Genomic DNA, 288358 nt, shown 5'->3' with positions numbered 1-288358 from the left:
ATAGGCCTTAGAGCCAAAACACAGTCCATGCCAGGTAGTTTTGATTTTGAATAAAGGATCTTCTGTCACCCATTGTCCACTTTGGTGTTTCCTGCTTGTGTGTGTATTTTTCCCCTCGCTGTTCCTAATAGTGCATCAGTATCTGTATCTAGCTGATGGCTGGCTGCCTTCTTTCCAGTAATCTTCCTTTCTGTGCTTCCAATTAATACTATCCTTTACCTTGCCTGCGTTGAATGAATGGGTATGTGATTGCCTCCTCTCCCATCATCCCCCCAGTTGCCGATACAAGTCGTTGGTTTCTGCCTGCATCCCAGTTCACAGGATTTGATCACCTGCCTTAATGTGTCAGCGAGTGAAGACCTGATTCTAGACTTTTTTACATTTGGCGCTCTCTTCTTCATTTTGCTTTTTTTTTTCCTTGCCAGCTTGTTTATTTGCTTAACTATTGTATTTACATATCCTTCTCTTCCCTTCTGCCCTCTCAGTCATTGTAATTGTTTTCATTAGTTCATTGTAAGCCGCTTTGGGGCTGCTTTATGTGGCAAAAGGTGGGGTATAAATGATCTAAAAAAATAAATAAATAAGTTTTATCTTTTATTACTGTCTCAGATGAATCATATTGTGGTAGATAGTGGGGTTCCTCAGGGGTCTGTGCTAGGATCGCTGCTCTTTAACATATTTATAAATGATCTAGAGATGGGATTAACTAGTGAGATGATTAAATTTGCTGACGATACAAAGTTATTCAACGTTGTTAAATTGCAAGAGGATTGTGAAAAATTACAAGAGGAACTTACAAGACTGGGAAAGTGGTCATCCATATGACAGATGACATTTAATGTGAGCAAGTGCAAAGTGATGCATGTGCGAAAAAGGAACCCAAATTATAGCTACATAATGCAAGGTTCCACATTAGGAGTCACCGAACAGGAAAAGGATCTAGGTGTCATCATTGATGATACGTTGAAACCCTCTGCTCAGTGTGCAGCGGCAGCTATGAAAGCAAATAGAATGTTAGGTATTATTAGGAAAGGAATGGAAAACAAAATGAGGATGTTATAATGCCTTTGTATCACTCCATGGTGTGCAATTCTGGTCACCGCATCTCAAAAATGATACAGTGGAATTTGTACTGAGAAGGGCAATTAAAATGATAGAGGGGATGGGATGATTTCCCTAAAGCAGCTAGGACTTTTCAGCTTAGAGAAAAAGCTGAGGGGAGATATGATAGAGGTCTATAAAATAATGAGTGGAGTGGAACAGGTAGACATGAATCACTTGTTTCTCTTTCGAAAATACTAGGACTAGGTGGCATGCAATGAAGCTACAAAGTAGTACATTTAAAACAAATCAGAGAAAATATTTCTTCACGCAACATGTAATTAAACTCTGGAATTCATTGCCAGAGAATGTGATAAAAACTTTAGCTTACTGGGGTTTAAAAAAGGTTTGGATAACTTCCTAAAAGAAAAGTCCATAAGCCTTTATTAAGATGAGTTTGGGGAAAATTCACTGTTTATTTCTAGGATAAGCAGCATAAAACGTATTGTACTGTTTTGGGATCTTGCCAGGTAACCCGCATTGGCCACTGTTGGAAACAGGATGCTGGGTTTGATGGACCTTCGGTCAGTCCCAGTATGGCAAAGCTTATGGTCTTATATTCTCTTTCTGTCAGCCATTAAGAGTGAGTTGTTGGTGGATTTCCTCAGCAATCTGTCCCAGCATTTTGTTTCGAGCTATCTGCAGACCCAGGGTCTCCAGGCTGCACTTCTGACTTGCTGTGTTTTCCTGTGTGCTTCCTGCACCTGTTCTAGTGCACATGGCACCAGACCCTTTGAGACAGTTTCTGGTAGTTCCTGGAAGGGGAGCCTAGAAGCAGAGAGGAGTTGGACTTTCTGAAGGGGTGTTGTTAGTGGTAGTAGTATACTCCCCCCCCCCCCCCCCCGAACATTTAAACTCTTAATTTACTGCCAAAACTTTGTCTTTGGAACCTCTCCTGCCACTGACCATACCTGTCAGAGGAGAGCTCCATTCCTGCCAATGCCTACAGCTGGTGACTGGTGAGGGGTGGGGGGGGTGGAGAGAGAGAGAATTAGCCTGTCTATACACAGCTAGTTAGACATTTGCGGCACTTGCAAGAGCAAGAATTCAGAGGCTGGGGCAATTTACAGGTCTGAAACCTGCCACTGGGTTGCTATAGTGAGAAGGTGTGGGAACCCTTCTCGCCCCATGTAGTCTCTTTGGGAAGGAGTAAGGAGAATCTCAGGTTGCTCATCCCTACCACAGGCAGCGCATATACTACTCTTATAGGACACTACATCTGTAGCAGAATGGAGGAAAATAGAAGAAATAGAAAGAAACATCTTTAACTGTAGCAGGCTACAGCAGCAAAAGTATCTGTGTACTGTGTATGACCATCAACTTCTTTGAATGTAACATCTCACTGAACTGTACTTAACTACTAATTACATACCATCAGCCTACCCTAAGTAGCCTTGAATTTTAAGAAGTGTGACCAGGAGGAAATGGATATCCAATGTATATAAGTTGATGTTTGGTATTATTTGTGATTTTCAATGTTCCTGAGCTTCATCAATTGAAAGCTCAGTAAAGTTTCAGTTTTTAAGTTACCTCATGACGTGGTCTGCATTTTTGTGTGGATGGAATCTGATGCCTTGCTTGCCTGGCCCTCCAGCGTTAAGGCTGGCCCTGGCCCTGGTTCTGCCAAATAAATTCTTTGTGTGCCCTTCTTCCCACCATTCCAGGCAGTGACTAGGCAGACGCCCAGCTCACATGTTCAACCAAGGGTGTTACACAACAAAAGGCAGAAGTGCATGAGGAATCCAAAAAAAGCTTGGCTGGAGAAGGGGTAATGAGAACATTAGTATTAGTGAACCTATGTAAACAGGTAAGATTATAAAGGGTAAGCAGAGAGGATAAATAGGATGGATGGCTCAAGAAATATACAGAATGGGTGAGCATCAGAATGTGGGTTGGCAGACACAGGAGCAATTCCTCCCAGGCAGCAGCTAATCAAATGTTTCAAATGTGGAGAAAAAAAGCCTCAGAGTCGCCGCCCCGCCAGTCCACCTCAGCGGACTATAAGGCAAGAACTCGGTGTGCCATCATTTAGCTACAAAAAAAACTCCACATATATATACTGTCTATCATCAATACTGTTTATAATCTGCTGTCTGTGTGTCCACTGTGACTTTTATCAATGTACTGTATCTTCTTAGTGAAACCTCTTAAAGCGACCCAAGTTGTATTCTAACCATTGAATGCAAATATAACAGAGTTTATCAAGGAGAAGTTGCCCCAAACCACTTAGCTCAATATTGTCGCTAAAGTGTCCATCATCCAACGGCACTTCTCACTTTATAACCCAACAGGGAGCCCCCGTTTCACGATAAGTTATTCTTCACAAAATTGCATCCACTGCCATAACGCTTTGTTTCCATCTAAGGCTTGAGAAGTTGTCTGTCTGTGGAAAGAAGGGTTGAGTGCAGATTAGTGATGAAGTGATTTAACAAGGAATTTTCTGATTTACATGACTGGTCCGGAGTCCTCCCCCTAGTCTTCCTAGAATAACTTTTTGAAAAAAGATTTGAGTTGTTTACTAAAGATCAGTTAGCTATTCATGCTTCTTAAGGCTTCTTAAGTTCTTTGTGCATAGATATGTGAAGCACAATGAGTAGACTGATGTGTATCGTAGTCCCTGGCAATTGGTGAAGTGGAGTGTGAGAGTTTCTCAATTCTATGTTGATGTTACACATCGGAAGGGTTATTAGGTCTGCCATGTAACCAGGTGCAAGACTGAAAATAATTTTGTAGGCTAGTGTGCATAGCTTGAAGGTTATTCTTGCCTTTACAGGGAACCAGTGTAAGGCTTTGAGTAGTCGGGTGGCACTTTCGAAGCGGGATTTTCCATGAATTAGTCGTGTGTCTTTCCAGTTGTTGGACCTACATTCTTTGTCGTTCTTTTAATATTCTACTTTCATTCTACTTCAGCAACTTTTCCTTTCAAAATTCACTTAACATGAGATCTTTGCTTTTTGTAATGTAGTCATTCAGGGTAGGATGATGATTATTATTCCTATTATTATTGTGGCTTTAGACAGCTTGCTAGATGCTCTTGGCTGTACTTGGCGCTCTAAATATTGAGTTCTTCCCAAGAACCTAGGATATTCAGAGGTATCGGCACAGGATGTGGGCAGTTCTAAACAGTGCAGCCTTCTTTAGTTTATAGATGGTGATTTTGTCAATGTCCAGTTTGTTTAAATGTTGTTCAAGGTCTTTTGGCATTGCTCCAAGGAACCAATTGCTACAGTGATCACCACAGCAGGATTTTGCCAGACTTGCTGAACTTCAGTCTTCAAGTCTTGATATTTCTCTAACAGTTTGTCTTCAAGATGGCTGTCTCCTTGTATCACCACATCTATGATACACACCTCCTTCTTTTCAACCATAGTGATATAGGATGTATTGTGGGGTAAGTATTTGTCAGTCTGTATCCTACTTTCAGCTTCTTTATTTTCACTCACAGTTTTGATCTTAAGTACATAAGTACATACATATTGCCATACTGGGACAGACCGAAGGACCATCAAGCTCAGCATCCTGTTTCCAACAGTGGCCAATCCAGGTCACAAGTACCTGGCAAGCTCCCAAAAAAGTACAATACATTTTATTCTGCTTATTCTAGAAATAAGTAATGGATTTTCCCCAAGTCCATTTTAATAATGGTCTATGGACTTTTCCTTTAGGAAGTCACCCAAATCTTTTTAAACCCCGCTAAGCTAACTGCTTTTAGTACATTCTCTGGCAACGAATTCCAGAGTTTAATTACATGTTGAGTGAAAAAAAATGTTCTCCAATTCGTTTTAAATTTACAACTTTGTAGCTTCATTGCATGCTCCCTACTCCTAGTATTTTTGAAAAGAGTAAACAAGCAATTCACGTCTACCCATTCCACTCCACTCATTATTTTATAGACCTCTATCATATCTCCCCTCAGCCGTCTTTCCTCCAAGCTGAAGAGCCCTAGTCACTTTACAGGCAAATGATACTTGCAGCAGACATTCCATTGTATCAGGGCTGCTACTTTTTTGTGTTGTTCCTTATAATCAGTATAGTGATCTTTTTGCAGGCAGTGACTAGATGGTCAACAGTCTCTTCAGCTTCTCTTCAAAGCTGCATACTGTCAAAACATTCCCCCATATTGTTTCCCAATGCTTCTCCATCCACAGTCTGTGGATTGTCTCAACTCTTATCCCAGAGACAGGCAGACTGTTCTTGGTGATAAGTAAAAAGGGACAGTGAGTGAGGAATTGGATATTTTATTTATTTTATTTGTTACATTTGTATCCCACATTTTCCCACCTATTTGCAGGCTCAATATGGCTTACATAGTACCGTAGGCGTTTGCCAAGACTGGTAGAGAAACAAATACAAGAAGATATTGTGGTCGAATAAGGGTCCGTTTCTTTCAGGCACGAAGGGGTCAAAGAGAGGGCAGGTTAGATAGTGTCCAATATGATCGTTGGGTTTGCTGTGTTGCAGGATGTTGGCATATATGTGAGTGAGGTATTGGATATAACCTGGAGATTTTGTTTTGTTTTTGTTTTTTTGTTTCTAGGTGAACATCCGTATCCCTGACATCACCTCTGGCACAACCTGGAACCTTTCTGGGGCTGGAAAGGCAGCTGTAACTTGCTCTATCAAATCTCTCTTCTCTCAGGCTCCTTCCAGCCAGGTCAACAAGGTCGCTTCTGTATGTCTGTGCTAAGATTCATGTTTGTTACTTCCCCTTCCTTTATGTCCATTAAAATATTTGCATACAGAAATCAACTATCATTGATGATAAATGACCCATATAAGTACTGCATATTTGCAATGGTTCTAGCAGCAGGATAAATATACATAACACTGAATACCTATTCCAAACACCTGACTATAGAGGTAAACCAGGCTGTGCATTCTAATAAGGCTCCCGTTGCGCTCTTCATGGTTTCAGAAGGAAGAATGAATGCATTTAATGTTCTCCTTTGTAGCAAGTTCTCAGCATGTGATATGGCTAATTTTTCCAATAGGCTTAAAAATATGCAAATTGGGTTTTTTTTCTAATTCCTCACAAGAGCTCATTAAATTTTCCTTTTATGCTGAGATCTCATTATTTTAATTGTGGGGTTTTTTTTGGTCCTTATCAGATAAAATTTATGGTAAATAATGAGAGGCATGACATTTAATTTAGCAAAAAGAAAAAAAAACTGTGAAGCAAACTGAGAAGTTTATTTTCATAAATCATGGCGCACTCTTTCATTAACTAGACTTTTTAAAAATTAATTTTATTGCAACAAAGCTACTTGAGCTATTTTTGAACAAAATGAAATATATTTTTCTGGTTCTATGGTCACCAAAAACCTGTTTTAAATGAGTAACAGTATGAAATGTCTTCATTCTTTCCTTCACCAGAGAAGCTGTAGCATGGAAGAGCTATGCTACAAAACAGTGATAAGCCAACTCTAGAATCTGTTTCCAGAAGCAGATGCGGTATATTTACTGACAGGATGATGGAAGAGCAGGCTTGAACTTCATAAATAATCAGAAAATATGAATAGAACAAAGTAGCTCAACTTCTAAAGAGAATTCAAGATGAATTAAAAAAATGTTGCTGAGGGGACTTGAGGCTGCAGGGAATTCTTATGTTATGGAATATTTTACCTCTAGATCACCTGTTACTACTACTACTACTATTTAGCATTTCTATAGCGCTACAAGGCGTATGCAGCGCTGCACAAACATAGAAGAAAGACAGTCCCTGCTCAAAGAGCTTACAATCTAATAGACAAAAAATAAATAAAGTAAGCAAATCAAATCAATTAATGTGAACGGGAAGGAAGAGAGGAGGGTAGGTGGAGGCGAGTGGTTACAAGTGGTTACGAGTCAAAAGCAATGTTAAAGAGGTGGGCTTTCAGTCTAGATTTAAAGGTGGCCAAGGATGGGGCAAGACGTAGGGGCTCAGGAAGTTTATTCCAGGCGTAGGGTGCAGCGAGACAGATGGCGCGAAGTCTGGAGTTGGCAGTAGTGGAGAAGGGAACAGATAAGAAGGATTTATCCATGGAGCGGAGTGCAGGGGAAGGGGTGTAGGGAAGGACGAGTGTGGAGAGATACTGGGGAGCAGCAGAGTGAGTACATTTATAGGTTAGTAGAAGAAGTTTGAACAGGATGCGAAAATGGATAGGGAGCCAGTGAAGGGTCTTGAGGAGAGGGGTAGTATGAGTAAAGCGACCCTGGCGGAAGACAAGATGGGCAGCAGAGTTTTGAACTGACTGGAGAGGGGAGAGGTGACTAAGTGCGAGGCCAGCAAGAAGCAGATTGCAGTAGTCTAAACGAGAGGTGACAAGGGTGTGGATGAGAGTTTTGGTAGAGTGCTCGGAAAGAAAGGGGTGGATTTTATGGATGTTGTAAAGAAAGAAATGACAGGTCTTGGCAATCTGTTGGATATGAGCAGAGAAGGAGAGAGAAGAGTCAAAGATGACCCCAAGGTTTCGAGCTGAGGAGACAGGGAGAATGAGAGAGCCATCAACAGAAATAGAAAATGGGGGGAGCGGGGAGGTGGGTTTGGGGGGGAAATGAGAAGCTCGGTTTTGGTCATATTTAATTTCAGGTGTCGTTCAGACATCCAGACAGCAATGTCAGACAAGCACGCTGAAACTTTGGTTTGGATGCAAGGTGAGATAGGGGTAGAAAGGTAGATTTGGGAGTCATCAGCATAGAGATGGTAGGAAAAGCCATGGGATGAGATTAATGAACATAGGGAAGAAGTGTAGATAGAAAAGAGGAGGGGACCAAGAACAGAACCCTGAGGTATGCCGACAGGCAGAGGGATAGAAGTAGAAGAGGATCCACCAGAGTGAACACTAAAGGTGCGGAGGGAGAGGTAGGAAGAGAACCAGGAAAGGACAGAGCCCTGGAATCCAAGTGAGGACAGGGTATCGAAAAGTATGCTGTGATCGACAGTGTCAAAAGCAGCGGAAAGATCAAGAAGAATGAGGATGGAATATTGACCTCTGGATTTAGCCAGTAATAGGTCATTGGAGACTTTAGTAAGCGCAGTTTCGGTTGAGTGGAGAGGGCGAAAACCAGATTGTAGTGGGTCAAGAATAGCATGTGAGGAGAGAAAATCAAGGCAGCGGCGGTGAACAGCATGCTCAAGTAATTTGGAGAGAAAAGGAAGGAGGGAGATGGGTCGGTAATTAGAGGGACAAGTAGGGTCGAGTGAAGGCTTCTTAAGGAGAGGTGTGACCACAGCCTGTTTAAAGGCAGCAGGGACAGTCGCAGTGGAAAGTGAGAGGTTGAGAATGTGACAGATAAAAGGAATAAGAGCAGGAGAGATGGCATTAAGAAGGTGGGTGGGAATGGGATCAGAGGAACAGGTGGTACATTTTGAGGAAGAAAGGAGAAGTGTAGTTTTCTCAATAGTAACTTCAGGAAAGGAGGAAAGGGTATGAGGGGAAGGAGAGAGAGGAGAACGGACTAGTGGAGGGAGAGGTGATGAGGTAGAGAAAGCAAGGTTTATCTTTTGAACCTTGTTGTGAAAGAATTCAGCAAGGGTCTGAGGAGATAATGAAGGGGGAGTTGGGGGAGGGGGCACCTTGAGGAGAGAGTTCAATGTGGTGAAGAGAAGTCGAGGATTAGAGCCAAGAGAGTTGGTCAGTTGGATATAATAATCCTGTTTGGCACGTAAAAGAGCAGATTGGAAGGAGGTCAGCATGAACTTAAAGTGTAAGAAATCAGCAAGGGCCCGAGATTTCCGCCAGAGGCGTTCGGCAGAGCGGGTACAGGAACGTACAGGAACGTAGGTAGCGGATATTAGAAGTCAGCCAAGGTTGGGGTTTTGTACGCCTTACAGGGCGGGTCATCAAAGGTGCAAGAGTGTCTAAGGCAGAGGATAGAGTATTGTTGTAAGAAGAAACAGCCTCGTTGACAGACGTGGATGGTGCCACAGTAGAGAGGAGGTTTGAAACATGGGAGGATAGAGTTGAAGGGTCAATATCGTGAAGATTCCTAGATAAATTAGATAAGATAGGACGGGACTGGGAGGGAGGAGATTTAAGTGTGAAAGTTATAAGATGGTGATCAGAGGAGAGAAGATCAGAGGCAAGGAAACTAGAGGGTGAACAGTTGGAGGAGAAGATGAGATCAAGACAGTGACCATTTTGATGAGTGGGGGAGGTGGAGCATAGTTGGAGATTAAAGGAGGACGTTAAAGCGAGTAACTTAGAAATATAAGAGTTGGAAGGATCATTAGCAGGAATATTAAAGTCACCAAGGATGATAGAGAGGGAGGAAGGATCATGGAAGAAGGCAAGCCAGGCGTCAAAGTCACTGAGAAAGGATGAAAGGGACTTATCAGGGGACGATAAATGACCGCTATTCGAAGAGGCAGAGGAGAGAAAAGGCGAATAGAGTGGACTTCAATGGAGGAAAAACAGTGAGATTGAGGTGGAAGAAGGGGTTGAAATCTGGAGGAGGGAGAGAGAAGTAGTTCAACACCGCCCCCACGGCCAGCAGGGCGAGGAGTATGTGAAAATAGATAACCACCATGGCGGTTTTCGATCTGTTGAGATCAAAAATAGCTGGCTGTTTAAACACTGCTATTCACAGATGCAAAAGTTACTCAAGCCTTCTAAAATGACCTCCTAAATATGTTATTGTAATTGCAGAGTAGATCATATTTAATAAAGAGCACTGCACATTATTGTGTATATAGATAACTATAGATACACACTTGCAAAATCCACTCAGTGTTCCAACAGGAAACCACAGCATTCCATAACAGGTAGACAATTTTCTTTCCCACAGGACAGGTCCTCAAACTTAGGAGAAAGCCTGTACTGCTAATCCTGCTGCCACCTTAGTAAGGTCTTTGTTACAAGTCCCTTTCACACTCAGGGTGAACAAACAAGTTCAAAAAGGACATCAGCATAAACATTATATACCTCCTAAATAAGTTGGCATTAGTCTTCCCATAGCTTGTAATCCAAAGAGCAGCAGAGTCAGAAGACGCAAGTATGCAGAATGCCTGTTCCGCGGCTGGTCCCGAAATGCAGCAGCCACTTAAGTTCCGGTAGAGTGAAGGGGAAGAGGAAATACAAGCAGAGAGAGAGAGAGAGAGACAGGGGAGAGACTGGATGGAGGGATAAAGAGAGAGAGAGAGAGAGAAAATGCTGAATGGAAGAGGGAGGGAGTGGGAGATGTTGGATGGAGGGACGAAAGAGAGAAACACTGGATAAAAGATGTAACAGAGAGGAGAAGCTAAAAGGAGGGGAGAGAGGGGACATGCTGGATGGAAGGGGGAGGGAGGGGACATGCTGGATGGGAGAGGTGAGAAAAGCTGGATGTAAGTATAAATAGAGAAGGGGAGAAGCTGAATGGAGGAGAGAGGGGACATGCTGGATGGAAGGGGAGGAGTGGGGACATGCTAGATGGAAGGGGGAGACAAAGAAAGGGAGATACTTGGAAGGGGGAGAGAGGAGACACATTGGTTGGAATGGGAGAGTAGGGGGCACTGGATGAATGGGGAAAAGATGGAAGGGGGAAAGAGGAAATGCTGGATGGAAGGAGAGAGAATAGAGTTAATGAGACTGGGAAATAAAAGGAAAGGAAAAGATGGAAAGCTCTAGGTAGATTCAGTAAAAAAAAAAAGGAAAATTGAAGACTCTAGTAAGAATGAATGAAAAATGGATAAAAATAAATGGAAGGAAGCTGAGAGGAAAATATCAATGTTGGAGATGGATGTAGTGGAGGATGTGAAGAAGACAAGAGAAGAGAGAAAAAGGACAAATGGACAAAAAACTCTTGATAAAGGAAAGCAGAATGCAGAAATTGCGACCAGCACAATTAGAAAAATTAGATGGCCAGACAACAAAGGTAGAAAAAATTTATTTTTAATTTAGGATAAAGTAGTGTGGCAGTAATTTTATCCTACTCTTATAAACATAAAACAAAAAAATGGAAAATAAGATTATACCATTTATTGGACTAACCTAATACTTTTTTTTTTTTACTAGTTTTTGGAGATAGAAGCCTCCTTCGTCAGGCCAGAACAGTATGCCATAACAGAAGTATATTGTCCTGATCTGAGGAAGGAAGTTTTGGCCTCTGAAAGCTAGTTGAAAATGTATTACGTTAGTTCAATAAAAAGATATTGCCTTATTTCCATTTTTTGCTTTATTTTTATTTGTTAATTTGTAATGTGATTGGAATATGTCATATTTTAAAATTTACATCTGCTATCTTTACATTTGGCATATATTTTAGTGTTGCATTGGAGAGTCTAGTTTCTTGGGGTTCGGTTTAATTTCAGAAGTTCTTAAAATCATATTAGTGTATTTTTAAGAATATGGATTAAAGAAATTTAAATACTTTACATATGACTGTACATCTGAGGTATGCCTAGTTATATTGCTGTAATCCGTAAGCATTTGTTTGTATACATAGTTCTATTTTTAGTTCATGGTTACTTATTCTATACCTGGTGAGGGTCTATCTGTCTGTGTGAAAGACTAGGTATTCTGTTAACATTGAATGTCTATGTAGGGCTGATCTGTTCTAATCCGGCTTGTTTAGTTTTCCAATATTGATGTTCTAGTGCCCACTGCATTGTTTACGCTGCTGCCCTTGCTGTGTGACTCCTGGAAGTTAGTGCTATTATGGTATTGTAGAATTGTTCTTTAGGTCCTAAGTAAGTAACATAGTAGATGATGGCAGAAAAAGACCTGCACGGTCCATCCAGTCTGCCCAACAAGATAAACTCATATGTGCTACTTTTTGTGTATACCTTACCTTGATTTGTATCTGCCATTTTCAGGGCACAGACCGTATAAGTCTGCCCCCAACCACCGGCTCTGGCACAGACCGTAGATGTCTGCCCAGCACTATCCCCGCCTCCCACCACCGGCTCTGGCACCTAATCTCGGCTAAGCTCCTGAGGATCCATTCCTTCTGAACAGGATTCCTTTATGTTTATCCCACGCATGTTTGAATTCCGTTACCGTTTTCATCTCCACCACCTCCCGCGGGAGGGCATTCAAAGTATCCACCACTCTCTCCGTGAAAAAATACTTCCTGACATTTTTCTTGAGTCTGCCCCCTTCAATCTCATTTCATGTCCTCTAGTTCTACCGCCTTCCCATCTCCGGAAAAGGTTCGTTTGTGGATTAATACCTTTCAAATATTTGAACGTCTGTATCATATCACCCCTGTTTCTCCTTTCCTCCAGGGTATACATGTTCAGGTCAACAAGTTATATCACTTTAGTATGTGTGGTACTAGTCTTTGGGATGTGATTTTAGATCACGTCTTTCTCAGCAGTAACTCAAGGCGAGTTACATTCAGATACAATAGGTATTTTCCTGTCCCTGGAGAGTTTACAATCTAAGGGCTACTCCCTACACTAAGGATTTTAACCTTCCCAATCACACTCCATTCAACCGCACCTTGGCCCTGCCTTAACCCCACCCACTATTTAGCCCCACCCATCATAGCCTCCCCAAACAGTTGAGTCACCGACCGCCTATGGACCAAACAACATATCCTATTGAACCTTAACTAAAAATATTAGGAATCATTATAGACAAACATCTATATCTTGAAAACCAGGTAGCAGCAGTGACAACAAAGTACTTTGAAACCCTATTTTACCAGACAAGCATTCTGCCTCATAGTACAATCTCTGATATTTCCACAACTAGACTACTGCAACATGGTATATGTAGGATGCAAGGAAAGCATGCTAAAATCACTACATACAGTCCAAAACATGGCAGCGAGACTGATATTCAGAAAGTCGAAATACGCTAGAGTAACACTACTGCTTATAATGCTGCATTGGCTACCAATTAAGGCCAGATTATTCTTTAAAACAAGCACACTAATCTTCAAAACACTGTTCAGCATGCCTCCTGACTACATGTTAGACCTGATTGACTTATGATCAAGAAGCGCAAACCCAGGAACCAGAAACTACTTGTTACTACACCTACTCAACTGCAGTAACATCCTCTACAAATCAATCTACACAGCTAGGTTCAACTACCTAGGGTCAAAATGGTGGAACTCAATCCCCAAGACTATAAGAAGCATCAACCACTATCTCCAATTCAGAAAGGAACTGAAAACGTATCTTTTCAAGAAAGTGTATGATAATCTCAAACGCCACTACAAACTCACCAACGCCTAAAGTCCTGACCCATCTTAATCTCTCAGCTAATTTGTAACCCCGATCCCATCAACCATAAGCCATATTGAACCAAAACTTGTTTTTTGATAACTGGGGGATATAACATTGTATTAATAAATAAAATAACTGCCAAAATTATGTGCATATATACACATAACTGCCACAATTCCTCCTAAGCACTGTTCTGCAAACATGTGTTTAACAGCAAGAAGATTAAGATGTTTGAGCTTTTTAGTGAAATAAATAAATGTGATATACATAAAAATTAATTGTGGAATGTAGGTGGAGCCGATCATGAGTTAACTGAGTCACTGGGAAGTGGTTCTAGCGTGAAATAAGGCACTGCCGAGGCTCCCTTTCATAGTCGAATAGCCACACACACTGATATATGCCTTTTAGCATTTGACAATATTGCAGCACTGGGTTGTTGTTGGTTTGTAGCAGTGCGTTTTTTCTAACAAAAAAGGTGCCGGTACTCAAATGCCAGGCCACCCTTTAGGGATGGGTGATCACTGAGGCCCCCTGCAACGAGTCACAGAATCTATGACAAGGCAGAATTTGTGTGTAGATTCTGAGCTCTTTCATTAAAACTTGGAGTCCATGGGTCAATTTTAACAGACAATGGAAAAGGTGCCGGTACTCAGTACCCCCAATCACCCCCTCAAAAAAAGCCCTGGTTTGTAGTAACATCAGGTCTGACAGGGTCCTTGCTTAAGATAGAGCAATGTAGATGGGAGGGGGATCCTCAGGCCCTACCAGTTGAAAACCAAGAAGAACCATTAGCAACAAAAAAAGCCCCCACACTTTGGAATGCACTGCCTGAAAGGCTCCGCTTAACACAAAACTATCTCTGCTTCAGGAAGCAGGTGAAAGCTTGGCTCTTCAACCAAACCTTTAATGGAAGAAGTAACTAACTTGTTAGTCTCATTCACACACACAAGGAATGACTCGGGCTGCACATACTGCAGCAGGACATGTTTATGCACTCCTACCCTAGCTGAGATAATATTTAATCATCTCTCTGACCTTATGTGCATCTTTCTTTAAATCAATCACCTTACTTTCTAACTCTACTACTACTACTACTATTTAGCATTTCTATAGCGCTACAAGGCATACGCAGTGCTGCACAAACATAGAAGAAAGACAGTCCCTGCTCAAAGAGCTTACAATCTAATAGACAAAAAATAAATAAACTAAGCAAATCAAATCAATTAATGTGATCGGGAAGGAAGAGAGGAGGGTAGGTGGAGGCGAGTGGTTACTTTCCTACTCTTCCTACTTTCTTACCTATCTATATGTTACATCTTTGCTTTACCCTTCACTATCAATTATAATGTTCTATTACGTATTGTGTTGACATTGTAAGCAGTATACCATGCCATACTTTGTACTATTATTTGAATATTTTTACTGCTGTAATTGCCTATTGCTCATGTTTGATCTATTCTTACTGTACACCGCCTTGAGTGAATTCCTTCAAAAAGGTGGTAAATAAATCCTTATATATATATTTTTTTTTAAGTGTCTGATAGTGATCCCTAGGGCTCACCAGCCCAAGATTGAATGGATCCCTGCTACTCTGTGTGTGCTCATCTGCTGCTGCTGACACCTGCCCTCATGCCTCTCCTATGGTTAATGACTGTGAAAAGATTCTATCAGGGAGAGAGTGAAGAGGGAAATAATGATTTGAGGAGAAAACATGTGTAGAGTGAAGGGGAAGAAGGGAAAGAGCAAATAGGCAGTGGAAAGAGAGGGAGAGTGGAGGGTGGAACACAAGGGGAGGTGGGGAATGCAAAGAGCACAGAGGAGTGGACTTCAGAAGACAGAGAAGTAGAATTGTAGGGAGTGGAGAAGGTGCAAGAACCAGAGACTTCCTACACTCATGCACAAACACTTCCACACCAGCCTCCTGCAGGAGCAGCTGCAAGACTCACATATGCAGATTACAGTTATAAAATATACTATTTTAAAAAGTTACGCCAGCCTAGACTTGCTCAGATGTACTGATTCAGAAGTTTCATATTGTTTTTTTCAATAAATTTATAATGAAACCTCTCTTTCCTCTCTCTTTTTCTGGGATACCATTCACATCACTTGACTTCTCAGTTTTACTACTAATTTATACATTTTCCGCATTTATGTACTGATATAGCCAGAGACAAGCATACTGGATTTTTACAGCTGGGATATCCATTTACTTCCAAATTGTCTCTTCTTGAATTTTCTCCCTTTCACAGATTATTTTCTCTCAATCTTTTTACCAAAGTACCTTTCTATCCAGAGACAATTTCATAAAGGTATTTTACCTTCATGCACAAGGCTAATGTCAAATGCTTATTTTTTTTCTGTGAATAGCAATAAACATGTAAAAATCAAATTTTGTTTATCAGATGACACTGTTCTCACTGTTCTGCCAACAATGCTAAATGTAATTGCCCTAAAACACTGTAGTCTCCAGAATCCATAGCCAAAACAATTACAATAAATATCCAATTCAATAACTTGTGTGCTTTACTGATGCAGCTGAGTATTAAATTTCATAATCACAGTGTTCATCAATTTAAACTGACTCCTTGAAATATCCATCCTTGGGCAAAGGAAATGGACAAGGATGCAAGAGGCAGTTCAAAATGATTTGAATGTGAAAATGTGAAGCAGAGCTCTCTTTGTCAGTATATAGAGATACCTAATGCAGAATGCACTGTATGACAATTCAAATCCTTAAAGGTGTTGTCTGTGTATCTTATGAGATTGCATATTACAGTTTGTACCAGACTGCATTTACTATTTTTCCTATGTGGTCCTGATCTACAAGCAGAAATCTAGCATGTAGGTAAAGTACATTTCCTCAACTTTTTTTATCCTTTCTCAGTTTATGCCTTTTAAATAACTGTTTGAAATTCAAAATACACAGACATAAAATGGTAGGTATTGCAGGTTTGCTTCCAGGGCACATGCTTACCTCTGATCTCTTTCCAATTCAGTCTCTCTATATTGATGAGGTCAGGATACCAGTATGTTGTCACGGTCCTACCTTGACTCCTGGATTGTGGTCCCAGCTGAACTTGATACTCCCTGCAGTGCGGAACTGGCTCATATCACAGCTTAGGGCACAGGATTCTCAGCCACAGAGGCAGGCACTGCTGGATGACATCATGTTCCAGGAAGTACTTAGCCATCTCCCAGAGCTGGCATTGTTCTAGCTGACTTCTATGTCTTGAAGTTCCTTGCATTGTCTGAGTCTTGTAGCTGCTTGTGGCGCTTTAGACATTCCTGAGTTCTTTCCTGGATGTGCCTAGTGCCTATGAGTGAGTTCCAAAGACACTATCCTATTACCATGTTAGTGGGTTCCTGAAACGCTATCCAGTTGTCACATGCAAGGTTCCAAGTTAGAAGTTACGGACCAAGAAAGGGATCTGGGTGTCGTCGTCTTCGATAATACACTGAAACGTTCTGCTCAGTGTGCTGCTGCGGCTAAGAAAGCGAATAGAATGTATGGAAAACAGGTGTGAGGATGTTATTATGACGTTATATCGCTCCATGGTGCGACTACATCTTGAGTATTGTGTTCAATTCTGGTCGCCGCATCTTAAGAAAGATATAGTAGAATTAGAGAAGGTGCAGCGAAGGGCGACTAAAATGATAGCAGGGATGGGACGACTTCCCTATGAAGAAAGACTAAGGAGGCTAGGGCTATTCAGCTTGGAGAAGAGACGGCTGAGGGGAGACATGATAGAGGTATATAAAATAATGAGTGGAGTGGAGTGGAACGGGTGGATGTGAAGTGTCTGTTCACGCTTTCCAAAAATATTAGAACTAGGGGGCATGCGATGAAACTACAGTGTAGTAAATTTAAAACAAATCGGAGAAAAGTTTTCTTCACCCAACGCATAATTAAACTCTGGAATTCGTTGCCAGAGAACGTGGTGAAGGCAGTTAGTTTGGCAGAGTTTAAAAAGGGGTTATACGGTTTCCTAAAGGACAAGTCCATAAACCACTACTAAATGGACTTGGGAAAAATCCACAATTCCAGGAATAACATGTATAGAATGTTTGTACGTTTGGGAAGCTTGCCAAGTGCCCTTGGCCTGGATTGGCCGCTGTCATGGACAGGATGCTGGGCTCGATGGACCCTTGGTCTTTTCCCAGTGTGGCATTACTTATGTACATAAGTGTGTTACCGAGACGCTTTCCAGCTATCGTGTGAGTGGATTCCAGAGACATTTTCCTGCTATTGTGTGATTTGGTTTGAGTGAAGCTTTCCTGCTATTGTGTGTGCAGGTTTCTGCAACACATTGTAGTTACTGTCTGTGTGGGTTCCTGTTATGCTTCTTTGCTTCTTTGTGAGCAGCTCCCTGTGGCTCTGTCTACATTGTAGGGTGTCTTCCCTTTAGCCTTCCTGCCTGTTCTCACTCCAGGGGCACCCCTGCGTTGGGGACACTGCCTTACTTCTGCTATAGTACTCCTGTTTCTGTCAAGTCTCTTCCTTGTTTCTGGGAGGTAACTCAGCTTGCCGGTGCTACTCCACCTGGAGCTCCGTCTGCCTCAGTCGGTTCTCCGACTGCAGCCCAAGGGCTCACAACTTGGATCATAACATATGTACAAACATTCTATCATTTTTCTTATTCCAGATAGTTCAGAAAGAATTCTGATTAGTCTATTTTCACTGGTGCTGGAAATGTCCAGCATCTCTCCTTCTTCCTTCTTCTCTCCCAGTCCTGGCATCTCTTCCTTTTTCCTCTGCCCCCTCCCACGATTGCCTGCAATCTTGCCTTGTGTGGGCTGCAGAGCTAAAGGCACACTGCATCTGGCTGGGGCAAGGACTTCCCTGTACTGCTAAGATGGATGGAGGCAAGAAGGCATTAACACCTTGTAATTCCACTGGAGGTAGTACTTTGGAACTCTGGAAACTTATGGCTAGGATGGAGGCCACAATGGTACAAATGGCTCTTCATATTTATGCTACATTATTTTCAGCTAGAAGTGACTTGACTGGGTGGGGGGGGGGGGGGGGGGACATCCTCTATAACAATGTACCATGTTGATAAGGCATATTCAAAGAAGGTTCTAGGGTCTTGAGTCCATTTTTCAATTTTTTTTCTCTTTCCCACATCTGACATTGATCTTTCAGTTTTCATCTCATTTTGCTCCATTTTCATGTTCTCTGCCTCTTTATTTCTACTTTTCAACCAACACAGAAAAAGCTAAGGGACTACAAATTTAAAATGTGCAAATAAAAACTGAATTGGGAACCCCATACCAAAATCAAATGATGTTGATCTGTCGAAAGTGGCAAACTTTCATCCTATAGCAACTTTACTCTGGTTAGCAAAGTTAGTGGAATCAACAGTTGAATCTCAGACAATGTTTTATTTTGACTCACATAATATTCTTCATTATTCTCAGTACGCTTTTAGACAAATACATAGTACAGAGAACTTGATGCTATCAATCGTTACGAAAGTTAAAATGTTGCTGAGTCAAAATATTTCCTCAGTGGATTACGGTTTATTATTAGATCGGTGGAGTGAGGTAGGATGTACAGGAATGGTCCTGAAGTGGTTTAAAGGTTTCCTTCATAACAGACAGTACAACGTGAAGAAGAATGGGAAATTCTCCAAAAGCTGGAGCACGGCTTTTGGAGTTCTGCAGGGATCGCAATTATCGCCCATATTCTTCAAAGTCTTTATGAGCTCACTGGGATATTTTTTGAATTCATCTACAAGTCACATCATATGCAGACAATATTTTTATTTTGTTATCTTTTCAAATAATGTCCAAAATAGAGGAATTGATTACTGAGTGTATTGAAAGGACACATTTTTGGGCCTCAAAAAATTTGCTAAAACTTAACATCTTGAAGACCAAGCTGCTGTTTTTTTTTTTTTTTTTACCTCTTATCCAATATTCCACAGAATATTGTTTTATCTTCAGGAGAAAGTTTAATTTTTGAAACATCATCTCAAGTACATAAGTATTGCCATACTGGGACAGACCGAAGGTTCATCAAGCCCAGCATCCTGTTTCCAACAGTGGCCAATCCAGGTCACAAGTACCTAGCTAGATCCCCAAAAAGTACCATACATTTTATGCTGCGTATCCTAGAAATAAGCAGTGGATTTACCCCCAAGTCCATTTTAATAATAGTCTATGTACTTTTCCTTTAGGAAGCCATCCAAACCTTTTTTAAACCCCACTAAATTAGTTGCTTTTACTACATTCTCTGGCAACAAATTCCAGAGCTTAATTACAAGTTGAGTGAAGAAAACATTTCTCTGATTTGTTTTAAATTTACTACTTTGTAGCTTCATTGCATGCCCCCTACTCCTAGTATTTTTGGAAAGAGTAAACAAGTGATTCGTCTACCAGTTCCACTCCACTCATTTTATAGACCTCTACCTTATCTCCCCTCAGCCGTCTTTTCTCCAAGCTGAAGATCTCTATCCACTTTAGCCTTTTTTCTTCCCCATTCTCTGGGGAGCGCGCCTACTTCAGGTATTCTGGTGTAAAACGGGAACTCAACTAACGTACATCCTCCCTCGACGCCATCTTGGATCCTCCAGTTTGGGACACTCTTTGTCTGGTTTCTCCTCAGAGGCCTGTCTGATATGGGTAACCCTTCAACATAGCCCTCTAAGTCATTGAAACATGGAAGCCCCTCCACCACTTACAAGGTGGTGTCCCTTCGGAGGGGTCCTTCCTCCTTCTTTAATACATGTAATATATTTGGCCTTGTCTTCCAGGATGGTATTTTTGAACAGCATCCATGCTGTAAGTTTTTTTTTCACCATCTTTTTCACTTTATCATGGTCTCCTTTTTAAAAAGTTAAATGCTAGCTCATTGGATTTCCTGTGTGTACTTACTCCAAAGCCGATATCAAATCTGATCATATTATGGTCACTGTTATCAAGCGGCCCCAGCGCCATTGCCTCCTGCACCAGAATATTCGCTCCACTAAGGACTAGGTCTAGAATTTTTCCTTCTCTTTTTGGCTTCTGTACCAGCTAGTCCATAAAGCAGTCTTTGATTTTGTCAAGGAATTTTACCTCCCTGGCATGCCCTGATGTTACATTTACCTAGTCAATATCGGGGTAATTGAAATCACCCTTTATTATTGTGCTGCCCAGTTTGTTAGCCTCCTTAGTTTCTGATAACATTTCTACATCTGTCTGTTCATCCTTGCCAGATGGATGGTAGTACATTCCTATCACTATCCTTTTCCCCTTTAGATATGGAATTTCAATCCATAGGGATTCCAAGATGCATTTTGTTTCCTGCAGAATTTTCAATCTATTTGATTCAAGGCCCTCCATAACATACAATGCTACCCCTTGTAAGGAATATGCCGAAAGGAAGAGGGACCCCAGCTACCCACCAGAGAAAAGAGAGCCGGAGGGTAGGAGGGAAGACCCTAGGGATGCTCAGGTTTTGCCCAAAAGGGACATAAAGATGGGAAACTACAACTCCCAGAAGGCCACAGGAGAGCTCCGGGGGAGGAGAAGTAGGGTGCAGAACCAAGGAGCTCCAGAAGAGGGCCGCCAGGGAAAAGGAAAAGCTGATTCTCCCACCTGGTGGAGGAGGTGGTGGAACCGGTGGCAGGAGAAGGAAAAGCAGCCTAGCAGAGTTAATGAAGAAAAGTGTAATCAGCTGGAAAAGGGGTGGGGGGGGAGGAGAAAATGGACTGGGCTACTGAAGGAGAGGGGGAGAATGAACCAGAGGCGATGGAGCAAGAGGAGGCTGAGCTGGTCTTAGACGAACCCATGGAGCTCTTGGCTATGGCTCAGCCAGCACTGGAGGTATAGGGGAGAGGCCTGGGTCAATGCGGGAGGAGGTCAGGAGAATAGAGACTGACCCAGAGGGTGGGACCCAAGGCTTTGAGCCCGCGCAAAGCCTAGCTCCATTGAACTGTGCTGAGAGAAGCCAGGCTGTAATTGGACTGTGTTAGAAACAGCCTGACTTTATTGAGCTGTGCTGAGAGAAGCCTGGCTGTACTTGGACTGTGTTTGAAACAGCCTAGCTCCATTGAACTGTGCTGAGAGAAGCCTGGCTGTAATTGAACTGTGTTAGAAACAGCCTGACTTTATGGAGCTGTGCTGAGAGAAGCCTAGCTGTACTTGGACTGTGTTTGAAACAGCTTAGCTCCATTGAACTGTGCTGAGAGAAGCCTGGCTGTAATTGAACTGTGTTAGAAACAGCCTGTATTATGTTAAGGTTATACAACAAGGTTTGTTAGCTGACACATGTAGTCAATGTATTCATTGTATTTATAGGTTATTATCGGCTGCTAGATATTGGAAATATTGGAAATAGTTGGCTTCATTGAGCCGAAATGTGATGTTCAAATGTTACATGTCTTTTCTTCTAATAATAAAGATATTTTCAAAAAAAAAAAAAAAAAAAAGAAACAGCCTGACTTTATGGAGCTGTGCTGAGAGAAGCCTAGCTGTACTTGGACTGTGTTTGAAACAGCCTAGCTCCATTGAACTGTGCTGAGAGAAGCCTGGCTGTAATTGGACTGTGTTAGAAACAGCCCGACTTTATTGAGCTGTGCTGAGAGAACCCTGGCTGTAATTGGACTGGGTTTAAAACAGCCGAGGAGCTGTTGAAGAAAAGGGGGCTGGGTTGCAAATCCCAAAAACAGGCCCAAGAAAGAAGAAGAAACACATAAAGAGGAAAACAGAGAGCTCGGTGCTGGTGGTGAGGAGGCTTCACGGACTTAGCCAGTAGGAGCATTGTTTACACCCTCCACCAATTTGATCCACCCTATCAGTATGATATAATTTGTACCCTGGTATGACAGTGTTCCACTGGTTATACTCCTTCCACCATGTGTCAGAGATGTCTATTATATCTAATTTTTCATATAGTTCATTATATTCTAACTACTACTACTTTCTTCTCTGCAAATATCTGAAGGTCTAGCTTTTTAGTCAGGCTTTCAGAGGATCAGACTGATTAGATGGTGTCACGGCATGAGCATTAACCAGCTAGAGACCTTTTGTTACTTTTCTCCTTGCTTCTTGCTCCTTGTGTGAACTATATGGTGTAAATGTTGACCTTTACTATTTTTAATTGGAGTTCCTTTCCTGTTTCAATTTTTTAGCCTGTACACTGATCTGTGTTGCTTTAGCAGCTAGAGCAGTCTAGCAAATCAAAATAAACTATAAAAGTTTACAATTATGTCTTCTCATCTTAATGCCTATGGTTGCTCTCTCTGCTATGAAGCTTCTCATATTAATATTTAAGTTTCATGAGCACCATGAAGAGTTTGCCATGTGGAAGATATATATATATTTGTTATTATATTTGTACCCTGTGCTTTTCCCACTCATGGCAGGCTCAATGTGGCTTACATGGGGCAATGGAGGGTTAAGTGACTTGCCCAGAGTCACAAGGAGCTGCCTGTGCCTGAAGTGGGAATTGAACTCAGTTCCTCAGGAATAAAGTCCACCACCCTAACCACTAGGCCACTCCTCTGTACTGTTGGCAGTTATGATCATTTTGGGGGAGTACAAATAATATTTCTTGGTATGTCAAACAGTGCAGCAGAATATAGATACATTAATCAAAAAGCCTTGTAAGGTATATACATAAGTCTATCAGAAAGGCTGCAATATGAAGGCGGATATTCTCATCTTTAAACAAACCAGCTGTGAGAATATCTAGAAAAGGTGAACCCCGGCCAAAAAGGTATAAATCCCAGAGAGTTTCCTGTTCACCAGGGAGGGAACTATTATCTCAATCCTACTCCTAACCATTTCTGTAGTGCTACTTGATGTATACAGTGCTGTACACATTATATGCAGGTACTTTCTCTGTCCCTAGAGGGCTCGTAATCTAACTTTTTTGTACCTGAGCAAATGGAGGGTTAAGTGACATACCCAAGGACACAAACAGCTATAGTGAGAATTGAACTCAGGTCACCAGGATCAAAACCTACTGCATTGGCCATTAGGCTACTCATCCACACCAATTCGTGAAGTTCTTGACTGTTTGAGCTATTTATATATACCATATAGGGAAAGAGTATGATTAATAAATGTTATACTATGGTGTAACTCAGTAGGCCAGTGGTCAGTTCATGGGGGTACTTCGGCAGAACTTTTGACATTTTCATCACGCTATATAGAATCTGGGGAAGTGTGTGTGTGTGTGTGTGTATAACCTGTAATTACTGTAGATGTTAGAAGTTAGATGAGTATACCATTCTGTTACAGTACCCATCTATTTATCTGTGTGTAAATATATAAATAGATGTAGCAAAACCAGTTCCCTTACACTTGGCTGAAGCTCTGCATCTAATTTCAGCCTTTCAGTGGATTTTCTCTTTAGAATAAACTTATATGCTCAAGAGGCATGTGCATAAGATAAAGGAGACGGGACATACATCAAAAACCTATGGCTACTAAATATTTATAGATAATGCCTCTCAAATAAAAGTAAATCAAGTCAAATATTTGTAAGGTCCCATGAGAAAATGCCATCTTCAGGAGCAGTTTTAGACCAGGGTGACCAGAACCCTCAGATCCTGCACAGTGCTTTGACCTGGGTTAGGAGAAAGTGCATTACAAATAAGGAAATCCCTGTACATCCCATCTGTCCTGCTCCTCACAGCGAGTATAAGACTGCTCTTTGCAATATTCATTCAGTTACACACCTATTAGTTGGTAGAACATGATGAGCTCACTGGGTCCTATTTTTGTTTTCTTTGATCAACCAAGTTGAATCCAATGGGACTAGAAAAAATAATTGTCTAGGTGGCCATCATCTGGGGGTCCTTTTACTAAAGCATGCTGAAAAATGGCCTGCGGTAGTGTAGGAACTGGTTTTGGGAGTGCGTAGAATCATTTTTCAGTGTACCTGTAAAAAAAGGCCTTTTAAAAAAATATTTGCCGAAAATGGACGTGCGGCAAAATGAAAATTGCTGCACGTCCATTTTGGGTCTGAGACCTTACCGCCAGCCATTGATGTAGCGGTAAAGTCTCAGGGGATAACTGTGCGGTAATGACCTACATGCGCCAAATGCCACTTGGCGTGCATCCGATACGCACATCAGAAAATAAAAATTATTTTTCAGCCGCATGTATTGGACATGCGGCAAAAATGAAATTACTGCAAGAGCCATGTGGTAACCATGCAATAACTCCATTTTGACGCACGCTGGGCGCACGTAGGTGCTTACGCGGCTTAGTAAAAGGGCCCCCTGATTTTTTATGTGTTAGGTTGTAGTCAAGAGCACTGGTTTGGATAGGGCCGCAAATTCCAGTCAGAACACATGCAAGGTGAATGCTGTAGAAAGCAGCTTCAAACAATATAAAGTCCAGCTCCCTAATCTAGTTGCCAGTAGTACAATGGACTACTTAAAACTATTTGGATATTGTACTTAAGCAGTGCATTGTTTTTCTAGCCTATTATTTTTGCTTAGCCGATATCTACTAAGGAAATAAAATAGAAAAGGATGATCCAGTTCTAATAAGCCTGACCGCCTGCTCTCTTTGAGTCAGGTTTTGCTGGGCATTTACATCATGGTTTCAAGGTTCCAGTAATTAAATTGCTTTCTTGCAGATTCAGTGTTATGCTAATATGCTATTTATTTACATAATAAGTAATTAGTGATTGATTTGTTCATGTTCTACATTAAAAATAAACTACTTAACCTAAATTAATCCCATCCTTGTAGTGACTCTGCATACTGCAAGCCTTTCTCGCTTCTGCTGTCTTCCTTCTTCTGGTGAGAGAATAAACCACCTATGTATGGAGAAATATGCATAATTAAAAACGCATGAGCATGCAGTCAAAAATGATAAAACTTTCAACAAGTCATTTATTTCTGCATGCATTTGTTATATAAAATATAACAGCAATCTAGGGGGAAAAACTTTTGTGTTTAAAATAAATAAGTCCAAGAAAGAAAAGACAAGCAATCCCACAAAAATCAGCAAAAGCAAAACAAGGGATAGGAGTGACCAAGGCGATGAGACAAGAATTGCAAATGAGTCCTTATTTTAATTGGCAAAGAATTAAACAGCCATTCACTAAAGCATGGACTCTACACAGTCCGTGTTTCAGCATGTGCCTTGATCAGAAGTCCTTAAACAAATATAACATACATGTGTGAATAAATATGAATATGTAAATACATAAATACATGACTAAATGAATAGATGGGGTGTGAAGGTATAAATAAAATAAATCAATATATGTGACTGTATATTTTTAAAAAATATATAAAATAGAGGGACATATGTGAAAACACAAAAGCAGAGATGAGAAATAAAAGTGCAAACAAATACACATGAACTCAAGTGATTGAATAAATGGGTATAATCAGTGTGTATCATTTATGAAAAGTGAAATAGAAATAAGATGCAGCATTGCAAAAAGGACAACCATGGGAATAATCAATGTTAACAAACATACCAGGCAAATGGCCAAAAATAGGACGAGGAGCAATCAGTGAATCTAGTGTGATACCAAAGGGTGTGGTACAGTAAAAGGACAATTTTTTTTTACATTTGTACCCTGTGCTTTCCCACTCATGGCAGGCTCAATGTGGCTTACATAGGGCAATGGAGAGTTAAGTGACTTGCCCAGAGTCACAAGGAGCTGCCTGTGCCTGAGGTGGGAATTGAACTCAGTTTCTCAGGACCAAAGTCCACCACCCTAACCACTAGGCCACTCCTCCTCAGTGAGGGTGAGTAGTGAGGGACCCAACCCACAATAGCCAGGCCCCCTGCAACCAGTCACAGAATCTGTGACAAGGCAGAATTGGTGTGTAGAGCCTGAGCTCTTTCATTAAAACTTGGGGACCATGGGTCAATTTTAGCAGACAATGGAAAGGGTGCCGGTACTCAGTACCCCCTCAAAAAAAGCCCTGAGAAAGACATATGATCTGACACACTACAAGGCACAGCTCAGTAAATCCTGGGCACCATACCACCTACAAATTGCATGCTGGTACCTGGGATTTCATACCCCCAAATTTTGTTGTATTTTGCAGAGTTGCCTCAAGTGGTGCATTTCTTGCTTCTGCACCATGATTTGACTCTGTCAACATACACCAGTTTTTATAAACATAGCCACACAGGTTTAAATGTGAAGGAAAACAATTTATTAATAGGCATAAAAGGAGTGACCTGTTCCTTTCACAAGTGAAGAGAAATCAACACAGAAAAAGTCTGTCTTTAAGAACTATCTGCCTTGGCCTGCTTCTGCAGGGCCTTGGCATGCACTAGCCTGTCTCTCAAAATGCAGCACAAACAGCTTGTCTCTGGCCTGGAGTCCCAGAGTTAAAGTTCTATTTAGCAAGGATGTTCCCAAAAAGGAAGACGGCAACGGACCTGGAAAAGTCCAACTGGAAGAATAGGAGCAGACCAGAATGAAAAGTAGTACAAGAAACTTCTATTATCACAACGCTTGAGGGGTTAAAAACATATGCCTTACATGGCTATGTTTTGCTCTGCCTCAGGCTGTGTCAGGGGCAATGGTACCAAACCACTACCAATCTGATTATAGCAAGCTTAAATCTCAGGAGTGGGTTGGTTGAGGTGGCGTTACTGGTAATCCAAAGTCCAAAAATGCTTTTTAAAGGTTCTGGATATAAAAATAAAAATATATTTAACAGAATTCCATTTAATTACATATTTGCAAGGAAAATCTAACCAAAAGAGAGCTCCCGGTGTTGAACCTATGGCCTCAATACCAAAATTGCTGACAGTGCTTCTGCGTGACCATGGCAATGTCAGAGAAGACCTTAACTTTTCAAAACCACAAGCAAGGCAGCCCTCCCAGAGTCTGTGCAATTGGAGTAGTATAATGGTCCTTCGGCTTAATAGAAGGCACAGTAGACCCAGTGAAGTAGGTATTTTATTGATTTATTTATTTATTTATTTATTTATTTGCATTTGTACCCCACATTTTCCCACCTATTTGCGGGCTCAGTGTGGCTTACAATACATTGTAAATGATGGAAGTGCAATTGGTTGCAGTACAATTATGGGTTACATTGTGAAGAGTTATATAAGGCAGAGTAAATTCAGGATATTATTAGGGGATAGAACAGTGGAATATAACAGTGGTGAGTTGAGAGGGGGACAAAACAGTATCGAGGGAACAGGGAGGTCTTGAGAGGGGGACAAAACAGTATCGAGGGAACAGGGAGGTCTGTGAGGTATGCTGTTTACCTCACTTTTGGCATAAGTATGACTAGGAAACCTTTCTGAAAGAGAGGTGAGGAGTGGCCTAGTGGTTAGAACACCAGTCTTGCAATCTCGAGGTGGCCAGTTCAAATCCTGCTTGCTGCTCCTTGTGATCTTGGGCAAGTCATTTAACCCCCCCCCCCCCCCCCCCCTTGCCTCAAGTACAATCTTAGATTGTGAGCCCTCCTGGGACAGAGATATCTCTAATGTAACTTGCCTTGAGATGTGAGCAAAATCTGAAAATAAATAAAAAGAATTGTTGCAAGCTCTATAGCAGTAGTTCCTTCCAGGTGCCATCTTTTCCCTAACTGTCTCCTCCATTCAGAAACATGTTCATTTTTAAGTATGACTCTTTCTTTTGAAATACTTGCCAAATGAAAAATTATGCATCGACACTCTAATTTTTTCCACAAAAAAAGCATTTAAAGTAATGATAGTGCTAAGGATTAATGGTATCAGAAAAGGTTATGAGATAGAAGTACTAAAGACTTTTTACAATTTGATCTTTTTATTTTAGGGCTGATCTAAAGAGAGACAGATGCGTTCAAATTGATGTCAGGGATTTTGAACAAAATGCATGCTCACAGAATTGTACCTCTGTGCCTCTGCAGTTGCAATCTACACCTCTGCAATTGCTCATCAAGCCACCAGTTTAGATGGAATGAGCTCACAAAAACTGAAACACCATATAGCATGTATTACAAAGTGAAACTCTCAGGTTAAGGCAGATCTACCTACTTTAAAGGACAAATTTCAAAAGTCTTTACTTCAGGAAATGCAGGGACAGCCTATGAGGAATGCAGGACCACTGTAAATATTTGTGTAGCTAATGAGTTTATTTTCGAAAGAGAAGGACACCCATTTTTCGACACAAATCGGAAGATGGACATCCTTCTCACAGGGTCGTCCAAATCGGTATAATCGAAAGCCAATTTTGGACATCCCCAACTGATTTCCATCGCAGGGACGGTCAAAGTTCAAGGGGGCGTGTTGGAGGCATAGCGAAAGCAGGACTTGGGCATGCCTAATACTAGGACGTCCTCGACCCATAATTGAAAGAAACAAGGATGTCCCTGAAGAACACTTGGATGACTTTACCTGGTCGTGTTTTTCTTATGACCAAAGCATAAATAGGTGCCCGAAATGACCAGATAACCACCGCAGAGAATCAAGGATGACCTCCCCTTACTCCCCCAATGGTCACTAACCCCCTCCCACCCTAAAAAAACATCTTTAAAAACTATATTGTGTTAGCCTCTATGCCAGCCTCAGATGTCATACTCCGCAGTATGCAGGTCCCTGGAGCAGTTCTAGTGGGTGCAGTGCATTTCAGGCAGGCGGACCCAGCCCCACCCCCCAACTGTTACGTTTGTGGAGGAAACAGCGAGTCCTCCAAAACCCACCAGAAACCCACTGTACCTACATCTAGGTACCCCCATTCACCCGTAAGGGCTATGGTAGTGGTGTACAGTTGTGGGTAGTGGGTTTTGGGGGGCTCAGCACACAAGGTAAGGGATCTATGTACCTGGGAGCAATTTATGAAGTCCACTGCAGTGCTCTCTAGTTGTGCCCAGTTGGTGTCCTGGCATGTCAGGGGGACCAGTGCACTAGAAATGCTGGCTCCTCCCATGACCAAATGGCTTGCATTTGGTTGTTTCTGAGATGGACGTCCTTGGTTTCCGTTATCGCCGAAAATCAGAAACAACCAAGTTTAGGAATGATCAAATTTAAGGGTTTGGACATCCCTGACCGTATTATCGAAACAAAAGATGCACATCCATCTTGTTACGAAAATACTGGTTTCCCTGCCCCTGCATCAGGATGTTCTGCGAGGACGTCCAAATCGAAACGAGGATGTCCCTTTCGATTATGCCCCCCTAAGTGTCTCTCACCTATACTTCCATCAGTGTATCCTCTAAAGCATATACATTTTCTTCCTTATAATCCATTTCATTTCTCATTCCATTTATTAATTTTTATGTGTTGTAGTAACAGCATATTATATGGCTTAAAATGTATGTAATTAAAAAAAACATACAAAATAATATAATTATGCCATAAAAACATTTCCAAAATAAATAAACAGGACCCAATACCCAAAATTTAAAATAAAATTCTAAAAAAAAAGTACCAACTTTTTGCCTCCCTCCCAGGACTAAGGAAGTTTTGGTGCCTATTTTAAAGTTCTATTTGGGTTTTAGATGTGCATAAACTGGCACCTAGCTGTGCATATTGCACACACCAATGATTCCCAAACCCGTCCTGGGGCAAATCAGGTTTTCAGGATAGCCACAATAAATATTCATGAGATTGATTTGCATACTCTGCTTCAATTTATTCTTTACCATATATGTATCACATATATGTATATGGAACAAATCATGATATATATATATATATATATATATATATATATATATATATATATATATATATATATATATATATATCATGATTTGTTCCATATACACTATGTCCCATAGATGTTACCATGCATGTATACACCATGAATGTTACCATGTATGTATTTTCCTTAATGCACTACCAATTGTAATTCTGTTACCCGGAAATGGCAACCGCCATTACGGCAAATGTAAGCCACATTGAGCCTGCAAATAGGTGGGGAAATGTGGGATACAAATGCTACAAATAAATAAATGGTATGCAAATCTATCTAATGCATATTCACTGTAGATAGCCTGAAAACCTTACTGGCTGGGGATCCCCTAGGACAAGTTAAAGAACCCTCTGGTATACACGTCTAAATCCTGATTTTACAAAGCTAGGGTATACATATCTAAAAATGCAAAAATATGCATATAGAAAGATGTTGTAGTTGTGCATGTTTTGGACAGGACTAGGGCTAGCCTCAGAAATAAACACACTGTGAAACTGGAAACAAAGTTCTCACCAAATATAAACTCGAAAGAAGTAACAGAACAGTGTCCTGACAAGTATACACTGGCTGTAAGAAGGCCGACAAGTATACACCGGCTCTTCTGTTACTTCCTTCGAGTTTATATTTGGTGGGAACATTGTTTCCAGTTTCACAGAGTTCATGCTTGGTGGCAACCTTATTTAGTCAGTGTACTATGCAAATACTATTTGTGACCCCGATGCAGGCGCTTTGTCACGACGAAACACGGACTGTGTCGGGTCCTTTGTGCAAGTGTTTTTCAAGCACCTTCTCCCGAGTTGGTTTGACTGTGGTCGGCTTCTACTCCTGTTGAGTTGTTTGGACTCTTGTAGAGGTTTCTCCTGTTCGCTGCTCAAAAATAAACATGCATTCCCGGTTTGCGAAGGGGAATGCACATCAAAATTGGGATTTATACCACTGATCGCACAATGTAGCTCTTGATTAAGGGAACATCCTTCTCCAGTCTAAACTGGAGAAGGTAAAGAATATACCCAATACTAAAAACATACAAACAGTTTTTGCATTCCACTCTACAGTGATGATTTCAGGTTTGGAAATGTTGAACAGTTATATTTTGAGGTGTTGCTATAGATCTTTAGCCCTCTTATCTGTCCTTAGATGCCTAAGGCTTTCCAACAGGATTGTACAGATGAATGAGAAGCAGATGTAATAGCTCCTAGACCTGAGTTGGATTTGACAAATTTAACTCAGACATCGCTTAAAGAAAGATCAAATAGAGCTACATTGATTGCTTCTTTTTCTCTCTAGAGTGATAGGGGAACTTGATGTATTATTTCATGGACACAAGATTAGAATATTTCTTGATGTATTTCTTTGTCCGCAGATAAAAAGGAAATAATTTCTTCAGTTGTGTTTTGAGGTGGTCTATACAGGAGCCTCCTTTTTATTAAAAATTCCTCTGAAATGTTTAGTGAAATATTAGGGTAAAGCTTTTACCTTTCTTGACTCAGTCCAGTTGAGATCTTGTCTTTCACAGATAAGGTTATTTTGGTAAGCAGGGCTCTTTCAGAAAATATTCATTCTTCTACCTTCCCAAGATTATAAGAGCAAGAGATTTTAAGTTGGCACAGGTTAATAAAATCATATTGATTAGCTAATATTGATTATTAGCTAATAAGAAGCAATGTGAGGAGAAGACGGCTCTATCCTGAGTGTTCGTGTGGCCTTAACCCAAGCCCCTGATGAAAGATTTCTTGAAACCAGCGGTGTCGGGCGTTTCCAGGGGAAGTTGGCCAACTGGTCTTGCTCATAAGCAAATGAGGGCGAAGTGATAGTCGTCAAACAATATTGTTCAGATAAGTTTTTGTTTTTCATTTTTGTATTTTTTACTTTAGCTATTTGAGCAGCACTTTGCATACTGGCACATGTATCATAGCACTTTCAAGAATATATGAGAGCAGCCCGATGAAAGAGGTGCTGTGCCACTTGGCAATAAAACAGTATTGCCTAAAAATAGTGGTTGTTGCTGAGTGCACTCTTTAAAAAATGTTTTCAAAAAAATCAAAAAATTAAAAAGAATTTGTTAAAGTAAAATATTTTGAAAATTTACACACACTGGTGCTTATACGTGTGGGTTTACATCATTGATTAATGCGTTTTAGTAGCAAGCGTAGAGTCTTGGTTCTATTTGTAGTGTGCATACCAGACATGTGTAGTTCTACCAAGGGAGTTTGTGTGTGTGTGGGGGGGGGGGGGGGGGGGGAGGGACCTAGTCACCATTTTTATGTATCTACATCTCATTTATGATTCTGTTACATTTATCCAAAAAAAGTATTACTATGCACAATGGATGGAGGAGGGAGAGGGGCACGGAGGGCTTCACATAAAGAATGTGCACTGTTCAAATAAATTGCTCACCTTCTCGCAGACCTTTGAGGAGCTGTATAGAAGCTCTCTTCCTCCCTCCCCATATCAGTCCAGATAACAGAATCTTGACTTTAAGATGCTGAATGCCTGATGACTGTCTGAGTCTTTCTTTGGGCCTCATTATACCTTTCCTCTGCTGCCCCCTGGGGGTAGACGATGGGGGTCATGAGCCATCTTCTGAGGAAAGGACATGTTGGAGAATGTAGGCACACCTTTTGCGCTGGTCAGCATATCCCCGCAGTGGTCTGTGGTAATATTCAGCAGCACCATCCTGGTAAGTGCCACTTAATCAATGCTGATAGTTCACACACTGATGTGCTGCTTATTGCTCTTTTGCAGTTTGGATTACTAGAAAAGGAAGCTCACTACAAAATTGATGTGACATTATTTATTGGATTGTATGACTCCTGATGCAGGCATCATCGCTGAAGCATAACCGTGTTGAGTCCAATTCCTCTTGCCACTAGCTCTTGTACTATTTCTTGTTGGAATCATTAAAACTTTTGAAGAATACAAGGGTTTTTTTTGCTCTGCTTTGTTGTTATACTTTCCTCACTACTCTGCTTCCCAGACGATTCCATGAGGATTCCTCCCTTCGTCCTTTGTTTCTATGTGCCACTTAATATCAGCATGGGATTTAACTGGGTAAAAACCCTCCTACTAGGTTAAATCCTGCTGAATATCTCAGGATTCATTTTCATGCTCTGATTGTCCTCCTATCTGCTTATTCCTTCAATACAGGCAAGGCTGAAGGACCCACTCCTCCATTGTAGGGTTCCAAGGAGTATTTCATATGGTTCCAAGGGAACTATTCTTTTCCCTGGTGAGATAAATCTGCTAAATCATTCTTACCCTGTGCTTCAGATGCAGGCTTTGCCGACTTTCTGTGCACACCCTTCCCATTTTCCCTAAATTGGAGGGAGGGGATGTCAGGTGGAGGGGAGGGATCCATTCCTCAGTACTTTGCTTCTCCTGCTGGCAGGGAAAAAGAATCTCTTCTAATGCCTGGGATGTTTCTTCTCATTCTCCTCTTATCACAGAAACCAGGTTTCAAATTCTTTTGATTTTGTTTGTGATCATCAGCATCATCTTGAGCCTCAGGACAAAATATAGATTGTAAGCCCTTTGGGGTTAGGGAGATAGCTACTGTACCTTAATGTGACATCTTGAACCACTACTGTGTGAGCTCAATCCAAATCTCTTTTGCACTTTAAAAATATTCATGTGGAAAGCTATATTCCCTTGATTGATCTATTTTCAATAAACCATTTTACCCTTTGATGCACTGGAGATCTGCTTTTAAGAGTTTGATAATATTAGGAATTCATTTCACAGGGTTTTATGATGTTTCTGCAATGGTGCCTTTTATAAATCGAAGCACATTTTAATGACCTATACTGTATTAGTAACAATTTAAATTAATTTTAAATACTTCTCTTGTATGCATATGCTGCTCTAGTTAATTGGAGTTTACCGTGGAAGGGCAATTTGGACTATGACTTTCACCCACAGCTCATGATCTAAATTCTCTAGAATGATTGATCATTTTCTCTTCCTACCCAGTGTGATTTTCAGAACACTGAAATCAAATGCAAGAAACGGCCCTCCACTTATTTAATTCTCACTACAAGTATTCAATTTGTTGGGTAAACAAGTTCTGATAATTATTGGAATGAACTGAAGTTAATTCTATTGAACGGTATTATTTAATTGAAGTCAAATAAAGTGTAGTATCCTAATCACACTAATGTATTCAGGTAGAGTAGAGGGGATTGTTACATTACAGGAATCAATGGTAAAGTTGATCTTTGAGCAAGCTTGAAAGCACATGAAGGGCAATTTTATAATAGCTACCAACAGATACATTTGCATGTGTGAAATGACAGAATATTAGCACTTTTGTGGGTAGTGTGCACTTAACATGCATAGGTGCTTGCAGAATGCATAAGTGGTATTCTGTAAGGGTCTAAATTCTATAAATAATGCCAAATTTGGGCACCCAAAAAAATGAGCACTAAGAACTATTCTATAAACGGCACTCAAAGTTGGGTATCATTTATAGAATAGCATTAACTGTCGGGATCTGCACCCAGTTTTAGACTGGAAGACTTATACCAACTGAAACCTGGTGTAAACAAGGCATGGATCCCCTGAATTCTATAATAGTACGCGCATCTTTAGTGAACACCTCTGACCGTATCTCAAAAAAGATATAGTGGAATTAGAAAAGGTACAGAGAAGGGCGACAAAAATGATAAAGTGGATGGGACGACTTCCCTATGAGGAAAGGCTAAAGTGACTAGGGCTCTTCAGCTTGGAGAAAAGACCGCTGAGGGGAAATATGATAGAAGTCTATAAAATAATGAGTGCAATGGAACAGGTAGACATGAATTGCTCGTTTACTACTACTACTACTACTACTTAGCATTTCTATAGCGCTACTAGGGTTACGCAGCGCTGTACAAGTTAAAACATGGGGAAGGACAGTCCCTGCTCAAGAGAGCTTACAATCTAAAGGGAACAAACTATGTAGTCAGTGTAGTCAGTGTATCATGAATGGGGAAGGTGGTTAGGCGCCAAAAGCAAGGGAGAAGAGATGGATTTTGAGTAAGGACTTAAAGATGGGCAGGGAGGGCGCATGGCGTGTTTACTCTGTCCAAAAATACTAGGACCAGGGGGGAATTAAATGAAGCTACAAAGTAGTAAATTTAAAACAAATCAGAGAACATTTTTCTTCACTCAACGTGTAATTAAACTATGGAATTCATTGCCAGAGAATGAGGTAAAAGCAGTTAGGTTTGGATGGCTTCCTATAGGAAAAGTCCATAGACCATTATTAAAATTGACTTGGGGAAAATCCACTGCATATTTCTAGAATAAGCAGCATAAAATGTATTGTACTGTTTTGGGATCTTGCCAGGTAGTTGTGACCTGGATTGGTCACTGTTGGAAACAGGATGCTGGGCTTGATGGACCTTCGGTTTGTCCCAGTATGGCAATACTAATGTACCTTTGACCTTCCCATGCTCCTCCCATGGCCATGCCCCCTTTTCATTTGCACACTAAAAGATTTACATGTGCATCTTTATAGAATAGTGCTAGGAATATGCATGCCTAAATTCAAATTGGTGCCAATAAGCCCCAATAATTGCCAATTAACTGCTTATTTGTCAATTAAGTTGCATGCACAATTATGGAATATGCAGTGACAATGTGGTGATAAGGAAGTGGCCAGAAGGATGCTGAGCTACATAGAGAGAGGAATCACCAGCAGAAAAAGGGAGGTGCTAATGCATGTTTCATGGTAGTCCTATTATTAGGTTTCAATTTGCTGTTTTCAAATTTTCCTCTTTCTTTGTGTTTATGTTTATATGTGTTCATTTTACTATTGTTATGCTGTTAACAAAATTGTAAGTTTGACGTTAAACTGTACCTACTGTACACCCCCTTGGGTGAATCTCTTCATAAAGGCAGTTAATATATCCCAATAAATAAATAGATTAGTGAGGCCCCCTTGGAATATTGTGCTCAATTCTAGAGACGGTATCTTGCTAAGGACATAAAAACACTTAAAAGTGGTTCAGAGAAAGGCAATGAAAATGATATCAGGATTGCACCAAGAGGCGTATGAGAAGAAATTGAAGACCTGAATATGTATACCCTAGAGGAAAGAATGGATAGAGGAGACATGATACAGATATTTAAATATCTGAACTGTATCAATCCATAAACAAATATTTTCCAGATACAGCGAAGCAGTAAAATTAGAAGACATAAATTGAGGTTGTGGGGTGGTTGATTTAGGCGTAACACTAGGAAATACTTTTTCGTAGAGAGGGTGGTGGATACCTGGAATGCCCTCCCGGTGGAGCTGCTGGAGACAAAAACTGTGATGGAATTCAAAAGTGTGTGGGATAGACATAAAGGATCCACATACATCCAGAAATGTCTTATATCTGCTTGTTATATTACTATCATGTTTTACCATTATAATGTTACCCAAGATTCTTCTGTAATACTAAATGTCTATTTTCTTATATATTTCCACCATTCATGATGTATTGTAAGCCACATTGAGCCTGCAAAGAGGTGGGAAAATGTGGGATACAAATGCAACAAATAAATAATAAATAAATAAATAAATAAATAAACAAATAAATAAGTAAATAGAAAGAGGATAGTATCAAAACAAAACTTAACACTAAATACGATATAATATAATAGCTTATATACCACAGAAGCCAAAAAGATGGTTCAGTGTGGTTTACAATAAGATCAATCTAGTAAGTTCCAGGGAAAATACAAAACAACAATAATATTATATTAACTAAGACTAGTTTTCAAGAAATTATTTGAACAGATGTGTTTTCAATTGCTTCCTAAAGCTTAGGTAAGAATTGATCTGAAAGTTACACGTAGGGTGTTCCAAATCTTTGCCACTTGGTAAGAAAGTAAATTAGAGTGAAAACATTTGTATTTATTGCAGAAGGCAAAGATAAGGTTAGATAATTAACAATGCGATGGGCCCTAATAGACCACGGTGAAAAATTAATGGTGTTAGATATAATGGATCAATACCTTGAAAGAACCTGAAAATCAATAAGCACAATTTAAATAATCAAGTTCAAGTTTATTAAGGAATTTCTATCAAGCATGTGTCTGGGTGGCTTACAATCTAATAGGAAAAGAAAAACAGAAAAAGAGACAAAAATGTACATAGAATAAATTAACAGGACATAATAAAACAAAATGATCAGGGGAGGAACTACAATATCTTATAGGAAAGAAAGAGAGGGGGAAGGAAAAACCACAAGGAACACACAATTACTGGTGTTTCACACAACCTCGGTTAGTGCCTGTAAACCTCCAAGAAAAGGTAGGACTTCAAATCAGTTTTAAACTGGGATAGAGAGGGCAGGGTCTTCAAGCTCTCAGGTAAATGATTCCATAGTTGGGGGACTTGCATGAAAAAGAGGGATCGTGCAAAATGGCAGAAGAGATATCACAAAATGATGGAACAACTAGAAGATCTCAATGAGAGGAACACAAGAGACGAGGTGGTCTGTAAGGAAGAAGGAATGGGGAAAAAAAGAAGGCTCCCCAGTAGCCGAAATTTTATAAATCAGAAAAAGCAGTTTATATTTAATATGATAAGGGAAAGGTAACCAGTGGGAATCCCTCAAAAGCGGTGTAACATGGTCATACTTTCAGTATCCTGTTATAAGCTCAGTAGAAGTGTTTTGAATGAGTTGCAGTCTGTTCAGTTCGCATTGTGGGAGACCCATATAGAGTTACAGCGGTCAAGCTGTGATACAATAAAATAACAAACAGGCCTTTATTGGTTGTCAGTGTAAAGATTTGAAAAGAGGAGCAATGGAGTCTAATTTATGTGTATTGCAGATCATTTAAGCCAATACATTCTGTATAGTCTGTAGTTGTTTCCTTATTTTCTCAGCAGAACCCATATAGATTACATTACAGTAATCTAATTGGGAAATAATTCTTATTTGAAAGACCTTTTAAAGTGTTGTGAATAAAGAGAGTTCCTAACTTTACAAAGTTGCTTGAATTTCCAGAATAGTTTTCCATTAGAAGTTTAACCTCGAGCTCAGAAGATAAGATAGAATCAATTGTCACCCCCAATATTTTAAAGTGGATTCAATAGGAAGGGAAAAATTATTGAGAGTGTGTACTTTATTTGGGAGAGTGGACAGAGTAGGTCCTAGCCATACCATTTTGGTCTTATTTGTGTTTAATTTCAGCTTGTATTGGATGGCCCATGATTCAATAGTGTCAATACAAGACTGAACAGTAGTTATAGGAATGAAATATTTTTTTTTAGTGTAACTGGAATCTGCAAGGTGATGTCATCTGTGTAAGAATAATGTTTAATATTCAGGTTAGATAACCAAAAGTTGAAAGTGCTCATCAATATGTTGAACAATATAGGTGAGAGCGGTAAGCCTTGAAGAACCCCACTATTTGATTTCCACGATTTAAAAGATGGCTCCAAATGTTTCATACTATAAGTTCTTTCAGTTAGAAAACCATGAAATCATTTAAGTACTTTATCAGAAACACCAATGTCTTCCAAACGTTGTAATTTAAAGTTGATGATCTACTACATCAAAAGCTGATGAGAGTTCAAATTGAAGAATTATGGCCTGTTGACCCTTACTGAATAGGTCTCTAAGGGGTCCTTTTACTAAGGTGCACTAAAAATTGGCCTGCAGTTGTGTAGGCATGGGTTTTGGGTGTGTGCAGAATGATTTTTTCAGCGCACATGAAAAAAAAAGGCCTTTTTAAAATTTGTGCCAAAAATGGACATATGGCAAAATGAAAATTGCCACGCGTCCATTGACCTAGCATTAAAGTCTCACACGGTGACCTGGTGGTAATGACCTATGCACGCCAAATTCCACTTGGCTCGTGTTCAATACAAGAGCTGTGTGGTAGCCATGTAGTAACTCCATTTTGGTATGCGTTGGGTGCACATAGATGCTTAGGCGGCTTAGTAAAAGGGCCCCTTAGTTCCTGTATCAATATCTCTTATAGAGTTTCAGTACTAAGTCCTCTTCTAAAACCAGATTGCATGGGATGTAAAATATTATGATGATCCAAATAGTTTGACAATTGATCAGTCACTAAGCCCTCCAATATCCTGGCAAAAAGGAGGATATTAGCATTGGATTTATAATTTCTTTGGTCTTGTTTGTCTCCTGAGGGATTTTTCAAAAGCGGTATCAATAAAATGTTTCATAATGAAGTAGAAAATGTACAGAATTAAATATACATGAAATTTAAGTAAAGAGCAAACTTACAAAATAAATTGGTGGAGTACATAGGAGATAAGAGGGTCAGAGATTGAGTTCACATTGAGAATGATCAACAATTTTTTAAAAAAAACAAGCTGTAATTCATGAAATAAGCTGATTTTGGGCGTCCCCAACTGCTTTCCATCGCGGGGACCACCAAAGTTCACGGGAGTGTGTCGGAGGTTTAGCGAAGGCGGGACTTGGGCGTGCTTAACACATGGTCATCCTCGACCCATAATGGAAAAAAAAGGGCATCCCCGATGAGCACTTGGACGACTTTACCTGGTCCTGTTTTTCTTATGACCAAGCCACAAAAAGGTGCCCAAACTGATCAGATGACCACCGAAGAGAATCGGGGATCACCTCCCCTTACTCCTCTAGTGGTCACTAAACCCCTCGCACCCTCAAAAAACATCTTTAAAAATATTTTGTGCCAGCCTGTATGCCAGCTTCAAATGTCATACCCAGCTCCATCACAGCAGTATGCAGGTCCCTGGAGCAGTTTTAGTGGGTGCAGTGCACTTCAGGCAGGTGGACCCAGGCCCATCCCCCCCCCCACCTGTTACAGTTGTGGTGGTAAATATGAGCCCTCCAAAACCCACCAGAAACCCACTGTACCCACATCTAGGTGTCCCCCTTCACCTGTAAGGGCTATGGTAGTGGTGTACAGTTGTGGGTAGTGGGTTTTGGGGGGGGCGGCTCAGTACACAAGGTAAGGGAGCTATGTACCTGGAAGCAATTTATGAAGTCCACTGCAGTGCCCCCTAGGGTGCCCGGTTGGTTTCCTGCCATGTCAGGGGGACCAGTGCACTACGAATGCTGGCTCCTCCCACGACCAAATGGCTTGCATTTGGTCATTTTTGAGATGGGTGTTCTTGGTTTCCATTATTGCTGAAAATCAGAAATGACCAAGTCTAGGGACGACCATCTCTAAGGACGACCTAAATGTCAAGATTTGGGTGTCCCTGACCATATTATCGAAACGAAAGATGGACGTTCATCTTGTTTCGATAATACGGGTTTCCCCGCCCCTCCACCGGGACGTTTTGCGAGGACGTCCTCAGCAAAACTTGGGCGTCCCTTGATTATGCCCCTCCATGGTTCTCAAAAATAGTAGCTGAAAAGGTAAAGAAAAAGAAGTTAGCCTTTATAACCTACAAGAGATCACAGGAAGAAGAAGACAGGCAACAATATCTGGAAAAGCTAAGAGAAGCTGGTAGAGTAATCAGGAAAATGAAGATGCAAATGGAAGAAAAAATAACCAATATGGTAAAACGGGGCAACAAGGTAATGTTTAGATATGTTAGTGATACAAAACTGGCACTATGAGACTCAAAGGTGAAGGGAAAGAATATGTAGAAGCTGATAAAGATAAGGCAGAATCATGAAAATAATAAATAACTGCCTGCCTGAGTAGAAATCTGCTGTTGCATAGTCAAGTGGACAAGCAAAAAAAAAAATCAGTTAAATTTTACATTTTTTTCCAGTTTGTTTCTAGCATTCATCTTAATAAACGTTTTATTAATGTCCAGTAGATGTTTTTAACAAGGCAAATCAATTAATTCATAGATTAATACTTGTCAAATAAATTTTGCACTCAGAAAATGTTTAAGATGGATTAACAAACCAAATGTGTGCTAATGAATGCACATCCCTAGCAACAGTTGTAAGGGATAGACACAGTGCTTTTTTTTGTGCCGGTACACGCCGGTACGGGGTACTGGCACCTTTTTTGTGAGGTCCAGCTCACCTGCCCGCTCCCTTCCATTCGTGCACCCGTGCTCCCCCCCCCCACTCTCCCATAGCTCCCCCCCCCCCAAGCTTGCCCTCCCTCCCGCCCTCCCTGAGCTCTCCGACTTTCCTTGAAATCTTTAATAAGTTGCGGCAAACCGGCAGTAAAAACAGCTGGCAGGCAGGCTTGCCTCCTTGTCACTTCCCTTCCCTCTCAGCGCATCCCACCTTCCTCTGATGTAATTTCCTTTCTGTGAGGGTGGGATGTGCTGAGAGGTAAGGGAAGCGATGAGGAGGCAAGCCTGCCTGCCTGCCAGCTGTTTTTACTGCTGGTTTGCCGCGACTTCGGGTAAATTAAAGATTTCAAGGAAAGTCGGGGAGCTGAGGGAGGGCATGGGGCTGGAGTTTGAACGAATCGTTGGACATGGAGGGGACGGAGGGCAGGGGAGAAAGGAGAATCGCTGGACATGGATTTGAGGGGAAGGCAGGGAAGAGAGAATTGCTGGACATGGATAGGAGGGGAGGGCAGAGGAGAGAGGAGACATGCTGGACATGGATGGGAGGGGAGGGCAGGGAAGAGAGAATTGCTGGACATGGATGGGAGGGGAGGGAAGGGGAGAGAGGAGAATCACTGGACATGGATGGGAGGAGAGGGCAGGGGAGAGGAGAGGAGAATCACTGGACATGGATAGCAGGGGATGACAGGAGGCAGAGGAGAATCGCTGGACATGGATGAGAGGGGAGGTCAGGGGAGAGAGATTTGCTGGACATGGATGGCAGGGGAGGACAGGGGGCAGAGGAGAATCACTGGACATGGATGAGAGGGGAGGGCAGGGGAGAGAGGAGAATCACTGGACATGGAGGGGAGGGCAGGGGAGAGAGGAGAATTGCTGGACATGGATGGGAGGGGAGGGCAGGGAAGAGAGAATTGCTGGACATGGCTGAGAGGGGAGGAAAGGGGAGAGAGGAGAATCGCTGGACATGGATGGGAGGAGAGGGCAGGGGAGAGGAGAGGAGAATCACTGGACATGGATAGCAGGGGATGACAGGAGGCAGAGGAGAATTGCTGGACATGGATGAGAGGGGAGGTCAGGGGAGAGAGATTTGCTGGACATGGATGGCAGGGGAGGACAGGGGGCAGAGGAGAATCACTGGACATGGATGAGAGGGGAGGGCAGGGGAGAGAGGAGACATGCTGGACATGGATGGAAGGGGAGGGCAGGGGAGAGAGGAGAATCACTGGACATGGAGGGGAGGGCAGGGGAGAGAGGAGAATCGCTGGACATGGATGGGAGGGGAGGGCAGGGGAGAGGAGAATCGCTGGACATGAATGGCAGGGAAGGACAGGGGGCAGAGGATATTCGCTGCACATGGTTGAGAGGGGAGGTCAGGGGAGAGAGGAAACATACTGGACATGGATGGGAGGGGAGGTCAGCGAAGAGAGATTCGCTAGACATGGATGGAAGGGGAGGGCAGGGGAGAGAGGAGAATCGCTGGACATGGATGGGAGGTAGTAGCGTACCGAGGGGGAGGCGGTGGGGGCAGACCGCCCCGGGTGCAAACCAATGGGGGGTGTAACTTCTGCTCCACTCCGCTGCTCTGTCTGGCGTCCGTCAGTGAATTTGGACTTCCCCTAACGCTGCACCGGCGCGCGCGCGCCGGCTCACTGTTGTCTCCTCCCAGAGGCTCCGACTCCGAGTCCACTCTCTCTCTCCCTCCCTCTCCAGTCTCCGTCGGAGTCTGAGACGAGTCCCGCCCATCTGGACTACTTCACTTGACGACGTCATGACGCCTTCCAGCGGCTCCGAGTCCTCTCTCTCTCCCTCCCTCTCCAGTTTCCTTGGAGTCAGAGACGAGTCCCGCCCATCTGGAATACTTCGCGTGACGACGTCATGACGCCTTCCTCCCTCCCTGCGGCACCCTGCGCGTCAGTGCGCCTTGCAGCTTGCGGCCTTCCTGCTGAGAGAGTAACTAGTCTCAGAGTGGGACACACACAGAGAAGCAGAAAAACTGCAGTCAGTGGAAAGCAGCCTCTTCCCGCACCTCTGAAGGTAAGTGCAACAGACAGGGAATATGGGTCAGAAGGAGCCATAGAAGTTAAAATAGAAATTGGACTGGAGTAGATCTTTTCTGACTATTCTTGGGGGGGCTGAGCCGACAGGGCTGCTGAGAGACAAAGCAGAAACAGGAACCTGCATCACAGGGAAGGCTGTGAGTGTGCAGTTGGTGTATCTGCCACTGGCTGCTCATGCTTGCTACCAGGCAAGAACTGCTGTTTTAAAAGGTGCATGGGGGGGGGGGGGGGGGCTTTGATTTTTACAAGACAAATTGATTCAAATTAATTTGCCAAAATTAATCAGTGAATCAATCAATTCAAATCGGATAGCGCTAGCACCAGGTCCAGGGAATTTTGTCTCCCCTGCCCCCCTCTCAGTGGCCCTGAAAGTTGGGAGTTTAAAACAACCAATTAGAGCTTTGAATATTACTGCTGAGAGAGAGGACTGCCTTTCTTTTTTATGTTCAGCTGCATCACTTAACCTAAGGAAATGGTAGAGCTAAGGATACTTGAATCACCAAGACCACATAGTCAAGATTTTATAATTTAGCAGACGACCTGGGGTCTTTAGCACTCGTTCAAAGCGGAGCTAGGTTCAGCCAGGTTGATGGCGCGGGGGGGGGGGGAGCGACAGCAGACTTCTGCCGGTGCACATTTTCAGTGCAACATGATGAGAAAAAATAGGCGCCGGCACTGGTAGAACTCCATTTGGGGGAGCAGCCGCTCCCCTGGTGCCCCACCTTGCTATGCCACTGCTCCCTTGATCTGATTTCCTGCTATGGGTTCTTTGAAAAGTTGTTAAAGTTTTAGGGAATACAGTCAGTGAGCCCTAACAACAGGGGCGTAGCGGGGGAGGGGGGTACAAGGGGAGCAGTTGCTTCCCCAAACTGATTTTGAATGAGATGTCGCCTAAGTGGATTGTCCCTTCAGCCTGGCACTGTTTGTTCAGCAATATGACAGTTGGTAAAATGGTTCCTTTTCCGCCCCTCAGCAATGGCTGCACCGTTGCAGTTTTCTCTGCAGTCCTGTAATAGATAGTGCTATATAAATGCAAATTTCCATTTCCATTTTCTGCATAATGAATTTTGCAAGGCTTATACCAAAGAATTGGTTATTTCGTGCTCTAGATTTTTGAAGCTCCTATCTTGAGCACTTTTTTTCTTGATCACTTTATTTTCTCAACCCTCTTTGCCCCCTCTTCCCTGCAAAAATCAATGCATCTACTGTACCTGCAGCTGAAACCTAAAAAAAAAACATGGTTCATTTGCAAAGTGATTGTTTCTGATACGCTCAGTGATGACAATGTTTAATGCAACATTACATAAGTTCTCTGCCATGAACTGAAAACAGTTTCTTCTTCCACCAAACGGCGATGGAAATGAGAGAAGGAAGGGCAGACCAGACACTGGATGGAAAGGGGCAGAGAAAGGAGGCAGATGCTGGATGGAAAGGGGCAAGAGAGAGAGGGGGGGGTATACGCTGTCTCCTGGAGCGCTTATAACGTTTTTATAAAGAATTTCTAAAATCTTTGTAATTATAAGAAAGCTATAGATGGTATGGTTAGAAATCTCCATTCCACCAACTGGTTAATATTTATTCTGAATTTTTTTAAGAAATTCGAGGTGGGATACCAACATGAAACGACATTGACTCAGTGGAGCACAACAAAGAAAAATTTTAAAAGCAAAAGAAGAGGCGATTGAAGCAATGTCTGGATCTATGTTCAAATATGTAATGCCTTCAACATCGCATATAGGTAATGAAAATTTGGAAGAAGGTGGCGCATCCAAAGCACCTATACTAGAAACAACACAAGATGATTCAGATGACACAGGGCTGAAAGATGACAATGAATCATCATCATCTATAAGCACTGATAATGAGGAAGAGAAAGGAATTGATAGCAATGGAGAAGAAAGAGACACTAGTAGTAGAGACCAACAACAGTTTGAAGAAAGGACAACAAATGATATTTTACTTTATTCTGATATCGCTTCTTGGCCAATACCGGTTCCAGATGACTTGAGAGTTAATCTGGTTAAAAGGGGAAGTGAACCTCTTCAGAATAAAGATGGACCTTTCTCTGCAGTTCAACGAGAAGGAAAAAAGAGCAAAGGAGGCAGTCGACACTTAACTTCATCGTTTTATAAATCTTTACCAAAGGGTGAAAAAGTATTGAGAACTTGGATGGCTTATTCAAAATCAAAAAATGGTTTGTTTTGTTTTTGCTGCAGACTGTTTGCAGATAATGAGACAAAAGCTGGAACATCAGTTTTTATAACTGGCTTTAAAAACTGGTGGAAGTTAAATCCTAAAATTCCTGAACATGAGCTGTCTGAACAACATCTCTCCTGCTTAGAAAAATGGAAGACCTTGGCAATGGGACTGCAATTCCAAAAAACTATTGATAAAATCCATCAAGTGAAAATGGATAAAGAGAGAAAAAACTGGAGAGACATTTTATATCGTCTTTTGGATGTAATCATGTTTTTGGCGAAACAAAACCTTCCTTTCCATGTACACAGAAAGGATAGGTCATCAGCAAACAAAGGAAATTTTTTGGAGTTGATAGAATTACTCTCAAATTATGACCCAGTTTTGAAGGAACATTTTGTAAAATTCAATCATACTGTTTCTTCTGAAAGGAGAGTGACTTCATACTTATCTCCCAAAATTCAAAATGAATTCATTCATCTTCTGGGAAATTATGTCAAAGAAAAAATAGTGGCAGATATTAAAAAAACAAAATACTTTGGAATTCTTTTTGATAGCACTCCTAATGTTTCACACACTGATCAAATGTGTGAAGTGATCAGATATGTCCATATTGAAGATGATAAAGTTGAAACAACTGGATAGTGATGGACTGTACATAAACCTCTGTCTGGTCAAGGATATGACAACGCTGCAACTTTGGCTGGTATTCATGGTGGTGTTCAGGCAAAAATCAAATAAATTAATCCCAAGTCTTTATTTGTGCCTTGTGCAAATCATTCTCTGAACCTATGCGGAATTCAATCTTTTGGAAGTGTTTCTTCATGTGTGACATTTTTTGGAACATTGGAAAAAATTTACTCATTCTTTTCAGTCTCAACTCATCGATGGGAAGTGCTGCAGATGTAGGGTGTAACAGTAAAAAGACTTTCCCAGACAAGATGGAATGCTCATGTATGAAGCTGTGCATGCAGTAAAGACACATTTTGAAAAGTTAATCTCTACCTTGAAGTACTGTGTGATCCAAAAGAAATGTGGATACTCAGATTTGCTCCCTGCTGTGTGCGATTTTTCTGTTTCTGAGTTATCTTTTTCCCTGGTGTGAAATTTTAGGTGAGGCTAATCAGACACAAAAATATTTGCATATAGCCAGAATCAGTCTTGAGCAATGTACAGTGAAAATGCAAGCTTTAAAATTGTTCCTTGAAGATCAGCGCACAGAAATTGTGGAGAAGGCCATTAACTATGCAACAACAAAATGTAAGAATGGACATTGCCATTGAAAAAGAATCAAATTTCGAAGAAGAATGCCTGGAGAAACAGCAAGAGATGCTGGTCTTACATTGCCAGAAGAAATCAAAAGCGCTATGTTTGAATGCCTTGATCGTTTTCACCAAGAATTGGAGACTCGTTCTAAAGCAATGGATCAAATAATGACAGTGTTTGCTATCATTCAGCCAGTCTCTCTGATTTTTGCAGAAGAAGAAAAACTTCGGAAGTTTTTTACCAAATATAGTTGAAATTTATGATGATTTTTCTGGTGAGAAAGTTTAGTGGAAATTTTTCGACTGCGGAGACATTTAATAGCTGCTGGAATCAATCTTGAAGAAACAAAGACATGGACGATATTGCAATTTCTAGAATTTATTGTGAAATGGGATTTTTATGAATCTGTGCCAAACTTATCCTTATGTTTAAGACTTTTCCTAACTATATGTATATCTGTTGCTTCATGTGAAAGAAACTTTTCAAAATTAAAATGAATAAAAAGTGTTCTTCGATCAACTATGAGTGAAGATAGATTGACAAATCTGGCTATACTGTCCATTTAACATGAATATGCAAAGGAGATCAATTTTGATGAAGTCATTGACAAATTTGCAGAAGTTAAGGCTCGAAAACAGAAACTATAATGTTGTTCTTCATTACTGCAACAGACCAATATGTAGGTTTTTCACATCTTTTTAAAAAAAATACATTAATGTAATTAAAAAGTATTAATCCTTTACTTTTTACTGTCTATTTCTTTTCTGACCATTTATCTCATTTCATGATTATTGCTAAAAATAATTTTTTCATGGGGGGGTGTTAAAAAAAGGTCAGCCCCGGGTGTCAAGTATGCTAGGTATGCCACTGATGGGAGGGGAGGACAGGGGGCAGAGGAGAATCGCTGGACATGGATGAGAGGGGAGGGCAGGGGGCAGAGGAGATATATTGGTCATGGATGGGAGGGGAGGTCAGCAAAGAGAGATTCGCTAGACATGGATGGAAGGGGAGGGCAGGGGAGAGAGGAGACTCATTGGACATGGATGATAGGGAAATGGAGAGAGGAGAATCGCTGGACATGGATGGCAGGGGAGGACAGGGGATAGAGGAGAATCGCTAGACATAGGAGGGGAGGGCAGGGGAGAGAGGAGACATGCTGGATGGATGGATGGAGGAGAGGGGAGAGAGTATTATTGCTTTATATGGATACAGGGGAGGGAAGAGAGAGGAGAAATGCTGGACATGGATGGAGGGAAGGAGAGAGGAGAAGTGCTGGACATGGATGGAGGGGAGGAAAGAAAAAAGAAGAAGATGCACATGGATGGAGATTAGGGAAAGGGAAGAAAGCAGAAAAACTGCACATGGATGGAGAAAATAGGCAAAAGCTGGATCCACGTTATACCTCCTCCAGTCAATTCCACAGAGGAGGACCCAGCTTTTACTTAGGATGTAGGGCAAGAAATGAAGAAGAAAGGAGGAAATTAAAGAAATATATGGAAAGGAAGCCCTGGAAATGGAATTAAAAGAACAGACAGAGAGCAGCAGAATCAGATACTGGGACCAATATGGATAGAAAAACAATGTCACCAGATAACAAAGGTAGAAAAAATCATTTTATTTTCATTTTAGTGTTTGGAATATGTCCAATTTGAGAATTTACATCTGCTGTCTTATTTTGCACTGGGTATACTGGAGCTGTAACAGCTTACAGAAATTATTTATAAAGAAAAAAAAATCACGCTATTTTTTTCTCCTGTACTAGTATAATATTTTCAGTGATGTCTCTTTATATGCTCCATGGCTGGTATAAGGGGTTTGGCTAATGTGGGTGTGGCTATAATAAGGGTGGAGTCACATGTTGTGACCCCGCCCATAATGAGTACCAGCACCTTTTTTTCTACAAAAAAAGCATTGGATAGATGTGAGTATACTGAAGCCAGTTTTCTACAAGAAAGTATGAAATTAATTTAATTTTCATTTCAAAGAATTTTATTTCACCTTTACTATTCAAAAGAGTCCAGAGTTTCAAATACAATAGTTATCTTACATAATAAAGTTTCAAAAAAAAGGTTTCCAACTGAAAATTAACAGCTGCAAAGCCATCTGTTTATATCATGTTCAGGTACTTTCTCTGTCCCTAGTAGGCTTACAATTTAAGGGGCCCTTTTACTAAGGCCCACCTAAAAGTGGCCTGCGCTAGTGTAGGCACGTGTTTCGGATGCGTACAGGTCAATTTTTCAGCACGCCTGGAAAAAAGGCATTTTTTTTGTGACTGAAAATGGATGTGCGGCAAAATTAAAACCAGCAGCGTCCCTTTTCGGCTTCAGACCTTAACGCCACCCATTGACTTAGCGTTAAGATCTCATGTACTAATCGGGCTGTAAGCAGCCAGAGCATGTAAACTGCTGATTACTGCTGGGTAAGTGCCACACATTAGCTGAGTGGTAGTTCCAATTTGGCATGCGTTGGATGTTGTGCCTAGGTCAATGGAAGGATAAGTGACTTGCCCAGGGTCACAAAGGGCTGCAGTGGGACTTGAACCCAGTTTCCCAGGCTATGAGTCTACTGCATTAAATGTTAGTTTACTCCTCCATCAGAATACATACACGACAGCTGCTATGTACTTTGTACTTGCAAAAATAGTTATTTTCTTTCCCCTACCTGTTCACACAAAGGAAAACCTGATGGAAACAGCCATTTTATAAAGATATGTGTTGAGAAAATGAACGGCATGGAAATTTTGTGTATTTATTTAATTTGACATTTCGTATACTGACTTTCACCAGCCAGCATCATGGCAGGTTACAATCATCCAAACAAGAAACGGTTATACAAATACAAGTACAGTGGGAAGAGAAATGGAAGAGGGAGAATGCATGTCCACAAAAGAAAAAGCAGGGGGCAGACCAAATGTACATCCAAACAATGGGTTTATTAAAACAATGAAACAGACAATGCTGCGTTTTGGCAACTATAGCGCCTGCCTCAGGAGTCAAGTTTCTCTCAGCCAGTGGTGGTAACAAAGCAAGGCTAAGACATCATAAATCGTTAAAGCAAAAAGTGTATGTCACAACAGACAAACAAAAAACATTTTTTGTCTGCTGTGACATACTACTTTTTGCTTTGATGACTTTCATTGCGTCATTACATCTGTTAAAGATGCTGTCATGTCTCAGCCTTGCTTTACAACCACCACTGACTGAGAGAAACTATGAAATAGAGATATGAATTGGGCAGAACATAGGATGTTCCTTTGTGCTATGATGTTATTTTTAGACTTTTCGCTCAATTTTTCAAACTGAGTTTACTATTGCTTATTTTCTTACACTGGAAGTGGTTAACCTGTACAGCTAGTTTTTGCAACTGTGGTTCCATCCAGCCCTTTCATGTGTAACTATGGATTAACGTTGCCATCTTGTGGCCTTTTCAGATAACACTACATATATTTTCTAAAGACCATTGTGAGCTTACTCTATTCTCAAACTTTTGTAATTGTGGTAATTGTATACCACTTGGAAATTGGAATTTGTTATTAGTCTGGGATTTTTAGTCCCTGGGGTCAATATTAAATATGATTTAAGTGGGCAAGAGAGACTCCTGGAGGAGTGGCCTAGTGGTTAGAGCACCAGCCTTGACATCCAGAGGTGCCTAGTTCAAATCCCAATGCTTGTGATCTTGGCAAGTCGCTTACCCTCCATTGCCTGAGGCACAAAATTAGATTGTGAGCCCTCCAGGGTCAGGGAAATACCCAATGTACCTGAATGATACAGGGATACAAAGGGGAGATGCTGAATGGGAATGGTATATGGACACAGAGGGATAATGTCAGACACAGAGTACAGATGTTAGACATGGGGGAGCATAGGCGTAGTTTGACTGTTTCATTTGGGGGGGCAAAGGAAGGGGCGGGGCATATTAGCATATTCATTTGCATATATGTATATGCAAATTATGCTAATATGGAGGAAGGAAGGGAGCAAGAGCTGGCTTTTTTGGGAATAACCAGTGTTCGTTTGCCGATGGATAGCCACTGAATCGGAGAGGCAGCGGGTTTGGCGGCAGGCAGTGGTGTGCTGGTAAATGTTTAACAACAGGCTCTCCCCCCCGGTCCCCCTCTGCGCCCCCCCCCCCCCCAAATTGCAGAGCTGGCTATAGCCGGGGAGAGAGCCTGGGGGGGGGGGGGTATAAATAAGTAAATATAAACTTTTAATGTTGAGCACCTGATTCTCAAAGTGAACATATTCCAAACACTATAATGAAAATAAAATGATTTTTTTCTACCTTTGTTGTCTGGTGACTGTTTTTCTGATCATGCTGGTCCAGTATCTGATTCTGCTGCTATCTGTCCTCTTAACTCAGTTTCCAGGGCTTCCTTTCCATTTATTTCTTTCCTTTCCTCCTTTCTTCTTCATTTCTGGTCCTCAGCTTCTGCCTATTTTCTTCATCCGTGTGCAGTTTTTCTCCTCTCTTCCTTTTCCCTCATCTCATCTCCTTCCTCACTCTTTCCTTCCCTCCATCCATGTCCAGCATTTCTTTTCTCTCCCCTGCCCTCCATCCACCCATGTCCAGCGACCCTTCTCTCCCTTTGCCCTGCAAGCACCCATACCCAGCGACCCTTCTTTCCCCTTCCCCCATGCCCAGTGGCCCTCCTTTCCCCTGCCCTCCATCCACCCATGTCCAGCAGTGACCCTCCTCTCCCCTGCCCTCCATCCACTCAGTCCAGCAATGACCCTCCCCTCCCCTCCCCTGTCCCCATACCCAGTGGCCCTCCTTTCCCCTGCCCTCCATCCACTCAGTCCAGCAGTGACCCTCCTCTCCCCTGTCCCCATACCCAGTGGCCCTCCTTTCCCCTGCCCTCCATCCACCCAGTCCAGCAGTGACCCTCCTCTCCCCTGTCCCCATGCCCAGTGGCCCTCCTTTCCCTGCCCTCCATCCACTCAGTCCAGCAGTGACCCTCCTCTCCCCTGCCCCCATGCCCAGTGGCCCTCCTTTCCCCTTCCCTCCATCCACTCAGTCCAGCAGTGACCCTCCTCTCCCCTGTCCCCATACCCAGTGGCCCTCCTTTCCCCTTCCCTCTATCCACCCAGTCCAGCAGTGACCCTCCTCTCCCCTGCCCTCTCTTCATCCCACCCTCTCCCCGTTCCTTCTCCCCCCCCCCTGCAGCGAGCCAGTTCTCCTCCCTCCCTCTGGATCCATCCCTCACCAACTTGATCTTCGAATTCTTCGCCTGCCCGCTAGCGCTGACTCTCCCCTGCCGGTTCGCGCTTCAAAATGGCCGCCGAGACTAAGTCTCGCGAGGCCGCCTCTGGAAGTCTCGGTGGCCATTTTTAAAGCGCGAACCAGCAGGGGAGAGAGCGCTAGCGGGCCGGGCAGACAAAGGATTCGGTGAGGGACGGATCCGGGGGGGGGGAGGAGAAGGAACGGGGAGAGGGCGGGGCGAAGGAAGAGCTGCCTGGTGCCGGCCCTGTGTTTAGGGGGGCAATGCCCCCCCTCGCCCCCCCCCAGTCTACGCCCATGTGGGGGAGAGTAGGAACACAGAAGGAAATGAAGGGCAGAGGGACATAGATAAGCGAAGATTGACACAGGGGAAGAGAATAAGGAGATAGGTGATAATGGATGCAGGGATATGAACACAGGGGAGATATTGTACAGTGAAGTATAGGGACATAGAGAAAGGAAATATTGAATGTGGGGATTGATAGGGACAAAGATGGAAGGTAGGCATGAAGAGACAGGACATGTCAAATAGAAGAACCTGGTGACTGAGTTAAAAGAAGAAAGAGGGAAGCAGAAACCAGAGCCTGAGACAAACATGATTTGAAAAATAAATGACCAGACAGCCTGTTCCCCCCCCCCCCCCCCCCCCCCTATTTTGTGATTACAGTATGTCAGATTTGAAATGTATATTCTACCAGAGCTGGTGTTAGAAATGGCTGGGGCCCAGAAAAGAAATTTGGGAGGGACACCAAAGCCCTCTTCCAGGCAGCACTTTCTTCAGCTTCCAGCAGGCTTAGGACTCTCTCTTGTCAGGGGTACATGCCATCCCTGGCATGTGCCATCTTTATATTTGGCAAAGTACAGGAGTAAATGCATCTCTTTCTATATCTCTGATGTACTACATAACTATTCAAGGCTTCAGAAGATGGGGTCAGAGCTTGCAGGAATGGGGACGGGGACAGAGCTCGAAGGGTTGAGAGGAGATGGGGAAAAAGATTATGGGGACAGGATGGGGACAGAGCTTGCGGGGATGGGACAAACTTTTTCACCATCTCATTCTCTAATACAAAGTCAAATTGGCACAGGCTAATGGGATGGGCAAAAGATCAGGGCAAGGCTATGTATCCAGGTCAATCTGCTGAATCACCTCCTTCTTCAACAGGGAGTAAGGTCACAGGGTTGATTTCCACACATTTTTCAATGGTAATGTAGTCCTTAGTCATAAGTACATAAGAATAGCCATACTGGGTCAGACCATTGGTCCATTTAGCCCAGTATCTTGCCTCCAGCAGTGGCCAATCCAGGTCACAAGTACCTGCCAGAAACCCAAATAGCAGCAACATTCCATGCAACCAAACCCAGGGCAAGCAGTGGCTTCCCTCATATCTATTTCAACAGCGGACTATGGACTTTTTCTCCAGGAACTTGTCCAAGCCCTTTTTAAAGCTAGATACGCTAATCACCATTACCACATCCTATGGCAGTGAGTTCCAAAGCTTAACTATTCTTTGCGTGAAAAAATATTTCTTTCTATTTGTTTTAAAAGTATTTCCATGTAATTTCATTGAGTATCCCCCTAGTCTTTGTACTTTTTGAAAGAATGAAAAATCGATTCACTTTTACCCGTTCTACACCACTCAGGATTTTATAGACATCGATCATATCCCCCCTGAGCAATCTCTTTTCCATACTGAAAAGTGCTGGAGTGCTAACTCTAAGGTGGCCCAAGCATCACGTAATTAAGATTTGGACGATTCTTCCCAATGTACATCATATTGCTTTTGTCCCCATTAAATTTCATTTTCCATTTGAATGCTTAGTTTTCCAGTTTCCTAAGGTCTTCCTGAAAATTTTCACAATCTGCATGTGTTTTTACAACTTTGAATCAGGGGCGTAGCTACGGGTGGGCCTGGGTGGGCCCAGGCCCACCCATTCTTGGCTCAGGCCCACCCAGTCCTAGTCTGCGAGCCAATCGCAGACCTGCTGTTATTTTTTTCTTACCCGCAGCGGCGAACAGACGGCCCTAAAAGCAGCAAGCAACCAGGATCGTCGACTCCGTCTTTCCTTCGCTTCCTGCCCTCTCAGCGTCCCGCCCGCTCGAAAGGAAATGACATCAGAGGAAGGCGGGACGCATGCAGAGAGGGCAGGAAGCGAAGGAAAGACGGAGTCGATGAGCCTGGTTGCTTGCTGCTTTTAGGGCCGTCCGTTCGCCGCTGCGACTTGGGGAGTGGAGTGGAAGTGAGCCAGCAGCCTATCTATTCCACTCCCCCGCGCAGCCGTCGCCGTTCAGGCAAGTTAAAGCAGGCAAACCTGTGAGCTGCCTCAAGCTGCATCCACGTTGTGGTTCTTTATTGAGACAGATGGGAATGCTGTGAAGGGGGAGGGAGATGCTGGATAGAATGGGGAAGGGGATGGATAGAAACAGGATGGGCAGGGGAGAGAGGAGAATTGCTGGACAACAGGGATTGCTAGAGGGGACAGGGGAGAGAGGAAATTGCTGAAGATGGATGGAGGAGAAGGCAGGGGAATGGAGAGTTGCTGGACATGGAGTGGAGGGCAGGGGAAGGAGGAGAATTGCTGGGCATGCATGGATGGAGGGGAAAGGGGAGAGGAAATTTGCTGGAGATGGATGGAGGAGAAGGCAGGGGAATGGAGAGTTGCTGGACATGGCGGAGGGCAGGGGAAGGAGGAGAATTGCTGGGCATGCATGGATGGAAGGGAAAGGGGAGAGAGGAAATTTGCTGCAGTTGGATTGAGAAGGCAGGGGAATGGAGAGTTGCTGGACATGGAGCGGAGGGCAGGGGAAGGAGGAGAATTGCTGGGCATGGATGGAGGGGAAAGGGGAGAGGAAATTTGCTGGAGTTGGATGGAGGAGAAGGCAGGGGAATGGAGAGTTGCTGGACATGGAGCGGAGGGCAGGGGAAGGAGGAGAATTGCTGGGCGTGCATGGATGGAGGGGAAAGGGGAGAGAGGAAATTTGCTGGATATGGGTGGATGGAGGAGAGGGCAGGAGAGAATGGAGAGTTGCTGGACATGGATGGATGGATTGAGGGGAGGGCAGGGGAAAGGAAAGGAGACTTGCTGAACATGGATGGATGAATGGAGGGGGCAGGGGACAAAGGACATTTGCTGGATATAGGTGGATGGAGGAGAGGGCAGGGGAGAATGGAGAGTTGCTGGATGGAGGGAGGGGAGAGAAGTCAGGGAGGAGATGCGCATGGATGGAGGGGAGGGAAGAGAGGAGAAATGCTGGACGTGGATGGAGTGGAGGGCAGGGAAGAGAGGAAAAATGTTGTACAAGGGGAGGGAAGACAGGAAGTAGATGCACATGGATGGAGGGGAGTGAGGAGAAATGCTGGATATGGATGAAAGGAAAACTGCTGAGTGGGACAGGGCTACAGATGGTAGACAGGACACACAAGGACACAAGAGGATGGTGGACATGGTGAGAGAAAAAATATCAGATGGAAAGAAGACACTGCATGAAACAGAAGACACTGGGACCAAAGCGAATAGATCAGACTACAAAGGTAGAAAAAAGTATTTTATTCAGAATTTATTAATTGGAATATGTCAGCTTTTGGAAATGTACATCTGTGATATTTTGCATGTAAGTTTCAATTTTTCTGGTATTGCTGCATGCTGAGTCTGACTTCTTAACTTTCCAGTTCAGTATTTTGCCTTCATATTTTTTGATTTCTAGTTCCTTGTGTCATGTCCATTGTGTCATGTGTTGTTCATGTGTGATCAAGGTGCAGTATTCTGATAGCGTGTAGTATTTGCAGCCCTTTTTGTTTTGCTTTTTTTTTTCACGAGGTAGTGTATTGGTGTTTTAGAGCCTAGTGTAATTACAGTTCTGTCTTTTCAAGCATAAGGTTGTAGCTCGTCCTGTCCTTGGAATTAGTGCTGTTATGGTTTAGTAAGGATATGAGTGTGTTTTTGCACAAGTTTGTGCATAGCATTTTGCAGTGGAGCGATTGTGGGATAATGTAATTATATTTAAAAATATCAATTTTTCCATTAAGTATGTATGTGGTTATACTGATGCAGGGCAGCTTTTGGGCAGACTACTTAGAAATCCATCATCAAGTGAATTCTAAGGCATTATTTTGTAGGATCCCAAGAGACACTGCTCATACTTATATAGACAGTGCGTGCCCACCCATATTAGCTCTGGGCCCACCCAAAATCTCAGGTCTGGCTACGCCACTGCTTTGAATAGTTTTGAGTCATCTGCAAATGTAATCACCTCACTCGTGGTTCCATTTTTCAGATTTGAATTTGCAAAGACACTTCTTATTTTCACCATTCCATGGGAGATCCTCTGATGAAGCTGGTCAGGCGAAATAGGTGCCTGGAAGGATCTTCAAAAGATTGAAATAAGTGCTATTTTGATGCGAGATTTGAGCTTTTGTCAGAAAACATTAGCAATAAAGCAATGATAGAGTTTTAAGGATCTCAATGAGACCAAAAGTAATAACTTTGAGTGCAGGTTTATAGTTAGTGTTGGCAATGAAGATAGGATAAAGTTTTATGATCACAAAAAAAAAAAAGAAAAATATAAGATAAAATTTTAAATAAAAATAGGTTTTTTGGACTGATGATTGTTGTGGCTCATGGTACATACAGTGGTGGAAATAAGTATTTGATCCCTTGCTGATTTTGTAAGTTTGCCCACTGACAAAGACATGAGCAGCCCATAATTGAAGGGTAGGTTATTGGTAACAGTGAGAGATAGCACATCACAAATTAAATCCGGAAAATCACATTGTGGAAAGTATATGAATTTATTTGCATTCTGCAGAGGGAAATAAGTATTTGATCCCCCACCAACCAGTAAGAGATCTGGCCCCTACAGACCAGGTAGATGCTCCAAATCAACTCGTTACCTGCATGACAGACAGCTGTCGGCAATGGTCACCTGTATGAAAGACACCTGTCCACAGACTCAGTGAATCAGTCAGACTCTAACCTCTACAAAATGGCCAAGAGCAAGGAGCTGTCTAAGGATGTCAGGGACAAGATCATACACCTGCACAAGGCTGGAATGGGCTACAAAACCATCAGTAAGACGCTGGGCGAGAAGGAGACAACTGTTGGTGCCATAGTAAGAAAATGGAAGAAGTACAAAATGACTGTCAATCGACAAAGATCTGGGGCTCCACGCAAAATCTCACCTCGTGGGGTATCCTTGATCATGAGGAAGGTTAGAAATCAGCCTACAACTACAAGGGGGGAACTTGTCAATGATCTCAAGGCAGCTGGGACCACTGTCACCACGAAAACCATTGGTAACACATTACGACATAACGGATTGCAATCCTGCAGTGCCTGCAAGGTCCCCCTGCTCCGGAAGGCACATGTGACGGCCCGTCTGAAGTTTGCCAGTGAACACCTGGATGATGCCGAGAGTGATTGGGAGAAGGTGCTGTGGTCAGATGAGACAAAAATTGAGCTCTTTGGCATGAACTCAACTCGCCGTGTTTGGAGGAAGAGAAATGCTGCCTATGACCCAAAGAACACCGTCCCCACTGTCAAGCATGGAGGTGGAAATGTTATGTTTTGGGGGTGTTTCTCTGCTAAGGGCACAGGACTACTTCACCGCATCAATGGGAGAATGGATGGGGCCATGTACCGTACAATTCTGAGTGACAACCTCCTTCACCTCCGCCAGGGCCTTAAAAATGGGTCGTGGCTGGGTCTTCCAGCACGACAATGACCCAAAACATACAGCCAAGGCAACAAAGGAGTCGCTCAGGAAGAAGCACATTAGGGTCATGGAGTGGCCTAGCCAGTCACCAGACCTTAATCCCATTGAAAACTTATGGAGGGAGCTGAAGCTGCGAGTTGCCAAGCGACAGCCCAGAACTCTTAATGATTTAGAGATGATCTGCAAAGAGGAGTGGACCAAAATTCCTCCTGACATGTGTGCAAACCTCATCATCAACTACAGAAGACGTCTGACCGCTGTGCTTGCCAACAAGGGTTTTGCCACCAAGTATTAGGTCTTGTTTGCCAGAGGGATTAAATACTTATTTCCCTCTGCAGAATGCAAATAAATTCATATACTTTCCACAATGTGATTTTCCGGATTTAATTTGTGATGTGCTATCTCTCACTGTTACCAATAACCTACCCTTCAATTATGGGCTGCTCATGTCTTTGTCAGTGGGCAAACTTACAAAATCAGCAAGGGATCAAATACTTATTTCCACCACTGTATTTCCCTCTGCAGAATGCAAATAAATTCATATACTTTCCACAATGTGATTTTCCGGATTTAATTTGTGATGTGCTATCTCTCACTGTTACCAATAACCTACCCTTCAATTATGGGCTGCTCATGTCTTTGTCAGTGGGCAAACTTACAAAATCAGCAAGGGATCAAATACTTATTTCCACCACTGTAGAAAACAGTCATACCATTGGCATGACAGTGTTATCATACAGTATGTTCTGAGGTCCTTTTTACCTATAATTTTTTCTATCAACAATTAGAAAAATTTCTTGGTGATGTTGGATTATTGACTAAATCATAATATACAAGTTCTTGTATTGTTTAAGTTATTTGCCCAGACAAATTGTTTTACCCCATAGCAGTTTACATGCATTCAGAAACACATCCTGTTACTTTTATGATGAACAATTTTTTGTGTGATTTGGTACCATCCACAGTTTCCAGGACACGCAGAAGCAGTGGTACAAGCTTGTTGTCAATGCTGGGCTGGAGGGAAGAAAGGACAAGTTTGCAGATCCACCCCTACACAACTTTCCAAACTGTAGGGGCTGTTTTTCTACCTGCAGGTTGATTATATTGAATTGCTTCCGAGTAAAAGGGGGCTCAAATATTTAGTTGTGATTGTATGCAGGTTTTCTGGTTGGGTTGAAGCTTACCCCATTACAAATTGTATTGCCTTAACTACATTTTTATGTATATATCTTTTATGTTGAATATATTTGTCGTATTTATTGTTTTTAGACTCCTGAGGCAGGCCTGTGGCCGAAACACAGTTTCTGTGTCGAGTCATTGAATAAAGTGGTACTTCGAAATCCTATATCCCGTTTCCCTGGAGTCATTGGTCCACTTCCCACTCTCTTTACACTGTTATATTTGCGTGGGAGTTAGTGTTCATCCACCAAGGTGGATTACCTTCTCCTTAACTACAGTAAAGAAATTGATGTTACAATTTTTCCCTACCTGGGGTATTCCATTGGTAATCTCTTCAGAGCAAGGTCCCTCTTGTGTGTTATCCCTTTGGGAAGGACTGGAGCAATAGTTTGGGAAAGGTTAATGGCCTTATTAAACAGCAATTAAGGACACTCAATTTTGAGTGGAGTATCGATAGGGTGCAGTGTTAACCTTTGGCCCTCATGGTGCTCTAAAACTCTCCACAACAGACTGGATAGGATTTACTTCCCAGGAGATAATAACTGGTTGGCCTTTAGTGATCTTTGAAATAGCAAGGATACTCTCTGATTCAGTTTTGCTGTCAAGCAACCTGTTATCTTAATGTAAATCTTTACAAAAGGCTCTTTTATCTATTTTTCAATTATAGGTAAAAGACTTCCAGGGAGCGGAGTGCACACCTTCTGACTTTCCTCACCTAAAATCAGGAGACTACATATATGTGAAGGTCCATTGCCCTCACATGGCTTTATCAGACACCTATTGTGGACCATATCTGGTGCTGCTGGTTGGACATTCAGTGGTGAAATTACAAGAACTATCCTCTTTGGTGCATCTTTCCTAGTGTAAGAAGTACACATCTTCTGTTTTGGAACCAGATGGAAACACCTGAATCAGGATACCACAGAGATTGTTCACTGCCATCCCTATGGTTATCATACAAAGAGACATTGCTCAAGGGAAGATACTACACATTTGGATAGTGATTACTTTACAGGGAAACCTTGTTTGAGACAAGAAACCACAGACTCAGTTCTGGACTTCTGTTTTATTTGTTTGTGTGTGTGTGTGTGTGTTTGCGCTTTTAGCCATTATTATTTTTTATTTTATTTTATAATCTACACTATCTAATATTCTAGGCGGAGTACAAGCAATACATCCATAATTTAAATCAATAGTAACATATAACATAGTAACATAGTAGATGACGGCAGAAAAAGACCTGCATGGTCCATCTAGTCTGCCCACGATAAACTCATATGTGTATACCTTACCTTGATTTGTACCTGTCTTTTTCAGGGCACAGATCGTATAAGTCTATCCAGCAGTATTTCCCGCCTCCCAACCACCAGTCCCGCCTCCCATCACCGGCTCTGGCACAGACCCCGTAAAGGTCTGCCCTCCCCTATCCTAGCCTCTCAACCACCAACCCCTCTTCCCCCCACCACCCAATTTCAGCTAAGCTTCTGTGGATCCATTCCTTCTGCACAGGATTCCTTTATGCTATCCCACGCATGTTTGAAATCCGTTACCGTTTTCATGTCCACCACCTCCCGCGGGAGGGCATTCCAAGCGTTCACCACCCTCTCCGTGAAGAAATACTTCCTGACATCTTTCCTGAGTCTGCCCCCCTTCAATCTCATTTCATGTCCTCTCGTTCTACCGCCTTCCCATCTCCGGAAAAGATTCGTTTGCGGATTAATACCTTTCAAATATTTGAACGTCTGTATCATATCACCCCTGTTCCTCCTTTCCTCCAGAGTATACATGTTCAGGTCAGCAAGTCTCTCTTCATACGTCTTGGAACGCAACTCCCATACCGTCCTCGTAGCTTTTCTTTGCACCGCTTCCATTTTTTTAATACATAAACATATTAAAAAAATAAGCACACCAATACTAACATCCAGCATATATATTCAATGCCTACATTACATGGTCAAAAGATAATTATAATGGGGTCCTTTTACTAAGGTGTGCTGAAAAATGGCTTGTGGTATGTAGGTTTTGGGCACGCGCCGATCCATTTTCCAGCATGCCTGTAAAAAAGTTCTTTTTAAATTTTTGCTGAAAATGGACGTGCAGCAAAATGAAAATTGCCATGCATCCATTTTGGGTCTGTGACCTTACCACCACCCATTGACCTAACGGTAAAGTCTCATGCATTAACTGAGCAGTAATGACCTACACGTGTCAAATGCCACTTGGCGCGCTTCCAACAATAAAAATTATTTTTCGGACACGTGCCAAAAATGAAATTACCGGAAGAGCCATGCAGTAGCCGGGCAGCAACTCTATTTTGGCGCATGTTGGGCACGCGTAGTCACTTATGCAGCTTAGTAAAAGGGCCCCAATATACTTCTGCGCTCTAAGCAATATTATTTTATTAGCACAATTATATATCACTACATTACAAAATATACCCTTTTCAAATAATTTTAACTTTAATCCATACCAAATACCTGTTGAAATAAAGAGGTCTTCAATCCTTTTTTAAATACATCGATATTCTTCAACATTCTTAAATGATATGCCATGGTATTCCAAAAGCTTGGACCAATTATATAAAAAATTGAGTCATACTTCTCTAATCTGATTACAAGAGACGAGGGCACTTGCAACAATGCTGGATTAGACCATCTCAATGCCCTTGGTGGCTGATAAACCTTCAGGGTGGAAGCAATAACCAGAGAAATGCAATTATTTAAAAATTTGTATTTGATTCTTGAATATGGCATTTGAAATGATTGGCTTACATGTCTCACTTCTGTTGTGTACTCCTAAACATTGTTGATGGAACAGAAAACATATGCACTTTGCTTGCTCAGACAGCTTTAAACAGTTCTTCCTTTTACGTTTGGAACATGATGACAGTGAGTGCAGCTCTTACTACATGCTTCATTGGTGCCCATCCTCCTTTCGTGCACTCCAGAACGTGACTACCCTTTATGCTCTACATGACTGTAGTACTCTTACTTTCTCCTCTGTTTTTTTAAATAATTTGGCAGATGTCCGCACTCCATCAGCATATTCAAACGCTCAACCATTCCAGCTCTCTCTTTATAAATACTTACCATTCTGGTCTGCTGCATTGTTAGAGCATTCCCACTTACTTTAAAGATTTACATTGTACAGTTATATGTGGAGTTTTTTTAATGACCTATGATGGAGAGTGTGGCTCTATAATTGATATAATATTCAGCCACAATACTGAGGTCTTTTTTCTACACAATTTCTGTTTGATTTTAGGTTGGTGGGTCTGCTCTAGTTGATTTAGTTTGGGAGCAGAGTTTTATTGATTTTTCTGATTTCAGTTACCCCAATATTGGCTGGTTAAATGCCACATCAGGGAGTGCTAGGGAGGTAAAATTCCTACACATAATAAATGGCTGCTTCTTGGAGCAACTGGTCCAGGAACTGATAAGAAGGGAAACCCTTAGTACAAGAGGTAGTGGTGTTGGGGCAGCTGGGATACAGTTACCATAGCATGATCAAATTTGAGGAAATAACTGGAGTGCAGTCGCTAAGGAGATCTACTGTAGCAGCATTTAATTTTCAAAAGGGTAGCTATGATAAATGAGGGAAATGGTTTACAAAAACTGAAAGGCTCAGCTGCAAAGGTTAGGCCTTTAAATCAAGCATGGACGTTGTTTAAAAATACCATTTTGGAAGCCCAGACCAGATGTATTCCATGTATTAATAAAGGTAGAAAGAATAGAAAATGACAGCCAGCATGGTTAAAGGAAAAAGTAAAAGAGGCTGTTAGCGCCAAAAGAACATCTTTCAGAATATGGGGAAAAGATCCAAATGAAGAAAACAATAAGCAACATAAGAACTGGCAAGTTAGATGCAAAGTGATTTACATGGGGAAGAATAATACAAATCATAGTTAATTGATGCTACATTCCTAGGAGTCAGCACCCAAGAAAAAGATCTAGGATAATAGACTGAAATCTTCTGCCCAGTGTGTGTTAGTGCTCAAAAAAAGCAAATAGAATGCTAGGAATTATTAGAAATGGGATAGAATAAGACAAAGAATATTATAATGCCTCTGTATCACTTCATGGTGTGACCACATCTTCAGCATTTTGTGCAATTCTAGTTGCCATATCTTTAAAAAGAAATAGCAGAATTAGAAAATGTTCAAAAAAGGGCGACCAAAATGATTAAGGGGATGTAATTCCTCTCATATGAGGAAAGGGTTCTTCATTTTGGAAAACAGACAGCTGAGAGGGATATAATAGAGGTTTACAAAATACTGAGTCTAGTAGATACTGAGTAGTGTAGAATGGGTAATTGAAAATCAATTTTTTACTCTTTCAAAAAGTACAAAGAATAGGGGACACTCAAGGAAGTTATATGGCACTACTTTTAAAACAAACAGGAGGAAACATTTTTTCACTCATTGAATAGCCAAACTCTGGAACTTGTTGCCAGAGGATGTGGTATCAGCGATTAGTGTATCTGGGTTTAAAAATGGTTTGGACAATTTTTTGGAGGAAACATCCATAATCTGCTATTGAGATAGGCATGGGGAATGCCACTGCTTGACCCTGGGATCAGTAGCATGAATCTTGCTGCTATTTGGGATTCTGTCAGGTACTTGTGACCTGAACTGTGTAGAAAAACACTCATCAGAGGGCACACGAGGGACTGTCAAAAGACAGGGCTGAGAAAGCTAACACAGGAAAAGGAGTCAGGCATAAAGCATTGTATGCAGAACCCAGATAAACAACAGGATAAAGAACAAGGAATAAGATTAGTGGTCTAAGGGGAAACAGATGGTAGGAACATGATATCTTGATAATCTCAAAGGATTGAGTAACGACCTCCAAAAAAGGGTATAAAAGTAGAAAGGGAAAACTAAGAAATTGAGACAGTTTCAGATAGTACTTATGTATATCAGTGCTGTTCTCCAATGAGAAAAGATATATTCTGAATTGTACTCACTTGTGGTAAATAAATAAAAAAATTTAGAATTTTCTCATACGTAGCCTGTCTTTTATCACTCTAAATTAAGGGTGGCTGGTACATATTAATTTTGGGTGGTGGTAAAAAGACAAAAACTGGCAACTGTTGGAAACAGGATACTGAGCTAGATGGACCATTGGTCTGACCCAATATGGATATTCTTATGTTCTTATAGCCGTCCACCTGCTGGAGATAGAAAATACTGAAGAGATGCAAACAGAGCTACATGGAGCTTATAAGGCACAGCTTAGTTCTGTGTTTTCTATCTCCACCTGCTGGTAGATGAGCACAACTACCCACAGTTCTGAACAGTGTGAAGCCACGCTATGGAAACATCTTTATAATATAGTGGTCAATATTCAGTCCACAGCAGTAAGTAAATGGTAAGCTGAACTAACTCTAGATATTCAATTCCGGGGCATGTGTGGCTCCTAGCACTGAATATCCGGGTACGTCTGCTGACCCAGAAGTTAACTGAGTACCAGCCATTTTTGAAACCAGTGTCCTGTTAACTCGCCACATTAGGTTAGAACAACTGTTTTGCTGTCCAGTCTTTAAGCTATTAGCTGGTTAGCAGACTGAAAATCACTGCTAACCAGCTAAGTTTCTCCTCCACCCTAACTCTGCCTCCAAACTAGCCAGTTTTTGGCATAGGTGGTTACAGGGGATACTCAGTATCATTGTAGCTTCTGAGTCTCAGAGGGTCCTGTGAGCTCTACCACAACGCATGACTGAATACCTCAAACTTGCAGTTCACCTTTGTGTTCAGAGTCAATTAAATTAACCTCGTCTCCAAAGTTCTAAACTATGGAGAGGACAGGAAACTAAAAGGATTTTAAGACCCAGTAACCAGACAGATGGTAAGTAAAACTTTTCTTTTATTATTTTAAACCCAATATGGGGTATAAAAAATGTGATGTTGTCAACAAAATTGGTTCTTTTGTTGCAAAAATATAAATTTTAAACAATTTTTGTAGTGGAACATTAAGCAGCAGTTATAATCTCTTAACAGGTACAGTAATACACCTATAGAACAACAGTGAAACCATCATAAGTATTGAACAAGTTATCTTGTTTTTTCCATCTATAGCTATAACTTTCTTTTGTAGTGTATGTCTTAAGAATTGATTCCTTGTGATCTATTTTATGTTTTTCAGGTGCAGACACCCAAAACCGGTCTCTAGAAAAGGTAGGTTTACTGAACCAAATAATTTCTGTACATGGAGGTGCAGACTTATCTTTACTTTACCCACTGAGGTGGCGATAAGGGCTTCCACGGTAACCCAGTGGTAACTGGGCAGCATGCAGCGATGCTCGATTACCACCAGGTTACCGCCATGCAAGCCATTTGGGGGGTTTTATTTTTCCCCTGGAAATGGCTCACGCTCGGGGCGGGACTACTGCCAACAGGCGTGTTGGGCCATCGTTAGTCCCAAAAGAGCGAGCGGTAACCCCATGTTGGGCTTACCGCTGCTCTGTAAAAGGGTCCCTAAAACATTCTCATTTGACCACAAAATAATTTTTTCAAAAAAATTCAAACTACTAGGCCACCTAAAGAGGTTCTCAGGAACCTAAAACTACCATTAGAATCCTTCAAAATTTAACCCTTTATATGCCAGCCGAACGGGACTAAAAAAATACATTTTAAAAATAAACAAAATCAAATCTTGGGCCACCTGACCCCTTACCTGGTCTCCAGAAGGGTCCTCATTTCACCTCTACCACTGGTCCCGGTCCTGCAGCTCCCATCGTGGCCAATAGCAGAACTGTTGCTGAGGCACCTCAAAAATTGAGGCACTGGCTTCACTTTGGGCCTAGTGCCAGCACAGGAGTGCTACCACACATGCTCGGAGCCTTCTCGACACAGACCATTTCTCAGCTCGCGCCTGGCAAGGAAACAGCACTCCTCAGTGAGGCAGTACTGCCCCTAACTGCTTCCGGAGCCAGATGGGACCCCGAACTGGCCACCAATGCAGTCTGGAAGCCCTGGAATGGCCCAGGATCACCCTGGACCCCAGGTACAAATTTAAACCCTCTGGGTTACAGCATTATTCAGTTAAGTGGTGGGAGGCGTGGCTAGTGGTTGGGAGGTGGGGCTAGTGCTGGGCAGACTTCTACGGTCTGTGACCTGAAAATGGCAGATACAAATCAAGGTCAGGTATACACAAAAAGTAGCACATATGAGTTTATCTTGTTGGGCAGACTGGATGGACCGTGCAGGTCTTTCTCTGCCGTCATCTACTATGTTACTATCCAGCTTATTTTTGAAAGAGATCACCGGCCATCATTTGTAACTCCGCCCCTCCTGCCTAAGTATGATGACCTGGGTTCCGGCTGGTCAGATGTAGGCATTCGTGGCAACCTTGCCGGAATTCAGTTCACAGGAAGGAGGAGGGAGAGACAAATAACTAACCACGTCCTTGACTTCCTAGAAACCAAGGAGGAAATTAAACTAAATTCAGGATTTTTCTTTTAACGGTTTGGGTGGCAATAAGAAGAGATTATATTTTCAAAAACAATATAACATTTTTATTAAAACATTCTTTTACTTTGTAGAAAGAACAACAAATCAATTTCAACATACACCAGAATTTCCCTTTCCCATTTAAATGTTAACTTTGTAACCCTTAAACCCGAACTCCCAATAATAACCTTATTTTACTTGTATTCTTTTCACAGAAACCACCTTCGTCTTTACAGAGTACTTTTCAGATAAGTATCTTCTTTCACCAATAATCAATTCCTCAAATTAGTTATAAAATATATTGTTTATCTCTTTTATAACCTTTAAGAATTGATTCTTTGTATATCCCTTTTTATTGTTTTCACAGGTACTCCGTTCACTATTCCTAAGGAACAAGGTAAGTATGTCTTTTTATTTCTCTTTCCCTTTCCTAATTGTCTTTCTCTACTTAAGTTTTCTCCGTGTTTTCAAAAGTCACTTAGCTGTTACCGATCTTCATTTGTTGGCAGCGTAGACTTTCTTGCGGAGGGGCCCTTGTTGTTTTCTGTATGTCTGCCAGTCTTGTCCAATTGAATCTTCTTCCTAAACTTCACTCTTAAAAAAACTCAAAGAATGCAAAACCCTATCTTTCCTATAAGTGGGGTTTACACCTTTCCCTGCTTCTGAGGAGTATTACAAAAACTGTGGCCAAAATAATCTATTAAAATAAAATTAAGCAAACTTCCCTTTCCTTCCCAAGCCTGTACTCTTAGTTTTTAATTCCCTAAGCTGGGAGAGACTGGCAACCCTGCAGTCCTATGCACCACACTCTCAGCATTCCATGCACAGCTCCCTATTACTGCTATTTTAAATATCCCCTTGCCACACTCCCTTCACCATTCACTCCACATTTACACAAAATTCCCAAATCTCACTTTCTCAATCACTATCACTCTCACCTCAATGCTTTCACTGCCAGCCAAACTCACTTCCTAAAACTTTTAATTTCCTTCAAATTCCACACTGCCTGTCCCACATCAAACAGCACATCCACTCTCTTCAGTTGCCAGGACCTCTCTGCAACTGCCAGCCAGCCCCGTCTCCCAGGTAACCCCTCCTTAGCTTCCCATTCCAAAACCCTTCTCAAAATTCCAAGCTACATTGCTGACTGGCGGAATGTTCACCAGCACAAGTAAATCCCCATTTTACCACTTTGTTTTTTTTTCTTCTTTCCCTAACCCCATGTTACATTTCAAACACAAATCGGGAGATGGCTGGCGATCTCCTGAATCCGGCCAAATCGGTATAATCGAAAGCTGATTTTGGCTGGCTCCAACTGCTTTCTGTCGCGGGCCCGGCAAAAGTTCAACAGGGTGTGTCGGCACGGTAGCAAAGGCAGGATGGGGCAGGATGGGAGCATGTGTTGAGATGGCCAGCTTTACCCGATAATGGAAAAAAGAAAGCCGGCCATAACGAGAATTTGGTCCACTTTATTTGGTCCCTATTTTTTCAGGTCCAAGTCCCAAAAAAGTGCCCGAACTGACCAGATGACCACCGGAGGGAATCGGGGATCATCTCCCCTGACTCCCCCACTGGTCACTAACCCCCTCCCATCCTCAAAAAAACAACTTTAAAAACTTTTTTTGCCAGCCTCAAATGTCATACCCAGCTCCCTGACAGCAGTATTCAGGTCCCTAGAGCACTTGTGGTGGGTGCAGTGAACTTCAGGCAAGCGGACCCAGGCCCATCCCTCCTACCTGTTACACTTGTGGTGGAAAATGTGAGCCCTTCAAAACCCACCCGAAACCCACTGTACCCACATTTAGGTGCCCCCTTCACCCCTTAGGGCTATGGTAGTGGTGTATAGTTGTGGGGAGTGGGTTTTGGGGGGGGGGGGTTGGGGGCTCAGCACCCAAGGTAAAGAAGCTATGCACCTGGGAGCAATTTTTGAAGTCCACTGCAGTGCCCCCTAGGGTGCCCTGTTGGTGTCCTGGCATGTCAGGGGGGCCAGTGCACTACAAACGCTGGCTCCTCCCATGACCAAAAGGCTTGCATTTCGCCAGGTTTGAGATGGCCGGGCCCGGTTTCCATTATGGCCAAAAACCGAACCTGGCCATCTCTAAACCCGGCGATCTCAACATTTGACCTAAATGTTGAGATTTAGCTGGCGCCAACCGTATTATTGAAGGAAAAGATGGCCGGCCATCTTTTTCGAAAATACGGTTGGCTCCACCCATTTACGGAGCCAGCCACGGAGATGGCTGGCACCATTTGATTATGCCCCTCTATGTTACTATGTAAGTGCCATTGAATATCCCTGGATAGCTCTATACAAGCAATTTAACAGGTGAGGAGTCTCTCCTGGCCATTGACATCACTTTGAATATCAACCCCCATAGTCTCTTGGTATCAGTTCAAAAAATGTACAATTTCAACTTCACAATTTACATTTGCTCCAAAGAAGTTGTGAATGTGCACATGTGCCGTGCATTTGTACATGTTGTATTTATTCATTATTTATTTATTTTAAATATATTTGTAGACTACCTTCTGCATGTTGGAAATTAAGAGCACATTTTCAAAGGCTTAGACATAATTTAAACATATGTAGTGGCTTTATTTACACAAATGAGACATAAGTTTACAAATTCCACTAGGTTTATATGTAAGAGATACTACCTGCACGTGTAAGTTGCAAAATCACGTCTTCTAAGCATACACATGTCTGAAAATGGTAAGGTACACTTAGAGGTACATTTAAAAAAAAAACATTTTTATACTGTGTTTCCTATTAAATTATTTAATCTACTGGCATAGAACTTGCTAACTATCACGTCATTGCTTCTAACAGCACCATCTTCTTAAACACAAATTTAACATGCCAGATATCACAAATCCTTCCCAAGCCTCTCAATTTCTTCAATGAGAAAGTCAATATCTGATTTCTTGGTGGCTGGGTTAGACAAGACCATTCTAAAAAAATTCACTTTATCGCCATGGGGTTGATAGCTAACCATTGCTGCTCCTTCTTCCATCATCTGTGCTTTAATCTTCGGAGCAACCTACAGTATAAAGAAAATATGTCAAGATTATTATTTTTCTTGCTGTGGGCTTTCTCACTTTGAGTGCAAATAGTATGAGAGTGCTATAAATGCTGTGTTCATGCACAGTTAATGAATGAATTACAAGACTTCACTGTGAAGGAGAATGAGAAACTTTTGATGGAAAAACAATCAAAAGATGTTTAATGAGGCTTAGTTGTTTGGCAGACTTCTCTGCAATCGACCCAAGCACAGCCATGCTATATAAAAGTAGCCAGCAATTCCCATAATGATGGATGGGTTGCTGTATGAGCATCAAAGAGATAGAAAAGTTTGCATCCCTATTTTAATTCTCAATTAAAGTTTTCATTATTTAAGAGAACTTTAAGGAGCAAAGGAATAGCCTAGTGGTTAGAGCACCAGTCTTACAATCCAGGGAAGCCTGGTTCAAATCCCACTACCCCTCCTTGTGACCTTGGATGTCACCTATCTCTCTTTTGCCTCACCTATAAACTTAGATTTTGAGTCGTCCAGGGACAGAGAAATACACAGTGTATAGTGGCGTACCAAGGGGGGAGCGGTGGGGGCGGTCCGCCCCAGGTGCACGCCGCTGGGGGGGTGCCGCGCGCCGGTCAGCTTTGTTCGTTTCCATGCTCCCTCTGCCCTGGAACAGGAAGTAACCTGTTCCGGGGCAGAGGGAGCATGGAAACTAACGAAGCTGACCGGCGCGCGGCACCCCCCACAGCGGCGTGCACCCGGGGGGGTTCTTTCACCGGGGTGGGGGGTGTCCTCTTGCCGGGGAGGGGGGTCATGCTGCACCGGGGGGCGCTGCACCCGGGGGGCGGGGCGCATTGGCGATCCACCCCGGGTGTCAGCCCCCCTAGGAACGCCACTGCCAGTGCATCTGAATGTAACTCACCTTGAGCTACTACTGAAAAAGGTGTGAGTAAAATCCAAATGCATAAACTTAATGCCCTCATTCCCAAGAGATTGTCTTGGTTTTCTTTTTTATTGATGTACACTGCTTAGAACCTGATGGTAGAAGTGGTATACAAGCAGTGGCGTACCAAGGGGGGGGCGGTGGGGGCGGTCCGCCCCAGGTGCACGCTGCTGGGGGGGGTGCCACGCGCCTGTCGGCTCTTCGTTTTCATGCTCCCTTTGCCCCGGAACAGGTTACTTCCTGTTCCGGGGCAGAAGGAGCATGAAAACGAAGAGCCGGCAGGCGCGCGGCACCCCCCCCCCCCCCAGCAGCATGCACCCGGGGGGGGTTCTTTCGCCGGAGGATCGGGGGTTCTTTCGCTGGGGGGGGCGTCGTGCTGTTCTGGGGGGGCGCTGCACCCGGGGGGGCGGGACGCATCGGCGATCCGCCCCGGGTGTCAGCCCCCCTAGGAATGCCACTGTATAGAAGAATACTGTAATGCAATGTAATTTGCTCCCTTTGAATTTGCTGATCAATTGATCTGTATCTTTGGCAATACCTACCTATGCAGCAATCTATGATGTGTTCCCCTCCCCCATTCTGCAAATTGCCCAGGGTTCCTACCGTCAAGCACTTGAAAGATTCTGATTACACTTTAGATTCAGTAAATTGCACCAAAAAATTGGCGTGGAGAAAAGTAGGTGTTGAGCGCTATTCTAAGGGGTATCCATACTCTATAGAATACTGCCTAATCTGCACCTAATTTAAGGAGCCCGCATTTATATCCACTGTTACCTCTAAGCTGAGCAGGAGTCCTCCACCTACAGTAATGCCAGTGAGTGGTGCTATTTCACTATCACATGTTCAATATCAAGGGATAGGCAAGCTCTGTAGGACTCCAAGGAACCTGCCTGTCCCTAGTGATTGAAAACACAGTATTGATGCATCACCCCCACTGGCAGCAATGCCGTTGGAAGACACCCATTCAGCTTAGACGGAACAGTATTTACGCTGACTGAAACCAGGTGTAAATGCTGGCACCTATATTAGATGCAGATTGGCTTCATTCTATAAAAATGTGCATAACTCATAGGAATGCCCTGAAAACACCCTCTAAACACACCCCCTTGAAATTATGTGCTATAGGTGTTATGTGCGCATCGCTATAAGATACGATGTGTGTGTACCTCCCAACTGAGGCAAATTAACGCCAATAATTGGTTGTTAGCCAATTATTGGACTGATTGGCTCATTAATCCATTAATTTGTGCACACAAATCAGTTATGCACGCTGATTTGTATGCTCAACTTTATTCATCATATTTAGAGTCCAGGGTTTATGTGCAATGAGCATACTGACTCCTGAGCCAGCAAACTGGTGCATGAAATACAACAGGCCTTCTTGCAGGACCCTGTTGCCACTTTTCACTTCACTTTAACACCTAAAAAACTGTTGCCAAAAAAAAAAAAAAATACACCAAGGCATATTCTATAAAGTACACCTAAATTTAGAATATGCCTAAATTTCTGTGCAGTTTATTGAATATGCCGAATGCCTGTCCACGTGATTACATTTAGTCGCAGATGGTTATGCCAAGTAAAACATGGTGCATTCTATGACAACACACATGGATTTTAGTAACTCCCATGACCTGCTCATTCCATGCCCATGGCCACGCCCCCTTTTCAACTATGAAACTTAGAATTTATGTGCATCACGTTACAGAATATTCTTAGACAATTGTGGGCGTAAATTCTAATTCAAGCCAATTCGTATCAGTAATTGCTTGTTAACATCCAATTATCGGCGCTGGGCTGGCTTGTTAACTAATTAAGTTACATGCACAAATCCAGAATACAACCGGATTCGCACACACAGTTGTTTTCATCGCTATCGCCCAATTGAACAGACTTTGAATGTTCTTTGTTCGTTTCCAGTGAACCCCTTCCCTAAGGAAGATACGAAACCTGGCCATGTCGGTGGAAGTTCTCTCAGCGTGGAAAACAGTTGCCAGATATGTGGTGCTGGCAATGCTAGTACTATCAATTATTTTGTGGACTGTTCTTAAGGATATATTTAATTAAGTTGTTAAACAAAGTGAAGCTATCTTGAAAATGATGGATTGATGAAGATTTGCACATCGCTGCTTTTGAAAGTTGGCCAAGCAATGTTGATGCTGTGAATTCTGATGATCCTGTACGTAAAAGTAGTTAATAAAATAAAAAATGTTAAGAGTGTGGTAAAATATCTATGATAGATGTTTTGATATGACGTTCAGGGGGCTGTTTACTACAGCTTAGCTCGAGCTATCTGCAGGAGGGTCCATAGGAATAAAATGGGCCCTGCTGCAGATAACTTGAGCTAAGCTTTAGTAAACAACCCCCTCACTCTGCTATTATATTGGATTTAAGTAAATAGTTGCCTGGGACCAAGAATATTTTATTATGTATGTCCCTGCATAAGAAAATATTTCTGTCCATTCTATTGGATTCTATAATGCATGGTACCTAACTAAAAGTGCATAACTCAAAAAGGAGCATGTCATAGGCAAGTCATGCAAAGGGAAAAGAGCAGATCAGATAAAAAAAAACAGACAGTCCAGTAGACAAATCCAAAATACTATTATTGGCAACAGATGTGGAGGAATAAAAACTGTGCACAGCTTTTACCCCGATATGTCTGTTCCCAATAAAAGCTCCGTACCCTCTTGCCAATAAACGACTGCGGGAATCTTCTTGTTCCTCCAGGCTGCTAACTTCTTCTTCTCTTCTTGTGGACATCTCGTCTTGATTATTGTAACCTACTACTCACCGGCCTCCCTCTTAGCCATCTCTCTCCTCTTCAATCAATCCAAAACTCTGCTGCACGACTCATTTTCCGCCAAAGTCGCTATGCCCATATTAGTCCTCTCCTTAAGTCACTTCACTGGCTCCCTATCCGTTTCTGTATTCTATTCAAACTTCTCCTATTGACCTATAAGTGCATTCATTCTGCCGTTCCCTAGTACCTCTCCACTCTTGTCTCCCCCTACGTTCCCCCTCGAGTACTCCGTTCTGTAGATAAATCTCTCTTATCCGTCCCTTTCTCCTCTACTGCTAATTCAAGACTCTGTTCCTTTTGTCTCGCTGCACCTCACGCCTGGAATAGACTTCCCAAGTCTGTACTTCTAGCCCCGTCTTTAGCCGTTTTCAAGTCCAAACTCAAATCCCACCTCTTTACCACTGCTTTTGACTCCTAACTCACCTACCCTGTCCTTTTTCCTCACCTCTTTATTCCCTTACCCTTAATTGTTCTGTCCGTTTACCTGTCTATCTAGATTGTAAGCTCTTTGAGCAGGGACTGTCTTTTGTGTATGGTGTACAGCGCTGCGTATGCCTTGTAACGCTATAGAAATGATAAGTAGTAGTAGTGCTCTCCGGGACTCCCCCTGACGTACTCTGTCTGATCCTATTTCCACCCAGCCTGTTGCATGATCGCTATAGTCTCCTGTCCCGGCCACCACCTGTTGAGCATTACAGCAGCGCCTTTGGGACCACTTAGTAATTGCGTCTAAACACCATAGAGTGAACGGATCGCTTCACCACTCATCTCAGGGGCAGATTTCATCTCCACTTCCACCCAATTATGGAATGAGTGCTGTTCAACAAACCAGAACCGTCTCAGTATTGGGTATTTACCTAGGACCAGCCTATCTCAGAATGCCTTCTTTAAGGATTCAACATATAACCTAAAGTCCTTCCTAATAACATATCCGTGGACCATTTTAGACTCTTTAACCTTTCCTTTTTTCTTTTTTTACCCTGTTCCTTCTATCCTATCTAATTTGATTGCAATTGTATAACAACTGGTCTGGTGTTAGCCTCATCAGTACTTTGTAAGCCACTTTGTGCCTGCAAAACTGTGGGAAAAGTGGGGTATAAATGTGCTAAATAAATAAATAAAAACTCTTTACCCTTTGCCGTTCTGGCCCTTGTGGACCATTTGCCTGTTTGTGTCAGGGGCATTCCTAAAAGTTATACTCCCTCAGTGCACCTAATCTTGGCATCAGCATTTACACCAGGTTTCGGGAGGCGTAGGTCTGGCACCCAAAGTTAGGTACAGGAATAGGCACTATGAGTGATTTTAAAAAGGGAAAGTGAAATGGGACTTGATATACTGCCTTTCTGAGGTTTTTGCAACTACATTCAAAGTGGTTTACATATATTCAGGTATTTATTTTGTACCAGGGGCAATGAAGGTTAAGTGACTTACCCAGAGTCACAAGGAGCTGCAGTGGGAATTGAACTCAGTTCCCCAGGATCAAAGTCCACTGCACTAACCACTAGGCTACTCCTAGGGCACATGTCCTTTATAGAATTGCATTTAGTGCTGACTTTTTCCGGCACTGAATTTTGAGCACCTTTTATAGAATACTCCCCAATAGAACCAACTGCATTGGTGTCAATGGGTAGAATTAGGGACTACAAATATGACACTGCTGGGGGTGCAAACAGGGCCAGATTTAGGTTGCAGGCACCTGCAGACAAAGGGGAGGGTGGTCCTTTCCAAAATCACGAGGGGATTCTCCTTTATATATTGCCTCAGTTCTATGTTGCAGCAGTGAAAAAAAGTAAATAGAATTCTTTAGAAAGCAATGAAGAAAGTAGATTTAAGCGACAACTGCATCTTAAGTACTGTATGCAGTTCTGGTCATCTCAGATCAAAACAAAAACTGTATTGCCCCCATATTTATGGAGGCAGGGTATATTGCTATATATTTATTTAGTATGCGTATTATTTGTATTCAATTGCATTGTCTGTACATAGATAGCACCGTGTAATAGGGTTACTATCCCTATAGTTTGCAGTATCCTGTGACTGACTCCTTGTGAGCATTCCCTATTTGCTCTTAGTTCTGGGCCAGGTCTAGCCCTACCTCTTCCCTGGGGACTGTAGAAAAGAGTCCCAGTCTTCCAAGTATACCTTTCTGATCAGCAGCTGTTCTAGGGGCTGATCCCTCTCTTAGTCTACTGTGAATCCATCAAAATTCATCACTACATTTATCCCCACATGCATTCCTCTGTTGAGTATTACAGCTTTTCCTCCCAGCTGGGCTGAGGTTCTGGCCATCTCCTTGCCTCTGAGGTGGCTAGATATGGACTCTGCAGACGGCAACAATTTTTTTCCAAGCAATTGAACTGTAGTTGATTTTTCTTTGTTTGATATGATTGCTACATTAAAGAGCAGTTGGTTTAAAAATTGAGAGTCTACTGGTAAAGAGTTTACTTGGGAATGGTTTATCTAGACAGGAGTTGAGATATTTATATAATCGGTTTCCGAAAATACCCCACTTTGGCCTGCCTCTAATTGGCACAATTTGAAAGTCTGCATGTGTACCCCTCCACATTTTTTGTGGATGTGGTGGAGTGGTATAGATACATAGAAGACGGTTTTTTAATATGGAAGAGCATGAGATCCAATATGGAAGATTTCTTAGAATATTTAAACCACAGGGATAGCAATATACAGTTTGAACATTACATAGGTGATTCTGAGGTAAATTTTCTGGACATTCATATGTTCTGGTTTGAGTCCAGATTTAGTACTAAATCCTTCCGTAAGAAAACTGACTGCAATTCCATTCTGCATTATCGCAGTCACCATCCGGTGAATTTGAAAAATAGTATTCCCAGCAGTCAACTTTTAAGGATGCGGAGATTATGCAGTTCACGTAAGGTGTATCAGCATCAGGCAGAGCAGATGCTGGTATCCCCATCTAAAATTCTACGCAAGGCCGTGAACAGAGCTTTTAACATGCAGCCAGAATGCTATACTTCTCCTGTATCACAGTGTCTAACCTGTGTATTGCCATACACACAGGCCTCCACTTCGATAGTTCAAATTATTAGAAAACATTGGTCTACTTTAACTATACACCCCCAATTCCAACAGCTTCCCCATTTTGCCTTCACTAGAGGGCGTAATTTAGGAGAAGGGCTGATGCCTTATATTAAAGATTCAAATTCACATGCAGAGGACAGGGAGAGGAGACATTATAGGTGTGGACATTGTGTATATTGTACATGTGTTTTGCAGGTTATGGATATTAGTATTCCACATACACAGGGATGGGTGTTTCAATTGAGGAATCGCACAGATTGCAATACAGTGAAATGTGTTTATGGGATCACCTGCACCTGTGGTCTGTGGTACATCGGCCAGATAACACGCAAAGTCAAAGTCTCGGATAGCGGAGCATTTAAGCAACATTCGATTGCTTCGTGTTGTGGCTCCTCTGGTCTCTCATTGGCAACTTTTAAGCCACCAAATACAGGATTTACAGTTTGTGGTATTGCAGACGGTGTCTGCACCGAGGGGAGGCAATGTTCCACTGATATTGATGAGAAAAGAGCAACGTATGTTCTTTCAGTGGAACACTGTGGCACCCTACAGGTTGAATAAAGAAATAGAATGGGTAGGCTTATGATGGATGAGGGTATTTAAAGGGAGTTTCCCGCCACGCAGCTATGCGCATGTGTGGGCGTTTTTTGTGAGTGTCCTGCTCAGCAGTGCATTCAGGTTGGACGTCTCAGTCGCCCGTGAAGGTCAGTGAATTTGGTTAGATTTATGAGAAAAAAAAATTTTTGGTATATTTTGTGAGTGAAATGTTTAGGCTGGCAAGTAAAAAGCCAGCATTTAAGGGATGTTTATGACAAAAGGAGGTTTTACAACTATTTGTATTCCAATCACACAGATTCTTGATGACGCTCTGTAGTGGCAAATAGAGACCCCTGACCACGCTCTTCTAGTGAAACACGGCACCGTGTAGGGTCGAACAAGATCAATAGAAGTGATATGGGATATTTGCTAGTGACAAGAACTGCACAAGCTAGTTGGGGGGTTTACAACCATACATGCTGTGATTGGTGAACATCGGAATATACATGGAATTTTACTAAAAACTTGAAGGAATTGGTGCATATGTGCCTGAATGAAGGATTGAATCATTGAACCCACACCAATTTTAGGAACATTCTGCAGTAAATATGGACATGGACAAATAACAAGAAGCGATAACGCTATATATAGAGACGTGAACAGCAGTGACTCTGCATGAATTTAACGTTTGGTGGGGTTTAGAACTATAAGAGTGTAATGATTCAATACTGTTCACAGCATGTTAATGTAACCCACTATGGTATAACATTGAAGGTGAAACAGTTGGTTAATGATTTAACAGAGATGTGTGATTAGTTGGATGAGTAGATGAGTAAGTATGTATTGAGCAAGCATGAGTAGTGTGATTGGATGAGTGGTTTTAAGTTATATGACATTTAGGTTTATATGGTATAAGTAAATGAATAAACAAATTTGCATTTATAGATAGTTACGTTGGTGAAGTATACCTATAGATTGTACCACAATCTCTGATAAGAGTCAGAGGCAACATTTTGAACCAGTGGCGTAGCCAGACCTGGCATTTTGGGGGGGGCCCAGAGTTAACATGGGGGGCATTAGGCATGAATAGTGCTTGATATACTCCGAAATAATGCCTTAGAGTTTACTTGATAACAGATTTCTAAGTAAACAGTTTGTCCTGCATCAACATAAACCACATACACACTTATGGAATCTTGAAAGTTCACTGACATTTTAAAATAAAGTCACATTATCCCATAACTTAAACTTTGGCATTATAATAGACTTGAGTCTGGTTAACATCTCAACATACATCACAGTATCCTTCAAAATTACCACAATGGCACATATCCTTCAACTTTGCTTTATAACAAATATAAATGCCTTATTTCCCAGGAACTCAAAATACAAAAAAGTTCTGATTTTTGTGTAATGTCTGTAAACGTATAAACCCTCTCCTGTCCCAAGCATATTGTGATGTACCTGTAATACAAAACCTACAAAAATCACTCAGAACCTACAGAGCTAATCTAGTTCACTGTAACACCACTAGCTCACAGAAGTAACACATGCACCTCCAGCTGCTAGCGCAGCTTTGTAAACAGGGGTTAATCCTAAATTAAAAATAAAGTTATTTTCTAACCTTTGTTCTCTGGTTTCTGCCTTCTTCTATCTTTTCGTAACTCTTTCCAAGGATCTCCTGTCCATCTGCCATTTTCACTCTCCTCCTGTCTTCTTTACCTTCTGCACTATGTCCAGCTTCAACTTTGGTTTGTTCCTTTCAACTTTTCTTTCATTTTTTTTTCTGCTGCTCTATCCATTCAGATTTCATTAATTTTTATTATCCAGTCTTCACTCTCCCTCTTTTTACTGTGTCCACCTACAGTTTTCCATCTTTTCCCTTCATCCTTATTCCCTAGTTTTTTTTTTTTTTTTACTCTTTCCTCTCTCCTCCCTGCCAGCCAATCTCTCCTTACCTTCCACCCCCGGATATCCAAGCTCTTTCAACCTCTATGCCCCCAACATCCAGCATTTTCTCTCTATCTACCCCTGCCATCCACCATTGCCCCTGTCTGTCTCTGCTTCTGGCATGCAGCAATGCCACTGTCTCTCCCTCCACACCAGCATATCTCTTCTCCTTCCTATGCATGATTGTTCACCTTTCTCTCACTATCCCAACCAGCATTGCCTTTCTTTCTCTCTCCTCCCATCTCTTTTTCTCTCTCCCACCATCTAGCATTGTTCCATCTCTCCCTTCCCTCTTATGCAGTATGCACCTATCTCTCTCTCTTTCTCTCCCCCCCCCCCATCCAGCATTTATTGTCTCTCTCCCATCCCTCATTCAGTATTGCTTCTCTCTCTCTCTCTCTCTCTCTCTCTTCCATCCCATCTCTTGCACCAGTCCACCTCTGTCTCTTTCTCTCTCTCACCCCAATCAAGTATTGCCGTTATCTTGAGTCTCTCCAGTCCAACATTCCTTCCCTCATTTATATCCCTTTTACCTCTTCCACCCCTCTGTCTCTCCCCTTCCCACCCACCATCTTGCAGTATCTTTCCTTTCTCTTGGCGCTTTCTCCATTCGGTGGGACCCTGACTCTACATACTGCTACTTTCTCTGGCAGTTCCACCCCCTCAAATATAAACCTCATTGATCCTCTCTCTCTCTCTTTCTCTCTGGGGTGGAGCTTCCTGAGGAAGTAGCGCATGCAGTGCCGCACGTCTTTAACTTTCCTGTCAGGAACCTTGAAAGAAGTTCCTCCCAGCCCAGCCCTCCACTTGATTGATGTGACCAGACCACCACCAGGGTTCAAGGCACTAAGAAGAGAAAGAAAAGGTGCTGCATGGTGGAGGGTGGATAGGGAAGAGAGGGAGTGAAGAAGCCTGGTATCTCTTTTCAATCCCTACCCTGTGGTCCAGCATCACTTCCCATCCTCTGCCCGCCCCCTCCCTGCAATACTCTGCCTTTTAGCAGCGACAGCATCAATGATCAAAGCAGCCTTCCCTCCAGCCAGCCCCAGAAGGTTTTCCTCAGTAGAGCCCCACCTCAGGAACAGGAAGTTACGAAGAGGGAAAGCTTCTAGGGCTTGCAGGATGGATGGGAGGCTGCTTTGATCTTCATCGCTGCTAAAAGAGGATTGCATTGCTGGGGGCGGGCACAGGAAAGTTTCAGAAACCAGATTGCGAGAGGAAAGGGAGAGAAATACCAGAGTGCATGCGGAAGGGGGGTTGCATGCCAGCCAAGCAACTAGCAATACCTGAGGCATGGGTGCAGTGGGCCTAGGCCCCCGAGGCCCCACATGGCTATGCCCCTGTTTTGAACCAGGGTATTGCTGGACAGAAGTGTCTGAGGATCACTCCTATTCCCCACTAGCCACTAAGGACCACCCCCCATCCCTGAAAAGAAAAAGGTTTTCAGGGGATATGGGGTATGATTGAAGATGTCAGGTTACTGTCAGGAAATGATGGGAAGTGATGGGTTTCTGGAAGGTCATTCGGGGGATTTTTAAAACTGCAGTCTTAGTGGTAAGTGCATCACTGACAGGCCCCAAATAAGCAGGTTCTTGGCACCTAAAAACAGGCATCCCTTTATAGAATTACCTCTAAGGGGCCATCATTTACACACCAAATATGTGTCTAAATGACCAGAATCTGAAGTATGTGTGCATATATGCATCTAAAATGCCAATGATGGGTTACAGGCTATTCTGTAAGCACGATTTTCTTTGATATTGCATAGTTTGTAGGTGAGCACACACAAAGAGGGAGTTTGGGCAGTGAAGATGGGGCTCACACTTACACTAACTTAGAGAATACTATAAGTTATGTCTGTATCCCTGAAATCCAGGCGCTACACCAGTTCTATGTTTGCGTAAGTGCTTGCGCCTAACCATATAGGCACGTATCTACATGGTCATACTAGTATTCTAACAATTAAAGTAGGCCCCTCCTTTCCTTTTATAGAATAGGTTCCATATAGGCATCCTCTAGGTACCTAAATATAATTGCCCTCCGTGTGTCAATGTCAATGCTACACTTCTTGACAGCAGCTTTCCCATAACTAGTGTTCAGCGCGGTATACAAAAGAAGCAAAATCTAAATTATACAGATGCAGTATGTATTACCGTGGCCATGCGCTAACAGTTACCAAATTCTAATTCATTACATTTTAGTAAACAGGCCCTGCTATACATGAAAAGTCAGAATGACCTTTATCGACTAACACTCTAAATAATGCTGCGATAGAATCTCACCTGATGAAGTTTTCTCTTATGCTCTGTTTTATTCTGAATTTTTTGGAGACTTTGTGGAATATACCAGAAACAAACATTTGTGTGTTCAGGCTGTAAAATAATTTAGAATAAAACTATCACAAATTTAGTTATAGCAAAGTACTGACTAAGCATCATTTCAAAATAGTCAAATATATTGAGAGGAAATGTATTTTTGGAGTACTAACTCGTAGTTGAAATTTCTTTTTCATATTACTTTGAAATGCGTTCCATCTGAGTTTCAAATGACATTAATGCAAATATAAAGAAACTAAATGGAACGTGTTGCAGTTTTTTTAGAGGTCACAATAAATGAGAACTGTACTGAAAACTCATTATTTGCAGGGGAAAGTAAGTAATAACAAGTTGTGGTAATCTATAAACTGATATAGGAGAGAGAAAGGAATCAGAACTTTGGCAAGAGCTCAGTTAGTAAAACAATCAATTAACATTGACATTTATTTTCAAGGAATACGCGTCCAAATGAAGATATGAAGAGATATGCAAATACAGTTCTGACAGGCATGTTTCTACATGGGTTCTTCAGTCTGAACCTTAGGGTTTGGACAGTGATGCAAAGACTGTGGGGCCCTTTTACTAAGCCGCTTAGGTGCCAATGTGCCCAACGTGTGCCAATTTGGAGTTACTGCTTGTTACCGCGTGGCCCGGGTGGTAATTTCATTTTTGACACGCGTCCAAAAAACAAAAATCTGACGTGTGTCAGCTACGCATGTCAATCGGCATTCTATATGCGTAGGTCATTACTTTCTGGTTAACGCATGAGACCCTACTGCTAAGTCAATGACTGGCAGTAAGGTCTCAGATCCAAATTGGACGCACGCCAATTTTTATTTTACCGCACGTCCATTTTCGGCAAAAATTTTAAAAAGGCCTTTTTTACAAGCGCGCTGAAAAATGGATCTGTGTGCACCCAAAACCTGCGCCTACACTACCGCAGGCCATTTTTCAGCGCACCTCAGTAAAAGGATCCCTGTGTAAAGGGTAACTGAAGGTCTGAAAACTTACTTCAGCATCCAAAACAAGTTGAAAGTTTTCTCGGGTTTTCAGATTTATGTAGAGGTACTGTGCAAGGTCTAGGCATTTATTGATCTGAAGTTCAAAGCCACATGTGCCCTGTTTAAAACACAAGGTGAAAGAATAGGTATTCTGTACCGGTTTTGTTAATTAGAATGTTAAAATGTGCATATTTGATTTTCTACTGACATGATGGACTCAATTCAACTGATATCAGAATTTAGAAAAATTATGTGCAGCAGAAAAGTATTCTCCAACTGTGGGAAATAAAAGCATTCATATTTTATGTTAAATATAAACATTTCAAAAGATATTCTGTGATAGCATTAGAAACATAAAAGCCTGACAAAGCTCTGTGGGAAAGACACAAAGAATCATGATCCTCAGCACGAATTGAGGCCATGAAGTCAAGAATGCTTGACCACAAAATGCTCAGCGGGTAGGTAATCCACCAGGGTGGAAGAACACAAAATCCCACGGATGTCAGAACAAAAATAAAGAAGTGGGAAGTGGACCAATGACTCCAGGAAGCTGTGATGTATGATGAACAATCTTTAATGTAGACTCCACACAGTACTGTGTTTTGGTCAGAGACCTGCCTCAGGAGTCTTTGATGGTAAAAGTATGGATTGGTGATCTCAATATACGCTGGTCTTGAAAAAGACCTTCGTGATCTAAGTACAAAAAATGCTAGATGCCCCCCCCCCCCCCACCTGTTACATTTGTAGTGGTAAATGTGAGCCTTTCAAAACCCACTGGAAACCCACTGTACCCACTTGTAGGTGCCTCCCTTCACCCCTTAAGGCTATGGTAGTGTTGTATAGTTGTGGGTAGTGGGTTTTGGGAGGGGGGTTGAGGGGCTCAGCACCCAAGGTAAGGGAGCTATGCACCTGGGAGCAATGTATGAAGTCCACTGCAGTGTCACCTAGGGTGCCCGGTTGGTGTCCTGGCATGTGAGGGGGACCAGTGCACTACGAATGCTGGCTCCTCCCATGACCAAAGGGCTTGCATTTGGTCGTTTCTGAGATGGGCGTCCTCGGTTTCCATTATCGCTGAAAACCAGGGATGACCATCTCTAAAGACGACCATCTCTAAGGTCGACCTAAATGTTGAGATTTGGGCGTCCCCGACCGTATTATCGAAACGAAAGATGGCTGCCCATCTTGTTTCGATAATATGGGTTTCCCCGCCCCTTCACTGAAACATCCTGTGAAGACGTCCTCAGGAAAACTTGGGCGCCACGTTCGATTATGCCCCTCCACGTTTCTAAGTATCTACTGTATGGCATCCATAGAGGAGCTGCCATATTGAAGCGGACAAAGAGAACTGACCAAAGCCAGTTATATCACCTGTCATCCGCTGGAAGGAACCAGCAGCCAGATAGCAATAACTGCTTAGTACTTTCATTTCCAGAGACATCTATGAAAGTGCTCCATAGCTTTCAGATGGGTAATTTCATCAAGGAAAACATGACCCCCCCCCCCCCCCCCTCCCACAGTCTCTCACATAGTTCTTTCAGATCCAAGAAACAAACAAGCTGACTTCCTTCCAGTATTATTGCAAGACTCCTCTAGGGAGCTGAGATCATCAATTTGAGCTCAGGAATCAGAGGGGCAGGAGTATACAAAGATTGCTCTAGCCTTCTCACTAGCTATCAATGAGATCCCTCATAGGTGGTGGTGGATAACAGGGTGAGAGATTACATGTGCAAGGATACTGAGGGAGTCAGAGGACCCCTGTAAGCTTTTCTCTGGATGTATCACGCCACACCTTAGTGGTCCAGTGCTTCTGAGGAGGAAAGATAATGTTATCTACTGTCACAAATAATGCTTGCTGTGAGGTTTAATGCAAATTTTGCACAATAAAGAGCTGTGTTGCATACATTCACATGCTTTACATCTCTTTATTAATTCACATGTGTTGTGATAAAAAATCATGCATTAAGAGAAAATAGTTCATATTTAAGTCAGTTATCAAGTTATAGCCAAATAATATGTTTTATTCCATTATGAATTCCTTTATAAGGAGGTTCATTGACTTTTTAATGAAAATACTTCCTACCTTTGCTTTCCACATTAGCCAGAGTTTGAAGATGTCAACATGTCGGCCACATTGTATTGTCTTATCACCTGTGTCATACGTTACATCATACTGTTTGTCAGGCTGGAATAGGTAGCCAGCACTCAGTTGGTTACAGGCATGCAGAAGACCCTAGAAGATAATACAATAAAATATTTCTTATTTCTACTACAATTGACTCAACTGAATGATTTCCCTAGGTGAGATAAGCTCAGGGAAGAAAACAAAGTACATACTTTTGAATTTTGAAAACTACAGGTGTTTTGGCTAGGAAAGTGCCCACACAAAAGCAAGCAAATTTCTCTGCAGGTCAGCACTTAATTTCTAGGGAATAGCTACTTTTCAGACTCCAGAGCAGCAGAGGTTTACAGTAGCTTGCAAGGAAGAGGAGGGGAGGGGCGACTTTGGAGAAGAGCACAGAACAGTCACTCTGCTCCCTAATTCAGCCCCTCTTCTTCTGTTGCTCCTGCCTCTGGCCTGCCCATTCCTTCCCCAGCTCCACAGTTCCACTTTCTTTTCACCTACAAATTAAGCCCTACTGCAGGTCCTTTAGTGTACACTCTGGTGGATCCTCTTCCACTTCTATCCCACTACCAATCGGTGTACCTCAGGGTTCTGTTCTCGGTCCTCTCCTGTTCTCCATCTACACTTCTTCCCTTGGCTCTCTGATATCGTCCCATGGCTTTCAATACCATCTCTACGCTAATGACTCCCAGATCTACCTCTCTACCCCCGAAATCTCAACCAGCATCCAGACCAATGTATCAGCCTGCCTATCTGATATCGCTGCCTGGATGTCTCAACATCATCTGAAACTTAACATGGTCAAAACCGAGCTTCTCATCTTTCCCCCTAAACCCTCCTTTCCTCTCCCCCCTTTCTCTATTTCTTTGGATGGCACTCTCATTCTCCCTGTCTCATCAGCTCATAACCTTGGGGTCATCTTCGACTCCTCTCTCTCCTTTCTTTCTCTATAAGAGCAGCAAAATACATCCCTTCCTCTCTGAGCACTCTACCAGAACCCTTATCCACACTCTCGCCTAGATTATTGCAACCTGCTTCTCACCGGCCTCCCACTTAGCCATCTCTCTCCTCTTCAATCAGTCCAAAACTCTGCTGCATGACTCATTTTCCGCCAGAGTAGCTATGCTCGCATTAGCCCTCTCCTCAAGTCACTTCACTGGCTCCCTATCCGTTTCCGCATTCAATTCAAACTTCTCTTACTGACCTTGAGCCACCGATAACTAAGCATGCACGGGGTGCCAGCATTGATGGCTCAAGGAGTTGCTGCTGCTGCCTGCCAAGCTTGGTAAAAGGTAGTTCTGGCTGTCTTCAGAGGAAGTCTTCAGCTGACAGAGCTTGGGTATCATGAGCTAAAGTATATTTTGAGTTGGTAGGTGCCATGGGAGGTTTGGCGAGTGGGACAGAGAGAAACTTTTGTGCCCATCCACTTTGGGCTCAGACCCACCCAAAATTGACTGTCTGGGAGCTGGATATGACATTTGAGGCTGGCACAGAGGCTGGAAAAAAATGTTTTTTAAATTTTTTTTAGAGTGGGACGGGGTTGGTGAACACTGGGGGAGTAAGGGGAGGTCATCTGGTCAGTTCGGGCACCTTTTCGAGGCTTGGTCATGAAAAAAAAGGGACCAAGTAAAGTCGACCATATGCTCGTGAGGGACGCCCTTCTTTTTTCCATTATCGAACGAGGATTTCCATCTCTTAACCACGCCCCCGTCCCGTCTTCGGTACACTGCCGACATGCCCCCATGAACTTTGGTTGTCCCCACGACGGAAAGCAGTTGAGGACGCAAAAACATCAGCTTTCGATTATGCCGATTTGGGTGACCTCGGGATAAGGACGCCCATCTCCCAATTTGTGTCGGAAGATGGGCATCCTTCCCTTTCAAAAATAAGCTAGACTGTGGCCCTGGAATCTAAAAGTCTGTTTTTGTTCTCATTTTGCCCCCCAACCTTGGGCTCTGGACTCCCCTCCCGCCGAGGTCTGGCTACACCCTGGTAGAGTGTAAACTTAAAAAAACAAAGGAAAATATACAAGTAAAGGAAAGGTGGTATTTACCTTTTCTCGAATCAGAACCGCAGAGCACTGTAGAGGAACACCCATCATTTTGTGTGGATTCCAGGTGATAGAATTGGCCCTAGGAAATGCAGTAATCATTTATGAATAGACTGTAAAAAGCAGAACTTACACAACAACAAAAATCCTACTTTAAATCCCTTACCTCTCAATGCCACAAAGTTTGAAGGAATGTTTCTTTGACATCAATAGCCCACCACCCCAGGCTGCCTGCAAGCAATATGATATATAGATTAGAATAAGATGAGTTTTCTTCCAAAATGATACCATTGTTTCTATGTTTCATTTTCAAAACTACTTTTGAATGGGATTTAGAATGACTGGAATAGCAAATTGAAGAGGCAGAGGAAGGAAAGTAGTGTGAGATGATACTTGGAGCAGCTAGGAAGGAAGGAAAGATTGAGGCAGTGGGTAGGGCATCAGCTCATTGCCTGCCAGATGGAGTGAAGTCATAGCTTGTTCAATGGGATGCGGCTCAAGCGTCCATTTGATTGCCCAACTGTACATGCATTAAGAACATAAGCAAATAAGTATGTTATGGTATAAGCCAATCATCAGAATTAAATGTGTAGCATGATGTTGTGTTGGATCAGATACATATATATATATACATATATATATACACCAATATATTTGTGCAGCTTTTAAAAATACACTGCAGCAGAACTGGCTTTCATTCCAAAAGCCCTCTTCCCTCTCCCTTTGGGGAATATTTAAAAGACAAAGGTACTACTGACCTCACCTCCCCCTTTAACAAAAGACTCCTCAAGTAAGAGACTGCCTCAAGGCTAAATTGACTCTCTTCCTCTGATCAAAAAAGCCTGGCTGATCAACACAACAAATATAAAAGGTATCCAGTAGAGGCAAGGAGACAAGTAGGTGGGAAAGGTATGAAATACAGCTACTAAAAACAAAGGACACCTGCTGGCTGCCCCAGACAAATCTTATCAGAGGAATATCTATCACAGAGAATCAAGCAGGAAGCCCTGTACATCAAAAGACCATTTGTCAGCAAAATCCAGACAGCAAGTCTCGTGATGTCATAAGACATGAGACCAAGACTCAGGGGTCGTGTGCAAACATGAGACCAGGACTCAGGGGTCGTGTGCAAAAAACCAGGAAGCCAGCAACCAGATGCACATGGCCTGCTTCCCTGCAAAATAAAGAGTATAAAAGAACAAGCTGTTTCCCCAAGAAGCAGACTCTCTTCTCTCTTCAAGACTCTCCCTCCAGGAGATTCTCTCTTCAGCACCAATCCAGATGCCTTGCTCCTGATCTGCAGTCCACCTGCCTCATGGCTCTTCAATGGACCACAAAATGCTTTGCAACAGACTGCTTTGTAAGTTATAACTTTTGATCTAGACCTGCTACTCTACTTTACCTTACTTAAGCACAGATTATCTGTAAAGATCTTTTAAAACCTACCTCTCGTGTGCAATTGTATATTAAATCAACCTTTTTGAAGCTAAAAATATGGTCTCTTTGTGTTCTGAGTATATGTTATCTTTTATATATACTTAATTTATTTAATTTATTGCAATTATCACCTTTGGTGATTGGTGGAGAAACTAATATCCTAAAACTTATAAATACAGCACCTGCTCTTAAATTATAAACAGTAGCGAGTGCTCTAGAGCTCTTTCCCCCAAGTAAATCATTTCTTGTAACAAGTACATAAGCATTGCCATTCCAGTTCAGACCAAAGGTTCATCAAACCCAACATCCTGTTTCCAACAGTGGTCGATATAGCTCACAAGATCTCAAAAGAGTAAAATACATCTCATGCTGCTTAGCACAAGAATAAGCAGTGGATATTTTCAGGTCCACCTTAATAACAGTTTATGGACTTTTTTCTAGGAACGTGTTGAAACTTTTTTCAAACCCTGCTAACTGCTTTTACTACATTCTCTGGCAACGAATTCCAAAGCTTAAGTACATGTTTAGTGAAAAAATATTTTCTCTGATTTGCTGTAAATTTACTACTTAGTAGCTTCATTGTATACAGGGCCAGTATTAAACATACTAAGGCCTGGAGCAGACATTAATGCCTACCAGCAAGCTATCAGGCTTATTTTCGAAAGAGAAGGACACCCATCTTTCGACACAAATCAGAAGATGGGTGTCCCTTTTCACAGGGTCGCCCAAATCGGCATAATCGAAAGTCGATTTTGGACATCCCCAACTGCTTTCCGTCATGGGGACGACCAAAGATCACGGGGGCGTGTCAGCAGCGTAGTGAAGGTGAAACTTGGGCGTGCCTAACACATGGGCATCCTCAACCCATAATGGAAAAAAGGGCGTCCCTGACGAGCATTTGGACGACTTTACTTGGTCCTGTTTTTCTTACGACCAAGGCACAAAAAGGTGCCCGAACTGACCAGATGAACACCGGAGAGAATCGGGGATCACCTCCCCTTACTCCCCCAGTGGTCACTAACCCCCTCCCACCCTGAAAAAAACTCTTTAAAAATATTTTGTGCCAGCCTCTATACCAGCCTCAGATGTCACACTCAGGTCCATCACAGCAGTATGCAGGTCCCTGGAGCAGTTTTAGTGGGTGCAGTGCACTTCAGGCAGGCAGACCCAGGCCCATCCCCCCCTACCTGTTACACTTGTGGTGGTAAATGTGAGCTCTCCAAAACCCACCAGAAACCCACTGTACCCACATCTAGGTGCCCCCCTTCACCCGTAAGGGCTATGGTAGTGGTGTACAGTGGTGGGTAGTGTATTTTGGGGGGGGCTCAGCACACAAAGTAAGGGAGCTATGTTTCTAAGAGCAATTTCTGAAGTCCACTGCAGTGCCCCCTAGGGTGTCCGGTTGGTGTCCTGGCATGTCAGGAGGACCAGTGCACTATGAATGCTGGCTCCTCCCACAACCAAAGGGCTTACATTTGGTCGTCTCTTAGATGGGCGTCCTTAGTTTCCATTATCACCGAAAATCAGAAACGACCAAGTCTAGGAACGACCATCTCTAAGGACGTCCTAAATGTCAAGATTTGGGCGTCCCTGACCGTATTATCGAAATGAAAGATGGACATCCATCTTGTTTCGATAATACAGGTTTCCCCACCCTTCCACTGGGATGTTTTGCGAGGACGTCCTCAGCAAAACTTGGGCGTCCCCTTTGATTATGCCCCTCCACATCTCCTTCAAATGTAGTCAGGCTTGGGGCCGCCTGGAGCCCAGAACAACTTCTCTGTTGTACATCCCCCCTAACACCTGCCCTGCATGCATAGTATAGCAATGTGATCAGCTGCATTAAACAACCTGTACAGCTTTCACTGTGTGGTAACCACTAGCACAGGCCCGCACTAACAGCTGTCATATACTAAAACCTGCAAATGTGGTAAAAATATCATGATAGTATGGGTAAGGGAAGGTTGTTGGCAGACAAGGGGTGGAGAAAAGGAGAGGCTGCCAATAACAGCTAGCATGCAGGTTGATGCCACATGCTAGCTGTCACTACTGCCGATAGTGTAACTGCACTTAGTGACAACTCAAGAGGTGATGTCAAGCACAGCTGCACTAGAAGTCTAGTAGCTCAACCTAGACCCTAAAAGGGAGGACCACTGACACCCCCAATGAAGGCCTGATACCCAAACATAACCTCCCATGATCAGAACCGCTCTAAGAACTTTGCCCCACTCAATACTCTCCCTTGATCTGATCCCCCTCCAAACCTCTCGCCTAAGCACAATTCCCATCTAAACCTCTCACCCATACCAAACTCCTCCCCACCATCCCCAACCCCTTCGACATCTCCAGATCCCTCCTGATCATCTCCAGGATTTACCCAGGGGCATCCCTGGTCATCTAATGGAATGAGGTGAGAGCGGTTCCCCTTTGCTCCTGCCCTATCTGGGTCTGGATTTAAAAATGGCCTCGATGACCCTTATATGGAAGGCTGACCCCTAGCGATAATATCACAAGAATACAACTAGGGGGTCATCGTTGCCATTTTGAAACTCAGGAGCAGTGGGAAATTCAACTGCACTGTCATTTTTAACACGATTTTGAACTACATATGGAAAACAGAATATGCATTCATGTTGAACAGTTCTAGGATTTAACAGATTTTAAGGGCATTATGCAGTGTCTACATAAGGTTTGATGTTGATAGCCCTTTGTGTTAATGGGGTAATTCTACTAGACACTACTTTTTAGATGCCCTGATACCATGGGGTGCCCAAATTCCATTATAACATACTAGCGTAACCCGGTATTGGCTTGCCTAACCATAGATCTGGTGTAACTGAGAGCACCTAAATGTCGAAAGGGCACTCCTAACTTAGCACACACCAATCATTAGCGCATGCTAAAAACACTACCATGGCTTTGTAAAAGACCCTCCTATGGGCATCTCTAGCGTGTGAGTGTGCGCTAAAAATGCTACCATGGCTTAGTAAAAGACCACCTTACTGAGTTCTACAAGAATATGTAAATGGCAGCCCATACCATGTGAACACTCCCCCTGCATTTACGCACTATCCCCCGCATTCTACATAAGGCACAGCAAGTTCAATTTATGCACTCACCTTAATTGACTAACGAACCAATAACTAATGGGCAATAAGTAGAATGTACATGTGCATCTTTTTAGGTGTATTCTAAAAAGAAACACACGTAAATCCTAACACACGTAGCTGAAATGGGGGCGCAGCCATGGAAAGTGTGTGGGTGTGTCAGGGGCATTCCATAAATTTGCCTGTGTGGTTATAGACTTTGGGGAAAAGCTCCTACATTTAGGCACAGGTATTTACACCAGGTTTCTTGGCATAAATGTCCACGCCTACACGTAAGCACGTTCCCTATCCCTATGCACTATTCTAAACCGCACCTAATTTTAGGTGCAGTATATAGAATAGCGCTAAGCACAATTATTAGACCACCTATTTTTTAGACGCCATTTACAGAATTTGACCATAAGCCACTTATGCATGCTCAATAGCGCTCAGTCAATTTGATGACATATATGTGTGCAAGACCCAATTTTCTGTAACTCTTATAGAAGTATCCATTAGTGCAATATGTACCAGGGTCTATCATTATTGGTAGATTTGGTGTGTTCTATTCATTAGGTCCATTTCAACCTTGTGGATCATGAAATTCTTTTGCAGACTTTGGAAAGTTTAGGAATCCCTGGGAAGGTACATAACTGTTTTTCTGAAATCTCGATACTATAGAGTAAAGTTAGATGGTAATTTATCAGAAAAGTGGAATAATCCTATTGGCAAGGGCAGATTGAGAGTGGTCTGAACCCCTGGGCACTGAGAGTGGTCTGGGGCTACCCCCCCCCCCCCCCCGGCTGCTGTCTTACACCCCCCCCCCTACCGCCACGCTGCTGTCCCCCTACCGCCACAGCCGATGCCCCCGCCATCCCAGTCCCACCTGAAGGGCCCTGGTGGTCTAGTGGCCTCTGTGGGAGGTGAGCATGTTCTTTCCTGCCCACTGCAAAGCTGCTATTCCACCGCCTGCCGACGCTGCTGTGTTTTCAAAATGGCAGCTGAGACTTCCTGTGGTAGTCTCACGGGTCTCAACAACAGATGCAAATTTCAAAAACTGACATATTTCAATCACTATACTATAGGTTAACAAATACAACAAAAAAATGGAAAATATGATGATACCATTTTATTGGACTAAATACATTTTTCAATTAGCTCTCAGAGGCCAAAACCTCTTTCCTTAGGTCAGGACAGTATACTGCTCTTAAGGTATTCTGTTCTGACATGAGAAAGGAGGGATGGGTCTCCAAACAGTAGTCAAAAATGTACTAAAATTAGTCTAATAAAGATATCACCTTATTTCCATTTTCTGCATTTATTAACACAGCTACTATCCTAAACTAAAAATAAAATTCACTTTTTCCTACCTTTGTTGTCTGGCCATTTACGTTTTCTAATTGTGTTGGTCCCAGTCTCCGTTGTCTTCTTTCCTTGATCTCTTCTTAGCTCTCGCCAGCTTCTGCCCCTCTCTTTCCCCCTCTTTCTTCCAGCATCTGCTCCTTCTCTTTCTCTCTCTCCCCTTTCCATCCAGCGTCTGCTCCTTCTCACCCCTTTTCCATCCAGTGTCTGCCCTCTCTCTCCCTTTCCATCCAGCATCTGACCCCTCTCTCTCCTCACTTCTATCCAGCCAGGCCCCATCCAACATCTGCATCCTCTCTCCCTCTTCCGGCATCCGGCATCTATCCCCTCTCTCACCCTCATCCAGTGTCTATCCCTCCTCTCCCCATTTCCATCTGGAATATGTCCCCTCTCTTTCCCTCATCCAGTGTCTGTCCCTCCTCTCCCTCTTTCCATCTGACATCTGTCCCCTCTCTCCCTCTTATCCAGCATCTGGCCCTCCTCTTTTCCCTACATCCATTGTCTGCCACTTCTCTCTTCCCTTCCATCCAGCATCTGACCTCTCTCTTCCTCTTATCCAGCCTCTGACCCTCCTCTTCTCCCTACATCGAGCATCTGCCACTTCTCTCCTCATTTTCATCCAAAGTCTATCCCCTCCCCTCCATCCAGCATCTGTCCCATCTCTCCTCCCTTCTACCCAACATCTGTTCTCCCTCCCCCTCCATTCAGCCTCTGTCCTCTTCCCCTGCCATCCAGTGTCTGTCTTTTTCTTCAGCCCCCCCCAAATATCCAACCCTTCTATCCCCCCCACCAGACACTCCCACTACCACTGGCACACCAGGCTCTCCCCACTCCCACCCAATACCCCCCTGCCGCAGCCACCACTGCTGCTGCTGCTGCTGTTTCAGGAGTGATAGCAAAGACAGTTAAAAAGATAGTGGGGCTGCACTGCTCCCGCTCACGGCTGACCGGCTCTGCCCCAGAACAGGAAATTATGTCAGAGGAAGGCAGGATTAGCTGTAATGAGCAGGAACAGTGAGACCTTGAGATCTTTTTCTCTGTTTTTGCCGCCACTGCTGAAACAGCAGCAGCAGCAGTGCTGACCAGGCAGTGGAGTATTGGGTGGGAGTGGGGACAGAGGTGGACATCTGGGTAGAGCCTCTGGGCTCCTTAGAGCCTGATATTTAGTGCTATTTAACCGGTCAGAACGAATGCTGACCAGTTAAATAGCACTTAACCGGCTATCAGCCGATATTCAGCGGGGGATAACTGGCTATCCTTTGCTAAGTATCTGAAGTCAGTGGCTGGTGAATAACTGGTTATATCACGTGATATAAATGCCTATCTGCTGATTTTTAAACCAAGTTTGGCAGTCACATTTGACTGTGTCAAACCCTGTTATGTCTTTGGCCGGTTTAAAGATAAACGGACAAAACTGAATTCTACGCTGGGATACATTTTATTTGCCTGACATGAAACTTATCCAAGCTCCGAGAAGAGGGAGGGGGTTGAGACTTTTGTGATCATAAGTAGTGCGAGGGGAAGGGGTTTTGAACTACCATGAGGTCATGAGAGTGTTAATATAACCACCACTATGATTTTGCACTGCTCAACCTAGATGGATCTCCAATATTGAAATTAATATAAGTTTTGGACTGGTATTACTACTTTTGTCTAAATGACTACCATAATGATCATCAGCTAGGATTTGTTCAGTTCTCTTAGTTACTCCATATTTCATTTAAGCCTGTTGAAGGCATTTCACCCAGGAGCCTTTAGTATGATAAACATAGCATCCAGACAAAAAAAACAGCACCACGGGCCTTTAAAAATGGAACACAGTTCTTTAATGAATAAGCCTTGACAAAAAGACCCGACACGGGGTCTATATAGAATACAAACCAATATATATTTTTTAAAAAATGTTAACATATAATGAATAAAACCAAAGATTAATATTTAGACTCATCAAGCATACATATATAAGTATAAACACCTAAAGCATTTAATATTTTAACATTCTCATATATTATTATATAGCAATTTGAAAATTGAATAAAGATGACCGCCGACTAAACATCACGCTGTCGGCTAGCTCCGGGTGTCCTAGTTCTCCAGACTCAACATCGGGCTAATTTCGAGGCAAACCGACACATCCTGTACATCTCGCAGACAGCTAGCTACAGTAGGGCTGATTTCGGGCTGAAAGGGGGTCTGTTGCTGCGAAGAAATTGAGCTGTCAGCGGGTCAGACCCGGCCACCGATTGAACGTCTTGCTGACGTCGCGCTTATCTTGGCCAATCACTGAGGTGGATCTGGCCTAAAATCATGCTCAGCCAAAACATCGCGCTGATAGCTGATTCCGGGCTGCATCGGGTCAGCGCTTGCACATCGCGCTTCCCTTCGCTTGTGCGTTGCGCTTCCTTTCCGGGGCCGCTGGTCTTCTTCCTGGTGTCTTTCCCTGCATGCCTCCCTGCCTGAGAGTGTTTCCAGCGCTGCATCTTTCAGTTTCCATTTCTGCGTTGTGGAGGAGGAGACCGTCTTGACACTAATCAGCTGTTCCTCGGAGTCGCGGTGTTTATATAGGCTTATATATGTATGCTTGATGAGTCTAAATATTAATCTTTGGTTTTATTCATTATATGTTAAAAAATGGTTTTTTAAATATATTGTTTTGTATTCTATGTAGACCTCTGACGCAGGTGCTAGTCACCGAAACACGGCCCGTGTTGGGTCTTTTTGTCAAGGCTTATTCATTAAAGAACTTTGTTCTATTTTTAAAGGCCCATAGTGCTGTTTTTTTGTTTGGACTTTAGTTTTTACTTCATTCCCTCTCTTTTGCTATAAAACATAGCATCCAGATCATGCCGAATAAAGTGATGACTGCCAACATTTATGACTTTTTGGTACTATGGATTTTCATCGGGACCGTTGTCTAAAGTTCATACAAAATGCTCCTAGTTGAAGTTCATTCAACAAAGTTGAACGAAAGATGGCGCCATTATGTAGAGAACTGAGCTGACTGATCCTGTCTCATGATCACTATGACAGTTATTTAGATAAAAGAGGTAATGCCATTGACGCAGAACAGTTTCACCAGGAAGACTCTGGCTGACAATTATCCAACTCTTGCTGAATATATTGAACCAGCAAAATTGGAGCTTCTGGAGCAAAACTTGTTGTCCAGAGACCTAAATTTATGGGATATCCTTGTGTGATTAAACCAATACCTGAGCAGATTGTGAAACACAGTGATGAAAAGTGCTGCTCAAAGTCAAGGAGCTCATATTTCAATGTTTCTTTCACCTCCCTTGCCTATTGTTCAAACTAGTGAAGGATGACAGATGAAATGATGTACCAGAATGAATGACAGATGGAATAACATAAAAGTTTCATCCTTATTTGCAGTTTTGAGTTCGAAGATGAACATCCTCAACTATTCAGCTACAATATTTTGCATAATATTGGCACTTGCATTGCATCCGTTCCTGACTCATACATGAACAAAGAATACTATGACAACCTTATAAACTGGAGAAATAATTTTGGCCGCAGCTTTAGTAACCAATCAAAAATTCATAACCAATACAAACAAAAATGTTATCAATATTTCAAAGCAACCTTCATTTTTCTTATTACCTTTTATAAAGCTAGTCGGTGCTGACCTAGCTGCACATATTTATTCCATAAAATGTATTAATACTCCATGAACCGCCTTGTAAAGTGAGACTTGTGGTGACGTCAAGGCCTCACGTCTGCTTCTGGCAGTTTTGCACACAAGCAGATTACAATAAAATCTATATAGCCAGTAAATTCATTGTCCTTAAATGAGGGCTGCTTGAAAAATCCTCATTTAAATTACCGCAGCTGAGACTTAAACTACCCGTTTTAACATCCCTAAACATTGCTATCCCAACTACAAAATTACCCAAGATTCCAATCCCAACCCTCACTCTTCTAAATTTTGGGAGGGATTGGGTGGAATGAAATTTCTTGCTTCAGTTCCCTTAACTAGCTTTCTTCCTTGCCACACATCAATTCTCCTCAGCTCGGAGCCCGCCAATTTTCCTGACTTTCTTGTGCTCTTTTGCTCCACCTCAAAGCTTAAAAAAAAAAGTTACATACCGTTTGAAGTCACTATTCTTTCTGCTCTAATTTGGATGCCTTACTAAACCTCAACATCTCTTCCCAGTAATACCTTTTTATTTTGTTTACCCTTTTTTGCTAATTAATTTGTTAATTAATTAATTCAATTACATCAAATTTCATTAATTTTAATGTTTAATTCCTAAGTCTTTATAAGACTCACATTGCAAAATAATTAAATTATCTTCCTATCGAGTATATATCTTCCCCACTACCAACCATTTTTCTTTTATCCCTTCACCATAACAAAATATATATAAGCACTACTGTAGCAATGCCAATATTATCCACCCATCATTGATCTTATGGGTTTTCTAAATCCAATAAGACTTATACTATCTGTCACTCCAATCATATAGAGTGACAGGGCATTTTGGTCTGTGGTGATGTTAAAAAACCACACAGCCATTGGGAATATGAAATGATGGTGAATATAGTGCATGCTGAGAATGAAGCGTGGCATGATGAAGACAATCTGGATTTAATGGACTACTTCTTCCAGAAAATAAAGTTGATGTCACCAGTATTTCTATTTGCACAATGACAGATCATTTTTCATCATCATGGTAATGAAGGCATGGAACAATTCAGCATTCTCAGCATTATATGGTGTTTGCAATGCAAAAAATGATTGCAAACTGACTTGATATGCTGTCACCTTAGCTTGTTCTGTCCTCTGACAGCCTTGTACTAGTTTATAATATGACCTTAAAAAGTGTTTAATGCCTTTACTATCATTCTCACTTCTAAGGATCTTCATCGCTGCAGTTCCCACTGCAAAGATACGTGAGCAATGCATTGTGTGTAATGTAGTTTACAGGCAATGCAACCACACTTGTCTGTCTATATAAGAACTGTTACCACTGGTTGTGCGGCTGCCCAGACCTCCTCTCTTTCTCAGCCAAGCTTGGCTCCTTTGTCTACCTGCTATCATTTCCTGGTCATTCTTACTATCTCTGTCCTGAGAGGTCAGCCAGCCATGACCTTTGCCTCCAATCGAGGGCTGTCCTCTAGGACCACCCCTTGCTACCCGATGACAGGCTCTGTCCCCATTGGTCTATTTACCCCCTCCTCCCTGGGCCTATGTCAGCCCTTCTTAGCCTCTCCCTCTCCTCGCCATGAGGCATTCTCCATCTTGCTTCAGACAGCACTTGTCCCGTTAAAACTCCCTGGAACAAACTTGCTTTTTTACCTTGAATATATCCTCCTAATGAGATATTGCACTCTCCAGTCACCCAGCTCTGAGCTACTTCTACCTGTTCAACTATTTCTCACCTCTGCAATAAAGCTGCCTCTCTTCAGATTTCTACCTCCAACCACTGTTACAGCTCTCAGAATCACGGAGTCTCTGTGCCCTGGGGCAACACTTCTGAACATCTGACTATGAGTAAATTATCTGTGTTTATTCAATAAAAGAAACTTCAGAAAAGATAGAGACTTCAGGTGTGTTCTGGTGTGCCAAGGTTATACTTCAAGATATTGAGGCTTTACAGTTAACAAGTCTTAAGAGGCTTGACATAGCTGTAGTAACTATTTTCCAGTAGGCCTAATTAAATTGAACACATTGGGGTAAATTATATAAATAGCACTCAAAATTTGGTGCAAAAAAAAAAATCGGCACTGAACAGTATTCTTTAACGGGCATTCTGGGATTGGCACCCTTTATAGATTAGCATATAGCACGGGGATTTGTGCTCAACTTTGGGAGTGAAGAATTACACCAACTGAAACCAGATATAAATCCTGTTATGATTCTGTTAGAATTCTGCTAGTCAGATAGGGGAATGCTTGGAATCACTCCTGATTGGTCCTGATGTCAGTCTGATCTACTTAAGCTTACCTTTCCCTACAACCCCTGCTTTGGCGTTATCCCTATCTTGCTGAAGCCTTACCTGCGCTCTGTCTGAGCTGTTAGCTCTGTGCTCTTGTGGAATTTGATTACTCCTTTTCTTGCTTGTAGCTTTCTGTTGCTCTGTCTCTGCCTGCCTGCTGCTCTAAGAGTGTCTAATTATCTCTCTCTACACTGCACCTGGGATTTCTTGTCTATTTGGCTGTGGTGCTGTGTGGTGAGTTCCTACCTCGTCCCCTTCCAGTTTGTTTGTTCGTTTGTTTGTTTGTTTGTTTAGCTTCCCCTTCCTTGGAGTTCCCTTTGTGCTGTGTTTGTATTCTGCTCTGCTCTTCTAGCAGCTTTGTATTCTGCTCTGCTCTTGTAGCAGCCTCTGGACCCTTTGTTTCTCTCCGTGGGGGGTTGTTTGTTTGTTCTTCCCTGTGTTTAGGTTAACTCTTGTCTGCAGTGTTCCTGCCTCTGGCAGCTGTTTGTTCAGAGCCTGGTTAACCCTTTCACTGCAGTATTTTGCCTGCCTCTGGCAGCTGAGTGTTTGGAGCAGTCTTTCCCTTGTGACTGTTTTAATTCTTTTTTTGCTGTCACTACCCTCGCTATTACTGTGTACTGCTCTTTCTGAGCGGGGTGCGTCTCAGGCCTGGCTCTCTACTTTTTGCTGGCTTCCCTCTCCTGTCTGCTGGGGGTCTCTGATCCCTGTATCCATATTTCTCAGTCCCTCATTTCCTTTGTGTGCTGTGGGGTTCAGCCTGATGGGTTTCCTATAGTTACCTCTCTAAGTTCATTTTTCCCTTGTGTCCTTAGCGAGCAGTTAGTGTGTTTGTGCTCTGGTCCCCATGGGGACCCCTCGTTTTTTCTTTCTCCCCTCCCTGGGTTTGAGTCGGTTCCAGTTAGGCCGTGAGGCCTGTATGACTGTATTCTGAGCAAGTGGGTACCCGATAGGCCGCGAGGCCCGCCTGAATGCCTTATCTTCCCTTTCTGGTAGTGCAAGTTGGTCGCGTGTGTGTGTGCAGGGCCTGGTAGCTGGGGTGGCGTATAGTACCTGTTCGGTCCATCCTAAACCTTGTCCTAAAAGCTATACTAGGCCTCGGCCTAGGCTTAAGGGCTCACGACCAGCCTGACAAGTTCCAGTATACAACTTGGGTACAGATCCACCAAATTCTATAACACTCATGCATTTTTAGGGAACACCCCTGGCCTGCCATGCCTCTCCAGTGGCCACACCCCTTTGCAGATCTGCACAGAAACACTTACGCCCCATTCTATAAATGGGCTTGTAAGAGTGTTTTCACACGTATCTGTGGTTTCTGCCCCATTTTTTGCCCTGTAGCTGTTAAAATGATTTTTGGTGCTGACAATTCAGTGCAGAAGAAGTGCCTAATGTTTGGCACCATATATACAATTCCCCCTATTATTTATTACTAGTGGAAACATGCCTGTTTCCTCAACAATGAAATGGGCCCTAGGAAGGCTGTCATGTAAGCTTTTTTTTTCTCTCTCCCCTGCCCTCCCCTCCATGTCCAGCAATTTTCCCTCCCCTCCCCTCCCCTCCATGTCCAGCGATCCTCCTCTTCCCTGCCCTCCCATCCATGTCCCGCGATTCTCTCCTCTACTCTCCTCCCATCCCATCCATGTCCATCAATTCTCCTCTGCCCTGCCCTCCCCTTCCCTTCCCTTCCTCCCTCCCCTCGATGTCCTGCGATTCTCTCCTCCCCTTGATTTATACCTGAACGTTCTCTGGCTGGCTTCCGTTCGTAACATCCCTCCTGACGTCAGCTCGCCTCCAGCGTTCCCTTCCTTCTCACTGTTCCGCCCTCTGATGTCATTATGTCTTGACGCGAGGGCGGGACAGTGAGGGGGAATGGAACACTGGAGGCTGACTGACGTCAGGAGATATTACGAACCCAGGCAGCCAGGAGATGTTACGAACCCAGGCAGCCAGACATGGAATGTTGAAGGTACAAATTATTATATAGGATGATGTTTTCCATTAGTAAACTAGAACAGACTGGTATTAAGTTTTTGCTTTATTAAGGGGTCCTTTTACTAAGGTGCACTGAAAATGGCCTGCACTGTTGTAGGCGCATGTATTGGATGCACGCAGGTCGATGTTTCAGCGTGCCTGCAAAAAAGGCCTTTTTGTGAAAATGGACCGGCAAAATAAAAATTGGCACACGTCCATTTTGGGACTGATACCTTACCACCACCCATTGACTTAGTGGTAAGGTCTTACGCGTTAACCGGGTGGTAATTATCAGTGCGCATACACTGCCGATTACCGCCCATTTAGTACCACACGATAGAAAATAAAAAATATTTTCTGCTGCGCATATCAGACATGCGTAAAAAATGGAATTACCGCCTGGAGCATGTGGTATCTGGATGGTAGTTCCAAATTGACACATGTTGGACATGCATAGGTGCCTATACACCTTAGTAAAAGGGTTCCTAATATAGTTTGAAACTACTTTCTATAGGCATTTCATTTCTTTGAGGCTTAGGGGGATCAAAAGGTTGTGATATTTTGGAGGTGTGTTCAAAGTCTTGTGATGAAATGTGATAAGGCAGGAGGGTCAATTTTGCACCAAAATTGTGTGACTTCAATTATGGATGACCTCGTAGGGTGTATTTAGTGGGGAAGTCATCCACACGGACTTGTGTGAAGTCAGGTTATTTTATCAAAATAACCAAAAGTGGGGTTATTTTAACACAGGGTCTCATTGCATATGCAAGTCATATTACTTCATTCCCTCCCCCCACAGGTAGGTTCTCTTTTTAAATGATCTGCAAGATTGCATACCCATAAAGAAGCTTGGGCTGTAAAGAGGTCATTCTTAAGAAATTGCAGATGTTTTTAATACTACAGTCCAAATGATTTTTAAAAATTCAAAATTTGAGAAGGCTACATTCTTATTGTTACAACTGCATTGGTTGCCGGCTCAACCACGTATTATTTTTAAGTTTTTATATGACTTTACCCTGAGTTATGTCTTCACTCATTTATCTTTCTGCAGGAAACTCTAGGGACCTTGTTTACTAAACCGTGCTAGAGGCGTGCTAGCGTTTTTAGTGTATGCTAAACATTAGTGCTTGCTAACCATGTAGACGCCCATAATATTCCTATGAGCATCTACACGGTTAACCACTACCAAACCTTAGTTAACAGGGCCCTAGGTTTGATTTGAGGGAGTTTTTGGTATTGCATTATCCTGCTCCTAAGAAAGTTGTTTATAAGAAGTTTTTGTTTTTCTACAACATTTGTTTATCAGGTGGCCAATCATAAGAATAAACTTCCACAGGCAATAAAATATCAGACAAATTATGGTAATTTTTGAAAAATGTTAAAAACTTTTTTATATAGGAGGTACCTTATGTCTAGTTGATTCAATCTTTATAAAGCCTTATGTTGTAATGGTCCTGAGAATGCTCAGTTTCGTATTGTGTAAGCCACACAGAACCATAAAGGTATGTATAGGGTATAAGATTACAATTTCAATCCACACTTTTGTATTGTAATTTACAAAATGTAATAAAAATTTTGAACTGAAAAAAAATAAATGTCAAATGTAATAAAATAAATGATGATCAAAAAAGGCATTCATGGAAAAAATACATATTCCATTGTGCCTTATAATAAGAGTACTGTAGCCAGTGTTTCCCTACCTGGTGCTGGTCTTGTTTTCAGGACATCTACAATGAATATTCATTTGATTCCCAGTGTATTTTTTAAAAAAAAACTCATGCATCTATATTATGGATGGCCTGAAGCCCAAACTTCCAAGGTCAGACTGAAGAGCACTGCTGGCATTGTGCTTTGAGTTGCCATGGTGTCATAAAAAAGATCACATTTCAAAGTTACATTATATTCACATGCATGAATGGAGATTAAAAAAGAAAACCCTAACAAATTAGTCTATTTTATCTTCTGCAGGCACACCTTTAATTGTAAGATTCTGTATCTATTCATCAGTGCATAATCATTGTGCACATCAATCCTTTGAAAGGCAGCTAAAACAGCATCTTTTGTACTACACTTTGGCAAGAATAAATGGTGCATTGTTCAGAACATGGAAGTTACGGACAATATTTCCAAATGCCTTACATCAACGTGCATCCAGAGTCCATGCTTCTCACAAATGTCAGCTATTTTGGCAAGAGGATCAAAAGCCCCATATACGGTTGTCCCAGCGGTGGCACACACATACAATGGAAAATACCCCTGAAAATAATACACATCATTCAGTCATTAGAAACTTGAGAAGGGGTGGAATCATTTTCACTTGGTCGTGATTATTAATCAGTGCCACACAAGTAGTAAGCCCTAAATAATTGGCTGGGAATATTCTGTAGCTGATAATACTACCATGGTTTCTAGAACTATTTTCAAATGAAATAATATCACCACTGTGGGTCCACTTAGGGGTCCTTTTACTAAGGTGCGCCAAACAATGGCCTGCGCTGGCGTAGACACGTGTATTGGATGTATGCAGGTTCATTTTTCAGCGCACCTGCAAAAAAGGCCTTTTTTGGGGGCCGAAAATGAACGTACGGCAAAATGAAAATTGGCGCACATTCATTTTGGGCCTGAGACTTTAACGCCACCCATTGACCTAGTGGTAAGGTCTCACGCGTTAACCGGGTGGTAATGGATTACATGCATATAATGCTGATTACCGCCTGGTTAGTGCCGTGCACCGGAAATTTTCCGGCACGCTTAATGGATGCGCGTATAAAATGAAATTATTGCCCATAGCCATGTGGTAGTTCAAAATTGATGCATGTAGGACGCGTATAGGTGCCTACTCAACTTAGTAAAAGGGCCCCTTAGAGACTACAAAGCAGAACTACAAAGTGACCTTAGTGTGCCCTTATGTGGGTCTTTCTGGTGCGCTAAGGCCATTTGGCCGATTTTCTACTTTCAGCATTAATGGCCACACACTGTTGCTATTAGCACATGGATATAACCTGAAAAGTATTAGTGAACTAAAAGAAACTGAAAAAAATCAATAAATCAAACAGAACCTATTCTCAGTTTCTGAAAAAGGGGATGAAAAGACCTCATTCAGCTGCTGCAGCTAGCTCAGTTAAGTAAACATTAAGAGCAGCTCGTATGCCACTCATCTGCATCTAGCAAAAAAGTAATCATAGGTTTAAAAAAAAACCCTCCCAACTTTGAAGTTCAAAAAAATTAGCACATGGCCATTAGCACAACCTATTTAGTAGGCAGTAAGGGCTTATGCGCTAATCCCATGCTATCAGTTAGCCCATGGCAATGCCAATGTGCTAACTGATTAGCATAGATGTGCCCACTCTCCACCCCCTCAGCAAAAAAATGTAAAATATTTTTTTTGCATGTACGTAGCGCATCTGTTACATATAGCCATTAACGGTTATATGTAAGCCACATTGAGCCTGCAAAAAGGTGGGACAATGTGGGATACAAATGTAATAAATAATAATAATCCACATTTGAATCTTACTGTGGAACACCTCAGCGTGCCCTGTAGTCAGTCCTTTTAAGCTACAGTAAGCATGCATTAGTGCTTACTGCAGCTTTGTAAAATACCTCTTAGCAATAGAGCTGAACAAAAAACATCCTAGGTGAGACTTTTACATAGGACTATTGCAATGCATGTGTAACTAGCCTGTGGTAGTACTGCACCCCTGAAAAGAAGAGCACAGAGGTCCCCTTTTACAAAGTTGCACTAGCAGCTGCTGGTGAGGTAATGCTGACAAAGCCCGTTCACTCTAAATAGGCTGTGTCATCATTGCCACATGGCAACTGCTAGCGCAGCTTTGTAATAGGTGGCCAGAGTGAACTAAGACTGCTAGTGTGAATTAGTGTACATTAAGACACATACAGCCCATAGGTATACCATGGGTTGTGCGGCATTTAGAGTGTGCTAAATCCGTTAGCACACCTTAGTAAAAGGGAAAAAAGACTAAACGTCAGCCGGCGTGGCTAAACAGTAAGATAAAGGAAATCATTAGAGCCAAAAAACAATCCTTCAGAAAGTGGAGAAGAGAACCAACTGAAAGTAACAGGATAGATCATAAGGAATGCCAAGCCAAATGCAAAGCGGAGATAAGGAGGGCAAAAAAGGACTTTGAGAAGAAATTAGCGTTGGAAGCAAAAATACATAGTAAAAACTTTTTTAGATACATTAAAAGCAGGAAACCGGCCAAAGAGTTGGTTGGGCCGCTGGACGAAAATGGTGTTAAAGGGGCGATCAAGGAGGACAAAGCCGTAGCGGAGAAATTAAATGAATTCTTTGCTTCGGTCTTCACCGAGGAGGATTTGGGGGGGACACCGGTGCCGGAAAGAATATTTGAAGCGGGGGAGTCGGAGAAACTAAACAAATTCTCTGTAACCTTGGAGGATGTAATGGGTCAGTTCAGCAAGCTGAAGAGTAGTAAATCACCGGGACCTGATGGTATTCAACCCAGAGTATTAATAGAACTAAAAAATGAACTTGCGGAGCTACTGTTAGAAATATGCAATCTGTCCCTAAAATCGAGTGTAATACCGGAAGACTGGAGGGTAGCCAATGTTACTCCGATTTTTAAGAAAGGTTCCAGAGGAGATCCGGGAAATTATAGACCGGTGAGTCTGACGTCGGTGCCGGGCAAGATGGTGGAGGCTATTATTAAGAATAAAATTGCAGAGCATATACAAAAACATGGACTGATGAGACAAAGTCAGCACGGATTTAGTGAAGGGAAGTCTTGCCTCACCAATCTAATGCATTTTTTTGAGGGGGTAAGCAAACATGTGGACAATGGGGAGCCGGTTGATATTGTATATCTGGATTTTCAGAAGGCGTTTGACAAAGTGCCGCACGAAAGACTCCTGAAGAAATTGCAGAGTCATGGAATCGGAGGTAGGGTATTATTATGGATTAAGAACTGGTTGAAAGATAGGAAGCAGAGAGTAGGATTGCGTGGCCAGTATTCTCAGTGGAGGAGGGTAGTTAGTGGGGTCCCGCAGGGGTCTGTGCTGGGTCCGTTGCTTTTTAATGTATTTATAAATGACCTAGAGATGGGAATAACTAGTGAGGTAATTAAATTCGCCGATGACACAAAATTATTCAGGGTCGTCAAGTCGCAGGAGGAATGTGAACGATTACAGGAGGACCTTGCGAGACTGGGAGAATGGGCGTGCAAGTGGCAGATGAAGTTCAATGTTGACAAGTGCAAAGTGATGCATGTGGGTAAGAGGAACCCGAATTATAGCTACGTCTTGCAAGGTTCCGCGTTAGGAGTTACGGATCAAGAAAGGGATCTGGGTGTCGTCGTCGATGATACGCTGAAACCTTCTGCTCAGTGTGCTGCTGCGGCTAGGAAAGCGAATAGAATGTTGGGTGTTATTAAGAAGGGTATGGAGTCCAGGTGTGCGGATGTTATAATGCCGTTGTATCGCTCCATGGTGCGACCGCACCTGGAGTATTGTGTTCAGTACTGGTCTCCGTATCTCAAAAAAGATATAGTAGAATTGGAAAAGGTACAGCGAAGGGCGACGAAAATGATAGTGGGGATGGGACGACTTTCCTATGAAGAGAGGCTGAGAAGGCTAGGGCTTTTCAGCTTGGAGAAGAGACGGCTGAGGGGAGATATGATAGAAGTGTATAAAATAATGCGTGGAATGGATCGGGTGGATGTGAAGCGACTGTTCACGCTATCCAAAAATACTAGGACTAGAGGGCATGAGTTGAAGCTACAGTGTGGTAAATTTAAAACGAATCGGAGAAAATTTTTCTTCACCCAACGTGTAATTAGACTCTGGAATTCATTGCCGGAGAACGTGGTACGGGCGGTTAGCTTGACGGAGTTTAAAAAGGGGTTAGATAGATTCCTAAAGGACAAGTCCATAGACCGCTATTAAATGGACTGGAAAAATTCCTCATTTTTAGGTATAACTTGTCTGGAATGTTTTTACGTTTGGGGAGCGTGCCAGGTGCCCTTGACCTGGATTGGCCACTGTCGGTGACAGGATGCTGGGCTAGATGGACCTTTGGTCTTTCCCAGTATGGCACTACTTATGTACTTATGTACTTATGTACTTATCCCTAAGCTTTTGTATACTGCTTTAATGGTCCACCTATGTGGTTTATGATAATACATAATACATTAAAAAAAAACATATCAAATACAAATACATAATAACAAATTCAAATCAATATAGGGGCTGAAATTCAAAGGATTTATGCTTCTAACTTTGAGAGTTATGCTCTTAAATTGGACTCTAAAAATGTATTAGGTTGAGTGACTCAGGAGCCCTTTTACTAAGCTGTGGCAAAAAGTGGCCTGCGGCAGTGCGAGCACATCGTTTGTGTGCTCGCTGGGCCAGTTTATACCGTGTCCTGAAAAAGGGGCCTTTTTTTAAGGGGCCAGAAAATAGACATGCGGCAAAATTAAAACCAGTGCATGTCCATTTTCGGCGAGACCTTACCGCTACCCACTGACTTAGCGGTAAGGTCTCACACACTACCCGGGTGGTAGGCATGAGGCGCACACTGCTGTTTACTGCCGGGTAAGCGCCACACGATAGAAAATAGAAAATATTTTCTACTGCGTCTTTTCGGCATGTGCCAAATTCAGAATTACTACCCGGGGCACCGGTAATGCCAATTTGGTGCATGCTGGATGCGCATAAGCCCTTACGCATTTTTGTAGTCAAAAATTTACTAAACTGCTAAATTTAGGAGTATAAAAAATGGATAGCAACAGGAGTGGTTTTAGGATGGAGAAGAGAAGTTAGGAGCTTAGCAGTGATTTTCAGCCCTAGGCTCATAAATTAGACTCACAAACCTAGGCAAAAGAATATCAGGCCTATATTTATAAGCATAACTGTTAAGCTCTTAAATCAAGATGAACTTTCAGCTGAAAACTTAGGAGTCCTTTTACTAAGCTGCGTTAGGCACTAACATGCACCTAACAGGGGCCCTTTTACTAAGCTGCAGTAAAAGGGGGCCTGTGCTAGCGTCAGCATGTATTTTGGACGCACGCTGAGGCCCCCTTTTACCGCAGCGAGTAAAAGGTTGTCTTTTTGAGGAAAAGAAATGGCCGTGCAGTAAGTGAAACACTTACCGCCACCCATTGAGATGGCGGTAAGTGCTCCCGCACTAACCCGGTGCCCAATGATCATATTTTTGTAGCGCCGGAAATGCCACATTCTATGGATGGAACTACCGCGGGCTCCTAGTCAGAGTAAATAATATGTCATCAGCAAATAGATTGATCTTATGAACCTTGCCATGGGCTGGACCCCTGTGATCTGCTCTTGCTCCCGCACACGCTGAGCAAGGAATTCTATCGCCACTTCAAATGATATCAGGGAGAGGGGGCAAAACCGAAAAGCCTCTGAGTACCTGCCATTCACCCTAAGGCAAGCTACAGGAGCATTATACACTGAGCATATTCAGCTCTGAAGTTGGAGTTCCAGCCCCATGTTATCCAAAGCTTTAAACATAAAGGGCCGGGACACTGTATCAAAAGCTTTCTCCACATCCACAGAGAATAAAAGCATAGGCTATCTAGTCTTCTTCACACTATCTATCACTACTACTACTACTTATCATTTCTATAGCGCTACTAGACGTACGCAGCGCTGTACACTGAACATGAAGAGACAGTCCCTGCTCGACAGAGCTTACAATCTAATTAGGACAGACAAACAGGACAAACAAGAGATAAGGGAATATTTATTTATTTATTTATTTATTTGTGGCATTTATACCCCACTCTTTCCCGCTCAATAGCAGGTTCAATGCGGCTTACATAGCATGTTACAAAGTATCACAGAGATAATATATTAAAGTGAGGATGATAAAATAAGGGTTCTGAACAAGTGAACAAGGGTTAGGAGTTAAAAGCAGCATAAAAAGGTGTGCTTTTAGCTTAGATTTGAAGACGGTCAGAGATGGAGCTTGACGTACCGGCTCAGGAAGTCTATTCCAGGCATATGGTGCAGCAAGATAAAAGGAACGGAGTCTGGAGTTAGTAGTGGAGGAGAAGGGTGCAGATAAGAAAGATTTACCCAGTGAACGGAGTTCCCGGGGAGGAATGTAGGGAGAGATGAGAGTGGAGAGGTACTGAGGAGCTGCAGAGTGAATGCACTTATAGGTCAATAAGAGGAGTTTGAACTGTATGCAGAAATGGATAGGAAGCCAGTGAAGTGACTTGAGGAGAGGGCTAATATGTAATGACCCTGGCGGAATATTTGTCATGCAGCAGAATTTTGAACAGATTGAAGAGGAGAGAGAGAGATGGCTAAGTGGGAGACCTGTGCGAAGCAAGTTGCAATAGTCTAAGTGAGAGGTGATAAGAGCGTGGATGAGGGTTCTGGTAGTGTGCTCAGAAAGGAAAGGGCGAATTTTGCTGATATTATAGAGAAAGAAACGACAGGTTTTAGCAGTCTGTTGAATATGTGCAGAGAAGGAGAGGGAGGAGTCGAAGATGACCCCAAGGTTACGAGCTGATGAGACAGGAAGGATGAGAGTGTTAGCCAAAGAAATAGAAAATGGGGGAAGAAGAGAGGTTGGTTTAAGGAGAAAGATAAGAAGCTCAGTCTTGGTCATGATTAGTTTCAAATGGCAACGAGACATCCAGGCAGCAATGTCAGACAGGCAGGCTGATACTTTGGCCTGGATTTCGGCTGAGATTTCTGGTGTGGAGATGTAGATCTGGGCGTCATCAACGTAAAGATGATACTGAAAACCATGGGATAAGATCAGAGTACCAAGGGAAGAAGTATAGATGGAGAAGAGAAGAGGTCCCAGGACAGATCCCTGAGGTACACCAACTGACAGTGGGATAGAAGTAGAAGAGGATCCACTAGAGTATACACTAAAGGTATGCTGGGAGAGATAAGAAGAAAACCAGGAAAGAACAGAGTCCTGAAATCCAAGTGAGGACAGCGTATCAAGGAGTAGGCTGTGATGAACAGTGTCAAAAGCAGCAGATAGATCGAGAAGGAACAGATCATTGGAGACTTTAGCAAGCGCTGTTTCAGTTGAATGAAGGGGGCGAAAGCCAGATTGAAGTGGATCAAGAATAGCTTGAGATGAAAGCAAGTCAAGACAACGACGGTGAACAGCAAGTTCAAGTATCTTGGATAGGAAAGGGAGGAGAGAGATGGGGCGATAGTTGGAAGGACAGGTAGGGTCCAATGAAGGTTTTTTAAGGAGTGGTGTGACTACGGCATGTTTGAAGGCATCAGGAACAGTCACAGTGGACACTGAAAGATTGAGGATATGACAGATAAACGGGATGACAGTAGGAGAGATAGTGTTAAGTAGACGGGTGGGAATAGGATCAGAGGAACAGGTAGTTAGTTTCGAGGAGTAAAGAAGATGTGTAGTTTCCTCTTCATTGATTTCAGAAAAGGAAGAAAAGGAGGCAGGGGTTGGAGAGTTGAGAGAATAGACTAAGGGAAGGAGAGGTGGAGGTGACCTGGTTGAGAATTCAAGCTTAATCTTGTGAACTTTCTTCAGATCAGAAATAAGCTAATGTTGACAAATAACAGCATATATAAGTGAAACATCAAAGCATTCCAATGACAGTCTCACAGGAAGAGGGTGGGGTCGGTAAGGTGAAAAACATGGGAGCTGGGTGGATGACAGACACCTGCCTTATGTTATTCCCTGTTTGCCTACCTGGCACAAATCCAGATTGGCATTTTCATATGATGTCTATGTTAATTAAATCTTGTGTTTCTGTATCTGGCTTGTTTCTCCCTTCTTCTTCAGATCAGAAACAAGCCAGATGCTAAAGACGAGATTTAATTTACAGGATGTCACCACTTTACAAAACCAGAACACTGTATCAATGATTTTATGATGAGAATACTAAAAGGGAGCTTTAAGACAATCCAGGAACGCAAGACCTTTGAAGTCAGAATGATTAAATATTTTGACACCCACCAGACAGGACTTAACAAAGATCTGGGTTTTCTAGCCCATTATAAACCATAAAATTCTACTGCTTTGTCACCCTCTTATCCTTTATGCATCTCTCCCTGTCTGTCATCCACCCAGCTCCCATGTTTTTCACCTTACCGACCCCACCCTCTTCCTGTGAGACTGTCATTGGAATGCTTTGATGTTTCACTTATATATGCTGTTATTTGTCAACGTTAGCTTATTTCTGATCTGAAGAAGAAGGATTATCTTCAAAAGCTAAATCAAAAAATATATTGTTAGTCCAATAAAAAAGGTATCATCTTAATTTCTTTCTATATTTTATTTCTATTTAAAGCCATCTGGAAAAACTGCTGCCATGGTATCAATTAATTAATTAATTAAGTAATTAGGATTTGGCTCACACCTTTTTAGAGCAATTACCAAGGTACTGTAAAGGACTGCTCCTGAGCTAATCAATCCCTTAGGACTGCTGCTCTCTGTAAAGCTAAGGGCTGGTGGAAAGGAGAAAGTCCTGCTTGATCTGAACCCAAAGACAAGGTACAAAAAGAGTTTTGTCCAGGCTGCATGTTTTTTGAATATATGGTTAATAAATTTTCCTAGAAGCCCTTTTGAAGACTTTTTATTAGTGTTGATACTGCAGCTGGTTTTATTGACAGCAAGTCTCTACCACAGAAGAAGGCACTCCACCACACCATGCACTCAAGCTCAGCATGCTATTCGAATGTCCAGCTGTGTGTCACCCAGACTGCTGAGAGAGGTTTATGAGGTTGGAAAGAGCAAGCAAAAAGATGTGATGGCTCAGGGGAAAAACATATGTCCACAGTGCAGAGGCTAAGGGGCAAGGAGAGTTTAGGGAGTGGCAGAAAAATATGGGAACTCGGACAGAATAAGATATTAAAAAAAAAAAAAAAAACCAAAGAGATCTGGGTGCAAATGTAAAGAAAGAATTTGCACAAAATTTACACAAAAAATGGTCAGGAGTTAGAAAGTGACAAAATTAAAGGGTGAAGATAGAGAAAGCATGAAATTGCTAATATTGCTTTAAGGATGTTCTATGCTTTTTCCATGCACCTGGCTTTCAGCAGCACAGGATTACCTATTCAGCCATCAATACTGCAACACACTGTTTATTTTGTTGACAGGGAGCTAGTATGATTATCATGTGCTGTAGAAAAACAGAGTCTCCTTCCACTGTGACATCCCCTCAGGGGAGACATCAGATTTGCATTCTCTTGTGTTTCATTTCAAGAAATAAGGAAGAACCCAGTATATTAATCTTGGTGCTAAGTATATTTTCTGGTTTTAAACCTGCCCTACAGATCCCGGATAGGCAATAGCTAACTGTAAGATAGCGAAATGTCTGAGTAAAGGAAAATATCCAGAAACCAAAGAAATGTTTTTAGATACTCAGAAATGTTGAATATAAAGGCAAAATGTAAAGGCAGATGAGGACTGTGAACCTCGTCTGGCCTAGCAATTGACCTTTGATTTTCCCTCACAACCTGTCTATTCCATTGTCCATGTATTTGCTCTCATTTTTCACTCCTCTACCACCACCAGGAGGCATTTCCATGTATGAATCACCTTTTCCATGAAGAAATGTTTCCTAATGTTACTCCTGGGACTTCCTCCTTGGAATCTCAGACCATAACATCTAACTCTAAAACGTAATAAAAACATGAGAATTGCCATACTGGGATCACAAGTCCTTCAAGCCCAATATCTTGTTTCCAGCCCTGGCCAATCCAATCTGGCAGGGTCCCAGAAAGTAGCAAGATTCTATTGCTCTGATAGCCAGTCGTGGCGATCAGTGAATGTTTTACATTTCAGCCACCAGAGTTAACATATACCCAGATATTCAGCATCAATATCTGTGTATCTGCCAGCACTGAACATTCTGGTATAATGGGCAGAGCTGGGAGTCACTGCAGTATGGTGATGCTCAGTGCCATTACCTGGATAACCACCCAGGAAACTAAGGACAGCTTGTTTTGCTATCCAAAGTTATCCGGATACTTATCCAAACACTAGCATGGAATATCACTGGTGTCTGGAGTCACTGTTCCCTCTAAACTGAACAGCTCTCCACCTACAGTCCTGCCAATGAGGGGTGCTGTTTCACTACCATATTTTCAATAGTGAGGGACAGACAAACTCTGCAGGATTTCAGGAAACCTATCTGTCCCTAGCAATTGACAACACAGTATTGAAGCACCACCCCCTACTGGCAGGAATGCAGTTGGACGACTCCTGCTCAACTTAGAGATAACAGTGGTCTTGATAACTCTGGGCTCTTCCCAAGCTCTGACGCCATATTGACCCGACGCTAGCCAGACAGTGCCGGGTGAGTCTGTAGAATTTTTCAATGGCATTATCCAGATAAGAGCACTGAAAATTTGGGAATGACATAGTAACATAGTAGATGGATGTGGTTCGGGAAGCTTGGGAAGAGGAATCCAGCCCATGAAGGAACCTGGCTGAATATGTGCCTACCATGCAGGAGAGGCTGAAGAAAGCTGGTAAGGCAGCCAAGCTCTGCCTGGAGAAGGCTCAAACAGGTCAAGCCCGAGTCTACAATCAGGAAGCAGTACAGAGAATCTTCCAGCCAGAGGATAGAGTCTTAGGGCCCTGTTTACTAAGACACGTTAGCATTTTTAACGTGCCTACAATTAGTGTGCGCATTAACCGTGCAGGCGCCTATAGGGATATTGTAGGCGCGTACACAGTTTATGCACGCACATGGTTAACGCGCGTTAAAAATGTTAATGCACCTATACCACAGCTTAGTAAACAGGGCCCTTAGTCCTCTTACCCTCCTCAGAGGGTAAACTATTATGCAAATAGCAAGGTCCTTAAGTTATGGAAAAGACAGGACCCGTCAATTATAAGGTGACCCAAGTGGACAAGAGGGAAACAGTGAAGATCTTCCATGCTAATTTGTTGTTGAAGTGGGTCCCCATGACTGCAGCACTGGTCCAAAGACATGACTTTGGGCCAGAGGTCCTGACAGAGGCTGGGCCCTTGCAAGTTCCATTTGTCATTACCAGCAAAAACAAGAAGTAGGAGAGACCAAACCACATAGAACCATAAAAAAGTATCAATTAAAATATCAGTTAAAGACTATGTATGGATTTTCTAATGAGGAAGCTAATACTTTACTATCGGACCCTTCTCATTTTGATATTAAGGACATAGGCATAGAAGAATGTTCATCCTGCTCAGTTTAAAGAAGAAAATTGTGAATTTGGAATAGAATACATCCATTCTTGCAGAATATTGCAAAGCAGAAAGAATTCCAAGAGGCCCAAGAATGTCAAAAGAAATACAAGTATTCAAAGAGGATAAAGATTTTTTAGATAAGTGGAACAGAATCTTGAATAAGTGCTCTTTTGATCTCATGCTGTTAATCATTGATAAAAGTAAGTGAGCTATAACTGTTACTCAAGAGAACTTAGATCTGGATTTGAATAAAATGACAAAGTATGAATAAAGATGAATCTGAGAAACAGCATGTAGAATTAACATTATATTAATTTATTAATTTATTAATATTAATAAATTTAAAGAGATTTTTTAAAACTCAGAATTTTGGTACCACCGAGAAACCCTTAGATACTACAGTAGATAATAGTTCGGGCACAGATGATTTATTAAGTTCAGGCTCTAGTGATGATAGTGGTTCTGGTAATGCCGTTTTTTTAGACATAAGAGCACAGAGAGGAAGGGGTGTAAGAATAAGAGGCAATCAGAGATCCGGAGGCATTATTAAAAGTACATTTTTTTGGTCAGGAAGAAAATCCAGGCAAAACCATTTTGAGACCACATTCTAAATGGATTCCACAAGGCTTCATTGTTCTACAGTTAGAGGTGTTTAAGTAAAACGTGTTAAAAGAGGTCAGCAATTTTCCCGAGGATATAATAATTTGTCAACAAATCTTAGAGAGGCCATGAAAAGCCTGAAATAAGACCCTTTGATTACTATAAGGAGAGCAGATAAACAGGGTGCAGTTGTAGTCCTGAATTTTAGTGACTACAATGAAGATATTATTAGTCAATTGAGAGATAATAGAGTTTATAAGAAACTCCCCCTTGATCTTAAAGGCTACAAAATTTATTGCTAGGTTGACAAAAGAGGGTATACAATCTGGCTTTTTAACCACTAAAGTTTCAAGATATTAAAATCGTCAACACCCCATTACACCTGTTTTCTACACTTTACCAAAGATCCACAAGAGCCCGATAAAACCACCAGGCAGACCCATTATATCCTCAACTGGGTCACTGCTTGAACCACTTGCTTGTTTTATAAATGAATTTCTGAAATCTGAAGTTGTAAAGACTGTCATATATTAAAGATACATCAGTTTTACTGCAGGCCCTTTTCCCGACCCATTGAAAAAAAAGCCCTTTTTCCCAGACATGGTAAAAACTGGCCTGGCGCGACCAAAAACACATGCTCACACTACCGCAGGCCACGTTTTGCGGTGGCTTAGTAAAAGGACCCCTTTGTCCCTTCGGCTGCATGGAATACTAATATGAGAAACACATGCTAGCGCTCCACTCTCCGCCCAGGACAGGCCCCTTCCCAAAAATATCTTTAAACTATCTGTTATGGGGCTGCAAAACTGTGACAGGGAGGTCACAGAGACACATTGCGGTGTCCTACTACACATATGCTTTGAGGGCTGCAGTGAGTTAAAGATGCTGCACTGTTGTGCACTATTCCTTTTTAGTGAATGAGAATTGGGCTGAAAAAATATTTAGTACAACTAAAGAATTTTTCTCCTACACATCTGGTTGTGGTTAATATTTAATTGGTTTGAATGATATTTTAGTTCTGTTTTAAATTAGCCTGTTCTAGACTGCTGAACAATATGCAGACACAGGTGTCTCATTTCTGCTATCTCTTAAGTGTGTTACTCAGGAGTCACATTTATGGGTTTTGCAACTGTTAAGAAGTCAAAATAAAGTGAGTTTTAAAAATATATATATCCTTGTAGAATCAAAATTATTATGTGTAAGCCTAAAATCTTTTGATGGCTCCCGGAGCTTTCTCGTGCCCACTTTATGGCCCTTTACATGAAAAAAGTTGGAGATACTTGAACTAAACTACTTAAAACATAATTAAACACCAAAGCATGCCCAGCAAATGACATGTGACAGCAACATTTGAATTTTGTTTTAGATTGCGTTGCAAAGATTCAGAAATCTGGCCAAAAGTTTGTCCTGTACTGTTTAGTCAATTTAAAATTGAAATGACATGAAGGCACAGAGATACATTTAATTACCAGGAGAATATTAAAAGTAAGAAAACAAGTGCCAAACATGAGTTGGTATACCTAGTTAATTCCAAATCTCAAATTATTGTGTAGATCATACTATGCAAACACAAAACAGAGACGTGCAGTTTATATCAGATATATAACTGAAGAACAAACCTCTTTTCTTGCTTCTAATATTTTTGCCTCCAAGTCAGAAGGAATCATCTTGCCCCTGATAGGATTAAAATAACAAAAATGTATATTTCTTGACTCTTTTTTCACTGTGAGAAAATACTGTACATTACATTAGGTGTTGAAAGGAAGTCAATAAGTGAGTTTGTACTAGGACATTTTCACGTTTATGAAATAGATTTTTAAATCAATTAATTGGTGTTTTCTCAACATTTTTTTAAGTACTATCGGTATGTCAAATGAGCTAGCACCAATTTCTCTTTTAAATTCAACCAGTAAAGAACATATTAGAAGGCTGAATTATATTCAGATGCATTACTCAGATAATGGTTTCTGTATATTCAGCAGTAATTTTCTGAGTAAATTTTCCATGAAATTCTTCCAGATAACTTTAGGCCTCCTATTTGTGTGGCCCAACTTACCTAGGTACCTTTGTTCAATCAGCGTTGATTTTCTGCCCTGCCTGGACAAAATAAAATCATACCTCAAGAACGCTCCACATGTTACCTCTTTTTACCCAACTAAATTTTTTTCCAGTAGCTTAGATAACATTTAGGGTCTCTTTTATCAAGCCGCACTAGCAGTTCCCATGTGGCAATTCAAAGTGAATGGTGTATAATTATGGTACAGCCAGAGACCCCCCCACTGGAATGGTGGAGGGCCCAGTCACAGAGCTCAGGCCAGTACAGACCTTGGCTGAGTCAGAAATCTGATGGCTGACATAACTGGGAGCTTACTGGAAAAGTATGGCCTAGTTTGTAGCCCAGATTGAGGCCTAAATAAGCTAAATTAGGAAAAGTTAATAGATATGGAAACAAAATGGAGGAATTCAGCACAAAATGGAAGCCCATATCTGTTACAAAGTGGAATTTTCTCTAATGTAAGTTAGAAAAACAAGTTGAGAAATAAGTGAGTCATAGCAGGTGCAAAGAAAATAGGGAACTAGCTGTTCCAGAGAGGAGGGAGACTTCCTGTGAGCAGGATTGTGGTCAGCTGGTGTGAGAAAGGAAAGGCGTAGCAAGATAGAAGCTACTCATTCGCAAGAGCCAATCAGTGACAACCATGACATTAGCATAGACCCAATCAGGTATATCTACTGTCATATTACCCATATCCTGAGGGCACCTATAAAAATCCGGGTATTTCCTGGTTTGAGTTAGAGAGACAAGGGTTGGCACTCTCTCTCCAAGGGAAACCAATGTGTCCAGCAGAATTAACAAATTACCTAATTGCTTTCCCTTGTAAAACCTCTAATTGGTAAAAGAAATTATAAAAGATTAGCAAATAATTAACACCTGTTTGCAGCTTATTATATTCCTATAATTAATTGATTGTACATGCCTGTTGTCAATCACTGATTTGACTTATACCTTAGCAAATAAACTCCTCATTCCAAATGATGATTTGTGGGCTTCACTTAATGATCAAAGGCTGTAAGTATAAATGCATTGTATAACTTGTCATAAGGCTGGTATCTTTTCCTTTCTCGGCATTACCACACCAAGAGTCGCTAGCCCGAATTAATAAAAGAGGCCCTTAGAGAATGGAAGGAAATATTCACATCTTGAATATTAATCCCTCCGAGTTACTGATGCTACAATAGTTCCATGGGGGGTAATTTTATATCAAGATACATATGTGAAAAGTCCCATAAGGCACGTATTTTACACCTATTTTGTAAATCCCTAATATCTGCACCTGTTCAGAAGGAATGGATCCTAAGGAGCTTAGCTGAGATTGGGTGGCAGAGCCGGTGGCAGGAGATGGAGATGGTGCTGGGCAGACTTATACGGTCTGTGCCAGAGCCGGTGGTGGGAGGCGGGACTGGTGGTTGGGAGGTGGGGATGGTGCTGGGCAGACTTATATGGTCTATGCCCTGAAAAGGACAGGTCTTTTTCTGCCGTCATCTACTATGTTACTATGTTACTATCTGCACCTACATGTCTTTATAGCATGGGCTCCCAGAACCTGCCCCAATAGTGTGCAAAGAGGTTCATGTAAAAATTTGCATCTGCTTCAATAAAGGGGTGTAAATCTGTATCTGTAGCTGATGCATGTACCCACATATTTTATAAACTATACACAAATGCTGCAGCTCTGTCTCTGCTGATCCTAAACTACATCCCTGGGAATGTCTACATGCAAATTGCGTAAAAATAGGCAGCCTCTCTCTGTGCATATATGGTTTTAACAAGCCTTTTTCTGCATGTAAAACAGACTTTACATATGGACAAATCTACATAAGAATATATGTTGCCATACTGGAACAGACCGAAGGTCCATCAAGCCCAGTATCTATTTCCAACAGTGGCCAATCCAGGTCACAAGTACCTGGCAAGATCCCAAACAGTAAAATAGATTTTATGCTACTTATCCTAGAAATAAGCAGAGGATTTTCCCCAAGTCAGTCTTAATAATGGCTTATGGACTCTTCTTTTAGGAGGTTATCCAAACCTTTATCAAACTCTGCTAAGCTAACTGCCTTTACCACATTCTCTAGCAAAAAATTCCAGAGTTTAATTATGTTGATTGAAGAAATATTTTCTCCGATTTGTTTTAAATTTACTACTTTGTAGCTTCATTGCATGCCCCTAGTCCTAGTATTTTTGAAAAGAGTAAAGAAGAGATTCATGTTTACCCATTAAACTCCACTCAGTATTGTGCTATTAAAAATTTTTAACACATGATTAATTGCACCTCTGGGCTGGATGGCTTTGTACTAGCAAATTTCCACTGTACAGACTGTATGGAAATTTTTTAAACCTGCTGAATACAATCAAAAGTTGCATGCACAGGGTTCTTTCCCCCAACACATTGCCCCCTCCCTCCATACCTTTCTACTCTCAAGCTGCATCCTTCCACTATACATATACCCAAGTGTTTCCCCTTCTGCTGCAAAACCTGTTATCCCTGACACACAGACACCTTTTTCTCTCCTCTCCTATAGCTGCTACTGATCCACCCCACCAGCACACAGGTCTGGCATCTCTTTCTCCACCCCCCCCCCCCCCTGCATTTATCTTAACATTTATCTGGATCTTTATAGGGTCTCTGGCAGAGATTCCCACATGCTACTTGCAAATGACATCAATTCCTTCCCTCTGCTGCATTATGCCAAAGTGAAATAGGATAGGCAGGAGACAGAAAGCAATGCTGGACAATGGAGGGGAGTTAAACATTTTGGTCTGGACTAAAAAAATTAATCCTAGTTAAAATTATTTAAAAAATAATCAAAATAATAGTGCACTAAATGCCAACCCCCACTTTAAATATAGGTACATTGTTACCCCACTTTTACAAAGCTATACTAGTGACTGCCGGTGTGGTAATGCTGACACAGCCCATTCAAAGTGAATGAGCTGTGTCGACATTGCTGCGTGGCTTTGTAAAATGGGGGGGGGGGGGGTAATAGAGTTGCCCTTATGTAGGATAATTCTGTAACAGAGCACCTATATTTTTGGCACCTGTTCTATAAAGGAAAGTAGGCATCTATTTTCCTTTATAGGATACTTTTACAGCTTTATCCGGATGAAACTCCGACCGACTGCAGGATAAATGGTGCCTCTCCACTAGGAAGAGCTTTGCTAATTCTGCGCATGCACAGCATCTTCCTAGCGGAGAGTCACCATTTATCCTGCAGTTGGTCAGAGTTTCATCCGGACGAAGCTGTAAAAGTTTATTGTTTACATAAAAGTCAATACCCCTGAGGATGCGGTTAGCGAAACACAAATTTATGTAGGGTCTTGACGAACTCATAAATGAGGACAGTTTTGGTTAAGCTACAGCACAAGTAAGGAAGATGGCTGGACAACTGAGATTTGTGGGCGATATTAACTGCGGCGCACTGGTGGTTTGAAATTTATAAGAGAAAGTGGGACTAAAGACCCGGATTAAGGACATGCACACAGGAGTTGAGATGCTTGATTTCGAACTTTTCAGATAAGTAGAAACTTGTCAACCAGCGATGTGATGGACTGCATAATAACACATTAAGCCAAGCAACTGAATGTTAATCTGGTGAAAATGTTTTGAAGAGAATTTTATTAAGGATACAAGCACCAGTGGCGTTCCTAAGGGGGCTGACACCCGGGGTGGATTGCCGATGCGGCTCGCCCCCCCCCCAGATGTAGCGTGACCCCCCCCCCCGGCAAAAGGACACACACCCCCACGAAAGAACCCTCCCGGGTGCACGCCGCTGGGGGGGGGGGGGCGGTGCCGCGCGCGCCTGTCCTTCGTTCGTTCCATGCTCCCTCTGCCCCGGAACAGACCTGTTCCGGGGCAGAGGAAGCATGGAACGAACGAAGGACAGGCTCGCGTGGCACCCCCCCCCAGCGGCGTGCACCCAGGGCGGACCGCCCCCACCCCCCTTGGTACGCCCCTGACAAGCACAAGGTCCAGTTGAATAGAGTCCATAAGATTAGCCGTGCTGATTTTGAATATTTCAGACAAGCAAGGACTTGTGAATAATAGAAAGCTGGACCACATAAAATGACATTAAGTTAAGATGAAGGCTGCAAACTGCATGTTAACTAAATGTATTGCTTAGTGATTTGAGGGATTTTCCCCAAGCCCATCTTAATAATGGCTTGTAGACTTTTCTTTTAGGAAATTATGTAAACCTTTTCTAAACCCTGCTAAGCTAACTGCTTTTACCACATTCTCTGGCAATTAATTCCAGAGTCTAATTACATGTTGAGTGAAGTAATATTGTCTCTGGTTTGTTTTAAATGTACTACTTAGTAGCTTCATTGCATGCCCCCCCTAATATTTTTGAAAAGGCTAAACAAGCAATTCACATCCACCCGTTCCACTCCACTTAGTATTTTATAGATCTCTATCACATCTCCCCTCTACCATGTGTTTTCCAAGCTGAAGAGACCTAGCCTCTTTAGCCTTTCCTCATAAGGAAGTTGTCTCATCCCCTTTATCATTTTTGTCATCCTTCTCTGTACCTTTTCTAATTCCAATATATCTTTTTGAGATGCAGTGAGCAGAATTGCACACAATATTTGAGATGTGGTCGCAGCATGGAGCAATAGAAAGGTATTATAACATTCTCATGTTTTTGTTTTCTATTCCCTTCCTAATAAGTCCTAATAACATTCTATTTGCTTTCTTAGCTGCCGCTGCATACTGAGCAGAGGGTTTTAACGATGACTCCTAATATGGAAGCTTGCATCACATAGCTATAATTTGGGTTCCTCTTTCCCATGTGCATCACTTTGCTCACATTAAAAATCACTTGCCATTGGGATGCCCAGTCTCCCAGTTTCATTAGGTCTGCTTGCAATTTTTCACAATCCTCTTGCAATTTAACAACTTGTAATTACATTTACTGATGACACAAAGTTATTCGCTCAGTAGTTATTCCTATCTCTAGATCATTTATAAATATGTTAAAAAGCAGCAGTCCCAGCACAGACCCCTGCGGAACCCCACTATCTAACCTTCTCCATTAAGTACACTGACCACTTAACCCTACTCTATGTTTTCTATCTTTTAACCAGTTCTTAATCCACAATAGGACATTACCTCCTATCCTATGACTTTCTAATTTCCTCAGGAGTCTTTCATGAGGTACTTTGTCAAATGCCTTTTGAAAATCCAGATACACAATATCGACCAGCTCACCTTTAACCACGTTTATTCACCCCTTCAAAGAAATGTTGTAGATTTGTGAGGCAAGATTTCCCGTAACTAAATTCTTGTTTGCTTTGTCTCATTAATCCACGCTTATGTATACACTCTGTAATTTTGTTCTTTTTAATAGTGTCTACCCTTTTGCTCAGCACCAGCGTCAGGCTCACTGGTCTATAATTTCATGGATCACCTCTGGAACCCTTTAAAAAAATTAGAGTTACATTGGCCAGCCTCCAATCTTCTGGTACCATGCTTGATTTTAAAGATAAATTAGAAATAACTAACAAAAGTTCTGCAAATTCATTTTTATTTATTTATTTAATTTGGATTTGCTATACCGCAAAGGGCCCACACATGAGAATCTATGCGGTTTACAAACATTAAAAGCAAGAGGTAAGATCAAATAAGAAAAGAGGAAAGAGTTAGACAGCAGATGGGAAGGATTCAGAAAAAAATGTGGGTCTTCAGCAGTTTCATAAACGAAGTGATGTTAGCCTGGTTTCTGATATGTAAGGATAAGTCATTTCAAAGTTTAAGTCCCAAATATCTGAAGACAGACTCCTGTCAGATGTTAAGACTGAGGGGGGGGGGGGTTAAGGGGGTAAGGTCAGAAGGTTATCGTCAGCAGATCAGAAGAAGAGCAAGGAAGTGTAGGGGATAAGGAGATTGTTGAGGTAGGATGGAACTGAGGGAAGGCAAGACTTGTAAACCAGAATTTTATATTTGACGTGGGCAATAACAGGAAGCCAGTGTTCTGAATGAAGGAGGGGGGTGATATGATCAAAACGATGAACGTTATGTAAATGTTTGACTGCAGTGGACTGAATCAGGGCAAGTAAGAGGGCTCCTGGCCACATGGTTTGATGACTTAATGAAAGAGGGAAAGAAGTGGCTGCAGAAGCACTCCAACCGGGGGTGAGGGTTTTCAACTGGGGTCAGGAGGGAGAGGGGGCTGTCAGGTGCTAGAGACATGACAATAGTTGGGTGTGACCCCTTTCATCTCCCAGGGGTAATGAGAAGGGAGTGAAGGGAGAGTTGAAGCAAAACCTGCTAACTGTGTGTATCAAAGACTGTGTTGGAGAAAGTAAATAAAGGAGAAAAGAAAGACTGTTGGTCTGGAGTTGGTAAATCCTGGGTAAGGGGATCTTGAGGAGGGACAGGCATGGGAGGGCTGTGTCTGTGCTTGTCTCCTGGCAAGAGGCCTGCTCAGCTGGAAGTTTGAGGAATTGCAGTGATCTGTGGATTACAAACCTGTGAAAGCCCTGTGCAGGCCGCCAAGAGACTGGGCCGGGCCTGGGGCAAGGCCGCCCCCGGGGCCCTGCCCCCTCTACCCCCCCCCCTCCCAGAGGTCACCGCCGCTGCTCCCCCCTCCATCTGCCACCGGGCCAGGCCCCCTGCATTGAAATCACAGCGCTTCTCACCTGTGTGAAAGCGCTGCAGGCAGCAGGGCAGCAGATCGTATCCCTTCGGCCCTCCTTCCCTCCTTGTGTCCCGCCCTCGCAGAAGTTACATCAGACAAGGGCAGGACACAGGGAGGGAAGGAGGCCTGAAGGGAGGCAATCTGCTGCCCTGCTGCCTGCAGCGCTTTCATATTGATGTGAGAGGCGCTGTGATTTCAATGCAGGGGGCTCCGCCCTTGGAGGCCTGGGCCCGGGGAATTTTGTCCCCCCTGCCCCCCCTCTCGGCGACTATGGCCCTGTGGGTCACAATAGGCATAATTTATAGGCTCTTGTTATTTCCTGATGATAAGAGCCACAAGCTACTGATCAGCATAAACTCATAACTATTTTCATGAGTATCACTGAGAATGCATGGGGAAAGTTATAAGAAGAGCAAATGAGCGTTTCATAAAAATGGATCTCAAATCCTAAAACTCATTTAACTGTGCTGAGCTGATGGGTGTTAACTAAGTTTATAAAGAGAAAATCATTGGTAAGATACACCACTGAATTGTTCGACAAGGTCCACACGGGAAGGAAATATATAAAAGTTGATAGATACAGTACTATTAAAAGGTCAGTGAACAACTCTGGATCCACTTCAGAACAGGAATTTACCTTTCATCACACTTTACTGCAATGACATTATCTGTCCCAATGCCAAGGACTGCAGATGCCTTTTCCAGTGAATAGTGACTCTAAAACATAAAAGAAAAACATTTCACTGTTTCACCCATGTCATTAGTTATTCTAGTGCTTTTCCTGGCGTACCCCATCATTCTAAAACAGGTCATATAAATTTAAGTTAACTTCCACACATGCATGGCAGTGGGACATGTGGAGGTGCATAATCGAATGTCACCGGTGAAATACATCGCCGGCGATCTATTTTGGCGGCAGCGCAACAGCTGGCCGGAACCATATTATCAAAAAAGATGGCCGGCCATCTTTTCTTTTCGATAATACGGTTTAGCCCAGCCAAATGCCAGAGTTCGCCGGGTTTGAGATGGCCACTTTTGTTTTTCAGTGATAATGGAAAAAAATGCTGGCGATCTCAAACTTGGCAAAATCCAAGGCATTTGGTCATGGGAGGAGCTAGCATTTGTAGTGCACTAGTTCCCCTGACATGCCAGGACACCAACCGGGCACCCTAGGGGGCACTTCTAAAAATTTTTTAAAAATATACAAATACCTCCCAGGTGCATAGCTCCCTTACCTTGGGTGCTGAGCCCTCCAAATCCCCCCCCCCCCAAAACCCACTCCCCACAACTCTACACCACTACCATAGAACGTATGGGTGAAGGGGGGCACCTACATGTGGGTACAGTGGGTTTTGGGGGGGTTTGGAGGGCTCAACACTTACCACCACAAGTGTAACAAGTAGAGGGGGATGGGCCAGGGTCTGCCTGCCTGAAGTGCACTGCACCCGTTAAAAACTGCTCCAGGGACCTGCATACTGCTGTCAGGGAGCTGGGTATGACATTTGAGGTTTTTATTTTTATTTTTTTAGTGTGGGAGAGAGTTTGTGACCACTGGGGGAGTATGGGGAGGTCATTCCCCATTTCCTCCGGTGGTCATCTCATGAGTTGGGGCACCTTTTTGAGGCTTGGTCATGAAAATAAAAGGACCAAGTAAACCCAGCGAAATACTGATTAACGCCACTTTTTTCCCATTATCCGCGAAAGCCAGCCATCTGGTAGCCATGCCCATACCCGCCCATGTCCCGCCTTCGCTATGCCGCCCTCATTTCCTGTTTCCGCAAAGGCGGGACCAGAGCTGAGAGAGAGAGAAGGGAAAACTGAACTAAGCACCGAGCCAAGCCTGCATGCTTTTTACCGCTGCTGCCGCCCTAACCCCAACGAGGTAAGATAGATGACTTTTAAAATTTGGAGGGAGGGGGCCTGGAAGTTGAAGGGAGGGAGGGAGGAAGGGAGGGGGGACCCTGGAACTGGGAGGGAGGAAAGGAGGAAGGGAGGGAGGGATGATGACCCTGGAACTGGGAGGGAGGGAGGGAGGGAGAGAGGGACGATGACCCTGGAACTGGGAGGGAGGGAGGGAGGGAACGAACTTCCAGTGGGTGAAATATTGGGGTGCTCGAGCACCCACAGCACCCACGGAGTCGGCTCCTATGGGGATGGGGACAAACTTTGTCCTTGTGTCATTCTCTGGCATCAATAATTGATTGTCAGTGGCAATTATTGCTCGTTAATGGCTTGGTAGCTAATTAAGTTGCGTGCCCATCTCGGGAATGCCCACATTTTAACAGCCAAATCTGCAAGCCATATATAGAATCTGGGGGACGTTGTTCAATTGAAAAGGGGTATACATCTGGAAGGAGCAAGAGTGGGATTTGGGAGTGTCATCTATCAACACACATATGTTATAGAATACTCTCAGATGTAGGCGCGCACTGCTACCTCTGCTATTGACCTTTGCATAAGCAGCTGTGCCTTCTTTGTGGTGCACCAACGGGGGTTTGTGCTAGTATTCTGTAACGGCATCAGGATACCCTAATGCTGGCATAGAATTGGCGCTCCCTGCAATGCATCAGAGTGCCATAAAGGAGGTACCAAATTTACAGAATTGCCACCTAAAGCCCTTACCCGCTCTCTTAGACAATACTGCATTGTGAACTGAGACATGCCCAATTATAGAATTGCCCTTCATGGCACAATCTACCAAGCTCCCCTTTTGAGTTGAACCTATGGTAATTGCTTTACAGAACTTAATTGCATAGTACTTACATGTTCAGACACAAACAGTACAATGTGTGGAAGCGTCAACATGCCTTTGGTTTTAACTTCAGGAAAGTACTTATAACGAGCCACAAGTAGACTGTAGAGGTTTGATATAGTTCCACCTGGAAAAAAAATGAAACATTGTTAGTTCCACAATAGTGGCCCAGTACGTACCCTATCAATTTTGCCTGAACAAGGTTTTCTGTTTCTGAAAACTGGCACTCTCAGAAGAAGAATATTTGGGAAGTATCGGGGTTGATCAGAAAGGTATTTGGAATGGTTCACAAAAAAGGGTATTTGGAATTCACAAGAGGCAGAATAACTATGACTACGCCATTAAAATCTTGTGCTCTGCCATGAACTAGCTTATAACAGATCTAAGCACATACTCACCTTCTATCTCCAGGTAGCCCTCAGATCCAAAAATATTTATTACAATTATTTCCTTGAATATTTCTAAGATGGCAGTGCAACAGCCATTGAAGAATCACGGGGCTGCCACTAGAGTTCACAGCAGCCATTTTGAGGCAGCATCTGACATGGGCATGGGGGTATTGCTCCTGCCCATTTATCACTGGACCATCAGGGGTTCATCAAGGTAGGCCCGGAGGAAATATTTTTCACTCAACGAATAGTTAAGCTCTGAAACTCTTTGCCGGAGGATGTGGTAACAGCAGTTAGTGTATCTGGGTTTAAAAAAGGTTTGGACAAGTTCCTGGAGGAAAAGTTCATAGTCTGCTATTGAGACAGACATGGGAAACAACTGCTTGCCCTGGGATTTGTAGCGTAGAATGTTGTCACGATTTGGGTTTCTGCCAGGTACTAGTGACCTGGCTTGGCCACTGTTGGAAACAGGATACTGGGCTAGATGGACCATTGGTCTGACCCAGTATGGCTACTCTTATGTTCTTATATTCTTAAGTTCTTATCTTTGAGGGGGGATGGGAGGAGGGATCCATATGGGGGGGGGGGGGGCAGCTGGAGCCATTCATACCAGTACCCGGTTACCTTCCCCACATAAAGTTAGTACAGCCTTTTTTCTGTCCTAACTTAATGCGAGTTCCTAGCCTGCTAACTGGCTCACGTGGCCACTCCGCCCAAATTCCACCCCTGGCCTGCCCTAATCTTGCCAGTTAGGAGTTGGCTGTTAAGAGGCAATATTCAATGGTGCGCCTAAGTGGCGGCCTCTCCTGGCTATCTAAATCACTTTGCTTATCGGGTGGACTATTCATAGTGTGATTCTAGGGGACACTCCATGAAGTTACATAGATGCACATTTAAAACAAATAGAAAAACATTTTTTTGTTACGAGAGAATAACAATAACAAACAAGCAAAGAAAAGAACATTTAGGACCCAGTTTATAAAGGTGCGCTAACCGTGTAGACACCTCTATGAATATTATGAGCATCCAAACGGTTAGTGGGTGCTAATTTTTACTGTACTTTAAAATCTCTAGTGCGCCTTTACAAACAGGTCCCTTACTTTGCTTTAACAATCAACAAGTAAACTGTCCACCAAGAGCCCCCTTTCACATATTCCCTTCTCTATTTGCCCCCCCCCCCCCAAAAAAAAAAATTCAAACACAAAAGAAGTTATACCGTTAGTTCTTCAGCATTCCCCTTCAAACCTAACCCCTCACTTCTTCAAAAATTTTTGATAATTGGGGCCGTTCCTCATTTTGCATCATAAACCCAGGTTTTGGTTCGTAAGCTTCTCAATCTCCCCCACAAGTCTCAGCTTCATGAGCCAATATGCTATTGTTGGACCATTATGTTGCTTCCACTGAGCTACAATAATGCTCTTTGCTACACATAAACACATCCTCTTCAATTGTCTCTGCCATTTAAGTCCTCGTTTATATCCCAAGCCTAGGAAGCACCACTTGGGATCTTTCAAAAAAAAGTCCCCCCTCCCCCAAGCCTTGAGATATAACGCTGCATAACTGCAGTCCAAAATTGCTGGATTTTCTCACAGGACCACCAAATATGGGAAAAAAAAACTTGTTCATTGGCACATGTCCAGCACACATCAGTAGTTGTATGGGGGAACTGCTTTTACTGTACCACCATAAAGGTGGTATATCAAATCCCTTCCCCTTTCTCTATGAGTTCAGCACCCCCAATCATTTTCAAACGTTGGCTCCTATGCCTCTAATAACCTTTTATGACTTACAGGACACAGTTTTGTGATGTTTACCCTTGGCTCAGCAGACTCAGTTCTTAACTCCATGCTTTCCTAAGATGCCCCTTGAGAGGGAGCAGATAACTACCACAGCTCCTCTGACAAGCTAACTGTCTATATGCTGCAAATCTTTTCACCAGTGTTTGTGTATCTGGATGTAGCAATTGTTTTCCCAAAGATTTAAGAGAAAATTTAAACAAATAAATTTATAGGAATCAATATAATTATACTTTAAAATGCTTGCCTACAGCAGAGCTCCTCAAGACTTGACTTTCTCTCAATCAACTATCAAGAAAGAAATGGTTCCTCATCTCATTGTTGGCTATAAGGTGCTGATGCCAGAAAGGCAGAAGAAGGTAGCACAACTAATTGGAAATTTTGCAAACATCCTGACATTCCTGTACCAGAAAAGCACTGGGATCATAAGCCTTAGAGATCTGTGGAGAATGAAGAAATTACGATCACCTGGGACATTCCCATTCCAACCGATATAATGGTGACTCAAGAAACCGGAAATAGTGGTAAAGGAGAAAAACTACTACTAATCATTTCTATAGCACTACTAGACATATGCAGTGCTGTACACATTATATGCAGGTACTCTCTCTGTCTCTAGAGGGCTCACAATCTAAGTTTTTGTACCTGGGGCAATGGAGGACTAAGTGACTTTCCCAAGGTCACAAGGCACTACAGTGGACATCAAACCCATGTTTCCAGGATAAAAGCCCACTGCACTAACCATCAGGCTACTCCTTCACTCCAATAAAAACCCAAGAACATACAGTGCCGTATGAGTATTCTGTACACTATGGAGAGAGAAAAAATATTCAAGTACCAAGCAATGCAATCAGAGGCTAAGAAAATGTGGCAGAAAAATATAAAAGATACTCCCATCATATTGGAAAGCATAGGCAGGGTTGGTGCAACACGGTAAGCCAGGTAAGCATGTGGGGGGGGGGGAGGGGCGCCATAATGCCACTCATGGCAGAATAGCTTCCTTTTCATCTTCCAGTAGTGGTGTAGGGGAGGGCAGCAATATATTGGTTGCAGGGGGCGCCAGAAACCCTAGCACAATTATTGGCCACATGCCTGATTAAAAGCAATTTCCATGTAAACGTCTTGATGGAGTGATGGCCATTAATAAGCCAAGCATAATACTGATGAAACATATGACACATTACATCTTACGAACTCAGAAAGGACTGCTGGTTGGTTCAATGCAACCAGCTTTAGCAATGAGTTTGAGAGCCTGAGATCATATTCCATTTATCCTGGCTTAAGTGAGGTTTATTACAGTCATGCTATGCACAAAATTAACCCATTTAAAGGCATGGAATCATTATATCACTCCTTTGTACTCTATGAACACTCTTTTAATTATCAAGAACATTCCCGTTCCTTACCTGGACAAAATATTCCATCAGCTTCATTTTCACCCCATCCAACTATCTTATGCATCTTCTTCAGAATGATCTCTTCCATAATGATAAACACAGGAGCAATTTCAAATGTAAACCTAAACAACACAAACACATTGTTAGAAATAGGAATTTATTATAGAAATAGGTAATTAACTTCATAGCAATGGCAGAGCTATTTGTATAAAACTCAGTTAATTGTAAGCCTTTTTTATGGATGAAACATCTTTTTTGTTTTTCTGAGTAGAAGGGTAAAAACACGGGTAATATTAAATCAGTGGCAGACAGCGTTTTATAAAATGCTAGCTACTGCCAGCTGAATTTGCCTAGATATTTGATGCCAGGCCCTATCTAGGCACCAGCAGTGAATACCCAGCTAGAAGGTGGCTGTTGGGCCTAATTCGGGTACCACTGATAATTTAGGACTGCCTTTTTGCTGTCCTAAGTTAACCAAATAGTTAGCCAAGCACTGCTGCTGATTATCATCAGTGCCTTGGTAATACCGGCTCTTCCCAGATTCCACTTCCAGGTCACCCCAGCGCTAACCAGAAAGTGCCATAGTGGTCTGCCTGGGATTTGAAGTGGCACTACCAGTTACATGCCGCTGAAAATCAGAGTATGAAATGGTCAGTGCTGCATAACCTTGTAGAAGCCTGGTAAAGAAGCTTTGAATATTGAGCCCAACATTTACTGAACCTTGAAACAAAAGATGCATAGTGCAGCATTTCTATTCTATTCTGTTCCATTAGGTTGTTTCTATTCTGCCTTTAGCCATATAGTGCAATGGGATTACAATGATAAGAGAGTTCTAATCAGAAGGAATTTATATAAATCAATCATACAATACTACAGTAGAAATTTTAAAAACATTAAAACCAGCAGATCAAATTACTGATTTAACAAGTAAGTTTTCAGTGCCTTACAAAAGGAAATATGAGGTATGATAACTCATATTTCAACAGGAAGCTTATTCCAGATTCTAGCCCCTTGAAATCTGAATGAGTGTTCCCAATATACTCTCGAGTTCATACCCTTTACAGATAGACAATCCAATGTCAGTTTGAAACAGACTGTGAGGAACTAGCATAACATTTGCTTTATAAAGATACTTTTTCCAAGAAACAGTAAACCCCAATAATCCATTACTTTCTAAATAGTACATAAATTGCAGGTACAAGAAATTATCAATTTAGGGCAGGAGTGGGCAACCTTCATCCTCGAGGGCTGCAACCCAGTCAGGTTTTCAGGATTTCTCCAATGAGTATGCATGAGATCTATTTGCATACAATGGAGTCAGTGCATGCAAATAGAATCTCATGCATATTCATTGGGGAAATTCTGAAAACCCAACTGGGTTGCGGCCCTTGAGGGCCAAAGTTGCTCACCCCTGATTTAAGGGCTAATGTACCTACAAGCATCTTAGGCTAACGTATGGGTAAGCTGTTAGAACATGTGTTTCATCTGCACCATTTACAAAGCCTCTAAGGTGAGCCAAAACAAGTTTTAATTAGTATACAGAATGAAGTTGAGTCAGCCGACTGCTGGCTCCAAAGGGGCATTTATAGAAAGCATGGGGGGTAACAACTGAGGCTGCTGGGCCAAGGGTAAACATTCCAAAACTCTGTCCTACAAGCTCTCAAGAAGGTAATTTCATAAAAAGGTACCAAGTTTCAGGCACTAAGAGTGAGATTCTAGAAAGGACACTCAAAGTTGGGCGCACAACTAAACTGGCTAATGCAGCAATTAGTGCCAATAATTGGGTGCTAATGATGAATTATTGGCATTAATTGTCAACATTTTGGATTTGCCCATGCATTTATTTATTTATTAGGATTTATTTACCACTTTTTTGAACAAATTCACTCAAGGCGGTCTACAGTAAGAACAGATCAAACATGAGCAATAGGCAATTACAGCTGTAAAATATTCAAATAACAATACAAGGTATGGCATGGTATACTACTTATAATGTCAACACAATATGTAATAGAACATTTTAATTGACAGTGAAGGGTAAATCAAAGATGGAACATATAGATAGGTAAGAGAGTAAGAAGAGTTAGAAAGTAAGGTGACTGAAAAGATTTAAAGCATCTTGCTAAGTGCTATTCTATCAAACTCCGCCCACAAATATTATAGTGTGCAACTCAAAAGGAGGTGTGGCCAAGGGAAGGGCATGGGTGGGTCAGGAGAGTTCCCTAAATATGCATTCAGTATTATAGAATTCTTGGGATTCGCACCCAACTTAAGCGCCGGCATTTATACCAAGTTTCAGCAGGCATAACTCTGGTGCCCAAAGTTAGGTGTGAGATCCCTGCTTAAGCGCTATTCTATAAAGGGAGCACTTTATCGAATAACACCCCATGCCATTTAATGAATCTACCCCTAAGAATGTGTATAAAGGCTGGTATATTTTGCATTTTTATGTGTATGTGCTCACATACACATATAAATACTACGGACTAGGACTACAGGACACACAAAGAAGCTACTAAGTTGTAAATTTAATAGGAATCGGAGAAAGTATTTCTTCACTCAATGAGTAATTAAACTCTAGAATTCATTGCCAGAGAATGTGGTAAAAGCAGTTAGCTTAGGAGGGTTTAAAAAAGGTTTGCATAATTTCCTAAAAGAAACGTCCATAAGCCATAATTAAGAAGGACTTGGGAAAATCCACTGCTTATTTCTAGGATAAAACAAAACTGTGCCTAGCTCTGTCGAGCTAAAATATATAGCAAAATAATCAAACACCCATGAATGCAAGTGTGTTATGTTTTAATTATCTAAAGTGGAGTAGTCTCATATTAGTCACACGAAACAAAATGATATTTCTTCACCCAATGACTGAGTGTATTGCCCGTGTATATGTTCCAATCATTGACTACGCCTCCACCAACCTTCACTATTTACTTATTTATGTTTAAATTCGTATCTCTATGCTTAAAGATGAACAAACAAAGTTAGTGTAGCACTTAACTTGAGCGGGTAGGTGCTCTCTGAACCCCGACAGGTCCCCGTTTCGTAACAACTTTGTCAAGGGGGAGTCACCAGTTCCGGTAACCGCCTCAAATGCATGTGCAAAACCTCTAGGATAAGCAGCATAAAATCTGTTTTACTATTCTGGGATCTTGCCAGTTTCTTGTAACCTGGATTGGCCACTGTTGAAAACAGGATGCTGGGTTTGATGGATCTTCAGTCTGTCCCAGTATGTCAATGCTTAAGTTCTTAGGGGGGGGCCTTTTACTAAAGCTTAGCTCGAGTTATCTGCAGTAAAAGACCCCCTATGTTCTTACATGATAAATGGGCTCTTTTCCTGTGGCACATTTTTAGAATTGATGGTATGGATTCTGCCAGTGGGTGTGTGCATGGGTGGAATGTGCAGAGTGTGGTCACACAAAGATTATAAAATCCAATTATTTACATGAATTCTTTTCAAATCTTGGTACCGGCATTTCCACCAGTTCTAGGGCTGATGCAAGTGTTCGTGCCTGCAGTGCAGATTTGCACTCTTCTACTTATGGCAGTATTTTTCGAAGACAGATAGGTGCCTACTTATCTTTATGAAATAGTGTCTGCTCTCCAAAATCTGGCTTTTCCAACAAACCTTTGGGTCAGGTGAATAGTTTGCACACCTCTCCTTCCCGAAGCTTAACTTCATCCTTTTCACCCATCTTACCCCCCTCCACCTCTCTCCTTCTTTCTCTTTCATCTCTAGTTCAATAATTAATAAGCTTGTGAACAACTTAGAAGTAAAAAGATGTAGGGTCCCTTTTACTAAGCCGCACTAAGAAATGGACTTAGATCATTCTTACATAGGTCTTTCCTGCGCGCTGAGCCCATTTCTAGCGTGGTCGTAAATTTGAACTTTTCATGTTATATCTTTTTTTTGGCCATGCGCTGTTAGCTTTGGCACGCAGCCTTTAAAACAAAATTAACAGAGCAGTACTTACCGCTTCCTATTTAGGAGGTGTTAAGGGCTCCTGCATTATAGATGCGCCAACCAGTTAGCACGGTGATGTCAGAGCACTAGCTGATTAGCACATCCACGCCCATTCTCCATCCCTGATATGCCCTCTCCAAAAAGAAAATACAAAAAAATACCACGTGCTTAGCGCATTCAGATGACAAAACTAACACACTCTAGTACATCCTGCATTAAGCCATGTTTGCTTTGTTAGGCGAATGTTAACACCTAACGCAGCTTAGTAAAAGGACACCTTAGCAATTAGCAGTATATCAAACATTGTAAATAAATAAGTTTAAATTGGTCTCCTTCCTATAAAATTGCCCTCAAAAGTTACCAAAGGACCCTTGGAGATAAAATCTATACATAACTGTTAATATCTCTACATTATAGAGCCGGACTTAAAATATGTATGGAGATATATAGCTATGGTATGTTAAATTTTAACATAATCACATAAAAACAACACCTTTATGTGATTTATCTTTTTGACTCAAAGTAGATAGAAAAGGATTAGCACATTCATATTAAAAGAAGAGGGCAACAGAATTAAATCCCAATATTCAGCACCATAAAAACCTCACAAACAGAAAACTCCAATGGCTATTCTGATAATGTAAGACAACATTGTTTCAAAGGACATATATCTGCTTATAGACCTTTACAATGTACATTATATGATTTTTCTTTTACCAACTTTAGGTTCCCTAAAATTCGCAATTTATGAAGTTCTTCAAAGGTGATCAGAAAGTCAAACCATATATTTTGTTTTATTCTTGTATATCATAATCATGATGCATTTTGAAAACCATATCTTTCTACAGTGGACCATTTTACAAAAATAACTTCTGATATGAATATTTACATTACAAAAATTAGATTAGAAGATATTTGTTTAAAACTGGTTTATATTCAGTTTGTATTGGATTTGCTCAAATTCTTTTAGCTTCTGACAGGGCTGGCATGAATGGGAGGCGGGGAGGGGGCAAGATTCCCCGGGCCTGGTCTGCAAGGAGGGCCTGGTACTGACGATCAAGAGAGACTGCTCTGTCGGCCACAGGTCCTTCTTTCTGCTGCGTCCTGCCTATGCGGAAACAGGGACATGGGACGGCAGGAAGAAAGACCTATAGCCGGCAGGGCACTCTCTCTCATTCGCTGCTGCAGGAGGTGGGCGGTGGAGGAGGTGGGGGGAGTGGCAGCGAGGAGCAGCGGTGGTGGTGGGGTGATGGTGGGGGGCAGCGGCGGAGCCTATAAGATTATTTGCCCTGGGCCCAGCTTTGTCTCTCAGTGGCCCTGGCTTCTGAAATATGAGTGATAGGAAAAAGTCAAACAGCAACTATTAGAAGAACAGCATGCAAACATGTAAAATACAAGTCAGTTCTGGAAAATAGTAAAAATACAAGTACATTCTTGAAAGGAGAATGCTGTAACACCAGAAAACATAGATATTATAAACAGATGGAGAGCATGGAGAAATGGAGAAATGACGGAAAACACATGGGGGTAAATATTCAGCCGGCAGCAATGGGCATTTTACTGATCACCGCCAGCATTATTCCCAAATATATAATACCAGGACAGTCTGGGCTGCAGCATTGAATATTGTGCGGCGCTGGCTAACATGCAAGCCGGTTAAATCGATATTCAGAATGGGTTGCCATATAAAGATAGGACTGGGGTTTTATTTTTGAGGTTCCATTTATGCAGTTACCTGGCCGGTTAGGTGCTGAAATGTTGACACCAGCCAAGTGTGTCCTAGAATTCCCCCAAAATACCCAGATTTCAGTTAGGTGCATTCATCAGTTAAGCCACTGAAAATGAGTTGTTAGCCCAGTGGTTCCCAAACTTTTCCAGTTCATGGCCCCCTTCGTGTCTGAGCAATTTTTGTGGCACCCTCCTTGGCCACACAGGTCTCCACCCCCCCCCCCCCCCCCACCCCCAGCTACACAGGTCTCTAGCCCTCCTCCCAGACACGCAGGTCTCTAACTCCCCGCCACACATCATGTCCAATATTTCTCCCTCTCTCCTCAATGAACCATCTCTCCCTTCACCCCTATGCCCAACATTTCTCTGTCTCCATGCTGCATCTCCCCCTCCCTTCGACTCTCATATGCAAGGTTTCACCCCTTTATCCCTTCCTCCCCCTCCAACTCATGCACCTCATTCCTCCTACAGCATCTCTCCTTCCCTCCCCCACCCCGCCTACAATTCTCCCTCTGCTTCAATGGGTCCATATGTTTTAACTTTTAATTTAATTTTAACTTTTTAATTGTGTTTACCTTGGTTTACTATCTCTTTCTCTCTGCCAACTGCTATGTACAATATATCACTCTCCGACGGAGGATCGCTGTTTTCCTGCCACATATGGCTAGGCAAGCTACCTATCACAGCTCAGCTGTGATTGGTCACAGAGTCTGTCTGGCACCTAAAAGGGTTGGGAAGCAAAGAGCCTCACTTCTTGCTTCCCAATCAGGATCGCCCTTTTAGGAGCCAGACAGGCTCTAAGACCAAATCACAGCTGAGCTGTGATCGGTAGCTTGCCCCAGTCATGTGTAGCTCGCATCAGCAAAGTAGACTTGTAGAGGAATTATTGCAGGGAGGGGTGCACTCCATGCTCCTTGCAATTTGTTCTGGCGCTCGGCTTGTGAACTTCCATCTGCCCCATGGCACCCCTGTGAGTTTGTGGTGGTGCACAGTTTGGGAAACACTGAGTTAGCTCCTAACAAGCAATTTAACAGGCCAGGACATTTTGGCCAGTTAAATCGCTTTGAATATCGACCATAAAATGCCATTGATCATAGCGGTGTCAGTCCCAAGCGATTACCCAACTTAAATGCCTGAACCCCGCTACACAAGAAACCAAAGCTCGTAATTGGACATATCATAACTCCTCCTCTATATAATTCCCAAATGTGTCTGTAACACATGAACCTTATTCTACCTCAACATCACATTGTATTTGTTCATACCGGTCTTGGCGAATGCCTTACGGTACTATGTAAGCCACATTGAGCCTGCAAATAGGTGGGAAAATGTGGGATACAAATGTAACAAATAAATAAATAAGTAAATCATATGGGCATCCAAATGGCTGATGAAATTTAATGTGGACAAATGCAAGGTGATGAATATTGGAAAGAATAATCTGAATCATAATCACCTGATGCTAGGATCCACCTCGGGGAAAGCACTCAAGAAAAAGATCTAGGTGTCAATGTAGATAATACACTGAAATCTTCTGCTCAGTGTGTGGCAGTAGCCAAAAAAACAAACAGGATGCTAGGAAGTATTAGGAAAGGGATGGTGAATAAGACCGAAAATACTATAATGTCTCTGTATTGCTCCATGGTGCGATCGCACCTTGAGTATGGTGTTCAGTTCTGGTCACCCTATCTCAAAAACGATATAGCGGAATTAGAAAAGGTTCGAAGAAGAGCAACCAAAATGATAAAGGGGATGGAATTCCTCTCATATTGGGAAAGGCTAAAGATGTTAGGGCTCTTCAGCAAGGAAAAGAGATGGATGAGGGGAGATATGATTGAGGTCTACAAAATCCTGAGTGGCGTAGAATGAGTAGAAGTACATTTTTACTCATTTCAAAAGTACAAAGACTAGAGGACACTCAAAGAAGTTACATGGAAATACTTTTAAAATAAATAGGAGGAAATAGTTTTTTTCACTCAATGAATAGTCAAGATCTGGAACTCATTGCTGGAGGATGTGGTAACAGCGGTTAGCATATCTAGGTTTTAAAAAGTTTTGGACATGTTCCTGGAGGAAAAGTCCATAGTATGCTATTGAGACAGACACAGGGAAGCAACTGCTTTCCTGGGATTTGCAGCATGGAATGTTGCGACGATTTGAGTTTCTGCCAGGTACTTGTGACCTGGCTTGGCCACTGTTGGAAACAGGATACTAGGCTAGATGGACCATTGGTCTGACCCAGTATGGCTACTCTTATGTTCTTATGTTCTAAGATCTTTAAGAAAAACTCTGATTCATTAAAACTGGGAGAGATTAACAGTTCAATCCATTAAAGACTCCTTCAAACACCAGGAAATCTTCTTAGTAACACCCAAACCCTATATCATACACAGTCTCTAAGGCTTCAGCAGCACATATGAGTCCAAAAAAACATCTCAATATAGCAGAAATATAAAAGTACTGACAAAAATCCTAGTTTCGCCAGAACATCTGGCTGCCCCAGGGGGTGTCAATTTCCGACAAGTGCTTAATTCCCAAGATGACCCACAGCCAGAAAAAGACACTGACAAACTCACTTCCAGAAATATCACAGGATGTAAATGTCATCCAGAAAGACCCAAGAATTTCTAAAATCAGTTTTAAAAAATGCAAACCATTTAACTCGCTGATTTAAATAAACCCTGTGGCTACACAGTATCCATAGAATAAATCCAATGCTGCTCAATATGATGCAACTTAAGCTTCATGTTCCCACAATGTTTTGTCATTAATACAGACTCCAAAATTCCACATCGCAAATCCAGGAAAGGATGACAGTACTCCCCACAATAGTGAACCAGCGACTCCTCTCCACGCTGATGAGTAATATTATAATGAGCTCAAGGAGCTGACATGCAACTTACTGAAATGTTCAAATGCTGAAAGAACAGCTGCTGGCCCAGGAGCTTAAATGAGGGAAATGGAAATGGGACTTGATGTGGTATATCCTTTCTGTGGTATTTTGCAACTACATTCAAAGTGGTTTACATAGATACAAGTACTTATTTTGTACCTAGGGCAATGGAGGGTTAAGTGACTTGCCCACAGTCACAAGGAGCTGCAGTGGGAATTGAACACAGTTCCCCAGCATCAAAGTCCACTGTGCTAACCACTAGGCTACTCCTCCACTCCATGCCTCCACTTAGCTGGAAGATAAGTGTTTACCTACTTGAACTATTTAAATGTGAAAGTTAATATTAATATTCAGATGCTGAACAGTTTTCACAAGTTATTGGTGACAGTTGACTCAACTTATAAGGGTTGTTTCAATATTTCGTGTTTCTGGTGAAGGTATTGTCATATTATATTTATATAAATAAAAGAGGATTTTTTAGACCGATGATAATGGTGCTATTGTGAGGTTCCTCCATATGCTCCCTATCGGAGCTATGAGAGCCACTGAGGTCATTCCTTAAAAACAGCAATAGTTAATTATCATCTATATGTGAATAATTTTTAGAGCAATTATATTATCAGTTATCTTATTACATATACAGGATTCTATATTTGGATTGCAGCAAGGATTTCAATGGGTAGAATCGGGATCTATAAATCCCCCTCTGATTTGGAGTGTAAGTTCACAACCAGCATTAGAACTTGGTATCTCTGTATTAGAGAGTTTACTAATGTGTCTTCCAGTGATTTCTGGTGGTAAGCAACCAAACTGCTTTTTGTTTCAGCCCAAACTGAATCTACGGACAAAATTTACCACTCAGTTTCAACCAAAACTGAAACTGTCTATTATGGCCCACACTCTATTCCCCAGTGAAGCCTGCTTCCAAGCCTTGAAGTTCTGAGAGCTCTGTTCCAGTGAAGCCTGCTTCCAAGCCTTGAAGTCCTGAGAGCTCTGTTCCAGTGAAGCCTGCTTCAAAGCCTTGGAGTCCTGAGAGCTTCTTGCCCTTCAGCTGAGTCTCCAGCCATCTACAGTGAGTCCCTGGTCGCTGGCTGCAGTGAGTAGGCCCCGTGCTGTGTTTTGGACTGTGTGTGCTGGGACGAGAAGTATCCCTGGACGAGGTGGCTGTGCTTGGAGTGCGGCGGGATCCACGTGGGCTTTTCCTGTTTCCTGCGCTGTGCCTGTGTGTCTTTTGCCTTGGGAGCATTCGGCTCAGGCATTTCAGAGACTGTTATTGATTTGCTTGCCTTGGAAGCATTCAGCTCAGGCGTTTCAGAGACTGTTTGTTTTCTTCTACAAGAGACTATTTTGAGTTCCTTTGCTTTGCTGCAACTCATCTCCTGCTTCTGAGAGAGCTTCCCACGACTTACATGAGAGTCCTGACAGAATGAACCTTTATCTGACTGCCAGCAGTCTCACTGCTTCCAGCTAAGTGCTACTGCTTTCTGTTGCCCGCCAGGGCAGGCCTTTTGTTTAGACTCTTGTGCTCTTGTGTCTTACTTTTTGCCAATATTGTATGCTTAAGGTTTTGTTTTGCTTTAGCTAGTGTTAGGGTGTGCAGCTAGGCTGCTTATTGTCCTCTCTTCCCTTACATTATTGCTGAGCCGTTTGTTTGCCTTTTTTTGCCTTGTGTTCTTTTGCTGCCATTAAAGCTACCTTAGTTCACCTCCACTTGTAATCCAGTTCAGTTCTTCGGGATACTCTTGGGACTCCGTCTACCCAGAGGTGGTTGCATGAGCCTCACGCAGCCGCCGTTGGGCCAAGGGCTCACAAACGTCACACAAACTTTGGGGGTCTTTTACAAAGCGGTGGTAAGCCCAACATGGGCTTACCGCAAGTTAAAACGGAACTACCGCCAGCCCAACGCAGCCACCATCAGTAGTTCAGACTGGAGAGCGAGCCATTTCCGGTGCTCTAGGAATTTGTTTTCCCTAGTGCAGTGCTAACCCAGTGGTAATTAAGCTTCACCACATGCTGCACAGTTGCCATGAGAGCCCTTACCACCACCTCAATGGGTGGCGGTAACTGCTCCTTGCCACATGGCCACATGGTAAGAGTTATCTTACTGCATGGCCATTTTTATTTTTTGAGAGAGAGAGGCATTTTTACCGGCTGCAGTAAAAAATATAACATAAGTAATGCCACAATGGGAAAAGACCAAGGGTCCATCGAGCCCAGCATCCTGTCCACGACAGCATCCAATCCAGGCCAAGGGCACCTGGCAAGCTTCCCAAACGTACAAACATTCTATATATCTTATTCCCGGAATTGTGGATTTTTCCCCAGTCCATTTAGTAGCGGTTTATGGACTTGTCCTTTAGGAAACCCCTTTTTAAACTCTGCCAAGCTAACCGCCTTCACCATGTTCTCCGGCAACGAATTCCAGAGTTTAATTACGCGTTGGGTGAAGAAACTTTTTCTACGATTTGTTTTAAATTTACTACACTGTAGTTTCATCGCATGCCCCCTAGTCCTAGTATTTTTGGAAAGCGTGAACAGACGCTTCACATCCACCTGTTCCACTCCACTCATTATTTTATATACCTCTATCAAGTCTCCCCTCAGCCATCTCTTCTCCAAGCTGAAAAGCCCTAGCCTCCTTAGTCTTTCTTCATTGGGAAGTCGTCCCATCCCCGCTATCATTTTAATCACCCTTCGCTGCACCTTTTCCAATTCCATTATATCTTTCTTGAGATGCGGCGACCAGAAATGACCCCTAGCATGCGGGAAAAATGGCCCTTGTCGCTACTGCAAGGCCCTTTCCCCACAGCTTAGTAAAAGGACCCCTTCGTGCGTTCCTGGCAATGGGTAGATCAGGATTTCCTCTGGCCAGCCCTGGGGTCTTTTCCTCTGACACAACTTCCTTTTACCATGAGGGCATGATGCAGAAGAGGGAAAATCTTGGGGTGGCCAGAGGAAAGCCTAATCTAATCACTACTAGGAACTAGAAGATGTTTGTTAACTCACAGGAAAGGATGGAGACCAAAGACCAGAGATAGGGGGAGGGTTAGGTGGTAGATAAAGAAATTGGACCAACAGGAGTGAACAGGAGGGGGAGAACAGACAATACCAAAGAGGAAAAGAAGAGAGGGAGAAACATTGCATATGAAGGGAAGGAAAGGGAGGAGGGGATAAATGTTGCCATGAAGGGAAGGGACGGAAAGAGGGGGGAAATGCTGCCCACAAAGGGAAGGAAAGTAGGGACAAATGCTGCCCATGAAGGGAAGGGAAGGAAAGTAGGGGAGCAATGCTGCCCATGAAGGAAAGGGAAAAGAAGGAAGGGAGAAGAAATGTTGCCCATGAAGAGAAGGGAAGGAAAGAAAAGAAGGGAGAAAGGCTGCTTGGAAAGGAAGCGAATGAAAGAGGGGAGAAAGGCTGCCAGGAAGGGAAAGGGAAAGGAAGGAGGGGAGAAAGTCTACCAGGAAAGGAAGGGAAGGAAAGGAAGGAGAGGAAAAAAGCTTCCAGGGATGGAAGGAAGGAAGGAAGAAAGGCTGCCGTGAAGGGAAGGAAAGGAAATGAAAGGAAGGGGGAGGGGGAGAATGGCTGCCAAGAAGGGAAGGAAAGGAAAGGAAGGAAGAAAGGCTGCTATGAAAGGAAGGGAAGGGAAGGAAAGGAATGAGGGGAGAAAAGCTGCCATAAAGTGGAGGGAAGGAAGGGAAGGAAAGGAAAGAGGGGGAGAAAGGCTGCCATAAAGTGGAGGGAAGGAAGGGAAGGGAAGGAAAGAGGGGGAGAAAGGCTGCCATAAAGTGGAGGGAAGGGAAGGAAGGAGAGAATAAAGACTGCCATAAAGGGAAGGGAAAGAAAGGAAGGAAGGAGGGGAGAAAGGCTGCCAGAAAGGGAAGTAAAGGAAGAAAGGGAGAAAGGAAAGGAAAGGGGGGGGGGGGGGGGGGAAGAAATGCTGCCCATTAAGAGAAGGGAAGGAAAGAGGGAAGAAATGGTGTACTTGAAGGTAAGAGAAAGAAAGGAAAGGAAAGGAAGGGAGAAATGATGCCCATTAAGGGAAGGGAAAGAAAGCGGAGAGAATACATCTGTTGGCTTTATTTTGCACTGTACAGGATGGCCATGCATTTCTTTCTATTTCTGTGGTGTTGCATGACATGCAGAGTCTGGTATCTCTGGTTTCAATTTTTATCTCCATTTTGGTTTTGTCTGCATTTTTTGTGGTCCCCTATTTTGTATCAAGTGAGAGTCATGTTCTACATCTGTGACTAAGGTGAAGGATTCTGCTAGCATGTAGTGTCTGTAGGAATCTGTAACAGTCCATCTTCTTCCAGTTTCCCAGTAGCAGGCATACTGGTGTTCTAGGTCCCAGTGTAATATATATAGCACTGTCTTTTCATAGGTGGGCTAGGGCTATTATGGTTTAGTAAGTTTCATATATAGTTTTTTTTTTTTACTGTCTTTTTGCAGGGTTTTGTATTTTGCAAAATGTCTGACCCGTTTGAAAATTTAAAATGCTCACGCTTTTTGGTCTCCGCATTCGGCAGTCACAACAAAAACCTGTCTGCTTTAAACAAAGTGTCTGGCAGTGGAAGAAGTGTTTGCTTTTCCTGAGGTGATAATCATAATATGAATATTTTTTGTGTGGTAAGTTATTGTATGGGGGGAGGGGGACTTCTTTGTTGGGGAATTTGGAGTTTGCAATACAGAACTGAAGCTTCAGAGTTTATATTGAAATTCTGACCAGTCCTGTAGAGGACCCAAACTCCATGGTCACATAGACAAATTTATTGAATGATGTTCTGAATTATAAAGGTAGGTTTACTAGGTAGTTAAAACTGGCTGGAGGGGGAAAGGTTTCTTTTATGCATAGAAGACTGTGTTGTTTTATTACTAATTTAAAAGTGGGGGGGGGGGGGGGGAAGGGGGTTATGATGTGCAGAAATGTTACTTTGACTTCCTCCCCCCTATATACCTAGCTTGCCCGCCTGTAGCCACCCAAATATTTCTGTCTAGAGATGCCACTGCTTGTTTGTTATTACACCCAGGCCACACTGGACCCAACTGTACTTTGGAAGCCTTTGCTCCAATATTTCTGGCCTCTCCCAACTAAAGTGGAAAATTAGCAAGCAGATCAGTATATTGTCCAAAATATTTTATTGAAGATATCGTATTTAAGACTGTTGCCTGACACAGGCCATGTTTCGACCACAAAAGGTCTGCGTCAGGGGCTAGTCTGTATCTCTACAAATAAGAACAATTGCAAATTGCATATCAGGACAGGGAAAAAAGAATTGCAAAAAAAAACAGCACAAACAGCGTGTCCTTTGATAGCAGACTACTTGCAGGTGATTTGGAAACACAACAGGACATGCTGTTTGTGCTGGTTTTTTTGCATTTCCTTTTTCCCTGTCCTGATATGCAATTTGCAATTGTTCTTATTCGTAGAGATACAGACTAGCCCCTGATGCAGCCCTTTTGTGGGCAAAACATGGCCTATGTCGGGCAACTGTCTTAAATACGATATCTTCAATAAAATATTTTGGACAATATACTGATCTGCTTGCTCATTTTCCATGTTGGATTTCACAGATCTGGGACTCTCTGAACTAAATCTCCCCCCCCCCCCCCCGACCTCCATCACCTTTGGTACAGGACCTGCAATATCCTGTGTCTACTTTGTCCGTGTCCTCCAATACCGACAAAAAAAAAAAAAAATCCCAAGCTGCTATTATCTGTATTACATTGCTGTCTAAGCTTACCACCCACTGAACACCTTTCTTTAGATCCTGAGTAATCAAGTTATGTGCCATATCCAACAGGTGAATGATGTCTCACTAAGGGGGTCTTTTACAAAGCTGTGCTACCGTTTACCACCAGCTGATTTTTACCACAAGCTAAAAAACACTAGCTAGTGGAGGAGTAGCCTAGAGGTTAGCGCAACAGACTTTCATCCTGGGGAACTGGGTTAAATTCCCACTGCAGCTCCTTGTGACTGTAGGCAAATCACTTAACCTTCCTTTGGCCCTGTATATACTATGAGGGGCATAATCAAAAGGGACACCCAAGTTTTGCTGAGGACATCCTCGCAAAACATCCTGTGGAGGGGTGAGGAAACCCGTATTATCGAAACAAGATGGACGTCCATCTTTCATTTCTATAATACGGTCAGGGACGCCCAAATCTTGAAATTTAGGTTGTCCCTAGAGATGGTCGTCCCTAGACTTGTTCGTTTCTGATTTTCAGCGATAATGGAAACCAAGGACGCCCATCTCAGAAATGACCAAATGCAAGCCCTTTGGTTGTGGGAGGAGCCAGCATTTGTAGTGCACTGGTCCCCCTGACATGCCAGGACACCAACTGGGCACCCTAGGGGGCACTGCAGTGAACTTCATAAATTGCTCCCAGGTACATAGCTCCCTTACCTTGTGTGCTGAGCCCCCCAAAACCCACTACCCACAACTGTACACCACTATCATAGCCCTTACGGGTGAAGGGGGGCACCTAGATGTGGGTACAGTGGGTTTTGAAAGGCTCACATTTACCGCCACAAGTGTAACAGGTAGGGGGGGATGGGCCTGGGTCCGCCTGCTTGAAGTGCACTGCACCCACTAAAACTGCTCCAGGGACCTGCATACTACTGTGATGGACCTGAGTATGACATTTGAGGCTGGCATAGACGCTGGCACAAAATATTTTTAAAGATGTTTTTTGAATGTGGGAGGGGGTTAGTGACCACTGAGGGAGTAAGGGGAGGTGATCCCCGATTCTCTCCGGTGGTCAACTGGTCAGTTTGGGCTCTTTTTTGTGCCTTGGTCGTAAGAAAAACAGGACAGGGTAAAGTCGTCCAAATGCTTATCAGGGATGCCTTTTTTTTTTCCATTATGGGTCGAGGGTGCCCATGTGTTAGGCATGCCCAAGTCCCGCCTTCGCTATGCCTCTGATACGCCCCCTTGAACTTTGGCCGTCCCTGCAACGGAAAGCAGTTGGGGACGCCCAAAATCGGCTTTCGATTATACAGATTTGGGCGACCCTGTGAGAAGGACGCCCATCTTCCGATTTATGTCGAAAGATGGGCGTCCTTTTCTTTCAAAAATGAGCCTGTATGTAAACTACTATTACTACTATAAATCACTTTTATAGCGCTACCAGTCGTACACAACACTTTACAATTGAACATGAAGAAGAAAGACAGTCCCTGCTCACATAAAAATGGTATATCAAGTCCCTTTCCCTTAAAGAACTCTGGGCCAATCATGAGTTTAATGCAAACTAACACAACAATGTACAAAATTGCTCCACTGCTTGTTGAGCTTAAATATAGGCTGACCCCAAATACAGATGTGGCACAACAGGCAATGAGGGATCATATCAGAACACAAGAGGCATGTCACATTAACCAGGATGTTTTGGTATCCTCCACAGTCCTGTTACTTGGTCTCCAGAATGAGCAATGGTACAGGGGGAAAATTCCAAATGGGACTTGAAGGATTCAGAGATATCACTGTGCTTTAAAAGTTTTATAAATAGACAAGCTATGCTTGATAATTTTCCTTTCAAAAAAAGTTTTGTGCCCACAGAGAATGGAAAGAAACAGCAACTATCCTGTGCAAGCATGCAACCGAAGGTGAGTAATTTAAATACGCTGTACATACATGTTTGTATTTGCTGTTGCTGTCAGCCATTCACCTGCTAATCCTACAATGTCAAGGCCACTGGAAAGCTGATTGAAGAAACAGGGATGTCCTAAATTAATCAAAATAAATAAAATAAGCACCACATGACATACTAAACATCTTCTGAATAAGCATATGACCCAGGCTATCTTAAATTATCCCCTCCCAAAAAATTATATAATAAAATATTTATAGAAATAACTTCACTTGTTCACTTTCATGTGCAATTAATAATATAATAACATTACATATTATGAACCATGCTCAGAAAAACAAAATGTGACCACACATGAAACTCATGGTCACTGTTCTCTATCATTATCTTCACAAGAATCATATAAAATTGAACTATTAAAAAATAAATTGAAACAAGACATACATTGTAAGACTACAAGGACAAGCACCCATAAGTCTATGCCTACAGATAAAGGCATGATCAGAGAAAGAACCAGGAGGTAGAATCAACAGAGTGATGGGGAAGAGCACCAGCAGCAGCCAAGAGAAAGTCAGTCCAGCTTCTGCGACACTAAAATTAGTAACAGCTCCATGGCTGCAATGATGGTATTGTGCAGGTTTCCTTGGCCACAGCAAGAATGTCGGAATGTAGAGGGAAGCTGGCCTGTCGAAGGCAGTGGAAGAATCTGTCAGTCACTGAATCAGGTAACAGGAAGCAACGGGAAAGGGGATGAATACAAGGGGGAGAATGGGAGAGTAATGAGTGCAAAGGGGAAAGGAGGGGCGAGGTGGTCCTTGGGAAAAGGGAAGGGATGTGGGGCAATTGGCATAAGTCAGTAGGATCTGAAAAACAGGACAGAAAAGCATGGCTGGATAGAATAGCTCAATAGTAGGGCCAGTCCTGGGGGAGGAGAAGGGGTAAATAACTGCAAGGAAAAGGGGCAGGGAAAAAGTACTCAGAGCGAGGAAGAAATAGGAGAGGGAGTATGAGGAATGGGAAAAAAACAAAAATGCCAACAACAAACACTGGTCACTCCCCCCCGGAAAATGGGCTCTGGCATAAGGCTGGAGGAAGGAGGATTTTCTGGGGGTCACTAAGGAGCCAAAGCTGGTATTGACAGCTGGTGAGAGAATCAAAGTATAGCCTAGCCCATGGGAGCAGGACCAACAAATAATAAAAGGCATTGCATGGAGAAAATTCTGATCTTTGGTAGCCCACTCTTGCCGAGACCCATAGCACCAAGCAGGAAGTCCTAGGTACCAAGGCAGGAGAACTTTGCAGTGTGTGGTGACTGGAAGCCTCTGTTACATGGCAGTGGGTGACTAACTGGGGGACAATACACACCAGGTAGAAGTGAAAGAGGGTGTGTCTCACTTCTGACAGGACTTTCATTGCTCATGTGAATGGCTCCTGTTCCAGGATGGGACAGAGAGCAACTGAAGAGGTTATGAGGAGATGATTGTGGACTAAATCAAGATTAGTAGGTATTTTGTTCTGGTTTACAAACAGAGGAGATTTTAAGATACAATTGAACTGTGAGTTTGAAAGCCCAGATATCATGTGGAGTCTATATTTTGAACTGTGCTGACCATCTGAAAAAAACACCATGAATTGTACAGACCAAGTTGACAAGTTTATGAACTGTTTTCAAGTTACTGTTAGTAAAGCAAGTTAAACTTCAGTACTGAGAATACTGACTAACACAGAGTGAGAGTGCCCAGAGAAATTGTAGTCTTTCCCTACCGGAGTTATTCCAGCCTCAGCCTGCCGTCAGTTCGAGTGATCGAGCCAGTGGGAGCAGTTTGTGTATAGAAGATTCTGTTTGTGTGATTCCAGTCCTGAGTAGTGGAACGAAACCCCAGAGTGAGCTGAGCCTGAGGTGTGCCCCAGGGTTCCATAAACTGGTGCCCTAGAGTGTGTCAGAATGAGGAAAGTTTTCTGGGATGAAGACACTGTGTTTGAGAGACATTTGGAGTTACACCTGGACAGATTTGCATTACTACAAAACTGTTAATTAAAAGCCCAACCTCTAATGCATACCTACCTCAAGGATGAACCACGTGGAGAGATCATCCAGCTTATTTTCGAAAGAGAAGGGCAGCCATATTCCGACCCAAGTTGGGAGATGGCCGCCCTTCTCTCGCGGGCGCCCAAATCGGTATAATCGAAAGACGATTTTGGGTGCCCCTAACTGTAGTCCGTCGCGGGGATGAACAAAGTTCCCGGGGGCGTGTTGGAAGGGTAGCGAAGGCAGGAAAGGGGTGTGCTGGGGCATGCTTAAGAGATGGGCACCCTCGGCCGATAATGGAAAAAAGAAGGGCGGCCCTAGCGAGAATTTGGTCCGCTTTTTTGGGACCCCTTTTTTTAGGTCCAAGTCCCAAAAAAGTGGTCAAACTGCCCAGATGACCACCGGAGGCAATCGGGGATGACCTCCCCTGACTCCCCCAGTGGTCACTAACCCCCTCCCACCAAAAAAAACGAACTTTAAAAACATTTTTTTTGCCAGTCTCTATGCCAGCCTAAAATGTCATGCCCAACTCCATGACAGCAGTATGCAGGTCCCTGGAGCAGTTTTTAGTGGGTGCAGTGCACTTCAGGCAGGTGGACCCAGGCCCATCCCCCCCCCCCCCCCACCTGTTCCACTTATGCTGGTAAATGGGAGCTCTCCAAAACCTCCCCAAAACCCACTGCACCCACATCTAGGTGCCCCCCTTCACCCATAAGTGCTATGGTAATGGTGTAGAGGGTTTGGGGGGGGATTTTGGGGGCTCAGCACCCAAGGTAAGGGAGCTATGCACCTGGGAGGTATTTTAATGTTTTTTTTTTTAATTTTTAAAAGTGCCCCCTAGGGTGCCCGGTTGGTGTCCTGACATGTGAAGGGGACCAGTGCACTACGAATCCTGGCCCCTCCCACGACCAAAGGGCTTGGATTTGGTCGTTTTTGAGATGGCCGGCTTTGGTTTCCATTATCGCTGAAAACCGATGCCGACCATCTCAAATCCGCCCAAATCCTAGGCATTTGGCTGGAACCAACCGTATTATCGAAAGAAAAGATGGCCGTCCACCTTTTTCGATAATACGGTCTGTCTCTTCCCTTCGCGCCCCCGTCCTCGGAGATGGGCGGCCATGGAGATGGGCGTCCCCGTTTGATTATCCCCCTCCATGGCACAGCCCAGCCCAAGAAGAGGCTGCATACCCGAGCCCACTACCACCTAGTCCAGTAGAGGTGGACCAACTGCAATGGCTGACGGACCAAGGGATTCAGGAAGTCTAGTTCAGGAAGAGAACTATAGAATCGGAGAGACTGGACACTCCAGCGATGGCCCCCACGGTGATACTTTTACATCTTATCAGGAAGTTAACTCGATCCTCATTTGAAGGTCCTCAAAGTTATAGAGGGAGCTGGGGAAGCTGAAATGTATCCCCAAAGACCTGGAGACTGGACTGCCCCACCCAGAGACTCTTTTGCACTACTTATGCTTGACTCTGGGGGAGGTGGATCCCGGATTGCCTACAGAATTGACCATAGCATGGACAGTCAGGAGTCCGGAGATAGATCACTTTGTTAAAACAGCAGAGCTATCCCATGAGGATGCATTGGTAGGAAATAGGGATCGAAAGGCCAAGTGGATACAAGCATCATTGTCGGGGGGAGTATCTGAAAGACCTCTGAATCAAGCTGAAGAGCTGAGGATAAGAAGCTGCCTAAACTCAGCATGGCAGATTGCTACCTCAGTTTGGTGTGGGACCTATGGCAGTTCTGGTACCCATATATTCCCTTCCAGATGATGAGTGTGGTGGAGTCCCAGAGAGAAGCCTGGATCTGTGAGGAGATTTTCAACCGGATCCAACATGCAGAGCCTGCACACCTAATGATCCCAATTATCGGGGGTTGGTACATTCCCCATGGTCTGGCAAATTGGGAGATCTATCAGAAAGCACTATGATACCATAGACATAAATATTACAGCGTGACCTACACCCAACCGGGTGGGACTACAATAAAAAAACAAATCCAAAATGGTATGGCTGAGAGAGAGAGAGAGAGACATTGGACATGTGTAAAAAAATTTCTGTTTACTGTATGTGAGGGGCAAGTAAGGGTAAACTGCCTCCAGAAAAAAATAAAGAAAACTGGATGGTTGGGGAATTATCATGAAGAGAAAAGATTCTGTGATGTTTGCTGCTATGCTGATTTAGTTATAGAAAATCATATATTAGCCTAAGGATGTTAAACTTGGTTGTTAAATAAATTGTAGCGTGTGAAGAGAAAATAGTGAAGGAGAGAGTGATCCTCTGAGAACAGAGGAAAATGTATTTCTTGATTGAAAAGGAGAGAAGAAATCATTTTTTCTTTAAGAGAGGGGAGAGTCTGACCCCACTGAAAATGAACTCTGGCATAAGGCTGGAGGAAGGAGGATTTTCTGAGGGTCACAAAGGAGACAGAGCTGGTATTGACAGACTGGTGAGAGAATCAGAGTTTAGCCCAGCCCATGGGGGCAAGACCAACAAGTAACAAAAGACATTGCATAGAGAAAAGTCTGGTCTTTGGTAGCCTACCCTTGCTGAGACCCGCAGCACCAAGCAGGAAGTCTTGGGTACCAAGGCAGGAGAACTTTGCAGTGTGTGGTGATTGGAAGCTTCTGTTACATGGCAGCGGGTGCCTGCAGGGAGTTCCCAAACAGGGAACAAGAAGGAGTGATTGGGGGACAATACACCCCAGGTAGGAGAAGTGGGAGTGGGTGTGTTTCACCTCTGGCATGATTGCAAATGTGAATGACTCCTGTTCTAGGATGGGACAGAGAGCAATATGTGGACATGATTGTGGACACCAGGCCAGATGCACTAAACGTAACAAGCCAGCAACGTGGTTTTTAAACTAGTTCTAGCCGGTTTAGCGTGCAAGTAGTAAACCGGGACATGCACAAAAGGGTTCTCCGAGCCATTTTCCTGTCACAGTAGCAGCTAATGAAAACAGAATGCAAAGCTATTATAATGTACTGATTACTATTATAATGTGCATGCAGGATGATGCACTACCGTCTCCGACCCCCAGTGCTTTTTTTGTGCCGGTTCGCAACGGTACGGCATACCGGCACCTTTTCTCCTCCTGTCCTCCCCTCCCATTATTTCCAGCGATTCTCCGCCTCTCCCCTGCCCTCCCATCGACGTGCAGCGATTTTCCGTCCCTCCTCTGCCCTCACCTCTCCCATATCCAGTGATTCTTCGTCCCCCAGCCGTCCTCCTTCACTGCCTGCCAGCCGTCGAACTCAGAGGCGAACGGTGCAGACAGCGTTTGGCTGGCAGCGTCGTAGCTTCCCTCTTCAAGTCCCGCCTATGCGTAAACAGGAAGTTGTAGGCGGGACTTGCAGAGGGAAGCTATGACACTGCCAGCCAATCGCTGCCTGCACCGTTCGCTTCTGAGTCCGACGCTGGCTGGCAGGCAGTGAAGGAGGATGGCTGGGGGACGAAGAATTGCTGGATATGGGAGAGGTGAGGGCAGGGGAGAGGCGGAGAATCGCTGGAAATAATGGGAGGGAAGGGCAGGGGAGAGAGAATTGCTGGACATGGGATGAAGGGAAGGGCAAGGGAGAGAGAATTGCTGGACATGGGATGGGAGGGAAGGGCAGGGGAGAGAGAATTGCTGGACATGGGATGGGATGGGAGGGAAGGGCAGGGGAGAGAGAATTGCTGGACATGGGATGGGAGAGAAGGGCAGGGGAGAGAGCATTGCTGGACATGGGATGGGATGGGAGGGAAGGGCAGGGGAGAGAGAATTGCTGGACATGGGATGGGATGGGAGGGAAGGGCAGGGGAGAGAGAATTGCTGGACATGGGATGGGAGGGAAGGGCAGGGGAGAGAGAATTGCTGGACATGGGATGGGAGGGAAGGGCAAGGGAGAGAGAATTGCTGGACATGGAATGGGAGGGAAGGGCAGGGGAGAGAGAATTGCTGGACATGGGATGGGAGGGAAGGGCAGGGGAGAGAGAATTGTTGGACATTGATGGGAGGGCAGGGATGAGATAATTGCTGGACATGGAGGGGAGAGAGGAGAATCGCTGGATGGGGAGGGGAGGACAGGGATGAGAGAATTGCTGGACATGGAGGGGAGGGCAGGGATAAGAAAATTGCTGGACATGGAGGGGAGGGCAGGGAAGAGAGAATTGCTGGACATGGAGGGGAGAGAGGAGAATCGCTGGACGGGGAAGGGAGGACAGGGAAGAGAGAATTGCTGGACATGGAGGGGAGAGAGGAGAATCGCTGGACAGGGAGGGGAGGACAGGGAAGAGAGAATTGCTGGACATGGATGAGAGGGGAGAGAGGAGAAATGCTAGAAATGGATGGAGAGGAGAGCAGGAGATAGAGGAGAATTGCTGGACATGGATGGATGGAGGAGTTGGCTAGGAGGGAGGAGAAATGCTGACTTGGATGGAGGAGAGGGGAGAGAGAATTATTGCTTTATATGGATACAGAGGAGGGAAGAGAGAGGAGAAGTGCTGGACATGGATGGAGGGGAGGAAAGGAAAAAGAAGAAGATGCACATGGATGGAGATAAGGGAAAGGGAAGAGAGGAGAAAAACTGCACATGGATGGAGAAAATAGGCAAAAACTGGATCCACGTTATACCTCCTCCAGTCAATTCCATGGAGGAGGACCTAGCTTTTACTTATGGATGCAGGGCAACAAAAGAAGAAGAAAGGAGGAAAGTAAAGAAATAAATGGAAAGGAAGCCCTGGAAACGGAGTTAAGAGAACAGATAGAGAGCAGCAGAATCAGAGACTGGGACCAATATGGATAGAAAAACAAAGTCACCAGACAACAAAGGTAGAAAAAAATCATTTTATTTTCATTTTAGTGTTTGGAATTTGTCTTATTTTGCACTAGGTATACTGGTATTTCTGTAACAGCTTACAGAAATTATTTATAATGAAAAAAATTCACATTATTTTTTTCTCCTATACTAGTATAATATTTTCAATGATGTCTGTTTATATGCGCCATGGCTGGTATAAGGGGTGTGGCTAATGTGGGTGTGGCTATAATAAGGGCAGTGCCATATGTGGTGACCCCGCCCACAATGAGTACCGGCACCTTTTTTTCTACAAAAAAAGCACTGCCGACCCCATGCACAAAAGCAGTCCCTACCTTTACCGTGGAAATTCTAACAGGAGGTCTGGGCCTGCCGGTTCTTCATTATCGCAAGTAGGAGAAGGGGAGAAACAAGGCAGGGAAGATGGAGCATAAAAAAAGTAAGCCGGCTTACACGCAGCTTCTTTGCATGTATGAAAGCCATGCCATGATTCTTTTCTTAAATGACATTTTACTGGCAAGAAATTGGGTGGGGGGGGGGGCAGTAAATGTAAAGCATAAAAGTAATGGTAACTTACCAAAAATGCAAGGAAGACAAGGGTCAAACAGCCTCTGCTGGGAAACAGCATCTCCCATGCTAGAAGCAGAACAAAGAGGGGCTAAACCAATTGGACAGTGTCAGTCTGGGATGACCCACCCACTAACTACTGGAGGGAGACACCAGGAAGTTCAGATCCAATCAGCTCACTGCTCTAGAGTGATGTCATCAGGGAAGCCCTGCGGGGAGGAGGAGTTGGGACAGCAGCCAAGCCAATGAGAGTCCATCTTCAGGGAGATTGGCATTCCAGAATGACAGCCGGCCAATAGTAGGAAGCAGCAGGAACCGCTGGGGGTGGAACCAAGCCCTGATGCTGATTCCTCAGAGCCCAGAGCAGCAGCGAGCATATTCTAGGCTTTTTCCACTTTTTCTCAGCAGCAGGGAGCCCCAACACAAGTCTGTCCATCCAAAAAAAAAAACACGCTTTTCTGCTTGCAAAAAAAAAAAAAAAGAGCTACATCTACTGTTTTCATACACACAGCTTGTCTGCGTCTATGAGAGCTGTCTATTTCATGCAAAGAGCAGCCACACATAGCGATTGACTGTTCTGCGCATGCTCAGCTCACCGACTGGCTTCCCCCATATCACATGCAAATGAGCTGGGTCGCAAAAGCAATGAGCAGCTCATTTGCATGCAATTCTCTTTGTGAATCCCTCTGTGTTTCTAAATCGGTAAATTTTTACCGATTTGGAATAGCAGACGGATTCTTAACGGGACCTTTGTGCATCTGGCTCTAAGAGTTTAATCAACATTACCAAATACTTTGTTCTGATTTGCAAATAGAGGAGATTTTAAGATAGAACTGAACTGTGAGTTTGAAAGCCTAGATATCATGTAGAGACTATATTTTGCGCTGTATTGACCATCTGAAAAAAAATCCTTGAATTGTACAGACCAAGTTAACAAATTTATGAACTGTTTTCAAGTTGCTGTTAGTAAAGCAAGTTGAAGTTGAGTACTGAGAATTCAGACTTTTCTTTGAGTGAGAGTGCTTGGCCTACTGGAGTTATTCCAGCCTTGACCTGCACCCAGCTCAAGTGATCCAGCCAGTGGGAGCAGTGTGTGTGCAGAAGATTCTGTTTTTGTGACCCCGTTCCTGGGTGCTGTGGAGTGAAACCTGGGTTGAGCTGAGCCAGAGGTGTGCCCCAGGGTTACATAAACTGGTGCCTAGAGTGGGTCAGAATGAGGAAATTTTTCTGGGATGAAGATGCTGTATTTGAGAGACATTTGGATTTACACCTGGACAGATTTGCATTGCTACAGAAACTGTTAAATAAAAGCCCAAACTCTAGCGATGCATACCTACCTCAAGGATGAGCCACATGGAGAGAACATTGCATAGCCCAGCCTGAAGAACTGTAACATCTGGGTCAGAGTTAGGCAGGACAAAGTGCACCATTCCTGCCGGCAGGAGAAGGTGCTGGAAGAGAAGAAATTTACCATCACATTTTCACTAATTACGATGAGCCCGTGATTGTGTCATCTCACTATGGGAGGGAATTTCCAGTGAGGAGAGCAGTATAGAGCGAGATAATGCTCTGAATGTTGAGACGCACATGGAAAGAGTGGCAGAGGAGCATGGAAGCACCAAGCGAGGTGAACATTTTGTAGCAGAGCTGGAAGTGAATATTGAGAGCGATTACAGCATGTCCCACTGAATCATTACCTGGGTGGAGACATCCATGGAAAACAGAAGCCTAGTGTGTCAAATTGTGTGCAGCAGGGGCGAGCCCACAGCAATCCAGTTACAATGCTGTGCTTGCAGGTGCAAGTTCTTTAACTGATTGGAAGCACCTGAGATTGTGAAAATCACCCCATGGAGAAGGACATATCCGGTGTGGAGACTGGGTGGGAAGCCACTCTGACAGGATCTGAACCCACACAGATGCCCTCAGGCATTCGTGGGAGTTGGTTCGGGGGATGAACCATATGAGTAGGGCCTCTTCCAAGCTAAAGCGAGGGGATCGTGATGTGAGGAGATCACACCCAGAGGACTTCCAGGAATGAGGCTGAGGTCCGGCAGGTTGAGAAGCGGCTGCATACCCAAGCCCACCACCACCTAGTCTAGCAGAAGCGGGACATCAGCGATGGCTGATGGGCTAAGGGATTCGATGGCGAGAAAATCCATTTCAGGAAGAGAGCTATAGAACCAGAGAGAGACCGGATACTAAAGGGATGACCCTCATAGAGATACTTTTGCATCTAATGGGGAAGTTGACCCAATCCTCATTTGAAGGTTGTCAAAGTTATTGTAGGGAGCCAGGAAAGCTGAGATGTATTCCAAAGACCCGGATACTGGACTGCCCCACACAGAGACTCTTTTCCACTACTTGTGCTTGGCTCTGGGGGAGGTGGATCCTGGAGTGCCTACAGAATTGACCACAGCATGGGCAGTCAGGAGTTCGAAGATAGAACCCTTTGTTAAAACAGCAGAGCTGTCCTACAAGGATGCAGTGGCAACAAATAGAGATCGAGAGGCCAAGTGGATGCAAGCACCATTATCGGGGGAGTATCTGGATCAAGCTGGGAAGAGCTGGAGATGAGAAGCTGCCTAAACTCAGCAGGGTGGATTGCTATCTCAGGCGCTTGGTGTGGGACCTATGGCAGTTTTGTTAACCACATATTCCCTTTCAGGTGATGAGCGTAGTGGAGTCCCAGAGGGAAGCCTGGATCCAAGAAGCGATCCAGCATGCAAAGTCTACACACCTGATGATCCCAGTTCTCGGTACATTCCCAGTGGCTGAACTGGCAAATTGGAAGATCTATCAAAAAGCACGATGTAGAATTGGTGGACCGATACCATGGACATAAATATTACAGTGTGACCCATACCCTACCGGATGGGGCTACAATAAAGAAACCAAATCCAAAATGGTATGACTGAGTGGGAGAGAGAGAGAGAGAGACTTTGGACATGTGAGGAAAATTTCTGGTTACTGTATATGAGGAGGGAGTAAGGGTAAACTGCCTTCAGAAAAAAAATAAAGAAAACTGCATGGTTTGGGAGTTATCATGAAGGGAAATGATGCTGTGTTGTTTGCTGCTATGCTGATTTAGTTATAGAAAATCATATATTAGCCTAAGGATATTAAACTTGATTGTTAAATAAATAAGATGAATCGAGTATGTAGCGTGTGAAGAGAAAATAGTGAGGGAGAGAGTGATTCTCTGAGGACAGAGGAAAAATGATTTCTTGATGGAAAAGGAAAGAAGAGGGGGGAGAGTCTGACCCCACTGAAAATGAGCTCTGGAATAAGGCTGGAGGAGGGAGGATTTTCTGAGGGTCACTAAGGTGACAGAGCTGGTACTGACAGACTGGTGAAAGAATCAGAGTATAGCCCAGCCCATGGGGGCAGGAACAAGAAGTAACAAAAGGTATTGCATAGAGAAAATTCTGGTCTTTGGTAGCCCATCCTTGCCGAGACCCGTAGCACCAAGCAGGAAGTCCTCGGTACCAAAGCAGGAGAACTTTGCAGTGTGTGATGACTGGAAGGCTCTGTTATATGGCAGCGGGTGCCTGCAAGGAGTTCCCGAATTGGGAACAAGAAGAAATGATTAGGGGACAATACACCCCAGGTAGGAGAAGTGGGAGTGGGCGTGTCTCACTTCTGGCATGATTGCACGTGTGAATGAGTCCTGTTTCAGGGTAGGACAGAGAGCAACTGCAGAAATTATGAGGACATGATTGTGGACTAAGAGTTTAAGCAAAACTACCAAGTTCTTTGTTGTGGTTTCAAATAGAGGAGATTTTAAGATATAACTGAACTGTGAGTTTGAAAGCCCTAATATCATGTGGAGGCTATGTTTTACCCTGAATTGTACAGACCAAGTTGACAAGTTTATGAACTGTTTTCAAGTTACTTTTAGTAAAGGAAGTTGATGTTCAATACTGAGACTACTGACTAATCTGTGAGAGGGAATGCCCAGAGAAACAGTACTCTTGGCCTACCAGAGTTATTCTGGCCTCGGCCTACACCCAGAATTATAAATCAATTGGAGCTGATACAGACCCTTTATAGTCAGACCAGTGTAGAGTGCATTTTCCGAGATCAAGCAGGCCATGTCATCCACGTCACCTGTTGCAGAATGCTTTAGCAGTGTATATAGCTTTAAGAGCATGCAGTAGCATCCCCACTGTGCATGCACAATTGCCTTCCCGTCCACTGTGAGAGCGCAGGACTAGCAGTATCTCTTCATCTGCCATGAGGAGAGAAAGCGTTATTCATGGCTCCTTGCAGAATCTGGTGCATTGCTGCTTTTTGAGGTAGTTTTTGTGCTTTCCTTTGGGTATTTCTTTCCCAGTTTTGTTGTTTTTCCTTTTTTGGCAGTTTTTCCTTCCCTCCTTTTATTTTTTTCCTCACTTTTAGGTTTTCTTGGTTTTCTGTGCTCACGAGGCCCGCTTAGGCCTGAGCTCCGGTTGGGATTTTTCCCCTCCTATTTTTCTTGGTGATTTGCCTCTTTTAATTAGTATCATTGAGTTGTTTGATTTAGCCACAGCTGTTTTTCCTTCCATGTCATCAAAGGTTCTCAGTGGCTTCAAGCGCTGTGCATGCAATCAGACCATCTCTGGAACAGACACACATTCTTGGTGTCTCCAGTGTTTGGGGCCAGAACATAGCCCTTCCAGCTGTCTTCTTTGCCTGCATATGCAAAAGAGAACACGGTTGTCCAGAGAGGCTCAAAGAGAGTACATTTTTGGAGCCTGGTCCGAATCATCAACGTCGGAATTGACATCAGCATGGTGCTTGCACTGACATTGAATCCATCGGTCCCAATTGCAGCTATGACACTGACACTGTCAGTGGATGTTGTGATAAACACAGTGGTTGCCCTACCCTGAGGAGGCCGCTAGATGGCGCTCTCCAACCCGCAACATGAAAATGCCCTGATCTGGCCACTAGAGGGAGCCAAAGTGGATAGACCATTGTAGTAACCAGAAGGGACGGCTAGGGGGTGCTCGTGGTATAGGACCTGTCCTTCCCTGGAGAGGCTACCAGGGGGAACTCTCTGAGTAGAAGCTGGAAAGTGGGAGAGAGTTCTAGGTGCGGACCTTTCTGGAAGCAGAGGGGAGAGGCCTAGAGAGGTGGGGTGGATTATTGGTCACCCTATAAAAAGCACCCTCTAAGCCAAGAGAAGGGAGAAAATGGGGGGACCTGCAACGCCCAGAGCCTGCGGATTACAAATGAGGAGTACCAGGAAGATGCCAGAGAGAGAGAGGGAAGGAAACTCTGAAAGCTGGGAAGGTACTTATCAGGCTATGTTGCTGATGAACTTTTGTGTAAAATGAACTAACAGCCATGGGGTGGAGGATAGGACTGTAAGGTCAATGCACGTGAAGAAGTCCTATCCAGGGGTGGTGGCTGTTTTACACGGAGCCCCCTGTCTCTCAAAGTAAAGGGGCTCAGGCAGTGTATTTGCGAGTGGGGGATACTTGGAAGGAAGTGGTGCCCCACAAGATTGAATCCAAGTCCTAATAAACTGAATTTGCACTTTGATTGGCTCATTTGCATATATGTGAAAGCTGGAGAATCCCAGGTGAAGTTCCAGGAGAGTGCGAGGGGTCACGGCCTGTGGATCAGAGGGGTGACCGGGGCACCCTGGACTGGACAGGAGAGAATTTCCAGCCAAAGGAAGGCATGCCCGAGCAGTCACCCTGAATAAGGCAGGAGCCCCAGGTATAGAGGTGGATGCCTGCAAGGGACTAGGTGAAGTCTAGCCAGAGTACTGCTCAGGAGCCTGAGGCCAGTGGAGGACAGGTAGAGAGCAGGAAGGGCACGTGTCTTTACAGAATGTCTTGAAGTCAAGTACCAGGGAGCCCCAAGAGGGCTTAGTTGAAGAGTATCCTGAGGAGGGGAAGATAAAGGAAACCACTTTGTTGTGAACTGTTTGCTTCTGTGTTGTTTTTGCCGGAGTTACCAGGGATCTACCACAAGTTGTTTTGAACTGCTTTGGTTTGTACTGCCGGTGGCTGAGCAGTTTACGTGATCAAGTGCAATACATAGCTTGGCTTGGGTGCCAAGGGAACTCCGAAGAGACTGGCAAGTGAGACCCCGGCCAGCAGAGGGCTGCAGTTCAGAGTCAACCAGTGGCCGGGAGCTTTACAATGTGCATCAAGCAAGTTTCCACCTGCCTCAGCGCAGTCTGCTGTGCAGGGCCTCCAGGACCAGTCAGCATCAGACCCAACACTGAGGAGGTGTGGGGATTCAACGTCATCCTTGTCGGAACCGAGGACTGTCAATGTTTGGATGCCACGTGCCAGGGGGATAACCTTTTTGGAGAGAAGGTGGATGAGGTTGCAGACCTCATCAAAAAACATATTGATACTTTAGATACTCTCTCCTGCCGGACACTTTCTGCACTCTCCCCATCCAGGAGGTTTTCGGGCAAGTCGAACAGAGGTCCCTACTAATCTCAGAGGCATAAGTACACGCCTTCTCACCCTCCACAGCAGTCTCAGCCCTAGTGCGCTCATTCTTGTCAACAGCATGCACCTAAGGCCCAGCTGGCTCCCCAGTCAAAACAAGGGATGAGTTTTTGACTGGCTCCAGCAGAGCATAGCCGCCATAACAGTGACCGTTTCAGATGACCTACCGGTGGGAGGGAGGCTGAGTTTTTTCCAAGAAAGGTGGCCCTTAACCTCCAACCAGCAGGTTCTTCAAATAGTCTGTCATGGTTATACCCTGCATTGGTGTCAAAGACCACCTAATTGACCTCCAAGAGCATCTAGCATCAGCTCTCAGCACAAGAAGGTATTTTCAAAGAAACTCTCCACCCTTCTAAAGGCCCTGCGGTCAAACCCATTCTACCAGGGGAAGAAAGGAAGGGATTCTTTTCCAGGTACTTCCTTGTTTCAAGGAAAACAGGGGGGCTGTGTCCCATCCTAGACCTAAGGGCCCTGAACAAATTCCTGCTCAAAGAAAAGTTCAGGATGGTTTCCCTGGGCACCCTTCTTCTAATGATTCAGGAAAAAGATTGGCTATGCTCTCTGAACTTAAAAGATGCCTACATCCCAATACTTCCTAGCCGCAGGAAGTATCTCAGAGTGTGGATGTAAACACATCACTTTCAGAACTGCGTGTTGCTGTTTGACCTCGCATCAGTCCCTAGGGTTTTCGCTAAGTGTCTATTGGTAGTCACAGTGTTGCTACACAGACTGGGAATCCATGTGTTTCCCTACCTGCACAGGATGGTGCTCAGGAGTCCATGCACAGAACTATTCGGGTGCTAGAGCTAAAAGGGTTTGTTTTAAACTACCTCAACTGCTCCGAGTCCTACAATTAGGAGCCTTGCTAGATACACAGCAGGTGTGAGCCTTTCTCCCTATGCCAAGGGCGGACACTCTAATCACACTTACTACTCGAGTTTGAGCCAGCCAGCATGTCACAGTTCAGCAGATGCTGAGGTTGCTAGGCCACATGACATCCACTGTGCATGTCACTGTCTTGACATGTCTTCACATGAGAACTGCACAGTGGACCCTTGCTTCCCAGTGCTGTCAGTTCTCTGGAAACCTAGCGGATGTCATCCAGGTGACACCAAAGTTGATAAAGTCCCTTCTCTGGTGGACAATTTGATCCAGTTTGACCATGAGTTTGATCTCTTGGGCCAATCAGAGCCCAGAACAACAAGTTTCAAAAATAGCTGGCCATATCACTACAGGTTACCTCTTATCTGTGTTAACTAAAGAAGGAACAGTCAGTTCTCTGTAACAGCTGTAAACATAAACATACACCATCTGCTGGCCAAGCTAGAGAAATACACTTCAATAAATAATACAGTTTTACAGGCTGAAAAACCCACTGTTTTGCCACAGTTGGTTACATTGAAGGATTACTTATGTTAACCTGATGTGCCTGCCTGAAAGAGAAAATAGGCTTATGTTATATATAGTGAGCCCACCTTCATGAATTCAAGCATAATAAAGACTCATTCTTCTAGTTTAAACTGTCTGCTGCCTGAATGTGTGAGGGGCCCATGCCCACTGCTGCTCCCACGCTCCCACATAGGCTTTTTGCTTCAAATGCCTTTGAACAAGTTCTTATTAGTTTCTACTTCTATGGTGAGCTCTATTTAAAATTCATTTTGGTAAGTTTTTTATTAAAGTTTTACTTCTAGTTCATCATTGCTTAGATGCTTTCCTATTTTCTTCATTTGGATCTGCTTTCAATTTGTCTGAAAGGTGCCTTTTTAGCTTTAATAGTGTCTTTTATCTTAACAATGAACCAGGCCTTCCATTTACCTCAGAGCAGAGCAGAGTACCTGTATATACTATGTAAACCGCTTTGAATGCAGTTGCAACAACTTAGAAAGGCGGTATATCAAGTCCCATTCACTTTTCTAATGCACAGAATATATGAGGTATAGGCTTCTAAGATGGTATTTTTAATGTTATCGTTTATTAATTTACTATTCCGTTGCTTATTGCAGAGCAAATCAGAATGGTTTACAAAGTAATATACAATAAAAACAATTAACTGAAAGATCTTTTCAGCCTAATTGGTTTTAGCAGTGAGTTCCATAGCGCTAGTGCAAGAAAATAAAAAGCTGAAGCACGTGTAGATTCCCATCTTGCTCTAGAAGATGATGGAAAGACCAGTCTATTATCGGTAAATGAGCGGAGAGTTCGGACTGTAAAGAATAGTTAGGACAGCAAGATAGGATAGAGTTGCAGTATGAAGGGCCTGATGTGTAAAGGTTTTTAAAACTTGAATTTAATTCTGTATTCAATAGGAATCCAGTGAAGGCGTTGAAGGAGGAGAATAGCCCTGTCATTCTAGAGGCTCAACAAATAATACAGGCTGCGGTGTTCTCAATTGTTTGTAATCATTTTAAATTAATACCGGCATAAATAATGTTACAATAATTGTATTGTGGTAATATATGCATATGATAAAGTACATAATCTAGATCAATCATATTTCTAACTGAATGTAACTGACGAAGGAAATAGAAAGATTTCTTTACAACATCTGAGATCTAAAAGAAAGAGCTGAATCAATGGCAATTCCATGATATCTAAAGAGGATCCACGTATGTGGAGAACTCAATAGATCCGAAAGGGCAGCAAACAGAGATAAAAGAAGTGGGAAAAGTAAACCAGGCTTATCCAAAGAACTGGGACCAAACAAATATTTAGGTTGAAAAACAGAAGGCTTGAAAGCGTCACTATTGCATCAGTGCTTATTCCAGTGCCTTACGATTTGACACAGCGGTCTTTTTTAAGACCAACTTTATGTTGCTATTTCAAGCCTTCTGTTTTTCAACCTAAATGTAAAATTAGACCATCAGTCTTTCCTTAAGATATAAGACTCCTGATGCAGGCCGTCAGGCCGAAACACAACGTTGTGTCGAGTCATTTCTAAGGAAACATTAATAAACTGTGTTGATTTTATTATTAATTATTTGTTTGGTCCCAGTTCTTTGGATAAGCCTGGTTTACTTTTCCCACTTCTTTTATCTCCAATTCCATGATATCTAAATGAAGATACAGGGGTAATCTATATACTGTATCAAACAGTGTAGGAACTAGAGAAGGCATTGGACAAGAGCCTGTGATCCAAGAGACTATTGTTTTGTCAGGATTTAGGAAAAGGCAGTGTTCCCTAAGCCATCTGTCCACCTCCTGGAGACAGATATGAACTGGTTTCAGGTGAATTGAAAGTGGATCCATGTAGTATATTAATAGAAAATTATCCACATAGGAGTATGAGCTGATTCCAAGTGATTGAATAAGCAACACCAGTGGGCTTACATATAAATTAAACAGTAGTGGCAACAAACTGATCCCTGTGGGACGCCACATGAGAGAGAAAAGGACTGAGAGGTGGAGAGAGACTGAGAAACCCTGAAAGAATGTCCATTTAGATAAGAGAAGAACTATTTGTAAACTGTACCAGAAATACCAACTGAATGTAAATGCTGTAACAGAAGGTTATGATCAATTAAATTGAATGCTGCAGATAAATCTAAGGATATTATTAATGTTATCTGGCCCTGTTCTAAACGGGAATGCAATTCACTCGAGAGCTGTTATTACTGTCTCTGTACTATACTACTACTACTACTACTATTTAGCATTTCTATAGCGCTACAAGGCGTACGCAGCGCTGCACAAACATAGAAGAAAGACAGTCCCTGCTCAAAGAGCTTACAATCTAATAGCCCTACCTGAAACCCTATTGGTGTGGGTGCAGTGTATTAACAGATTCTGAAAACGACTGAGGCTGAGAAAACACAACCTTTTCCAATATCTTTGTCAGAAATGAAAGGTTGGAAACTGGACAATAATTATTTGGTGAAAGAGGGTCAAGTGAAGGTTTTTTTAGATTAGGTCTAACCAGTGCTTTCTTCGTAGCTACTGGAATGACACCCTCTTTTATTTTATTTTATTTTTTTATTTTTGTTACATTTGTACCCTGCACTTTCCCACTCATGGCAGGGTCAAGGCGGCTTACATGGGGCAATAGGCTGTCACCATAGAAAAGAGAGGAGGTAGTAACCCCTGAGAAGGTTCTAGGTCAGTTCCTGCCTGGATAGTTCCCACCAGACAGTTCTCACCCACCAATTCCCATCTGGCCATCTGGACAATTTCCACCTAGGACAAGTCCCACTGAAACCAATTCCCACCACACCAGAGAGGACAATTCCCACCTATAACCCAAAAAATACAAAACATATAAGGCAAATAATCTCCCTCCCTTTTCTCTTCCAGATCTTAACCCCTCATAGCTCCCCCACAACCTTATATTTTACACATTCTTTTCCCCTTCCAGACATGCAGATCATGGGGCCCCCCCCCCCCCCCCCCCCCACCAAACTAGGTTTCAACCTAATTCATGTTTAATCCTGGATCTAAATGCCTTAAATAAGTAAATAAATAAATAGATAAATAAAAAACTGAAGTTTTTGTGGGTGGGGGGGCAATACTCCCCCACACATCCCCAAACTAGGTTTCAATCTAATTCAGTCACACAAAATGACACACTGATTACGATTTATAACAAATTATTACTCTACCTATGCCCCCACCCTCCCACACAACCCCCAAACTACATTTCAACCTAATTCATGTTTAATCTGGGATCTAAATATCATAAATAAGTAAGTAAATAAATAAATGAATACAAACTGAAGTTCATTTGGGGGGGCAGTAACCCCCCGAAACTAGGTTTCAACCTAATTCATGTTTAATCCAGGATCTAAATATCAAAAATAAGTAAATAAATAGAGAAATCCAAACTGCAGTTCATGTGGGGGGCAATGCCCCCCACACCCTCAAACTAGGTTTCAACCTAATTCAACCCCTCAAAATGACACACTGATTACAATATATAATAAATTATTACTCTACCTATGAAATGTTATTCTGTTATTAAATGTCCTCTGTGTACATTCGTATGCTACTCTAATCTCCTTGTTCCAGACCCGATACAAGAAAGAAGCTATGGTCGGTAAAAAAGAAAAAAAAAGGCTAGGGAAGGTGGGAAATGACTGGGGGGAAAAGTCCTTGGTGTGAATTGTCACCTTTAAGTGGAATTGTCCCAGGGGGAATTTTCCTAGGTAGGAATTGTCTCAGGGTGAAGGAGAATTGATGGATGGGAACTGTCCGGTGGGCACTGTCCAGGTGGGAACTCGCCTGATACCCCTGAGAAGGTATTTTTAACCAGTTTGAGGGAATGGGGTCCAGTGGACAACAAGTAGTATGCTAATTTGTTAAGTTTTTGGAAAAAAGTCATAGATGGAAGAACACAAGAGTGAAAAGGGATGGTGATCCAGATAATGGAGGGAATGTTGCTCTAAATGTTTCAATTTTAGAGATGAAAAAAAGTGGCCAGAACATCAGAATCCAAGGAAATTGAGGGGGACTTCCCATCTGTCTTAGTTGTTAATTTTTTAAAAACAGAAAACAGTTAAAGCTGTTGGAAGCTTGCCATATCTGTTTGGAAAAATATGATTTTTTTAAAAAAAAATATTCTAATTAGCTTTTAGCGAGGGAGCACAGTAAAAGAGAAGAATGTGAAAGTGGACTGATGAGTTAATCTTTACCAGGAGGAGCTCAGAATAGGGAAGGCCAGGGGCCAGAATTTTGTTAACCACAAGGAAGGAAGAATAGATACAGGTCGCACCATCCCCACGTCTGCCTACTTGAGAAGAGTAGCTGACTAAATATCCAGAGGGTAAATATTAGAATAGATAACACTCCTCACCTGGAAGAAGCCAGGTTTCAGTTAAGGCAAATATATCAAGTTGATATGTCTATACCAATCCTTCTTGAATATAAGAATGTTTACATTTTACAGATCAACAATTTAACAGTGCTAGAGAGAGGGGAAGGGAAATGGGACTTGATATACCGCCTTTCTGAGGTTTTTTGCAACTACATTCAAAGTGGTTTACATATATTCAGGTACTTATTTTGTACCAGGGGCAATGGAGGGTTAAGTGACTTGCCCAGAGTCACAAGGAGCTGCAGTGGGTATCGAACTCAGTTCCCCAGGATCAATGTCCACTGCACTAACCACTAGGCTACTCCTCGTTGGGTTAGACTTTGATACCTGCACAGAACTTCCACATACAAACTTTTAACCTTTGCAACCCCTCCTTCCTCCTTCCCAGTAGAAGCAATACTATTACTACTACTACTTATCACTTCTAAAGCAGCTACAAGGCATACGCAGCGCTGTACACCATACACAAAAAAAGACAGTCCCTGCTCAAAGAGCTCACAATCTAAATACAGGCAATAGGAAAAAATAGGCAATAGGAAAAAAGCCTAAGTGAACCAGGTCATAGTGTTCCTGCAGAATGTATATCAAGCTACTATAGGTTATTCCTAACAGAGCTTACTATTTTCCCACTGAATCTTCATTTTTACAAGCTAGAAATCTACTTTCTAAGACATTTGAAATGAAAACAGACTTTGCACATGATAGATTGCCATATGCAGTTGAAATCTGCTATAAACTCTGCACCATCTCCCTTTGATAAAAGTATTATAATGAAAATAAATAATAAGTTGTCACCTGTTTTAACTCCATATTTTAAGGTGTCTCTACAGTCGACCAGTATCTGTTCTAAAGGCTCTGGCTGATCTGACAGCTCCAAATTAAATCCTTCCAAACCCTCAAGAAGCTGATGAGGATGATGAAAATCTAAGACTTTACTTTTCCCCTCAAAAGTTTTTTTGATGTAATTTAAGAGAACATCGACAACCGCAAGCAGAAACTGTTCTGTCCATTTTTCACCATCTCTAGCCGGCAGTAAATCTGAGAACAGGAAAAAAGAGACAAAACAATAATAAAGGTTTGTGACTCCACCCTAACAATTATAACTCATAATTGGGCAATACATTTAGACAACATCTGATATCAGTCTAACAAAATACTGTGTACAGATGCTTTTTTCCTTTACTTAATTTTTCAAAATGCAGACAAACTAGTTCACAATTTCAAATAAAGCAGCAGGGTATGACCAGATCTACCCACTAACTCCAATGTAGTTGATACAAAATAAAGGTCAAACATTACTCAGAATTCTGTGGACTTTGACATTTTCAAGTATACCTCAAATTCATAAATCTAGATCAGTGTTATTATATCCTGTCTTGAATGCTATAAATAATTAGCTAATTTTCTTTAGTGTACCTTCAATAAGTTGTTTCCACCTATAATTTTCTACCACAGGGGCTTTTTAATAGAAATCAGAGCTCATTTTACTGCATTATTAAAGTTCCATTTCTGACTCTGAATACAATTGATTACTTGTGACCTGGCAGTGCCTAAGATGCTCATTTATATATTCTTCAGCAACAAGAGCATATAAAAAGTGCTATATAGAGTATAGACAAGGAGAGGAGAAATATTTGGAATGTTATGAGCACACAAATACCATCCTAAAGAGTGAGATTTACCACAATAAGGAGTGAGACTGAAAGCCAAAGACTGAGATTTTTCAGATGGTACATTAAGGGTATACATCTAGAATGATCTAAGTGTAGTATTACTTTACAAATGAATCAAGGCAGCATTAAAAGATATTCTCCCCGATACTCAAAAGCATTTAGCCGGCCAGGATCGGCACCTGGCTGGTTAAATGCCCCATAACCGGCTATCCAGCGATATTCAGCGGGGAATAACCAGCTATCTCCCGCTGAATACGACCAGTTAGCAGCTAGCAGATAGCTGGTTATATCAGCCAACATAACCGGCTATCCATCGATTTTCAGCCCCACTTTAGTGGCTATATTTGGCTGCATGAATATGTGGGATATCTTTGGACAGTAACCAGCTAAGTCTGAATATCAGTTTAGCTGGCTATCTTCTAACCAGCCCAAAATAAACTGGATATTGAATGCCAGTCACCGGAAACAGCCTGGCATTGAATATCCAGGTTTAGCAGTGACCGCAGGGGAGGTAAAATTTTAAGAACCCATTCATTTCCTTTTGAACAGAGCCAATATATACACCCCAATACAGATATTCACCAGCAGCAACTTGTGTGATACAAGGATTGTTGGATGCGGAAATAATTAAGGACATGGCTTCCCTGTTCAATTCACCTATTTATCCCATATTAACATCAGATAATATTTCATATAAGTTAGTAACTGATTTCAGAAGAATAAATACAGTATTGAAAGATGTGGCTCCAATAGTAGCAACAGCAGTATGTCTTGTCTCAATTAAGACCTGAGCATTCTGTGTTTTCAGTAATTGATGCACATCCATTTTGGGTCTAAGGCCTTACCGCCAGCCATTGACCTAGCAGTAAAGTCTCACGCGGCAGTAATGACCTATGCATGCCAAATGCCACTTGGCCGATATGCGTGGCAGAAAATAAAAATTATTTTTCGGCCACACGTATCAGATGCGCGCCAAAAATGAAATTACAAGAGCCAAGCGGTAGCCGTGCGGTAACTCCATTTTGGCGCACGTAGACGCTTATGCGGCTTAGTAAAAGGGCCCCTTGATTAAAATATTGAAATACATAAGACCTGCATTCACTTTCTACAGTTCACCAAAAAGTTAAAGTTACCAGAATTGATTCCATGATGATCTTTTGTAAAAATGTGCAAGGTGTGATTCATGCTGAGGAGAATCTGGGTGTATGCATACTTAAATAAAATAAAAAGAAACCCTTTGTTCCTGAAATCCCTGGCAAAACCCAGATATATACAGCCTTAATGAAAAAGTAAGACAGGGTTAGATAAAACTGTTCAGTTTGGCCTCCAGAAAGGGAATAGCATTTTCAGAACTTCACATGAGATTCTCTTGAAAAATATATTACTTTAGTAAAAACTGACTTATTGCGCATTATCAGTAATTCTATACCTGATGCGTGTATTTTTGAAAAATCAGTTGCATGGTGCTTATTTTTCGTTTCTCTTTTCTTCACACTTGTTCCTGCCAGGAGATTGTTAATTGATTTTTCCTTCTGTAGGGATCCTTCACTCGGATGAGATAGCAGATTTCTATCTGTAGAAAAAGCAAATAAACCATAAACTGAACCAATGGAGAAACATAATAAATAAGGCAAAATCACAACAATAAAACAAGTGACATACATCAGGGGGTCAAAAAAGGGGGGGTTCGATTATACCAATTTGGCCGCTTTTAAGAGATCGCCGGCCATCTCCCGATTTATGTCGGAAGATGGCCGGCGATCACTTTAAAAAATGAGCTGGATACTGCCTTTCTGTGATTGCAATCAAAGCAGTTACATACAGGTACTTATTTTGTACCTGGGGCAATGAAGGGTTAAGGGGCCCTTTTACTAAGCCGTGTAAGCATCTACATGTGCCCAACACACGGCAAAATGGAATTACCACCTGGCTACTGCATGCTTCTTGCGGTAATTTCATTTTTGGTGTGCGTCCAATATGCGCGGCCAAAAAATAATTTTTATTTTCAGATGTGCGTATTGGATGTGCTTAGGTCATTACTGCCTGGTTACCGCATGAGACGTTACCGCTAGGTCAATGGTTGGTGGTAAGGTCAAAGTAGTAGTAGTAGACCCAAAATGGATGCGCAGCAATTCGGCAAAAATTTTACCTTTTTACAGGCATGCAGTAAAATGGATCGGCGTATGCCCAAAAAACTCGCGCCTACACTATCGCAAGCCATTTTTCAGCACACCTTAGTTAAAGGACCCCATAGTTCTCAGGTCACTGCACTAACCATTAGGCTACTCCTCCACTCCTCATCCATTTACATGTGCATATCATATTCAGGTGTAAATACCACTTTCAGAAAGCCGCTATTTCTACATGAAGATCTATACTACACAGAGATTTCAAAGGGGCATGGTTTGGGTGGAACTAAAATTGATAAATATATTCCAAAATTTACAAAGAGAACCCACATTTATACCCATACAGCCATGGTCCATCAAGCCCATTATGCTGCTTGCAACAGTGACCAATCCAGGTCCAAGTACCTGACAGCATCACAAAATAGTAAAATGGATTTCATGCTGCTTATTCCAGGAATAAGCAGGTGATTACATAAGTACATAAGTACATAAGTAGTGCCATACTGGGAAAGACCAAAGGTCCATCTAGCCCAGCATCCTGTCACCGACAGTGGCCAATCCAGGTCAAGGGCACCTGGCACGCTCCCCAAACGTAAAAACATTCCAGACAAGTTATACCTAAAAATGAGGAATTTTTCCAGTCCATTTAATAGCGGTCTATGGACTTGTCCTTTAGGAATCTATCTAACCCCTTTTTAAACTCCGTCAAGCTAACCGCCCGTACCACGTTCTCCGGCAATGAATTCCAGAGTCCAATTACACGTTGGGTGAAGAAAAATTTTCTCCGATTTGTTTTAAATTTACCACACTGTAGCTTCAACTCATGCCCTCTAGTCCTAGTATTTTTGGACAGCGTGAACAGTCGCTTCACATCCACCCGATCCATTCCACTCATTATTTTATACACTTCTATCATATCTCCCCTCAGCCGTCTCTTCTCCAAGCTGAAAAGCCCTAGCCTTCTCAGCCTCTCTTCATAGGAAAGTCGTCCCATCCCCACTATCATTTTCGTCGCCCTTCGCTGTACCTTTTCCAATTCTACTATATCTTTTTTGAGATACGGAGACCAGTACTGAACACAATACTCCAGGTGCGGTCGCACCATGGAGCGATACAACGGCATTATAACATCCGCACACCTGGACTCCATACCCTTCCTAATAACACCCAACATTCTATTCGCTTTCCTAGCCGCAGCAGCACACTGAGCAGAAGGTTTCAGCGTATCATCGACGACGACACCCAGATCCCTTTCTTGATCCGTAACTCCTAACGCGGAACCTTGCAAGACGTAGCTATAATTCGGGTTCCTCTTACCCACATGCATCACTTTGCACTTGTCAACATTGAACTTCATCTGCCACTTGCACGCCCATTCTCCCAGTCTCGCAAGGTCCTCCTGTAATCGTTCACATTCCTCCTGCGACTTGATGACCCTGAATAATTTTGTGTCATCGGCGAATTTAATTACCTCACTAGTTATTCCCATCTCTAGGTCATTTATAAATACATTAAAAAGCAACGGACCCAGCACAGACCCCTGCGGGACCCCACTAACTACCCTCCTCCACTGAGAATACTGGCCACGCAATCCTACTCTCTGCTTCCTATCTTTCAACCAGTTCTTAATCCATAATAATACCCTACCTCCGATTCCATGACTCTGCAATTTCTTCAGGAGTCTTTCGTGCGGCACTTTGTCAAACGCCTTCTGAAAATCCAGATATACAATATCAACCGGCTCCCCATTGTCCACATGTTTGCTTACCCCCTCAAAAAAATGCATTAGATTGGTGAGGCAAGACTTCCCTTCACTAAATCCGTGCTGACTTTGTCTCATCAGTCCATGTTTTTGTATATGCTCTGCAATTTTATTCTTAATAATAGCCTCCACCATCTTGCCCGGCACCGACGTCAGACTCACCGGTCTATAATTTCCCGGATCTCCTCTGGAACCTTTCTTAAAAATCGGAGTAACATTGGCTACCCTCCAGTCTTCCGGTATTACACTCGATTTTAGGGACAGATTGCATATTTCTAACAGTAGCTCCGCAAGTTCATTTTTTAGTTCTATTAATACTCTGGGATGAATACCATCAGGTCCCGGTGATTTACTACTCTTCAGCTTGCTGAACTGACCCATTACATCCTCCAAGGTTACAGAGAATTTGTTTAGTTTCTCCGACTCCCCCGCTTCCACTCCTCAGAAAGCAATCTCATGAAAAGCCTGGATTATCTGCTGACAGGTACATGTGGACCTCACCATTCCAGACACAGTGACAGAGGACAAGCAGACCAGCAGCCTGGAAAGATGTGCAGATTTATTATAAACAGTAACCAGACATGTCCATGTTTTGCCCACAGGCTGCATCAGGGGTAGGAACTAATATTCAAACAAACATCAAAATTAAAATCATATAAATCATAAAAATTAAATATTTATACAAATATCAAAATCATATAAAATATGCATATTATCTTAAAAACTTCAAAACAAACATCCGAACCCATAAAATTTAAAATCATACATTAAAACTCCGACAAAAATGGCTTAAGGAGTATTGTGTAAGTGAAAATCACCATACAGACTGTGCATTCAGTAATAATGCTAAAATAGCAGTGATCCCAACTTCATGTCAGTATTCAGGTTACCCACAATAGTGACAAAATGTGTTAATTTTTATGATTTTAATTTTGATGTTTGTTTGAATATTAGTTCCTACCCCTGATGCAGCTGCACATCTTTCCAGACTGCTGGTCTGCTTGTCTTCTGTCACTATGCCTTGATTGCTGATCTTTTGACTCTATTGTTTTGCTGCCTTATCATTCTATCCTCATCTTCAGCATAAACATTCTCTTGCTGCTGGATTCCTATAGCTTCTGCTACCTTATGCAGCACGCCTGCACCTCTTCTCTGGTGCCTTATTCCCCGGTCTGACCCATCAGATTCTCATCCCTATCACTATGTCACTCATGCTGAGGCACTCCTCTTCCTCCCACAGACATGTGCCCTGCTCAGCTCCCATGGACACATGTCCCACTTCTCCACTGCCTCTTCTTACAACCTTTTTCTGTTGCTCACATGCATCCCTCCATAGCTATTCAAACCATATGCAGTCTCAAGTTCACCTTCTCCTCCTGTCACTAGCAAGGTACTACTTACTATTGCCTTCTAATAAACACTGCCAACCTACTCCGGGTAACATGGTCCATGCACCAAACTTTTACTCACTCCTATCCTCTATTCCTCACACATCTGACACAGCACTCCATCTACTTACTCTCCTCACCTATACATATCCAACACAACTTCCTCACCCACCTCACATCCCACACACCGTCCCTTATTATTCATATCCCACACATTTTATTTTATTTTTATGTCATTTATAACCCACCTATTAAATAGGCGAGGAACAAAAAAAAACACAATAATAAAATACATAAAACATAACAAACAACAAATCATATATCAAATCTAAAACTAAAAACAAAATTCATAATAACAAATCCTTTTTTCAGATTTGTCTCAAGCTTTCTTACTCCATAAACGGCTCAAACCTTCTTACGCCATAAAAGATTGAACAAACAAAAGGGTTTTCACCCCTTCAGCCACCACATGCCCTACACCAGTCCTCACCCATCACACTCCTTAGCCAGGGAAGAGTGCCTGAGTGAGGTCGAGGGGAAGAGGGGGTATGCACCTGCATCAGGTTGGGAAGGGAAGATGAGAGGGGAGAAAGAGTGTTCCTAGGTTAGGTTAGGTTTTGGAATGAAATTTGTTAACTGTTGGGTAGTCTTTTTCTATAACTGCACAGAGTTAATTAAACACTGCCTCCTTCTCTTACATAAGCACACTGCTCCTTCATCTGTATCCCCTATCCCTTCTATTCTCCCCAGTTGTTTTGGATTTGTGATTCCACAGGTGCTGGGTAGATATGACCGCTTGAACCGGGCTTTCAGCTTTACTGTACTCTGGGGCTTTTCCCTCCAAAGTAGGATCCCTTCAGCACAAAGGCTAAGTGGGATTTTCACACACAGTACCTTGGGCTAGATACACTAAACCTTAACAACCCTCTAACAACCCTTTAACGAAGGAAATTCCTAACCGTTGCATGCATTAAAGGCCTTTTTCCTACGAAGCAAGCAGCTAACGAAAACGGAAATGCACTAACCATACCAACGATTGCAACGAATCATTTACCGTCAGAAATTTTACGTGTGCTCAGACCTGTCGTTAAGGCCTGAGCTATCATCTCCCCGCTGCCCCCTGCACCATAAAAATCCAAGCCAGCATGTTTAAAAAGAAAAGTGAGATACAAACACGTGGCTCTCCGCTTTCCCCTGCATCATTACAAAACAAAACATACTGCTTCTCCCTGCAGCTTAAAAATCCTGTCTCTCCCCTTCTCCCACAGCTTTGAAAATTAACACTCTCTGCTATCCCCTAAAGCCAATTTTCCCAGTACTGTAAACAATGAGATTCGTTTGGCACGATTTCCCTTTGGTAAAACCATGTTGTCTCGGATCTTGCAACTTATTGGCTTCCAGGAAATTCACTATCCTTTCCTTCAGCATTGCTTCCATTACTTTTCCAATAACCGAAGTGAGGCTTACCAGCCTGTAGTTTCCAGCTTCTTCCCTATCACCACTTTTGTGAAGAGGGACCACCTCCGCCGTTTTCCAATCCCTCGGAACCTCTCCCGTCTCCAAGGATTTATTAAACAAATCTTTAAGAGGACCCGCCAGAACCTCTCTGAGCTCCCTCAAAATTCAATAATTAAGGGCTCGTTTTATGAAGTGGCACTACTGATTAGAGTGCACCAAATGCAATAAAGCCCATTCAATTCCTATGGGCTTCATCACATCTGCCAGAATCTCTAGCTCAGCTTTGTAAAAGGAGCCCTAAATTTTTAATCATTGAGTTATCTTAATTGTTGAATATTTTTATTGAAAACACAAGTTGGCAAAAGGGCAACAATATACTTCAAAGATAGCAAAAATAGCTACAAAAAACATGCATTCAAAAATAATTTTAAAGCAAATACCTCCCCCCCCCCCCCCCCACCCACAACCCACCACAGTGCTGGTGGTGATCACATTCCTTCTCTTCATCCGATCTGTAGGCCTAAATTACTTTGACTCCCACCAGGCACACATTTACAGAACTACCTCATAATGAGAAAGTAATGAGATCCAGTGGCGTCACGAGGGCAGCTGACACCCGGGGCGGGTCGCCGCTGCGCACCCCCCCCCCCCCCGGTGCAACGCGGCGCACCCTCCCCCCTCCGTAGCGCAACCCCCCCGAGAACATACCTGGAAGGCGGTGAGGGGCGGGCGGGAGAGCCAATCCACCGAGTGCACGCCGCTGGGGGGTGTCGGCGCCTCGCTGGTTCCTTGCTCTCTCTGCCCCGGAACAGGAAGTAACCTGTGGAGCAGAGAGAGCAAGGACCAGCAAGGCGCCCACACCCCCCAGCGGCGTGCACCCGGGGCGGACACGCCCCACCGCCCCCCCCCCCTTCCTACGCCACTGATGAGATCACACCAAATGAACACAGTCTGAATGTCGCACAACTTTCACTAAGTAATCTGGTTAAAATTTGTGATGAGAACTAGCAAACTGTCACAGGAACACAAACTCACTATAATTAAGCCAATTAATGTATGAGCAGGTTAAAGTAGATTTAGTATGAAGGTTCCATTAACTTCCTCATGGCATCTGGATACACAAACTGGGAAATTTAGCCTGTTTTTTCTGTAGCAGTTGGCTGCAGTGGTGGCAGCAGAAGGCAGCAATTTAGACAGCCTGCTTGCATCATCCTGAGCCCTCTCTCTGATGCTTCCTGCCTATGCGGAAGCTGGAAGTTACGTCAGAGAGAGAAGATTTAGGGATTGGCACCACCAGGTTGTCTGAATTTCTGCCCACTGCCGCTAACTGCTACAGAAGAAATCTTTTAATGCTGGGTTGCTGGTTGGGAAATGGACAGGAGTGATAAAAAAAACTCCCATGGCACACCTAGGGAGCAGCCATGGCATGTTGATATGCCATGGCACACTATTTGAAAAACGCTGTTCTAAAAGCTTGAGACTAGCCTTAAACAGGCTGTTCCAATTAGATGGAACAGCATCTATAAATGCTAGTATTAATATGTAAAAACTTAACGTACCTTAGATAACTGGCAACTGAATTCAGTGATAAAAATTTTAAATGAAACAAATGACACACAACCTTCATCCATTCCGACCCTCCACTTATACCTCATACGATCACTATACAACTTTGTATTTGTTATTCACCAACTGGGCAAACGCCTTTGACGGTACTATGTAAGCCACATTGAGCCTGCAAATAGGTGGGAAAATGTGGAGTACAAATGCAATAAATAAATAAATATTATTTGTGTCTTGTCTGCCGTCGATGTGGCAACAAGAGTCCCGTGTGCTGATCAGATTCCGATCATCTGCAACATCCTTCCATCATGTGCCCAGTTGCTCAGTCATCTTACTGTTACTGCAACAGAGTCATCCATTGTTGCTGGCTTCAAGGAGCATTTCCAGCACTTAATTGACACTTAATTTTCCTGTTCATCCACTACACAGTGTTGGTTCTCTTCTACACTCATGTCTGAAAGACAATCCAATTATCTTCCCAGATGATGTAAAAACACAGGCAACTAAATCTTTGAGAAGGTTGTACCAAAACCTGAGCAAAATGGAAGGCTCGAGTTCATCAACATCAAATACTCAGGATCCTCCACAATCTACATTCCAAGAAAGTATCATATTTGTGGAAGAGCCCCCTCCAAAAGAATGAGAATGGATGTTAGCAGTTATGAGCGACTTTTATGGAACAATGCCTACTCTGAAGGCTATTGTTAATGAATTGGACAGTTATGTTCAAGTGATGCAGTCGACAAACAAGTGGAAAAACAAGAAAAAGTGCTGGCCAAAACTGGCACGGGGGTCCTGTGCATTCCTGCTACCAGCACATTTTCTGAGAAGAATTTTCTATTGTGGGAAGGACTGTGGAAGATAGAAAAGCTAAACTGAATCCTGATATTGTTGATGACTTATTATTCAACCACAGATTAAAAAATCATAACAGTGCTTCATAGACTATATTCTCCCCCACTAGGGAGAGAGGGTTGTATTTTGTCCCTCAGGACATTTTGACAGGGTGGATTAGAGTTCCTTGGGTTAGTAGAAATCAGACATTGTTGGGGTTGGAAAGGTAGGTATTTCATTTGCTTGTCATTATTATTGTTTTCTATTTGTGATTTATAAACATCAGTTGTACAGAATATTGTTCCTTTTTATACTTTATAAAAATATATAAATATAAACTCATAAGTGTTCAAGGTTTGTGCAGATGAGGACAGAGCCCACGGGAATGGGGAGAGGGCCCACAGGGATGGGGCGAGGACAGACTTTGTCCCCGTGTCATTCTCTAGACACAACTGCAAGCCAAAAAATATATATATTGCCTCACAGAACTGACATGCTGACGTCAGAAGCTGTGCTGTATTAGAACGTTGTGGAAAGTGGCGCATCGCTTAATGCACAAGACATTTGTTGGAGGGAGTGGCTTGTGGACAGATTTATTATTATTATTATTATTTATTACATTTGTATCCCACATTTTCCCACCTATTTGCAGACTCAATGTGGCTTACATAGTTTGATTACATTGTCGTTCCAGGATATCAGATATAGTTAGTGATGTGCAGAGATTACATAAAGGAAGAAAGAAGGGAGTAATTAGGGTAGGTGTAGAAGGTGGGCTTTCAGAACTGAGTTGGTTGATGAGGTGGAATAGTGAGGTTATACGTTCTCATTGTAGGCCTTTTTGAAGAAGTATATCTTCAAAGATTTGCGAAAGATAGTTGTTTCGAAACCTGTTTTGCAGACATCTATCTATGCATTTCATATGCAAGGTGTCCATATCACAAAGGGGCATATCGGAGATGTTTCGAAGGCAAGATTAGAGTGTGCTTAACACTTTGACATTTTAATGGAACAAAAATAAACTGTCTAGGGCGAAAAATTCAATGTTTTGGTCTATTTTGAATGAATAAAGCACAAAAAGGTGTCCTAAATGACCAGAAGATCACTGGAGGGAATTAGGGATGACACCCCCTTTCTACCCCAGCAGTCACTGACTCCCCCTCCCATCCCCCAAAAATGTGAATAAAAATAGTACTCACCAGCCTCTATGACAGCCTCAGATGTTATAGCCAGGTCCATTAGAGCAGCATGTAGGTCCCTGGAATAGTGTAGTGGTTGGTGCAGGCCCATATCTCCCCCTACCTGTTACACTTGTGGTGGAAACTGTGAGCCCTCCAAAACTCATCAGAAACCCACTGTACCCACATATAGGTGCCCCCTTCACCCATAAGGGCTACTGTAGTGGTGTACAGTTGGGGGTAGTGGGTTTTGGGTGGGTTTTGGAGGGCTCAGCAGACAAGATAAGAGCGCAATGGTGAGAAGTGTACCTGGGAGCATTTATATGAAGTCCATAGCAGTGGCCCCTAGGGTGCCCCATTGCTCTCCTCGGATGTTTGGGGGACCAGTCTGCTAAAAACGCTGGCCCCTCCTACATCCCAATGGCTTGATTTTGTGCATTTTTAACTTGTGCACTTTTTTTCCAAAATGGCCTAAAAGATAAATGCACAAAGCACAAAACCTTGAAACAGTATTTGTGGGGGAAAAAAGACATTTTTCTTTTTTTCAAAATGGTATATTTCCTATTTGGATTTGGTAAGTTTAGCGCAAAACGTCCAAAGACCGACTTATCGAAAATACCCCTCTATCAGGTTCATTTTCAAAAGAGAAGGACACCAATCTTTCTACACAAATCGGAAGATGGGTGCCCTTCTCACAGGGTCGCCCAAATCAGTATAATCAAAAGCTGATTTTGGACGTCCCCAACTGCTTTCCGTCACATGGACGACCAAAGTTCACGGGGGGGGGGGGGGGGGGTGTTGGCGGCGTAGCGAAGGTGGGACTTGGGCGTGCTTAATACTTGGATGTCCTCAAACCATAATGGAAAAAATGGCGTCACTGAAGAGCACTTGGACGACTTTACCTGGTCCTGTTCTTTTACGACCAAGGCACAAAAAGGTACCCAAACTGACCAGATGACCACCGGAGAGAATCGGGGATGACGTCCCCTTACTCCCCCAGTGATCACTAACCCCCCCCCCCCCACCCTCAAAAAAATCTTTAAAAATATTTTTTGCCAGCCTCTATGCCAGCCTCAAATGTCATACTCGGGTCCATCACAGCAGTATGCAGGTCCCTGGAGCAGTTTTAGTGGGTGCAGTGCACTTCAGACAGGCTGACCCAGGCCCATACCTCCCCCAGCTGTTACACTTGTGGTGGTAAATGTGAGTCCTCCAAAACCCACTACAAACCCACTATACCCACATCTAGGTGCCCCCCTTTACCTGTAAAGGCTATGGTAGTGGTGTACAGTTATGGGTAGTGGGTTTTAGGGGGGATTTGGGGGGCTCAGCACACAAGGTAAGGGAGCTATGTACCTGGGAGCAATTTGTGAAGTCCACTGCAGTGCCTCCTAGGGTGCCTGGTTGGTGTCCTGGCATGTCAGAGGGACCAGTGCACTACGAATGTTGGTTCCTCCCACGACCAAAGGGCTTGCATTTGGTCATTTCTGAGATGGGCGTCCTTGGTTTCCATTATCGCCGAAAATCAGAAACAACCAAGTCTAGGGACGACCATCTCTAAGGACGACCTAAATTTCAGGATTTGGGCGTCCCCGACCGTACTATCGAAACGAAAGATGGACGTCCATTTTGTTTTGATAATACGGGTTTCCCCACCCCTCCATTGGGACGTTTTGTGAGGACATCCTCAGCAAAACTTGTCGTCCCTTTCGATTATGCCCTTCTATATGACCCTATTTGAGGACAAGACCAATTGATCACTCAAGCTCATGTATTACGCACATCTATCAAGATTCTTCTGTTAGCCCAATAATACATTGCATATCCTGCCAAAGCTCTAGTTTCTCCACAACCAGTAAAACTACTGAAACATTTTTTAAGATCACCAGATAGCCACTTTAAAATACAACATATGGTGTTAGCTGGCACAGTGCTAGTGACTTATTACGTTGTTACGTTCTGAAGACTCCCTTTACCTTTAAGACACAAGGTAGTAAGAAGATTCAGGTTTGCAGCAGAAAGTATTTGTCATTGTTCTGAAGAGTTTATAAAAATATTATCCATAAATATAACTTCCGAGGTTTGCACCTTATCATCGGTTAGCGTACTTTCATCACTACCATTAAAGAAGAGCACTCACACTCTAAAATCTGTGAGAGTGAGCATCAAGAAACAAGTAGCCAGACTGCTTAAATCCCATGTAAAATGTCTGTTAAGATGAAGGGCTCTGAAAATGTTACTCGGGGGTATGTTTACTAAGGCACGTTAGTGTTTTATATTTAATTTCTTTATTAATTTTTCATAATTACAAAGACATAAATCTTTGACTGATATACCAATATTACATAAAGCCTACTATGTTTTTTAAAACACAAAGAAATCATATTTATACAAGAAAAAATATTGGGTCTTTATAGTCCACAAAAATGAGAGATCCAAGGTTTCAACACTGGAAGTTGAATTTTTAACAACAAAATTATAACAAGGAAATATGAGTAGGTGGTTATCCTATATCTTATAGTCCAGCTAATTCTATCGGTCAGTCTTTCTTGGTGTCTTGCATATCCAGAAAGGCACACAACTGTTCTGGCTCATAGAATATATATCTGTTTTCTTTAAAGGTAATCAAACACTTGCAGGGAAATCTCAGCTGAAAGGAAGCACTAATCAACAGAGTTCTTTGTCTCATTTCCAAAAATTTCTTCCTTCTATGTTGTGTCCAACGGGAAATATCAGGAAAGATTAGGACTTTACTTCCCAGAAATTCAGGTTTAATATTTTTGAAGTATAAACGGAGCATCGCTTCCTTATCTTGCAAAAACACAAATGTAACAATTACAGTTGCTCGTGTTTTAATTTCTTCTGTGGTTTGCTCTAAAAAACCTGATAAGTCCAAGGTCTCAGAAGAAACCTCCCGTTGGTCCAATACTCCTTGTGGAGGAGTCAACTGTGACTTCTTTTTATCTCCCAGGTAATATATTTTTTGTAATGGAGGAAGAGATTGTTCTGGATATTTAAATATATCTTTCAGGAATTTATTAAACATTTCTCTAGCGGACATATAATTTGTCTGAGGAAAGTTTAACATCCGCGCGTTAGTGTTTTAAACATGCCTATAAAGTTAAGGCGCGTTGAACGATAACGTGCCAATGCATCCCTATAGGCGCATTAGTGTTTGATGCGTGTTAGCATTTAACATGCATTTTAAAAAAACGCTAATGCGCCTATAGCACGCCTATGTAAACACAGGCATTGGTTTACTATGGTAGGAGAGCAGTTAATGGAAAAACATGAGATCACAATAATTGCTTTTAAAGATGTACATATATGAAACAGCAGTGTAGTCTTTTTCTATGCTTAGCTCTAACTTTAATGTTTCCACTGAAGTCTACTACTAATCATTTCTACAGTGCTACTAAGTGTATGCAGTGCTGTAGACATTATATGTAGGTACTTTCTCTGTCCTTAGGGGGCTCACAATCTAAGAATTTGTACCTGGGGGTTCTCACAATGTAAGTTTTTTTGTACTTGGGGCAATGGAGGGTTAAGTGACTGGCACAAGCACACAAGGAGTTGTAGTGAGAATTGAACCCAGGTTGCCAGGTTCAAAGCCCACTGCACTAACTATTAGGTTACTCCTCCACTCAAATTGCCCCATCACTCCACTTAGAAGCAAAGGGGCCCTTTTACTAAGCTGCGGTAGGGCTACCACGTGGGTAGCATGCGCCAAATCAACCCTACTACAGGGGTAGTGCGGGCGCCCAGTAGTAATTTTGAAGTTGGCACATGCTGATTCCTGTGGCAGAAAATTATTTTCTACTGCGGGATGCATTCCCAGCAGTAATGAGCAGCACAGCCACATTGCCGCGTGCTGTCTGATTACTGCATGAATAGCACAGAGCCCTTACAACCCAGTGGCAGTAAGGGCTCAGGCAGTAAATAGCCATGCGCTGCTTTTAATATTAACGCATAGCCATTTACTGCCCCATTTTTTACCCACCGTGGTAAAAAATGGCCCAGCACGCTCCAATTTCACGTGCCCACACTAGCACAGGCCACTTTTTACAGCAGCTTAGTAAAGGAGCCCCAAAGATGTTATCAGTTTCATAAATTCCACCCAATCAGCCCCTGCAATGGAGGGAAACCCAAGGAAGAAGGGAGTTCACGTGGAGAGGCATAATCGAACGGGGTGCCCAAGTTTTCCTGGGGCCGTCCTCGCAGGATGTCCCCGCGAAGGGGTGAGGAAACCCGTTTCGATAATACAGTCGGGGACACCCAAATCTCAACCTTAGAGACGATCGTCCCTAGAGATTGTCGTCCCCGATTTTCGGCGATAATGGAAACCGAGGACACCCATCTCAGAAATGACCAAATCCAAGCTATTTGGTCATGGGAGGAGCCAGCATTCGTAGTGTACTGGTCCCCCTCATATGCCAGGACACCAACTGGGCACCCTAGGGGGCACTGCAGTGGACTTCACAAATTGCTCCCGGGTGCATAGCTCCCTTACCTTGTGTGCTGAGCCCCCGAACCCCCCCCCAAAAAAAAAAACCCCACTCCCCACAACTATACACCACTACCATAGACCTAAGGGGTGAAGGGGGTACCTACATGTGGGTACAGTGGGTTTGTGATGGGTTTTGAAGGGCTCACATTTACCACCACAAGTGTAACAGGTAGGGGGGGGGATGGGCCTGGGTCCGCCTGTCTGAAGTGCACTGCATCCACTAAAACTGCTCCAGGGACCTGCATACTGCTGTCATGGAGCTGAGTATAACATTTGAGGCTGGCAAAAAAAAGTTTTTTTTAGGGTGGGAGGGGATTGGTGACCACTGGGGTAGTAAGGGGAGGTCATCCCCGATTCCCGGTGGTCATCTGGTCAGTTCGGGCACCTTTTTGAGGCTTGGTTGCAAGAAAAAATGGACCAAGTAAAGTCAGCCAAGTGCTCGTCAGGGACGCCCTTCTTTTTTCCATTATCGGCCGAGGACGCCCATATGTTAGGCACGCCCCAGTCCCGCCAAAACGCCCCCGTGAACTTTGGTCATCCCTGTGACGGAAAGCAGTTGAGGACGCCCAAAATTGGCTTTTGATTATGCCGATTTGGGCGCCCCTAATAGAAGGACGCCCATCTCCCGATTTGTGTCAGAAGATGGGCGCCCTTCTCTTTCAAAAATAAGCCTGTTAGGGACCTATTTACTAAGGTGCACTAAGCTAATGCTAGAGAGACCTAATATATCTCTAACATTAGTGTGTGCTAATTTTTAGCATGTGCTAAAAATGCTAGTGTGCCTATAGTGCAGCTTAGTAAACAGGGCCCTTAGTATTCTTTACTGCAAGGCCCGGGGGCCAGTAGTGGTCCCCTTCGACATTAATTGTGGCCCCTTGACTCTTTCCCCAGTACACAATCTCCTTCCACCTTTTCTTTAGACTTGCTGCCCTCATACCTCCATAAATTATTCTGTTTAATCTCTATACCACACAGCTCTTGCTGAGTTTAAGCTAGGTGCTAGCCAGAATCTCACTATATTCTCACAAGACTGAGAGATTACCATGCAATTCAAACTTACTGCGAGCCATGTAGTGCTGGAAGAAAACAGAATGGCTGTTGAAAAGATGGTGCCACAAACAGCCTCCAGAGAAGGTATGGGGGGGGGATTAAAAACTGGAGGATGGGACAGAGCCAGCTTGAAGGGAAGGCTAAGTGGGTGTCTGAAGCTTTATCAGGTGACGATGTTGGGTATTTTTTTTTTTTTTTTTGATACACTGTCTCCCACTTGAAAAATAGCAAAGATCTTTGACTGGAGCGTTCCCTAAATTTTCTGAGGTAGATCCCCTTCACCTTGCTTTTAGAAAAGAGCTCTTTCGGAAACTGTGATTTCAATCTATGCCACTGCCTGTTACAGAAAAGTTTGTTTAAAAAAATACTGATTTATAGCAAACTTTATAATGTGTTCAATATTAAACCAGTTTCTAAAGTAAGTTAAGTTTTAAAATATTTTAAACTTACTCATCTCGGGAACAGGCAGGAAATCCATTTTTGTAATCTTCTGCAGCACATGAACTTGAAGCCAAACCTTTTTTTTTTGTTTGTTTGTTTTTTAAGGAAGACTTTCTTCTATTCAGGGTTGCAGTCTTTTTTATCTGCTCCCTTGCACAAAGTTCCGGGGTATATATATTAATTTTGCATCTGGGAGGAGCTGAGAAAATTCATTGTTTTTAAAAGAATTAACATCTGAATTGTTTGGTAAAAGAAATCGTACACCACCCAGTACACTGCATATCATATTCAGTAATCCTCTAGGCAAGGGGAATTTAAATATGATCTACTGGAAATTCCCCATATAAATATACAATAGCACACGAATACAGAACTCTGCCCACATACACAAATGCACACTCTCCTGCACAGTCCCTGATACTGAAAATATACACCTGCTCCCTACAAACAGATACACATACACGCTGTCACTTATCCAGACATTTCTCCTTATACTCTTCTCACACTTCTATGGTCCTACTTCCATTCAAGTTATCAGGATATCCCTAAAAAATATCCATCTACTCCCTCTTTGTGAGCACCCCTTATTTTACTTTAGTCACAATATATAAATTAAATAACAATCTAGTGACTACTCTTTTGCAATTTTCATTCACTTTATTATCCACACCAAAAGTGTTATAAAAGTCTAATGTTTTTAATTCTTTATGGTTTTCTTGCATCCATCCATTCAAACACAATCACTCTACTACTTCATCCTCTCTTCTAATTCAATTGTTCCTTGCTTACATTAGATCCTAGGCGATCGCATAATACATAGAATTCAGTAATCCCATATGTGTTCAGGGTATAAATACAACTTATCTCATTTGTAACCTTCCTCTCGATCTCACTATACTATATTAGAAGTCCTCCTTTCCTCAGTAATAGTCCATTCAAAAGAGTATTATTGCCTCTGATGCAGAGCAAGCCGCATTGAGCCTGCCATGAGTGGGAAAGCGCGGGGTACAAATGTAGCAAAAATAAAATAAAATAACTTTCTGGTCAGATATTCATGAAATATATTTACATCCACAGCTTCCACTGTAGGTATATATATCCCATGTATATTCATTAAGGATATCCGGAGAGCCTAACTGATTTATATCCCTGCCTTAATGTCTAAACTCTTCCGCTAAACTCTCCTTTTAAATATCCCCATATGCTCATCTTATAAGTGAATTTCCACACAGATATCCATCCCTATACGCCCCTCTGCTGCAACCCGCATTCTCTCTTAAGTGACAAGTGAATCCTGTGTAACCCCCTGCTTAACATGGTCTATGACTATGCCCGGGATAGTTGGACATAAGGGGTGCTTGGTGCACACTGTTATTTATTGATTGGGACCAGAGCCAAGACTTGGATTGTATGATGGAGACCACACCAGTTCTTTTTGCTGAAACCAGAACGTTTACTGTTCTTCAGTTGATGAGGGTACAACTTCCACCATGTTAAAGCAGATGGCCAACTATATACAGTAGATATACTCCTCTCCTCCAGTAATAAAAACAAATTGCATTCATTTACTCCTTATTTCTCCTTGTTACACAAGCCCACTCACCAGATAGGTGAGGGCTTGGCTTGCACAGTTCACTTGATGGAGTGGATGGAATACACCCCAGGGTACTGAAAGAATTCAAACATGAAATTGCTGATCTGCTGTTAGTGATCTGTAACCTGTCATTAAAATCGTCGGTAGTACCTGAAGATTAGGATGGCCAATGTAACGCCGATTTTTTAAAAGAGTTCCAGGAGCGATCTGGGAAATTACAGACTGGTAAATTTGACTTCAGTGCCAGGCAAAATAGCAGAAACTGTTATAAAGAATAAAATCATGGAACCCACTTCTCCTCTTCCTCCACTCTCTATCTCTGTTGATAACACCCTCATCCTCCCCGTCCCATCTGCCCGCAACCTCGGAGTCATCATCAACTCCTCCCTCTCCTTCTCTGCGCATATCCAACAGACTGCCAAGACCTGTCGCTTCTTCCTCTTCAACATCAGCAAAATTCGCCCTTTCCTCTCTGAGCACACCACCAGAACTCTCGTCCACGCTCTCATTACCTCTCGCCTTGATTACTGCAACTTACTCCTCACCGGCCTCCCACTCAGCCATCTATCCCCCCTTCAATCAGTTCAGAACGCTGCTGCACGTCTTATATTCCGCCAAAACCGATATACTCATATCACCCCTCTCCTCAAATCACTTCATTGGCTTCCGATCAGATATCGCATACAATTCAAGCTCCTCCTCCTTACCTACAAATGCACTCAGTCTGCGGCTCCTCACTACCTCTCCACCCTCATCTCCCCCTATGTTCCCGCCCGTAACCTCCGCTCACAGGACAAAGCCCTTCTCTCAGTACCCTTCTCCACCACTGCCAACTCCAGGCTCCGCTCATTCTGCCTTGCCTCACCCCATGCCTGGAACAATCTTCCTTTACCCATACGCCATGCCCCCTCCCTACCCATCTTCAAATCTCTGCTTAAAACTCACCTCTTCAATGCTGCCTTCGGCGCCTAACCGCTCGAGATATATAGAATGCCCCAATCTATCCACCCTATCAGAATAACTGTTCACTCGTCCTCTAGATTGTTCACTTGTCTTTAGATTGTTCTCTTGTCTTTTAGATTGTAAGCTCTTTGAGCAGGGACTGTCCTTCTATGTTTAAATTGTACAGCGCTGCGTAACCCTAGTAGCGCTTTAGAACAGGGGCGTAGCCACGGGTGGACCTGGACGGGCCCAGGCCCACCCATTTTCCCTCCAGGCCCGCCCATCCACACTGCTGTCTCTATCCCTTTTGTCCCACGGAGGCAGCGCTTCCTTCCTGCCCTGTCTTCTCCCGAAGCTCCGCTGCATCGGTCCCTCCCTGCAAGTAGAATCCTCCTTCGCCGGTCGCGCTGCGCTGCCATGCAATTGCACACGCAGTTACACTCCTCCCCCTGCCGCGTCTATCTGGCCCTCTGTGATGCACTTCCTGTTTAGGGCCGGATGAACGCGGTGGGGGAGGAGCGAAGCTCCATGTGCATGGCAGCGCAGCGCAACCGGCGAAGGAGGATTCTACTTGCAGGGAGGGACCGATGCAGCGGAGCTTCGGGAGAAGACAGGGCAGGAAGGAAGCGCTGCCTCCGTGGTACAAAAGGGATAGAGACAGCGCGAAGGATGCGGATGGGCGGACCTGGAGGAAAAGTGGCTGAGCTGCTGGGACATGGGAGGGAGAGGAGGAAGGGGCTGGAGGGAAGGGAGAGAGTTGCTGGGACATGGGAGGGAGAGGAAGAAGGGACTGGAAGGAAGGGAGAGAGTTGCTGGGACATGGGAGGGAGAGGAAGAAGGGACTGGAGGGAAGGGAGAGAGCTACTGGATATGGGAGGGAGAGGAAGAAGGGACTGGAGGGAAGGGAGAGAGCTGCTGGGACATGGGAGGGAGAGGAAGAAGGGACTGGAGGGAAGGGAGAGAGCCTCTGGGACATGGGAGGGAGAGGAAGAAGGGACTGGAGGGAAGGGAGAGAGCCGCTGGGACATGGGAGGGAGAGGAAGAAGGGACTGGAGGGAAGGGAGAGAGCCGCTGGGACATGGGAGGGAGAGGAAGAAGGGACTGGAGGGAAGGGAGAGAGCCGCTGGGACATGGGAGGGAGAGGAAGAAGGGACTAGAGGGAAGGGAGAGAGCCGCTGGGACATGGGAGGGAGAGGAAGAAGGGACTGGAGGGAAGGGAGAGAGCCGCTGGGACATGGGAGGGAAAGAAAGAAGGGACAGGAGGGAAGGGAGAGAGCCGCTGGACATGGGAGGATAGGGAGAGGGGAGATGGATGGAAGGATGCAGAGAGAAAGGGGAAAGACTGGAAGGATGTGGAGAGAGAGAGAGAGGGGAGACTGAACAGAAAAGGGTAGAGAGATAGAGACACTAGATGGAAGGATCAGGAGAGAGGGTAGATGGGTGGAAGGATGAGGAGAGAAAGAGGGAAGACACTGGATGGAAGGGTAGGGAGAAAAAGGAGACGCTGGATGCAAAAGAAAGAGGGGAGCTGCTGGATGGAAAGAGGGAGAGGACAGAGTAGGGAAAGACTGGAGAATAAGAGGAAGGGGCATGTGGAGAACAATGGTGAGGAAAAGATGAAAAGCCATAGGTGGTGAATGGACAGGAAACCCTGGCAAGAGAAAGACGAAGGAAAGCAGAATCTAGAGACTGGGAGCAACACAATGAGAAAAAGTAAATGGCCATACAACAAAGGTAAAGAAAATAATTTTATTTTAATTTAGGATAAAGTAATATGGTACCTGTGTTAAAGTTTCAGAGACCAATACTTCCTTCCTTAGGTCAGGAGAGGATACCATAACAGCGTTATGCTGACCTGAGGCAGGAGATTTTGGCCTCTGAAAGCTCATTGAAAAGGGTGTTAGGCTTTTAAATACATTTTCTGAAACCTGATGCACTGAAAAGCAGCACTTTACCCCTATGTGACAAATGCATCTGATTAGTGTGACTAAATTTTGCTGGGGAAGGGGGAATAGAGAGAAAATTTTGTGTCCACCCACTTTAGGTTCAGGCCCATCCAAAATTGGCAGTCTGGCTACGCCACTGCTTTAGAAATGCTAGTTAGTAGTAGTAATAGGACAGAGTAAGCAGCATGGGTTCAGTCAAGGAAAGTCTTACCTCACCAATGTGCTTAATTTCTTTGAAGGCATGGATAAATATGTGTATAAAGGTGAGCTGGTTGATGTGTTTATCTGGAATTTCAGAAAGCTTTTGACAAATTTCCTCATGAGAGACTCCTGAGAAAATTAAAAAGTCATGGGACAGGAAGCAATGTTCTTCTGTAGATTAGGAATTGGTTATTGGACACAAAAGAAAGGGTGGGGTTTAATGGCCATTTTTCTCAATGGGGGCGGGGAATACTGGAGTGTTCAGGGATATGTACTGGGACCAGTGCTATTTAATTTTAATATATTTATAAATGATTGTCGTTGTACCCCCCTCGTTCCTCAGTGTAAAGTGTCCCTGAGCACTTAAAATTTCTTTCAGTGCCCAGAATCACCTCACCAAGGACGGAGAGGCCGACAGTTCACTAACCACGCCTCAAAATCTCAAAGAAAATGAGGGGAAAAATAAGCTAATTTTGGATTTGTCCTGCTTTTGAAATAACCAAACGGAAAAAATGATTAACCAAAAACAACAAGATTTTAATTCAATTCAAATACTAAAGAATAAATTATTAATTAACAGACTTTAACCACTAACCTTAACATTTATATTCTAGTGCAAAAGAAATGTACTTTACAATTGTATAACTTTTTTTCTCTTTTTCAGAATTTCCCTCTCTGGTATCGATACCAAGATTCTTATCAGATAAGTATTAATTGTAAATTTTTCTTTCTGAATAATTTCTTTCTTAACTCTCCCTTGTATCTCAACTTTAAAGAGTTGATACTTTGTGTCCTTTTTCTCTTCCCTTTTCTCACAGGTCCTCGTAAGACAACCCCAGTGACCCAACTCAGGTAAGTAAAAATTATTTCGCTGTCCTGTCACTGTGTTGTCACTTAGCTGTGGTTTTTTTCTGATGCAGAATCCTTCACGGTCTTTCTTGCGTGGGAGCTCAGGTTTTCCAGACTTCTTTGCCACTGTCTTTGCCACCGTCACCCTACACCTCACTCTTAATAAAAATAAATGGAAGGAAAACCCTATCTACTTAACCAACCCCTTCTCACACTAAATGACTTAAAAGTATATAATTTATAACACAGGGCAACACTTAACTAAGAAAATTAAAATAACTATACCCTCGCTAAACCCCCTAACCTTACTTATTTTTCCCTAAACTAATGAGCTCAAACATATATACACCTCCTTACACCTTTCACCAGAAAAAATTTCAAAACACTTCCAACTCACCACTTTCCCCTCACACACTGCCCTCCTATCACCAAACTCAGTCAAAATCCCACTTCCAACCTTCTCAAAATCACTCCAAACTCACCACATTAACCACACCACCAAACACACTTCCTTCCACCTCCACAGTCACCAGCGCTCTGCCAACTGTCCCACTGACCGTTTCCTAGGAGACGGCTGCTTGGCTTGGGATTCCGCCCTCAGCCAGCCAATCCCTAGTCCTGCTCAACATTCCAACTCTCCCTGCTGACAAGCGGAATGTTGAGCAGCACTGCTCAACCCCCATTTTAACTGAAAAATCCCCATAGAAATCAATGGGAAATTCTTCAATTAATATAAAACCCCTATAAATTTCCATCAAATTACCCCAAATTTCCCATGCCAATTAAACCTCCCATCCTCTATTAAACGGTGTTTTTAAAATTTAAATATCCCAACATTTAACCCCGCCACGCAACAATCTTCTAAAAACCCCTGAAAAAATTCCTAAAAAATTTAAAACCTATTTCAAAAATTTAATATTCCCCTCTGAACCTACTCCGTCGAATTTAACCAGTTAACCCTTTCCTAACCCCTTAAAACTAGACCCCCCCCAAATGACCCCCTTAAATTATTCAAATTCAAAAACTAATATACCAGAAAAATCCCAAAAAATTCCCCGACCCCAAATCCAAAAACAGAATTTAAAAATCATTAACCGTTAAATTTCTAAAAATCAAAAACCGCATTAATACAATTTAAAAATAAACTAATTTAAATTCTGGGTTAAAAACCCCTTACCTGCTTTCCCGATTTTCCTCACACACGACCACTCCCATTGGATCCGGTCCCGGACGTCCTCAGTCAAAATCGGAGGCAAAAACAAAAAACCTCCGAAGCCGGCCCAAAATTTAGGCCCCGGATTCGGCCTAGTCAGACAAACACGCGTTGCCGGTTTGTGCATGAGGCGCGCCGCCTCATGCACGCGCGCGCCGACGTCTCACACACATCGCCGGCTTCCTTCTCCTTCCCAGCTCTCTTCTTCAGGCCAGAACCAGCCCACAAAAACCCGACGCCGCTCCCCGCAGCAGTTCCCTCTCTCGCAACGCTCCACCCCGCTCCGGTTCCGGGGATGTGCCCCCGAACCGTCACCCCCGATATTTACTGGCCCAAACAGGGCCCGAAAACGTCCCACATCGCTCTTCACTCCCGGGGACGTGCTTAATCGTCCCGGGAGCAAAAACAAAAACAAAATTGCGGCGCTGCCTCACGGACTAGCCCCCCCCCCGGAGCCCAAAACAGACCCGGGGTAAGTTTTTATATTTATTTATTTTTTCTTTAACCCTTAACCCTTGTTACATTCGCCCGGGCTTAACAAACCGAATATTGTCCTCAATATTCTCATTCCTACTCCAATATTCATAAATTCAGATTCCACACTTTCACCCAAATCCATAATCTTATCATTCTATCCAAATTCTTCCTTCCATCCAAACCAATACTCTAACCATTCAAACTCCTTCTATCTAACAATCATACCTAAACTTAACCTTTCCCCCTCTTTTTTTTTTCCCATCAACAAAGTTGATATACTGTCATCATCTTTACATTATAAGTATTACCACTTTGAACTGAAACATATTATATCTTAATACCATCTCAGACTTTTTATGACATCACATATTCCCCCACTCCCCTCTTAACCCAGGAAAAAATTTTCCCTAAGGTAAGCAGAACAAGTACCCTTAGTACTTCTGTTTGACACCCTTATCTCCTCAGTATTTACAGGACCATCCTCCCCTAACCCAGGATTAATAATAACATCTGTTCTGATAGTATACCACCCCTTATTAATTTCAGATCCCACTTTTGATTCAACTTTTAGATCAGGAAGCTTTTCTTCCTGAACTTGGCCAATTTCACATTCCTCAACCTCCAAATCATATTTTTTTACTGCATCCCTATGTACAGTTTTCACATCACCTTTGTAATTACGAATTTTAATCACATTTAACTTTTCTCCCAAAACCTCCAGGACTTCATATGGGTGTGATTCCCATATATCCTGAATCTTGTGCCTTCCCGGGAACCTCTGCCTCCTGAGCAATACCCAATCCCCCTCCTGAAGAGATTCAGCTCCACATTTTTGATTGTAATAGTTTTTCATTTTCAGATTCTGTTTAGTCGCCCAATTCTTCGCCAGTTCCCGGGTACATTCCAAATTTTCCCTGTGCACTTGGATCCAATCTTCCAAATTCTTAATCCTTCCCCAATCCTCATTATCTTCTACCTCTGGCACCAGCATATCTTGTGGAAGTAAACTCTCCCTTCCCAAGAACAGATACGCAGGTGTGAAACCTGTTGAATGGTGTATTGAGCTATTATAAATCTGATTCAGCTCAGGTAGAAAACTCGACCAATTCCTCTTCTTTTCCTCAGGGAATGTACGCAGAATCTGATGGAGTGTTCTGTTAAACCGTTCGCATCGCCCATTCCCCTGAGGGTGGTATGGTGTGGTCCGGGACTTCTTAATTCCATACCACTGACACAACTCCTTTATAATAGCTGACTCGAATGTGGGCCCTTGATCCGAATGCAACCGCTCTGGAGATCCATAGACTGCAAACCATCTGTCAATTAATACTTTCGCCGTGGTCTTCGCGGTCTGGTTCTTTGTAGGAACGGCAATAGCGAACCGTGAAAACATATCGGTCAAAATGAGTATGTTCTCGAATCCTCTCCCATCCCTTTCCAACACCGTGTAGTCTATGGCCAAGACTTCATTCGGACGCACTACATTGAAGCAGCTCATCTCACTTTTCTCTCTGGGGAACAGCTCTCTAGCAAAGCAACACCTTCGACACTTCTGTATCCAGCTGTCAATGTCCTTCTTCATGTTCACCCAGAAATGCTGTTTTCTGATGTTTTTAAAAGTGGTTTCTAACGCAAAGTGCCCCATCTGGTTGTGAAACATTTCTAAAATTTCACTCTTGCATACATCCGGCACCACTACTTGTCTCATGTCTGTTCCCAACCGGCAATCTTCATAAGTTCGGTACAATATTCCACCTTCGAGTCGCAATCTTGCTCGATGTTTCCATAACAGCTTTTTCTCCTGAGAATCCAACTCTTCTGAACAGGGTGTATAGTCATTCTCTAGCCAAGCTATGATGGTTTTCAAAGTAGCATCCTCCCTCTGGGCTTTCTCGAATTCAGTGTTTGGTCCTCTTCCAAATACAGCATTGCAGTTTTTCCGGCCGCTCACTCTTCTCTTCTTTGACTTTACTGAGATTGTTGCACATCGAAATTCAAAAAAATCTTTCTCCCCATTCTTCTCATCATTCTCGGGTTCGTCTTGATCTGGCATTCGTGAAAGTACATCAGCCACCAAATTAGTTCTTCCAGGCTTATATTCCACATCGAACTCTAACTCAGCTAATTGCGCTAACCAGCGCTGTTCTACTGCTTGCACTTTTGAGGTTTCCAAATATTTAAGAGGATTGTGGTCTGTCCGTAATATGAATTTCCGATAAATCAGGTATTCCCTGAACTTCTCTGTGGCTGCCCATTTAAAAGCCAGCAATTCCAACTTAAAGGCGGAATAATTGTTCGAATTTCTTTCTGACTTCCGCAGACCACGGCTTGCATATGCGATGACTTTTTCAACACCCTCCTGAACTTGACTCAGGATAGCTCCTAATCCTCGATTACTGGCATCCGTTGTTAGGATGAAAGGCTCTGTAAATATTGGATAGGCCAACACTGGAGCTGTAGACAGTTTTTTCTTCAAAGTGTCAAACGCTTGCTGACAATCTTCGTTCCACTCAATTTTGGATCCTTCCGAAACATTTTTCCCCGTCAATGCATGCAGCGGAGCAGCTATTTGTGCAAAATTCTTAACAAAGCGCCGGTAAAAACTGGCAAATCCCATGAAGCTCCGTATCTCGGTTTTACTACTCGGAACTTTCCATTCTTGCATAGTTCTTATCTTCTCCTGATCAGCTGAGACCCCTTTTTCGGACACCACATACCCAAGGAATCTCACCTCTTGACACAGTATTCTACATTTTGCAGGCTTCAACTTTAAACCGCAAGTCCTCATCCTTTGGAACACCATTTCCAATCTCCTTAGATGTTCCTTGAAGTTTGGCGCATAAACTAGGATGTCGTCCAGGTATAGGAGAAGGACCTCGAAAACATACTCATTCAGTACCGACTCCATCAACCGCTGGAAACTAGCTGGAGCATTACACAATCCGAATGGCATTCTGGTCCATTCGAACAGTCCAAAAGGGGTGGTCACAGCCGTCTTTTCCATGTCTTCCGAAGCCATCCCCATTTGGAAGTACCCGGAAGTCATATCAAGTGACGAAAACCATTTGGAGTTTCCCAATGCATCCAAGGACTCGTCGATTCGGGGCAGTGGATATGCATCCCGTATGGTGACTGCATTTAACCTCCGATAATCACAACAGAATCGGAGGCTACCATCTTTCTTTTTGATGACAACTGCAGGAGAGGCCCACGGACTATAGCTCTTCCTAAGGATTCCTTGTCGTACCAGCTCCTGTACGTGTGACTTGAATTGTTCGAATATATGAGGGGATACTCGTCTGTAAGGCTGCTTGATCGGTCGAGCCTCACCAGTGTCGATCTTATGCCTCACTAGGTCAGTGTATCCAATATCGGTGTCATCACGTGAAAAGACAGATCGGTACCTCCACAAGAGCTCCTTAAGTTCTTCTTTTTGTTCAGGTAACAGTTTTTCCCAATCAACTTTCACCTTTGGAATTTGCTGTTCCCATCCCTCCTCCATACTCTCAGGCATGTCGGCTTCTTTTTCAGAAATTATCGAAGCTGGTATGTGAACTTCTGCGATCCGAGTCCGGCCCGGAATGATGACATCCTGAATTCCAATGTTTATCATTCTTACTGGAATGTTTCCTCGTTCTTGCTGTACCAAAAGATTTGCCACCATAATCTTATCTGGTAGACTAACTTTTTGGGAAGCTGTCACCAATAAAGGCCCGGTGATCTCCCTCACAAGCTGACATTTCCCTATAACCACTTTCTCCGACATGGCCGGTATGATCTGACCCACGCTCCCCTGCAGCTTGACCAGACCATCAGCCTGTCTGACCTTAGTCACTTGTTTTTGTGCAATTTTCGATAGAATTCCTGAAATTCTCCCTTGCTCAAGTGTAAAGCAGGCAAGGTCCTTGAACAGACCCTCTAAATGCCTCAGGACATTCATGCCCACAATTCCTTGGATTGGTTGACTCTCTATCCGGCCATTACAGAAGTTATCCTTTATCACGAAAATGCACCTTTCCGGTACCAGCTGACCCAAACATTGCACATCTGCATCTATGTAACCAAGCACCGGAAGGTCTGTCCCATTTACAGCCACAAGCGTCAGTTGACTTGCATCTTGTAAGCAATCCGTGTTTTCGAAGTTTTTATAAAAAAACTTGCCAGTATTGTGGACACACTGGACCCGGTATCCACCGTGCAGAGAGTTTCTACTCCATCAATCTTCACCTTCATTAAGGGGCTCGTCCCAATTGCCTTTTCACTCAATAGCTTTTCCTCTTTGCAATCCTCATTCTCCACCGGCTTTTGCAACCGGACGGTGGGTTTGCTGTCTCTTAACTGTGAAGCACCAGAGGTCTCACCCTGAGGACTCCCGCTGTTCCTGCTACAATTAGCACTGGTGTTCAGACTCTCAGGGTTCTCCTTACTAATTCGTGGTAAAGGACAATTCCTCCTTTCGCTCTGACAATTTCTTGCGATATGTCCGGGCTCCTGGCATCTGTAACAGATTACCTCCCCAGAGGAAGTTCTAGAAGGTCCCACATAGTAATCTCTCTGCCCTCCACGAGCACCAGCATACGTCCGGTTATCTCTTTCTCGTTCTTTTCTCTGGTGGCCCCACTCCTCCTCCTGACGTTCGCACATCCTAGACAGCATGTTGGTCATTTGATGCAGCATCGCTACTGTAGCCGTCTCTACGGGTCGCCCAGCTCTTCCATAATCCCCTGCATCTTCCCGGGGTCTCTGTAGAATTCTCTTGGGGGACTCCCAGTGAGCCAAACCCCGCTCTTCTCCTGCCCAACGAATAGCCGCTTGCATTAACTCTGCAAAGGATAAGCCAGGATTATCTTCATTCCTTTTCGAGACCTCTCTCCTCAGGACTTCATCACGCAGTCCGATGATGAACTGCTCCTTAAGGGTCTCATCTGGATCCCCGACCCTTCTCCAGTCCCTTTTCATTATTGCTTCTAACATTCCTTGCAGCTTGTAGGCAAATACGCTGATGGGTTCTCTTTCGCCCTGCCGGATGTTGTAAAATTCCTGTATCCTCAGGCCCAAAGCCACAGTATCGCCGTATACTTGCTTCAGTAAATTATAGATTTCTTCCACCGTGCAGTCGCGTGGTAACGAATACTTAACGGTGTCCAACGCTATCCCCTTCAAGTGGTCACGCACCACCTCCACTTGGTCCTCCACAGGTACTCTCAATATTCTTAACCGGGACTTCATCTTGTCCACCCATTCTTCAATCTTTAAATCTTCCGGACCTCTAGGAAAACCGTGAAAGTCCGGCACGGTTCTGTCCTGTGGTATCACAATCGTCTGAGTGAGGATCTGCGGGATAGCTCTAGCTCCAGCGGCTTCTCCCTCCATCTTCTTGATCTTACAGGAACCGGAATCACCCCAGAGACAGAAATTCCCAGGGGAACAAGACCCAGGACAAAAGAAATTTCCCCAAAATAAAACACACTTAAACCTGGAAACCTTTATTTAAATTGCTTCACCTAAATGGGAAAATTCTTCACAACTGTTAGTCAATTCCTGAGCTTCACAGTTTTATCCTTTGGTACCGCAACTTCAGGAGAAATCCTGCCGACTACGCCAAAATTGTCGTTGTACCCCCCTCATTCCTCAGTGTAAAGTGTCCCTGAGCACTTAAAATTTCTTTCAGTGCCCAGAATCACCTCACCAAGGACGGAGAGGCCGACAGTTCACTAACCACGCCTCAAAATCTCAAAGAAAATGAGGGGAAAAATAAGCTAATTTTGGATTTGTCCTGCTTTTGAAATAACCAAACGGAAAAAATGATTAACCAAAAACAACAAGATTTTAATTCAATTCAAATACTAAAGAATAAATTATTAATTAACAGACTTTAACCACTAACCTTAACATTTATATTCTAGTGCAAAAGAAATGTACTTTACAATTGTATAACTTTTTTCTCTTTTTCAGAATTTCCCTCTCTGGTATCGATACCAAGATTCTTATCAGATAAGTATTAATTGTAAATTTTTCTTTCTGAATAATTTCTTTCTTAACTCTCCCTTGTATCTCAACTTTAAAGAGTTGATACTTTGTGTCCTTTTTCTCTTCCCTTTTCTCACAGGTCCTCGTAAGACAACCCCAGTGACCCAACTCAGGTAAGTAAAAATTATTTCGCTGTCCTGTCACTGTGTTGTCACTTAGCTGTGGTTTTTTTCTGATGCAGAATCCTTCACGGTCTTTCTTGCGTGGGAGCTCAGGTTTTCCAGACTTCTTTGCCACTGTCTTTGCCACCGTCACCCTACACCTCACTCTTAATAAAAATAAATGGAAGGAAAACCCTATCTACTTAACCAACCCCTTCTCACACTAAATGACTTAAAAGTATATAATTTATAACACAGGGCAACACTTAACTAAGAAAATTAAAATAACTATACCCTCGCTAAACCCCCTAACCTTACTTATTTTTCCCTAAACTAATGAGCTCAAACATATATACACCTCCTTACACCTTTCACCAGAAAAAATTTCAAAACACTTCCAACTCACCACTTTCCCCTCACACACTGCCCTCCTATCACCAAACTCAGTCAAAATCCCACTTCCAACCTTCTCAAAATCACTCCAAACTCACCACATTAACCACACCACCAAACACACTTCCTTCCACCTCCACAGTCACCAGCGCTCTGCCAACTGTCCCACTGACCGTTTCCTAGGAGACGGCTGCTTGGCTTGGGATTCCGCCCTCAGCCAGCCAATCCCTAGTCCTGCTCAACATTCCAACTCTCCCTGCTGACAAGCGGAATGTTGAGCAGCACTGCTCAACCCCCATTTTAACTGAAAAATCCCCATAGAAATCAATGGGAAATTCTTCAATTAATATAAAACCCCTATAAATTTCCATCAAATTACCCCAAATTTCCCATGCCAATTAAACCTCCCATCCTCTATTAAACGGTGTTTTTAAAATTTAAATATCCCAACATTTAACCCCGCCACGCAACAATCTTCTAAAAACCCCTGAAAAAATTCCTAAAAAATTTAAAACCTATTTCAAAAATTTTAATATTCCCCTCTGAACCTACTCCGTCGAATTTAACCAGTTAACCCTTTCCTAACCCCTTAAAACTAGACCCCCCCAAAATGACCCCCTTAAATTATTCAAATTCAAAAACTAATATACCAGAAAAATCCCAAAAAATTCCCCGACCCCAAATCCAAAAACAGAATTTAAAAATCATTAACCGTTAAATTTCTAAAAATCAAAAACCGCATTAATACAATTTAAAAATAAACTAATTTAAATTCTGGGTTAAAAACCCCTTACCTGCTTTCCCGATTTTCCTCACACACGACCACTCCCATTGGATCCGGTCCCGGACGTCCTCAGTCAAAATCGGAGGCAAAAACAAAAAACCTCCGAAGCCGGCCCAAAATTTAGGCCCCGGATTCGGCCTAGTCAGACAAACACGCGTTGCCGGTTTGTGCATGAGGCGCGCCGCCTCATGCACGCGCGCGCCGACGTCTCACACACATCGCCGGCTTCCTTCTCCTTCCCAGCTCTCTTCTTCAGGCCAGAACCAGCCCACAAAAACCCGACGCCGCTCCCCGCAGCAGTTCCCTCTCTCGCGACGCTCCACCCCGCTCCGGTTCCGGGGATGTGCCCCCGAACCGTCACCCCCGATATTTACTGGCCCAAACAGGGCCCGAAAACGTCCCACATCGCTCTTCACTCCCGGGGACGTGCTTAATCGTCCCGGGAGCAAAAAAAAAAAACAAAATTGCGGCGCTGCCTCACGGACTAGCCCCCCCCCCCCGGAGCCCAAAACAGACCCGGGGTAAGTTTTTATATTTATTTTTTTTTTCTTTAACCCTTAACCCTTGTTACATGATCTAGAAATCAGAATGACAAATGAGGTGATTAAATTTGCAGATAACACAAAACTATTCAAAGTTGTCAAGACACATGTGGATTGTGAAAAATTGCAGTAAGATCTTAGGAAATTAGAAGACTGGGCATCCAAATGGCAGATGAAATTTAATGTGGACAAATGTAAAATGATACACATTGGAAAGAATAATCTGAATCACAGTTACTTGATGCTAGCATCTACCTTAGGAGTTGGCACTCAAGAGAAAAATCTAGGTATCATTGTTGACAATATGCTGAAATCTTCTGCCCAGTGTACAGCGGCAGCCAAAAAAGCCAACAGTATGCTAGGAATTATTAGGAAAGGGATGCAAAATAAGACCCAAAATATTGTAATGCCTCTGTATTGTTCCATGGGGCAACCTCACCTTGAGTATTGCGTTCAATTCTGGTCAACGTATATCAAAAAAGATAGCGGAATTGGAAAAGGTTCAAAGAAGAACGACCAAAATCATAAAAGGGATGGAATTCCTCCCATATGAGGAAAGGCTAAAGAAGTTATGGCTCTTCAGCTTGGAAAAGAGATGGCTGAGGGGGGATATGATCCTGAGTGGTGTCGAATGGATAAAAGCGAATAATACTTCTGTTCTGTTTTCACTGAAGAAAATCCTGGAGAAGGACCACGATTGACTGGCAAAAGTACATATGAGAATGGAGCGGATATAGCACTGTTCACGGAAGAGAGTGTTTATGAACAACTTGAAAATCTAAAGGTGGACACAGCCATGGGACCGGACGGGATCCATCCCAGAATATTGAGAGACAGGTTCTGGCGGGTCCTTTTAAAGATTTGTTTAATAAATCCTTGGAGATGGGGGAGGTTCCTTGGGAGAACAGCAGATGTGGTCCCTCTTCACAAAAGTGGTGATAGGGAAGAAGCTGGAAACTACAGGCCGGTAAGCCTCACTTCGGTTATTGGAAAACTAATGGAAGCGATGCTGAAGGCAAGGATAGTGAATTTCCTGGAATCCAATAAATTGCAAGATCCAAGACAACATGGTTTTACCAAAGGTAAATCGTGCCAAACGAATCTCATAATTCTTTGACTGGGTGACCAGGGAATTGAATCAATGACATGCGATAGACGTAATCTATTTAGATTTCATCAAAGCCTTTGGCACGGTTCCTCACAGGAGGCTCTTAAATAAACTTGACAGGCTAAAGATAGGATCCGACGTGGTGAACTGGATTAGGAACTGGTTGATGGACAGATGCCAGAGGGTGGTGATTAATGGAATTCGCTCGGATGAGGGAAAGGTGAGTAGCAGAGTGCCTCAGGGATCGGTGCTGGAGCCGATTTGGTTAATATATTTGTGAATGACATTGCCAAAGGGTTAGAAGGTAAAGTTTGCCTTTTTGCGGATAATACCAAGATTTGTAACAGAGTGGACACCCCGGAGGGAGTGAAAAACATGAAAAAGGATCTGCAGAAGCTAGAAGAATGGTCTAGAAATATTTCCTCAAAGGAGTGAAGCCTGTGAAAACTGGGATTACTTTAATCAGTGGGATTTGAATTAGAGACTTAAGTATATGTATTGTTAAATAACTTCTGGTTTCAATTAAGTATGTTCTTCAGGGAATTGGCAAGCTTACAGAGCGAAATTGGGGTGAGATGGGCCCTAAATGTGGAACACTTAGGATGACCTTACCATATATGTTTTGTTACTGCCCAAGGATACAAACCTTTCGGCTACAAATCATGGACCTCTTGAGACCCATCATGAATTACCTGGTGCCAATCCAACCTGATTATCTACTTTTTTAGGATGGGCACCTTCCCCGGTCTCTCTGGCTGGGAATAGGGTATTCCTTGCTAAAACCCTGCTCATAGCAAAAAAAGTCATCCTGATAAACTGGCAGGAAGCAAAACCTTTGGGTTTACAACAATGGAGGGATCTGATATTTAACTTGTTACTTTTTTAAAGGAGAAATGCAGGACAGGGAAATTCTCCCAAGTGGAAATTATTTCAATTGACCCGGGAATCTTATTGGAGTTTAGTGCTAAATAAATAAATGGATGTTGTGGGAGTGAGGAGGAGAGTATCTCTAGGGACTGGGGTTGAGGGGAAAGTTAAGTATCTGTATGCAGCTTACCTTTCTATAAGCAACTTGTACTTGATTGATACACTGAGGGAGGTTATACTATAAAATGCAAATGGTGACTTCTCATTTGAGGAGTTCTATACAAACTTTTGCTTTGTTTGCGACTTGCTTCTCTGGTGGGATGGAGGTGCGGATAAAAGTCCTCCATGGAGGCAATCTAATACTGCAACCCCATTGAAGTGTTGGTTTGTTTTACATCATGATATATAATGTTATTTGATCATTGTATTTGTTACTGTTTTAGTTAAGAAGTTCCTAATAAAGATGAAAAAAAAGAGAAAGAATGTAATCAGATGTATTATTTCTAACTAATACTGGACAATAAGTATGTTTTCAATGAAATGACTTGACTATACACCGTATTGGCCTTGAAGAAGCCAACCAGATGATCAATGTGGAATAATGAATTAGACGACTAATATCTGGGGATAATCAGGTAAATATCACGTGTTTTTTTTTTTGTTTTGTTTACTGTTTAATTGATCTCCTTGTCTTGTTTCACTCTCCCTATTTAGTGGTCTAAGGAAGAGAATATAATTACCTGACTGAAATAATTCCTATATATTACTTTCTCTGTATTTCCGGCAAGTTGTTTTATCGCTTGTAAAAATTTAAATGGTTATAAATAAAAAATGTTAAAAAAGAAGAATGGTCTAATGTTTGGCAATTAAAATTCAATGCGAAGAAATGCAAAGTGATGCACTTAGGGAGTAGAAATCCATGGGAGATATATGTATTAGGCGGTGAGATTCTGATATGTACAGACAGGGAGAGGGATCTTGGGGTGATAGTATCTAAGGATCTGAAGGTGACGAAACAGAGTGACAAGGCAGTGGCCATAGCCAGAAGGATGATAGGCTGTATAGAGAGAGGTGTGACCAGCAGAAGAAAGGAGGTGTTGATGCCCCTGTACAAGTCACTGGTGAGGCCCCACTTGGAGTATTGTGTTCAGTTTTTGAGGCCATATCTTGCTAAGGATGTAAAAAGAATTGAGGCGGTGCAAAGAAAAGCTATAAAAATGGTATGGGATTTGCGTTATAGGACATATAAGGAGAGACTTGCTGACCTGAACATGTATTCACACCGGAGTCTGTAACCACCTCTCCGGAACTATGTAAGCTACTTTGCAGGGCCGTGCCAACGCGGTAAGTGAGGTAAGTGTGGCAGGGGGGCGCCGTCCTCTGGGGGGCGCCCCGCCGCGCCATGCTTGCCTCGCCCTCCCGCTCCCATGTCCCAACTGCCCGCCCTCTTCTCCCCCCAACAAAATCTCTTTTAAATTTACCTCCATCCGGCTGGCAGGGCAACGAACGGCGCAGCGTCAGTGAAGGAGGTGGCGCTCCCGACGTCTCTACTAGTCTTCCCTTCGCTCAATGTCCCGCCTTCTTCTGACGTCAAGGAAATGACTGCATCAGACTGGACAGAACAGGAATGGAGGGTCTGGGGCCAACCCAACCACCAAGGAACTCTTTTTTATTATTCAGATTAAAAATATTACACTGCAAATAATACTTGATAAAGAAAAGCAAAATACAACAAAAAAATCTAGTAAACTTAACAAATACATTATAAATATGCTACTTAGACCACAATGTGGGTAGATCCAAAATTAGATTAAAAAAAACAACCCAGAGCTAGAAAAAAATACCAAAAAAAAAGAAAAGAGGAAATAAAGAAGGGAGAACATCTGATCATAATATTACCCCATATATATATATATATATATATATATATATATATATATATATATATATATATATATATATATATATATATATATATATATATATATATATATATCCCAGGATTTAACTTGCCTCATGACTAGCTAGGAGAAGTTCAAAACGTTTAGCATCTAACAAAAATTTCCACTATTAGATTAATAAAATATCGTTTTGAGGAAATAATAAAATAACCACACATTTACATAGAAAAACACAAAACACATCTACTCTTTGCCCCTAGACAGGCAACCAACGCAAAAAAAGTTAATTCTATTTTTTAGCGTGTGGGCAGCTTGTGCCAATCCCATACTACCACAAGACACCTGCAGTAGTACTTTTTAACCTGCGGTAAGCACATGCGAGTGTTTATCACAGCTTAGTAAAAGGACCCCCACACCTATTACAAAAACAAACAATCTGAATACATGATCATGATCCTGAAGAAATATTTAAAAAACATGCTGGCTGAAGGTCATGTAAATATAGAAAACTATCCAAACTCACATAGCTAATGGAAAGCAATGAGCACAAATGCTTGTAGTCTAAGTAAAAAGCTTCAAGATTTGCAAGCCCTGATGTTTGAGGAAAACTTGGATATTGTTGCTATTACAGACACATGGTTCAATGATTCCCATGAATGGGATGCTACCATACCAGGATATAATCTTTTTAGGAAAGATAGGCGAGGCTGAAAAGATGGATGAGTGGTGCTGTATGTGAAAAACAATATCAGAGCAGCTGAAATGCGGGGAACCTGGGGAACGGAAGAGGCTATATGGATCATCCTGGAAAGAGAAGATGGAACCTCTATCCACATGGGTGTTATATACAGACCTCCGGCACAAATGGAGAAGATATTCATAAGTACATAAGTAGTGCCATACTGGGAAAGACCAAAGGTCCATCTAGCCCAGCATCCTGTCACCGACAGTGGCCAATCCAGGTCAAGGGCACCTGGCACGCTCCCCAAACGTAAAAACATTCCAGACAAGTTATACCTAAAAATGAAAGGGGAGGCAGTATTGTTGAGAGATTTCAACTTGCCTGATGTGAATTGGAACATCCCGTCGACAGAATCGGAAAGAAGTAGAGAGATCGTGGATGCCTGTGAAAATGCCTTGCTCAGACAAATGGTGATGGAACCCACACGGGAAGGGTCAACGCTGGATAAAGTGCTCACAAATAGAGGAAGTGTTTCCAATGTCCGTGTGGGTGCCCACCTAAGTAATGGTGATCATCACGCAATATGGTTTGATATGTGCAAAAGTGATGTGTGGACGCACAAAACTCAAAGTGCTGAATTTCAGACATACTGATTTGGGTAAAATGGGGGAATATCTGAAGAAGGAGCTGATGGCAGGGGTAGGCATTGCAGAAGTGGAAGCGCAGTAATACAAGCTGAAAACTGCTATAAATATGGCAACTGATCTTTACACAAGGAAAGTAAACAAAAACAAGAGAAACAGAAAGCCTATATGGTTCTTCAAACAACTAGCTGAAAAAATAAGGGCAAAAGAGGTTTCGTTCAAGGAATACAGAAGAACACAATGAGAGGATAATGGTGGAGATGCAAATGGTAACGGAATTCAACAATGTGTTAGGATAAACACAAAGGAATCCTATTTGGAAGGAATGGATCCAAAAAAGCTTAGTGGAGATTAGGTAGCAACACTGCTAATTGGGAAGCAAAGCCAGTGCTGTGCAAGACTTCTGTGCTCTAATTGTGGCTGAATAGATTTCGATGGGCCGCAGTGGAGCTTTTTCAATAATTTCAGAAATTTAGAACAATGACAGTGCCGGGCAGACTTCTATGGTCTGTGCCCTGAAAATGGCAAGGACAAATCAAGATCAGACATACATATGAGGTATCACATCATACCATATATAATAAGTTTATCTTGTTGGGCAGACTGGATGGACAGTACAGGTCTTTATCTGCCGTCATATACTATGTTACTATGGAGCTCATTTTCAAAAGAGAAAAGCGTCCCAAAAGTGGTATAAATCTGCATTTGCATATTTTCTAAATCAATTTTTAGACATTTTTCTATGAAATTCGTCAGAAGTGCATTCAAATCACAAAGGGGTGTGTCAGGTGTGTGTTAAGGGTGGGATCTGGGCGTTTCTAACACTTGGACATTTTTCTGCCATAACAGAACAAAAGAAAAACATCCAGGGCTATAAGTTGGACGTTTTGGTCTAGACCTGTTTTATTAATGAATAAGGCACAAAAAAGTGCCCTAAATGACCAGATGACCACTGGAGAGACTCAGGGAATGAACTTCCCTTACTCCCTCAGTGGTCACTAGCCCCTCCCACCCTCAAAAAATGTGATTAAAAACATTACTTACCAGCCTCAGATGTTATACTCAGGTCCATTACAGCTGCATGCAGGTCCCTGTAGTAGTCTAGTAGTGGATGTAGAGCACGACAGACAAGTGAACCCATGTCCATACCCCCCTACCTGTTACACTTGTGGTGGAAACTGTGAGCCCTCCAAAACTCATCCAAAACTCATTATACCCACATATAGGTGTCCCCTTCACCTATAAGAACTATTGTAGTGGTGAAGAGTTGGGGGTAGTGGGTTTTGGGGTCTCAGCAGACAAGGGAGCAACTGTGAGATGTGTCCTTGGGATCATTTATTTGAAGTCCACTGCAGTACCCCCTAGGTTGTCCATTGCTCTCCTGGGATGTCCTGTGTGGCCAGTCTACTAAGAATGTTGGCTCCTCCTACATCCCAATGGCTTGATTTTGTGCATTTTTCACTTGGACATTTTTTTTTTTTTTCTGAAAATTGACCAAAAAGATAAATGCACAGAGCACAAAAACATCTAGCAGATAGCCATTTTCAATAAAAATGTTTGTAAATGGCTATATTCCCCACTTGAATTGTGGACATTTTTAGCAAAACGTCTAAAGTTAGACTTAGACATCATATTGAAAATGTCCCTCCACATTACAATGTAGCTCGTTGCAGAACTTCAGCATCAGAATGTTCCAGAAACCCTGTTATCTACTGAGAGATCACTGATTTTCTGGGGATTACCACTAACTGCTCCACCTGCAGCTAACTCTTGCTGCTCTTAGCTTTTAAAGGTATATAATAATCTTTAGAAAAGGTGGAATGTGTAAAACTTTTTCCATTTATTTTTAAAACAAATCTTGAGAGGACATCAATGTGTATTTAGGAAAATTAAGGAGATGAAGTGTTAAGAAACGTAAAGCATTTTTCATATTTTCCAATTATTTTTATGAACCCCATTATTCTTAATCAGGGAAACTGTACCTTCTGAAATTCAGCTTCCTGACCATCTAAAGTGTCCATCCTTTTCTCAGACTTCTTGGTGTCTTTAACTATCACCTCTAGAGAGGAGCACGTAGAAGAAACCAATTTATTGAGAGCAGCAAGTGAATTATGTATATCAGCTAATATATCCCATAGCAAAGACATAGTCATGGTATCAGGTTTCACCAAAGGTGGAATAACCACATTTACCCCAGAGACCATATCTTTGATAGTTGGGGGACCATCTTTCTCTCCACTTCTCAGAGACGTTTCGGAAGAGTTCACATCTGTCTCTGTTTTGCTCTGAATTCTCTCCATAGGCACTGACATCCTCAGCAACTCCAAATCAACCTGTTAGTCTTCCTCCACAGAGCCTGTGGCAGTACTCACTAAGGTAAAGCAATTTGGGACTCAGAGGGAAAGTCCCTAGACTTCCCATAGAAAATACAGGAAGCAGACACGGAACAACACCAGTTCATGTCTACCTTCAGGTGGCCATATTGGATCCCCCCACCACCAAGGAACTTTTGTGGGTGGGAGGATAGAATCAGGGAATCCAGGCTGCTTATTTTATTTATTTATATATATATATATATATATATTTTTTTTTTTTTTTTTTTTAATTTATTAGGATTTATTCTCCCTGCCTGTGAATGTGTGAGTCATTCTCCATTCACATATTTACTCAAGATGCAGCAAATGGCTGCATATTATCACAGCAGTGAGCCATTGTGCTTTTTTTTTTTTCTGACTGCCACATTTTAATGCTGTGGTAATTTGCATGCTATTACTTTGTTTCAAGGTTCAATTTATTTGATATACTGCAAATTTTCAAAAGAAACCTAAGCAGTTGACACTTTATAAAGTATATCAGGGAAGGGAGAAAATAACACAGGACAAAATATCACAAAAGGACAGTGGGGAAAGGAAAGATTACAAATTAAAACAAACGGTAATAAGGGAAAAGAAAGTAAAACCAGGAAGCTTGGGACTGTCTCATTATTATTCTTATTGTAACCCTGGTCTCACCACACACTGTCTGGGCACCAGCTAGCTCATTGCAGGTCCAGGGCCACAAAAATACAAAGAGGAGGGAAAGACTTTCTTTTTAGTCACTTCACACACACTGAGCTGAGCGCAGGCCGGGGTCAGATAAAGATCTGGAAGGCCATAGGATTTGAGCTGAGGCTTTATTACTCTAAATTTTTTTCTCTTATTTTTACCAGGCTGGGGGTAAATAAATTTAACACCCTGTTTTCCGTCCTATCTATGGGCTCTGAGGTCTGTGGGGACTAATCACAATTACCTGGCCTCAGGTAGTGCAGGCAAAGATGGAACATATACACCTGTAACAAAGTATAAAAATAGCATTCTGGAATATAATTAGTTGTAATTGAGTACTTAGATAATCAGGCATAATGTCCCTCCAACAGCAAACTCCAAGTTCACTATAGTCCAAAATAAACACTAAAAGAATAGGACACAAGGATCAGATATTATAAGAATAATAGAAAAGTGCATTTATTAGTAATATTGGCGGCAGTAAGCAATGCAACTCAGAGGCAATGCACTTATGCAGAATTACACAAAATGATGGTAAAGTTCCGAGTTTATGTACCTATTGAAGGTAAGGCAGAGAATGCACACTTAGCCTAGTCCTGAATTATTAGGGTACCTAACACCCTAGGCACTATAAAAAGAAAGAAAGACAAGTTCAACCTGACAGATGGAGAAAGCTCTCACACTCATGAACTCCGGAGACGGGGACAGTCAGGCACTCTGTAAAGGAGACAGGTAACACAGCTGGAATAGCAGATGGTTGCAGCAGGTAGGATCTCCCCAGCAGGAAAAGAGCATGCACGCAGGTGATGCCACAGATTAATGAGCCTTCATCATGTGGCTGGCTCGGGCCAGCTGATAGCAGCTCTTGCCTGAACTGCCCAAGATAACAGCCAGCATCTATTAGGCTTATGGAAAAGCTTTTTATACCTTTTCCTCTAGTTTAGTGCTATGCTGACTAGGACAACAAAGTCTGGTGTTTTCCAGTGTTGTGTCTTTAGGGGCCCAAACAACTGATTTCTTCTGCCCATGATTTCTTCTGCCCAGCTCTGTAAACAGGGTTGTTATTGAAAATTATTTTGCCTGGGAAGTCATGCCTGGCTCCGAACTTAATGTGTCAGCAATGTGCCTGAGGTCTGCTTCATGAATAAACCTCTACGTGAGAACTGACACTGATCTAAGACTGTTACAGTCAGGTTCACAGTATAAAATAATGCCTTTTCTATAGGCCACTTTTGTCCCCACAGTTCCCTTTGACTCAGAGCAGGATTAAGGCATAATCAAAATACTATAGGCTTGTGCCTAGGGCCCCAAAATTTAGGAAGGGCTCCCAAACAGATTTTTTCCCTGGTAAATCATCTGTTCATAGAAAGAAGAACTACTGGAGGGGGGAAGTGGTTGGAGGGATTACAGTAACCCAGATCTCTCATCACCCTCCCACCCATGCATTACTTTCCACTCAGCAGTAAGAGTTGACAAACACTGCTTTTTAGTTCCTCTGTTGATTTTCCTCTGCAGTCAGAACCACATGAGGCCCCCATTTCTGAGAGTTTTAAAATATATTTATATTATTGTAAAACCCCAGGTATGTAGAACACTCCTGCTTCATAGTGCCAAGGACCTTGGTTAGGGCCAGATGTTTTTTCCACATCATACGGAGTGCATATAATTGAGAGGAAAGACCCCTTCACTCTCCCCCACAATCTCACTCCTCTTCAGGGTCACTTAGATAATGGATAGTCATTCCTCTCAAGGTATCTTCTGGAGGCAGTGAGAAGGGGAAAATAAAAGCTTATACACCTCCAGATAAGGTGAAGGGTTAGATTAATTACTATACCTGTTTTAAAAACCAGACCCAAAGGAAGAATTGAACGCAAATTTCTCTGCTTCCAATAGGTTATACTTTATTAAAGGAGGAATTCATCAATAGACTTAGCATGCACTAAATGCTGAAGCCGATAGGTATAAAATGAACATCTTAACATTTAGCGTGCACTGATTTCATTAGCATGTGACCACTAAAACAGTTTAAAAGTTACAATTTCAGCAGGGTTCCAAGCCAAACTTTGTCTACCTGAGTAGAGGTTCTGAAGTTTATATAACTGTGCTGGAGGCATAGGGTGAAGGACTTCTTTTTTCTTCTCTGGGCCTCTCTGACTGATCTATGATGAGAGTTTTTATCCTGCCTTGACCACACCCTCCCTGCTATGCTCCTACTGTGCCATCTCTTCCTGGCTCTGTGGCCTGTCTTTTAAGGTGGCTCTATGACTGTGAGGGAGTGCTGTTAAGGGGGAATGGTAATTTCCTATAGACTCCATCACGGTCAGGATGAATGCACACTCTTTGTGCAACATATCCACACTTTCAAAAAGAGTGTGCACTGTTTCTGACACTATCATTTTGTTTCAAATAATGGCAGTATTCAAAAGGTTTTAGGGGGAAACAAAGCAGTTTCCAACAAAACATTCATAAAAATCTATAGCATACTAATAATTCAATACTGTTACCAGCAGCCAAAGACCCTCGGAACCAACCCTAACTGTCTACTTTACACCTTTTCACCACGGTCTTACATAGTCCATCTTTCTCCCACTGGGAACAAGTAGAGATTTGTAAACTTACAAAACTTCTTCTACTATACGTTTGCTCTGATTTCTTGGGATATGCCTTTATTTGAAACAAAATGATAGCGTCAGAAGCAGTGCACACTCTTTTTGAAAGGGGTTAGATAGATTCCTAAAGGACAAGTCCATAGACCGCTATTAAATGGACTTGGAAAAATTCCGCATTTTTAGGTATAACTTGTCTGGAATGTTTTTACGTTTGGGGAGCGTGCCAGGTGCCCTTGACCTGGATTGGCCACTGTCGGTGACAGGATGCTGGGCTAGATGGACCTTTGGTCTTTCCCAGTATGGCACTACTTATGTACTTATGTAATGCACACTCTTTTCGAAAGTGTGGATACTCTTCACAAAGAGTGAGCATTCATCCTGACCGTGATGGAGTCTATAGGAAATTACCATTCCCCTTAACAGCACTCCCTCACAGTCACAGAGCCACCTTAAAAGATAGGCCACAGAGCCAGAAAGAGATGGCACAGCAGGAGCATAGCAGGGAGGGTGTGGTCAAGGCAGGATAAAAACTCTCATCATAGATCAGTCAGAGAGGCCCAGAGAAGAAAAAAGAAGTCCTTCACCCTATGCCTCCAGCACAGTTGTATAAGCTTCAGAACCTCTACTCAGGTAGACAAAGTTTGGCATGGAACCCTGCTAAAATTGTAACTTAAAATGAGAGCCAAGCCCGGCCAATTGTGCTGTCTTTTTGGAAAGATAGAGCTGTAATACTGGGAATCCAGGCACAAACCAAGCTGGTTGGGCTACCTTTAGATAGAGACAGACTTGTGCACGCTATGGCCTTGCCAGAACAGGCTACATGAGAGAGAGCTTTATAGAGATCAATATTGATTTTTGTGTTTATTGACTCCTGACTTGTGAAGGGAACAGATCATCCATTTCCCTGCACATAAATAAAGTCATTTTTATTTCACATTTACACCTCAGTGTGATTGTGGTTTTAAAAGCCTTCAGGCCTGTCCTCGGTTAAGTTTTTACAAAAAAAAAATCTTGTTAACTACACAAGAAACTAAGGAAAAGGAAAAAGTTTGGTTTGTACACCCCTACTGATTTCTCCTGGAGGTTGATTCGACTAAGTAGAGGCCATCATCGTAAGAACATAAGAACATACGCGTTGCCATACTGGGACAGACTGAAGGTCCATCAAGCCCAGAATCCTGTTTCCAACAGTGGTCAATCCAGGTCACAAGTACCTGGCAAGATCCCAAAACAGTACAATACATTTTATGCTGTTTATCCTAGAAATACTTAGAAAGTGTATGTTGGCTTAAATGATCTACTAACTAATGTGTACAATCTAAACTCAAAAGTAGACTCAATGTTCACTTGGATGTATAATATGTGGTGATGGGAGGAAAAAGGTCTCATTAGTTACTGGGATATATTGCAGAATAGCAACTCTAAAGCATAAGCATGAGAAAATCCCATATATGACTCAAATCATCACTGAGCTTCTCCTACGTAAGCGCATAAATATGGAATGGACTCCCAAAAGCTGTAAAAATAATCCATAACTATCTAAACTTCAGAAAATCATTAAAAACCAACCTCTTCAAAAAGGCTTACCCCACCGATCCAACGTAAATCCCCATACCCAGCAACACAGCACAACCAATGATCATACTGGACAATATATAATCTTCATTCCCTTCGACCATCACGATGCCTGACACGCACCTACCTCATTCGACCACAACACAACCTTGTATTTGTTATCAACTGACTGGCGAACGCCTTTGCGGTATTGTGTGAGCCACATTAAGCCTGCAAATAGGTGGGAAAATGTGGGGTACAAATGTAACAAAAAAATTAATACAAATTGACCAAAAAAACCCCATCCTACCTACGTGTGTTTTTTTGTGCAAACTTTTTTTGTAATAAATTTGCTTTTAGTTGTACAATTGTAACAATATTGGCCTTTATATTGTAAAAATAATAACTCTTCTTAGAACTGTGACAGAATGATCAACAATTAAGTATGAAGAAATCAGAAGCGATAAGACTTAACTGAAGACTTGGCTAATCCCGACAGGCACCCGTTTCGCTACTGATTTCTTAAGGGACCTGAGCTGATGTGTACTTGCAAAAATAATCAGCATCATTCTGTATTCCATCTAGTGAACAAAAATCATATTAAAATACCTTGGCTCGGGCTTACTTCCTGCTTATCTGCTCTTCATTGCTGCCGCCAAGATATAACAATAATGGCAACGGCATCTTATGTTACCCAGACACCAGAAGTTGAAACTTGCGGATGAGTACTCCTGGGGTTTTGATGACAGCTTCCTCTTAGTTTACATGAAACATCCCCAATGTATGCTAGTGTTAAGGCCCAAAGGGTCCAGGGATTGTAAATGGTATATCTAAATTAGCTCTCTCTGTAACAACTTTCTATCAATGCTACCACCCTGTAATGAAGGGACAATATGGTCTATCGCCAGACATTCTAAGTGATCAAAACTATGTGATTGTGTAATACAATGTTGCACTAACGGTACTCCAATAGATTGCCTGGCGATATGAAACCAATGTTCTGTGATCCGTGTGTGCAATGATTTCATCATCTTGCCAATGTAGATCTTATTGCAGGGACATCGTATCAAATAAATCCAGTGGTAAGACCTGTAGTGTGGTGTTTCAGATTGTATGTTTTGTTATCAATAGGATTCTGGAAGCTATTTTTCTCCAGAGTTATCGGACAGGTTTTACAGCCTGTCTTACCACATCTAAAATGACCCACCAGTGATTCCTCTTTAAAACGGCTTTCTCTGTGCTTGCACTTTAGAGGTTTTTCTACAGCAGGCAATTGGACTGGATTTCATAGTTCTTTCAAATTACTGGAGCGAGAAAATGCCACTCACAAATCATGATCTTTAAAATAACAAATGGGTATTCGTGATATCCCAATTTTTCTTGATCAAATTAATGGCCACATTCCCTCCTGGCATGTATCGCGTAACAAAAGTGGATATGGGGCTGTCTGATGTCTGTTGTTGCATCTTATTTAGTAGGAGCTCTCTGTTGTTATATTTAGCGAGTTTATAAGCCCGCTGAAGTATTTGTGGAGGATAGTTTCGTCTTACTAAATTCTGCCGGAACCTCTTAGATTGCATTTTGAAGTCCAAATCAGTAGAACAAATTCTGCAAAACCGCAGAAATTGTGTGAAGGGTAAACTGTCTTTTAATAGCTCTGGGTGACAACTGTTATATTCCAAGATAGTATTCCTGTCAGTCGGTTTAACAAAGACATCAGTATGGAAACTATTGTCAAATATATGTTACAACTTTGCCTTACCCTTCACTACCAATTATAATGTTCTAGTACATGTTGTGTTGTCATTGCCATACTTTGTATTGTTGTTCAAATATTTTTACTGCTCTAATTGTCTATTGCTCATGTTTGATCTATTCTTACTGTACACCGCCTTGAGTGAATTCCTTCAAAAAGGCGGTAAATAAATCCTAATAATAAATAAAATAATAAACTAACTGAATGTCTACATCTAGAAAATGTACATTAGTTCTAGAATATGAGGTTGTAAATTGTATGTCCTTGTGGCAGGAATTTAACCATCTAATGAAATCTCGAAATGTATTTTCATCACCAGTCCACAAAAAAAAAAAAAACATCATCTATGTACCTATGCCATAGGAGGATGTGGGACACAAAAGGTGACCATATAATTCATTTGTCTTCAAAAGCTGCCATGTTTAAATTGGCTATAGTGGGGGTGAAAGTAGTCCCCATAGCCACTCCAGATATCTGTAGGTACATGTCCCCAGATAACATAAATAAGTTTTCACACAAAGCCAGTTTGGCAAGTGTGGAGGCTCAGGGCCGTGCCGATGCGGTAAGCGGGGTAAGCGCCGCAGGGGGGCGCCCACCTCTGGAGGGCGCCGCCGCGGTGCTTACTCTCGCCCCGCGCCGCCGAGGCCTTTAAATCTTTTACCTGGTCGCAGCAGCGTCAGTGAAAGCGCTGCCGACGTCTCCCTTCCCTTGCACTCATTGGTTCCCTCAGTGTCCCGCCTTCTAGAAGAAGGCGGACACTGAGGGAACCAAGAGCGCGAAGGGAGATGTCGGCAGCGCTCCGCTTTCACTGACGCTGCTGCGACCGGAAGTAAAAGATTTAAAGGCCCCAGGGTGCGGAGGAAAGAGCAGAGGCATAGGCGCCCCGTATAAGAGGCTTGGGGAGGCTAAGCCTCCCCAGCCCAACCATGACCTTTAAAACCGGCTCCGGTCCCCACCTGGCAGTGTTGACGGCGTCCCCTGTGCCTTTGAGCAGCTTACCGGCACACGCAGCACTTCTCTTGTTTCTCCTCTTCGTTGCCGTCGCGTCGTCCCACCCCCCCCCCCCCCTTCACGCGATTTGCGAACCGCGCTGCCGCTTAGCACTGCTTAAAAAAAAATTTACACGTCAGCAGGAACAGGCTGCTTCAGCCAATCCCAGGAGCCTTCCTTCAGCCCTTGGGCGGAACACGCTGAAGGAAGGCCCCTGGGATTGGCTGAAGCAGCCTGTTCCTGCTGATGTGTAATTTTTTTTTTAAGCAGTGCTAAGCGGTTCGCGAATCGCGTGAAGGGAGAGGACAATTTGCTGGAAATGGAGGGGAAGGGAGAGAGAGGAGGATTGCTGGTTATGGATGGAGGAGGGAAGGGCAGAGAGGGACAAGGATGGACATGGGGGCCCACGGAGAGGACAATTTGCTGGAAATGGAGGGGAGGGGAGAGAGGAGGATTGCTGGCTATGGATGGAGGAGGGAAGGGCAGAGGGGAACAAGGATGGACATGGGGGCCCACGGAGAGGACAATTTGCTGGAAATGGAGGGGAGGGGAGAGAGGAGGATTGCTGGCTATGGATGGAGGAGGGAAGGGCAGAGGGGGACAAGGATGGACATGGGGGCCCAGGGAGAGGACAATTTGCTGGAAATGGAGGGGAGGGGAGAGAGGAGGATTGCTGGCTATGGATGGAGGAGGGAAGGGCAGAGGGGGACAAGGATGGACATGGGGGCCCAGGGAGAGGACAATTTGCTGGAAATGGAGGGGAGGGGAGAGAGGAGGATTGCTGGCTATGGATGGAGGAGGGAAGGGCAGAGAGGGACAAGGATGGACATGGGGGCCCAAGGAGAGGACAAATTGCTGAAAATGGAGGGGAGGGGAGGAGGATTGCTGGCTATGGATGGAGGAGGGAAGGGCAGAGAGGGACAAGGATGGACATGGGGGCCCAGGGAGAGGACAATTTGCTGGAAATGGAGGGGAGGGGAGAGAGGAGGATTGCTGGCTATGGATGGAGGAGGGAAGGGCAGAGAGGGACAAGGATGGACATGGGGGCCCAAGGAGAGGACAAATTGCTGGAAATGGAGGGGAGGGGGAGGAGGATTGCTGGCTATGGATGGAGGAGGGAAGGGCAGAGAGGGACAAGGATGGACATGGGGGCCCAAGGAGAGGACAAATTGCTGGAAATGGAGGGGAGGGGAGGAGGATTGCTGGCTATGGATGGAGGAGGGAAGGGCAGAGAGGGACAAGGATGGACATGGGGGCCCAGGGAGAGGACAATTTGCTGGAAATGGAGGGGAGGGGAGAGAGGAGGATTGCTGGCTATGGATGGAGGAGGGAAGGGCAGAGGGGGACAAGGATGGACATGGGGGCCCAGGGAGAGGACAATTTGCTGGAAATGGAGGGGAGAGGAGAGAGGAGGATTGCTGGCTATGGATGGAGGAGGGAAGGGCAGAGAGGGACAAGGATGGACATGGATGGGAGGACAGGACCCAGGGAGAGAGAAGAAATTGCTGGAAATGGATCTAGAGCAAGAAATGAAGAAGAAAGGAGGAAAGTAAAGAAATAAATGGAAAGGAAGCCCTGGAAATGGAGTTAAGAGGACAGATAGCAGCAGACTCAGATACTGGGCCAGCATGATCGGAAAAAGAAAGTCACCAGACAACAAAGGTAGAAAAAAATCATTTTATTTTCATTTTAGCGTTTGGAATATGTCTACTTTGAGAATTTACATCTGCTATCTTATTTTGCAATGTATAGCAATTTGTTTCTAAGAATATTGCTGACAATTCCTGTCAGTGTAGCAAGTGGTGAGCGATCATTTTCACCGGGGGGGGGGGGGGGGGGGGGCGCCAACTGATAGTCTGCAGGGGGGCGCCAGAGACCCTAGGCACGGCCCTGTGTGGAGGAGTGGCCTAGTGGTTAGGGTGGTGGACTTTGGTCCTGGGGAACTGAGGAACTGAGTTTGATTCCCAGCACAGGCAGCTCCTTGTGACTCTGGGCAAGTCACTTAACCCTCCATTGCCTGCCGCATTGAGCCTGCCATGAGTGGGAAAGCGCGGGGTACAAATGTAACAAAAAAAATAAAGAAAGAAAGAAAAAAAAAAAAGTTGGAATGTCATGTGGTCTTGGTCTGGATTCCAATGTTTCCCAGATGACTGTTAGAGTCTCTCCTTGTGGAATCATGGTGTACAAGGATTTAATATCTAATGTGGCCATCAGGAGAGGTGAATATGCAGTCACATCTATGCCTGTTAGTATCTGCGTAGTGTCTTTAATATATGAAAAATTCTCAGTCACTCTTGGTTTCAGAAATAAATTGGTAAATACTGACAAGGGCTCCAATAAGGAACTGCTGGAAGACATGATCAGTCTACCAGGAGGATTTTGCATGTCTTTGTGAATTTTAGGCAGAACATATAATACTGGAATAACAGGATGTGCATTATTCAAAAAACGGTATTCCCTGCTCTTAAGGAAGCCTTGTTCTATCCCTTCCTGGATTAATACCTTGATGGTGGACTGCAACCGTTCTGTAGGGTCTTGATCAAGTTTCTGATATGCATTGGTATCAATATATCTTTAATATAGTCCAATCTATCCAGAATTACCACAGTTCCACCTTTATCTGCATGTTTTATGACAACCTGGTAGTTATTTCTAAGAGATTTAAGGGCTCTACATTCAGCTTTCATTAGGTTGTCATAATACCGGTAGTTGTTATTTTTAAAGTAACAATAGATGGCCCTCATTACCATTTCCTTGAAGACTTTCACTACTGGATCTGTTGGTATGGGCGGCATCCATTGAGATTTTGCTTGAATCCTAGATTTATCATTGACATCTTCTTTGTTGGTAAAATATATCCTTAATTGAAGTGATTGTGTAAACTTCTCCAAATCAGTCTGGAACTGGAAAGGATCGAAACCTCATGCTGGTACAAATGAAAGTCCTTTTGACAATAAAGAAAAATCGGCAGGAGATAATCGAACCCTAGATAGATTAATAATATTGGAAAAATGTATTGTTGTGACCATGTCCATGGGCAGGATCTAGGTTCTCCTCAATTTCTTGTTCGACATCTTCTCCTGCCTCTCATTTGTCTGGGTGGTCTGCCTTCTAAAAATCATCAGGATCGCTACTTGGTGGCAGCAATGAAAAGCAGATAAGCAGGAAGTAAGCCCGAGCCAAGGTATTTTAATATGATTTTTTATTCACTAGATGGAATACAGAATGATGCTGATTATTTTTTGCAAGTACACATTGGCTCAAATCCCTTGAGAAAGCAGTAGCGAAATGGGTGCCTGTCGGGATTAACCGAGTCTTCAGTTAAGTGTTACCGCTTCTGATGTCTTCATACTTAATTGTTGATCATTCTGTCACAGTTCTATGAAGAGTTATTGTTTTTACAATATAAAGGGTCAATATTGTTACAATTGAACAACTAAAAGCAAATTTATTATAAAAAAGGTTTGCACAAAAAAACACACATGTAAGTAGGAGGGGGTTTTTTTGGTCAATAATGATTTGAGCCACATATGGGATTTTCTCATGCTTACACTTATGCTCATGCTTATGCTTTAGAGTTGCTATTCTGCAATATATCTCTGTGAATAATGAGACCTTTATTCCCCGTCACCACATATTATACATCCAAGTAAACATTGAGTCTACTTTTGAACAACACTAGTAGGTGACGTAGATTAGGAACAATAGCTTTATTTAAATATACACTCGACTCACAGCCGTGTTTCGGCATTACAGACGCCTTCTTCAGGAGTCTATGAAATAAAACCAAACAATAGTAATATAACAAACATGCAGAACAAAAGTAAAATAAATGTAGAACATTAAATGTGTGATAAACATAAATTCCATGTAGAATTAAAAAATTAATAAAAACATTTTTTGTAAAAAAAAAGTTTTGTAAAAAAATTATTAGTATTGCAGAAATGCTATAATATATATACACATATACATATATATACATACATACGCATATACATATACTGCAATACTAATAATAATTTTTTTACAAAAATTTTTTTTTATAAAAAATGTTTTTATTAATTTTTTAATTCTACATGGAATTTATGTTTATCACACATTTAACGTTCTACATTTATTTTACTTTTGTTCTGCATGTTTGTTATATTACCATTGTTTGGTTTTATTTCATAGACTCCTGAAGAAGGCGTCTGTAGCGCCGAAACACGGCTGTGAGTCGAGTGTATATTTAAATAAAGAGATTGTTCCTAATCTACGTCGCCTACTAGTGTTGTTCAAGAGCCTACACTTGATAATGATCCATATAAGGAAAACTCCCACATAAGGAAAACTCTGCATGTAGGCCCCGCACGCATGACGACAGAGTCCATGGACGACCATGCGTCACGGCTGGCCATGTGTAGAGCCATTATAGATGCCAAGACGTACACGTACTGACCTATCCATATATGGGATGGTGAACCATATATGGATCTGTGCATGTAAGGACGCCCATCACGCATGGGCGTCCATATAAGGCGAAGCATGCTTTCGTACGGTTATTCACTGAGAAACATGTCTGAGAGAAGAGAGCTGAACTTTTCCCTGGCAGAGAATCTCCTTTTGATACACCTGTGCTTGAAGCACAGGCGTATTCTGTTCCCACACCACCACCACCTGCCCCCCAGTACTCGCTGCATCCAAGCCTGGGGTGAGATCAGGGACAGATTAGAGAGGTAAGTGTCTCACCACCACCCCCCCCCCCCCCCCAGGGCTATCAGGGCCCCCATCCTATAGTTACACATATAAGAGCTCCCTCAGCAGTGTAAGCACAAACTGTAGTCTGCATTCAAGGGTAATCAGTGAAATGTGTACATGCACATTCATTAATAGAATCTAGGTACTAGAAAGCAAAAACATTCCCACATCCCTACAATACTGCACACAAACGGTTCTCTCTGTCCTCACGTCCACCTCAATGACATCATCTGTACCAATGTAATGTTCCCCCCTCCCCCCAATCAGTGTTCTGAATCTCTTCTATTTGATTTACAAGTGAATTTGTGTGCTGAAGGCAAGAAGGGCCATCCTCTGACTCCTGGTGTACAAACTTATATCTTGAAGAAGATTTGGCATCAGGAGGGACCTAGAGTCCCTCCGGCGGAGGTACCGCCGCGTAAGTCAGCAAAGCCCTGACATGATCAGGGCAGTGAGATGGCGCCTCAGGGATCAACGTAAGTATTATAAACAGGGCACCTGTACTCATTTGTAAATGTATTTCATAATGCAAATGTCCTGTACAATATCAGTTTCCATGTGGCTAATAGGCAACTAGTAAGTCATAACACCTCTGTCCCAGATCAAGGCCTGAGGTTGCAGCCACCCTCCTGTGAGTGTGGCTGCAACTTCCACCTCCTCTGAGATGAATGAGATGACATGCCTCACTTCTGTATCCCCCTTTCTGGGGTGGATACTGTTTCATAGTATTCCTGCCTGAGGTCCTACTCTTAGTGGATGTCATTGCCTGATATTAAAATTATGTGCTTCTCCCCCCCCCAAAAAAAACAATGAGTGTGGTCTGCCTGTGTACTCTGAGTCAGACCAGCATTCAGGGTTCCCTGTCATCTCATCTCATGCATCTCACACCCCATCCCCCGCCTCAGGCCAGCCAGCTCTTGCACTATGTAAGCTGTGTTGGAAGTGCTGATCTCAAAGACAATCCTGTTAAAGACATAGGGCACCAGCTGCGGCAGGAGGAGGAGGAGGCCCAGGAGGAGGAGGAGGCCCAGGAGGAGGAGGAAGCCCAGGCAGACATGCCTCCCCTTGAGAGGGATGATGAGAGGCCCACACCCCCCGCTCTCTCCACCCCAGCACTGCGCCTCCTGCAGCAACTGGTTGATGGGCAAAAGCAGTTGCTGCAGGAGGTGTCAGCAATGAGGCAGGAGATGGGGCAATATGGAAGGCTAATGAGCAGCACTGTAGGGCAGTGAGGCTGCTCCTGGTGCTGCTCATTAGCCTGCTGCACACGGCCATTCAGGGAGGAGGACATGGCCACCAGTAAAGGACATTTGGAGGGGAGGGGGGGAAATGTAAATAGTTCTGTTTGATTTATTTTAATACATGTTCCATAATTTTCATATAACAGGGTGTGTGTCTCTTTGTGCACTACATATTATCAAATGCTGGGGTTGATGTGAGAGGAGGCAGGTTGATGGATTGCATGACAGGTGAACTGTGACAGAGAAACTTTGGAACATATGTGTGATGTGTGGCCATACAGAAGGCCATCTGTTCCTTCCAAACTGCATGGATGTATGGTAAGGGGGGAGGCTGGGTGGGCATTTCTGTTGAGGAACACAAATGCCCATCCAGGCTCTTCCCCCCCCCCCCCCCTTACCATAGAACTCCACAGCACAGAGTTGTGTAAATAATAGGTATGTTGTCTAGCACAAGTGATCTGCCAAGTAGAAACTTGGAGATAACCATAGGTAGCGCCTAGACAATGTTTGCTCTCTGATCACCAGACACACTTACCCACAACCAAACCACATTGGTGGGGGCCACAAAGGAGCTACAAACAGCTGGGTCATCTTTTCACATTGAGCAATGGTATATAATGGTGAGGAGAAAAGGGAAAACAATAGTAAAAGCATTAGATGGATGTTTACTTCATCACAATTGTAATATAATACAACAGGTACAGAAGGGCACATAAATATATGTTTTTGTATTTATTTTGATTTTGCTCACAGCTTTTTCAGTAGTAGTGCAAGGTGAGTTACATTCAGATACTCTGGATATTTCTTGGTCCCAGGAGGGCTCTAAGTTTGCACCTGAGGCAATGGAGGGTTAAGTGACTTGCCCAAGATTACAAGGAGCAGCAGTGGGATTTCAACTGGCAACCTCTGGATTGCAAGACTGGTGCTCTAACCACTAGGCCACTCCAGCCACCAGGCTATAGCCACTTGCAGGTAATTTTGATTAGGAACTGTAACCAGAAACCCTCTCCCTCACCATGACTTAAGGGCTCAGTACCTATGGCCACCTTGAAAATAGTTTGCAGGCTAGAATTTAGAAATGTTGTTGTTCCATAACTATGGAGGATTGTAGGACTGTGGTGAATAATGTGGAAAGACATTCAGTGCATATATGCTCCCCCCCTCCCCACCTCCAACAACCTTGAGAATGGGTGGGCACTTCATAAAAGGGGACTGGGGTTCACCACATAAAGAAGGATGGAACCTAGCGGGGAGACACAGTGGCGATCCTAGCCTGCATGACACCCGGGGCGTATCGCCGATGCGCCCCCCCCTGGGTGCACACCGCTGGGGGGGTGCCACAGCGCGCGCCTGTCAGCTGCGTTCGCTAACTTCACTGCAGCTACCTCTGCCCCGGCCTGAACAGGAAGTAACCTGTTTCAGTGCAGAGGGAGCTGCAGCGAAGTTAGCGAACTCAGCTGACAGGCGCGAGCCGCAGCACCCCACAGCGGCGTGCACCCGGGGCGGACTGCCCCCACTGCCCCCCCCCCCCCCTTGGTATGCCACTGGGGAGACACATGAAGTGGAAAGCGGGAGAAATGGAAGCCTGGGTGAGACCCATGTTCACAGCTAGGACAGACTGGAAACTCCCAGTGGCCAGAAAAGATAGAGAAGTTGTGATCTTTAGGTGCACAGGGATGGGGTTGTTCCTATGGGTCCTGGGCTGCAGGAGGGGTTTGAGCTGGTCACAAAGGTGCTGAATGGCAGCCCTATCAAAGCAGTACCTAGTGAGATACTGCAGGTCAGTGAGGTCTAGGAAACTGCTACAGGGCCTGAAAACTCTGGGGCGTGAGTACCTCCTGCGGTGCCTCCCCTCTTGCTCCAACATGTAAGCCACCTGTGCATTTAGTGCCTCCATTTCCTTACACTACAGGTGCAATGCAGTGACACCAGTGCTCACCTCTCCCTACCAACTTGATGAAACACAGCTGCAACAAACAGAAGCTGACACTCACTCTCCCACCACCGACAAACAATGCGGTCACACACAGCAGAGCCACACTGCAAGCACTCTCTGACCCACTACAAACTCTCCTGCCACACCCTCTAGCCACTAACTCTCCAAGCAGTCTTCACAAACACGCTGCAGCAGTACACAGGACAAAGAGACAAACAGAGACTACAGGTAAGGGAATGAAATATGAACTTGGGGACAGTGAATGGAGAGGGATAGGGGGAGGGGATGGGAAGATAGAGGAAGGAGTAATGGTGTCTGGGTTTGGGAGCTAGAAGGGGTAGGGAAAGCTGAAAAGGTAAAACACAAATGAGGCAGGTGAGGGTGAAAACGTTCCGACTACGGCACACAGACAAAGGTAAAAAGTACTGAATAAACTCTCAGCTTTCTCTGCAAACAATGATTCAGCTTTCTCTCCCAACAATGCTCTCGCCACTCTCCAACTCCACACAATCGCTAATGGGTCTAAAGACTACTTCCCCCTTACCCTGGTCACTTTTATTTCAGGTCTAACTAAGGACGCCCATGTTCCCACCCATGCAAAACCATTTCGCTAGCCGTTGTACGCTGGGGGTGGCCATCTCGTAACACCGCCCATAACATGCCCCTAACACACCCCCTGTGGGGATGACCATAGATGGGCGTCCTCGCGCTGAGGATGTCCTTACGGCCCTGTTTCGATTATTGGATTTGGACGACGTTCTTTCACAGGGACGCCCATGTGCCTTTTGTGTCGCTTTTTGGACGCCCTTCTCTTTCAAAAATTAGCCTGATAATGACCAAATTACCAAGGCAGAGATTAAGGAATAACCCCCCTTAACTCCCTCAGTGGTCACTGACCTCCCTCCCACCCCCCAAAGATGTGACAGTACTTACCAGGCCCTATGACAGCTTCAGATATGATGGGCAATCCTACTAGCGTACTAAGCAGGTCCCAGGAGTAGGCTAGTGGTCAGTGCAGTGGACTGTAAAGAAGGGGACCCAGGCCCACATCCCAAGCTAACTGGTACACGTGTGGTGAAATGTGTGAGCCCTCCAAAAAATACTAAATACATACTGTACCTGCATATAGGTGACACCTGCAAACTTGAGAGCTATTGTACTGGTGCACAGTGAGGTACAGTAGGTATTTTTCTGCTCCCGGAGGGTTCACCATACAATACAAGGGGATTATGGTGAGATGTGTACCTGGGACCTTTTGTGTGAAGTCCACTGCAGTACCCCCTAGGATGCCCCACTACTCTGCTGGAATATCTGTGAGCCCTTCTACTAAGAATGATGCCCCCAACCCCAGTCATCCCAATGGCTGGTTTCTGGGCATTTTTCTCTTGGACGTTTTATTTTATAAAAGGATCCGAAAAGAAAAATGCACTGAGCAGAAAACATTTAGAAAAAGGCAACTTTTAAACCCAAAAAGATAGACCTTTTCCAGGTTCAAAAATGCCTATGTTCACCACTCATTGTTTGGACGTTTTTAGCAAAACATCCAAAATCAGATTTAGATGTTTTATGAAAAATTCCCCTCCAGACTTATAAGTTTTGGCCTGCTATTTGCCTAGATTTATCAGCCTAATTTATGAGTCTAGTGCTGAAAATCAGTGCTAAGCTCCTAACTTCCTTTCCATGCTCTAAATATGCCCGTTACCACTCACTGTTTATGTTCCTAAATTTAAGAGTTTAGTGAAATTTTGAACAAAAATGTATGGACTCGGCCCTAGTAAATTTTAAAAGAGTTTAATTTATGAGCATAACTCTCAAAGTTAGGAGCTTAAATCCTTTGAATATTGGGCCATAAATACTATCAGTCAATGTATGACAACAAATGTAAAGGAGCTGATGAAATCAAATAATTTATATTCTGTTGCTCTAGCTGCAAAACAGAAAAGTCCTCAGGTGGTATATGCAGAATAGACTTCTGCCCTTGTGCTTAAAAAATAAATTTGAAATGAACTTATGCATCTATCTTTCTGCCTTGTATAAGAAAGTGCAGTATGATCTCCAAAACACAGATATAGGCATAGGTAAACCCAATACCAAAGAGAAAACTTACGCTGAAGAAAAAAAAGTCTCAGCTTTCACAAGAGCTTGCCCAGTTAGGATATGTTCCTATGTTTTCAAAGACAGAGCCAGCTGCAATCAGAGGCTTCAGGCAGGACTCAACAGGTAAAGTCAGTGAAGGAGTGGGTGAAGCAGGTTTGACCTAAACAGAGGCTGTGAAGTGCTTCAACAGAGCAGAGAATTCCAGAGAGAAAAACAAAACCAGTTAATGCATTGAGCGAGAGGTGTCAGAGGGTCATGCGTGAAAACTAGCAATTACAATCACAAGCACATGAGCAGAAATGTTGAATTCAAAAATTAAAGGAAGGTGTGCACATAATTAAAAGCTTGCATGACTTTGCAGATAAAAGCAAACAAGGTTTTTTTTTCAGAAGATTAACACTCGCTCACTGCATCCTAAGGTTCCATTGATTATTGACTACATGTTCATCAACCTGATATTTTTTGGTATCATAGAATCATGGATACAAGCCAGAGATAAGGTTATAATGAATCGATTTGTAGGTTCGGGGCATGCTATTTTAGGGAGGCTATAGCGGGGGAGGGTGGTTTACTTATTTTAGTTAAAGAATTGTTGGAGTTTTTTTCAATAGTGATGTAGGTAGGTTATTTTTGGGTGTGAATGAGGGTGCTATTCCCACAGTTTTGAAGGAAGCTTTGGTTAGGCCTATTCTAAAAAAAAAAATCTACACTCGAACCCCTTTCATCTAATAACTATCTCTGTTTTCAATTTCCCGTTTTTGGCAAAGGTATTGGAAACAGTTGTTTTCTCTCAACTCCAAGTATATTCAGAATCCATTAATGCTCTCCATCCACACCAGTCAGGCTTTAGGTCAGGGTATAGTACAGAGACGGTAATCACAGCACTTATGAGTGAACTTCATTCTTGTTTGGAACAGGGTCAGATTGCTCTAATTGTATCTTTAGATCTATCTTTCGACTTAATTGATCACAGTCTCTTACTCCAGTATCTACATTCTGTTGGTATAATGGGTATGGTCAGTGGCGTACCAAGGGGGGGGGGCGGTGGGGGCGGTCTGCCCTGGGTGCACGCTGCTGGGGGGGGTGCTGCACGCCGGTCAGCGTCGTTGGTTTCCATGCTCCCTCTGCCCCGGAACAGGTTGTTCCGAGGCAGAGGGAGCATGGAAACCAACGACGCTGACCGGCGTGCAGCACCCCCCCAGCAGCGTGCACCCGGGGGGGGGTTCTTTTGCCGGGGTGGGGGGTGTCGCGCTGCACGGGAGGGCGCTGCACCCGGGGGGGCGGGTATCAGCGCCCCTCAGAACGCCGCTGGGTATGGTTCATAAGTGATTCACTTCTTTTTTAAAGGAATGTTCATTTAGGGTCTATCTCTTACCACTTCCTCTTCTCTTTCTCTTTCATGTGGTGTTCCACAGGGTTTGGTCTTGTCCCCTTTATTATTTAACCTGTATGTTAGTCCCTTAGCACTTCTCATTCAATCTTTTGGTATCCATTCCTACTCCTAGGCAGATGATTTTTTTTACCCATATATTACACAAGTCCGCATTTAATTGATTTAAAACCAATTCAAGAGTGCCTCCATGAGGTTGCCAGGTGTCTTTATTTGTTTATTTCATTTATATCCCACATTATCCTAATAGATCAGGTTCAATGTGGCTAACAACTTATTGTGATTAACAGTACAAAAAGTGATGTGGGATAGTATACATTAAGTAGTAATAACAAAATAAATGAGGATAAAGTAATTACAATTTGTAATATGGAAATGAATGTTAGACACAAAAGGTAACAATTTATAGTTATCCATGTATACAGTGGTGTGCTGCTATAGCCAGCCCTGCAATTTAGGGGGGGTAGCAGATGTTCTCCAAGGACAGCAGGCATATATTCTCACACACCACCCACCTCCCCTTCAAGTTTTTTTCTTAGCTTTAACACTCTACTGCTGGTCCTGCATTCCCGCGTCAGGTGGGAAGGCAGTGAAGGCACAGAAGATGTCACCCATTTGTAAGAATATATGCCTGCTGTCCTCAGAGAACATTTGCTACAGGTGAGTAATTTAGCTTTACTGATGGTGCTGATTTGTTTGTATCACTGGAGCTGAAGGTTGCAGGCATTAGTGCTGGAAAGTTAAGTGCCAGCAGAATAAAAGAGAGTTGCATAGTGTCAGCCATGGAGCTGGAAGTGCTCAAGGCTGCTGCAATCATGTCCAGCTGTAGTATAGGTATGACCTGAGAGCACAACTACAGAGACCAGGGACATGGCCCAGAGGTGCTAGCTTAGCAGGCATCAGTGGCATGATCTGTTATACTGAAGACATATATGCAGTTATTGTGCATGCGCAAAAGAGGGGTTCAACGAGCCAAATAGCTCTGTGAGAGAGAGCCAGAGGTCTTGGCAAGGTATCAGTGAGAAGTTGGATGTTCCAGAAGCCCTGGTGAGGTAATGGTATAGAAAAGCTAAAGTTCTTCTTATCTGATGTTAACCCATTAGTGCCCAATGTTCCCATATTTGTTCCCACATATTGGAACATTGGGCACTAATGGGTTAAAGTTCTTGAAGATATTATGCTTTCAGTTTGAAGACTTTCTAGTGAAAAATCAAATACTGCTAAAAAAAATCTGTAAGAAAAGTTTAAAAGTTTATTGATAGCACTATATTGGAATTTTAATGTGGAACAGGTGTGTGATTTTAGTTGACAACTTATTTATTAAAACATTTACTAATTTGAAACATTGAGGACCTTCTACTAAACTGCATTGAGCACTTAGGGGGTCTTTTACTGAGCTGTGGTAGTGGTCTTAGCTCGTGCTGATTAGCATTCACTAAACGCTAGAGATGCCCATATATTCCTATACCGCTGCTTAGTAAAAGAATTCTTGATCTAAACTGTGAATTAATAATTAATTAAATGGTATAAAAACCACAAGTATTTTTCCTGCTGTTGCACTGGAAGGGGGGGTCCTTCTCTTTCCTACTGGAGAAACCAAACATTTTTCTGCTGGCTGAAGGGTTAGAGGGTAACCTTTCTTCTCTGTTGCGCACCAGGGCCCTTCTCATAGTAGGACCTCTTTCCACTAACTGGGCTCTGGCTCCTGCTTTCACTCGTTACCTCTTGCCACAGTCTGTGGCTCCCTTTATCTTCCACAGCTCTTTTCTGACTTCTGCAGCAGCAGCTCCCATGGATGCCATCATGGCCGCCTCATGCTAACACCACTGTCCTCCTCCATAGCTCCCTGCATTTTGCCACTGCTGCTTCTGACCACTGCCATGGTCTCTCAATTGCCCCTGCAGCTCTTTTGTTTCCCATGCATGCTGCCGTAGATTCTGCTCACACTGCCACTTCAGCAGCTGTTTAGCTGCACCTATTGCTCTCACTACTCTCTTACACCTGTTTGCTGCTACTGCTTTCTGCATCTCTACCCCTCTCTCTTCCTGTGGCAGCTAGTCCAATTCACTTCTGGTTTGTGGGCCTGGGCCACTATCTTGCCTGTTATTCAGCCCTAAGCAAGTGTAAAGATCCGTGACTTCAATCTATCTGTGATTCCTGCCAGGCAGTGCCTTTATAGAATGAGAAGCCACTGAGCCTTCACAGATACATGGCCTATTATAAACAATTACCCGCCATACCCATTACCCATAGTTTGAGAGTAGATTTCTACAGCTTTTCATGGGGACAGTCCAGCAAACCAGCAACTCCCTTCTCCACCTCCAACAGAACTATGCTCACATGCTCACCACTGCCATTACAGGGAGCAGGTCTCCCAGAATTTTTGTAGAGTTTAGACAGTCAAAGTTATTGTTGGAAAGTGGGGGAGGAGGAAGAAGGCCATGAAAGATTATTGTATTAGGGGGGGGGGAGGAAGGCAGTATACTAATCATTTGCACAAGGCAAAAAAATGGTATCACCTGCCCTGCTGGAAAGGAACAAAAAAGGTTTGAAAAAAATGGAACAAAAAAACAAATAAAATTGTTCTCCTTTAAAAAAAAAACCTGCAGCTTTCCCAGATAAGCATTTGTTCCTCCCAACAAATTCAAATGACTAACTCTTCTTTGAAACATTATTGGCAGATGCATCAAATCAAGTGATGCTGTTCCAATCCAACAAACATTATTTCTGAGATCTGTCATGTGGCAATCCTAAACAGATACGTTTAAACAAGAAAGGCATATTAAACAGGAACAAATAAAGCAGAAGTCAGCTGAATAGAATACATAAATTATTGACTACAGGAATGCTAGATAGTTGGTGAGACTTGTTATACCCCTGATTATATGAACAATACATCCATTTGACACTAAGACTCAGATGACCTCTATTTCAGAGAGGTATCTATCACATCATAAGTTGCACCCCTTGCATAAAAGAACCATATACACCACTGGTGTTGGAGGCCAACTATCTCTTTTCTATAGTACATTGATATCCAAGTGACATTCCCACGAGAAAACTGTGGCTGTAGAAATGAATACTGCATTTAGGGCTAGATTTATTAAAAGGCGCTACCATATAAGTGCGTGCTCACATTCACTAAGAGCTAGCATCCACTACACCATTTATTGTAGGTCCCATTATGACAGGTGGACCGAACTTCAGGTTTTGCTTGCTAGATACAGCTCAGTGGAGACCTCTAGTGACTCTAACAGGAATGGGTATGTCATCTTTTGATTTAGAATACTCTCGCAGCTTCTAGAACAAGGGCTGGCAATCCTACCTGTGACTGATAGTGGTAAGAGGAGACATTCTTTGGAGGGACTTGTGTCGGTGTAGATAACAAGTCCAATGAGTGTAACCTTGGCTTTGGCTCCTGCTCCCTGGCAATTGTACCACTGCTGCAAGGGGAGGGGCTTGGATCTCGTCTTTCACACTCACATCTACTGAAAGGGAAGAGGGTCTCTGGCTATTACAGCCACTTCACCTGGAGAAAAAAGGAAGTCAGGTGCAGAGCCTACAAAAAGCTCCTGAATGTGTTCCAGGAGGATGGGGAACCAGCCCTGTACCATCATTCTGATACAGGACAGGAAGAAAAACATGGGGTAATGCTTAGTAGTAACTATATACAAGCAGCAGTAGAATAAAGTAACCACAGGTAGGCTTGGCAGCACACTGCTGCCAGCTGCCGAGCTGTGAACTGGAGTTTCTGGTTGCCTTTGGGGAAATCTTCAGCTGGTGGGACTTGGGATCTCTGCCAGTTACCACAGCAGTGTGCTGCTGTTGGGTGGGCCTGTGCCACTGGTAGGGTGGGATTACCCTCTTCTCTCCCCAGGAACAATAATAAAAAAAATGCTGTGAGCAGGGCTGACTAATAAATTAAACAAGATTTATTTAACTATTTACATGAACTATGCATATATGCCATTATTCAGTCTTTATACACCATGTCCCTAGAGCCTGTTGCTCTGGGCTTCCTTTAGCAAATATAACAAACCAAATATAATGACAGTTAACTCTTTTAAACCATATATTATTTCAGTTTATGCCCTCTGGCATCATAGTCACTCTTTGGCTCCAGTATTCAGAGTCAATGACTTGGTCTTTCCTCTACTGTTTAGTCCCTGTCAGTCTGGTTTGCCCAGGTTACAACTATAAGCTCTTCCCTGATGCCTAATCAGATTAGTGTGTAGGTGTGGCTGAGTGGTCTAGGTTCTTCCCTTCCTTCCCCGCCAGTCCCCTCAGATCTCACCCCTCCTGCAGACGGCTTCTGGGGCTGGTGGCTACTGGGCCAGACTTCCTGCTTCCTGGAATTGCCCAGGGCTCTGAGGACCTGTCGCCCTCCCAAGAGCTGCCCTTCCTTACTGGACCCTTAGTGCTGATTGCACCCCAGAGGCCTTCTCCTTTGTTGGGCCCCTAGTGCCAGTTGTACCCTGGAGGCCTTTTCCCTTGCTGGACCTCAACAGTCGATCACACCCTGGAGGCCTTCACCCTCGCTGGTCCTCTCTTCAAGAGGAGCCTCTGGGGTTTCTCTCTGTTGGGGTTCAGAGTTACCAGTCCTTAACAGGGCTTTGCAACCACCAGTTCCAAGGCTCCCCACTAGATAGCTACCTCTGCTCTTCTCAGCCCTTCATTATTCATGCGATCAGTTACCCTTCCCCCAAAAGTCATCGGGAGTATATTTTCCTTCCCTTCAGTTTGATTCAGCTCACTCCATACAGTGTATAGGCATAGTCTGTCCAACAAACTTTATTCGTTTCAGTGAATTACTCCCCTCTGAATGTGTGAAAAAGCTCCTATCTGTCTGTGTGCCCTCATTTGCATGCAGGAAAAGCAGAAGGACCCATCCCCCCCCCCCCCCCCCTGCAAACTGTGACAAAGTTCACAAACAGTCACACTCCTGGCAGCTTCTTCTAAGACAAACAAACTGACAATTATGAACTCATAAAGAATAAACCTGTTTGTGGTTTTAAAAGCACGTCAACCAGATTTTCTCTCTCCCCTTACTCTCATCAAAACCCAATTCATGTGTGGGGGGGGGGCAGTCATAAAGAAAGTCTCACTACAGAAGTTCTTTTTCTGATTGTTGTGATACAAAGAAATTAAAAGAGAAATGAATATTAACATTATCCCTGCATCATGGAATGAAGACTAATGGAATCAGAATACAGGCCCGAACTGTCCAGCAGCAGGCGGGTAAAAATCCAGATGTGGATTTCTGCACAGGTCAATGGGAAATACTAAGGAAGTGTGTATGACAGACTTGGCTCCTCCCCAGTAAAAGCAGGAAGGCTTGCAACCGGTCATTAAAAAAAAATCTCTGGGATTTCAGCTCAGAGAGAGTTTTAGTTTTCCTCCTTGGGGATGCAGGAAAAGGAGCTTAAGGGCAGAAGGGCCTTAAAAGGACAAAGGAATCATAGCCCTTACGACATGGGTTACATGCAATTGGATCTTGAGCTTGAGGTATTTTCATAAGCAGAAAGTAGGGGAGACTCTGCCTAATATTCAAAGGGGAGAGGCCATGGCTAACCGTGAATACTCAGCAACTAGTACCATTGAATATTCACGGTTAGCACCTGAGCTGAGAGCAGCTAACTTTTGGGCTTTCCAGGTACAGAGTTGGCACTTATGCTATTGTTCAGCATTTAACTGCAAAAGATATCCACATAAATTGGGCTGCCATAAAAAAACAGTCCTATCTTATGCAGTTCATCACATGTGGTTAAAGATTGAATTTTGCTCTTAATAGCCTAAGTTTTAGTGGGCCAACATACAACCCTTCAATATCAATTAAAATGTTCTATTACGTATTGTGTTGACATTGTAAGTAGTATACTATGCCATACTTTGTATTATTTGAATATTTTTATTGCTGTAATTGCCTATTGCTCCTCTTTGATCTATTCTTACTGTACACTGCCTTGAGTGAATTCCTTCAAAAATCCAGTAAAAAACATCCTAATAAATAAATAAACCGGATATGCAATGCTGGTGCCTAGGCATGGCCCCGACATTGAATATCCAGGAATATATCCAGCAGCAGACAAAAAATGCTGACCACTGCAGACTGAATATCGTCTAGACTGTCTTTTAGGACAGAAGCATTTCCTGAAAGAAAGGTATTTAGTACCACAAGGTATTTACTACTTTGTGATCACGGTAAATTGGGGAGAAATACAAGCAATGCAGAGATATACTCCCGAGGAAAACAATACTTGGATATAAACTGTCTTAGCATTTAACCTGCAAAACATACAGATGGGAAGTTGTTTTAACTCTATTAAAACTTTGATTTATCTGCTCTTTTGGAAGCTACCTACTACATACATTTAAGAGCTCCAGCGTTGACTTGGAGTCCAACAAAAATCTGTGTGCACACCAAGCAGAGGTTTACTCTGGTTAATGTTTCTGTCAGACCCTTTTGACTGACAACTTTCTGAACTTACAGTTTAAAAAATAATGGGGTCAATATTCAAACTGATTTAACCAGCCAGAAATGACTACTGTGGGGCTGACCAGGCATATTTAGTGGCACTTAACTGGATTGTGCCACAGAAAATGTTCGGTTAATGCCCAACGCAAAACCAGCTATGTGAGGGGTGTTCTGAGCAGGGGCGTAGCTACGTGGGGCCACGGGGGCATGGGCCCCCACAGATTACGCCCTGGCCCCCCTACATCTACCACCACCCACCCCCCCACCCCCGCCGCCGCATCAGGTACCTTGTTTGCTGGTGGGGGTCCCCAAACCCTGCCAGCCGAAGAGTCTTCTTCATCGCCGGTTGACTCCGGCGCCTTCATTGTGTGATCATCTGTTTCTGACGCCTTACGTCCTGCACCGTGCATGTAGCCCCGTGCAGGAAGTAAGGCATCAGAAACAGAAGATCACACAACAAAGGCACCGGAGTCAACCGGTGCTGAAGAAGACTCTTTGGCTGGCAGGGATTGGGGACCCCCGCCAGCAAACAAGGTACCTGATGCGGCGGCGGGGTGGGCGAGGGGGGTTTGTGGTTGCAGTGGCGGGGGGGGTCGGCGGCAGGGTGAGGCGGCTAAACAGTGCCCCTCCCCACCTCAGGCTCTTGCTCCCCCTCCCACCGAGGTCTGGCTACGCCCCTGGTTCTGAGGCCAGATTCTGCACTTAACGAACCACATAAAACACAGTCCTATCTTATGTGGTTCTCCATAGCCAGTTATGTGCACTTTATCGGCTGTGTTTATGCTGGTTCCGTATACTCGGCCTGGTATTGAATTTCCAGTCATAATGCCAGTGTCAGTCAGTAAAAAGTGATTGCCATTGGCAGAATATCGACCAAAATGTTTTCAGTGCATTAAAGCTAAATATATTTTTATATTTGTACAGCTATCATATTATCTTGTATATAGTTATCTGTGCAATCTGGTATAACAGAGGTACAACCTTTGCACTGGTAAAGTTATCTCTTGTTGCATATCTACCTTCCTCTTTGGGTAATTTTTGATAGAGCGCTCTCTCATTTGAAAAGATTACTGTTTCCTGTTATATCAGACATGCCCCAAGAGCCCCGATTTTTCCTGACAAGAGGAAGAACATTTTTACAGTTCGTACTTCCTAAACCTGAAGTTGTCTGCAGGGGCCTACTCCCCGCTAAGCTTAATCTGCCCCTGGATACGAAAAAGAGGCTTGGGGGGGGAGGCAGCATTTACACTAATAACTCACCAGTACATGCTACCATACACATCAGACACATAGAACAATGAATCCACCAAGAGCTAAAAAAAATGTAGGCTGTACCCCAGATTTGACTCATTGAATTGCCCTTACTACTGATGAACCCTTCAGAAAGCATGATTTAAAGGATCTCAGAAATCATCTGGAGGTTATTTAGGAGCAGAGACCCAGCACTTTTTTTGTGCCGATACAGCGTACCGGCACCTTTTTTTTTAACTTACCCGCTCATCCCCCCCATCTCTCGCCTCTCTTCCGCAGCCACTGTTACTTTTCTCAACGAGCAGCAACAGCAGGAAAAGCAAGGAGCAGCAGTGCTAGGACACACGTTGTCCAGATTTTGCCGATCCCCTGCTCCGGAATAGGAAGTTGACAGAGAGGCAGGGGATCAGCAGAGCCAACAGTGCGTGTCTGAGAACTGCGGCCCTGCGCCTTGTACTCCTTGATTTGCCCGCTGCTGCTGCTCATTGGGAGAAACAGCAGCAACCACAGGAGAGATGCCGGATGGGAAAGAAGGGGCAAGGGGAGACAGATGCTGGATGGGGAGAGAGAAGGCAAGAGAAGACGCTGGATGGGAGAGAGGCGGCAAGGGGAGAAATACTGGATGGGGAGAGAGGAGGCAAGGGGAGAAATGCTGGATAGGGAGAGAGGGGAAAAGGGGAGCAATGCTAGATGGAAGTGGAGAGAAGAAAGATGGACAAATACTGGATGGATATGGGGAGGAGAGGAGGGGCAATGCTGGATGGAAGTGGGGAGGATAGAGGGGAAATAATGGATGGAAGTGGGGAAGAGAGAGGGGCAAGTTGTAGGTACGCACAGTTAAAAGAGGGAAGTGGGGAGGAGAGGAGGGGCAATGCTGGATGGAAGTGGGGAGTAAGAGGGGCAAGCTGTAGGTAGACACAGTCAAAAGTGGGAACTTGAAGATTGGATAGTACAAAAACTAAATGTGAACAGAGGCAGAAAATAAAATTGAAGAAAGCTAAAAGGAAAAGGAGAGAAAAATGACAAACAAACAGGAAAACCTGGCAATAAAGAGAAGACGAGGAAACCAGAAACCAGGACCAACACAACTGAAAAAAGTACATGGCCAGACAAGAAAGATAAAGTAGTGTGGTAGCTGTGTTAATTTTTTGTTTTATTTGTAGTTGTTAATTTGTAATGTGTAGTGAATGGACTAGTCGGATTTGTAAATTTACATTTGCTATCTTTATAGCAGTACAAGGGGAAAATATTTTTGTTTTTGTGGTTTTATCCTGCATGCTAGAGTCTGGTTTTGTGGGGGAGGGTTTCAGCTAATTTTTTGTCTATATATTTTATCAGTTTATGGTCACTCTTAGGGGTTCTTTTGTTGGAACTAGGGACTTGTATATTATTTTCAATGATGCCTTTTTATATGCTCCTTGGCTGGTAAAATGGGTATGGCTAGTGTGGGGTGTGGCTACTGTAAGGGTAGTGCCATAGTGACCCCGCCCTTAAGGTTGGCCCTGTATAAGTACCAGTACCTTTTTTCCTACAAAATAAGCACTGCAGAGAACAAAGGGAATGTAATTGCCTGTAGGCAGTGGTGTGCTGGAGCCGGCTCGCAAGAGCTGGTTGTTAAATTTTGTAGCATTTTGCAAGCCAGTTGTTCAGGCAAGGCAAGCAGGTTTGCCTTTCCTCCCCCCGAGCCTCAATGTCCCAGCGTATACCTGAAGTCTGCCGCCCTGGTGGTCTAGTAGATTCTTTGGAGCAGGAAAGATCCCCAGTCTTTCCTGCCCACTGCTAGCGCTGACCCTCCTGCTGCCAAATTGCTCTTTAAAAATGGCAGTCGAGACTTCCAGCGGTGGCCTCACGATTCTTCCACTGGAGTCTTGCGAGGCCGCCCTTGCAAGTCTCGGCAGCCATTTTAAAGACGATGCGGAGGGTCAGCGCCAGCAGCGGGCAGGAAAGACTGGGGAATCTTTCTGCTCTGAAGAATCCACTAGACCACCAAGGTGGCTGCTTTCAGGTATGTTCTGGGACCCTGCAGCTTGGGGGACAAGGAGAGTGGGGAGGAGGTCTGGAATAGGTGAGGTGGATACTGTAAAAAAAAAAGAATTTTCAGACATGCTGGCTTGTGCATGCGGATGTACACAGAGGAAGTATAATAAGGGAATAACTTTTCATAGGTAGAGTAGTAATTGTTATAAATCGTAACTGGTGTGTCATTTGGAGGGGCTGGTTATAGGGATACCTAACCCTGTTATATTAGTGCAGAGTTTTATTTTCTCCTGGTAAAGGTCTTCTAAAACAGACATCATGTTATGAGAATCAGGTGCTCAACATTCAGAGTTTCTATTTATTTACTTATTTGTGGAATTTTATCCCATATTAAACATGAATTAGATTGGAACCTGGGAGCATTTAAAATCTTTTTTTTTTCCTGGAGAGAGTAATGCAATGGCCTCACAGGCTCTCTCCCTGGGTATAGCCACCTCTGCGCCCCCTTCCCCAAATTGCAGGGCTGGCTATACTCGGGAGAGAGCCTGTTGTTAAAAATTTACCAGCACACCACTGCCTGTAAGCCATAACCTGGTCCTAGTCAGAAAGAAAACATCGCCTTGAGGATGGTGGTATCTTGCCAAAGTTAAATCAAATCATTGGGAAGGATGCATATTCCCTTCCTGGAACTGAAGACTTCTGCCCTTCTATGTCTATGTCTAAGCGGTTTTACTATAGTACTCTGGAAGAGCCGATATTAGCAAGTTCCAGTTGAAGCAAAAACCTACTCCAGGCAGCATTTCACCACTTCTTTGGGAACTGAAATTTCTGAATAATGTTTCCAAGCTTGTTTAGTGTGGTTGCAAATTTTCAAAGGATTATTGAAAGAGTGATGAGAGGTATTAATATTTAAACCTTTCTTGATGACCTCATTATCTTCTCAGAGACTCTCTCTGAGTACACTTTTAAACTTTCACCACTGAAATACTTTGAACAAGATATTCTTGAGAAAAGAAGTAAATCCTGATCCAAAGCACATTTCAAACATTAAAGCAGTGGTTCCCAAATCTGGTCCTGGAGATGCCCCAGCCAGTCAGTCAATATTCATGAGATAGATTTGCATGCAGTGGAGGCAGTGCATGTAAATCTCTCTCATGAATATTCATTGTGGGTATCCTGAAAGCCTGAGTGGCTGGGGCGCCTCAATGACCAGGTTTGGGAACCACTGCATTACTGAACTGCCCATTATATATAAAAATGAGGTCTTACAGTATCTCAGATTTGCATTCAGCACTTCTAGAAAGCTATTCCTATATAGCAAGATGTTTGAATGATCTTTTCAAAGGTGGAGTCACTGGTGAGGGGAAAAATGTTCTTCTGTGCAAGTAAGCTTAAATCATGCTGATTGGGCATGGAGTTGCTGAATATCAGCTCTGACCACCTTGGCACTCTTGGTTAGTGCCATGGTAATACTGGGCAGAGTTGGAGAGGAGCTAGGAGTTAGGTGGGCGCCAGCCAGTGCGTTTTTTCTAATGTAAAAGGTGCCGTTACTCAAATGCCAGGCCATCCTTCAGGGGTGAGGTGATCACTGAGGGACCCACCCCACAATGGTCAGGCCCCCTGCAACCAGTCACAGAATCTATGACAAGGCAGAATTGATGTGTAGGGCCTGAGCTCTTTCACATAAACTTGGGGACCATGGGTCAATTTTAGTAGACAATGAAAAAGGTGCCGGTACTCAGTACCCCCACAAAAAAAGCCCTGGCACCAGCAATATTCAGTGCTGTTGCCTGAATTACTAACTGAACAAGTTGGATCGCACAAAAGGCAGCCCTAACTTTTCCTGTTTAGCTATATGGGTGTGGCCAAGCATATTATCTGTACCCACATAAGCTCTCGGTATGACCAATGACCCAGATAGTTAGTGTCCGAACCTAAATATGGCCTGGCACTAAATATCTGGGTCTACTTTACTCAGTAGCAGTCAATATTTAAAGAAACACTGACCACTGCTAGCTGAATATTGACTTGTTCATTTTTTTTAAAAGCAACAATAAATATAACAGGCTGACCAAAACCAGAATATTTGGTTTCTACTGAAACTGAATCAGCAACCAAAATTTACAGATTGGTTTTGGCCGAAACTGAAAATGGCACCTCCTCCCCCCACCCCCACCCCACCCCACCATAGAGAACAGGTTCTGACAGGCTGAGCTGGACAGAGCCAGTCATTAGCCCCGCTGGAAGAGAAAGGATGCTATCAAGCCAGCCCCTTCAACCACACACAGGCCCTCCCTGGGCCTACATTTAACTGCCCTCTTTTGGGACAGGAGCTATCCCAGTTGCTCCTGCAAAACAATAGTGACATACAAGACCTCAAAAAGAAGTGGCATGAGCTGCAAGGAAGTGCCAAGGCTAAGACTGCTGGCAGATCCCAACCTGGCACTTCAGTACTCACATCCAGAGAACAGCAGGTCCTCCAAACCATTGATAAAGAAGCTGTGTGCAGCATGAGGGACAAGGACACCTCAAGACAATTAGAGTCTGTTGGTAAATGTATATACTGCCCATACATCCACTGAGTAATGGGATAGGAGGTAGTGGTCTATTGTGGATTAAAAACTGGTTAAAAGATAAATAGTGGGGTTCCCCAGGGGTTTGTGCTGGGACCGCTGCTTTTTAACATATTTATAAATGATCTAGAGATGGAAGTAACTAGTAAGGTACTTTCCAAAAATACTAGGACTAGGGGGCATGCGATGAAACTACAGTGTAGTAAATTTAAAACAGGAGAAATTTTTCTTCACACAATGCATAATTAAACTCTGGAATTCATTGCCAGAGAACGTAGTGAAGGCGGTTAGCTTGGCAGAGTTTAAAATGGGGTTGGACGGTTTCCTAAAGGACAAGTCCATAGATCGCTACTAAATGGACTTGCGAAAAATCCACAATTTCGGGAATAACATGTATAAAATGTTTGTACATTTCGGTAGCTTGCCAGGTGCCCTTGATCTGGATTGGCCGCTGTCGGGGACAGGATGCTGGGCTCGATGGACCTTTGGTCTTTTTCCCAGTATGGCATTACTTATGCACTTATGTAACCTTATGAGACTGGGAGACTGGGCATCCAAATGGTAGATGACGTTTAATGTGAGCAAGTGCAAAATGATGCATGTGGGAAAGAGGAACCCAAACTATAGCTACGTGATGCAAGGTTCCACATTAGGAGTCACCACCCAGGAAAGGGATTTAAGTGTCATCATTGATGATAGGTTGAACCCCTCTGCTCAGTGTGTGGCAGTAGCTAAGAAAGCAAATAGAATATTAGATATTATTAGGAAAGGAATGGAAAACAAAAATGAGGACGTTATAATGCATCAAATATTGTGTGCAATTCTGGTCACCGCATCTCAAAAAAGATATGGTGGCAATAGAAAATGTATAGAGAAGAGTGATGAAAATGATAAAGGGGATGGGACGACTTTGCTATGAGGAAAGGCTAAAGTGGCTAGTGCTCTTCAGCTTAGAGAAAAGATGGCTGAGGGGATATATGATAGAGGTCTATAAAATAATGAGTGGAATGGAACAGGTAGACATGAATCGCTTATTTACTCTTTCCAAAAATACTAGGACTAGGGAGCACGCAATGAAGCTACAAAATAGTAAATTTAAAACGAATCAGAGAAAATGTTTCTCCACTCAACATGTAATGAACCTCTGGAATTTGTTGCCAGAGAATGTGGTAAAGACAGTTATCTTAGCGGGGTTTTAAAAAGGTCTGGATGGCTTCCTAAAGGAAAAGTCCATAGACCATTATTAAATTGACTTGGGAAAATCCACTGGTTATTTCTGGGATAAGTAGCATAAAATGTATTGAACTTTTTCGGGATCTTGCCAGGTATTTGTGACCTGGATTGGCCACTGTTGGAAACAGGATGCTGGGTTTGATGGACATTTGGTGTGTCCCAGTGTGACAATACTTACGTACTATGATTGGTCGGCAGTGGCTGGAGACGTTCCAGTTGGGGATCAGCAGGGCTGGAGGCATTCTGGTTGGGGATCAGCGGGAGCTAGGCAGAAAGAAGGCATTTCCAGGTTCCTTGTGTCGGCATCTGATGTCACCGCATTTGCGCAGCAGTGATGTCATGAGCAGTGCATGCGTTTCCAGGCCTGAAGCTCCCTGGAGTCCCGGGAAAGCCCTGAAGCATCGGAGGAAGCAGCAGAGTTGTCAGGCAGCAATGAAGGAGCCAGGAGTACTGCTAAAATAATTTTTGGGCCTCGGGTGAGCGAGAACTGGAATCGTGCATGCACACTGGAAGTGATTGTATAGTAAAGCTATGTTGTTGATATTTGCCCCTGTCAGTGTCTTGAGAAACAGGGATCTTGCGGCAAGGGTGAGCAACTTCAAAGTTCTAAACTGACGACAATGACAGTTGGGAGATGAATTTGTAAGGGACAGATGTGTGTGTGTGTGTGTGTGTGTGTGTGTGTGTGTGTGTGTGTGTGTGTGTGTGTGTGTGTGTGTGTACCCGTTTGGTAGAGTTATTAAATATGAATTTTGGTGGAAACAATACAAAAACGGAGTGTGACTTGGAGCTCTGAGTGAACTAGTTAAAACACTGAGCCCACAGTGATTTTAAGGCTCAAAACTGAGTTGTATGAGTGGAAACAGGGACTAGGAAACTGGAAATTTGTTTAAAAATGTAAGAACTGCACTGTGTTGATATTTACAAACAAATGCCTGAAGCTTTTATTTAAAATTGAATTAATATCTTAAGCTACTGTGAGAGGCGTGTTCTTATTAAACACACCTGAGAATTGTCAGAAGAACTGGGTGTTAAGTATCTAGCAGTGTTATGGAAACGTTGCCTTCAGGTGCATAAATATTTGCTCAGAAACTGAGAATTATTAAGTAGCACCTGAGTTTACTCTAAAAAAATATTTGTGTAATTCTCAGAAGTATTACCATTCAATTTTTACTGAACCTAGGTGATATGCCTTTTTGAGAGATAAAATTGCAGCTGAGTGAAGTACCTGAGTGAAAAATAATTAGCTTAGGGTTCATAAATTAAGCATTCTTTTGGGATAGCCAAATAATAAAAAATATAAGTAATAATTAATTTAATTCAGCATTTTTGCATCAACTGATTGTAATTTAATAAGATAGGGAATAGGTTCTATTTTCTCACCCCCCCCCCCCCCCTCTTTTACAAAGCTGTGCTTGTAGCCGCCAGTGCAGTAATGCCGACATAGCTGTGTCAGCATTACCAGGTGGCTTTGTAAAGGGCGGGGGGGGGAGGATTTAGATTGTTCAGATAATGTAGCAGGTATTCCTGGACCAGACTCTTGGCCATTGCTGAGATTTGTAAAGAACATATCACGTTCAAAATATGCTCCCTAGTTCACAAAATCATTCACGGAGATGCACCAGCCTACATGTCAGATTTGATAGACTTACCACTCAGGAATGCCAAAAGATCATCCCACACATTCCTTGATCTGCACTTCCCTAATTGCAAAGGTCTAAAATACAAATTAATGCACGCGTCAAACTTTACCTACTTGAGCACACAGTTATGGAATGCATTGCCACGCAACTTAAAAACGATCCACGAACTAACGAGCTTCCACAAACTACTGAAGACCAATCTCTTTAACAAGGCATACCACAAAGATCAACCAATGTGAATACACACAACTCCTCACATATATTCAGGACTATCTTACAATATCTGCTTATAACACCACTATCATGTTTTATCATTATCATGTTGACCAAGATCCTTCTGTAACACTAAATGTTTATTTTCTAATATATTTCCACCATCCATGTATTGTAAGCCACATTGAGCCTGCAAAGAGGTGGGAAAATGTGGGATACAAATGCAATAAATAAATAGAGAGCACTGGTACCCAACGTAAAGAAAGCAGAGAAGAAAAATACAAGAGAGCCTGAAGTTCTTCTAAGTGTCTTCAAGACATGAATTGAGATTCAGAAAGGTGATGATGGAGACTAAGTTAATGTAGAGGTATGATTAGGAGTGACTATAAATCAGGCTCGGGCTACACTGAGTATTAACTGATGTATTTATCATGTATTCTTGGTCCCAACAGCAGCAGTGATGCTCACTCATTCCCTGCGGCCTATTCTAGTGATTTCCCTGTGAGACAACCCACTCCTTCTGATGTAACTTCCTGTTTCCACAAGGGTTGGATGGGTCAGAGGAAAATCTCCAAAGCAGACCATAGGCAGTGAGTGAGTATTACTGCTGCTGCTAGGACCACGAAGACCTAATTTAAGGTACACCCAAGGGGGTGAAGGGGGGAGCTATTGAACTGCAGGCAAGGCAGGAAAGAAGAGATGCCGGACCGTGAATCAGAAGACAGGAGGGAGAAGGGAGGGAAAGACAGGTGGATGCTGGGGGAAGACTGCAGTGCAATTAATTTGATTAGCTGCAATAATGTTTTTTTAATCACAACTAATAAATAATGAGTTTAATGTGAAACCCTAATATAAAAGCATGCTTCTTTAATAACCATGCAAAATAAAAGTATTATGGTGGTAGAAATCTCAGTCAGGTTTTTTTCTTTCCATTTCAATTCTTTAAGATGCCTTTACTGATAATTGAGATATGTTATTTTTTATTAATATCATATCTTTTGTTATGTCATTGCCTTTCATTCTATGTCTCGAAACTCCACTAATTCTCTCATTATAATGCTCCTTTTGTTGACTACAGGGATGGATAAGGGGGTGGAAGTGAGTAACACAGGTCTCATTATTTGTCAGTAAGAAGAAGCCTTGTTGAATTGAATTCTTTGCAAACAATGCTCTTGACATACAGCTTTGTCAATGGGCAGGTATATTTATTTTCTGTAAATGTTTCATTTATTTTGAGAGAATTTGGAAGGAAGTTTTCAGAAAAAGTGGAATTTTCTTTGTATCAAGATTCTTTGCAGGTTCTGATACCTATTATTGGACCAAGATAAAAATGACCAAATAATGTTTCTCCTATAGAAGTAAATTGTCACAATTAATTCAATAATGTCTTATTTTATCCTGGAATATAAACAGAGTTAACCATTGAATGAAAACAAAGGTTACAAACCACATCAAGAAGCTTCAAGAGGATTATTCCATTCTAGAAGGCTTACCTCTTTATACTTCAAACATCAAAACCTTCAAAGAGACTGGGTGGTGTGAGTATTTTCGTCTTATTAATGAAAGAAAAGAGCCACCATCATAATGTCTCTTTTATCATTACCTTCGGCACAGAAGAAATAATGTAAAAATAGTGGATGTTCTGGTAGGCAGTGATGTACTGAACATGAAAGCCCTACTTAAGAAAGGTATTTCTGTAATTCTAAACAAGAAAGACTTAGAGAAATATGATATCAAAAGAGCTCATAGATCTCTTGGGGCCAAATTTAAAAATAACTGGAGAGTGGAGACATGCACAAATAACTGTGAGAATCCTATGGTACTCAGCCAGAGAGCTGATATTGAATGCAGCATGGGAAAAAGAGTGGTGTCCTATAAACAAATTATTTTGTCAGAGTTTGACAGTAGATGTGCTTTTGTAGTGAGAAAAGCTTTAGGAAGAAATTTCTTATCCTGAGAGAGCTGTGGATTTTCATATACAATTTGAATAGAATGGCCTACACAAGAACATAAGTATTGCCATACTGGGACAGACCAAAAGTCCATCAAGCCCAGCGTCCTGTTTCCACAGTGGCCAATCCAGGTCACAAATACCTGGCAAGATCCCAAAAAAGTACAAAACATTTTATATTACCTAGCCCAAAAAAAAGCAGTGGATTTTCCCCAAGTCCATTTTAATAACTATGGACTTTCCTTTAGGAAGCCATCCAAACATTTTTTTAAACCCCGCTAAGCTAACCGCCTTTACCACATTCTCTGGCAACGATTCCAGAGTTTAATTACAAACTGAATGAAGAAAATGTTTCTCCAATTCGTTTTAAATTTACTACTTTGTAGCTTCATTGCATGCCCCTATTCCTAGTATTTTTGGAAAGAGTAAATAGACAAGTGTGTGAAAATCCTGGAAAATTCTGGAAGAGCTGGCAAGTGAATCTTCTGCAGGGCAACAGGATAGTGTAGTGGCAGTGCATGACCAAAGAAAGCATCATTGAGAGACCTCTCTGAGACTTGTGGTTAGAAATCTTTGAACTTAAAATGGTTAATTGGAGATTTAGTTGGGCAATGTTTTCTGTGTTAGGGACCAAGTAGCATTAAGATGCTTGATATGATAAACAGTATAAAATCTGGGATTACTGTTCTGGAATCTTGCCAGGTACTTGTGACCTAGATTGTTCACTGTTGGAAACAGGATACTGGCCTTGATGGAAGATTTACACATATTACACGTCATCTAGAAACCGCTCATTGGTTACCGCTAACTGATAGAATTACCTACAAACTTCTTCTCTTAGTCTTCAAAATGCTGACCACAGGGGAGCTGATGAACCTTTCACATTACATATATACTATACCCACCTCGAGCTCTTTGGTCTCTTCATCAAGATCAATTAGGTGTTCCCACATATAAAGACATAATACCTAGATCCAAGATGGCCTCGCTTGCCTGAAGTGCTAGTGGAGCTTCAAATTACTTCTTGCTTCCTGTTACCACTATGCCGAAGCAACGGGGCAGACCTGCTGCCAGAGCCTCCCAACATGTTGCTGCCCTTCCTGTCAGTCCTATGGATACTTTTTCTTCAGATGCTGGGGTTGCAAAATAGGTCAAAGGGCGGCCTGCTTGAAACACCTCGGCAAAGAGGGGAGCCTGCGGTGTCTCCTGGACTTGATATCACACTAAGCACCGATCTCAGAGACCCACCCCCTCCCAACTGGGCAGTACACAGATGAGGCTGTTGGTGTCACAACCAGGAAGTGCTGTGGACACTGTTCTGTGTGAGGCTCCATTTCATCCAGCAGCTGTACTGAAGGTGGCGGCTTTAACATCTTTTTCCCCTTCTGGAGAGCTAGTGCCGGCATTAACTTCTACTGGGGAGGATTCAAGAACCACTCGTGAAGTGACTGAAGGTGTTTCTTCAGTTTCACAGGTACCAATGCTACAAATGTCCTCTTCAATGGGCGAAGTCATCTGAGGTTACCTTGGATAGCCTCTGGACATTAATTGCAGATTTGGGTAAGGCTTTTTGCCCCCAAATCTTAACTTTGGAAAAGAGACTATCTGAATTTGAATTGAAGATTGACAAGAATTTGGAGGATTTAAAGACGTTGTCTAGTCTTGTCTCGAAGTTGGTAAAAGAAGTTGATGAGACTCAGAAGACCCAATTGGCTTTAATTAAAGATCTTGTAAATTTGAGGAATAAATCAGAGTCTTTTGAGAACTATATTAGATCTAATAATTTACCTTTCCTGAATTTTCCTTGGGTACTGTGTCACCTAGAGATATGCTTTGGAGATATCTCAAAGAGGTTTTGGGGGTTCCTGAAGAATCTTTACCATCTTTTTCACAGGTATATTATTTACTCTCTGCTACCCTGGAGAGACCTGACAATACTGAATGAAAGGAAGATCCTCTTGATGTGTCCGTTATATTGGAGTTATCAGACAAGGAATTGGCAATGGCCGCTACTTTGGTGGCTACTGTTGCCTTATCTTCTGATAAGAATTGGTCATTAAAAATGTTTTTTTTAAGGATAAGGCACTTTAGGTCTTAAGGTACGAATTTTTCCAGATGTGCCAGGGATGCTCAAAAGAGGCGAAGGCAGTTTTTACTGCTGAAACCAGGTGTGATCCAGCTCGGTGCACCTTCTTCCTTAGATATCCCTGTGAATGCGTTCAGATTTGAGTTTTTAAATTTTTTTAGATCTAATTCTTTTCTTGCTTTTTGAAGTACAAAAGTTCATGTAGCTCTGGATTTTACTTATAAGTTCTTTTTGTGACCAGGAAACTAAGAATGCGACACTGACAGTTTGTATCCCAAAGAAGCAGATTGTGAAACGAAGGCGCTCTGTTAAGCAAACCGAAAAAGCAATAGAAGAATTTCCTCTGAAACAGATAAGTGTCCTCCAAGTCCCAAGGTTTCAATTTGAAAATACAGTTTGGAATTAAAACAAAGTAAAAGCAATTAATGTGAATGATCAGAAGACAATTAATTAAAACCATATAAAAATCTTTTTGAAAATAAATGAGGAGGGTTTTTTTAGACCTGTGAGGACGTTTGCATGGCTCTTTTGGTTGTGAAAATAGAGACAACAGGCCAAGCATCTGAGGTCTTTTCCTTCCTCTAAAAAAAATCAGATCTTAAAAAATTTAAAAATCAAATCTCAGTGAAAAGACAGTAAAATCAGATGAACTTGCTATTTTCATAGTTTGGTATTCTTAGCAGCAAGATATATGCCATAAGAGTTTTCAATAGGATTAGGTTTATTTTTAAAATGTATTTTTGTCCCATTGGGCTGGTGCTTAAGTGGTTAATTTTTAAGGGATTTTAAATGGTAGTTTTGGGTCCCTGAGAACCTCTTGGTCTAGTACTTTGAAACATTTTGAAAAAATTATTTTGGGGGTTAAATTTGAATATTTTAGTTTGGGCCACTTCTGAGCTTTGGATTTTTTTTTTTTGAGCAGGCATCACTTAAGGGTGTGCGTGGGGTGATGCAAAATTTTATTAGAGTGAATGTCTCTGGTTTTATAGGAGTTTTGATAGAGATTTATGACAAAAATATGTAAATGTCTTTAAATGTGTGTTTAAATTATGAAAAATGTACTGCATGTTTAGTTCGACGGCACTAATGGTTATGTTACTTTGACCAAATTTCATAGTAATTTTTATGTTATTGTTCAAAAAATGTAACTTTTTTTTTTAATTTTCCTATGGAGAAATTCTTTTCCAAATGGAGACTGTGAAAAATGCTAATTAGGGTCCATGCTGCAAATCCTATATAATAATTCTCACCTCCAATGTTCTATGCTTGGGACCGTGGCTCCCTGGCTGCAAGCGGTCTGCGAGGCAGACACGCACGGACGTCACTGACGTCAACACAGCTGATTCCAAGGCAAGGGGAGGCGTGTTTCCCTACTCCTCCTACTGCCTTGGAATCAGCTGTCACCCCCCCCCCCCCCCCGCGCTACGGCCCCCTCGAAACCCACCCCCTCCCGCGAACCTGTCGATCCCCCCCCGGAACACAAAAAACTGCCGCCACCGCCGCCGCCCGTTGTTGTGCTACCTTCCCTTCCCGTAGGTTCTTCAATCATCTTCTTAGAAAGTTTAACTCCGTGCGTCTGACGTCAGACGCATGGAGTTAAACTTTCTAAGAAGATGACTGAAGAACCTACGGGAAGGGAAGGTAGCACAACAACGGCTGCGGCGGTGGTGGCAGTTTTCGGCGTTCCGGGGGGGGGGTATCGACAGGTTCGCAGGAGGGGGGAATTGCCTGCCTAAGGCCTGTTTCCTTGCCTACAGAAACGGGCCTTTTTTACTAGTATCCTATATTCTGAGACATGATTGACTAGCAGAAGTCAGCTGGTTACTCAGAGTCACCGTCTCCCTTAGCAACAGTTTGCCTGGGATTGGGGAGAGGGGCTGAAGACACCAAAGAGTGAGGATGTGTATGAGGGAGCTCTGACTGCATGATAAGAATTTTGAAACAAAAAAGTGTTTGAAAGTGAATTTCTCTGCAAGTGCCTGAGTCCTGAGTGAACGTAAAGTGAGATGGAAATGAAAGGTGTTGGATTTCAGCAGAGAAATAAATCTAAAACAGATTTTTTTGTTACTTGTGTGCTGTTTAAAACTTTTGCAGTTAAGATTGAGGGAGAGAGACCAAGTGTATAACTGTGTGAAACAAGTTTGTTTAAGTGCATTAATCCCAGTTAAGCCACTAGGAAAACTGGTCTCCAAGGCTTAAGGTTGGGCCTGGGGTATTGCAGCTTGTGTGTTCTGCATGATCTACCAGTATGCTAGTGTGGGAGATTGCATGATTTTGAAGAGACCAAGTTGCTGTGGGCAGTGTGACTGCATCATTCAATGAAGAGTGTCTTTCTGTAGTCAGGGTATACAGTAAAAAATAGGACAATTATTTAAGGTTGCAAAATTATTTATTTTGTCAGCTAGAAAGCCACAGTTATCCCTGTACATCAGCTAGGGCTGTTCCTGGTGTTAGACAGGAAGAAAGTCTTTTTTGCTGATTTTCTTTAAAGTGTGAGGCAGTAGGTTCCTGAACTAGAAGAAAAGAACCTGAGCTCCAATGTTCAAGCAAGGAGAAGAAAGAAATTCCAAGAAAGACCAAAGTAAAGATAAGTCTGCACTTCCATGCACAGCAAAGGAAAGGACATTGAGAAGTCACTGAGTTTAATCAAACAAACCTGTTCTAGAGAATGGATCTGGGTGTTCTCACCTGGAAAACATACATTAGTTCAAAAAGAGTCAATTCTTGAGATATACACTGCAAAAGAAACGTATAGCTATAGAGTAAGAGAAAATGCTGGCTCCTCCTATATCCCAATGGATTGATTTTGGACATTTTACACTTTGACGTTTTTTGGCCGAAAATCAAAGACATCCAAATCGCAAAACATCCAAATCTCAGGACATCCATCGTATTTTTAAACACAAAACATGGACGTCCATCTTTTTCAAAAATTACCTTCTTCCCAGTTCGGAATTTGGACATCTTTGTAAAACGTCCAAATTCTGATTTAGACGTTTCTTTCTAAAATGACCCTCTATGTCGTGAAATTGGATGAATTCAAATCAGTCTCAATTGATATGAGCACAAGCATAATGTTAAAATGATTAAATAAACATACTGTGGGGTTTATTTTGGATATCTTCAGCAGATTAGATAGTGCAGATATTTAGTCCACTATCCAGATAATTATCTGAATAAAGTTAGGATAGTTGAGAACATAAGAATAGCCATACTGGGTCAGACCAATGGTCCATCTAGCCCAGTATTCTGTTTCCAACAGTGGCCAATTCAGGTCACAAGTGCCCAAACAGTAGTAAGATTCCATGCTACCAATCCCAGGAACAGCAGTGGCTTCCCCCGTGTCTATCTCAATAGCAGACTGTGGACTTTTCCTCCAGGAACTTGTCCAAACCTTTTTTAAACCCACATATCCTAACCGCTGATATCACATCCTCTGGCAACAAGTTCCAGAGCATAACTATTCCTTGAGTGAAAAAATATTTCCTTTTATTTGTTTTAAAAGTATTACCATGTAACTTCACTAAGTGTTCCCTAGTCTTAGTACTTTTCGAAAAAATGAAAAATTGATTCACTTTTACCTGTTCTACACCACTTAGGATTCTGTAGACCTCTATCATATCCTCCCTCGGGCTGTATCTTTTCTAAGCTTAATAGCCTTAACCTCTTAAACCTTTCCTTATATGAGCATTTCCCGCCCCCTAATCATTGTGATTGCCCTTCTTTGATCCTTTCCTAATTCCATTATATCTTTATCCAGATAGCAATGAGGTCAAGACAATTGATTCTCAATGACTGGTCTGAGCCCCAGATGTAATTGCTGACATCCACATTTTTTTTATGCATACCTGTATTCACCACATGCATGTGTTGACCATTTACTCATGTAAACTCCACTATTTATATACATATACCCAAAAATAAGGTTTCTTAAAAAGATGTCTTTAGGTGTTCAAGTTTGGCTGAAAATAGGGTACATATTAGGTATCTATTTTGGTTCCTAAATTTGATGCTCAGCTCAAATGAATATCTGGCTCAATATAGTTATTGTATTTTTTTAAAATTCTTTAGGAAATATGTCACATAATCAGAAAATTATTTTTGCCTATCTTGAATGAATTTCTGAAGATTCAATAAAAAACAGGAAATTATAATTTTTGCTAATTCCTCTGGATATTCTGAAATGTGCTTACATATTTGAATTATATCTTGAAAAAAGTGGAGTGACTCCTAAAACTGCCTCTGGTCATCCATTATTAGACCCGTGCTTTCTTCGTATATACTCTTTAGTGTTCATCTCTGATTGAAATAAAATTATATAACATTTTGGAAAGAAAAGACAGCTCAGAAGTCCAGCACTGGAAGCCAAGATGGCAAATATCTCCACCACCACAATATATTTCCCTTCTGCACTTAAGTAAGCTGGGATGAAGGAAAGCCAGACACTCAGAAAGACAAACATACTGAATGTGATACATTTACCTTCATTAAAACTATTAGGCAATTTTCTTGCCAGAAAAGCCACTATGAAACTCACAATGGCCAATACACCTAAATACCCTAACATAGAGTAAAACAAGAGGGGAGATCCCTCGTTACACTGAATCACTATCTTATCACTTTGGGATTTCATGTTGGACTCTGGAAAAGGAGGAGAACTTGCCAACCAAATGACACAGATGAAGACTTGGACAACTGGGCAAAAGAGAACAATGAAACTGGTAACATTACAACCAAGCTTTTTTCTAAGCACGTTAGGTTTGGTTGACTTGAATGCCATGATTACTGTTACAGTTTTTGCCAACATGCAGGAGACAGTAATGGAAAATGTTATTCCAAAGACAGTTTGTCGGAGGAGACATGTTGATTTGACTGGATGACCAATGAATAGTAAGGTAGAGAGGAAGCACAGTGTGAGGGCCATGAGAAGGATGTAGCTGAGGTTCCGGTTGTTGGCTTTAACAACTGGGGTCTCTGCATACTTTCTGAAAATAACCAGGATAAAGAGTGTAAGGAGGCAAAACGTGACGGCAGCTATAGCCAAGGCAGCACCCATGGTTTCTTCATATGAGAGGAATTGAGGCTGCCTTGGGAGACACTGGTCCTGGTTCTTGTTGGGCCATTTTTCTTCTGGGCACTTCAGACAGACATTTGGATCTATTAAAACAAAACAGCCTTTAAGAGACAATTGTAAATAATTTCAAGATAGTATTTCAATGATGTTCAAAAAATAATCACTGCAACGCTGAACTAGAATTCTATTTATATGTCTGTTAAATCCAGAGTGCAATTACTGAGGGGCCCTTTTAGAACGGCAGTAAGCCCAATGTGGGCTTACCATTCACTCCTCCAGGACTACCGCCAGCCCAACGTGGCCACCGGTGGTAGTCCTGCCCTAAGCATGCGCCATTTCTGGGACAAAAAGAAAACCCTAAGAAACGGCTTGCACAGTGATAACCTGGCACTAATCAGTCATTGCCGTGTGCTGCCCGGTTACCCCTGTGTTAGCGTGGGAGCCCTTATTGCCTCAGTGGGTGGTGGTAAGGGCTCCCCACCGCATGGCCATGTGGTAAGAGTTATATCACTGCGTAGCCATTTGGGGGGGGGGGGGGGATTTTACCAGATGCAGAATAAACAGCCCTGACACGTGGGAAAAACAGCCCCCCGCCGCTAGTGCAGGGCCCTTTTCCCCACAGCTTCATAAAAGGACCCCTAAATGCACAAAGAAATAGGAGCATCAGAGGGTTAATAATAAACTTATGGAGCTCTCACATTAGTATCTGAGGGGAAACTCAGAGCTGCAAAGTGATCAAGCCTACTATGGAGATCAAAAAAGGTTTCTCCCACTGAAGGTAGAATTAGAAACGCAGATCATGTCAGGAAATAAATATTGGCTTCCATTTCAATAGTGTTCACAGAAATTGTTATCTTTTATACACAAGCAAAAGGTTTTAGGGGTCTTTTTACAAAGGCGCAGTAATGTTTTTAGTGCATGCTAATGATTAGCGTATGCTAAATGCTAGAGAAGCCCATATAGCACATCTCTAGTGTTTAGTGCATGCTTATTTTTAGCAAGCACTAAAATTGCTAGCGCACCTTTGTAAAAGGACCCCCTAGAAAATTGTACAATATTGGAACCTACAGCTTTAAATCAGGGCAGAAGCAAATTTAAGTAAATGAGAGTCCGATAATTTTGATGCTTCAGTTTCTGAGTACATCAAAACTCAAGCCAAAATCATATCAGCCCACTCGAGGATCTACCAACCCATTCAATACATATGTACGATCGAACCTCTTCATCAAAGTGTGTTGCCTTAACTAAGATTGTTTATCCAATAAGCTAGAACCTTGCAGGGAATTGTTAAAATGCAAAACTTTCCTACCTGTTTCCACCTAATAAAGGTTAGTGTACAAGCACCAGTCAATGCAGTCTTGTGATCCCTCCAAAAACCCACCAAAAACCTACTGTACCCACTTATAGATGACACCTGCAGGCATAAGGGCTATTGTAGTGGTGTACAGTTGGGTACAGTAGGTTTTTTGAGGGCTCCCCATACAATATAAGGGGGTGACAGTGAGATGTGTACCTGGGATCTTCTATGTGAAGTCCACTGCAGCACCTCCTAGAGTGCCCCACTGCTCTGCTGGGATTTCTGTGTGGCCAGTCTACTAAGAATGATGGCCCCACCACCACCACCACCATACATCCCAATGGCTTGTTTTTCTGTGTTTTCCCCTTGAACTTTTTTTATTAAGTCACAAAAGAAAAATGCACTGAGCACAGTCTTTAGTAGTTTGGTGTTTGATGTCTTCCGGTGCTCCTTTTTCAGGTAATTATTCAGGAGGAAAACAGTTTTTTCAATTCACACACTTTTCTCATTTAATATGAGTTTTTACGTCTGAAGTTTTTTTCTCTATTCCTCCTGATTGGAACCAATGATAGGAATGGACTCCTGATATCATAGGGTTGATTCTTATACATGTGTATTTCCCTATGTAGAGCTTTGAGGTTCCAATTTGAATAATATATTATTATAGATTCCTGAGTTGGAATCTTTAAGCATACGTCTGAAGACACCCGCAGACTTATGAATACATTAAATAAAATGGATGCTGTAAAAAAAACATTAAATGAGATTACAAATCTATAAAATGTACATTATTTTCTTGTGGAATTTGTAGAGTATGGATGAAGGAATGATGTGTTAAAAACATAAATGAAAAATATAAAAGATGAATGAAAAGCATTAAAAGGTGATTACCTTTGTTGTAATGATGGAAATGTTAAACAACAAAGAGGTATGTAGTCAAGGTTCTAGCTGTAAAATTCCTGCACTATCTGGATGAAACATGAACAAATGTTATACATGAATGAGCAAAAACAGCCTTTTGAAATGTGCCTGAGCATGGATCTATGAATAAGGTGATGTGAATATATGTGTAAACTGCAGTGGCATGAGCATGCACAAGGGAGAGATTAAAAAGTGTAATAAGTGAATGATTAGTGATAAAGAAACAGATGATGTGACAAAGCCTAATAAAAAATGGCACCACAAAATCTATGCACATCAAATATAGAGAATGCAGTGTGTAAATAAAAATATATATTGCCACTACTAAATGAGTATAAATAGAGAATTGTATCACAAATCTGTACAAAACAGATGTATAGTGATGAGAGGGGGCAGTGCACAGGGGAAACAAGGAAAGGTTAAATCACCAAATTGAAGGGCCGTGTATAGAAAAGTCTCTGAAGGACTGTGAGTAAGAACTGTGACCTAGGAGTGGCCTAGTGGTTAGGGTGGTGGACTTTGGTCCTGAGGAACTGAGTTTGATTCCCACTTCAGGCACAGGCAGCTCCTTGGGACTCTGGGTAAGTCATTTAACCCTCCATTGCCCCATGTAAGCCACATTGAGCCTGCCATGAGTGGGAAAGCGCGGGGTACAGATGTAACAAAAAAAGAAAGAAATCCTGTATAAAAACATGGCGGAAAAAGCTAAGAGACCACAAAACCATGGCGGGAAAAACTGGAGGACACGGTGAGTAGGTAAACAATCGGAAAAAAGTGTTAAAAAGGAAAAAAAAGTGGAATGACAGTGCGTAATGAACCTACCCTCATTGAGTCAGTGAATGCTGTAACACAGCCATCCAAACTGTAGAAGTCTGTCATGCAAAAGATGTAAACAGCGTGGACCTTGAATCATCAGGATTAAATAGACAAGTTTACGTAGGGATGACATGAGGTTCATGAATAATAATCAGAGTGGAGGAGTGGCCTAGTGGTTAAACTGTACAGCGCTGTGTAACCCTAGTAGCGCTCTAGAAATGTTAAGTAGTAGTAGTAGTTAGAGCACCGGTCTTGCAATCCAAAGGTGGCAGGTTCAAATCCCGCTGCTGCTCCTTGTGATCTTGGGCAAGTCACTTAACCCTCTATTGCCTCAGGTACAAAATTAGATTGTGAGCCCTCCTGGGACAGAGAAATATCCAGTGTACCTGAATGTAACTCACCTTGAGCTACAATTGAAAAAGGTGTGAGCAAAATCTAAATAAATCAATCTTATCTGACATATGAATGTGCGGTGATATGAAAAATATAGTGACAAAGAAACCATATAAATTGAAAATAATGTGCTTTGCACCACTGATGGGAATGTAACTATAGGGCGTAGCCAAACCTGACATTTTGGGTGGGCCCAAGGCTAGTATGGGTGGGCACTGTGTATACAGGTGAGAGTGACATTTCTTGAGATACTCCTAGGTGATGTCTTAGAGTGCACTTGATGAGGGATTTCTAATAAACAGTCTGCCCAACAGCTGTCCAGCATCAATATGGACCACATACATACCCCCCCCCCCCCCCGCCCCGTCCATCCCCGTGGCCTGGCATCAGCCCTTCCTTTCTCTGCACTGCTCCCCCCATCTATCACTAAACCTGGCATCAGCCCTCCCCTTCCCCACATCCATCCTGTGCCTGGGCGTCGGCCCCACCCTACCCCTGACAAGAGTCAAAGAGATAAAAGGACTCCAAATTGCATCCAGAATGGTTACCTGACAAAGGGGTTAAGGTCTGAGGAGAAAAGATGTACTGGAATGACACAGACTGCATATTCTGTTCAGATTGTTCATAGCACTATAATGGTCCAGGCAAGGCTACTGCAAAGGGTGGGCAAACAGGTGACTACCCTGGGTGGCAATATTCATTTCAGTTCAATGAATGTGCAAATATGAGAGCCTAAAAGGGAAGTCAAAAACAGCCCTTGGCCTGGGGGGCCTTTTGTGTACATCAACTTTCCTAGGTCCAAGTTACTAATGGTGGACCTTTACCTTATAACAGGGACTAGGAGTCCCAGGATGTCTGTGGTCTGTAATTACCACTAGCTGCCAGAGAGGGCAGTAAGAGTCCATCTAACAGCATGTACACATTCACAGACCACACAGGGAGGAATAGATGAGAGAATGCGCTGAGATTGCCAAGGCAGATAGAGAGAGAGAACAATTGCTCCAGGGAAGAGGAAGCAATTCATATATGCTTCCTTAATACAGACACCAAACAGGAAGGCAAAGCCTCTTCTGCACTGAGCTGACAGTAACTCCAAAGAACTGTAAGATCAGCAGTATAGGAGTAATAATATAGGGGACAGAAGTGTCCTTTCCCTGCACCTTCAGCTTGCAACTAGTGTAAAAGCATAACGCCTGTTATCAGTATCTGCTTTCTAAACTGAGTTTTAACAAAAAGCACAGCTGAGGGTGTATGTATTTTCTGGGCCTGTTGTTCATTGACTTTGGCACATAATTTAAAAAAAAATGACTGTATCCGTGGCATCATGTAAGTTTGTGTTCCAAAATCAATTAACAACAAGTCCAGCTTACATGTTTTTTGTCTTCTTGGAAAGCGCATCCAGAACTTTCCTTCTGGAGTGGAAATAACTTGCTTTCTTTGAGGGTGTATTTTTGATAGCATTTGGAAGAAAAAGAAAAGTTTCTTTCAGCTGAAATTAATTAAAGCCATGGTGCCTGCCACTTGATGTAATGCAGCATTTGAAAATTTCTGGCTTGGATCTATATGGAAGAATCTGTGCAGGTCAAATATTTTCCCCAATGTAAAAGCCTTTGGAGGCCTTTTACAGAAGACCATTTAGATAGCATATAAGTTACCAGTGGTGTACCTACCTTGATTGCCATCCAGGGAAGAGCCCCTTCCCCCCCGGGGGCAGAGCACCTCCCTCCTTTGAGCAAGGGGATGTGCTGAGCAGTCTCAGGGCTATCATCTCTGCCAGTCCTCTGCCTCGGAACAGGAAGTTGATGTTAGAGGGTGTAGGGGACTGGCAGAGCTGACAACTGCACGACTGCTCAGTGCACCCCCTTGCTGCCTGCGCCTGGGGCGGACTGCCCCACCACCTCACCCTTGGTATGGTAGAGTGAATTACCATGTTCTGTTAGTGCATGGCTATGGCAACAGTTACTCAACTGGCATGGCACTCATATTTGCATTAATTCATGCAGTAGAGGTAATTTTCTAAACTGTTTACATACATAAAAACCCAGTTTTACGTGCATAAAATGTACCCTGGGGATTATGCATGTGAAAATATATATGGTGACAAAACAACCTGCACTTTTACAAGACACGTGTCATGTAGGTGTATTCTGGAATGAAGTTTGGGAAGAGCACCGGCAGAGTTGGAAATTACCCGTTTTCTTCATACAATACGCACAGGCACACAGAATGTACATATATTTAGATCAGCTTCTAAGCTGATGTAAATGTCTGTGGCTTTAACCCAGCCATGATTTTTTAATCTATTTATCCCTAGTATTTTATAAAGTCACAGAGACTAAAAATAAGTGCCTTCTTACTATCTTAGGCCCTCATTTTACAAGCCCTATTCACATTTGATAAGTGCATAAACAAGCACTTTAAAAATGTATCGTGCATAAATGCCCCCGATTGGCGCTGAGTCAAATATTCAAGGCCAGGCTGTTTCCAGTGACCGGCATTGAATATCCACTTTATTCAGCGCAGTTGGATAAGTTTAAACCGGCCAAAAATAGGCCTGCTATCTGGGCAACCCAATTCGGCCGCCAAACTTAGCTGGCGATGTGCTAATTATTCGCGGCTAGCTGGCTATATAGCTGGTTAGCTGCTATGCGCTGACCATGAATATTCAGTGGGAGATAGCCGGCTATCTCCCACTGAATATTCGCGGATAGCCAGTGAAGTGTTATTTAACCGGCCAGGATTTGTTAAAGAGCTGCTATTGAGCAGCACTCCACTGTAGGGATTAGTGAGGTTGCCCCCTTAATCCTCCAGTGGTTTATGTCCTGCCCAAATGCCAAACTGGCAAGGAAATATCATTGGGATATGCCATGCACCAACCATACATAAACATGGGCTGAGTGACCATGAAGACTTTTCTTTTATTATATCAGCACTGTCCAAATAGGATCACGTAGCAGAAATGGTTAGTCCTTATCCCTTTGTAGTAACCCAGAACAAGGGTTAGTCTATGATCCTCCATGATAATCCAATGATAGGTCAGACTATAATCCTCCACAATAATCCAACAACAGGCTATCCACAATCTTCTCCAGCAGAAGGGGGGCAGATCAATCTCCCACTTCTTAGTCTCATCAACCACAGGATACTGAATTGAATCTGCCTTTACTGTCAGGGTGAGTTGGCAATCCCCCAGCAATCCACCAGCAATCTACCCCCAACTGGTCCTACAAAGTCCTGCGGAGAACAGATATTCCCCTTTCCAGGCCTAACAGGGGTCTTTTCTCCTTTCTCCAGGCTTATAAGTTTACCTGCCTATAAAAATTCTGTTAATTAGTTTCCTAGCTCATTTACTGGGTACTTGTTGTAGTCACACCTCTGCTCAAAAAACCATCACTTGACCCTATCTGTCCCTCCAACTACTGCCCCATTTCCCTCCTACCTTTCCTCTCCAAGATACTTGAATGCGCCGTTCACAGCCGTTGCCTTGATTTTCTCTCCTCTCATGCCATCCTCGATCCGCTTCAATCCGGCTTTCGCCCACTACACTCAACAGAAACGGCACTATCTAAAGTCTGCAATGACCTGTTCCTTGCCAAATCCAAAGGTCACTACTCCATCCTCATCCTCCTCGACCTATCTGCCGCTTTTGACACTGTCAATCACAATTTACTTCTTGCCACACTGTCCTCATATGGGTTCCAGGGCTCTGTCCTTTCCTGGTTCTCCTCTTATTTCTCCCACCGTACCTTCAGAGTACATTCTCATGGCTCTTCCTCCACCGAAACCCACTTCTCCTCTCCCTCCACTCTCTCAGTTGACAACACCCTCATCGTCCCTGTCTCATCTGCCCGCAACCTCGGAATCATCTTCGACTCCTCCCTCTCCTTCTCTTGGCATATCCAGCCAAGACCTGTCGCTTCTTCCTCTACAACATTAGCAAAATTCGCCCTTTCCTCTCTGAGCACACCACCCGAACTCTCATCCACTCACTCATTACCTCTCGCCTTGACTACTGCAACCTACTCCTCACTGGCCTCCCACTTTGCCACCTATCCCCCCTTCAGTCCATTCAGAACTCTGCTGCACGTCTTATCTTCCGCCTGGACTGATATACTCATATCACCCCTCTCCTCAAATCACTTCACTGCCTTCCGATCAGGTACTGCATACCGTTCAAGCTTCTCCTACTAACCTACAAATGCACTCGATCTGCAGCCCCTCCTTACCTCTCTAGCCTCATCTCCCCTTACGTTCCTACCTGTAACCTCCGCTCTCAAGACAAATCCCTCCTTTCAGTACCCTTCTCCACCACTGCCAACTCCAGGCTCCGCCCTTTCTGCCTCGCCTCACCCCATACTTGGAATAAACTCCCTGAGCCCATATGCCAGGCCCCCTCCCTGCCCATCTTCAAATCCTTGCTCAAAGCCCACCTCTTCAATGTCGCCTTTGGCACCTAACCACTCTACCTCTATTCAAGAAATCTAGACTGCACCAACTTGTCATTTTGTCCTTTAGATTGTAAGCTCCTTTGAGCAGGGACTCTCCTTTTTGTTAAACTGTACAGCGCTGCGTAACCCTAGTAGCGCTCTAGAAATGTCAAGTAGTAGTATTAAAACAGTTCTAGATCAAAACATCTTAGTTTCAGTCCTGGAAGTTTTTGTTTTGTTCCATTATGGCTGAAAAACATCCAGGTCTTTGGAACACCCAAATCCCACCCTTAACAAGCCCCAAACACCCCTCCCCCTGTGAAATTTGGATGCAATGCAAAAGAACCGCATAGAAAAATGTCTTGAAAATAGGTTTTGAAAATACCGATTTGGATGTTTTGGAGAGAAAAATGTCCAAATGCTGCTTTATGCCACTTTTTTGACATTTTTCTCTTTCGAAAATTAGCCCCAAAGATAACCAGTTATGTTGCCATTTAGCAATATAATCAGTTATGTGCTGACTTTGAACCCATTGATTTTCCACAAGTTCATTTTTCTAAAAGGGATGTTGATGTTGCATGTGCCTGGTGCATAAAATTCCATTTCTCTTGTATTTTACAACAGGCTCTACTGTGGCAGATTCTGTTCTAAAATACTGGTGAAACTTGTGGCACACTGACCTGCACATCTCAGTTCCTACTTCGACTAGGTGACCTGTTATAGATCACTCCCTAAGAACATAGATTAGATTTAGATTTATTATTTTTTAGTCCGCCCTTATCCAGGACAGATTACAATAAAACATTCATAAAATATAGAATAAACAAAAATACAAAAACAAGACATATCAAAATACATCACTTAAACAGAACAATAGAGCCTTTAAAAAAAATCTCTTCGGTGTTTCCAAAATGCTGGCATTGGAATAGCATGAAATGGGGTGGGAAATGGGCAGGTCATGGCTGAGGAATGGGCATGGACTGAGCTTTACAGTTAGATCGTGGGAGCTTACCTAATGCTGTCACCACTACATATGGCACAGATCACTTAGGGGACCTTTTACTAAGCCGTGTAGGCACGTACGTGCATCCTATGCATGTCAATTTTGAACTACCGCATGGCCCGGGTGGTAATTTCATTTTTTACGCATGTCCACTAGGCGTGCTGGAAAATTTCTGGCAAGCAGCGCTAACCAGCCAGTAATCGGCATTGTATGTGCACAGACCATTACCACCCAGTTAATGCGTGAGACTTTACCGCTAGGTCTATGGGTGGCGTAGGGTCTCAGGCCCAAAATGGACACACGCCAATTTTTGCCACACGTCCATTTTCGGCCAAGAAAAGAAAGGCTTTTTTTGCAGGCACGCTGAAAAATGGACCTGTGTGCGTCCAATGCACGTGTCTACACCAGCGCAGGCCATTTTTCAGCGCACCTTAGTAAAAGGACCCCTTAATGGCACCTCAGGTTATCTGCCAATGCCCTTAATCCACACTAAAGGTTTCCCCTCTGCAATAAGTGCACAGGCAAATTGTGGGAAGGCTTTAATTTGGGCTCTTACCAGATGGAAACTGCAACACATTTACCACACTGTAGTAAAAGTGTCCCTGCATATAATTCAAACTCAAGTGCACTTACGAGACATGTACAAAGGCAGAGCAGTAGCTGCTGAGAATGTGTCCAGCATCCTCCTATAGTTACCACACAGAGAAGTTTCCTACCACACATGAATATCAAGTACAATTAGCATGAATACACATAATGCCGCCTCTTGAGGTGGCATTAACTGCACCTATCCTACCTGCATATTTGAGCATTACCATGAAGGTTACTATGGGCAGACCATGCCCAATCTCTGGTTATGTCCTGACTAGTCACTGCCCCATCCTCCTCTAAGCAGTTAGCACGGGATATTTTCCATGCTGCCTGATTTACTTCATGGTGGCCATTAGCATGATACTGTGCTTCTGGTTAGCTTGTGCTAAAACCTGCGCTAACTGCTTAGCACACTTTAGTAAACATGTCCCAATATGAAGTGTAGGTTATGTAACTTTCCAGTCATTTGTTATGGTGGATTTTAGCTTTTTGTTGTTTTACTTGGCTTTGTATGTTGTTAGTTTATTTTATTTTATAGGTTTTATTTCCCATTTTGATGTATGTTTTATTGTATTCTGCTTAGGCCATAATTTTGTAGTGTGTAGGTGGACTATAAACTCTTTTCAATAAAAGAATAAATGTAATTAAACTATAAGCATCCATACCGTGTTCATCTGTGATTTCCCCTCTGGAGCAGGTCACACAGTGAAAGCAGCAAGTTGGTTGTCCCTCTATAAACACTTTTCTGTATCCTGGAGAACAAATTTCACTGCATAGAGAATGTGGGATCTGAAAATAAAAGCATTTATAAAACATGCAGATGCATGGAATAAGACATTAATAACTAGTTGTTTTAAAGGACAGTTTTTCCAGCACCGTTATACAGTATTTTGTCTACAGTTTGTGCTAACAGAAAAAGATGTAACAAGTCCTCCCTGTGTCATAATTTGATCTCTTAAATAAGGCAGGAGTTGGCTTGCATATATAGGAGTCCACGGTATGCAAATCTCTCTCGTTCATATATTATGATAATTAAAGAATGAACAAGAAACTGGCTAGATAGTTGGGGGGGGGAAGATTCGAGGATACTTACAAGTGAAATGATCCATGACAAATCTCCCAAGATTAGATAAAAAGGGAGGAGGTTTGACGATTATTTAAAAAAGTTTTTATAAATTGGGTTTGATTGACTCTCTTGGTGTCCCAGGCCTTGAGATTCTTCTCTACAGGGTTCTGTAGGTTTTATGGTTGTTTACCACCCTCCTGGGTTTTGGAACGCTATTAAACAATCATTCATTGATTTTATTTCTCAACAACCTCTATGTGTAGATTCCATGCTTTTATTGGATGATATTAATCTTCACCTTGAAAAAATTGGAGATTGTAATCTTAAAGATTTTCTCTCGGTTTTAGACATTCGGGACTTATCAGTTTCTGCTCCCCAGATTACTCATGAAAAAGGTCATACATTACATTGGATCTTGATTTTGACAGGATCAGTTTCTCATTTAGTAATTAAGGATATTGTTTGGAAGCCAGTCCCTTGGTCTGACCACTTTTTAGCTGAATTTACACTCTTTTTTATCTATTTCTAATCCTTCATCAGAGAGCTCAATTTTGTTACTACTAGGTCTCTCTTAGAACTTTGCCAACGTATTTAAGCTTTTGTAAAACTTTGAAGACTTACCAATTTCAGAAATGTTATGGTTAATTTTTTCCTTCTTCTATAATTTTCTGTTTTGTTTGCTTTAATTTGGTAACCCACTTTGAACCACTAGTTGAGAGTTGGCAGGCTATAAGAATCGTGTCACGTCACATCACATCACAAAGCACATCAAATACTACAGAAGTTATCTAAAATATATAAAAATGTAGGGCAGCTCTAATACAATTTAAGGACTTCAGTATTCAGCAGCCATATAATGTTATACATATATAGAAGTATGTTTACTAAGGCGCATTAGTGTTTTTAACGCACCTTTAAAATTAAGGTGCGTTAAATGCTAACGCACCAATACATTCCTATAGGTGCATTAGCATTTGATGCACATTAGCATTTAACGCACATTAAAAACGCTAATGCGCCTATAGCATGCCTTTGAAAACACAAGCAATAATAAGCAAGAATAAATCCATAAATGTCACCACTGAATATACATATATGAGGTAGATATTCAAAGTGATTTAATTGACCAGGAGAGGCAGCTAGCCCTTTAAACTGCTTGTGTGGGTCTTTCCTTGGATATTCAGTAGCACTTAACCAGTTAGTACTGTTGAATATCCCCACTAACTGGCCATCATCTAATCAGCTAGGTTAGGGGCGATGGGCGGAATGTGAGTGGGATGGCAACTTAGCCAGTTAGCGGCAATATTCAATCCACAAAAAGTTAGAACAGGAAAAAAAGGCTGTCCTAACTTCATGCAAGGACTTAACTGGGCAGTGATCTGAATATCAGCTGGTGCCTGCGTAACTTCTGAGTTGGCCATCATACCCGAATATCCAGTGCCAGGAGCTGTGTATGCTCCAGCATTGAATCCCCAGGGTTATTTCAGCCTATGGCTACCATTAAGTCGGGTTATTTTACTACAAGTAGTGCTATTTTAGCACAGGGTCCCATTTTATGCTATGAGACCTGTACTAAAATAGGATGACATGGTAAAATAACCGGATTTAACAGTAGCCCACATTGATAACGTCCCCCTGAGGTAGCGTTGTGATCTGTGCTACGTGCAGTGGTGACAGCATAGAGTAGGCTACCATGCTGTAACCGCAAGGCACAGTCCATACCTGTTTCCCTCCCATTCCCCTCCCATTCCATGCTATGTACTTATGAGGTAATCCTATAACTTTAACTTATGTGTATAAAGTTATAGCCACTGTTTTGTGATGGCACATATGCATTTACCTTTTTTATTAATTTCTTTATTAGTTTCATATATTTACAAGAATACATTCTTGAAAAAGCAAAACAGTTTAAACATATTAGAGGAAATTTTCCAAAATTGGAACATTAAACAAGAAAACAATCTTAATCAACTTGTATTAGACCCCAATATGTGGGGGCTAGAGCTTCAATACTCAGGAGTCAAGTTTCACATATCATTCAAAAATAAAGTAAAGTTAAAGAAAGGCTTAACAGTATAAATCGCTATTTTCCTAATTATCTCATTTTAAGACTAATCAGATCTACTTAGCTCCAACACAAGTCATAAGACCTTTTTCTGACTAATAAATTGCTTCAAATGCTCAGAGACAAAAAATACATACTTAACTCCTAGATATTTTACATTGCATTTGCATGGATAATTTAGGTTGAAGGAGGCACCCAAAGCCAATGTATCAGATCTCAATGCCAGAAACTCCTTCCTTCTAGCCTGAGTCTGTTTTGTAACGTCTGGAAAAGCAAACACTTTTTTTCCATAAAAAGGAACTTGTAAATTCTTTAATGCCATTTTTCTAACTGAGTCCAGGTCTTGTTGGAAAATAAAGGATACCAAAAGAGTTTGTCTTTCAGTTATTTCTGTTAAAGAAGAATCTAGTAAATCAGAAACATTTAAATTAGGCTGTTCTTGTGGAAAAGCTTGAGTGTTATCCTTCAAATCTCTAGATGGTAAGTAATATGCTTTGTTCAACGGAGGTATATTGTCCTCTGTAAATTTCAAATTTTCCACCAAATACCGTTTGAAAATTTGTAAAGGAGAATAAACTGGAGTTCTTGGAAATATGCATTTACCTTATCCTTATAAGTTATATCTGCTCTTTCTGTGTTGACCCTTATGTAATTTGTATGGATAGTGACTGAATATCACCACCACCCATATAAGCTTTTGGCCTGCCCTTTGACTACCCCAAATCTTATCCAAATTTAACATGGCTAACTTTAGCACCTATCAATATATAAACCTGAATATTATCCATTCCACTGTTTGACCACATAAGTGCATTTAAGTATCAGGCAAAAAGTGGATGTGGGGGTTCCATTTTGAGATCCCCCTTCCCCCACTTAGGGGGTATTCTATAAATGGCGCTCAAAATTTAGTGTCAGAAAAAAAATCAGCACTAAGCACAGTTCTATAAAGGATGCATGCCCTTTGTAGAATAGCTCTAAGAGTGGATTCACGCACCCAAATCTGGGCGCTGGACTTACGGCAGCTGAAACCTGGAATAAATCCTGGCGCGCAAGTTGGGTGTGGATTCCTACATTCTATGACATTGCACTCAACTGTTCAGACTGACCCTAACCCACCTATGCCCATCTCTTGGCCATGCCCCCTTTTGTTACCTCTGTAAGTGGCAACTGGAAAGGAGTTGGAGCTTCAGGTGGATAAGGGGAATCCAGCCTGGAAGCAGGAGTCAGAACAGGGGAAGCCTTTCCAAGGTGCATCACTAGAAGAAGGACAACCTAAAGGGTCTGTTCCTGAAGGGGCAGGATTGATATCAGGAGTAGCAGGATCAGCCCGACAGGATGGATAATAACAGAGGAGGAGGTGTAAATAACAAGACACTGGAGATACTGTTGTAAATATGTCTTGAAGGGAGAAAGGTGCAGGGATTCCTCCTGAAGGGATGACTGAATAATTGGCAAGTGGTTTGGAGTTGAAGCCATCACAAACTGTCTGACAGGACCCAGCTTTTACTTATGGATGTAGGGCAAGAAATGAAGAAGAAAAGAGGAAAGTAAAGAAATAAATGGACAGGAAGCCCTGGAAATGGAGTTAAGAGAACAGAGAGCAACAGAATCGGAGACTGGGACCAACATAATCAGAAAAACAAAGTCACCAGACAGCAAAGGTAGAAAATAATCATTTTATTTTCATTTTAGTGTTTGGAATATGTCTAAATTGAGAATTTACATTTGCTTATTTTGCACTGTATAGGAGGAAACATGTTTCTTTCTGTTTTCCTGGTATTGTGCTGCAAGCAAAGTCTAGCTTCATAGGATTCTGTTCTGCATGCATGATTGCAAGGCTAAGTGTCTGAATAGGGATCTGTTTGTTAGTTTCTGAGAATTTGACTAACCATTGTGTTTCAGATTTGGCAAGACTGTTCTCCTAATTCCTGGTCTGTATGTTAATTCGGTTTGGGTCTTTTGGGGTATACTTGGGCAGACCTCTTCCTCCTTGTCCATCATCCCCTCCCCCAAAAGGTCCAGCAGAGCAGTACCTACATATCTCTCTCTCCATCCTGTACAACCTGCATCTCTCCCCTTCCCTCCCCACCCTTCACGCAGTTCCAGCACCTCTTCCTCTCTGTCCATCACCTCCCCCCCCCAAGGTCCAGCAGAGCAGTACCTGCATCTTTCCCCTTCCCTCCCTCCCCCTCCCCCACTGCAGTTCCAGCATCTCTCCCTTTCCATCCATACCACGGTCCAATGATCCCTCACATTTTTTCTTAATCATGGCGGGTAGCGACACTGCAGTGATTTCAGCAGTCTGCCTCAGAGCCTTGGCCTTCCCCGCTACATGTCCTGCCTCCTCTGATGCAACTTCCTGTTCTGCATAGGTGGGAAGTGTGACTGAGAAGGCCAAGGCTCTGAGGCAGACTGCTGTAATCACTGCAGTGGCATTGTGCCTACCGGTAGTGGTCAAGGTAGTAGAAGAGATGCAAGATGCCAGCATGCTGGGGGAAGAGGAAACCACTCTGTTCTTGATTGCTGTGTTAGGCTGCCGCATTTGCAGCTGGGGATGCCTCCCCAAGCCTCTTATACTGGGATTTGGGGGGTCCTGAACTAAGATTGGGGGGCCTGGGCCCCTTGTATCTATGCCCCTGCTACACACATAGGGCCCTGTTTACAAAGGTGCGTGCTAAAAATGTTAGCACTCATTTGTAAATGGGGCCCTCAATGTGCAAAAATTAGTTCTAATCACATGACTTTATAGGATAATGTGCATTAAGTCAATTTTATGCGCATTTCATACTTTAAGGCACGTTAACGAACTAAATACATGCTAATAAAGGCATATACCTACTTTAAAGGCTGCCATCTCTATCTACATTCATTGCCCTACCTTGTCGTTTATCACTCTTAAGCTCTACAATTACTAAGTTTTCTGGACATCCTTACTAGAGCTCCTCCTCTGCTTTATGACTGAAAATTTGAGGGTGTGACTGGTTGAGTCAAGGTACAAAGAAGAGCTCAGAAGTACAATTTTCTGGATAAATGCACATTTTTATTTTCAAGAATTCCAGCCATCATAATTTTTTGTTTTTACTCTGTATCATATACCTTATGAATAAATACCTTTCGGTGTAAATTTCATATACCCAATGGCTATCTATGAAAGCAGACTGTTTCTGGTATGAAGGTTTTGGAACTAAGCTCTTAAAGCTGAGTCAAATTCATTCTGGTAGGCTCAGATATTCACCATGTCAGATGAGTCAGAAGCAGTTAAACCAATCCGATATCCTTCATCTCTCTGGATTAAAAGGGTTCAGATTTAGGCTTAGCCGGATCATTCCTCCCAAGATTTTTATCTTTGCTATATTTTGTCAGTTTAGGTCACCTGATTGTATCCCTTGCTCCACATGATGGCGCTGCTGTTCAAAAGGAGTTCCTTTCCATTGGTAGCTTGGGCATCAAACCTCCCGACTTTCTCCAACTTGAACATCTTATCTGGGAAGATCTGCACATTCATGATGTCAAACTTGCCTGGAATCTCCCCTCTTTCATCAAAAAATATTTCCTCACCCATGGGGGTGTGAAAATGAACCTTTTTCAGATGCTGAAGAACCTCAATAGAGAATAATACATTTTCTTATGTCAGTAATAAGTTCATTTTTAACAAATGTATTCCCGAATACAGAAATTTCATTACACCAATTAGAGGCCAACCGAATTTCAGTTTCAGTGCCAAAATAGGCCTAAAAATTCTTTTTCTGCCTGGTTTTGATTTCAGCCAAGAGGCTATGGCCATAGTTTCAGTTTTGGCTAAAACTGACCTTGTGTTTTGGTGGAAGCCGAAATTTGTGCTTTGTTCTGTTTATCTCCCTTCCTCTCCCTCCCCTCCGAACAGGAGTTGCTTTTCCTCTCGCCCCACCAGTAGGTGCCCCCCTCGGGCCTATCTTACAATCCCTGGCATTCTAGGGGTGAAGTCTGGGCAGGAGTGATTCCCAGTCACTCCTACCCATGCTCTCTGCTCTCAAAATGGCTTTCATGACCTCTAGTGGCAATCTCGGAGATTGCTGCAAGAAGTTACTGGTGCAATTTTAAGAGTACAGGCAAGAGGAACTGGGATTCACTTCTGCCCTGACTACACCACTAGACCACAAGGGATTGTAAGGTAGTCTTGGGGGGGGGGGGGGGGGGCTACTCCGCATTCTTTGTGTGTGTGTTTGTAATGCAATTGTAAGTAATGCAGTTATGATCTTACATAGTAGTTTATATAGTAAATACAATGCTCCAAATACATTTTTGATACAAAAACTTAGCAGTAAATTATGTATGTAAATTTGAAATAAACTCCTTAGGAATTAGCCTCTCTGTGGAGATATGACATCGTCACTCCAAATGTGGTGCAAAGTCAACAATTGTAAAAGCACTGTGGCTTTTAGTTTCAGTTTTCATTAGCTGTGTGCGGAGGCTATTTTGCCTAGAGGTATAGTCTTTCATTATTTAAATTATTATATATATTATGGCTTGGATACTATGTGGGTGATTCTAAAGAATTTTGAGGCTCTGTTGGGTATGATGAAGATGCAGCATTTAAATCAAATTTGTGGCATGCAGAATCTAGATTCTATCAGAGAGGAACCTGCAGTGATTGTTTTCAAGCATGTGTACTGGTCTGTTTATAGTGTTAAAGGGAAATGATATTACAATGAAGTGAAGTTTACTGTATATATTAGAAAATAATTTGAGAAATGTATTGCTCTTGATTGTAATTTTTCAGAGCACACAGTTCTCGCATTTAGTACATAAGAACAGCTATACTGGGTCAGACCAGTGGTCCATCTAGCCCACTATCCTATTTCCAACAGTGGCCAATTCAGGTCACAAGTATCTGGCAGAAACCCAAATAGCAACATCAATGAGCTTTTTTATTCTGAATTGTGCATCAGGCTGGTATAAAGTCCACAGTGTAGACCAGTAGTGTCTGGACTTCTTTACCCTATTTTAATAAGAATCTATATCATGCCTGTCCTTTAACTAAATATGAAATGGGAAACATTTCAATGCTACTTTCTTTTGTTATTTGTGCACAATTTGGATAAGCATAAACAGCTGGTAATCATGATTTTTTTTTCATGTTCTCATTTAAGTATATCTGCATTGACTTGGGAAACTAAACACGCCAGACTTGTTGAGAAGTCCTTGTTAAAATGGCTGTCCCAGTTGTCAGTCTGTGCTTGCAGTTCCTGGAAGTGGAGAGTAATAATCTCCTGTGGCTTTAGCAGAGGGCTGCAGACTACAAGCTCTGACAATCCCCAGTGGGCCTCATTGGTTCATATTCACACAACCAAATCTTAGTTTTCGGCTTTGGCCAAGACCAAGTGGTAGTTTTAGCTGCAGTTTCGGTTTCTGCCGAAAGTGGTTAGATAGTTTCGGTAGTGGTAGCGTTTGCAGCTGAAACTGAAAAAAATCAGTTTCGGTTGGCCTCTAATACCAATAAAAAAAGTCAAAATGTGAAAAAAGTTCAAAATTTGTCTATCTGCAACTGTGCTTAATGGTAGTAATTCTGTACAGTGAGTGTTAACATTTACACACAGATAACTGGATAAAATACTAGTATATACACATGTATATGTGCATAAATTACATAACATTTACACAAGGGTGGAGCATTGTCTGGATTCACATGCATATAACATATAGAATACATTAAATTACATTCATATCTCCAGTTTTTAGGCTTGCGTGCTTAACACCAGCTCTACGGCTGCTATTAATTCTCATGTCTAAATATATTCTACCTGTTATGCTAGCATTCTATAAAAGAAAATACATTCCTACTTTCCTTTACGGTATAGGCACCAAGTAAGTGCTCTCTAGGTGCCTAAATGTAGGGACACTGTTCAGATTATGCTGATTATTTGTGAAACTGAAGAATGGGCAGGGGACTGGCAGAGCCAACAGCTACACAACTGCTCAGTGCACCCCCTTACTGCCTTCACCTGGGGAAGACCACTCCCACTGCCCCGCCCTTGGTACATCAATGGTTCGTACTTAAAAACAGCAGATTGGGCACCCTGGGAATGGGAGGGGGTACTTTCTGTGTTATGGATGCTATGACTGTAGACAAGGAACAACCTATGGTCATGGCTGCGTTTATTGTTGCAGTTCTTATGTTGATGTGGAGATAGAGCTATTGGAAAAGTAACACCAGGGGATATTGTTGGAACTGTATGTTTTGATAAGTATAATTTATAATGTATGATGCATGTTTGTTTAGTGTTAAAAAATAACACATTATTTTTAAAAAATTGCAAAATATCACCCAAAATGTACAGCAATGCAATGCATACAAGGTGAAGCACTAAAACAATGCATGCTGAGGCTGTACATCCCAAAAACCAAAGGAGAAATGGGTCTTATAGAAATAGATTATACATACAGAGTTAATATCACAGGCCTTTGGTCATACCTAAATACTCAAAAAGTGCTGAAATATGAATGTGTAAGGATATAAGGATACGAGGGGCTCTTTTATTAAAGCTTGGCATGCGCTAACGGAATTAGCACACACTAAATGCTACATATCCTGTTTTATACATATTGGCCAGAAAAGCAGCAGAATTTGCCAAACAGGAGAAAAATAAACCTCTTGAAAGAATCCAACCAGCAAATGAGAAAAAAATTGATTAAACACTAAATACAGGGGAAATGCAGAATTACTTCAGAAATCACATGTTCATCACAACCTAACCCTGGAATAGCCAAAAGAAGTGAACTTAAACCTAAACATGAGAGATAATAATTGCAGCCAGTGTTCCCTTTAAGCTGAGTGCATGTCTGCGCACTCACAGATCATGAACCCTGTATACACAAAAAGCATAACACACACAAGAAAATACTGAGGTATCTTAATTGGTTGTTAAAAAAACAACACAGAGAAACTGAATTGTTCACATCTGCCTGATCTTAGAGGCAGAGTGATTAGTTAGGGGGTCCTTTTACTAAGTTGTATTAGGTGCTAATTTATGCCCAACGCAGCTAAAAATGGTGCACCACAGGACGCGCTCAGGTATCGTAGTAACTTCAAAATGCACATGTGCTAATCATGTGCAAAAACATTATTCTTTTTCTTATGAAGGGCATGTCAAGGGTAGAGAGTGGATGTTCCTGTGCTAACCAGTTAGTGCAGCTATGTTACCATATGCTAACTGGTTTGTGCACAGATACTGAGTGTGCAATTACAACCTACAAAATAGGTGGCAATAAGTGCTCAGGCAGAACTTTCAAAAAAGGCCGCATGCTAATGGCAACATTAGCACATGGCTAGTAATGCAAAAGGGATAGATTCTATATCAGGGGCGTAGCCAGACTATGGATGTTTAGCATTTAGAAAATCTATTATGAATGAGAAATTGTACATGAGGCATAAAGAAAGTTAATGGTAAATAGAGTAATAACCAATTCAGGTAATAATTAATTGTTTGAGATACAGTTCAAGCTTCTCCTTCTTACCTACAAATGCACTCAGTCTGCAGCCCCTCATTACCTCTCTACCCTCATTTCCCCTTACGTTCCCGCCTGTAACCTCCGCTCACAGGACAAATCCCTCCTCTCAGTACCCTTCTCCACCACCGCCAACTCCAGGCTCCGCTCATTCTGCCTCGCCTCACCCTATGCTTGGAATAAACTTCCTGAGCCCTTACGCCAAGCCCTCTTCCTACCCATCTTCAAATCCTTGCTCAAAGCCCACCTCTTCAATGTTGCTTTCGGCACCTAACCTTTATACCTTTCAGGAAATCTAGACTGCCCCTATTTGACTGACTGTACATTTGTCCTTTAGATTGTAAGCTCCTTTGAGCAGGGACTGTCCTTCTATGTTAAATTGTACAGCGCTGCGTAACCCTAGTAGCGCTTTAGAAATGTCAAGTAGTAGTAGTAGTAGTAGTTTGAGATATGGTTGTTCTTTGTGAGGCTCGTTTTATGTTGTTCTAGTCAATTGGATAACGTTAAACAGATAACACTGAATTTTGATCCTATCCAGTTAAATAATATGCATGCTCCTGACCCCTTCTCCTCTTAAAGTTAGACTTCAGCAATTTTTATTGATGACATAAACCACAATACAAACAATCAGTACTTCAGAATGCAAATGACAAATAGCGTACCCATATCCACAATCAGCATCAACACATCATCAATTTTTATCCTCTTTAAGTTAAATAGATACATGTTCAGTTAGCATTGAGCAGGCCATGAGTGGGAGGATGAGGGTAAGATTGCATTTTTTTAAAACTATATCTTTAATACTTTTTCAGTCATCAAGACCTTTCAGCTCCATGCACTTTTTAACAAGGCTAATTAAAAAAATATAGAATATGCATGTACCTTTTACTCCATTTGACATAGGAAAAATAGATACAAGTACAGTCACACCAGTATTTCATTTGCTTCATTTAGAAATAATTTGAACAGTGTCTGTCCTTACCTTCCATGGATGCAAGTGATGGAGTTTGTAGACCATGCAAGCTTCATAAGCTGATGATAGTACTCGTTCAGTGCATGTAAAGAGATCCTGGAGAGCAAAGGCAAATGCATAGACAGCACTATATGCCTGGAAAGTGTAACTCATATCTCCCAACTCAAAAAGAGACGTGATAAGTGGCTCAAGTTCTTCTGCCCCAGTGCAGAAGAGTCTTCCTGACTTCATGTCTTCAGCTCGTGTCCTTTCAAGGCTACCGTTCTCTGCCCATTTGCACGCAAACACCTTCTCCCAAAAGATTTTCATAAAAATGTCTCTTTGATTAGTGAATGGATGGATTCTGCTAAGAAAACGTGTAAAGCCAGGCATGTTTCCACTGTGAAGAACCAAGCCAATGGAGCCATTAAACAACCTCCAGGCATCTTCTGAGAAGATGCCTGGTGTAAAGATAAAGCTCAGGGTGCAGATCCAGACCTTATCTGTCACTTTCTGAGCAGACAAGGCCTCCAGGAGTGGTTTCAGGTGCATTTCTTCACAATATACCACAATCACTGTCACTGTAGATTTCGTGACCACATCAACAATTTGGGCAATCTTGGCCTGGGAGTAATGGAAATGAATTTTTTCCAGAAAAGCAACACATCCATCATTTTGGGCAATCTGTTTCTTGAGATATTGCCCAGCTAATTCACCTGAATCATCGTCCCTGGTTAGGATTCCAACCCAAGTCCACTTCAAGTGATTCAACAAGTGGGACAGTGCCATATCTTGTATCCTTTCATTAGGGACTGTCCGTAGAAAGGAGGGAAACAGAAGTTTGTCTCCTAAAACAGGATCCAGAGACCCAAAGCTAATCTGAAAGAGGAACCTAATAACATTATATTTGAGATATTACATAAATGTTATTTCTCACAAAATATTCTACACAATATTTTCAGGCCTCTACTTCAGAGCCCAGCTGAATTTTTGATCAGATGATAACATTCCAGACAGTGAGGGCAATTAAATGAAGTGAGGGCAATTGTTCGAGCCATGGGTGCTGCATAAAGATAAGCAGATAATTTATCCACTTATGTGTATGCCCGATACTTGGTGGTCCTACTTAAGGCAGGACCACTAAATGTGCAGTCTAAATGAAATGGAAAAACATCAGTTTTATACTGGGCCAATATTTGTGCTGTCCCCTTAAGCAAGTCAGTTTATCTGGAAAGAGGCTCAATTTCAGTTATCCCAATAACTACTACTACTATTCATTTCTATACTGCTACTAGATGTACACAGTGCTCTACACATTATATGCAGGTACTTTTTCTGTCCCTAGAGGGCTCACAATATAAGTTTTTGTCCCTGAGGAAATGAAGGGTTAAGTAACTTGCCCCAGGTCACAAGAAACTTGTAGTGGGAATCGAACCTAGGTTGACAAGGATCAAAGCCTATGGCAGTAACCATTAGGCTACTCCTCCACTCAAGGAGTGTAGTTATCAATGTGGGCTACCTATAAGTCATGTTATCTTATTGTTAGTCCCAGTTATTAACAACTAGAGGCCCTGTTTACTACACCACACTATAGGCACACTAGCATTTTAGGCGTGCGTTAAAAATTAGCATTCGCTAACGCTAGAGACACTCATAGGAATATATGGGTGTCTCTAACATTTAGCACGCGCTAAAAACGCTAGTGCACCTTAGTAAACAGGCCCTAGGTATTAATGGTAGTCCACATTGATATGTACACCCCTAAATGTAGGCCTTACTCCAGTAACTTCATTTGCCCTTCTTAAATCTAAATAATAACTTTTGGCCGGATATCAAGTTGTCCTATTTTCCAAGTGCTTAAACATACATGTATTAATTTGGAAAAGGTACTTTTAAATTAAAATGACCTACATACTATTAACTTATTCTATTGATTAGAACTGTATAAGCTAATAAATACGTCAAATCACTAACCTGTGCTATGGCAATGATGAACATTATTTACCAATGAATGCCTTTTAATTGACAATAACATGTTATTTGTCAATAACTCTGCTTAATGTGGGATTTTCTACCGTAGCGCATTGAGGAATCTCAGTTTAGTGAATTCCAAAGTAAATTTTCACACACTACAACAGGGCAATGCACTAATTTACTGTGGTGTAGTACATGGCAGGGGCGTAGCTAGGTGGGGCCATGGGGGCATTGGCCCCCGCAGATTTAGCCCTGGCCCTCCTGCTTTCACCCCCCCCCCCGCCGCTGACCCTCCCCTGCCATATTCGACCCGCCCCTCCCTGCCGCCGCTGTCAGGTACCTGTGCTGGAAGGGGTCCCCAACCCCCGCAGCTGAAGTCCTCCAGCACCGGTCTCCGGCGCATTGCTGATTCTGGATTCTGTTTCTGTGAGTCCAGACATCCTGCACGTAGGAACGTACAGGACGTCAGGACTCACAGAAACAGAATCCAGATCAGCGAACGCGCTGGACTCGGAGACCGACGCTGAAGGGGACTTCGGCTGATGGGGTTTAGGGACCCCTGCCAGCAAAGGTACCTGGCGGTGGCGGAGGAAGGTTGGTAGCCGCGGGAGGGGGGATGAAAGGGATGGGGGAGGGGTGGCAGCATCGGGGGGGTCAAAAGTGGCAGGGGTAGGCGGTGCTGGGGGGCTAAAATGTGCCCCCTCACCTTGGGCTCTGGACCCCCCTCTTGCCGAAGTCTGGCTATGCCCCTGGTACATGGGGCCCAAAGTTAGTTGAAGGCAAGGCTAATATAAGTCATGCTCCTCTTAGGTTCATCCTACAGCAAGTAAGCTCACATTTCACAAAGAAGCTGAGTCCTGACGCCCTTATTTTCATTCCTTGGTGGAAGATCCCCAATAAAGAGGAGAGAAACTCTCCTTCAGGGCTCCAAGCATTATTAGACATCTTGAATTCTTTTGGAAGCAGGTGTTAATGTACATGTGTAATACGTGTCATCAAATGCATTTTATATTGTGTAATCTTCCCTGGTTTTCCTCCTTATAATAGGAAGGTGGTAGGGATTCTGAGGACTCCCTTCACAAAAAATTTTAATGTATCATTTATTTTGAGTTGAGTTATATTTAATTACTAGTAAAACAGGCCCGTTTCTGACACAAATGAAACGGGCGCTAGCAAGGTTTTCCTCGGAGTGTGTATGTTTGAGAGAGTGTGTGAGAGAGTGAATGTGCGAGTGTATGTGTGTGACAGAGAGAGTGTGAGACTGCTGGGTGCGAGTGTGTCTCCTCTGTCCCCCCTCCAGCCACCCAGCGATTCTCCTCTCTCCCCTGCTCTCCCTCCAGCCACCTAGCGATTCTACTTTTTCCCTTGCCCCCTCCAGCCACCCACCGATGCTCTTCTCTCCCCTGCCCCCCCTCCAGCCACCCACCAAGTCTCCTCTGTCCCCTGCCCCCCTCCAGCCACCCACCAAGTCTCCTCTGTCCATTGCTCTCCCTCCAGCCACCCAGCGAGTCTCCTCTTCCCTGCCCCCCTCTAGCCACCCAGCAATTCTCCTTTTTCCCTTGCCCCCCCTCCAGTCACCCAGCAATTCTCCTTTTTCCCTTGCCCCCCTCCAGCCACCCAGCGAATCTCCTCTCTCCCCTGCCCTCCCTCCAGCCACCCAGTGATTCTCCTATCTCCCCTGCCCCCTTCCAGCCACCCAGTGATTGTCCTATCTCCCCTTCCCCCCCTCCAGCCACTCCTCCACTTTAATCAGCATATATTAAATTCCCCCCATGTGCTATAGAAAAGCACCGAGCACATCCTATAAAATAAAACGCACCTCCAACGTTCTGAAGCCATAGTTCCGGAACATTGCAGGAATGCTTCAAGGCTTGAAGGCTTCACTTTCTTGGCTTCAGAACATTGGAGGTGTTTTTTATTATATAGGATGTCTTTGTTATTGCCTCAGATATATTTGTTTTTGGTCTCTGTTAAGATTTAGTAGGGATTGGTACTGATAGAAATTTGGACAGCAACCTCCTCCTCAAGCTATGACTTGGCAAATATCTAAATAAAGACTGGTTTGCTTTTATGTGAACAAGAACTATAAAATTCAAATGTATTTGTTGTCCTACCTGAGGGAAATTATACAGTCCAAGGATCCTGGCGATAGGAATGGATAATGTTGACATAGCATCTCCTACGATCCCAGCAAGAGATGGCAACAGGTTATTATTATTATTACCCATCCTAGATTCCTGCTTCTCCCAGAGCAAGGACATTGCTCCCTGGAGTGCTCTGGACTCTGACACACAAGAATCGTACATTTTAAAGCCCAGTGTTACATTTGGTAAAAGCTGACTGTTTTGGTTGATCTCCACTATGGCAAACACCATAGCCAGTGCATCCCGGTAATACCGTATATGGAATCTGTAATAACGATAATTATTGGAAGAGGTTTAAATTATTCATTTGACTGCAATATGTGAATGGGTGTACTTTTAAAAATAATACAATGAATGTCAGTGGTTCCTTCTTTCAGTGTCTGTGATTTTAGAGAGATATGTGGTAATGTTCGCAAAAATGGTGTGAATTAGCACAGTTTTGAATCTTGAGAGCAGTAACATGAAATCATCAAGGTTTCAACCTTGGCTACATCGGCCGATAGTCAGCGCTATTTAACTGGCCAGAAACAAATGCTGGCCAGTTAAATAGTATTTTGGTGCCTAACTGCTAATATTCAATGCAAGATAACTGGTTATTTCCATTGAATATTGACAGTTATTGCCAAAAAGATAACCAGTTATATTGTGCTATAACCATCAATATTCGGCACTGTCCAGCTAAGTTTAGAAGCCAAATCAGACCGCCTAAATAGCAGTCCTGTCTTTTGCCATTATAAACTGAATACTAACAGAGCTGGTTATGTTTCAGCCAGCAAAAAAAAACCCTGGATATTCAATGCCGGTCACCAAAAACAGCTTAGCATTGAATATCCGGGCTTAGCGCTGATCACAGCACTAAGGCGGCCTGCCTCCCGCCGGTTGAATATCAGCCTCACAGTGTCTATTTGCATATCATTTGTTTTTAGCTTTACACCTTTTCTTTGGTAGCCCAAAGTGAGTTATATTCAGGAAAGCTAGGTATTTCCCTTTCCCTAGAGCAGTGATTCTCAAACCTGTCCTGGGTGAACCCCAGCTAGTCAGGTTTTCAAGATATCCAAAATGCCACTCTATACACAGCAAACATTTCTTTCTGAGTGATCTTATTACACTACATAAATTAGACATTTCTGCTTCACTAAAACCTAGTTATCTGATGTAGATGCCTTACAGTTCAACCAAGCAACCCCCCCCCCCCCCCCCCTCCGGTTACAATAGTATGTTATCAACTGTAACAGCCACAATCTACTATGGTGTATCTTCAATTTTGTGTCAGAACTTTCACCCCCTTAGATGTCTTACTTCTTTTCCATCCACCCCCTCCAACAACAGCTTCTTTTCAACTTCTACAGACTCTGCTGACTGATCACTGTCTTACCTCCACACATCCGATCATACTAGGAGACTTTAATATCCATTTTGATGATTCTGCCTCCCACTTTGCCTTGGCTCTTTTCTGTGATCTCAACCTAACTCAATATATAACTGGTCCCACACACTCTGGATCTAATTCTCTCCATTCCTACAAACTCTCAATCCTTAGCCATCTCAGCACTTCACCCCTTACTGTGGACTGACCACGCACTCATACTAGTCAATCACACCAATACTAATAAGACCAACAAATCCTTAACCATAGAGACTTAGATAAAATTACTCCAGAATCTTTATTACAACACTCAGAACCCGATGCTAATTCTTTTACCATCTTACTCTTAGAGAAATAAACTAACAATTGGAACTTATGCCTTGTGAGTTGACGTCTCCCTTGGTTTTTTGGAAGAGCCCGTCTACCCTACTCCTTGGCCTTCCTCTTAAGAAAGCTTATGACACAAACGCTTCTCCTAGGGCTCGTACCATACTGCATTCGCGCTGCTCAACAGATCCATGGTACACTTTAGATTTACGAGAACACAAATGACAACTATGACAAGCAGAAATGGCTGTCACCCTTTCCCCATTACTCTCAGTAATTATACTGCTCGTTTCTGTAAAAGTGCAATCTTTAATGCTAGTGCCAAAGCACCAAATTCTGCCACTCTTTACAAAACACTGAAATCTTTCACCACCTTTCACAGCACATCGAATACTGCAGGAACACCTCCTGCTGTGCAAATACTAGCAGCATATTTTGAGAATAACATTAAAACCCTTAGGGCCTCCTTGCCATCATCTACCATGACTCTGAGGTTATCACTCTTCCCCACTAGTACTCTGATACCATGCAGCTCTTTCTCAAACTTCCATCTCCCATCAGTGACTGACCTCCTAAAGCTATCAGCTGCATGAACTTGATAACGGCACTCTATGATCCTATTTCCTCTTCAATCATCAAAAAATCATTAAGTACTTTGCTCCCTTTCATTTATTCCATGGTTAACTTAAGTATCTCAATAGGATACGTTCCATAGGCTTAGAAAACTGCCACTACTTGTACTAAGATCAAAGATGAAACCCTCCCTACCGCCAACCAAACAAATTACCACCAGCATCCAAGAAGGGTTAGGGGTTCCGAGATGGAAGGCAAGGAATTCTTGCCTTGGTTGAGATCTCACCCAGCTAGAGGTTGCTAGGACCGTCATACTTCTGGTGAGGCAGTAGTTTCATGGCTTGCTTCTTGCCGTAAGCGGCTGCATTGGAGGCAAAGGCAGTCAGCAGATAGAGGCAAAGGTGAATCCATCTTAGGTAGAGATAGTTGAGTTGAGTTGAGTTAAACAAGACTGAGAACAGGTTGAAGCCTAAGCTAGAATATCTCCAGAGTGCCAGTCGACATGAGGTAAATATTTCTGCAACCAAGGAAGCCACAAAATGACCTGATGGACAGATCTGGGAAGTACATGGAACTCTATTGTTTCTTGAAGCTGGGAGCTCACCCAAAGAGAAATAGGTCGAGTAATTGCCCACAGATGCATTGGCAGTGGATCCCCGAAGACAGAGGAGATACAGAGTGGTTCTCTGAGGGGATTCACAGAAATGTCATACTGGTGTATCAGCCGTTTGTCCACAAAGTTTCTGGCAACACCGGAATCAAGAAGGGCCTGGACAACGATTTGTTTATCTTTCTATTGAAAGGTGACAGGTAGAGTAATGAGGGAGGTCGGGTCTGTGGGGTCCTGAAACTGTAGTATTGACCATGTAGAGTGGCATCTGCCCCTATATTCCTCAGCCCTCTCTTGGAAGTGGATGTCCACCTTGATGCTTAGAGAAACCAAGTCACCCAACCTGGTGGGGAGATCCTGTCCTACCAGTTCATCCTTAATGTGCTCCACCAGGTCCTGCCAAAAGATGGCACCTGGACCTCCTGATTCTATTGTACTTCTGAAACCAGGGTCTGGAATTGAATGGCATACTGGCCCACAGTTAGTGTCCTTTGCTGTAGGAGCGGGAGCTAGGAGGCTACTGAGGAAAGGTGCCCTGGCTAGTCAAATACCTGCAGGACGCATGTGAGGAAGGCCACCAGGTTGGACATAAAGCGAGCCGTTCAGCTCCCACAAGAGAGTTACCCAAGGCAATGCCTGCCCAGAAAGGAGAAAGACAATGAAGGCAATCTTGACACAATCAGATGAAAAGCAAGAGAGCAGTAGTTCAAATTTCATCAAGCACTGGTTAATAAATCCCCGGCACATCTTGGGGTTTCCCATCAAAGCATGGAAACGCTTAGACTCGAGGATGAGGCACTGGATAAGTCAGAGGTGGTCCCGCTGAAGTGGGTCCCATCGGTGGGTTTGGAGTCAGAGGTCCTGCAGTATATATTGCAGCAAGCTGTGTGCAAACCCCCTGAAGGGTTTCCATAAACTGTCAAAGTTGAGTCCATTGTAGCTAGTCCACCTGAGCGAGGTCCTGGAGTTGAAGAGCCAGCTGTTGGAGCAGCTACAAAGCAAGTAACTCGCCTGAGCTCATGGTCTTTGCAGTCTGTCACGATTAGGGGTAAGCCCTTGGGCTGCAGCTGAGTTGATGCTACCTAACCAACCTGAAGGCTAGCTAGGACCTGACTTGTGGCAGACGAGACACCGAGACAAGGCTGGACTGAAGACAGGGCTGGAGTTGGAAGACAGGGCTGGAGCAAGGCTGGAACAAGGAGAAGGAGCAGGACTAGAAGAAGATATAGACAGGAACAGGAGACAAAGTGGAACAAGGCTGCAACACACATTAGACAACTCTAGAAGACCAGTGACAAAGGCAATGGCTGGAGATCAGGAACTTCCTTATATAAGACCAGGCAGGAAGTGATGACATCTGCCAGTCCCTTCTTGCAGGGCTCTAAAAGAAATATAGAGTCTCCAGGAAATAATGCTTCTGGAGGCCACAGGGAACAGGTGAGGGACATGACACCATAGCAGAAGAAAGGAGGTATTGATGTCCTTGTACAAATTGGTGGTGAGGCCCACTTGGAGTATTGTGTTCAGTTTTGGAGGCCTTATCTTTCTAAGAATGTAAAAAGACTTGAAGCGGTCCAGAGGAAGGCAACAAAAATGGTATGGGGCTTGCACCAAAAGACTTATGAGAAGAGACTGGAAGACCTGAATATGTAAACCCTAGAGGAAAGAAGAGACAAGGGATATATAATACAGTAGTTTTAAATACTTGAATGATATTAATATAAAAATAAACCTTTCCAGAGAAGGGAATACTTTAACCCTAGAGGACACGAATTAAGGTTGTGAGGTGTGATAGACACAAGTAATGTCAGAAAATACTTTTTTTTTTGGTTGGATCTGTGGGTTTCCCTTGCAAGTTATGTAAAGTACACCATGGCACATTTATCTTCTTTTGGTGTTGTGATTAACTTTACTTGAGTCTCACTCAAAGTTCACTGATTAGTTTTCAGGATCATTTTGCCCTCTCAACACCTGTGTACAATTATGTCCAGAGTATGTACGTCATCATGTTGGCGATAAGAGACACTGTTTAGTTATGTGGTACATTAATGAGGGCTGTCTATTTAAAATGTAGTTACAGCAATGATACCCTTTTGTATTGCTTAATTGGTGCAAACTCAGTGATGTCATAGATTTGGTTTCTTGATGTTTATACTTATTTATATTTTTACTTTTTAAATTTTTTTATTATTTTTAATTTGTAGGTGGCACAGTTTGTCCTCAATTTTGGTTTTAAACCTCCTTTTATTCATAAGTCCTACAATCATAGGTGTGTGTTTCAGTTTTTCCATTATACATTAAGTCTCTTTGAGATATCTAGTATAAGCAATTTAACATTATCACATTGTCTTGTATTACTCAAGCTTTGAATGAAATGCATTCACGTATATCATATTTGTTTGTATTCATTCCCATCCGCTATTTATCTTTTCTATAATTATATATATGTTTATATTAAATTTTATATTGTGTATATGTCTTCTGATTATGTTATATTCATATTCTAGAAGGACCCCTGACGAAAGCTTGAGTGCCGAAACATGCCCTGTGTTGGGTCTTATCTTTGTAACTGGACTGAGGTTTTACTGAATATAGATGAATAAAATTGATGGACATCATTATTATTATTATTATTATTATTGGATTGTTTATGTTCATTTACAGTCTTGAACATTTGTTTTTTGGTGGCTTCCACTTTTGTTTTGTTTGTCTTTTGACTTTTTGTGGAGACTTTTGTTTTTTTCCTCTTTTTTTGAGAAAATTCTTTTTCCCAGAGAGGGCAGTCAATGCCTGGAATGTCCTCCTGAGTGAGGTGGAACAGATGAAAATGGGGACGGAATTCAAAAAGGCATGGTATGAACACAGAAGACTCTAATTAGAAAATGGATGATTAAAAAAGAAACTTAAATGGCTGCATGTGTGTTGATGTGTCAAGTGGTGCTTAGATAGCAACTTTGGCTGTGAAGAACTAGGACTGGTGCCGGACAGACTTGTACAGTCTGTGTCCCATATATGGCAATCTGGTTTAGGATGAACTGGAGAGGGCTTTGATAGCAACTCTAGTAGCTGGAACATGAGGACAGTGCTGGGCAGACTTTTAAGGCCTGTGTCCCACATATGACAAGATAGATTCGGATAAGCTGGAGTGGGCTTCAACAGCAATTCCAGTAGTTGGAACATAAGGACAGTGTTGGGAGGACTTCTATTTTTTATGCCCCAGAAATGCTAAAGAAAGGCAGCACTCCGACATTTAGGGGTTCATCTCAGCATTCTAAGTTCTTAAGTTCCAGTTCATGGACCTTTCCCATTTTGTCCTACATTTTACCAGTGCATCACTAGTTTTTTTTAATGATTTGTGCCTGGTTATACATTTGATATTTAATCGTAGCAACAAACAGAGTCCTGAGGCAGGCGTCTTTGCCAAAACATGGTGCCGTGTTGAGTCTACTTCAATAAAGGACTTCTTGTTTTACATTATTTTCCTGTCTCCCTCAATTCTTGGAAGAGTCCAGTTGGTCCTGCTACTCCCTCGCTTTTATACTGTTCTGTTTGTAGCAGACCTTGTTTCTCCACCTTGATGATTGACACCAAGTATTTTATATGCCAGGCCAAACAACAGGACAATCAGAAACATTTTTCAGCGATAGTGTTTATACTTCACAGCAGTCCTGCTTTAAATCCCTATTACTGTTTGGTAAATCACAGTAATATTTGTCTGCTTACACCTGTCCATCGCTTAAGAGCTTTGTGACATCTGAAAGCACTGCATGACTCCTGAAGCAGGCCCTGGTTGCCAAAAACATGGCCGTGTCAAATTCTTCAAGTCCTCTTGTTTATGCGACAAGATATATGTTGGTGGACTGAAATTCCACAAAGAAACTGAAGCGTATTCTATAACAATGCATATAACAATTAATTGGTTAGCTAGCTAATCAGCGCTGTTAATTGGATATTACCAAGCAATTATCAGTACTAATTGTCATTAATTGAGATTTATGCGTACGATTTGCTAAGTGTATTCTATAACGTGGTGCGCCAAATTCTAAGTTGCATAGTTGAAAAGGGAGTGTGGCCAGGGGCGGGTCATGGGCATTTCTAAAATCTATGTGCATTATTATAGAATACACTCAAGCTGCATCTAATTTTGGTGTTGGAATTTACAGTAAGTAAAATGTGACCTGAATGGACATGACCAAATTTGGTTACATGGAGATCCGCTCAGCGTATTCTATATACCATGCAGAACTTTAACCTTTAGAGAATATGCCTAAGAGCAATTTTTTTCCATGCAGGTTTTTCAGGCACCATATATAGAATCTAGCCCTAAATACCTTTTACCTTTTATTGGACTGGTTCTTTCTGGCTGATTGTCCTGCTGTTTTACCTGGTTTGTGATTTTGTTGGGCTCTATCCTTCTTCTATGTTTGTTTCAAGTATTTTATATTACATTTATTGTTGGTTTAATCATAAATTGACAATGAATGTGACTGTTGGGCAGACTGGGTGGACTGTTCAGGTCTTTATCTGCCATCATTTACTATGTTACTATGATTTACCAAAATCCAGGGACATCCTGACTTTGTTCAACATGCCAGTCAGAGGGGGCTATGTGTTTTGTCCCTTGCAGAAACTGCAATGCCTCAGATTCAGAATCAACGTACATTCCAGAAAAGCAGAGCTGTTGAAGAACAAGATTTTTTGCTAATTTTGAAATTAATAGAAGATGTGAAACAGGACAAAAACTTTGCTGGAACACTAGAGTCAGGATTGGGGTTTTTGAGGGTGGCAAAATAATGGCTCGTTCCAGACCTTTAGGTACCTACCCAGTTGAAAGATTGATATCAATCTGACTGTGAAGAAACTGAGCAAGAATTGAAGACAGCTTTTTGACTAGGAAAGCTGGCATTGGATCTGAGGGGCGTGGGAGGTGGGAAGATAGGCCTTGAAGATACAGGAACTTCTTCAAGAAAACCTCAGTTAAAGAACAAAAGGCAGACAACTTGGCACAAGGTACCACAGCAGAGTCAGACTATGACTCATCTGGAACAGATAGAAGAATCTGAGAAGAAACAAATAGAAGTTTTATGAAGGAGCTCATTCTTGGTGTGGCAAAACTGAGCCAATTTTCTCTAGATCCATATTCCTGTACTGGAAGATAAACCAGTTAGACCTTTCCAGTCTTGGTTTGATGAGCTCTGAAAAAAGAGAAAAAATTACCTATTTTCCTTCCTGTGGTCTCTGAACATTAGAAGACAGCTTATTCTTGTTTGGAGCTTTGTCTATGTGGAAATGGAGGATGCTTCTATAGTCCCTTCAATTTTCGTCTTGTCCGCTCCATTAAATGAAGAAATGTTTAAGCATAGTTATTGTCCCAAGACTGACTTTTCATTCCCATATCTCCAATTTCATTTTGCTCTACTTATAAAATGCAACTTCTTTATCCATACCTTGAGAAAAAGGATCTTCATCTTTTGTTGTGCTCATTAGGTTCTGTCAATAGGATTATAGGAACATATTAATGACTGGTCTTACCTCACCTGAATTAAAGTGATTACAGCTTGTTCAGGATATCAGCATTAAGATGCTATGCTTTGAATGGAAATTTGGCAGAGCCGCCAAGAGACATGGCCGGGCCCAGGACAGAACCAGACTGCAGCAGGCCGCCCCCCCCCCCCCCCCCCCCCCACTAGCACTGCTGCTGCTCCTCACTCTCACCGCCACTGACAACTCTCACCGCCACTCCCGCACCTTTTCGTCTTTGCGTCCAAGGGGGGCCCGCACCAGCAAGCTGCTTCCTGAATGTCTGCTCCCACAGTCTGTCCTCTCCTGCTCCTGTCCAAGCTGGGAGTCAGGACCCGGATCATTACATTAACACAATATCACGCTAATACAATTATCCAGGTCCTGGGCAGCATGCAGGAATAGGGGGAGGACAGACCCGGAAGTTGACAGCAAGAAGAAGCTTGTTGGCACCATCCTGGCCCCTCCCCTCCCCCCTTTGAGGCCGGGCCTGGTGAATTTTGCCCACCCTCGGTGGCCCTGTAATTTGGCCATGGTTCCCCCATGCTAGCAGAATGTCACTAGCTTCCACTGAATTTTAGATTTTAATTTAAATTTAAACTCCTACCCATGGTCTTTAAGATCTTAGCAGCACAACATTTCATTTACCTGGCAGATTGCCTTATTCAATACCATTGAGCTTAACATTTCAGCTGATTACTAATCCTACCTCCTCGTAAAATCCACATAAAATTTATATGACACATGTCCTTCAGCTATCACTCTCCAATACACTGTAAAGCTGTTCAAGAAGAAATATAAACTAATGTCACCTAGTTTAGAAGTAAACCGAAAGCATGGCTGCTTGTGCAGGCTTTCAGGTTCCAATAGCCATCAGAATGCTAGTTTCAACACTTATCCCCTGAGCTCCCTCCTGTGTCTATTGCCCTGTGCTTCTTTTTTGAATTGTAATATGTTCCCCTTTTGTATGACATCATTATAATGTCTATTGTTCCCTTTTACTATTGTTTGTTATATTGATAATTAACCATGAACTGCTTTGTTGCTTTTTAAATGTGATATATAAACTGATTAAATTCAAATTCCCTTTGTCTCTTTGTAGCTTCCACTTTCTCAGCTTCTGGGCATTCAATAAGTGTTTGGGCTGAAAAAAATAGACTGTACACAATCCCCCTGATATTTAGTCAGCAGCGAGCAGCGCTGTTGATGTTCACTGCTGGCATTGAACCCCAATATTCAATGCCGGGCCATATCCAATAACTGGCATTGAATATCCATTTTTTTTAAAGCTGGCTAGCACGTGCCCAGTTAACTCAATATTCAGAGCTAACAGGCCATTTGTTAGTATATAAAGATATGACAGCGATTTATATGGTCCTATTTAGTGCTAATATTGGCCAGTTACCTCTGAATATCGGGAGCTAACGAGTCTCTACTCCCAGAACACCCCCAACATAGCCGGCTTGCACTTTGGCACTAACAAGTCATTTTCAACCAAGATAACTGGTTAATTGCCGCTGAAAAATGACCATATAGTTGCCCATAAGTAAGTTAACCGGTCAGCAGCTATTCCCAGCCAGTTAACTTGCTTTGAATATCGGACGCCATGTCTTGTTTACATTCCGATCTATGATGCCCTACAGTTCTACACAAGCTTCATCTTACTTGACTATATGCTGAACTAGTATGCCTTAAAGAGGCACATATGCACTGCCTACTATGAAAGTATCATCCATAGTCTTTCCCAGTATAGACCGAGTTTGGCAGGTGCACAGGGACATTATTCTTTATTATCTATTTATTAGGTTTCAAAATACGTTAACATAAGAACCCACTTCAGTATAGAAATATAAGCAGATCAATCTCTAATCAAGAAATAAACTGAAAAGAAAAAGAAAATGTGAAAACAATCCTCTGTTTCATTAGACCACCACCTGGGAGGAAGAAAAACGAAATGTGGCCGAGGAAACAACAGTGGGGGAAAAAGCCTACAGGCAGTGTTTCTTCCTGACTAAAATCTAATGATTTTCATCCCCTGCCCTATTGGCCTGGGGGGATGATGTGACTCCCAGCTTCTTAATATCTAAAAAAGATCTTCATTGTTGTGCATTAAAGAAAAGGTGTCTAACCCCAGAAACTTTACTAGATATTTATGAGGAAAATGAAGAAGAAAAGTGGCGCCAAGAGCCAAGGTCCCCTGACACATAGGAAGAAACATTTTACATCTCTCTTGATCGGCACGGGCCAGGGACATTATTTTTATAATGCAATATATCATTAGCTGATAGCCAGCTCCCCAGCCGTCTTCTGAGTCATGATACTGGATTGAACCATTCAGAATATTGCACTAACACCGAAGCCAGAAATCAATGTCCTCTTCAGCTACAATGTCTATGTCAAAAATCGCATTCACAAGCACAACATCTGGCGGAGAAATTTGAAGAAACTAAAAGTATTTTCATTCAGGGTTGTAAGATACTTTAAGGCATTGCCATCAATGAATCTGAATGACTTGGAATTTAAGGTTGTTCTAAAGTTCCTTAACAACAAATTCTCTGTTTGATTACTACATAAGTGCAATCTTACTACAGTCCCTCTTTATTTGACTTCTCAATGTAATGTAAATTTATTTATTTAGATTTTTTCACACCTTTTCAGTAGTAGCTCAAGGTGAGTTATATTCAGGTACACTGCATATTTCTCTGTCCCTGGAGGGCTCACAATCTAATTTTGCACCTGAGGCAATGGAGGGCTAGGTGACTTGCCTAAGATCACAAGGAGCAGCAGTTGGATTTGAACCAGGCACCTCTGTCTGTCAAGACTGATGCTCTGGCCACTCTGCCACTCCTCCAGTCCTGCACAATGTACCTGAATGCTTCTAGGTCCACATAGAAAGCTGAGAGGTGAGACCTCTGGAATTATTTCTTCTTTCCTATAAAAGTGATTTCTTCCATGTTCTTCACAGCACTCTTTTCCAAGGCTCATTTTATGCTCCTTCTTTTTAAGTGTTTCTGTGGCTCCTGTAGTTTCTGAGAAGTGAATCATTGGTCCCCAGCAGCTTTTCCTTGTCTTATGCTTCCATATTTGATACTATTTTTGAGCCTACCATTTCTGAACATCACTCAGATAAATTGGTTGCAGTATAACCCTAACATCTACTGTATTTTCCAGCTCTGCATGTCTTTTCTTCCTGTTCTCAGCAATTTCATTTTCCTTTTACTTTACTGCTTGTTTCTGCTCCTGCAGACTGAATCTTTTTACTTTCCACAGGAGTGTATTTAGTATAGGTTTTCCTTCATGTTGTATCCATTGGAGGGACACAGTGTGGTTTTTCATTGCAGGTATCTTACCTTTCTTTACAGACTTTTCCTTCATTTCTATTTCTTTACTCCATTCTCCCTCTTATTAGGAAAGGAATGGAGAATGAAACAGAGAATATTATAATGCCTTTGTATCACTCCCTGGTGTGACTGCACCTTGAATATTGTGTGCAATTCTGGTTACCACAACTCAAAAAAGATATAGCTAAATTAGAAAAGGTACAGAGAGGGGGTCACCAAATAATGACATAGAATGACTCCTCTATGAGGGAATGGTAAAGAGGTTAGGGCTCTTCAGCTTGAAGAGTTGGCTGAGGGAAGATATGATAGAGGTCTATAAAAGCCTGACTAGAGTGGCATTGGTAGATGTGAATTACTTGTTTACTCTTTCCAAAAGTACAAGGACTAGGGGGCACGTATTGACGTGCATTTAGGACAAACTAGAGAAAATATTTCTTCACTGGAATTCTTCTGGAATTCATTGTGAGAAAATGTGGTAAAAACCATTAGCACTGCAAAGTTTAAAATAGGTTTGGACAAGTTTCTGGAAGGAAAGGTCCATAAACCATTATTAAGGTGAACTTGGGGAAAATCTACTACTTACTTCTGTGATAAGCAGCAAGAAATCTATTTTGCTGTTCTGGGATCTTCCCAGGTCCTTGTAACGTGGATTAGTCACTGCTGGAAACAGGACACTGAGCTTGGTGGACCTTCGGTCTTCCCTGTATAGCAATGCACATGTATTTAGATACTTATCTATATTTCTATATACATTATCCTTTCCTCCACTTCCATTTCTTTTCATAAAGTCTGTCCCTCTTTCAGTACCCTTCTCAATACCGGAGACAGCAGCCATCTTAGCTTCCTATCAGGCACTGTGTATGAGGGAAGTTTGTATTGCCACTTTCTGATCTGTGCATGCTCTATGCAGGAAGAATACTGTATGAGAGGAAAGCTGTAATGTCACTGCCTGCATCATGCCCCTTTCTGTGGTGGGGAAGTGTGTGAGAGACAGAAAAAGCATAGCCTCTATCTTTTCTTTGCCTGTCCTGTAGTTGGACAGGTGTATGAAGGAAGCTGGCTCCTGCCTCTGCCCATTATGATCCTGTTCTGTGAAGAGACATTGCATGTGAAGAAAGCTTGCCCTACTGTGGTAGGAGAGTGTAGGTATAGATGGGAGGGGGTTATATTGGCATTGTCTGTATTACCCCTATTCTGTGATGGGACAGTTATTCTAAATATGAGAACCATTCTCCTTACATTTTTTCCAATTATTTATCAACATATTTATTCTGTGTCAAATCATGCACAGGAAAATAATCTCCACAGGTCACAGTCAAGGAACCCTGAGTTGGCCTGTTTATATATGTTATGAAGCCTGAGAGAAATATCTCCAGACATGCATAGCTTGATAACTTTGCACTGTTCAGGCCATAGTACCTGTTTTATAAAGTACATTTTCTTTTCATGAGAGTAGTGCACCTGAGTTGCTGGACATACCCTTGGCAGATGGCTGCTGGTGGTTTCTCTCTGAAAGTGACATCCTCATGATGGATCTTTGCATGAAGTACGGTAACTGCACCAATAATTACATCTCCACGGATAAAAAATGCCTCATTCTTTGGCTTTTCCAGGTGACAGCTGAAGTGGGTTGATTCTTGGGGAACAATGATCAAGGAGAGGAGCATGATTTTGGGGGGTAAAATCATGAGAACTATGGTAGCTTTAGCATTCATGATGAAGGTGAAACTTTCCTAAAAATGACAACTTGATTTGGAATCAGAAACCAGCCATAGAACACTAAATTGACCTATGGAGCCAAATAAATCTCTGATGCTTCAATGGAAAACGCAGAGATCACCAAAGTTTTAAATCTCTCTTAAAATAAGTTCACCAAGAAGTAGCATAGTTTCAGTGAAAATATATATGCACAGGAATTTTACATGTACACATCTCTCTCTCTCTCTCTCTCTCTCTCTCTCTCTCTCTCTCTCTCTGTATATATATATATATATATATATATATATATATATATATATATATATATATATATATATATAAACACATATAAATCATTAGTTTAATGTAACAGATTGCTGAACCTGTGATGACATAATTATATTTCAATTACTATAATAGGATGATTGCAGTCTCTAATTCAGTAAATTGTAATAATTGCTTAGTAATCGCAAGAGAATAAAGATCTTCACCTATTACTAGTGCTATGAGACTTACATAGCACTGTACAAATTACACATATGTTCTAGTTATGATGCAGAGCAGGAAGTAACCCCTCCTCTGGTATTTAAGCACTTCTTTAAGATTTTCTTTTACTATATAAACTGGGCACATTAGAGGAGATCTAAGACAATTCAAAAAGTTGTATTTTCTAATTTTATTTTCTAAATATTCCATTTGGCGAGCCTAAACATCTCTGTCCTTGGCCTCAGCCTCACAAAGACATTGCATTTCTCCCATTTTCCCCTCCAAATTGTCTAGTCTAGCAGATTGCTGCTCCAACTCACAAACCTGACCTTCTCTATTTGCAGATAAAATTCTAATTTATTTTTTAAACTTCTCAGCTAGCAATAAAAGAAAATTCAAATCTTGGATGGTCCCATAAGTATTCCATAGTAACAACCTCAAATCTAATCACTTTGTCAATATGATGGTGCAAATTGGTGAGCGTCTCTCCAGAGCCTCCATCTTGTACATGAGCCATTCCATGGGGAATCTATCTATTCATTCTTCTCCTGGGGAAAAAAAGCTGCGGCAGGGAGCTTTCAATAACTGGAGCTCAAAGAAGCAATGCTTTGCAATTTGCATTCTGGGATCTTTACTACCATAGTAACACGTCTGGATTTCTGTGGGTCCTAAAAAGGCAGACCTGGATCTCCGCCTTATGCTTCCCCACCACAGCAAACCATAAACAGAGATCTGGTGAACACAGAACAACTTGGATGTTGAGGAGCTCAACTTTGAGTGACTGCTCTCTATGACAGCTTGGCCCTTTGGACATTTTGCTAAAAACGTTCAAAAATCAAGTAGTGAAATTAACCAAAAAATAAATTGCATGTAACAGAGTGTGATATGGGCCTGGGTCCCCTTCTCTACATTACTCTGCACCAAACAGTTGGCTACTCCAGGGACCTGCTTGCTGCTCCAATTGAGCTCCTTAGTGTCATTTTCTTTCCAAAATACTACTACTACTACTTAACATTTCTAGAGCGCTACTAGGGCTACGCAGCGCTGTACAGTTTAAAACTTGTAATTTGGGGGTTTTCA

General features: G+C 42.7%; 2 protein-coding genes across 2 annotated transcripts; both read right to left on the bottom strand.

Moving 5' to 3' along the window:
- Positions 1–68479: 68479 nt before the first annotated feature.
- Positions 68480–206146, bottom strand: LOC115470195 (glutamate decarboxylase 1-like). The gene is made up of 16 exons (XM_030203161.1): positions 206095–206146; positions 182129–182318; positions 167239–167382; positions 164932–165174; positions 144523–144613; positions 128313–128425; positions 124733–124848; positions 122607–122686; positions 114895–114949; positions 101638–101754; positions 85852–85916; positions 85689–85767; positions 83594–83743; positions 81524–81631; positions 80480–80569; positions 68480–68931 (listed from the first exon to the last, which is right to left on the bottom strand). The coding sequence occupies exons 2-16, from the start codon at positions 182154–182156 to the stop codon at positions 68758–68760; spliced, it is 1653 nt and encodes a 550-aa protein (XP_030059021.1). The 5' UTR covers positions 182157–182318; positions 206095–206146; the 3' UTR covers positions 68480–68757.
- A 41249-nt stretch (positions 206147–247395) lies between these two features.
- LOC115472193 (extracellular calcium-sensing receptor-like) lies at positions 247396–286809 on the bottom strand. Its single transcript, XM_030206398.1, has 8 exons — positions 286574–286809; positions 285678–285795; positions 281968–282074; positions 273328–273622; positions 269270–270118; positions 264176–264403; positions 258337–258460; positions 247396–248306 (listed from the first exon to the last, which is right to left on the bottom strand). The coding sequence occupies exons 1-8, from the start codon at positions 286807–286809 to the stop codon at positions 247396–247398; spliced, it is 2868 nt and encodes a 955-aa protein (XP_030062258.1).
- Positions 286810–288358: the final 1549 nt, after the last annotated feature.

Source organism: Microcaecilia unicolor, chromosome 1, assembly GCF_901765095.1.
Source record: "Microcaecilia unicolor chromosome 1, aMicUni1.1, whole genome shotgun sequence".
NCBI classification, from domain to species: Eukaryota; Metazoa; Chordata; class Amphibia; order Gymnophiona; family Siphonopidae; genus Microcaecilia; species Microcaecilia unicolor.
Note: the sequence above shows the minus strand (reverse complement) of the source record. Positions and strands in the feature narration are given on the sequence as shown.

Excerpts from the sequence above, each read along its gene's own strand:
- LOC115472193 (XM_030206398.1), bottom strand. The coding sequence starts at position 286,809 with ATGAATGCTAAAGCTACCATAGTTCTCATGATTTTACCCCCCAAAATC. Across the intron at positions 282,075-285,677 it reads TCTTGCTGCTTATCACAGAA|CTTGGACAGGAGCAGGAGAG; the intron begins GTAAGTAGTAGA and ends CCTGACTCCCAG. Across the intron at positions 258,461-264,175 it reads GGAGCAAGGGATACAATCAG|ATCCCACATTCTCTATGCAG; the intron begins GTGACCTAAACT and ends TTTTATTTTCAG.
- LOC115470195 (XM_030203161.1), bottom strand. The coding sequence starts at position 182,156 with ATGGATTTCCTGCCTGTTCCCGAGATGA. Across the intron at positions 144,614-164,931 it reads AAAATATGGAGTTAAAACAG|GACATCCCTGTTTCTTCAAT; the intron begins GTGACAACTTAT and ends TGATTAATTTAG. Across the intron at positions 124,849-128,312 it reads TGATGGAATATTTTGTCCAG|GTGGAACTATATCAAACCTC; the intron begins GTAAGGAACGGG and ends TTTTTTTTCCAG.